This window comes from Aphis gossypii, chromosome 1, assembly GCF_020184175.1.
Source record: "Aphis gossypii isolate Hap1 chromosome 1, ASM2018417v2, whole genome shotgun sequence".
NCBI classification, from domain to species: domain Eukaryota; kingdom Metazoa; phylum Arthropoda; class Insecta; order Hemiptera; family Aphididae; genus Aphis; species Aphis gossypii.
In genome coordinates this window covers 28377154-28626514 of record NC_065530.1, presented here as the reverse complement: position 1 = coordinate 28626514, position 249361 = coordinate 28377154, and the positions used below count along the sequence as shown (strand labels likewise).

At 26.7% G+C, this 249361-nt stretch overlaps 29 protein-coding genes, 1 long non-coding RNA gene and 2 pseudogenes across 48 annotated transcripts; 15 read left to right on the top strand and 17 right to left on the bottom strand.

Moving 5' to 3' along the window:
- Positions 1-15172: 15172 nt before the first annotated feature.
- On the top strand, positions 15173-17656 carry LOC114127570 (SAGA-associated factor 29). Its single transcript, XM_027991851.2, has 7 exons — positions 15173-15379; positions 16044-16115; positions 16339-16473; positions 16539-16658; positions 16717-16863; positions 16921-17143; positions 17347-17656. The coding sequence occupies exons 2-7, from the start codon at positions 16053-16055 to the stop codon at positions 17550-17552; spliced, it is 894 nt and encodes a 297-aa protein (XP_027847652.1). The 5' UTR covers positions 15173-15379; positions 16044-16052; the 3' UTR covers positions 17553-17656.
- A 1584-nt stretch (positions 17657-19240) lies between these two features.
- On the bottom strand, positions 19241-22087 carry LOC114127565 (homocysteine-responsive endoplasmic reticulum-resident ubiquitin-like domain member 2 protein). Its single transcript, XM_027991843.2, has 7 exons — positions 21933-22087; positions 21689-21845; positions 21441-21594; positions 20113-20410; positions 19967-20052; positions 19679-19883; positions 19241-19526 (listed from the first exon to the last, which is right to left on the bottom strand). Exons 2-7 carry the CDS (start codon positions 21833-21835, stop codon positions 19301-19303), a joined length of 1116 nt encoding a protein of 371 aa, XP_027847644.2. The 5' UTR covers positions 21836-21845; positions 21933-22087; the 3' UTR covers positions 19241-19300.
- Positions 22088-22246: 159 nt separating this feature from the next.
- LOC114127566 (acyl-coenzyme A diphosphatase NUDT19-like) lies at positions 22247-24321 on the top strand. Its single transcript, XM_027991845.2, has 4 exons — positions 22247-22712; positions 22788-23185; positions 23265-23472; positions 23916-24321. The coding sequence occupies exons 1-4, from the start codon at positions 22469-22471 to the stop codon at positions 24113-24115; spliced, it is 1050 nt and encodes a 349-aa protein (XP_027847646.1). The 5' UTR covers positions 22247-22468; the 3' UTR covers positions 24116-24321.
- A 57-nt stretch (positions 24322-24378) lies between these two features.
- On the bottom strand, positions 24379-26502 carry LOC114127564 (glutathione S-transferase C-terminal domain-containing protein). Its single transcript, XM_027991842.2, has 5 exons — positions 26197-26502; positions 25366-26118; positions 25099-25311; positions 24898-25008; positions 24379-24838 (listed from the first exon to the last, which is right to left on the bottom strand). The coding sequence occupies exons 1-5, from the start codon at positions 26500-26502 to the stop codon at positions 24569-24571; spliced, it is 1653 nt and encodes a 550-aa protein (XP_027847643.2). The 3' UTR covers positions 24379-24568.
- A 72-nt stretch (positions 26503-26574) lies between these two features.
- On the bottom strand, positions 26575-27875 carry LOC126549276 (protein JTB). 2 transcript variants are annotated; one of them, XM_050197970.1, is made up of 4 exons: positions 27722-27875; positions 27556-27650; positions 27138-27380; positions 26575-26740 (listed from the first exon to the last, which is right to left on the bottom strand). In XM_050197970.1, the coding sequence occupies exons 2-4, from the start codon at positions 27612-27614 to the stop codon at positions 26575-26577; spliced, it is 468 nt and encodes a 155-aa protein (XP_050053927.1). In that variant the 5' UTR covers positions 27615-27650; positions 27722-27875. The 2 variants fall into 2 exon arrangements, with proteins under 2 accessions (XP_050053927.1, XP_050053926.1); XM_050197969.1 differs by having other exon boundaries at positions 27556-27829.
- A 209-nt stretch (positions 27876-28084) lies between these two features.
- Positions 28085-32757, bottom strand: LOC114127569 (DNA replication complex GINS protein PSF1-like). Of its 2 annotated transcripts, none has more exons than XM_027991850.2 (6): positions 32609-32757; positions 29964-30028; positions 29802-29891; positions 29642-29732; positions 29466-29582; positions 28085-29214 (listed from the first exon to the last, which is right to left on the bottom strand). In XM_027991850.2, exons 2-6 carry the CDS (start codon positions 29996-29998, stop codon positions 29071-29073), a joined length of 477 nt encoding a protein of 158 aa, XP_027847651.1. In that variant the 5' UTR covers positions 29999-30028; positions 32609-32757; the 3' UTR covers positions 28085-29070. The 2 variants fall into 2 exon arrangements, with proteins under 2 accessions (XP_027847651.1, XP_027847650.1); XM_027991849.2 differs by lacking the exon at positions 32609-32757 and adding an exon at positions 30169-30367.
- A 103-nt stretch (positions 32758-32860) lies between these two features.
- On the top strand, positions 32861-42354 carry LOC114127568 (zinc finger protein 608-like). Of its 2 annotated transcripts, XM_027991848.2 has the most exons (7): positions 32861-33009; positions 36271-36854; positions 36934-37439; positions 37781-37907; positions 38057-38144; positions 38236-40908; positions 41873-42354. In XM_027991848.2, the coding sequence occupies exons 2-7, from the start codon at positions 36320-36322 to the stop codon at positions 41910-41912; spliced, it is 3969 nt and encodes a 1322-aa protein (XP_027847649.2). In that variant the 5' UTR covers positions 32861-33009; positions 36271-36319; the 3' UTR covers positions 41913-42354. The 2 variants fall into 2 exon arrangements, with proteins under 2 accessions (XP_027847649.2, XP_027847648.2); XM_027991847.2 differs by having other exon boundaries at positions 38236-41876.
- A 2143-nt stretch (positions 42355-44497) lies between these two features.
- Positions 44498-49065, bottom strand: LOC114127567 (protein disulfide-isomerase A3). The gene is made up of 9 exons (XM_027991846.2): positions 48707-49065; positions 48540-48627; positions 47562-47682; positions 47267-47495; positions 46784-46900; positions 46403-46696; positions 45836-46067; positions 44992-45126; positions 44498-44920 (listed from the first exon to the last, which is right to left on the bottom strand). The coding sequence occupies exons 1-9, from the start codon at positions 48850-48852 to the stop codon at positions 44810-44812; spliced, it is 1473 nt and encodes a 490-aa protein (XP_027847647.2). The 5' UTR covers positions 48853-49065; the 3' UTR covers positions 44498-44809.
- A 2639-nt stretch (positions 49066-51704) lies between these two features.
- On the bottom strand, positions 51705-56350 carry LOC126555834 (uncharacterized). Its single transcript, XM_050210728.1, has 7 exons — positions 56244-56350; positions 55130-55529; positions 54710-55057; positions 54351-54438; positions 53637-53718; positions 52274-52481; positions 51705-52177 (listed from the first exon to the last, which is right to left on the bottom strand). The coding sequence occupies exons 1-7, from the start codon at positions 56282-56284 to the stop codon at positions 51884-51886; spliced, it is 1461 nt and encodes a 486-aa protein (XP_050066685.1). The 5' UTR covers positions 56285-56350; the 3' UTR covers positions 51705-51883.
- Positions 56351-61875: 5525 nt separating this feature from the next.
- LOC114124594 (inner centromere protein) lies at positions 61876-66869 on the top strand. Its single transcript, XM_027987892.2, has 12 exons — positions 61876-62102; positions 62635-62743; positions 62891-62981; positions 63141-63241; positions 63599-63665; positions 63893-64226; positions 64304-64591; positions 65426-65660; positions 65742-65803; positions 65889-65985; positions 66297-66396; positions 66488-66869. The coding sequence occupies exons 2-12, from the start codon at positions 62651-62653 to the stop codon at positions 66679-66681; spliced, it is 1662 nt and encodes a 553-aa protein (XP_027843693.2). The 5' UTR covers positions 61876-62102; positions 62635-62650; the 3' UTR covers positions 66682-66869.
- Positions 66870-70343: 3474 nt separating this feature from the next.
- LOC114124590 (T-cell acute lymphocytic leukemia protein 1 homolog) lies at positions 70344-99170 on the bottom strand. 2 transcript variants are annotated; one of them, XM_050208524.1, is made up of 3 exons: positions 98868-99170; positions 72938-73296; positions 70344-71431 (listed from the first exon to the last, which is right to left on the bottom strand). In XM_050208524.1, exons 2-3 carry the CDS (start codon positions 73294-73296, stop codon positions 71332-71334), a joined length of 459 nt encoding a protein of 152 aa, XP_050064481.1. In that variant the 5' UTR covers positions 98868-99170; the 3' UTR covers positions 70344-71331. The 2 variants fall into 2 exon arrangements, with proteins under 2 accessions (XP_050064481.1, XP_027843689.1); XM_027987888.2 differs by lacking the exon at positions 98868-99170 and adding an exon at positions 75181-75324 and having other exon boundaries at positions 70345-71431.
- Positions 84462-107309, bottom strand: LOC114124588 (uncharacterized). Its single transcript, XM_027987882.2, has 6 exons — positions 107156-107309; positions 90416-90624; positions 90175-90356; positions 89355-90060; positions 87943-88187; positions 84462-87579 (listed from the first exon to the last, which is right to left on the bottom strand). Exons 1-6 carry the CDS (start codon positions 107208-107210, stop codon positions 87252-87254), a joined length of 1725 nt encoding a protein of 574 aa, XP_027843683.1. The 5' UTR covers positions 107211-107309; the 3' UTR covers positions 84462-87251.
- Positions 107310-111079: 3770 nt separating this feature from the next.
- On the bottom strand, positions 111080-116240 carry LOC114124586 (repetitive organellar protein-like). Its single transcript, XM_027987881.2, has 9 exons — positions 116077-116240; positions 115937-116015; positions 113405-115068; positions 113137-113334; positions 112796-112971; positions 111872-112026; positions 111546-111792; positions 111329-111483; positions 111080-111244 (listed from the first exon to the last, which is right to left on the bottom strand). Exons 3-9 carry the CDS (start codon positions 114527-114529, stop codon positions 111117-111119), a joined length of 2184 nt encoding a protein of 727 aa, XP_027843682.2. The 5' UTR covers positions 114530-115068; positions 115937-116015; positions 116077-116240; the 3' UTR covers positions 111080-111116.
- A 2776-nt stretch (positions 116241-119016) lies between these two features.
- LOC114124589 (spliceosome-associated protein CWC27 homolog) lies at positions 119017-125872 on the bottom strand. Of its 4 annotated transcripts, none has more exons than XM_027987887.2 (10): positions 125604-125864; positions 122794-122969; positions 122275-122484; positions 121680-121880; positions 121476-121615; positions 120997-121194; positions 120780-120926; positions 119641-119828; positions 119445-119568; positions 119017-119311 (listed from the first exon to the last, which is right to left on the bottom strand). In XM_027987887.2, the coding sequence occupies exons 2-10, from the start codon at positions 122833-122835 to the stop codon at positions 119137-119139; spliced, it is 1425 nt and encodes a 474-aa protein (XP_027843688.1). In that variant the 5' UTR covers positions 122836-122969; positions 125604-125864; the 3' UTR covers positions 119017-119136. The 4 variants fall into 4 exon arrangements, with proteins under 4 accessions (XP_027843688.1, XP_050060659.1, XP_027843687.1 ...); XM_050204702.1 differs by lacking the exon at positions 125604-125864 and adding an exon at positions 123208-123317; XM_027987886.2 differs by lacking the exon at positions 125604-125864 and adding an exon at positions 123160-123291.
- LOC114124591 (prefoldin subunit 6) lies at positions 123381-124400 on the top strand. Of its 2 annotated transcripts, none has more exons than XM_027987890.2 (2): positions 123381-123471; positions 123754-124400. In XM_027987890.2, exon 2 carries the CDS (start codon positions 123763-123765, stop codon positions 124132-124134), a length of 372 nt encoding a protein of 123 aa, XP_027843691.1. In that variant the 5' UTR covers positions 123381-123471; positions 123754-123762; the 3' UTR covers positions 124135-124400. The 2 variants fall into 2 exon arrangements, with proteins under 2 accessions (XP_027843691.1, XP_027843690.1); XM_027987889.2 differs by lacking the exon at positions 123381-123471 and adding an exon at positions 123479-123641.
- A 2856-nt stretch (positions 125873-128728) lies between the features above and the next one.
- LOC126555885 (uncharacterized) lies at positions 128729-131652 on the top strand. Of its 3 annotated transcripts, none has more exons than XM_050210844.1 (5): positions 128729-129056; positions 129187-129322; positions 129398-129560; positions 129659-129817; positions 130379-131652. In XM_050210844.1, the coding sequence occupies exons 2-5, from the start codon at positions 129288-129290 to the stop codon at positions 130427-130429; spliced, it is 408 nt and encodes a 135-aa protein (XP_050066801.1). In that variant the 5' UTR covers positions 128729-129056; positions 129187-129287; the 3' UTR covers positions 130430-131652. The 3 variants fall into 3 exon arrangements, with proteins under 3 accessions (XP_050066801.1, XP_050066800.1, XP_050066802.1); XM_050210843.1 differs by lacking the exon at positions 130379-131652 and adding an exon at positions 130030-130325; XM_050210845.1 differs by lacking the exon at positions 130379-131652 and adding an exon at positions 130030-130326 and having other exon boundaries at positions 129187-129560.
- Positions 131653-133378: 1726 nt separating this feature from the next.
- On the top strand, positions 133379-140723 carry LOC114124601 (GATA zinc finger domain-containing protein 14-like). The gene is made up of 8 exons (XM_050210617.1): positions 133379-133738; positions 134808-138121; positions 138192-138389; positions 138553-138728; positions 139777-139931; positions 140011-140257; positions 140320-140474; positions 140559-140723. Exons 2-8 carry the CDS (start codon positions 134861-134863, stop codon positions 140684-140686), a joined length of 4320 nt encoding a protein of 1439 aa, XP_050066574.1. The 5' UTR covers positions 133379-133738; positions 134808-134860; the 3' UTR covers positions 140687-140723.
- Positions 140724-141211: 488 nt separating this feature from the next.
- On the bottom strand, positions 141212-146265 carry LOC114124596 (uncharacterized). Of its 3 annotated transcripts, none has more exons than XM_027987895.2 (11): positions 146136-146265; positions 145861-145976; positions 145686-145773; positions 145217-145276; positions 144741-144961; positions 144498-144677; positions 143039-143364; positions 142808-142958; positions 142586-142681; positions 141762-141845; positions 141212-141704 (listed from the first exon to the last, which is right to left on the bottom strand). In XM_027987895.2, the coding sequence occupies exons 2-11, from the start codon at positions 145938-145940 to the stop codon at positions 141524-141526; spliced, it is 1467 nt and encodes a 488-aa protein (XP_027843696.2). In that variant the 5' UTR covers positions 145941-145976; positions 146136-146265; the 3' UTR covers positions 141212-141523. The 3 variants fall into 3 exon arrangements, with proteins under 3 accessions (XP_027843696.2, XP_027843695.2, XP_027843697.2); XM_027987894.2 differs by having other exon boundaries at positions 146083-146201; XM_027987896.2 differs by lacking the exon at positions 146136-146265 and having other exon boundaries at positions 145861-146128.
- A 218-nt stretch (positions 146266-146483) lies between these two features.
- LOC114124580 (WW domain-containing adapter protein with coiled-coil) lies at positions 146484-159963 on the top strand. Of its 2 annotated transcripts, XM_027987872.2 has the most exons (13): positions 146484-146730; positions 146823-146856; positions 148334-148547; positions 150614-150687; positions 150752-150847; positions 152183-152390; positions 152464-152706; positions 152810-152934; positions 153014-153197; positions 156621-156781; positions 156855-156982; positions 157057-157160; positions 158570-159963. In XM_027987872.2, exons 1-12 carry the CDS (start codon positions 146690-146692, stop codon positions 157148-157150), a joined length of 1602 nt encoding a protein of 533 aa, XP_027843673.1. In that variant the 5' UTR covers positions 146484-146689; the 3' UTR covers positions 157151-157160; positions 158570-159963. The 2 variants fall into 2 exon arrangements, with proteins under 2 accessions (XP_027843673.1, XP_050066663.1); XM_050210706.1 differs by lacking the exon at positions 158570-159963 and having other exon boundaries at positions 157057-157406.
- Positions 159964-167200: 7237 nt separating this feature from the next.
- Positions 167201-168284, bottom strand: LOC114124599 (uncharacterized; annotated as a pseudogene).
- Positions 168285-168330: 46 nt separating this feature from the next.
- Positions 168331-168946, bottom strand: LOC126548849 (uncharacterized; annotated as a pseudogene).
- Positions 168947-169726: 780 nt separating this feature from the next.
- Positions 169727-176188, top strand: LOC114124578 (E3 SUMO-protein ligase ZBED1). Of its 3 annotated transcripts, none has more exons than XM_050210701.1 (7): positions 169727-169920; positions 173108-173616; positions 173768-174073; positions 174140-174364; positions 174520-175010; positions 175078-175292; positions 175381-176188. In XM_050210701.1, exons 1-7 carry the CDS (start codon positions 169842-169844, stop codon positions 175731-175733), a joined length of 2178 nt encoding a protein of 725 aa, XP_050066658.1. In that variant the 5' UTR covers positions 169727-169841; the 3' UTR covers positions 175734-176188. The 3 variants fall into 3 exon arrangements, with proteins under 3 accessions (XP_050066658.1, XP_050066644.1, XP_027843670.1); XM_050210687.1 differs by lacking the exon at positions 169727-169920 and adding an exon at positions 170274-170753; XM_027987869.2 differs by lacking the exon at positions 169727-169920 and adding an exon at positions 172654-172977.
- Positions 176189-176925: 737 nt separating this feature from the next.
- On the bottom strand, positions 176926-180338 carry LOC114124579 (39S ribosomal protein L38, mitochondrial). The gene is made up of 8 exons (XM_027987870.2): positions 180143-180338; positions 179911-180047; positions 179686-179841; positions 178152-178357; positions 177976-178094; positions 177740-177898; positions 177276-177500; positions 176926-177218 (listed from the first exon to the last, which is right to left on the bottom strand). The coding sequence occupies exons 2-8, from the start codon at positions 180044-180046 to the stop codon at positions 177017-177019; spliced, it is 1203 nt and encodes a 400-aa protein (XP_027843671.2). The 5' UTR covers position 180047; positions 180143-180338; the 3' UTR covers positions 176926-177016.
- A 359-nt stretch (positions 180339-180697) lies between these two features.
- On the top strand, positions 180698-185348 carry LOC114124595 (uncharacterized). The gene is made up of 4 exons (XM_027987893.2): positions 180698-180998; positions 182279-182802; positions 184150-184828; positions 184897-185348. The coding sequence occupies exons 2-4, from the start codon at positions 182334-182336 to the stop codon at positions 185321-185323; spliced, it is 1575 nt and encodes a 524-aa protein (XP_027843694.2). The 5' UTR covers positions 180698-180998; positions 182279-182333; the 3' UTR covers positions 185324-185348.
- Positions 185349-187179: 1831 nt separating this feature from the next.
- On the top strand, positions 187180-192422 carry LOC114124581 (tetratricopeptide repeat protein 37). 2 transcript variants are annotated; one of them, XM_050210624.1, is made up of 3 exons: positions 187180-187388; positions 187469-187567; positions 188290-192422. In XM_050210624.1, exon 3 carries the CDS (start codon positions 188323-188325, stop codon positions 192235-192237), a length of 3915 nt encoding a protein of 1304 aa, XP_050066581.1. In that variant the 5' UTR covers positions 187180-187388; positions 187469-187567; positions 188290-188322; the 3' UTR covers positions 192238-192422. The 2 variants fall into 2 exon arrangements, with proteins under 2 accessions (XP_050066581.1, XP_027843674.2); XM_027987873.2 differs by having other exon boundaries at positions 187180-187404.
- A 457-nt stretch (positions 192423-192879) lies between these two features.
- On the top strand, positions 192880-196559 carry LOC114124582 (uncharacterized). The gene is made up of 6 exons (XM_027987875.2): positions 192880-193060; positions 193128-193393; positions 193622-193847; positions 195470-195714; positions 195881-196077; positions 196162-196559. The coding sequence occupies exons 2-6, from the start codon at positions 193253-193255 to the stop codon at positions 196451-196453; spliced, it is 1101 nt and encodes a 366-aa protein (XP_027843676.2). The 5' UTR covers positions 192880-193060; positions 193128-193252; the 3' UTR covers positions 196454-196559.
- Positions 196560-197527: 968 nt separating this feature from the next.
- Positions 197528-199089, bottom strand: LOC114124584 (protein archease-like). Of its 2 annotated transcripts, XM_050210707.1 has the most exons (5): positions 199013-199089; positions 198669-198802; positions 198129-198153; positions 197818-198022; positions 197528-197730 (listed from the first exon to the last, which is right to left on the bottom strand). In XM_050210707.1, exons 2-5 carry the CDS (start codon positions 198718-198720, stop codon positions 197551-197553), a joined length of 462 nt encoding a protein of 153 aa, XP_050066664.1. In that variant the 5' UTR covers positions 198721-198802; positions 199013-199089; the 3' UTR covers positions 197528-197550. The 2 variants fall into 2 exon arrangements, with proteins under 2 accessions (XP_050066664.1, XP_027843678.1); XM_027987877.2 differs by having other exon boundaries at positions 198669-199077.
- Positions 199090-199974: 885 nt separating this feature from the next.
- LOC114124585 (60S acidic ribosomal protein P1) lies at positions 199975-202645 on the top strand. The gene is made up of 4 exons (XM_027987878.2): positions 199975-200171; positions 201079-201235; positions 201312-201401; positions 202515-202645. Exons 1-4 carry the CDS (start codon positions 200097-200099, stop codon positions 202526-202528), a joined length of 336 nt encoding a protein of 111 aa, XP_027843679.1. The 5' UTR covers positions 199975-200096; the 3' UTR covers positions 202529-202645.
- A 283-nt stretch (positions 202646-202928) lies between these two features.
- On the top strand, positions 202929-205730 carry LOC114124583 (2-Hydroxyacid oxidase 1). The gene is made up of 9 exons (XM_027987876.2): positions 202929-203288; positions 203349-203500; positions 203560-203680; positions 203766-203900; positions 203965-204087; positions 204856-204988; positions 205043-205159; positions 205291-205402; positions 205463-205730. The coding sequence occupies exons 1-9, from the start codon at positions 203152-203154 to the stop codon at positions 205528-205530; spliced, it is 1098 nt and encodes a 365-aa protein (XP_027843677.2). The 5' UTR covers positions 202929-203151; the 3' UTR covers positions 205531-205730.
- A 1361-nt stretch (positions 205731-207091) lies between these two features.
- Positions 207092-209193, top strand: LOC114124598 (very long-chain specific acyl-CoA dehydrogenase, mitochondrial-like). Of its 2 annotated transcripts, XM_050210705.1 has the most exons (4): positions 207099-207175; positions 207280-208565; positions 208638-208841; positions 208925-209193. In XM_050210705.1, exons 2-4 carry the CDS (start codon positions 207288-207290, stop codon positions 209084-209086), a joined length of 1644 nt encoding a protein of 547 aa, XP_050066662.1. In that variant the 5' UTR covers positions 207099-207175; positions 207280-207287; the 3' UTR covers positions 209087-209193. The 2 variants fall into 2 exon arrangements, with proteins under 2 accessions (XP_027843698.1, XP_050066662.1); XM_027987897.2 differs by having other exon boundaries at positions 207092-208565.
- Positions 209194-211028: 1835 nt separating this feature from the next.
- LOC114124577 (peroxidase) lies at positions 211029-242573 on the bottom strand. The gene is made up of 13 exons (XM_027987868.2): positions 242406-242573; positions 216265-216373; positions 216004-216130; positions 215741-215913; positions 215408-215584; positions 213761-213954; positions 213271-213466; positions 212840-213185; positions 212600-212756; positions 212345-212515; positions 212076-212274; positions 211905-212010; positions 211029-211835 (listed from the first exon to the last, which is right to left on the bottom strand). Exons 2-13 carry the CDS (start codon positions 216371-216373, stop codon positions 211709-211711), a joined length of 2082 nt encoding a protein of 693 aa, XP_027843669.1. The 5' UTR covers positions 242406-242573; the 3' UTR covers positions 211029-211708.
- A 1648-nt stretch (positions 242574-244221) lies between these two features.
- Positions 244222-248544, bottom strand: LOC126555829 (uncharacterized). Its single transcript, XR_007606958.1, has 3 exons — positions 248126-248544; positions 247705-247762; positions 244222-245286 (listed from the first exon to the last, which is right to left on the bottom strand). It is a non-coding gene; the product is annotated as an uncharacterized LOC126555829 (long non-coding RNA).
- Between the last annotated feature and the right edge of the window lie 817 nt (positions 248545-249361).

Sequence of the window (249361 nt, the reverse complement as noted above, 5' to 3'; positions counted from 1 at the left end):
AATAGCTTAAAGAAAGTCAAAATATTTCGAAAATTAAATCATGTAAATAAAATGCCAATCTAAATAACTGATGAAATTTTCAAGTATCCACGACTTATACTTTTTGAATTATAACAAATCTTTAAAACCGTTTGAGGATAAATCGCTATCGTTACGCACTTAAAATTTTTCCTATAATAATGCTTCGAATATTCTGTATAGCTTCTTAAAAGAAAATTTATTGAAAAATTAGTGTTGAATTTTTTAACCTTAGATATAAACAAACAATTTTATGATTTTTCAACTATAAAATTACTTGCAAATTTTCGAGATTTTGACATATATCGTAAAAATTTGAACTATGAACGCTTATAAAAAAAAATTGTGACTAACGATTTTTGATTTTTTTAATATTGAAAATAATTTTCAAATATTTTTGATCATCCAAAATTGTTTTATCGATACTTCAAAATATTTTTTAGAAAAATCGAAAATTTCAGTTGTCTATAAATAGCTCAAAAATAGTCAAAATATTTTGACTAATTTAACTATGTATTAATAACGATAATATAAAAATGTGGTGAAAATTTCAAGTATTTTTAGTGATTAATTTTTGAGTTACAACCATATAAAAAAATCAATTTGGTCGAAAACTGGTTTTGCGTAAAAATTCCCGTTTTTCCGTCACTTTTTTCTTGTTTTTCTAGATTTTTTTAAAACCTGTAGGGAAATTTTTTCTTTTGATCTCTATTTCACTTTGCCATCGAAAACCACCCCTAAAGTTTGAAATTGAAGCATTATTTCGACTAGTTATACTATACACATTACACAGATAAAAAAAAACACACATCATTGTAGAATCAATACATTCATCACTCCGTTCAGAATCTAAATTTCATTAAAAAATTACGGTTAATTTTTAACTAAAACGTAATACATTAATAATTATATATTGTTATTTGCGAATTACAAGTTATTCAGGTACTATACATAATATTTGAATAACTTGTTAAAAGCTTACAATAAGTGATTTATTGAAGTATATTATGTAGGTACTATGTATAGGTATCACTCATAATTAGATTATTTATTACGGACATCAGAAGGTCGAAAATTTATTCAGTCAAAGATTAAAAGTAATTTTGAACTTAAAAACTGAAAAATTAAATAATTAAATATTTTATTACAAAACTATGTTTTAGATTTTGAACAAAGTGATTAAGGTATTGATTTTACAATGATGTGTGTTTTTTTTTTGTGTCTGTGTACAGCATAACTAGTCGAAATAATGCTTAAATTTCAAACTTCGAGAGTGGTTTCCGATGGAAAAGTGAATATCCTTGGTGCATTATAGAGGTAAAAAATAAACATTTTCTAATAGTTTTAAAAGAAAATCGAGAAAAATAAAATAAAAAAACGGGTAAGTGGGTATCGCTCTGCTGTACTTTAGGTGCCGTATGGATCACTATTAGGTATATACATTGATTATATATAAGTATTTATAATCAATGGTATATATTATAGGAGTGTTAAATTTGAATCCAATGATAGGTATCATTGTATATGAAAAATGATTCTGAACAAAAATGATTTGTCAGCCTAGGATATAATTTCCAGTGGTTGGTGAAAAAGGTGGCTTATGTTTTAATGACGTGACGCCTGAATACATAAAAATTTAAGTTCTTTATAATTATTGTAAACTAAACTTATGGAAAATCTTGTATTCATTTTTCAACTCTTAGCTACTTTTACAAAAACTTTTATGAATTATACCTACAAAATAATTTGCATGATTTTGACGAATTTTTATCAATATTTGAACTTCAAATGCTAATAAAAAAAATTTTGCCTATATTATATTCTTATTATTTTTATCACCATAAGAATAACTTATGAGGAACTTTGTATTAATTTTTCAAGTATTTTGACTACGCCAAAAAAATTGTATCGACACTTTAAACAAAAATTCATAGGAAAATTGAAAATTTCAATTGTCTATAAAAAAAAGTCAAAATATTTTGAAAATAAAATCATGTAAAGAAAATTCCAATCTAAATAACTAGTGAAATTTTCAAACATCTATACGACTTATACTTTTTGAATAATAACAAATATTTAAAATCGTTTGTGGATAAATCGTTGTCGTTACACTATTTAGTAAAAATTTAAAATTCTAACGCACTTAAAATTTTTCCTGTAATGATGCGTCGAGTTTTCTTTATAGCTACTTGAAGGAAAATCATGGAAAACTTAGTGTTGTATTTTCAATCCTTAGTTATAAACATATAAAGTTTTATAATTTTTCAACTACAAAATTACTTGATAATTGATAAAATGATAATTTTCGTGATTTTGACATATTTCGTAAAAATTTGAACTATATAAACGCTTATAAAAAAAAATTGTGACTAACGATTTTTGATTTTTTTTTTTAACTACAATAAGGACAACTCATAAGGAATTTTGTATTCAATTTTCAAGTTTTTTTGGCCATCCGAAATTTTTTTATCGACCAATTTTTTTTTATAATCTTACAAATCTTAATTTTATTATTATATTTCAATCGAAATTTCACATTGTTGCTTTATGAATGGAATTTCTAATCAATAGTTTATTTATTACATTGATTACCTATACTTATACTATTATTGCAAAATTTTAAAATTACGAATTAAATAAATTATATTATTATATTTGTGTTTGTAAAAAAAATTTTGCCCCTCCCCCCACCACTAAGTCTTTGCTCTGGATCTGTACCTGAGCTATATTAAGGTTCCTTGTATTATATATTTAATAATTATAATTATAATTTATGTTTAAGTATTTTAGCCGAATGGGGACCCGGAATAATCGAAATTACAATTTTAAATTGTAAGTTGTAACGTATTAATATTTAATACGATCATCCATAGAAAATACTTCTAAATTCTGTAAAATAATTTTTAATTAATAAAGTAATCGATATCAAATAAACTTTTGATGTTTTTATTCAACTTGTGTAGGACTACTAAAAGGGTCCCTTATAAGCTCCGGGTGCCCATGGGCCCCTGCAAAGCTTAAGGCGGCCCTGGTAATCGTGGTTGTATTAAAGGTAGTAATTTTTTTCTTGTCGAAGTCATTATAATATGATTTTATATAGAATTTAAACAATGACGTGACGTCCAAATGGAAAACTATTATTTCTGCCGTGACCGTTTCGTTTCTGTGCTGTTTTTTTATAATTTTATTGTGAAATAATCCATAATCTGTGCAAATTGAACCTGTCCGGCTGTCCCTACAGTTTTTATGTTTTTTATGAACTGAATTAAAAATAGTATAATATAGCCTTTAGGCCCTATGTCCTATGGGTAATGTAAATGGTATTTTTTTTGTACAAATTTTGCAGTAATTTTTATATGCATATTGCATATATGCTGTAATCTGTATAACATAATTGTATTTATATAATATATTATATAGTATTATTGTTTATATAGTGGTAACTTATGAGTTATGAGTTATGACTAGGTATAAGGAGTATACAAGGAATACTACGTCATGATCTTTCACATATTCGCTCCGACGATTTAGAATAAAATATTATACCACCCATGTCATAACTATGTCATGCCTCGAGCGTACAATGTTTTTAGTAATCCTGGGTTTGGAATACTATTATGTTTGATAGTGGTTACAGTTTTATATACAGAGTATTAACAAACGCTGTAATCGCGTGGTCTCCCACGTCGATCGAGTTAGAATATTTCAACTCAAAGGTAACCAGTGGTAGGTATCTTATATAATCAATTAGTCGATAGCATGAATTGGCCAATTAAAGAGTTAAGAGTACCTATATCGTTTCATATGTGGTGGCCTGAACACGGTCGAAGTGAAATAGGTATAATAACAAAAGTGACACTATATGGTAAACGGTTCGTGTTTTACATAATATTATATAGGTAGTTCAAAGGCAGTGATTAGATAGAAGATAGTTACCTAAAGTAAATAATATGTCACTTTTCAACTATTTGGAAATTTAAATTATAACTTAACTTCACAAAAACCCTTCCTTCGATCTTCTAGAGCTAAAAATAAGTTTTTGTTCACAGCAAATCGCATAATGTATTTTAACTGCGCTTTAAAATTAATTATAAAATTATTTAGGTATATTATTCTTGCTATTATAAATTTTGAGTACAGGCCGTATAGCACGTTAATATCTATATAATATGACTATAATATATAAAATTAAAAATTTGACTAATTATTCATAAAAACTATAGGAATTAGCAATACAATTTTTCTACGATAGTACGAGGATACAGTGTTAATATTAATAAATGAATAAGTTCTAAAAAGTGGTTAGAGCATATTACTTAAACTTAGTTAAACTTTCAAGCCAATTTAGAGAATAATATTGAAGATGGCTTTTATTATGGTGACATTATTAAAGGAGAAAGTATTGAAGTAGGTATAGTTGAGATTAAGAGAAGAGAATAAGTATTTTAGATGTATTTAATGGTGTGAGAGAGAAGAACAAAAAGTAAATAAATTATAAAAGTCACAAGTAATCCCGCCCCCCCCCAAAAAAAAAAAAATAAAAATAAAATAGAATTAAGAAAGGTAGACAATGTATTATGTATAATGTATATGGACTGATATTATATTACGTCTAAATTTATAAGATTGTTGAGTGGTATGGTAATTGGTAGTAGGTTATTGAAGGTGCGTAATCTGAAGTATTTGATAATTACCCCACGATTAATCTTGAAAGATTAAAACCACAACCTAGCTGTGAAGAAAGTTTTTGCAGAATGTTATCCTGTATATAAAGGTATAAGATTTTGGAAGGTTTTCCCATTCCATCATCAACAATTTGTAGGTGAATTTAATATGTAGAGGGATTAAATCAAAATAGAGGCATCGTAGGGGATCTTAGAGAAAGTTATAATATTTATATTGTATTTTATACAATATTATACTAATTATAAGGCCCGACTTTGACCGGAAAAATAAAAACAAATATAAAATACGATGCTATACACATAGGTGTATCTCGGTTCACGGAAAAATCAACGTTATGTACAGTGAATACGACTTGGTGAACAAATTCAATTGAGAGGTCCATCAGCTTGTGGTGGATTGTGTATAGAACTTGATATTATTTTTTAACGTGGTAAAAATTACTTTCTACGCATTACTAAAATTTCTAAAAACAATTTTTGAAATATTCTTAAAATTGTTCGAGTAATTTTTGAGTATATTAAGTAATAATCGTAATGTATTATTTGTTTCTGTTAAAGTGTAACCTATATCTTAAAGCAACCTATTTCGAAACAATAGTAATAAAACTATAAACACTCACCGAGTCTCAAGGAATATGTGAGAAAAATTTAGCGCTAATTAATTCAGTAGTTTTCGAGATTAATAGATACTAACAAATACACAATAATAATATAATTAATTTAATAATAGTATTAAATATGTATAGAAATAATTGAATTATTATAGTCTTTATAATTATGGCTGCATTCTTTATAAAAATTGATTTAATTATAAAATTATATTGATTATTTTGAAAAATATTAGGATTTTTTTTACGTCCTTAAAGTACAAACTAGGTCCAATTTGCTCAAGAACCACCCTTAAAACTGTAGATTGTTAGTACAGTTTTTCGACTAGTGTCTATAGTAGTCATGTAGATTGTAGATAATAGACATACGCAAAAAAACCACGTACCATTTTAAAATGAATATAATATTTAATAATAATGTAATTTATTTGTTTTTTATGGTAATTTTAATAGTTTTATTATTTTCATTTAATCAATTTAGAGCATTAGATTATCAAATTCCTATAGTTATTTTTAAAAAATGTATAAATATAGCTAGATCATCTTTTATTGATTAATATGCTAAAATCTACATCAAAGTCCGATTTACGGGTTTTATTATAAGTAATATGCCACATTAACACATTTTGTACAATTATATTAGTTGTTTAAAATTACTATAAAAATTTCTAATTTATGTAAGCCATTGGAATTTGGTATAACATTATTACTATATAAATGTATAATGTAATACTTAAATATTATAAATTATAATATAATAAAATAATAACTTATTACTTATTAATGCATTTTCAGTCTTTACACATACCAGAGAATTAATTTTTAGCCGAAATAGTTTTGTTTTTATTCTTATTGAATGTTAATATTACATTGCAATACTGCATTACCTACTGTCGTATTAAAATGATGAATTTTAACTGTATCTCTATTTGGTATAACTATTTAAACTATTAAATAATATTTAGTACTGTATAATGCGTACAAGTAAATAAGTATATTATGTAGTTATTAGTTAATACTTGATATATAAAAACCATAATATTCTTTGTTGTATAATTATGAATGTATAATTATAAATTAATATATGAATAATTTATTTATATTGGTTGAGTTGAAAGTTTTATAAAGTATAATAAACAATTTACAAAATTCAATTATTTAATTGAAATTGAGAGTAAAATATTAAAATATTAAAGTATTATTATTTATTACAAGTCAGTAGAGTCTACACTTACGTTGGATACTTGGATGGTTGATAGTCTGCGTGATTAAGAGGAAAGGTGGACTTGATGTTTTTTTCACTATATTAAAACTTTAGATATTAAAATACGAGTCGAGTGCTTACAATTCTTATAAAGAACAGATTCCACAATATTATGAAATCATATTTTTATTGAAAGTTAGTACAAAAATGAAGTTCTTAGACGTGGTTCTAGAAGTAGGACGTAAAAAAAGGTCATAGTTCATGGAGGAAAATCTATCTGCAAGCGCCATTTCAACACACCTGAACAAGCTACCGCGGTTGTAAATTCATCAGCTGATTCGATATTTGGTAATTATGATTATGTAGTACTGTATAGCTGTGCTTGTTATAATTATATTTAATTAATAGACAAGGTTGGGTTTATGAATACTGGGAATGCGGCTAGGCCCATCCTTAAACCCTATTATAATGGCAATTATTTTTCAATTAAATAATAAGTCATAATAATATACCAAAATTTACTCTAAAAAAATATTTTCATCATAAGCATGGTTCAAAAAAATTAATTATATTAAAATAATTATCACAAAAATACTAATAATAAAATATAATAAAAATAGTTCATTTTATTAAATTATTATTAGATTATAATATTAATACTCTTCGAGATATCGTTGTTGTAATTTTTTTAACCATATATATAATTATTCTATATATATATATATATATATTTGAATATATTATTATACTGAATATAAATTCTTTTTTGTATTCTCGCTTTTAAACATTAATTTCATTAGTGTTTATTAATTTATGAAAATATAAGTAATTTTTTTGGAGTTGTAGATTTAATTTATATTAAAATTGCGTTTTATTTTTGGATAATTTGGTGTAAAAAAAAATCACTTTTATGGGAGCCCTTATTTTGTGGTATCCATAAGTCATATGTTATGAACAAATACTTCAACTTATAATATTGCATTTTATGAGTTGCAATTTAGATGCCCTAATGCTCAGTAATAACAAATATAACATGGTGATATGAATAATTTTTTAAGCATTCAATTTCATATGGTTGTCAGCTATTTATGCTAAATAATAAATATATTTACCACTTAGATCAAATAATTTACTCTTTTACTTGGGTTCTTCCATAAGTGTAACATGCTGATGCCGAAATATTATTAATATATAACAAATAAAAAAAGCTATGACAATTTAAAATCAGTAAAATACAATTTAAGACTTTTGTAGCGTTTTTCATAAGCCATTAAAATAATTTATTTAATTTATTATTTAATTATTTAAATTTAAAAAAACTTTAAAACTCAAATGCACATGGCACATACAATTTTTCCTAAAATGATATTTCGAGTTTTCTCTATAGCTATTTGAAGGATAACTTATTGAAAACTTAGTGTTAAAATTTTAACCTTAGATATAAACACAAACAATTTTATAAATTTTCAACTCCAAAATTACTTGTACATTTTCACAATTTTGACATTTATCATAAAAATTTGAACTATAATCACTTTTTTAAAAAAATTGTGAATATTATGTTTCACATTTATCAATAGCCAGCTGGTGGATTGGTTGAGGTAGAGTCCAAGAAGTCTAAAACTTTTTTGCAGCGTCATTTTTCGCTTCATATACTGACGAACCACATCCGTATGTTACGTTTTGCCCACATATAAGCATTTAACGTGTAGATGTTACAGGCAGCCTATGACGGGGTGAGTACGGGGATATCGGCAAGGAACAGCTCCTCGTGAGGAGGTTCTAGAACTCTCATTTCCTATACCTATACTAATTTTTCTTGGATATTAATAATGGTTATATTAAGGAATGTTTGATGTACTTTAATGCAGATTTGGCAGCTAATTTTCTTAAAACTTCGAGGGGGGATGCAGCCCTTCAGCCCCTTGCTACGCCACTGGCGGCAGGTTTCTAATATACCTGACAAAGGCAATTCCAAATCGGATGTGACAAACCCAGATGTCACTGGTCTGCCAGCAAAACAGTATAATTCGTTACCGAATAATTCAATAAATGTGATGCCTGCGGCAGTAGAAATAGAGTGCATTCTTATGCAAATTTCGGCTGATGTTTCAAATAACATAATAAGTGCATTCGGCCGAGTCCGTGATATCAACTGTTAAAAATAGAAACCGTTCACTGTGGAAGCTTCAAAACGGTTTCTCAGTTGTTTATTTTACTGCGCTTAGTAATGGCCGTAGCATAAAATATTCTTATAAATAGCTTTCTAATAATTGTGTTTGACGTAAATAAACGTTTTTGTTATGTAATTAATTTGGAAATTATTTAAAACATTATTATTATTATTATTAATTAACGTCAAAATGGAATTTTAAAATTGTATTTATCCTTATACGACTTGAGAAAAATTATCACTGTATTATACAGATACTTTTGATTTTATTTTTTTGTAACTTGTAGTGTAAAAAAATTCTCAGTCAGTGAACATATTGTATTGAATATGCAAACACTACGAGGAGGAACAAAAAATGTTATGAAAAAAAAATGTATAAAAATACTGTGATATATCCTGCTAAATACTATAGTTATACTAAAGTTATAATTACTTATTAAAAATTTTATTTAATAACTACAATTCTGCTACAGAATATAATATAATGTATGTATATATATTATATATATATAAAATTTAAAATATGGGCAAATACGTAAAAATATTGTCATTTAAATACTACAGCTTAATATGGTTTATAACACAAATTGACCGAAAAGTCAAACTACATGACTTCGAGTTGAAAAATATGAGATATTTTATAACTATACGCCCCGTGTACGCTAATTTGAACTTTTTGTTTGTGCCCCCTCCCCCATAATACATTTCTAAATACGCCCATATTAGAGTGTACCGCCGTACCTATTATTTTCTATTTTCCACTACTTAGCCAACGTACATACCACAACATTGGCCATAATTACATAATACACATAGTATAAGTACTATGTAAATTTTTATAATATATTATATAAATTTTATTTTTATATTTTGTTTCATAAAATTTATATCTACGTTTTATACCAAAATAATAATATAATAACCCCTATACTTTGTCTACGGAGTAATATTTACAAGTAACCTATTTGTTATAACTTATAATTCTAAATATAACATTTTAATTAATCTCTTAACTTATGTACCTATTTATTAATTATAAATTATACATATATATATGTATATGCATATATATAAATAACCTACTACTAAAATTTCTAATAAAAAAAATTAATGTTTATACTGCAATCAGACACGTAAAAAAAAATTCTGAGAGAGTTCATTTTAAAATTATTTCATAAACCAATATTATTATACCTCAAACCTTCTCTGTATGTGCCTGTCTGTAATATGTACATTTTATAAATTTATGTTTATTACTATAAATAAAAGAAATTACAGTTCACCCCACCCACAAATAGATTAAATGGTTCAATGTGAATAACGGACTAATGCTACTCAATAATAGTATAAAATTCATACTTTACGAATTTAACAAAAACTTACAGTTACTATTATTGTTTTAACAAAGTAAAGTTAATTAACGTTATCTAATTTTTATTCCATAAAGAAATGTCTATATATGTAGTGTCGGAATACTTTCCTTTTTAATTTTTAGTTTAATTACAATTATGGTTTTATAAAATTCATATTTCCCCGTTTTCAATTATAAAGTATACAGTTAAAAATCAAAATATAATTACCTGCATTTTTTCAAAGTATTTCCTATCCTACGATTTACAAACATTTTTCTACTAGATTTTCTAGGTTGATATTTTTTTCTAGGATTAAAACTAGACAATGCAACTAACTTAAATTTTGTCGAAACTATATTTTTTAACTAAAATATATATGGGAATATAGCAAAACCTCTTATGTAAAATCAATTATTTTCTTTATTACACAATTTTTTTTTAAATCAAAAAGGATTTAAGTACATAATTTTTCACCCAAACCCCTCGCAGCACCTATTATGTAGCGTGCGAATATTTGAAATTTGTATGGATAAACACTTCGTAATGATTTATACACCTTTGCAAGTATAAAACTTTACTTTATATAAACATAAAACACCATTACACAAATAAATCAAACGAGTGGCTGTGACCGCATTAGAATAAATTATTATATAATAAATTTACCACTCTTATATAAACATACCTTATATAGGTAATAGAAGATACCACTGACTAATCAAAAAGTATGATTATTAATTTTTAACACGATATAGGCAATACAGAGTGAATGATTTATGAGCAAAGTGTTATTTTATATTATAATATTATAATATTTTGCGTGGTATTTCTACTGTACTATTCCCATCCACTCATCAAAGCTTTAAATAATTATATGTGTTATATTATAACGTTAAAAATCCACGACACTTTCAGAATTTTATTTTGTACTATGTATACTAAATGTTGACAAAAATATTCTGCTTCAGTCTTCGAAAATGAAATAAAACTGATTTACATTCAATAAATTAAAATACTTTTAAAAAATATAATAATTAAATAATTAAAACTCTGTTTTTTAAACGTCAGGTGTAATATATGTTTTCAAAAACTACAATACTATATTTAAGAAAATGAGTATTTACTTTTAAAAGAAATATCTTGCAGTATATTGAGAAAAAAACAATTTTGAAATTAATTGACTTTTTAGTGAATTATAATTAAAACAATTTATTATAAAATATAAATATTATAAGGTTAAGTTAGGAAAATTGTATTTTATAATTTTAGGTGTCTATTTATTTACATTCAGACATTCTAGTATTCTACACATTTATTATAATATTAATAAGCGCAAATCGCAGGGGGGCTGAGGCCCTAAGGGGGCTTGCTTATTAAGATACTAATGATAATTGTGGTTTAACATTAGTATCCACGAATTTTTTCAATGTAATGATAGTCAGTAGGGCTTAAGCCTCCCCAACAAATTAAACCAATTTGCGCCTATGATAATATTTATATTAGCCTAAAGTAGTGGCGTATAACTAAGATAGATCAGAGCGTGTTGGCGCACCCGAGTCCTTTCGCGTCCTATAAGTAGGTAATTTAATGTTCTTATTTTTTAATAATTTATAATAAATTATTAAACTATCAAATTTTTTTAATAATTAAACATTATTATATAATTTTGAATTAACAAAACATACAACAATATTTTTAAAAAATTGTATAAAATAATTTTAGTAAGACGAATACGCCCTCACACCTTTTTTATAATGCTTAGACGAGGGAGAAACGCGGAGACGTTAAAAATTTTGCTGGTGGATCCAAATTTTAATCCATATTTAAAGTTATAACACGGGTCACTGAACCACTGTTTATAGTAAATAAAACTCAAAGTTATTGTAAATGTAATATAAAGCACACTTCCATATTATGTAATAATAAGTACAATATTAAAAAAAAAATGTTTAATTTAATTTATATTTCAAGACCAACAATTATCTATACATACAATATAAAATTAGAATTACCTACCTGCATACCCATTGCTTCATTTACTACAAGACTATATATGCGCCCCTGTAGACGTATTATGTTTGAATTCTTTTAAAGATTAGTTTAAACAATATTTCCTTAAAAAATTAATTAACAGAAGAAATCAATAAATTGACCAGTCCAATTGCCTGCAGACTTGATTCAAAATTCCAGTGGACTCTTTTTGTTCTTTGTTCCTGGAAAAAAAAAATAAGTTAATATTATAGTATACTATCTAACTATTTTTTTGTGCAACGCAAGCTTTCTTGATTAATCTATAGTTTATAACTTTAACTAAAAACATGTGAAATACCTATACATATTATATGATATATGGCTATAATATAACGACCAACGTTAACGTCGCTAATCGCTATACATATACTATTAGTACAGAAGAATAATAAAAAATGTAATTAAATTTGCATTAGCTATTTATACTAAAAAGCAACAGTGCAATCAAATTTAAAACATTTTAAATGTTTACTACCTTTTGCTGTATTTTTGAATTAATAAGTTGTTCTAATTCATGCACAATTCAAACGAATTTCAATAATATACTTTTTTAATATTATCTAATTCTATTATGTAGTAGTAAATTTAAAATTGAAGGGTCCGGTGCTCCGGTGCAAGAACCAGGTATCACCACCTTTTTTCAAAATGCATGTCTTTTCATTTTCTAATATGGAATAATTTTGTCAATATTTAGGTGCAATGACCAGGTATATCCGTTCATTAGATAAGCTGATATCATATAAATAAAGATGTTTGGTTACAGTGTTCGGTGTAGCCATAGATATTAATTTCTTAATATCTATGGGTGTAGCAGTAATCGAGTATCTCCGGAGATAAAAGTGAGCTTCGGGGTAATAACCGGGTATCTCAGTAATTTTTAGTTAATTTATTATTATAAATCAAGAAGTTATTTTGTTTTCTATTATACTCTGTTGTACAACTTATTTTAAATACATATTAAAAATGTTACTCGGTTTTGTATTATTTGTGATTATCTTTTCACCTTAAATTATTGTTGTCGAAGTTTAAAAAAGAAAACATTTCGGTGTAATAACCCGGTATCTCCATGTTTTTTTATTTTCACTAATATTAAATAATGTAATATTAGAATAATCTAAAATGTAAATTTATATACAATATTATGTATTCATTTATGGAGAATTCAAATATGTTTTTACAATATTTTTTAATGGTGGATTAGAACCTAACTATATGTACTTAGGTATTATGTAGAATAATATACCGAATATCTATAATCAATACTCATCTCCAATTTTTTTTTAAACGTTATGCAGTTAGATACCTGAATTTGGGAATTTTAAAATATAATGACAATAATAATATACCTGCATAAAGATTATATTTTAAAACTTTTTGTACTACAATAAAAATATGGATTAATCTTATTTGAAAAATAAGTTTGTTTAACTGATACAGAATTTTATTCAGTATTCATTAAATAGTACAACAAAAAATCAAGAATTTAAAAACATGATATTTAAGTATTTACTCAAAAATTCTTGAAATCGTAGTTTTAACAAATTCTTAAAAGAAAAAATAAGGTTTTGCCTATATAAGTTGTAACCTTAGGTACTACACTACTACCTATCTACATATTGTATGTATGCGTCATAAACTCGTAAACTATAATACAACTGAGTAGAATTTATTTTCCGTTAAATGATTTATTTGTGTAAGCAGTCACAAATAGACCACCATTCGGTAATATTATAGATTACAATATATTAGAACAATAAACCATAAACGGGAATTATGAAAATCTATAACCAATTTGCTTGCTAGTTAAACTTAACCCTGCAGCTAATCCCATCTGCACGATATTTTTGATTGATTATTGATACAATGATACTATCATTAACGTTGTATTAATTTACACATTTCAATCAATATTGCAGCGCTTCCTAGTGGCTTCCCTAGTTTCCTATATTCTTTACTCTATGCCTAGTGGTATGTTTTCCTGTGTCATACAAGTAACCATGGTTAAAATATACTTATATTTAGCTTTTAGCCACGACCGCAGTTTAACTCAGCTGCAAACCGCGATATTATATTATACAGCCCACTGAGCCGCAAAAAGCTAAGATATCGTTTATTACGTAAAAAATATAAAATATAAATAAGAATAAACGCGTCTGTCGGACAAACAGTTCTCGTCCGACGAAGACAAGTCGCTACGATAACGACGTTTTTACAATTATTTCATATACTTCGACACAATGTTTCGCAATACATTCACATTTTTTCCTATAATCCACATATTATCCTCGAGCTACCTGACTATCAGAGCAATGTTCCGCTCAGCGTTAACGTCACGATTCCACATTTTCGGCAAAACTGAAACCTATGATCGTATCGTCGGCTTCGCTGACGTTGAACGTAGCGTCCGATTTTTCTTTGAATTTCACATGTTTAGGTGGTGCAAACGCTAACAACATCTTGTGGTCATGGCATTCATCCGAATAGGATCAATCCGGCGATGAAACGTTCGGCAGGGTGTCTCTTTCCGGCTCTATTTTTTTCATGTACCACGAAAAATGTACATAGCCCGACCTTATACAAGTTACAAAATTCAAGAAATTGCTTATAACACGCTATAAAAAGCTATAACACGGCCATACAAGCCCGGATTAGGTCCATTTGGGCGTTTTACATTCGTACTGTAAATACACCGAAAAGGTGAATCCAAATTTAACCGATCATGAAGCAGATAATTTTTTTTTATAAATTATAAATTTATTATATAATATATTATACTAAGTAATAACAAATACCTAGCTAATTTATTATTATATTAGTTATTAGTATTTATATATTTAATATATTTTAAACCTAACCTTTAGATTCTCCTTGACAATACCGAAATTTTCGTATCACTAAGAAATTCACTTTCTACTTTCTAGTCACTTTCTGAAAATGGCAACGGACTTTTAAGTATTTTAAAAAAATTACCAAATATATACCGGGTTAATTGTTTTTGCTCGTGTGTTGCGCTATCTATCGGTATAACTTGAATTTAGTGTATTTAGTGGATTTTTAACGTATTTGGGAACCCTGCACTTCCTTATCAAATATTGCTAGCGGAATATTTGTCAAAATAACATCACTCAATAGGTACTGTCAAATTTTGAATTTTGAATAAAGTATGTGTTATTAATATTTGTATTACACCCCCTAATAAATGACGATTTTAAAATAATTTCTGTTAGTTTATACCATTGAGCTACCCAACAAGTATTCTATTATAATTTCAAAACAGTGAAATAAACCATTTCTTTTATAATTGTGTGGTAAGTATTGTTTCCATTTGAAGAATTTTAATTTTCGGATTAAATTCATTATAGTTAACTAAATATATATGGCTATATAACCATGTAAAGTATACAAAATATGAAGTTGAGTAGACTAAACTACCCATACCAACAAGACGAAGCCGATTAATTATGTAGGTACTTGGTAGTATCACAGATTATATGATCTGTGGTAGTATACTACTAAAGTACTATTATTTTATAACAATTTCAATAATTTTAATTGAATTAAATTCTATTACCTTTTGAATTTAAAAAATTATCAAATGAGAAAATTAACCAGCTGTAGCTTAAATAAAAAAAAAAAACAAATAGTACCTATCAGAGAAAAAAATATAATACTCTTCTGATGTTGATATTTTCTTAAAACATAGGATTATTAATTTAACATAAGATACCCATAATTTCATAGTATTAATTTATTGTATAACATAATTTTGTTTTAATTTTTTTTTCAAATTCTTTATTAATCAGGTTAATCTGTTAACATTTTGTTTATAATCACTTATTTTTTCTTTTTACTTTTACAAAGTACCTATACTATCTAAAAAAATTAAGAGATACATTTCCTATTCTTTTAAAAAATTTTATATTCTATGAATTTATTACAGTAGTTTGAAATATATTATCACAATAATTTCAGAAATAAACTATGGCAGTGACAAAAACATTAGCTGATACAACTGTTGCTGGAAAAGAAAATTCAGATGAACAGGTAATATTTTTATAGCAGTATAACATGCATATTATAATAAACATAGTAAATAATCATACTGGTGTAATGATATACTTTTTTTAAAACTTGAAAAATAGGAATAAAATTCAATACTTCAAATAAGAATATTTTATCATATAAATTTTGTATTTACTTTACATAGATTTTTAAACTGTATTAGTGTAAATATTTGTATAACGGTTAAAATTTTATTTATTTTTAGACCCTTATAGTTAAATTATTCAAGTCTCTATTTAATGTACCACCAATTATTTCAAATAATAATGATGTTATTAATATAATTAATAATACACAAGAACAAGTTATTAAAAAAGGCATGATTGATCCAGAATCGCAAGTAAGTCATAAAATAATTATTATAAATATTTTATTGAAAAATTGTTTGTTTTTTTATATGCATAGAAATCTTTAATCAGCTATTATGAAACAGCTGATATAGAAACTGTTAGAGAAGAAGAAGTAATTAGAAAAATGTTAGAAATAATATATGAAGTTCGAAACATAAGACATCAAAAAATTAAAGTAAATATTAGATAATATACAAATTAAAACAGTTTTAAAAAGTTATTTGTACATTTAGTCACTTCTGCAGTCTCAAAGAAGTTCAACATTTCTTAAATTGTTACAAGTAACAGCAATGAGGATACCAGTGTGGTTTCCAAAACATGATGAACAACCACCTCCATTGTGTGGTGCTATTGAGCCACTTCCTTCATATGTTGCCAAAGTATGTAAAATATATTTGTTTATTTTTTATTGTTTGTTTAACTTATATAAGTTATAGAGTGGGGATTTAGTGGCAGCACTTGTTAAACAATCTGGAGAAGAGCGATGGATTGTAGCAGAAGCAGTTGCATTTAAAAATGGAAAATACGAAGTGGAAGATATTGATGTGAAAGAAATTAACCGTAATTTTACATTAGAAAAAATATATGTGAAGCCATTACCACTTATGAGAGCTGATCCAGTCACATGTCCAGATGCATTCTTTCCCTGCAATCAATTTGGTTAGTATACTTTTACTGCTAAAGAAAATAGTTATTAATTTTTTTAATTTTTAGATAGAATAGGTATCTTAGTTGATGAGTGTAATCAAATTATTAATTCATAAATTACATTTTTCAAAAACTATATCAATTCACCTCGTATTATATATTTTAATATTTGTATCATGTATTCGTGTATAAATACTATAATTATTGTTATATAGTTTTAGCTATGTATCCACAAACTACTTGTTTCTTCAAAGCTCTAGTGAAAGCTCCACCTAAAACAAGTTATGACGGATATGAAGTTTTATTTGAAGATGATTTCAATCAATATACCATAATGATGGTTGTATCCCAAAGATTTGTTGTTTCATTTCCATCACAAGAAATTCTTCATAAAGATGATGAAATGATAGTAGAATATTAATTTTATATAAAATTAGCTTATCAGTTTATATTTATCTATTATAAAATATATACAGCGTTTTGTATAGATTTTCTATTAATAAAATTGTATCTCATTGGATAATATCCCACATGTTACTTTATATTGATTGGGGTACTCATCTAATCGACAGTAACCTAATAATGGCATAGCCGTTAATCAGGAGATTTTTTAGAGGTTTAATCTTTACCTCTTACCATCACGACTCAATGTTTTTTATGTAGGCCAGAACTTTTTATTATTTAATTTTGTGTAATAAAATTGCATTATGATAACCTATTATGCATTGCAACTATCTTTATCAATTTGAATATAGTTAGTTCAAGTATACTGGTAACTGAAGAAGTATCAATATGGACAAAAAGTTAGTTGGAGCTGAACAACCAAAAACTGCATTAGAAGCTCTTATAATATGTAACACACTCTTTTACTTATATTTATGTATATTAAAAAAATACTATAAGCCTACATATTCATGGCTAGGATGACTCGTTTTTTACTTAAAACCTTATACCTTAGAAATATTTGTGGAGAATACTAACTGAATCGTTAAGTACTAGAAATAATATTATCAATGAATCCCTTGATGAATTTGCTTGACTCAAGAAAAATTAATATAAATAACAATTCACATAAAGTATTTATGTGTGCATGGCATATATTATATTATAATATAAAGTAAGTAGTAACTACTATTTTTTATTAAAATATATTAACTATACATTATATAAGTTATTCCGTTTGTTTTGGATTGTCTATAATAATTTTGATTAGTAAATAGCATCATCTATATTCTTTTTATTTAATATACTTATCCATCAACTTGTGTGCTAGACCTTGGAATTTTTACATGGGAAGTGTATAGGTCAGTTGACTTGGTGAATGTGACATATGGGGGGACTACTACCTGAACAGTTATTCCACCTAGTACAGTACTCAACTTGAATACATAAGAATATGAGTTTAAGGTTGAGAATCACATGTGAACAAACACAAGTCAACATTTCAAATTATACAAATACATATATATATATATATATATATATATAAACTATAAAAGAATAACCCATCATATCATTAAATTAGTGTGAAGAAAAAAAAACAATTCACATTTGTGTTAACAATAACTAATAACTTATGAATAATAAATGTAGAAATGTTGTTTATAAGTTGTAATAATTTTTATATATATTTCAAAAATAATTAATACAATATAATAATATTTAGTCTTTTAACTTATATTGCTGGTAATATAAATATTATAATTTATTCATTTTATGAATAATAAGTATAATTAACATTTCAATAGCATAAAAGGAATCTAAGCTAAATAGATAATTAATACAAAGTGTACTCAACATAATTTTTGAGTAATTAAAAAATATATTCATACGTGTAATATTTTTTATTCCTTAAATAATTTATTATATTATGTGAATGAATTATTGACAAATATAAGTGCTTCTTATTTTTTATTTAAGCAAATACATGATGTGTCACTATATAATTATATACATATTACATAGTAATATGGTATTATTGTTTAAATACCCCAAATACAATAATAAATTTAACTTAATTAGTTATAAATTAAAATACAACTTAACAATATAGAACTAGAACAATACAACAGAATACAGAATATGATTATATCATTATGATAAATAGAATAGTTAAGATACATATTTATTTAATACATTATTATTTTTTACATAATGTTTATCTAAAGTTTATATTATATCTGGTTGTTGTGGTATAAGAGAAGTAAAAAATGTACTAACTACTGTCCATAACGTAGTAATTAAACGTTCATTTTGTCTTACAGCTGGTTCTTCAGTATTTCCATTTTGCTCTTGAGACAAATTTCTGTTGTCATCAACATTCTGTTCTGGTTGTTCAGGTTGAAACCTTCTTCTATTATGCTCATTTATGTGTCTCAAAATTCCACTTTGGTATCTAAAAATAATTAATTAATCTATAAGCGATAATGGAACTTAAATTATTTTTATTTAGGTCAAAATTAATAATTTAAATAAACTCTACATATACATTTAGGTTATTCTGAATTCTAACTTAATTTAAAATTTAAATACAAATGTTAAACTTACAAATATAAAAGAAGAGCAAAGCCAGCAACAACAATGAAACGTCCAGGTGATGAATAGAAATAGAGAACGCTAATAAAAATAAATATTCTACTGGATACATATAACCAATCCAACCAATCTTGTTGATTAGGCCCAGGTTCTTGTGCATTTATATTTGCATTATTGGCAGGTACATTATTATGGTCAGCTGGTTGATTGTTGTTATCTAATATTAAGATAAGTAAGTTTAAAATAATTAACATGCATAAAGTTTTTCAATTTTAAATAATTTTTATAAATGTTTATTACTATTATTATTTGGTAAATCTGGAGGAGATTCATTTTCAACGATTGGAGTATTCAATTTTATAGGAGCTCCTAAACTTGACGCAACTCTATAACATTAAATTTAAATATTTAAAAACATTAATAATTATTAAAATTGAAATACTTACGACTGCCAATATTCTGCCATTTGAACAGCATACATTTTATTCACCCACAATATTTGCTCAAGAGCTATTTGTTCTGGTGTTAATGGAATACGGTTAATATTATCATTACATTTGGTTTGGTTTTGTGTAGATTTTGTTTTTTGTTTCTTGTTAGAAGAAGTACTAGCTTCTTGATGAGCTTCTGGGTTAGTGTCAGCAGAGGTATTAATTCCAGATGTACTTGCTCCATAGTTAACTTCATTTAATTTTGGGCATTTATCGCGGATTTCTTTATCAATTTCATCACTTTTAAGTTTTTCTATAAATAATGAAAATAATGTAACATTAAAAATAATTAACCAATAAAAGAAACCTAACAGCTAACATAACAAACGATTTTATAAGTTGATACAATAGAATTGAACACAAAAGTTAGGTAGTACAAATATCTAAAATTTAATTAATTAACTATAAATGACATACAACCTACTGACAATTACTAACTGATACCCATACCCATTTTAAATATTAAATGTAGAACATAGTACATATACTATGTATTCTAGTATTCATGATTTTAATATTTGAATTTCATAAAACATAAAATGGTCAAGAAACCCTGATAAGAGCATATGACAGCTGTATTGATTTAAGTTGATAGATATAGACACCTTGTTATGGTATTGATACATCACATTAGTTATTTACTCGGGTTAAATGAAACTTAAGCTGTAATTTAAATTCAGGAGCCCACCTTGGGCTAAGGGCTGGGTTAGTTTTACAAGAAAAATTTAGAAAAATTGGTTCTTAAACTTTATAATGGAGTCCTAGGAATGAACTACCCTCAAAAAACCTACAATAAATTGACTGCATACAAACTATAGTCAATGTTGGGTTCACTTACAGACATAAAGGTTTTAAGACAACCTAATCTCTTAATCTCTGACTGTGGTAATAGACAAAATAGACTACTACATTAAATTAGATTTCTAAAAATAAAATGTTGCTAAGGATTTAAAAAAATTGCACATAATTACTCTAGAATCAATTAACCAGTTTACAGATCTAGACTAAATTCTTGAATTTTTTTTTATTTTTTTAATTGTGATTTTAAATTGAGAAATGTATACATTAATTTATATTATGTTATTGTATTTGTTTAATCCCGTTAACTAAATTTATTAATGTATAAAGTCTTAAGTCATACAAAGTATATAAATAAATTAGAAAATAAATATTAAAACCAGTGTACCTAATTTGAAAATATAATTTAAATGTATTTATACATATTTTTAATATAAGCTTAAATTAATTTAAATATTAAATATTTATTTTTAGTAATTGTTTACCTTTATATGGGATACAACAAGACGAAGATGAACAGACTAAATGAACAGTACGATTGAGTTGTCCGTCTTCGTCATAGGGTCTCAAAATATCTTTCAGAATAACACTGTCAGTTAAGAGTTGACCAGAATATATTAATCTTTGGTCCTCTGTTTTCTGAAAAAAAGTAAAACAGATTTTATTTAGTAAAATACAATAGTTTTACTTCAGTTTCATATTAATTAACAGCAATGAAGTATAAAACACTTACTGGTTTGTTTGGATAAGTTTCATGAATATACCCTTTGAGTTTAGCTACTGACCAATCCAATTTACATTTTATTGTGTGGTCATTGATTTGTTGATTTGGTGCTTTAATGGTTAGTGTGATCCAAGGATCTGTGAGACCAATGTCCATATTTCTACACCTTGCAAAAGTAAATTAAGTATTAAATAATGAACAAAGTTAATTAATTCAAATTTATATAATATCTACTAATTATAAATACACTTACTACTGATGTACGACTCTAACTAAAGGGGTAAAAAGCACAAAAGTCGATGATTTTTTTCGAAACAACGCAATTATTAACAAATAATATCGCCTGAATAGGAATATTTTGAGTACATACCTATAATATACAATTTTCTATTCCTTTCACTATCAAAATTATGCTATCAATTATTTGGCTGTTTTTTATTGGTCGGAGAATAAAAAAAAACTTATCAAGGTACATTCCCTACCAATGTTTTTATTTTAGTTATCAGTATTTAAATAAGATAATAGCATTAAGTATTTACATTTCACTACTTATTACTTAAGTCTTGAGAGGCCGTCAATCTGCTTTATAAGTCGTAATTTAGTTTATAAAAATGTGTATATAATAAATAATAAATGTTTACATCAAAAATCAATAAAAATTTATTATAATTATTTTAATATTTTATATATTTAATTGAATTTGAAGTGGACAACTACTTAGTCATGCAATTTAAATGTTTGTCACTATGATACTTTAACTTTGATTGTGTTCATCTATTAAATTTAAATATGAGTTTTTGGCGAGAAGCTTCTAGCGTAATACTTTTGACGAAATCTTCTAATTTAAAAAATGTCTATTGGGATCCGTTCAAAATATTGTGCATTAAAAGAAGTGAAATCAATTCTTTCTTACCTAATTATACAGTCTTTCCAGGGGGGACTGTAGAAAAATCAGACTCTTCTCCAGAATGGACAGACATTATTCCAGATTATACCAACACTAATTTAAATTTGAATATAATTGGCTACAGTGGTATGGCTTATTAATTATCATCTACATAATACTTAAGCACATTTTAAAATCATTGTCTTGTATTATTTTCCTTAGGTAGCCCAGCTATTAAATTTGTATCTGACAATGAACCAGGTTCTATTCCAAAGTATCTATCACTAAGAGTTACTGCTATTAGAGAAACATTTGAAGAAAGTGGTATATTGTTATGTAAAAAAATGAACTGCAGCCAACCTGAAACTAGTGCAACTGTCCATCATTTAGATATTGATAACATTGATAGATGGAGAAAATTGGTTCAAAAAAATGCATCCAACTTTATCGATTTATGTAATGAAAATAATTGTTATCCAGATGTTGGTGCTTTGCATTTATGGAGTAACTGGTTAACCCCTTCACTATTGAAGACAAAATTTGATACAAAATTTTTTCTTGCTTTTATTGAAACTCCAGTTAATGCAAGTCCTGATGGTGTTGAAACATCTCAAATAACAGTGAGAATACCTATTGAATTTAGTATTTATAGACAGTTTTAAATGTCTGGTAATTTCACAGATTTATTTTTATATTTAGTGGAATACACCAGATGAAACATTATCAAGATTTGTTTCTGGTTATGAAAAACTTGTAACTCCTCAATATTATGAACTATTGAGATTAAGACAGTTTACATCATTTACAAAATTAACAAATTTTGCTTGCAAAAGAAGTATTGAAGGATGTGAACAAATATTACCAATGGTTATTGCGACTAAAGATGGGTATTTAACTTTACTCCCAGGTAAACTATTTAAATAAATTATTTAACAATGTATAATCAAATAAACTAGTGTCTAGTTTAGAAAAAAGCATTAAGATTATATAACAACTAAATATATATATATGGAAATTGGTTAATTATCATGTTTTTGTTAATTTGGAATTTCTATTAATTTATGATTTTTTTCTTATATTTCATCAATAGTTCAAGCATAAAAATTATATTACACTGTGGATTCCTCCTAACCCCTCAAAATGAAATTCTAGACAAAATATACAAACTAATTTTGTTTACTAATAAAAAAAATTTTGTAAAATTTGTAATGCTTGAAATGTAATCTAATACTATGATTTTTTATGTATCTACTAAAGTCTAAACAATAATTACAATAAACATATTATGTCAATTGTAATATCAATGAAAATAATTGTATTTATATCGTGCATTTAAATGTTTTTTTTTAGGAGATGGCAAATTCAATAATTCTGAAAAATATTTAGAAGTACAATATGAATTGGATAAACCTATGCAAGACTTTGACTCTGATGTGATGCACAGATTACATCATACTGAAGAATATTTACCAAAAAAAATTATAATTAAAAATTATACACCTAAGTGTAAACATGTATTGCCCGCAAATTTACCTAATTGTAAAATTTGAAAAAATTAAGTATAATAGCTTATCACTTGCAAATATAATGTGTCACATTAATTAATATCTTTTTGACCATAATTAATTTGTGAAATATTGTTTAATGCTACCAAACTTTGATCTCTATTTACCCTGATCAAATCAACCAAATTTTTGTTTTATTTGTTGTTGTTAATTACTGTATTAAATTATTTAGTTTTTAGTAATTTTAATCTGTGCAACACTGTTTTAATTAAGAGAATTTATAAATAATAAATGTACTTAAAAAAATGTATTGTTATTTGTTTATAATATTGAAATAATATGTTATTACATTGTTCATTAAAGAACTATTAAACATTGATTTTAAATGGAAAGATATGAAGTATAATATTTTAACATATAATGTACCAGATCATTTATTAAATTATATAATATTGTTTTGATATGTTGAAAAATTTTATTATATTTTTGCATTTATTTTTATGCTGGGATACCAATTAACATATTATTTTTTGGTGTACATGTAGGTGGTTCCAACTTTGAAAGTGTCACGTTATAACCAACTTCTATTGCTCTGGTTGCACGATCTTTATCTACTGCTGCCATGCATGTATAACCTTGTTGTGTTTTTGTGCAATTTGGATCAAAATGAGTTTGATCAGCACAATGACACAATACTAAGTAATCTTCAAATGAGAAATTGGCTTTTCTCAATGCTTGACTTCTTGGATACTCCAAAATATGATTATCCTACAAAAATCATCGTATCATTTATAAATATGTACATTTTTAAAGTTCTGCTGACTTACTTGGACACCTCCATAACAACAAGGACATACTACAAATGCTGCATTTTGCTGTAGACATTTTTCTAACACCAAATCTGTAGCAACACCACATCCATGCAAACATAAACCAACCTAATAAACATTAAATTTGTATAATTAAAAAAGTTAAAAACAAGTAAAATAGCTAACTTAAAAGTTTAAAATAACATGATAAAGTGCTACCTGGAAATTTGCTTTAAAATAATCCAAATTAGAATGTACAATCATAATGTTTTTTAAATCTAACTTTTCAACACGCTCTCTAGCTCTTCGCAATGATTCTTCTTTATTGTCAATCAATATTACTGTTATATTAGGTACAAGATAAGCAATTACAATTCCTAAATGTCCACTTCCACAACAAAAATCTACTACTATGTCGCCATTTTTAACAACCTATAACAAATAAACAATTAGTATTTTCACTTTTAACAATTTCCATTTCCATACATTTAATGTAGAATGAATAAGATTTTCCAATTGTTGCGTTTTTCTGATTAATCTTTTATCAGGAATATCTCCACCAGATGGGCGAACTTCATAAGGTAATTTATCCCAGTCAATAGGACACAAATTATTAGAGCTCAAATTCATATTTATATTAATAGTATCAAATGCCTGGATAATATCTTGTACATTTTGTTTAACATATATTTTGGCTCGTGGATTATATCGGCGTACATCACATTTATATAATGAATGAAATGGGACTTCAGGTAAAATAAAATTTTTAGGCAATTTAACTCTATCAAAAATGATAGATTCCAAATAACTAGAAATATTTAAACGTTCCAAAACAGATTTATACCATTTTAGAGTTAAAGGTAAAAATGTATTCATTGTATTTTCCCCTAGCAGTTCATAAGCAATATATATATTTGGAAGTATCAGTACATCTGAAAGTGTTGGATTGTCTTCATCTGCAAATCTTTGAGTGGGATGGAGTGATTTTTCATTTAGACGTTTATTAATATTGTGTATTTGCAATGGCTGAGATAAATGACATTCAAAACGAGCCAGTTGTATAGGAATTGAATATGTGTCGTTTTCATCAGACATCTGATAATTAAAAAACGAATTTGTTGATGTTTGCAATAAGACTTCACAATATTTTGTCCATGATGATACTTCAGCACAAGCAGATAAACAACTTTGCCTAAAACCAAGCAGCCAAATCCAGTTTTTTTGAATACTCTTAATAAGCTAAAAAAAAATATAAACACATAATACTATTAAAATAAACTTACTAGTTATACTATCTAATATGTGATAAATATATACCATTCGTATTGATGAACAAAATCCGGCAGTACAGTAATATCCATTGTTACTTTGAAATACTGGCAATAAACAGTCAGATGCTGGTCTAGGTAAATCATTTTCTAATATAATTGAATAACATAAATTATTGATTGAGAATTTAAATTTATTATCTTTATCTTTATCTTCAATATTTTTGGATATAACAAGAATAACTGGAGCTTTAACATATTGACAAACAAATAATACAATTGATGTTTGCAATGAACATATAACATGTCCATTGGTTTTATCCAAATCGATAATATTAACAAATAAGGAAGACATTGTATTCAATGTATAAATTGATTAAATTTTAAATTTATACAGTATGTGTTGTATAATTTATTGTATACACAGCTATACAACGGAATCCAATTGTTTTTGTATTCTCTTCATTAATTTTTTATGAAATTGTTTTTTTTTGTATTGTATAACAGATAAGCTGATTACAGCAATCACAAATTGTGAAACTTGGAATAACCAAAATTCTTTTTCTGATGTTTGTATAATTGGTTTGCTGCAACTATAAATTAAAACATATTATTATATTATTATTATGTATTATACATACAATTTATAAAAAAAAATATAAAATGTTGATGATTAGTGATGGCCATTGTACTTTCAGTAAAAAAACAACTGTTTGTATTAATTTATAATAAAAATTATTTTATAATCATGATATATTTTTAAAAATAATACTGGAAGAAAAAATATTATAAATTAATAATTATTATTTATTGGAAAAGCATTTGATAAATGATTTCTAAATTTCTTAGTACACTTTAGGATAATATACTAAAAAGAGACTGACTTATGTTTACACTCTTTTTTTTTTAGATTAAATTGAGCTATGATTATCGAAGTTAACAATCAGACATGGTTTGAAGTAGATTATTAAAATATTAAAATAAACATACTTTCTATATGCTAGACCAGAAATTTTGCATTCAATTGTCTCAATATAACTCGCGTTTATACATTCAGGTCTATCAGAACATAAATGACATTCTTTCAGAATTGTACTTTCTTCTCGCAACCAACATTTATTTGATGAGTTTTTATGATCTTTTACGCTTTCAGACGTCTCTGTCACAATAGTGGCGTTAAGTACAGACAATGCACTTGAAGACGTAATTTTTATAAATATTAGTAGCGTAATCCTAAAAATAGTAAATGTTTGTTTAATAAACTTCAATAATTTATTATTAAAATAGAGATTATAAACAAGACAAAAAGATTATTTGATCTAAATAAAATTTAAGTAAACATTAAGCGTACAGTTCAGAAATAAATTAAATAGCACATAAACAAATAAAAATGTTATAATATATTTACCCTCCGATGAATATAATCAACAGTAGTAATCTTTTGACAGAACAAGATTCCAAAACCATTTTACATTTTTAATAACCACACAATTGAATCAGTACCTACGAAATAATAAATATCAAATAGGTACTAGGTATTTTCAGTTTAAACTAGTTAAAACATGTAAACTGACCAGATATTCGGACCACGACAAAACAAAACAGATTTGTAGACAATAGTCGTTTACAAATTGCAATATTTACAAAATTACGATATCATTAAACTACAAAAACACTTCAATACTTACTATTACTATATATAGTGTTCTTTCGTGGCGCTTGTGTTATCACGAACATAGCGATGGAGTTAATATTATCATTCGTTTATGATATCAAATAGTAAGCACCACGAATTAAAATATATATATAAGTATATTTTAATTCGTGGTAAGCACTGCAGTAGCCAGTAAGCAGTAGCTTTAGAAATTTCATTATTTTTTTTGTCAATTCTGAATTCATCATAAAATATAACTTAAGTCTTAAACAACCACAGAATATACAATAATGTAAAAATAATAATTGTAATAACTAACAAATTAACAAAACAACACAATTTTTACTTATTACTACTTACTACATAAACATTACTGTCTACACTGAATATCATATTTGGATTAATAGTATAAATTAGAATTTATGTTAATTGTTTTAAGTTTCAGTATTTATACATTTAACTTGTATTAGATTATTATTATTAGTCTGGTAGGTACATTTATAACATTGGTATACTCTATTATTTTGGTTTGAATCCAGATAGGTGGCCGTGGTTGAAACTAAGTAGTAAATTTCTTGTTAAAGTAAGTTAATTACCTAATATTTTAATTCATGCTAAATCCTAAAATACTCCTAGACATTATTATAATAAAATGAAGACATTTTTGAGTATCAAAGTAATATAAGGATTGCAGGATTAAAAGTTAGAAACTATATAGGTTGATTATTTTTTATTTTTTTATAATTGCATAATTTTACTAATTTTTCTATGAACAATTTTAAATAGATACTACATTATATTGGTTAGTGATTTTAAGACGTTTAAGACTCATAATAGTTAATAATAAAATGTAATCTAATAATATGTAAGCATATTTATTTTTTTTTTTATACCAAAGCCCTTGCCAATCATTAATTACATGATTGGTTTATTATCGAAGAATATAATAATTTTAAAAAGTTATAACTTTTTAAATAAAATGTTGAGTTCTAAAACTTGAATTAATGTTGGTGAATATTTTTTTTCTTGATATAATTTATCTATTAAACCAATTATAACTTTTTCTTATTGTATAATGTATTTACAGAATGTATCAAATTTACAAATTCTTTAAATAATAAAAAAAAAATATATATAATGTATATTTTAGTTACATAAAAAATATAAAGTTGAAATTTAATATCATTAATTTGAATTTAATTAATATTTATTATTTACTATCATTATAATCAATATACATGTAAATAATTCAATTTTTTGTATATTAAATTATTGTCTGACTTGTTCCAAAATGCCCTGACGAATTAGTGGCTCAGCTTGCGATCTTGATAACATATACTGACTATTCTTTCGTAAAATCAAAACTTCTCCACTTTCTAATTCTAATTTACCAGCGTCTACTAAACTTCTTACCTAAAATATAAATACTTATATATAATATACAAAATAAAAAAATTTTCTCTAAAAAATTAAAATTGATAAAAATTGAAAAATTGTTAGGTAACAATTTGAGTTAAGATTTATATTAGCTTGGTTGTGATTTTGATTCATTAAATTTAATGCACATATTAATATTAAAATGTTGTATTATAAACATATTATAATATGTTCATTAAGATGATGTATGATCAAAAACCTATGGCATTAAATATGTATATATTTACTTCAGTGTAAAGAGACTTTGGAGGTTTAGTGTCTTGAGTTAAATTGAGTCCAGTATCTGATCCTATGGTCTTCATATACGAGACTAAAGTTTTACAATAATTATTAAACCATTCTATCTGAAAAAAAAAACTTGAAAAGTTTAATATAAGTTTAACATGACTTAATTTAAACATACTTCTGACTGTGAAAGATTTTGTCTAACATCCGATGGTAAAATAGCACCTATCTCCCATCTCATTTCTTTTAGCCGTTGCAATCTAGTCCATCTAAAACATAAATTTATTTTGAACTAAATGGTTCAGAATTTTAATAATTTATTACAAATTTTACATTACATGTATGTCATCAAACATCTTTTATTTCTTTCTATAGCTGCGCGTCTTAAACGAATAGCATCCAATGGTAAATTATCTTTTTGCTTGCGCCTGAATTATTTAAATTATTTAAGACAATTAGAAACTAAATAATTAATAAAAAAGTATTAAGTATTAACTTACAAGAAATCTATAATCTCTGCATCCAAAGTTTTCATCTCAGAAAGGACTTGATTGATCCCATCATTCTACAAATCAATAATACAATTATTTAAATAAATATTGTAATGTTGCATCTACCAATTCATTAAATGTGGTATGTTTATTTAGTTAAAATAAAATGTAATAGAATAGTATGTAGTAACTAGTAAAGAATAACAGTAAGTACATTGTATGGTGGTATTGTGTCTTCGCGAGAACGTTCCAATTCCTTTAATAATTCAATAACTTTATCACAATACATGTTTTAATTTAAAAAAAATTAAATAATTAATAAAAATTAAAATTAATCGTAATACGGTTAACTTATTGACTAATGACTGATCAAATTTTTATGTAATAATAATAATATTAATAGTTAATACATTGTAAAATTATAAACTTATCTTTTAACTGTTATCATTAATGAAAAAAGCGGCAAAATGAAACGTCAAAGATGTTCTAAAATTGTCATAACAAAAGGTGCAGGAAATTTAAAAATATTTATAATACAATAAAACTGTGGAAGGAGAAGTGTTTTCAATTTCTACTATTTCAAGTCCCATGTGGTCAAGACGACAAGTCTAAACTCTAAAGCAACCAAAACGTCCAAAACGTCCACAGCCTAAGATGGCTAAAACGCGCTGCGACGCTGCGTAGTGCGTAGTAACGTACCAACGTGTAACACGTTTAATACAAATACAATAGTACTCTGAAGTGAGTTATAATAATAATGAGTAAATAGTTTAATATCAACAGCTACCTACTTAGTACTTATTTATGTTATGAAATTATGATTTTTTTAGAAGACCAATATAGAATATTAACCTCTCATTATCATATTATATAGGAATAACCATTACAATTGTTCTAATCTACCTATGTATATTGGCAGTATTGGCATTATTTTTTAGAATTCTAGTATTAAAGTAATAAATAACAAAAAATAATTTATATTAGTCTATATTGTTATTTTTTATCTATTTATTAGATTTAATTTAAAAATAAATTGTTGCACGATAAAATAGTAAAATGCTTTGTATTTTCTGTGGATATTGTACGATATTCGATCGGAAAAATAGAAATGTTTAAATAAGTCTAGATAACATTGAAAAACAAATTCTTTTTCATATTTGATAATATATATCTATTTTCGAAAATTACAATAATATACAGATAATATTGTATTATATACATTTTACTATAAGTAATAACAAACAAGTAATTTATTTACATTTTACGATGAATTATAATCACTTGCAACTAATAAAATACGTGACAACACACACGAAAGGAATAATTATAGAAGTGTCAAGTGTCACGCAATTGAGAATGTTGTGATATCGTGATTTTAAATTATTTTAATATTCAGGTGAGTAGGTGACGGCACCAGTTTTAATTCAGCTTCCGTGTGGATTCCCGTGAACAGGAGTACAGGACGAACATGAATTCAGTGTTGGTAACTCGATGACTGATGTCTGATAAACTGATTGGGATTCGATTGAATTTTGTATAAAAGTATTTGTAAGAAATAAGAATGTAACTTGTAAGATACATTCATTGCTCGGAATATAAAATACGTTGTTGTTTCATTGATTGAACAGATTTTGATGTCAGATTTTAATAGTATTAAAAGTTGGTGTCGTTTGTTAAGACAATAATAAAATAAATAAAACAAAACAAAAATGGAATTCCGGTATAATCAACTAATCAAGACAGATATTACTTTGAAACCTTTAACGATTTTCCCTCGTTTGAGATTTTTCAAACAGTTCCTTAGATGAGACAATGACGCAATGTTAATAGATACGTGAATACAATTTACAAAATACGTTTGTAAATCGTAATGCGATTGTACGCGTGTTTAACAAAAAATATAATAAAGGATATGGTTAACTTAAGTTCGTCAACCGCTTCGGGTAAAGCTTTTATGAAAAATTGATTGTTTTTTTTTTCCGTTTAGAAACAAAATATTATATTTAGCAGATTTAATGTATTCATAATATCAATTAAAAGTTTCTCAGGTTTATGTAATCCAATTTGACACTATATAATAATATTATCTATAGTAAATACTATGACGTTGTACATAACACGTCAATACGTTATACTCGTGAGAAAAATAATTGTTGATTGCATACCGAAATATTATCCCGCGTAATATTATTATTATTACTACTACTTCTACTACTACTGTTGTTGTTGTTATGTGTAATGTGCATTACACCGTATACGCGACACCGTCGTCGTAGTCGTCGATGGCCGGCGGGTGGTCGCGGACCGTGACCAATGTGGCCGACGGGCGACGACGACACGGAATGACGAGTGTCCCCCTCCTCCCCTCCCCGCTCGCCGTACCGATTCCGCGACCCGAACGCCACCGCCCGCCGACAACCACATCGTAGGCCACGATACCCCCGCGCACCGCCCGTCGCGTTTAACCCATCGAAACACGCGGCGCCCCGCGGGGAACGAACTCGTTCGGCACGGTGCGCCCTCTACCGGTGTAACTCCGAACCGGGCGTTAATACAAACAAAGAACGTGTCCAAAGCACGTCCAAGGTGTACGGACTGGAAAATGTGAAATAAAAAAAAAAAAAAAAAACATATCACCGAAGGGTGTTGTTTACCGTTTAGTAGCAGCTATCGTTTATTTTTTCACGTCAGGCCGGGCGTATGTTGGCGACGTTCGATTAACCGATTGCGTTTGTTTCGCTGTCCGTCCGTTGTTCCGGTCCGAGCCGCGAGTGTCGCGTAACCTCCGCACCGCACCGACGGCGACAACGACCACCACCGTGTGGCCCGATACATCGCGACAGTGCGCGTAAAATGTCCTCCGGCCGCTCGGTGATTTTACGGCCGTCGTCCGACTGAACGAATCAGCCATTTTGTTTGCGTGCATCGACGACAGCTCTCTCGGAAGCCGTATTCAACGAGGGCGACTCCTCGCAAACCATACTCGGGCGCCGACACGATCTTGATGTACCACACCGGAAGCGCAATCCTCTACGTCGGGATTACATAACTTTTAGTGAGTACACTGTGGTCGTGCGTGTCGCGTGTGTACTCGTGTGGCCGACGGCCGCGGCGCGCGCACACGGCCGAGATGCCCTTTCGGGTACTCCGTGACCGATCCGAGGACGGTCGTGTAGTACCGTCCTGTGACTTCCGGCGTGCCCGCAGCCTTTGCCGTCGGCCACGGGGTCGAAAAATCCAGGGGGGTCTGGGTTCATCTATCTGCGTTATTCGGCCGGCCAGCCGTCCAATCCTATCCAGACACTCAAATTTAAAAAACGATCCGTGTAGAGTATAATATGTTCCCTTACCCAGCTGACATTTAAAGATGTGGGACCGGTTACCACAGATATTTAAAAAAAAAGTGAAATATCTTAACTACCCATGATTATAGGCAAAGTATCCCTAGAGTTTAGTTATGGTCTGGTTCCGATTGGATACAGTAACATTTTCTGTCAGCCATTGATTGTGGAATGTGCATTTTGTTCAGAGTACAAAAATCATAGCTTTAATCAACAATTTTATTTGTAGGTAGTTAGGTTAGTTGTGATTAAAATAAAGGCTAAAGTTAAAGTACAAGACTAGCATACCTTCATACTTCATACCATTTAATTATATTTATTTTTTGCTTCTATAACTAAAAGTATATTTGTTACTTTTAATATTGATTCAAATATTATTTAGTCAAGTCCTTAATTAGTATTTTTATTGTGACCTTTTTGTACCAGGTGCATTTTAAGAATATCTTGTGCTTTTATGTATAAAAAAAAATTTTAAATACCTAAACCAAGACTAGATTATGCAGTGGTTACAATTGTTTTTATTTTTTTTTTTTTTTTTATGATTTTATATTAATGGATACTTCTTACTAATAATTTAAACTTAATTATTCACCTGTAAATATAACCTAATACATAGATTCTTAACCTTTTCTGGTCCATGAACCCCTTTGAAGTATAAAATATAATCATGAATCCCCACAAAAAAAAAAAAATGTATACATAAATAAATAAATAGGTAATAAAATTTTTATTTTTATTATTTTTTAATGATAAATCTAATACATAATACTACTTATAACTAAATCTATATTCAATTATATATATAAAAACATTGTTATTTTCCAAGTGGCAGAATGCTACCAAGCATGGGCGCCCATAAAAAACCTTTTTTTTTGGGGGGGGGGGTCAAAATAAAAAATTCTCAAATGTAAAGTAATAAAGATATTAATAATATTATTGTAATATTTATTGAGCTACAAGTTTTAAATATTTTTTTTCCAGTGGGGGGCAAGTGCCCCAGCTTGCCCCTCCCAATAAGCTCCCATGCTGCCAAGACATTATTTTATTATTGTTATCTTAAAAACGCTATCTAAACAAATTTATTTTGGGGTTATTTAAAAAAAAAAACAGCGCTGTGGACCCCCAAGTAATCATATACGGACCCCCGGTTAAGAACCTATCCCCTAAGGCCTACGAGGTGGGCCCCATTAAAAGCAAATAAAATAATTAAATAATGGTACATTTTTCTTATTTTAAATCAAATTATTTTCAGCATAAATGTATAATTTAAATTTAAAATACGTAATTGATTTGAGTGTTTTTAATGTGAAGTTTTAAAGGTCCTGTGTCCTCTAACTTGGACATATCTTGGGGGCCCTGGTGGCCTGTTCTAAATATATCACTCTGTACAATAATATCCTATTTCAGTTCTTATTTAATTTTTAATTCATTAAATATTTATTTAAGTATTCTTATACTTCCAAAACTAAATTAAATATAAATGCACATTATCTCACTTAAAATGAAAAATACTATTATATTCTTAGAATAAAAAAAACTTAGGAAAATAATATCATACCTATCTAATTGTGTTTTTTAAATAAATTATGTGTGTGTTTTTATTGGTTTGTTATTTATATTCACATATTAAGGGAAAACTTGATTTATTGGCAATATCATGCTGAATTGATTCATGAATTTAGACTATTGAGTATAAATTTTTTTATTTATATAAAAAATCATAAAAAAAATATTTAAAATCTGTATTAAAAAAAAAATTATAAGAAGCAAATGGATTACCTAACAAAGCAGTGTGATATGACCCTTTTTTCTCTAATTATTTATAAAAACATTTTTAACACTCATACTTAATAAAGCATGTATTTGTTATATATTAGAATATACTTTTTTTTTGATATTTTTACTAAGTACGTAATTATTGCTTTGATTTAAAATCAAGAATGAGTTTAAATTATAATTATTATTATATTTAGTTAGGTAATTAATTTTTTTTAATGTTAATATACTAATATGTTAATAAATCATTTAATATCTACTATTTAGGTAAGATACAAAAATTTTTATAGAGTAGGTACTTTCTGAAAATTAAGTACCTACTTATTACTTATCTAACAAAAAATATTTTAAAACAAACTGATATGCATAGATTCAAATCTTATTGATAAATTGAGTGTTTTTTAAATTTGTGAACACCACAGTACCCATGTTTTAATAAATTGTATTAAATAACATTATAAATTGTATTTTATTATTTATATATTATTAAATGTTTATTATAAAATTATAATGGAAATAGCAATCATTAATCATAAATATTAAATAGTATATTATTGTGTATATAAATTAAGTAGATAATTATCTACTTAGTAATTCAATTTTAGATGTTAGTTATGTGTTTTTCACCTGATATAGGTTATATATCTATAAATATATTAATATATAGGTATATATATTTAATGATGAATTATAATTTGTTAGATTATCTTAAATAGATATCTAAATATTTTTTTTAGTTAAATAGTTAGTGAAATTCTTATAAATTACTTTGGCCATTGTTTAATGTGGGTATCAATACATACAGTGTACTCCATTACAACAGGAATTTGCATACTAAAAATTATTAACATATTATAAATGTTGATATGATTAGTCAAATAACAGTTATAGATCTGTATTTAAATTATTACAAATGCCTAGATATAACAATCTTAATTTTTACTCTTAAACATTAAACTATATTTCTAAACTAAAATTTATTCCTATAGAAATTATACTTGTTAATTCTTTTTAATATTTCTACTTAGAACTCATATAATTTTTAATAACCATCATCCATCACTTACATATGTAAGAAGAAACTGTTTGTATTATATTTTGAGGGAGAACTCTTATAGGTGCTTAAATTCTGTAATTGAATTATGTTAAGAAAAACATTAAGTATATTCAGTTTACTTAATTTATTGTTTTGATTTTAGGAAAGGATAAAATGGTGTTAGTGGTCGGGGCTCGCGGTCCTGGGCACGGATGGCGGCCCCAATGAGAGAGGAGCTGGGTGGGGCGGTGGCGGCGTCCACAGATAGTGTTGGAAGTGGCAATGGCAACAACAATAATACCAGCAGTAATGCAAATTTTGAATACGATGACAATGAATGGGATATTGGTATAGGCGATTTAATTATCGACTTAGACGCAGATATTGAAAAAACAGGATCAACATCTACAACTACAACAAGTGAAGCCCTTGGTGTTACCAATAGTGCGGCTACAACAGTCGGTTTAACGGCTGGTAGTGGAGCCATGTCAGGAGCAGCTGCCACTGCACCCACAGCCACTACAGCTGGCAGCAATAAAGCTACTGTTGAGCATTCAGCTACTGTTGATAAAGGTTTAAAAATGAAAATCAAACGAACAAAAACGGGGACTAAGAGCTTTGAAGCTAAACATGAAATCGTCAAGCCTGGCGAACAAAATGGATCATTAGCTTCCACTCAATCTCAGTCAAGTGGCAGTGCCTCTTCAAATGATTCATCCGGATCTTCCGCTGAGTCGAAACAAACTGGTAAATCTATTTTTTTACTTTATTATTTTTAATTAGTAAATAAAAATAAATACAATTTGGAATTATATTTTTTCTTAAGGTAAACATTCCAGTACATCTAGTACCAATTGTACTACTCCTTCAACCAGTACTACTTCAACTGTAAGTTCTGTAAAACGTGGATCTAGCAGTCATCGAAGAGATAAAACAAAAGACAAACAACATAGCTCATCTACAAGTGGTGATAAGTGTCATAAAGTAAATTCTAGTTTGTCTTCTGAACTTAATGGTCGAGGTCCTGTTAGTCAATCAGCTCCTAGAACCAGCACTTTCCCAGCTTTATCAAGCAATACACAGTCACCTAATGTGCCTGGTCCTGGACCAACTGTTGGAGAAGCAGGAACTTCAACTTCTTCAAGTGTAGCCAATGGTCCGGAACAAATTGTATCACCCCCAGTAGTTCCAATGGAAAATACCCAAACTACTACAAAGTCTTCTGCGCCATTGTCTACCTTATCAAAACCTCTACAATCTACCTCACCACCCCCAACCAACAAAGTAAAGACTGCTAATAGTTCAACTTCTGCTTCCCTAACAGAGCAAAAGGTATATAAATATATATGATATATATATATACTTATATATTATAAATTTTGTTATCTTCAGTATTCATATAGGAAAAATATTTATTAGTTTTATATCCCTAGTTATTAATGTATGAAAAATAAAATAATTTTAGTTGTTAGTTAAACATATTTTATCCTCCTGATAAATAAAATCATTAACAAATAATTATTTTATTCTACGATCTATATTAGTTTAAGTTAGCAAAAAAAATATTGTTTGATATTCAAATAGACAAATTTCTAAATTTAAAATTAACATATTTAAATAAAATTATAGTATTGACTAAACGTTTTGTAATATTAATTATTATACATTTTTAGGAAACTGCTGATGCCTGTGTTGGCACTAGTATCAGTGTTGGAACTGTTACAGAACCAGATTGTTTTGGGCCATGTGAACCTGGAACACATGTTAATTTAGAGGGGATTGTATGGAACGAAATTGAAGGTAAATATAAAAATAATAAATTTAATTTTAGTTAATTGTTTTCTTAACAATATTTAACTAATTAAATTATTTAAGATATTTGGTTTTTTTAGTCTCTATTCTATTCTAAAATATGTTTATATTTATATTTTATCAATTAATTATTATAGGTGTTCTTGTTGTTAATGTAACATGGAGAGGAAAAACTTATATAGGTACATTATTAGACTGTACTAGACATGATTGGGCTCCACCTAGGTAATATAAAAACGAAACATTCTCCTGTTTTGATCATATATCTTATTTTATTAAATTAATAACACTAAACCATGATTATAATTTATTTTAGATTTTCTGAAGCATCAGCTGGAGAACCAGAATGTCGCTTACCTCAGAAAGGACGTGGAAAAAGGGGTCGTGCTAGTTTGACCGCAAGCCCCAGTAGTGATTTGGTAAATTTTACTGAAACCAGATCTTCAGTTCATAGTAAACTTCGAAGTAATGGTACAAATAAATGTAATAGCAGTAATAATTCAAGTAGAAGAGGTACTTCTTCACCCACCCCGTCTTCATTTGTTCCACCACGTTCAGATTCTAGCAGTTCTAATAAAAGAAAGAAGCCTCCCGGTTCTGAGGATGAAGCTTCAGGAAAAAAAATAAAAGCAGAACCAGCAAGTCCACCGCCTATGTCACCTACTATGTTAGATTGCCCTGAACCAAATTGTTCTAAAAAGTATAAAAATGCAAATGGTTTAAGATATCATCAATCTCATGCACATGGAGCTGCTTTGGATGATGAAGATGCTGACACAAAAGAATCAGGTGGTGCAAGTACTTCTGAAAATGAAGATGATACTAGTCCTGTTTCTGTAAGTAATTCTGGTATTCAAGATAACCTAAAAGAAGAACAATCTATTGTCAATAGTCAACCAATTGAACAACCACAACTTTCCACTACTCCTCCAGTAACTGAAGTGGATCCTCCAGCTCCAATACAGTCTCCACCTCTTTTAGTTACAAAACCTAGCGTTCTACGGTTTGGCCTTTCTGGAAATGAAGAGACTAATGTTGTTACCCCTACATTGACTGCACCTAAAACAGTTTTATCAGTTCCTGTGGTTCAGCCAGCTCCTACTCCACCACCACTTCTACAGCCTGCAGCTCCTTTACAAGCAATAGCTCCTACTTCTCAATCGCCACAACCTCAACCACCAATTTTACATGTGCAAAGTCCAGCATCACAACAGTTACCTACACCTCCGCAAATTCAACCCTTAGCATTAAATCAGCCGCAAGTTCAAAAAGTACCACAATTCAAAGTAAAACCAGCTTCTGCTTTAATGCCCGCTGAAGATAATATGAAAGGCAATAAAGATATTAAAAATAAAGCTGCAGCATCATCTCATAAAAAGAAAAATCGTAAATCACCAGCTAGTAGTCCCAGGCCATTTTCCATTGACCAACCACAGTTTGATAGCTCAAACTGTAGCCGTGAAGATGTACAAAGTCCAGCATATTCTGATATCTCAGATGATACTGCACCAATTCTTGAAGTTGAGATGAATGATATGAATAAACAAAAATTGTCCACCACTGATAAAAAGTCAGAACCAAATACAGCACATTCTCCTCATCCTATCCAACCATATAATATGTATCCGTCATATTATGGTCAACCACCTTATTTGATTTCCTCTGTTCAACCAAATGACACATCTAAACAAATAAAAGAAGGTGAAAAAATCAATCAACATTCTCAAGATTTAAAAATGTCATCTTCAACTGGAGATAAAGATAATAAAAAAGACATACAATCAAATCAAGCGGCTGAATATCAACAACAAAAGCTTTTACAACAATATTTTAACTATGATTCATATGTTCAAAATTATCCTTATAATATCGGAGCAGGATATCCAATGTCTATGGTACAAGATAAAGAAATGAAGCCTGATGATAAAAATCATCAACCTTCAATGCCTGGTGCTTTGAGTGTTCCTCAGCCTAACAAAATAAAAACTGATCAAATAGTACCCAAAGAAAAACCTCATCAAAATGAAAATCATCAAATTATGAAAGAAAGCATTGAAATGAAGTCACAAATGAATTCAGCTTATATGTTTTCACGACAACAGCAACAACAGCAACAACAACAACAACAACAACAACAACAGCAGCAGCAACAACAGCAGCAACAACAACAGCAGCAGCAACAACAGCAGCAAGATGACGTAAGGCGTTATTATGTATATCCAGATCAGAGACGCAAGGATCATAGTTCTGGTGATCATTCACATACAAAATCGAATACACAAAGTACACCAACTAAGCATTCTATGGGCACAAACTCAATACACAAACATAAAGAAAAACATGAAGACAAAAAAGATGATAAAATATGTAAAAGTTCTTCTCATATATCAGAAGGAGTTAAACCTACAATGGAAACACAAGGACCTCCTCCACCCCCCACTTCTTCATATGCCTATATACATCCAGGTTTTATGCAATCACCTCATTTTGCTGGTGCTTTGGCATTCGATCCTATGTACAGGAGTGCAATGAATCCTATGTTAGTGCCTGGACCTTATGGCAATACGCCACCACCTCCTTATTTACATCCTCAGCTACATGCTCAAATACAACGGTATCATGCACCTGAAGATCTCTCACGACCAGCTGTTTCTACACAGTCGTCAACTCCTTCCCAACCACCATCTGGGCCTAAGGCGGCTCTTGATCTCCTACAACATCATGCTAGTCAATATTACTCTTCACATAAAATTCACGAACTACAAGAACGTGCCATTAAGTCTCCAACACCAAAACCAAATGCACAATCAGGCCTAACACCAGCTCCATCACCAGGAACAAGGCAATCTCCATCTTTAACGTCAACTGGCATTGTACCGTCTGCCACCGAACGAACTACGTCTACTGGTCCTCCTTCATCTACCCAATCTTCTGGTAAATCTGGATCAACTGGTGATCCAAAAGACTGTCGTTCACCACCTCCTCAAAGGCATGTACATACACACCATCATACACATGTAGGTCTTGGATATCCATTATATCCAGCACCTTACACTGGCAAGCCTTTATAATAATTGTGTGTAATTGATGTCCCAACATTATTGTTCATCAATAAACATATTTTTTTTATTGTATTGGAATTTACTGTGGGACATAAATTGACTCAATTATATTATTTTAATTTTTGTTAGAAAGATAATGCTTAACTATCTTAAGTTATAATCATATTTAAGATTTCTTTCTATTTTAAAGCTACTGTTTAAATCACTTGCCTAATTTATTAAGACTATGGCTTTATTTGCCCAACTATCTTCTGTTCCAGAGTTAAAAAAAAAAAAAATGTTTTGCATTAGATAGAAGCATTTAATAACAACTGACAATTGTTAATTGTTGTTTATATAATAATTAAGCATATTATGATGTGTGCTTCCTTATAGATTTAAGGTTAACTTTAGATACAGGAATGCCATTAAACAGTAGCGTCCCTCTATAAATTCATAACACGAAACTTAATATTTTTTATTATAAATTAAAATATGTTACAAAAAATACTACAGCAATATTTGTTAGTAGTTATTACATACATTACATTTTACACAATTTATGTAATTTAATTTATGTTTTGCGTGAATGAGTCTGATCAAAGCTAATAAAGGTTTACCTTAGTTCTATTGGCTAATCATAATTTGATTTTATTACTATTATTATTATTTTATACTACTATAAATATTATTATTATTTTTATTTTTATAACTAATTACTATTATTTTTGTAATATTATAATTAATTAATTTAAAAAAAAAAAAAATTGACGGGTTCTTCGCATAGTTTTGGAGTGGTCATTATTTGTCTAATTAGCCTTAGGCAATAAAATAATTAATATTATTTGATTAGTATATTTAATTTGTATTTTATTAATTTCTTCTACCTTGAAATTGGATTTTTTTCAGCAGTTTTCCAATAAATTTGTTTCACTTAATTCAAAGGCTGTGATTTCAAATCGAGGCGAAAGATTTGGTTTTTAAGTCTTTAGGTGTACACATTCTTAGACAGCATACAATTTTTTTTTTTTTTTTTGTAAATTTTTTGTAAATATGTACAAATGTCAAATATGTATTCATTTAATTTGTAATAGTTTTATATTAATTTTAATTATTTGAAAAAGGTATATATATCATATATAATACAACAATTGCCCAATTGTAAATAAATAATGTGAAGAAAAATCACTTTGTGAATATGCTAGGCTTTTTCTAGGCAATCTTTATTAATGATGAAATTTTATTTATTATGACTACATATATTAAATGTAAATATTTTATGTGGGTTTTTTTGTACTATAGTTGGAAAATATATTTTAGTATTTTTTGATTATTAGGTGAATAAATTTATATTATTATTATTGTACACTTAATATATAGATACCTAACTAGTATATTTTTTTTTAATTACTTATTATTAAAGACTACAACAATGTTGTTTTTTTGTCTATTGATGATAAAAGACTGCACATTGAAAAAGTAAAAAAATTGATATTAGAAATGTCTTAAATTATTTTGTATAGTATTTACCTAAATCATGTTAAGAGTAATTTAAAAGTTATATTTAATGACTGTAATTACTAATTAGTTCTTGAAATTTTAAACATGTCCTTATTTATTCATGTTCAAATTCGGGTTTTAAAATTTATAGTTATACTTATCATATATTATCAAACATAAAATTTTAATATTTCATCCATATTGAGAAAAAATAATAATTTGGCTCTTATGTTAAATTATAGTTCCTCAAATTGTCTTAGAAAATCGTTTTTTTAATTTGACCGAAATCATCTAATGAAATTCAAAAATTATACTTTATATGTATAATTGTGTTTTTTATTTATTTATCTAATCGCTGTTTAAACATTACCATAGGAATTCGGAATTCATAAAATTAAAAATCATAATACATTTAAAAACAAATGTTCAATTAGATAAATAAAATAATATTCTTTGTTTTAATACACATTTATTTTATTAACACTTAACAAAATTGAATGGAAGATTTACCAAAAATATTGTTTTTTAAACATCTAATATAATTTTTTTTTTAATGTTCCTAATCCTCAACTACAATCAATATATAAAATATTTTAATGTTTATTTTTATTATATACTTCTAAACAAGTTAAATTTAAAAAAATTTAAATGTTAGGTTAAGTAACATGTAGGTAATTAAAATTATGTTTAAATTAATTGAAAATACAATTTTTCTAAATCATACTCACCTCCTCAGTTTATTCATAGTGAATAAATATATAAATTTAGATTTAACTCTAAATGAATAATAATTAATATTTGGCCAAGCACATGGTGGTATATTATACTATATAAAAGCCAGCTACGTGTGATGTGTGTGGATAATAGTCACAAAAAATGAAAGCTGACATCATTGATTATAAAGTATCTATTCTATAATCAATGTTAATATAGTAATATGCATTTGGTATTTACTATAGTTAGTTAATTATATTCATACATGTTTATTATCATCAATTTAAATTAGCAATACGCTACAATCAAAGGTGTGAGAATGACAAAAAATAGTTGCTGGTATTAATGTCTTAAAAATCAAAAAAACTAATAGACAAATAAATGGAATTGATTCAAATAAAACTAAGTATTTTTCAACTTTTTAAATATTGCTGATAATTCATTGGATATCATTTGTATGCTGCCGTTAGTAAACATTACATGGTTGATAAAATTAAAAATATTTATAATATATTTATCATAAAAATACCATGATTTAAAATGTATTATTGATAATGCTATTTCGACATCAAGTGGATGATGCTAAGTTTATCTTCCTATAGAAAACTTAAAATGATTGAGGTTGTATTTTAAATTTTACTTTTTCTCTTGTTTGCATAAAATAATTTGATCAAATTTGTGTACATTTAGAAATATAATTCTCCTATAAATTGTAAAAAATGAATTCTATCACTGAATCCTCAACTAAAACACCTTCATCCAAACTGATTAACCTAGGTAATGTCACAGAACAAATAATTGTTTATTTTATAGTACCGTACTTCCTGTATTCTTTTTGATTTTAAGCAATAATACTAAAATGTAGTTACATGTTCTGGTTTTTAGTTAAAAATTAGTTTTATCTTACCAAAACATTTCACAAGATTAAAGTACAATTTATAAACCATTAATAAAAGGGGTTAAGTTGATTCATAATAGCAATTTATTTTAAGGTCTTTGTTTGAATAATAAATATTGTAATACCAAAAAGAAAGTGTCAACAATTTTCAAATAGATTGATGTAAAGTTATATTATATTACAGTCTCTAACTGTAAATCAATCAGCAATTAACATAATATGTCATGTTCCTTCAAGATAACCAACTGCAATATTATGTGTATTTTATACAAAGCTAAAAAATCTATTCCTGTCCTTATTGTTGTGACTAAAGACAGATTCAAACCCACCACTTTAATAGGACAATCTAAATCTGTGGATTTGAAAAATTAAAATTTTTATTTTTTAAATGATTGTTACAAAATTAATAAAAAAAACAACAAATATAAACAAAATAGAAAAATCACAACATATTTATTAAAATTATAATTTTAGTTACAGAATAATCATGTTTAATTACAATAACTTTTTACTTCAACAGATATGATTAGGAAAATGGAGCATGAATTATCTATAAAATGTATATATGCATAATCTATTTCAAGAATAATTTAAAGTAGTTGGTTTAGTATTGAATTTGGATTGATTCAAATATTATTTCTCCTCTCTACTCTGTAATCGATTTAAAAAAGAGTAGTCCAATTCAAATAAAATTATTAAATCAGCCTTGTGGTTTAATTTAGAACCGAATTTGCCGTTTACAGTTCATCTTTGCCATCCTTGGGATTTCCAGATCTATCAAAACCTTTGAGTTCATCTGTGGCCTTAGATGCAATGTACTTGATAAAATCATTTACTTCTCGGCCTCCCTAATATCATTAAATATATTATATATATTAATCAAATATTGTATAGTTAAAATTAATAAATTATTAAATACCTCATAACGAATAGGCTTATTTTTGTTATCTTTGGGCAACCAATATAAGGTTGGGAATCCACGAACATCAAAAGTAGAAGGAACATCATTTGCAGTTGCATCCATTTTAACCAAAGACACAGCTTCATTTTTCAACTAAAATTTTTTTTAAAAATGTTAATACAATTAACAGAGACAAATATTAGACAATTATCGACTATTCAAGACCAATGACAAATATACATAGCATTAACTTATCAAGTAAATGACAATAGGATATGTATATTATGATAATATAAATGTATTATACTTAATGTCAAATATCATTAAATAATAATATAAGTAAACTATCTTATACTCTTTCTCATATATGAATAATTTAAGGCGACAATCGATTTTCATCTATTTCAATTAGACCACATGCTTTGATACATTGACTTACAGCCATCAACTATTGTGTCCAACAATTAGTCAGTTTAAAAATTTAAATCTTGATAAAATAGAAACCAAACTCTATTTAGTGAACATAGCACGGTGCGTCAAACATAAATTTTTCTACACATCCCCAAGCAATATCCATGTGGAATTGGTATATGTCAATTCGGCATATAATATCACTAGACAGAGTATAGAAGATTGTTGGAATACACTTTGAACAATAATTTAATGAAACCAAGAGTGCATTATTTTACACTATCAGTAACTATGGAAAAAACGTCAACCAAATTACTCATAAAAGAGGCAGAGGATATTTATCTTTTACTTGAATTACTACGTATCTGCATACATTGATTTGGGTATTTGATTGAAAAGGTAACAAAAAATAGGTACATATATTTTATTGTTATTACAAAAGCATAAATACCTTTTCAGCTACTTGTTCATAAACTGGAGCTAAACTTTTACAATGGCCACACCATGGGGCATAGAATTCTACTAATGTGTCAACTCCATTGTTAATAACTAAATCATCAAAGTTTTTGGCAACAGCTACTTTTACTGGTGTAGTGTTATCTTCAGGAACTGCCTCTGATTTAATGTATGGTTCCAAGTTACCGTTTTGGAAATTCTTAACAAACTTTTCTAAATTGTCAACTCTACAAATAAATTTAAAAATGTGATATTACTTATAATTAACTTAATCAAAGTTAAGATATTAAATATTGCTTAATACATAAATTAAAATTCATCAGAAAATCCATTAATTTTTTTCCAATTATATTTAACTTAAAAAAATTATATAAAAAAAAATGTGAGCTGTTTAAAAATGTATGTAATTTTCAATAGCAACTTTTTACTATTTGTGATTAAAAGAACTAGAATTCCACCACATAAACAGGTTTTCTACAAGTTTAAATAAAATAATAACCATAGAATAAAACTTTAAAGGTTATAAAATATTAAATGTTATAAGAAGCATTGATATACTTACGAGAATTCATCCTTCATTATATATTTCTTGTTGTCTAGAGAACGTGCTAAAACTATAGGCTTGTCATCTGATACAAACTCTAGTCCATACTCATTAATTTCATGTTGGAAATCATCTTTGTTGTTTATAGCTAATGTGACATCTTTCACAGACTTGGCTACTTTCAATACTCTATTACGCCAGTAGTTTGTTCCTTTTGGATTTTTAACATAGTCAACTGCATAATAGACTCCAACATAAGGAGGTTTGAAAGCTTCCATGTTTTCTTTTTGACGGTATCCAACCAAACCATGACTAAAAGTATTAAAATATAATAAATTATAATTTGAACACATATATCGTTTAGATAATATCATAAATACAATAGATTTTAATTCTTACTAATTTGATGTAATCCAAGCTTCTAGAGCCGAAGTTGTTTCTTCACCATCATAAACAACAAAATCTGGTTCAAATTTGTTGCTTAAATGTTTAGGTCTATAGAGTACAACATTATTCCTAAAAAAATATATTAAAATCAGAACAAAATTTAAAACAAATCTATTAATAAAATTCAAATTTATATAACTTTAAAAACATGTCTAATAAAAATTACAATAGTAACCACCTAAATTGTATTTACAATCTATAAAAAAATAATGTTAACCCACACAGAAACCTCCTTTTTCTTAAGAAAATATTAATTTAAAGGGACATATCTTCACTCTTTTGACCTGCTATAATAGAATATAAACTTTGCATATTGCATAATTTATTAAATAAATATTGTATATTAATTCAAAAAAAAAAAAAAAAAATTAATAATGTTATAAATTGAAATATGCTAGATACTTCAATTTTTTCTAAGTAACAGTTACCACTTACTTATAATTATATTTGTCAATAACTGATTGTGAAGTGGTATGACCAAAGTTTACTTTTTCACGTAATTTGTTAGCAAGTTGAATAAATTTGCCCTTGAGATCAGTTTCTGTTTCAAAGAATCCAACAACAACCACGTCATCTTTAGATAAGAAGTTCTTAATAATGTCTTCTGAGGATAAGTCTTTTGAACTTGGCCCGACTTGTGATTTCATGTACTTGACAATGCCAGCTAACCATAATACACACAATGAATAAAAATATATTTTTTAGTATATCCAATTTAATTATTACATACCAGAATCACGGGGTCCATTATATTCTTTAGAAACTTCACCGTTTCGGAAAATTTTTAGAGTTGGATAACCAGAAACACCAAATTTATTACATACTTCTTTACCAGCTTCTGTACAATCCACCTTTTAACAATTTAATAAAAATATAATTAATATACAATCTACGAGTTCTACTAATAGTACAAAAAAAAAATTGTATATTATGTTTATTCAATTAAATGTGGACACTATAAATTATCAAGACGTAGGTACTTACAAACAAAATAATTAAAGCTAAATAAAAAAAAAAAATGAATTTTTAAAATAAATTCTTTTATAACTCATTACCTCTTTGTTTAAACAAACATATAAACCTACATAAATTCTATCCAAGATAAAAAATCACTGTAAATAATGATATTTATCCAGATAAAATATACAAATTGAACTATATAATATACTGTCAGAATACTTAAACTATAGTAATTTATAATAATTTAGTTTTTGACTTAAATCAGAACATGTTAGAAACAGAAAGAAACCGTTTTGATTCAAAGAAAAAATATTATTTATTTAGATTAAAATTATTTCTTTAACTAAAATTTTTAAAAAAGCTACAACAATTAATCAAAATAAGATAATCATTTTAAAAATGTTATATTTACTATTGATAAGCATAAGCAACTAAGGCCAAATGTCTAAAACATATTCATGATTTTTGATGTACACATCATGAGATAGCATGAATATTTGGTATACTATGTTTAATAATACAATTTATATAATTTTAAGTGCATGTAATCATTTCATTTTAAATTGCTAAAAAGTTATATGTAAGTTGTTGTTTTTTAACATCTTTAGAACATGGACTATTGAAACAATTTCGATATAATTTTATATAAATAGCTGAAAGTGTATCAAATAAGTTCTAGAATCTAAAGCACAGATAGGCTATCCAAAACATCAATTGCACATCAAGTAGTACAACACTGACAAATTACCTTTGCTAATGTTACGGGTGGATCTTCTTTTAGCAGACTCTTGGCTGCCTTTTCAAATTCAGGTTTCAATTTCTTACAGTGTCCGCACCTAGTTCAACCAAATAATCGAAATCAATTATACCTACGCTTCATCAGTAATATAATAATATTGGTGCATATACACATACCATGGGGCGTAGAACATGACCAAAGACGTATCATATTCAGCTACCGACGAATCGAAGTCAGAATCCGATAGATCGACAACGGAGTCGGCAAATATGGAGTTCAATAAGAATCCGGAGAACACGATCAATCCGGGTATCAACTTCATGATCGCTTGATGAGGTGAAACGGGAATAAAATTAAGTAGGAAAAAATTTCAACACTAGGATGACGATCGGCTGGAAACCGTTCACGAAACGATGTCGGAAACCAAATAATTGGCACCGGATTTAAACGGATCGAAACTTGAGCAACTAACAACTAAGCCGCCGGTATTTATTCAGCGGTCGTAAGCACTTGTTCGTAAATCACGTATTCCAGTATTTGTATACCGAATGTACTACGTGTTTCGTGTTACCGTATTGTACTTGGCGGTTTCTAATTGGCCGATTCCGCATTCAGTTATGGTTGGTCACACTCATCTCGCACATACAGGTGGCGACAGTGAAACCGATGACTTCTCCCATGAAACCTACGTATCTATAATTATCAACGCCATGAATACACTGAATAAAATAAATAAATCATGACTAAATACATCAAGGTTTATAGATAATTGAATTAATATGTTTTTATAAAATAAATGATTTTTTTAAATGTTGAATTAACAAAGTACTGTATATTATGATCATGCTATGTAAGACCTATTTTTATAAGTTATGTATCTAATCATTATACATTTTTTTTAAAAAATGTTACAAGAAATCTATTTTTTTATGAAATAATTTTAAAACTCTTAAAAACTTGTTGAATAATATAATACAAATGGTATATAAGTTGTTTTAAAAAAATCTTCAAATGACAATTGATAATTTAGAAGGATATAATACATTTCATTAACTATAAGAAAAAAGTACAAATATAATAGTGGAGTTGTAGAAAACTTGTTATATACATATCTTTGATTATTTTATTAATTGTAAAATGTTACCATAAAAATAATAAATAAATGTATTTCTATTATCTGTATAAAAAGAACTCAAATGTATTATATTTCTGTAAACTAAAGAGTTTTATACATAATTATATATTTATATATATATAATATATATACTGTATATACCTAATGTACAAAATACTAATACCATGGTTAACTAGCCACTAGGTAGTTATATTATTAGGTATAATTTGTAATCCTGAGCATTAAAAATTAAAAATTCTCCATAATATTTATTAATAGTCTATTATATTTACTAGTATCAATAACATTATATTGAATAATTAATAATATACTTTAAGTTTTCCTTCTTTTTATTTATTTCATTACAATTTGAAGATATTTTAGCTAACATATTACAATAATTCATAAAATACAAATTATCATTAAATAGTATTACTACAAGTAAAAAAAAAAAAAAAATGAAAAAAGCAAAAACAAGTTAATCTGTGTGTTTTTATTTAATAATTTTAATAAAATCGTATAGCTGTTAAGTTATAGACATAAAGTCAAGCCATAATGAAAAAATATGTTCCATAAGAATATTTTATAAAAAAACATTAAAAACCAACTATGAAAGTTATATATTACTAATATTTAATAATAAAATAATCGTGTTTATTGTACAAAAAACTAAAACTTATAAAATTTTAAAGTATTAAATATAGTGTATTAGTATTTTAGTATTTTTAAATACTTATAAAATAAATTAACTTATCAATAAATAACAGGGAATAGATAATTCATTTTTAAAAACGGAAATACGGAAATCTCTACGCAAAAACCATTATCGACAAAACTCGGGTTGACTCAAAACTTTATCACTGTAAATACTTGAAATGTTCTCCAAATGTTTATATTAGCGTTATCTATACACGGTTAAATTTTCAAATAATTTGACTTTTTTTGAGCTATTTATAGACAACTGAAATTTTCGATTTTTCTAAGTATTTTTTTTTTTTTTTTTGAAGAGTCGATAAAAAAATGTTGAGTGCCCAAAAAACTTGAACATTTAATAAAAGGTTCCTTATAAGTCGTTCTTATTGTAGTTAAAAATAAATTAAAAATCGTTAGTCTTAGTTTTTATAAGCGTTTGTATAGTTCAAATTCTTACGCGTAATAGGTATGTCAAAATCGCAAAAATCTTTTTAAAGAATTTTCGGATACCTTCATCTTTTTGTAAAATAAAAAGTATTGAAAAAATTTTTTTCGTATGAATAATTTTTAAATTTTTTATAAATGTATCATGTACCAAATAATTTTAACTAGAAAAAAATTCAATAGTACTAAGTATATACTTAGCTTAAATTATTAACATTCCAAAAATTTCTATAATACAGCTATATTTATACCTAGATGATGTTTTATTCTCTATGTTTTTATTTAAACTTTCATCAACCCCTTGTTTTAAAAAAGTTAAACTTCTGAAATTAAAAAAAAGGTTTTCTTAGAAACTAATTGAATACCTGTTCTATATAAAGTAATTATTTAAAAATTATTAGGTATACATAATAGTACATTTGAGCAAGTCTAGTCGATTAGTTAAATTCATAGTGGAAGAGGGAGGAAACTTCACAAATGTCTATTTAACACTAATTTATTTAATTTTAAACATTCATATTCATATGGTAGAACATATAAGTATACTCATATCAGTAGCATGGAGAATTTGAAAATGTTCAGATTCTTGTCTGATGCTTCACCTCCCATCCAGAACCAAACAATAATTTACTTTCACATTTTAAACTATTTTTTGTAGAAAATATTAAAGTACTAGTTAATGCTAAATTATCACTCATTCATTGTTAGTCGCCACCCTTTAAAAAGCTTGAGGTGGCACCCATTTAATTACCCACTTTGACTTTGTCGTGCCACTGCTAAATATTGTGTTTTTTTTTATTAAACATAACAATATCAAATACCTAATAAATTCACATATTACAGCAGTAATAAATAAATAAAAATGTATTTGTATACAATCATAAATAATATTATAATGTATTAATATTTTAAATTATTGCGTATAACAAAGTATCGTATTGTGTAGGTATAATGAAGCAAATATTTCAAAAATAGATAACAAAATTAAAAGCATTATACAACATAAATACATCAAATTAATTTTTTTTTTAACAATTAGTTCAAGTATAATTTAAGTAATTTAAGAAAAATAAAGTTTGGTTGATGATTAAATAAGTACCTATCAATTTAAAAATAATTGTAAATTATTTAATCTTTGGTCCACGTCGAAACGTCGTCTTTGCAACCTAGGATCTCTAGGAACATGAGGTTTCCTACGTGAATCATTTAATATCGCCATCGTTTGTGAATACGTCATAGTAGGTGGGAGCATTTGTCTCATATCAATATCCACAGGGGACGGTTGAGGTGGGTTAGGTGTTTGCAGAAGTGGACCTTGAATAGTGGCATTTTGAATAGGCCTAGGATCTTTTGCCGCTAATATATTATTTCTAAGACGTGGATCATCAACTCCCATCTACATAAAATACGCATGAAAAAATAATTTAATAATTTTTTTTTACAATATGTTTTTTATTTCACATAAATTTGAAATAATGTTAATTTTGTTTACCGTAAGAGGAATGTCAGAGTAGTCGCGTACAGACACTTCGCACGGTAACATAAAATATTTTTTTTCTTTTGTAAGACAATGTTCTTTAGATTCTTTAGTTTTTGTATTATGTTCAGACGATTTAGTCTTATTAGTATTATCTTTTTCATCAAACACCTCTCCATTTTTAAGGTCATCATCTACTTTACTTTTGCAACTATTGCCATTACTAAAACAATTGAAAATATCTATCTTAACTATAAAATTATTACTAGTAGACAGTATTATTTATTAGTTTTCTATTTAAAACATTTATATAAATAATTTTAAATGTAATCTAACAATTAAAAAAAAAAACAGGATTAGGAACATATTGAGCCAAAACATATTATATTAGGTACCTAAATACACAACTATAAATAAACAATATTAATCTATCTAAACATAGGAAAAAATTCTAGCTTTTATTTAATTAATGTTAATTAATTAATTATTATTTTATAAATATGTTTCTATAACAGTGGCGTATACAAGTGGGGTGTTTGGTGGATATGACCATGGGCGCCCATAAGTAAAATTTTAGGAGGGGTCAAAATAAAAAATTCTCAAATGTAAAGATAATAATTATATTAGGGTAATATTTATTGAGTTACAAGTTTTTAATATTTTTTGTCCATGGTGGGGGCAAGTGCTCCCCTTGCCCCTCCCAATGGGCGCCCATGGATATGACACCCTCCTTGAGCCGTATCATATATATTACATTATTATTACATATATTATATTACAAAAAATATACAATATGAAATATAAAATAATATGTATACATATTAATTAATTAAAATAAAAGTTTTAGTTTATACGTATTATATATAATATTTAATTTTTATAATTAACACCCCCTTCGGCCTTCAGAAAATCTTAGCTACGCCACTGTTCTATAGAATTATACTTTTAAATAGGTTTAAGATTAATTATAAGTTAATAATAAGTTAATTATTTCCTTTAGAATTGCATTTGACATTTCAATATTTTCTAAGAGTTAATAATCTGCCACCAAAATACTTACTAGGTAATATTAATAATTAATAATCTTAATTGAGGCTATTTGAATATAGGTAATAATAATTATAATGTATAGATAGGTAAATAAAAAAACATTAATTAATAGCTTTAGCTTTGAGCTAATATTTTTAAAGTTAATGTTGTTTTACTAGATAAAAAGTACTATTAATTATTTATTAATTATAAATTCAAATTATATCTTAGTATTTCATTATTTCAATTCTGTAATCATATTGTTATATTGAGAATTAAAAAATGCGTATAACATTTTATATAATTTATAAAAATAATACTTAAACATTATATATAATTTTAAATTTACTTGTTTAAAGGTTCTTTTTGATTTTCTGGTAACAACTGATCTTTTACATCATTTTGAAAATTATCTTCATCAATAACAAGACCTAAAATAAATTTAAAAATGTAATTTAATTATAAAACCAAACTATATTATCGATGCTGCTATTTAAAATTATAAAAGTACATTTTTAATTAACAAATAAATATTAAATACTATGTATAACAGCGTGATCCCACAGCCCTCAGTCTTTTGTATCCCCTCCATCCCAAGAAAACACTTAGTACATATATTTCAATAATTTTAAAATATTTATAAGTTTGATGAATTAGAAAAAAGTCATAATAATATTATTTTTGAAATTAATTTAATACAATTTAAAATTAAGAAATCATATTGATAATTTGTTATAAAAATTAAGCATTAGATTAAACACCAATAAGTTATTTGACTGAACTGAAAAAATTGGCTTCTAAAAAACATTAAAAATCATCATAATTATAATATTAACATGATTATTATTTCATTATTAATATTAATCTGTAATGTGGTAAGTTATGCATTATATTTAGGTATACATTATGTTTGTTATAAAAGAAATATGAATAATAATTTTTTTTTTTTTTTGTGTGTCCCATAGTTTTTATACAAATTTGTTGACTGTCCTATTAACAATAATAATTTTGAGCATCTCGAAATTTATTAAGTAATGATAAGTTGTATTAAATTTTAACTTGCCATGAAATTCATCATCATCGCTTACATCATCAAAAAAAGGTTGATCATAGGTCTCCATGGACAAGAGTGGTTTCTTTTCTAAATTGTTCTGAAATAGAATATCATTTGTATACTTGTTTACATAGAATAAAACATGAACAATTATTAAAAATTAAATATAATATAAGTCTATAAAAAATGTAAGAAAACAAAAATTCCATAAAATTTTCATTTTCGTACTTTGGTGTACCAAAACGTAATTTTCCAAAAGGCTAAAAGATATATATATTAACATGTAAATAAATAATTTTTTATTGTGTAATTCATAAGGTTATGCATATAGTATACTAAATTAGTTATTGTTTACTATATTATATTACCTTCAATATTTTTCTTTTTTGTTCTTCATTAAATTTGCTATGGCTAAACCGACAATCTATACCTGAATGGCATTTCATACCAGTATGATATTTACAAGTTAATTCTCTATGCATGAATGTACACCTTTCCTCCTCGTTTGTTTTTTTGTTATAGTCATCGTTCTGATCAACTTTAAGTCTCTTACGTCCTCTATCATCATCTCTTTGATAGCTAAGATCTCTCTTTGTTATAACCCTTTTATTTAGAGAAATTCTATTTCTGGATCTGTTGTTGTTAAATCCTGAAAAATTATTATGTAAAGGAGCATGTATTATTTGTCGATGAGACGACTGTTGATGTCTCTGATCCTAGTATAGCGTAAACAAAAAAGAAATTATATTATTATAATACATTAAATTATAGTTTAATTTATTGCTTACCATGTCCCACGAATGTTCAAATTTTTTTTGTTTTGCACCTTCTCCTAGACAATTTTTTTTAGGTTTTTTAAGTTCTATATTTCGTTTAGATGATTCAGCCAGTTGGCTAAGATCAGTATCATATTCTTCATCCAAAATTTCTCCATCTTCAAGGTCTTCGTCGACCTTATTTTCGCTGTCGTGGAAATTGGACAAGTCAGGATTATTGGTTCCTCTTTCAACACATAAAATTTCTTCCTCATTAACAGCTTCAACAATTTTTTGTATTGCAACTTCTTCAAGACAATTTTCTTTAGATGCTTTAAGTTCTGTATTTCGTACAGTTAATTCACCCACTTCTGTATCATATTCTTCATCCAAAATTTCTCCATCCTCAAGGTGGTTGCAACTATTACCATTACTAAGACAATCGAAGATTCTTTAGTTGAAGTTATTTTTAAAGTTAATTTCGTTTTACTATATAAAATGTACCTACTATTAATTATTTATTATTTATAAATTCAAATTATTTCTTAGTATTTAATTATTTTAATTCGGTATACTGTAATCATATTTAACAAAAAATGTGCATATCTAACAATTTATTATACGTTATTTGTAAAAATAATATGAATTAAATTAAAAAAAAAAAAAAATGTAGGTAATGTTAGTTTTATTAAAATGTCAATACAATTATTGATAATTAAAATTGATTATGCCGAAATTAAATTTTAATTCATGGTATTTAAATTTATGAAAAAGATATTAGTAAAAATTAAAAAATGTTATTATCGACTGAAAAAATTTACATTATTATTTTTACATGTAAATCTATAAAATAAACACTGAGATATTATAACCAAAATTTGAATTATCTATATACCTATATTACGCTTAAATACAAAATAACATTATGTTTATGATTTCGGGTAGTAAAAGACACAATGGGTACAATATTATATTTTTGTATAGTACAAATATGTACCCATAATCATAAAAAATAAGATCAATATTTTATAGACTTAAATTCATATTTACACAAATCAGTTGAAATTACTCTAATTTTAAGTAAAAATTAAAAAAAATAAATAAGTTTCTATTAAAATTGGGCGAAGATTATCTAATGTATTCTTACTCATGTAAAATGTTCTCCATTTTAATATTCTGGTGATCCATGATTTAGTTAGAATTTTGTAATCTCACCAAATATATAAATATAAGTAATAAGGTATTGCATTTTAGTTGTTTTTAACTATTTTAGTTTCAACACAAATGTCATGGCAATATAATATATAATTCTTTTCAGCCAGCATAATATAATATTTTATAGTATAAACTATACAATACAAAACTATTGAAAATAAAATAAAAATTACAGTAAATCGGAGAAAATGACTACGGTCTACGGTACACATAATATTTAAGTAAAATTAAATATAATTATAAGGATAAATAAATGAGTTATATCGATAAAACAAAAAAAAGCTAGTAAGTGGGTACCGCTCTGCTGTACGTGAGGTGCCGTGTGGATCACTATTATATATTATAGGAATGTTAAATTTGAATCCAAATTATAGGTATCATTATATACGAAAAACAATTCTGAACGAAGATGATTTGTCAACCTAGGATATAATTTCCAGTGGTTGGTGAAAAAGATGATTTATGTTTTAATGGCCTCAATTAACACCAAAATTTAAATTATTTTATAAATATTATAAGCTTAACTTATGGAAAATCTTATATTAAATTTTCAACTTAGCTACTTATACAAACATTTTTATGAATTTTATCTATCAAATAGTTTGAAAATATTCATGATTTTGACGAAATGTTGTAAATATTGAAAATTCAAATGCTAATAAAAAAAATTGTGCCGATGTATTCTTATAATTTTTTAATCACTATAAGAATAACTTATGAGGAAGTTTGTATTAAAATTTCAAGTATTTTGACAGGGCCAAAAAAATTTAATTGACACTTCAAAAAAAAATTCTCTGAAAAATCGAAAATTTCAATTGTCTATAAATAGCAAAAAAAAAAAATCGAAATATTTTGAAAATTAAATCATGTAAATAAAATGCCAATCTAAAAACTGGAGAAAATTTCAATTATCTACGACTTATACTTTTTGAATAATAACAAATATTTAATATTTAAAAATCGTTTGAGAATAAATCGTTTTGTTACGCTATATATCATTAAAATTTAAAATTCAAACGCATTTAAAATTTATTCTTTAATGATGCTTCGAGTTTGCTCTATAGCTTCTTGAAGGAAAACTTATTGAAAACTTAATGTTGAATTTTTCAACTTGAGATATAAACATAAACATTTTTATTATTTTTCAACAACAAAATTACTTGCAAATTTTTGCGATTTTGACATATTCCGTAACACTTGTCACTTTGAACTATTAACGCTTATAAAAATTCTTAGAAAAATCGAAAATTCTAGTGGTTAATAAATAGCTAAAAAAAAAATCAAAATATTTAGAAAATTTAGCTGCACATAGATAACACTAAAATAAACATTTGGTGAAAATTTCAAGTATTTATAGTGATTACAGTTTTTAAATTACAACCATATAAAAAAATCATTTCGGCCGAAAACTGGTTTTGCGTAAAAATTCCCGTTTTTCCGTAATTTTTTTTTTGTTTTTCTCGAATTTTTTGAAAACTGTTGGAAAATGTTTACTTTTTACCTCTATATAATGCACCAAGGATATTCACTTTTCCATCGGAAACCTAACCTATCGGAAATTGAAGCATTATTTCAATTCTAGTTATGCTGTACACAGACACAAAAAAAAACATACATCATTGTAAAATCAATACATTCATCACTCCGTTCAGAATCTAAAATTTTTAGGAATCATCTTACTTATTGTTATATTAATTGAAGGGCTTGGAACAACAACCAGAAAAATCCACTTTTTAAAATTATTCAGGGCTGATAAAAACCGTTTCATTCCACGATTAATCGATACTAAAACTATTACAGTTAATTTTTTCTATTTTAATATATACTGTATACTTATTTAGTTAACTTTTTTTTCTTTAGATTAAAGCTGTCCAAAGTTATGAAACCTATGGATTTACCTGGTCGTCACGCCAAAAATATTGTTTTTTTAGAGTATACTCACAGCAATTTTAAAAAAAAATTGCCAAAAATTAAAAATTTTATTTTTATTACTTTGAAATATAATAAAACAGTACCTTAAGTTTTAAATTTAGTTATAACAAAACAAGTGGTATACAATTTAGTACATTCACAACAACAAAGCAAAATTTTTATTTGGTAAAATTAGTAAATAAACTAAGTTTATAATTATTGGATTTATCTGGTTATTGCACCCAAATGTATGTAATTTTTTCCTACACAATAATTAACAAAAAAGTGCATTTTCAAAAAAAGTGCATTTACCTGCAAGTTGTTGTACCAAGCCCTTCAATTACTACTGATCCCACACGGCGTTGCCCGTGACAAATTAAATAATGTCATTAAATTAACTTTGTTTTAAAATTATATACGATTATGCTGACCCCATGCACTTCGTTGCTCGTTAAAAATGCCAACTCTATAATATGATTCAAACTTTGTTTAATTTGTTATTTAATATTCGGTTTAATGATGTTCGAAATTTAACTCATTAACTCATTAATCTATTTATACTTTAAACAAATTTAAAATTTTAGTTTTTCTACAAATATGTATCATCTGAAAATTAAAAACAAGATTTCCTGATAGAAATTATTAATACTGGGGTCTGGGATTAAAAAAAGGTTAGCATAAATCTAGATTTATTTTTTATTGCGTATAAATAATACAATAAATATAATATATCATGAAAATTTTATAAATAACGTGTTGTTAGAAATAAATACAATTTTTTTTCTTTTCAAAATAATCAAGTTTAAACTAAAAGCTTATTACGAAAACACTAAAATATTTATTTTACCATTTTTCGAGGAAATTAATTTTATTATTTTGTTTTAATTCAATAATTCATTTAAATTGTATATACATGGTATTTGATTTTTTTGATTTCAGTGGCGACTATCATAAACCTATCTAAAACGGTGCTCAAGCACCCCTTTCATGGATAATTAAATGTATTACATAGTATATAAAAAGTATAAAATAGCTTAGTAGCTATTATATTTTAAACATTGTAGCGTATTAAACAAATATTAATAATAATCATAATTAAATTTTAATAATTTTCTGATGTATCGAAATTTAATGACTTGTTAGTTGCTTTACATTATTCAATTTGCTTATTATATCTTCGTTCAGCATAACTGTAAATTTAAAATATTAAGTATGTAAATACAAATATTAAATAGCCAAATAGGTATTATACTATTATATTATTACATGTATAACAATTAAAATTAGTTTTTAATAACATTTATTAATATGTAGGATCTACATTGTAACATTATATTTTATAAAATTGAAGACCCAATGTCATCTGTATCATGTTTGGTATAACATAAATCATAATCATCTAATTTTTTTACCGTTTATAATACAAAACAAAACACTTGAAATAATAAATAATATTTATACAATATTTTATAAAATATTTATAATTTATTATACAGAAATAATAATAAATCAATAATATTTTAACTTAATAAATTAGTTTTAACATAATATAGTACCTATTTAAAGTTTTTAATAGGTATAAGATATATTCATTTTTGTTAAACTAATTTAAATATCTTTATTTAATTAGTTTTTGGTACCTATAGACTATGATGTAAAAAAAAATATTCTGTAACGAATGCATTGAAATTAAAATTAAATCAAAAACCAAGTTTTTTTTGTATTTTCATTTTACCCATTGAAAACTTTTTTTGATTGATCATCAGAACCAAACAATTTTAAGGGTCAATCTTTTCACGGGATAAAATATTTTTCCGCTCCTATAACCACCTCCTCAACATCACCCACCAACACTTATATCAAATTTATTGTATATTTATTTGTAGATGTTCTTGTGATTTTATCAGTTGAATTAGTTGAAACGATTAGAGTTTTAATTAATTAATTATTAGTACCCACCTACGTTGGAATCATTTGTTGTTTTTTTTTTGTTAGGTACTTATACATAATATAATTTAAAATTGTATTTCCAAGTAGCGCAAAAATAGTCGTGTTATGTGTTACTAGGTAATACACTTTAAATTTCAAGTTTTAATCTATGAAGTTGTGAAGTTCTATATTTCTATTTTCTATATATAATAGGTACCTTCTTAGGTATATAGTTATAGTAAGTTATATTTATATAAGTGTTGAAATTTATAGCTAATAATGTATATTATATTATGTTATATTGTTATGTATATGTCTAACTCTATCTTCAAACACAAGCTACGCTTATTGGATGGGTATCATGTGCACTTTTTTTATGCTTTTATTTATTGTTAAATATTATTTTATGAAAAATATATGTGATTATTAAAAAATATATATAATAGGTATGTATCACATACTGGCCCGTATCATATGTAACTACGTAAGCCTAAACATAAGTATATTGCAATATAATTTCTATTGTTTTGTATATATATATAAAGGGATATCCGGTGTGTCCGTCAATTTTACAAGATAGTAGAAATAACATGGAAATATAGGATGTGACCTTTAATTTATATATGATATTTACCCAGATATGTACTATGGGTACTGGTTTGTTATAGCCCCGCCGCGGCGAGTGAAAACTTTATGGCCCCGCCACTCAGGGTTGTTATCACCCCGCCATTCATATAACAATAAACACATCGTATAAATAATAAATATATATACTTATATATGTATTAAAATTAAAAAAATTGAATAATAATAAATATAAAACAGTGGTATAATTAAAAATATTTATTTATTAACGATATATTGATATAATATTAAAAAAAATTGAATAATTATAAATATAAAACAATGATATAATTAAAAATGTTTATGCGTTATGTTATTCCCAAAATACTAGTAGTAGTAGTGATATCAGTATATCACTGATATCGATATCTGCAACGAAAAGTCAAGCTGTAGACCGATAAGTTACCTTACTCGCTGCCAGTAATGCCTGTTACCATACACATTTTAAGTATCCATTTAGATTTAAAATATTTTTGATTTTATGAAATCTCAGAATATATTTTTTTTGAATAAAAATTCAAATTTTTAATAATTTCGTTGAAATTATTCAAATAATATCACACATGCATCGTTTATAATATTATTTTAAAACTGGAAGATTTATAAATCCTTGTTTGTGACACAATATACATTCTACCTATAACAGTATGCCCAAAACTGTTAGTTTCATAATAAAAAATAAAAAACACTTAATATTACAGAATCCAAATTACACGGCATTAGAATTCCTTAACATATTTATTGATAATGTCTTTTCAGATTTTCACAATTATTTAGAAAACTTATGAAAAATAGGAAAAGTATTTTAATTCATGTTTTTATCTATTTAAGTATCTATTGGTGCTATAAAATGTAGATTTTAAAGTTACATGAACTGCATTTTTCAATACGGTCGAAGAGAAAGAAAAACAATTACCTATCATATTTAAATATTTTAAATTCACGCGGTAATGTGACTGTTATCATCGACTTTTAATGTTGGTTATCACACAAGTGTATGAAATGTGGTTGCTGGTAGAATGGTAACAACAACTACACCATAGAACAAAACACCATCCAGATCCGACCCGACCGGCGGGCGGCGACCATCAGTCCACCCCACGTCCCCACCATTTAAGACACAACCGTTAGCGGTTTGCATTGGTGCATTGCGCATGGTCGTGTGCGTGAGTGTTTAATTTTTAACGGAAATCTGTTATTATAATAAAATTTTATAGTTTTGTGTTATGTCTTATTCTCTTAGAATTCCCTTTGGGCCTTAGGGAATTTATAAACTGTACTATTCCACAATCCGTTCACTGTTGTCGTTGCTACTCGTCCATTGGTGGTACGTATTATTGTATTAAATATATAACTATTTTACTCGTTAGTTGGCAGTGATAATAATAAAATGTCTCAAGTGACTTCAATTTAAGTAACGTAGAATCGTTTCGTTGTTTATTAGTTTATTCCTTTTCCTTTTTTTTTGTATACCCTGTAAACAATAATTGTAAACGTGAGGTTAATTTTTTATGATTTTGTTTAATCTAACTTGTTATTTATTTATTTATTTTTTTTGATCAGAGTACGTAGTAACAGTAAGTTTAAAATTTTGATACATCAATATTACAGTTGACTGCTGGATTCTGCTATTTAGTTTCGTTAAACAAATTATAGTTTTGTTTTAATTTAAATACATTTTTAGTTTGTGGTGTGTTATTGTATACAGTGTGATCACGATAATTGGAAACACTCAATAACTTTGTTCAGGCTTCATATACTTGTTCCTGTGATGAAATTTTACAATACAACTTCGGTTGAACTTATTTTTTTGAATTAATTTTGTGAATAAGTTAAGAAGTTTATCCTAATTGTTTCAGTATTTCATAATACAAAATGGATTGTCAATCAACAGATATTTTTGAAATTTATAAGATGTGTTCATCGTTGATAGAAAATGGTATTGCAGAAATGGACAATGGTTTTCAGGTTAGTTACTAGAATTATTATTTTTTACTTAAATTTATTGTTGATTCATATGTAGAAAATTTGTATGAAAATCTAAGATCTAAATCAGTAGGTCAGTGTTATTTTTATCACTTAAGATATTATTTTTGTGTTTATTGTTTATTATAGGTTCAAACATCAAGACTAGATGCTGTTTACAACGAGTTATTACAATCTGCACAGAATGTGTCTGAAAAGAATACATCTAAAAGACAATCTAGTAAGCCGTAGCACTTAATTCAATACAATTAAAAGATTTTTCTCCTACACTATATTTTGTTGAATTTATATTTATATTTATTTTTTTTTCACAGTGATTTATTTAAAAATGTTTAAAATAATTTTATAAAATAAATAATTAATTATTTAAATTATTTAGAAACAAAAAATGGTATGGTTGGAGATCTCTTTGCTAATGAACCAAGTTTTCAACAACCAGCTGTTCCGCCTATTCGTAGAACTACACGACAGGCTTCTATTGTAAGTATGAGAAAATAAGTAACTGACAAACCACTTATAACTTATGATAATAAATAGTATTATTGTAGTAAAATTACTTATACTATAAGTATTTTAAACACATGTTTTTGTAAAACAATGGTATTAATAATGTTTTTATTATAGAGTACATTTTTTTTGTCTATTTATCTTTAGTTACTGTATAAATTAAAATAGTATACATTTTTATTAAAATCAACTTGTGTTTTTATTCTATTATATATATGTTTATAGGTTTTAAGTTTGTATTATTTTGAAGAATTTATGATTATTTTACATATAAGTATTATTGTTTTCAATGAAGTTATAATAAAACTTAATAATTTTGAACATTTATAGATTGCATCAGATAAAATAAAAGGTGTTAGAGAATCTTCAACTATCAGCGGCTCTGGAGCATCTACAAGTAATAACTGATAAATGATTTTACAATTTTTTAAATATAATATATATATATATTTCATTTTTTAATTAATTTAATTCTTACTCAAGGTTAGGCATCTTTTGTTTTTGATTGTAATATAATTATATAATATATCTATAAATGTGTATTTATAATAATTATTATTATTAAAAAGTTAATTATTAAAAAATATCTAATTTTATTCAATAACTATCTTGATTGTATTTTAGGAGCTAGTCGAGCAAGAGCTTTATCTACATTGATGGATATAGCTCCTATTGCTTGTCCAACAGCAAATTCAACTTTCGTGGTAGACAAAAAATGTATGCAAAATGTTGAAGAATGTATTTCTCCTGGAATGTTTTCTCCAGATAATGGGACTCATACGAAAAAAGCTAATGCCAATACAACTTATGATATGCCTAAAAAATCATTAGCAATTAATCAAACAAAAAAATTGGGAAAAATTATTGATTTAATACCAGAAGAATCTCCCATCAATGTTGAAAATTCTAACTCTACACAAAATAAGACTTTAAATAAATGCAACTCAAAGAAAAAAAGGTATAATATTTTTTGATATACAAGATATTACATGTAAAATGATAATTATTTTAATTTCTTGTGTTTATAATTTGTAGTCTTGAATCTCAAGTAAAGAACAAACGTCGTGAAAAATTAGAAGATATTGATGTCAATATTGAGGAAAAATCATCAGCACATATGACAAGAACAATGAAAAGAAAACTCCAAGAAGAAAATAATATTGATGCAAAAAAAACTAATGTACTATATGTGCCATTAGAAAAACAAATATCAACTCCAGTAAAACCAGTAGAAGATCATTTATCTCAAACTCCTCATCAAATCCGAGAAAATGAAGCTGAAAAAAGGAAAGAATTATATCTTAAAACCAAAGCAGATCAAAGGTATTTCAGTGTTATTAATTTCTTTTAGTATTTTTTTTTTTTTTTTTTGATTATCTTAGAGCTGTAAAACTAATTCTATCTCAAGAGTAGTCTCTGGTAACAAATTAGATTCATTTAGTATTTAAAATGGCAAAAATTAAAAACTTATCTATTGTACTTTTAAATATATCCAGGAATAAAATAATTTTTAAACAAAATGGGCTTAAAAAGTTTAAATAACTTATTTTTATATAGTCTATAAATATAAAAAAAATACGTAGTTTCTATTATATTTTAGTCATTTTAACTTTCTTATAGTCTTTTTGATTATTTTGTATGTAAAAAATAAGGAAAAATTGTTGAAATTTCTTTCATATTTTTTGGTATTTGGAAAAATATTTTATAAGTAATTAATTCACAATTATGTTCTTATTGTCTATTGATAAGGAATATTTTTATTTTAAGTTCTTCAATAATTTCAATATCGTATTTAGCTACGTCTGAGTGTCTAACTTGATATCTTATAAAAAATTATTATTATTATATATTGTTTATAGGTTTAAGATTATAACACGGTATATTAACTCAATTTCTAAAAAAAAAAATTAATATAATCTTCTTTTTTCTTTTTAAAACTGATTTAAATTCTCTATATTTAAGAATAAATGAACAGTATTTCAATAAATTTCTGAAATTTGAATAAAAGTATTGAAACAAGTTCCTTTGAATGTGTTCCTTTCATGCATTGATCTATTAATATGAAATATCTGCATTTTTTTCCAAATGTATACTATTAAATGTTAATACATATTGAGTTATTAATCATTAAAGTAAGTCAAGTAATGTTATCCATAGGAAATTTGATGATCAACATTTACGTGCTGCTAAACATAGAGAAGAACAAATGAGACGTGTCGAAGAAAAGGTTAAAAAAGCTGCTGAAGAAAAAAGGAAAAAAGAAGAAAAACAAAAGGAAAAAGAAATAATGATGAAAGAGGAAGCATTAAAAAAACAAAAACTAGCAGAGCTTAGATTAGCTGAAATTAATGCTAAGCGTAAACTAGCTGAAGAAGCTAAACATTTGAAAATGGTAAAATGTTATGATATAATATACTTTGTATTAATTATAATTTTACTAAGAAAATATTCTAAATTTGTATTGGTATTTTAGCAAAAACTTGAGATGAATCGCATGATGAAAGAAAATGAATTAAAAAAGAAAATTGAAACAAAGTAAATAAAAATTGTATTTTTTTAATGTTGATAAAAAATTATATTTAATTTATATTGAAATACTAAATTTTTGTATGATTAACAGACCAGAAAAAAGTAAATCAGTAATTCGTCCTAAAGCATTATCTTCAAATATACCTACTTCATCAGCACCAAAATTAGCAACACTACCAAAATCTAAAGTAAGCTGGTTTTTTCTATTTAAACTTGTGAATAGATCAAATTTATATATTCTTTGACTTCTTTGATTAATTTAAAAAATAAATAAATTTTTCTTTCGTTGTTGGATAAAACTCATTATATTTAAATTTATCAATTAATTTAGTATGTTAAGTGTTATTGTCTTGTTTGACCGCATTCTAAATATTTTTTTATTTCAACTTAAAGGATTTATTAAGTTGATATATAAGATTTATTGAGTAATGCTAATTAATCAATACATTTAAAACTTACATAAGTTTAGTCTTGTAACTAATTTAACTATTTATTAAAGGTTGATAACAAAAATGATTATGGGTTAAATGATGTGTCTGCACGTGATTCTTCTGAAGATGAATCTGGACCCAAAAAACCTGTTCCAAATTGGGCAAAACGTATGTATACCTATCATCTCCTATGTATTATTAAAAAATTCAGCAGAGTAAGCTATTTATTTTAATTTAAAAATTAATAAATTATCTTTAGGAGAAAATAGAAAAGCTGTACTTGAACTTCAGTATCATATTAATACTAAAGAAAGAGACTTATTCTTTGACTGTCCTAAAAGTATGAGTCTTAAAGAAATGTTCAAAGGTTGGAATATCCGTGATAAACAACGTACATCAAGTGCTGTTTGGAATACACCTCCCCGTTATAGTGAATATCTACGCAGATATTAATTCACTTGTATTAATTGAGTAAGATAATGTTATTTTTGTAAGATTTTTTTTTTTAATAATTAATAATACTTTTATTGTTTTTGTAATTATTATTTGTATTTAAATTTATTGGTTAATACTTATAACATTGAATTTTTTTCTAATGTATACAATATAAATATAAATAAAATAATCTAATTATTTCTTTATTAGACTATTTTATAACTCAATTATAACTTAAATATATTGTCTTTAATAAGATTTAAATTATTTTGAATGTTAAATAAAAATTAATTCTTAATTTATACCTAGTTAACAATATATTTATTTTTACATAAAAAAAATCTGACTGGACGATATTTTTAATTTATTTTTTTTTTTTGTGGTTGCAATAAAAATAAGATTTTTTAAAAAGCTTATAGAAATTATAGAAATAAACAAAAAAGTTTAATTACAATTCATGCATTATATATTTAATAGAATACATAGTACACAAGTTAATGCTAATAACCTATTTAGTTAATAATTATTTAATTAACATAAGCCTCTTATTATAATATTGTCTGTAATACTTTGTATGTATATATAATATATATTTATAATTTAATGAAATGAATTAATTTACCTAACAATATTGGTACTTACATTAAATATATATAATTCTAGCTGTATGTTTATATAACCTACTTGAAAAATTGTAATAGAACATGACAGTATATTAGCATATTTCAGTTTTTGTGTTCTTCAGTTGGCTTAGTTCTTGATTCAGCTCAACTATATTTTTTAACGTCTTGGTTTAAGCTATATCCTTTACTTTCTTGATACTTCTGAAATTTTCATAAAAATCAGTCAAATAGTTTTTGAGTAACTAATATGAATAAACCAAAAAATATTTGTTTTTCATGATCAAAAATGTATGAGTGAGTCATTCTATAGTAGACTAGATAGGAGTTGAAAAATGAAACTATAAACATTTCCAAGTTTTCAGGAATATATGTACAAAGTATAGTGTCATTTAGTTCAGTATTTTCTCAGTCTATGTTATGGCTTTAGCTTCATCTAACATGATATCTAACAATATCATATTAATATATATTAATGTCCATAATTTTATTTATAAATAGACTTGGTGACCCCTTGACAAATTAACTCATCAACTCTCTTCTTTTTTTGTGAGAGTTAAACATAAAAAATCTGAATGAAAAATAATACCAATTTAATAAATGATTAACATTTTAATAAAATATAATACACTCACTTCAATAATACCTGATTAGTTACAACATTTTCAACTAATTTCTCTTCAAATGTCTACTAATCCTTATTTTAACTATGACTTATATACAATGCAATGTAATAACTTTGTGTTAATATTACTAGTCATTTTAATTATTTCACTTAACTATTTATGAAATCTTATACAAGAGAAATGGTAATATTAAGTATCTTTAATTGACAGTTAATATTACGTGTAATATTTTTATAAATGGGTAAAGTTGAAATATTACACATTTTTATAATTCTGTGTGATGTCTCCACTTCAATGTACTTTATATGTGTGACTAATAAAACATACTTGTATTTATTTAAACAATATAAATGTATACATTAACACTTAATACGTATCTTACAAGTTGAGACTCCTTGTAAAGTCTTGTTATCATATTACCATATGCCCATATAGAATGGATTATCTATTAAAGCATAGTTTAGCCATTGGATATAAATAAAGTTTGAATATAGTTTAATAAATATGAATCAAGGATGGAAAGCTATTGATTTTTTTATTTTTATTTGACAATTTTGAATAATTTTAAGACAAATTGACAAATTAAGATTTTGTCTATCAAGTGTAGCTTTCATTTTTATATGTTGTTGTTTTTTTTTTAATCTAAGTGTAGAACATTCAAGTAGTACACTCAACAAGTCATCAATATAAATCATTTAAACTTTATTTTTCTTAAAATAGTCAACATTTCAACATTTTTTTTAAATAGTTGTAAAAAGTTAATAAAATACAATTCATTGAAAGGTTAAGTTTAGTTTATTAAGATTCATACGTATTATAGGTACTGCTAAAACGGATTTAATTATCTGTGGTAAAACCATTACAAAACAACATATTATCTATATTAGGTAATTAGTAATTTAGTAGCATTGATTAAATTTATAGATAGAGTGATTATTTATTCTATAATATTAATGGTAGTAGTAAATAGTATCTAGTTGGTACTTTTGACTGCACTAAATCTGCCTAGTCTCACGCGAGGAATTTTATTTCTTACTAATACGCTGAGGAAAAGGCATGGGGGAAAAACATCAAATTACCACGGCATATAAAAAAGGAAAAATAAAAATGTATCAATAGATTATAGAAAACGGAAATGCTAACAATTATTTAGGTATATTAAGTTGATTAATATTTAAGATTTGTATTAATGACGTAAATTTAAAAATGGATATTTTAAAATTGACAAGCTTACCAACTACTATTATTTGACTTCATTAAAATTACCTAATCTATTTCTATTGTTTTAATTTAGTTAGATTATAATTATTTTTCGACTAAATTAATACAAACAATATAATTGAATTAAACACTGAATAATTTTAAGGTTTTTTCATTTTTTAATCCGGGTTATATTTTTAATGTACCTTAACAAAAAAAAATTCAAGATACAGATTCATCGAAAACCGACGTAAATCCAATTTTCTTTACTATTTCACAATCTACAGCAGTGCTTGAATTGGGAAAACATTTGATGAGGGATGTAAAGGTATAAAAAAAGGTGAGTACCAAAAAAATTAAATGAGTTATTAATTAGGAATTAGGATATAATTAGAAGGGGTAGGTATGCATACATAGTTTTTTTTTAAATAATAGGGTTTCTACTTTCTTTTTCAATTATAAGGCTTTAAGGTTAAAAACTGGTTCACAGACATAAAATGATAAAAATCACTACCTACATTATTCACCATCACCAATGCCGTTGATCATAAATAATTTTACTCAGAATCAAATATTAATACCATAGATACCCACTATATTTTAGAGTATTTGTTGTTAGGTAAATAATATAGATTATGTCATTATGATATATGATGAGATATCTATAGTATAATAAATATTATAATATGTAATTAAGTAATACACCACCACATACTAATATTCAAATATTATTTATTAACGTAAAAAATTATTCTCAAAAATGGAAATAAAAGAAAATAATACCAAAATGAATAAGTAATAACTATAGTAAAAAAAAATGTACTTGTTATTAGTTTTTAAATAGGTACTTACCACAAACTTAGAAAACTTTTTTAGTAAGTATTTATACCCATCTCAGTCATTTTAATGTAATATGAATTATACATATTTATATAATATTCGGTATACATATTGTATATTATAATGAATAATGATCAAAGAGCCCAGCGATTATAATTAAATAATATAATTAATTATAGATAATTAAAAGAATTTAATATAGCCATATAGGTAATAAGCACATAAGTATTGTTTTATGTATTGTTGTATAACTTAGCTATGATACATATACCTATATAATTATTCCATACCTATAAGACTATATTTAAAATTTGACTAGGTATGATAATGGTTAAGACTTTAAAACTAAAAATAGGCCTGTTTAATAAATTCAAATCGATGTTCCTAAAGAAGCGAGTATATATATTACATATGTATATAAAAAATAGTAACTAAATTTTTACAATAAATTATAAGTATAGGTACGACATGAATTTAAAGTTCTAAATTTTAAATTATATAATATATAGTTTAAATTTTTTTTATGTATTTACTTACCTACTATTTTTTAGTTTTAAATGAAAACTGTTCTATAGAGAAAAAAATAATTTTCCACTTTTGTCATCATTCATTAGGTATTAACCAAAAAAATAGAGTTATTTAGTTCTGTATCATCTCCGTTGTGGACGTCGATTTATTTAAAATATAGGTATATTATAATACAATATAGGTACTTAGTATTTAATATTTATTTAGCTTAATAGGTACATCATCATTCGTATGTGCAATGTGCATAATATATATTCGATAGCGTATCTTATATAATGTTATAACTTATAATGTATTAATAAATATACGTATTACTATTTGCTTAAACAGCCATACCTACAGGCTACAAGTAAGTTTATAATAAAATTTTATAGAATTTTATAGATATATTAAAATCACTTATAAGTCATAACTAGTTATATCAATGATCTATATATGGAATCTTTTGATTCTTACAAATTTTATATAATTGGTTAGGTAATATAACGTTTATAATAATTATGATTATAACTGCCAACTGGGTAGTCTATTTATATACACTCTATACTTTTAACTAGTATACTTATATAATATATGTACATAATATTTAATATCAATTAACAAAAATTCCAACGGTACTTACATCGATACCTATACCGGCTATACGTATTTCTAACATTTGTACTTATGTATCTAAGTAGGTGAATACCTTTTAATTTATAAGCGTATAGCTACTTACTACTAATGAAAAATACATATTTCTAGTAACGTAAGTTAACTAAAAATGGTTTTTAGTATTTACTGTTATATTATAGTATCGTAAAGTATATTATATAATAATATAATATTTTATTTTGTGATACCCACTATATAAATTATAAATACACATTATTGTCCATACAATCTTCATTATTATTGCTGAAATCTTGTTGATTTTCTTGCCATTCGAGGACACCACTTAAAAGACGAATATACCTGTATAATCATTTAAAGTGTTATTAATAAATAAATATTATAATATGATTAAGTGAAATACACTTATATAATCTGCGTTTTAACAACTGTCAATCAATATTTTTACGTCATAAAAATATATACTTATTTAATATAAATGATTTAGCCTTATATTATGTATTTATTTAAAAGTAAAATCATTTACTTTATAGCCCTATTATCGTTTATCTAGTACCTATTTACTTCATTTATTGTAGTTGACTTTAGGTTTGCATTTGATTTTCACTGCTTATTTACAATAGTAAAAATTAATTTGTATTATTTGTATTTTGTGCTAGACTACATACATAATTTATATTGTTGAAGTTACATACAATAATATCAAATATGCGTATTTTATACATTAATATTACGCTATTATACATCTTATAAAAAAATGCTGAAACACCTATACTGGAATACTGAATATTGTACATTTTTACATTTTTTAGAATTTTATGCAAAAATATAACAAGTGTTAGACTGATACTGATAACGTTAACGAATAATGCGTACAAACAAATTATGAAATTATAAAGTTTGTTTATATTGAATAACCTAAATTAAAAAGATAGGTACAAACATAATATAATACAGTAGATATTTTATTTATACGGTTACATGCATAGTGATAGTTAAGTATTAAATATAAATTACTATAATAGGTAATCAACTTTACCAGTTGTCCTTAATAAATTGCATTCAAAAATGTATTTTAATTAAATTAAATTTACTCTTAATGCACGTTTTATTATAAATTATAATATTTAATATAAAACCTAATCGAAAGTTTATATTTCTGTACATAGCTAGGTACAAATTATAGAGATAAAGTATTTTTCAATACTTGTACCTATAGACTATCGGTAGTAAGTATATAATACATAATATTACAATGTATATATTAATACAATGCCATTACTATAGTTAAATTATTAATATTATTAAACACACCCAATACATATATTTATTTATACAACTCGAATACTTTTAGATATATTTTTTCCTCAGTCAATATTATCAGCTATACATAGAAGTTAATAATATATTAAGATACTACATTTTTCTAACTATACTCAATTAAAAAATAAATTAATAAATTATAATAAATCTATACATAGCAAATACCATATTATGTGATAAAGCCTACAAGCAATAATAATAATAAGATAATGAGATACCTACGCTACATTAATGTTTAAAAATATTCATATTGTTTTCTTTGACCAATTAAATTTCGTTCTAATAGAAAAACTAATGATATTGATCATCATTTATATTTTGTCCAATTTTTAATATATTTTTTTTTTTTTTATTGATGAACTGTTGGTGTTCAAAAAAGTATTGTTTATAATAAAGAAAAAAAATATTTAGAATATGTGTTCTAATATTTTTTCGAAAATTATATAAATTAATACTAATCGAATAAAAAAAAACATTTTAAATATTTATTCGAATACTCTACAAATATTATATTATACCACGTACTTGATAGCCATTCTTAAAATTTCATTTTTCGATAATTTCTTATCGTGTGGGTGAGTGGGTACCAATTTTCGAAGTTCTGCAAAGGCACCGGTTACATTATGTTGACGCCAGCGTTCCCGTGAATTGGTTACAGTACAAGGTTTTCGGGAATCCGGTACTGGGAACCGTCGAATCCCTGTTAATTGATTTCCTGACGACGCATCTTCATCACCAGACGTTAAATCATCCGATGTTAAGTCACATTCCTCATCTGATCCAAACAGCATAACAACTCGAGATGAAGACGAATCATCTCTTGTATCATTCAATATTTGTTGGGTTTGTTGATTTTTCGGCATAATTAAAAAACTTAAATACATCTAAACATATTAAAGCACAAAATTATGATAGAATATCATGATCGGTATGATATATAGTTTTATAATAAAATATAGTTTATTATATTTATAGCAATACCAATGTAAAATTTAGCATTTTAATGTTTATAGTGATTTATTTTGACAGAAGCTATGAAGAAAGATTCTTTTCGAATTCTGTGAGTTGCGTGGAACGTATTTGCCTATGTAAATTAATTAATATGTAACATATTTATATCTAACTATCTAAGTATTTTATAAATTGCTAGAAGCACTATTTATAAATTTTAAAAAATTTGATTACATACTATATATCTAATTTAAAATTATAAACGTATTATACATTTAAAGGCGTAAATCAGTATAAAATAATTACCTATAAAATGCTTATATTAATGGTTTTTAATATTTAAATTTAAAAATGTAAATTGTAAACATACTTAGATATAAATAAAAAAAAATTAAAAATGTATTTAATATTAAAAAATCAAACAAAAGAGTTTGCTTAGAAAAAAGTATGTACCTGGTTATTTCATGAGTTTTTTAAATTCCTTTTAAGTAGGTAGTTATTCCATTTTATATTGGTACTTTAATATAGGTAACTATTATTTTATTTTATAAAGTTGGGTCCCGAATTTAAAATTACTACACTAGTTGGGTCCAGAATTATTTTAGGTACTACACTAGTATTGGGTCCTGAATTATTTTAGGTATAACACAAGTTCTTAAATATTTTTTGGTAAGTACTATACTATACTAACATTTTCCTTCCCATTTTAACGACTTAGAACTGTCTATAATCTATTTAGACCACAGGTTCACATTTTTTAAAAATTGTATTATATTATTTATATAATATTTTTGTGGATTTTACTAAAAGAAAAATTTATAACTAACAATATGACTAATAAAATTGCAGAAATAATAAATCGATTAGATTTTGTAAAATTAATGTCTTATACATTTTTACCAACACAAAATTCCTTTTTTTTTTATATTATTTTATTTTTATTAAATCTCATTTACTTTTCCATTTAACAAAATTATATTAATATTAGTGTACAATATTTTCATTACACTATACTAACTTTCCAATACTATTATGTACATTATTCAATTTAAAAAAAAATTGTCTTTTGGTCTAAATAGATCATAGATATTACTAAGCCTGTTAAAATGAGAAGGAAGATTTTGGTATAGTGTAGTACTTACTAAAAAATATTCAGGAACTAGTGTAATACCTAAAATAATTCAGGACCCAACTAGTGTAGTACCTGCGATTAGCCCCTAGATTCGGGTCCCAACTCGGATGCGCTGACACACTATGCAGTTAACCTTATTTTAAAAAGTTAATATTTTTGGGAGAACGTTTGTGTAAATAGGTTTATATAAAAATCCATCTATATATTATAATAAGTATATAAAGCATATAGATTAAAACTAATAGGCTTTAACAATGTTTAATATGACATAATATTAATTTTCTATTTTAAATTATTAAATAGTTAATTGCTATAGTTAGGTATTATATTCCTGTAGCTCATCAAATTAAGTAGTAAATACCTAGGTATTTATAAATAATTATTAAAATATATTAGATACTTCTATTCATTCCATAACAGACGTACCTATTGTTTAAAATTTACTTGATAACAATATTAACAACTTAAATATATTAAATTCAAAGTTGACATTTTGTATACATATATATTTTCATATACATTTCAAAGATTCAGGTACTATAGGTATACCAAAACAATTAACTACCACAGTACCATTCATCTATTAAGTCCATAGCAATACATTTATAAGATAAATGTTTTATTTTGATTTAGGTGTAATGTGAATTAATTGAAATTGTTTATAATAATGTATGATTTAACTTACCCAAATAAAAACATAATAATATTAAATAAAAATATAACAATACTTGTTATACAACACACTTCTTCCTACAACACGCTTTAGAAAACAAAATAAGTGCAAAGTATTTCTTCAAAGGGTAATATGTCTCTTGGAAAAAATAGCTAGGGGATATAAGCTGTAAACGCCCTTTAATATTTCAATAGCCAACCAGTGGCTAATACCAACCCCCCACCCTTAAAATAAATACCACCCATTTTGTTCATCCGATAAGGTGAATGTTACACGGCCATGTTACTCTAACAGTTGATAATAATTTATTGAACTGTTTTTTTGTTGATAATGGTGGATATTTAAATACTTATAACAAACCATCCGGAATATTGTATACTTTTATAATATTTGTATACCTATATACCTATAATATATGTAAACTTATATCATATGGTATGGGCTATGGAGAATATAAGGCTAGACATGTTTAAATATAAAATCGTTAATCCTAGTAAATAAGAAATGTTTTCAGTTATATATTATAGGAATTAGGAAGTATATACCTAAGATTAAATTAAATTAGTATGTAATTATACTTATACGATGTTTAAAATGTTTAAATATTTTACCATTTAAGGAGTGTCTTGTGATAATTTATTAATATTGTACACTAGTATTTATAATTAATGACTATAGTCAATGAATAATAATATACTTATTTATTAGTGATTATACTAAAGGTAACTCCTAAGATTTTATACAATTTATTCTGTATAGCGATGTAGGTTTACTAACATGTGACTCAATGTATTAGCTTTTTTTTTTATTACCGATAGAATAAGTAGATAGGTATACCTTGTTATTGAGTACTAAGGTTACTGTAAAAAAGATTTTAAATATCTTTATTAATATAGACAATTAGATAACACTAACTAGAAAAATTTTTTGAATGCAATATACTAATATATGAAAACTTATAATATACAATAGTCTCCTTTTTACCATGATTTACTAACGAAAAAATATCAAAAAATGAAAATAATTCTGAAGTTGGTTGAATTTTAAATAAATGAATGAATGAATGAGAAAATTTATATAGGTAGGTATAGTTTAAAAATACATTGCAGAATTGTAAAACATTTTATGATTTTTTACATTTTAATAGATAGTTAATGCAAATTTAATAACCAAATACACAATACTGATTAATGATTACTGAATATACTATTATCAAGGTGGATATATATATCCACCTTTGAGTAAGTATTGTAGATAGGTTAGGTTATCGTTTACATTTTTTCTTAACAAATATATTACAATCGATGAATATAGTTGTTGGTTACAATAAACAATCAGTTATCATAAAATAATTAAATACCTATTTCTTTATTTTGTAAAATTAAAAAAATATATATATAATGGAAATAACTTTATGTATTTATAAAGGAGTTGTGTATTTAATAATATCATTTATTATTTAAGTAAATACACAGTTATAACTTTTTATTTAATGCTAAAAAAATTCACATATTTAGGAATCTATACCTTAATCGTTTAATTGCGAGTATTTTTTTATTCCGCTTGCGCCTACCCATATTAACCTACCCAACGCTATAAACGAACACTTCATACAGACATTTCATACTTCGAGAGCGTTCTCTTTTAATTGAATCTATAAAATTATATCTGTGGTTTAAATTAATGTTTTTTTTTAAATAAATACTAAATAATACGATAGAGATTTGCACTATTGAAGTGCGATAATCAAAAAGTATTCATATTTTATCTTATTTAATATAATTACGGAATCACAACTTAAGATTATTTTGTCTGCAATTCAAGATTGTTTATGTAAAATTGTTTTATTTGAATACCATATACGTATTACAAGAAAAATAGAACCCTGCAGGCGTGTATTGATCGAGTTAAGTTATTGGTTAAATAATTATTTCTATGAAAAATGCATTAGTAAAAAAGTATTATTTGATTAGTTATATATAACAAAATTTATTGTTAATGCATATTATATTATTTACAACTATAATATTACATGTCTACATGTAGATAGGTATACTTATAAAGTTATAATTTATAACTTACGGGAATTAATTGTAAACCGTGAGAGATATTTCTAACCATCGTACGTTAATTTAATTATAAAAATCCTATATATTTGTGCATAGCAGTATATAGACTATAGAGTGAATATTTAAAAAAATATCAACTATTAGTGTATGTTATAAGATTTATAACCATATCTATAAAAAGTGATAAAACAAAAAATGTTTGAAATTTTTATAAACTATTAAATGAATTGCTTTCATTGATTTAAAATTTAACTAATTTCAATACTATTTTTTCCTCAAAATTTTAAGTTAGCTAAAATCCTGCACAATGTCGCACGTGAACAATTTAATATCAAAAGTATAACTCTATTTTAAAATCCGTTAATTGTAAACTACATATAATTTTAACACATTTATTTGGGTTGTTTTGACCAAGTATAAAATACATAAATCTAAAATTACACCCTATATATTATAAATTATAATAACTGTTTATTTTGGTTTGGTTTCTGTAACTATTGGCAATCCGCCAAATGTATACTACAGAACATTACAAACAAAAAAATTCGTTTTTTCGTAAGTCAATATATTCTTATGATGTAATTTCTCTTTATAATGCAAAACTAAAAAAAATAGCTTTGTAGGGGTTCACATGCTATAGTAGTATACCTGTTTACTAGGATTAATATTAATATAGTATTGCGTATTACCATCATAATATATGCAGTGAAGCTGAAGTATCTCTAAGTTTTACGTCCTTGTAAATTCATATCTATAGTTTTAACAATGTAGTTTTATTTTTTATAATAAATTAATATTTTAATAATTAATAGTACAATCTAAATAGTAAATACTAAGATTATGTGAAGTTGGGAGCGTGGAGGGCAAAGCCCCCTCCACGACTTTTTAAGCAATTTACCTATATTTAAGCCCCTCTAAGAATCAAGATTTGAACTCTAGTTGCGCTACTAAATATATATGTACCAAATTTCAAAATCATAAGTTTTATAGATTTAGCTGTAGATCACACACATAAAAGCATTACTTTTTATTAATACCAATATATAGATAAATTATTATATTATTAAATCTCTTTTCTACTACTACAATAATCATACTAAGCTAATAACTTTTCAACATACTTATGTATTATATAACATAAATAATTGTTAAGTATAGCCTAATATTTATACATAATTTAAATTATAATATTCTCATTTGAAAATACTAAAAAAAAAAAAAATCAATTCTGATTAAAATTCAATAATATTACATACTTATTAGATTTTACTATTTTAGGTTACCTATATACACTTTATATATTTATAAAGATAAGTGTTACATAACAGGTGATACCTTATGTATAGAAGCAATATTATTGTTTAAGTAGATCGGTAAATATATGGTATAATAAATACGTAACAGCTGGCATAGAAAGACGTATGCTGTTGTTGGTATTCCACTTGAAAAGTTAAGATTTACATAATATCAAGTACCCAATACTTAACATTTATTTTATGCATTTTTACATAGGTAATATAATTCCAATAAGATTTACTACTTATATTCAGTTTACGTATATGACCCCGATAACCTGTACTTATAAAAGTATATATGTATATTATATAGGTATTATAGGTATGTATAATGCATAATATATACTTATAAGCTAAATATTTGATATTATGATGCACTCTATAGACACTAAATGTGATGCAGAGTTCATACTTTATAGATTATTATATATATTTACTTGAGATTTTATTACTGTATGTGTACAAAAAACACAATAAGATTTATATTGTATATGGACTATATGTCTATATGTGTATACATATATGTAACTAATAACTATAATAACTATTAACTAAGTATAGTTATATACCTATGTATAGTTTATATACGATATACTTATTGATTCATATTGCACATACATTATACATTTATACTACCTACCTATGTGTTAATATCTCAATGGGTAAAATGATCGAAATAAAATAATATACGGCCATACATGTATATAGTTTATAGTATTTAAAAAATGCAGCTTACCGACTTCAGCAGCAGCAAGGAATATAAGGTACCTAATATAAAACCATAATATGATCATTGATCATACATAAAATAATGTAAGTAAGCATAAAGCAAGACATAGTAAACTACAGAAGCTAGCATAGGAATTTTATAAGATTCGGCGGGAAGAATATAAATTGAAAACGTACCTTATTAATATTAATCCAGCGTATAACTAAGAGAGTTAGGCCGCTAGGGGAATATAAAAAATGGATTGGACTTTTATTATTATTTTAAGTTTTAAGGTGTATATAATAATTAGAAATTATACATAATGTATAAAACAGATGTATTTTGTTTTTGATGCATAACTATCTAATATTCTGATATTCATTTTCTAGTATCTTGTATTATAGTGCATATAGTATAATATTAATGCAACTTATGTTAATAAAACATTTAAATATTATGTTATAAGTACTTATTGTTATATTATTATATATTTTGAATAAAATCAGAATGGCTGCAGATATTTTGTACAGAACTATAAGCTATCGTATGATTTTATACAAAAATAATAGTATTTCATTTTGTTAAAGTATTAGGTATAACTAGTTATGAATTTAAATTTAAATGAACTCTAAATAAACTTTTGATAGCTCGGTGAATTAGGTACTAAACACAAAATAAAATAGATATAGTTCTAACACTGCAGATTACAAAGTACTAATGCTAACAGCTCCGAGGTCCGAGTAAGTTGTATAACTATGTACCTATTATATCATTTGAACTAAAGCTAATACATAGTTATGTATAAATGGCGCACGATTATAATTTTATGCTTAATTAGTATAATACTAATGCAAGTATATAAGAGTAGCTAGTATGTAGACGTTTAAAGTCTAACCTATCTGATACAGTCATGATAACAATTATCAAACAGAGTTTTACTTCACTGTACTGTCTGTACTCAACCTATATATCCATCAATAATGGCTGAAACGACTGTGAATTGCCTTTGCAGTTTTGTAAAGCACATATAGGTACTGTAAATACACTACTCGATATAAGGCACACGGTATAAAACTATATATATATATATACATGTTATATATATATATAAGGGCTGGGGTTAAAATGACGGAGGGAGTGTGGTTCTATCGCACGTGCGCGAACCGGGCGGACGGCGATGGTGATCGAGAAGCGTGCGACTGCCACGCTCCGACTTCTGTGCGATAACGTCGTCGCGTATAGTTTGTTCCCCGCGCGCGCGCAACCGCCCTTCACATATATACCACCTACTTATTTCGGTGACGCGTTCTCGAGGATAAAAAATCCTATATAACAATAATAATATTCGAATCGAGTGCACGAGCAGGCGTCGGCCGTGGGTCCTGCTCTATGCCGATAATCCACAAATCCTGAGCCAATATTGTATATTATATTATAATATTATTAGGTATTATAATAGCCACCAAAGCGACAAAAAAAAAAAAAAAAAAACTCGACGCCATTACGCGCGCCACTGGTCGTAATAATTGTTAAATCATTTTATTGTGTGCGTGCGAGCTATCGCGCGTTTACGAGTATTATTTAGCTATCGTGCAGTCGGTGACGACGCGTGCCAAAATCAATTTCTTGTTATGTGATCTTATTTTATTCGAAATACGCTAAATGCGTGCGGGTGCGATACAATAATAATATGTTTTCTATTCAAATAACGTTTACCGCGTTGCAGGGGATGTGAGCCTCGATTACTCCGACTACACTGGGCATTAAAGATAATTTGTTATTGTTTTATCTTTATATATAATATATACGTATCTTTAGGGGACTATACCAAAAACGTTTTTGTTTTTTTGATATTTCTTATTAAAGTTTAAGACTTTTTATCAACAATCAGCATAATAGTACATTTTTATATCATGACTTCAAACTTGGGTATTCGTTCAATACGTACTTTAGTATTTCTGGTATATATTTTTTCTATTCGGTTGTTAATACCGCGCATTACGCAATTCGTAATACTTGTAATATGGTAAGTTAAATAAAGATAGTAAGTACTAAGTATTTACGAAATGTCATTATTAAAAATATTATTTCAATTTACCACCTGACCTCTTTCCCCATCACTCGTAATTAAAAGCATAACAAAATTTTTTTAGTCAGAAATGAAAATATAATGAACAAATTAAAAGAGCTTAATAGCAATAATTGTTACCGTAATTACTAAGAGAAAAAAGAATAAATATAATAGTTTTATACCAACATTGTAGGTTCTAATTAATAATAATATATAATATAATTATTATGTTTACTATTGTCTATAAGAGTCGATAGGTATAGAGTAAGAGTATAGACGCCGATCAGCATTTTGACGGCTCATTTCATATTCATGTCATTAAGATTAATTGTTTGTATAATATATTAGTGATTACTATTACTAATTTATGTCTACTAACAACTCGATTAAGTTCATCGTAAAAATTGTGTAATTGTGGGCGTTTAATATAAATTATAAACATAATGTGTATATATAATATTTTAAAAATGATTTGTTTATAAGTCTTTGTTGATGAGAGTTCATTAGTTATTACTTCTATAATAGTTATATGATATATTTATACATTGAACTAAACTTAATCACCTAGTACCTACCTCACGCCCAAATTAAAATATACATAATTCCTACGAATGTAACTATAGTTTATTTGATTTATGCAGCTATAGTTTGTCTTATTTTTTAAAACCCTTATTAAGTATATATATTGAATATTCAAGAATATCTGAGGTAAACTTTTTTTATGAAAATAGATAAAAATGTTCAATCTGTATAAAAAATAATACAATAAGTAATTGTGTTGAAATTTTAACTATAGGCTAGGCGGCTTGAGGAAAGAGAGTGTCCATTGACACTACTGTTACTACTTCCAATATGAACTCAGTTTAGTTAATATTAAAGATAAAATCACGTGGACATTTTCATTTGAGGCGACGGGTAGGGTTGTCAGGCAGTGTAGTACTGTAGTAGCTGATGCTAGGTTGGCATTGAAAGAATTAGAGTGGTTTAGGACGCTTTTGTAGAATTTATTATAATTATACAATGCCAGTAAATAGTATTCTTGGAACATTGAGATCATGATGCAGGGATCTATTACTGACATACCACGGGGCATTCATGAGGAGATGAAGGTTTATTGATTGGAATGATTGAACAATTTTTAGGTTAGAGTTTTTTGTGGAACCCCCATAGTCGAACGCTATACACACATACGACATTGAAGGACATATCAATTGCTTGTAAATTAGCATTTTGTTTTCTAGTGAGATTTTCGAACTGAGTAGTTGTCTTAGCTTGTGAAGACGGAGGTTTAGGGATTTTGATTTTTGGTACTTATAGTTGAAATAGTTTTAAAATAAGATTTTTTATAAAATACATATAAATTAAAATTTGTAAAAACTTATATGACTTATGATAAAGATTACATATAGATATAGGTATATAAAATATTTATTACCTAAGTATACAATATACCTACCTATTTTATATTCCTAAAAAAAAGTTCATTTCTTTAAACATACTCTAAAGAAACACATAGATTTTGTAATGGTATATAAATATAATACAACTACACTATTTTATTTTATTTTTATTTATTCTTCAAGAAGATCATAAACCAAGTTCATGTGGGGGGCCATGAGTTCACAATTTGAAGTATAAATTCATTAAATAGTTAATATAAATTTAAATAATTACAATTTACAATACCTAAATGTTTTTCACATAATTAAAATATACTATAATATTGGTCAGTGCCATCAGTCTACTGCAAATAATGTAGTATTGCAGTATTGTTGTCTAGTACTGTTAATAATTGTTAGGTTTATTAGATTGTTTCTCGAAATCACGATTTATAGTTTACTTTATTTGTTACATTTTACACAGAAAAAACTAAAATGAAGTGAATTCATCATTAATCAATGGTTATTTTCGGAATTTGGACTCACTCTCACAATTTCAGATAATATTATACTATTATAATGCCCAATATGATAAATAATATTGTACATTTATTAAATAGTGATACATATTATTATTATCTGGTTGTAGAAATGCTAAAAGTTTGCTAGAAAAAAAAAGGCTAGAAAAGTTTAACGATTAATAGTGAGCGACAATAATGGTAGTTTTACAAACCTGATTTAGTTGCACTTTGGTTCGCTAAAATTTAGCGAACCATTAAATAAATAAATTTTTCATAAAATAAATACCGACTGAAACATTTATAATATTAATTATATTAAGCACTCATTTTGTGCTAAAAATAAACACAAATTAATAATATGTATAATAATATTGTATACCTATTATCTACCTGATATTTTAACTACACGTCATTATTTAAAATTTTAATTTTTAGTATGCTAAATACTGTTTCCCCGGTAAACATTTTATGTATTATATACGCATATTATATGTGTGCATTTTAGAACTGTGGTCTGTGATTTATTTATTTTTGAATCTCACTGTTCAAATAATCGTATTAACGACACGTGTATAATTTACGACACGTGTTTATAAGTGCTTCGCGTCATCATCACCAATATAGCCACGATTTGTGGCTTGCTAATACGTCAGCAAATAAAGTCTTAGTTTTATCTGATAATAGAATTTGCTCATATTGCAAATTTCTAAGCCAATTAACACGTGACTATTATTAGGCTTTAGTTCTAGATTGTCTCTTGGCATAACTAATGACTAATCGAATTACTTAAAATTTGTAGCAAATAAAACAATCTATATAGGTAGGTTACCTATATAATATATAAGGAAAATAAAAATTTTTACCTAAAAAACGTTAAACTTATATTTCTATATTATTTTCAATGTTCCATTAATATAATGTAGTAGATATCTTAAATTTTAACCAATGTCTTAAATCCAGCGATTGGTTAATGCAATAAATAGGTTCCTCAATAAACCATAATAAAATTGATGACGTTATTTTAAAAATTAATAAAAAAAATAAATAAAAAGATAACGTATTTTTATCAACTGTAATTTCATTAAATATAAATTCATAAAAAATAATTTCATCCAACCATCAGTTTTACGTCAGTATTATTTTATTAACTTAAGTTAAATATTTGTTATATTAGAGTTATTAATTAAATACATTTAAAAAAATAACTGCAGCTCAATTCGTATTTTGACAAAAAATACAATAACACGAATCAAATAGATTAATTTTTAAATATTTATTAAATCAGAATATAATGATCATAATATATTCATATTTATTCATATTTATAATTATTATACAAAAGTGTATAAGATATATTAAGTTTGCTAATTTTAATGTATCAAACATATTTTATATATTTTTATGATTCTTATAGACATAGCCGGATTAATGAAATTAATGGCCTTGGGCTAATTTATTTTTGGGGGCCCTAATTTTACAAAAAAAGTACTTTTATAATAATATGTCAACTGATATTTATTAGTAAAATAAGAAAATAATTTTTTCTCAGAGAGAAAATTTACATTACATTGTTAATTTATTAAAAAATACAATTTAATTTAGTGTTAAAATATAAAATATATAAATAGTAATAATTTGAAAATACAAACAAATGATTATTTAAAATATTTTTTCTAGACTTACTTGATGCAAAAGTATCTACAACGTCATCAAATGAGAGCTTTTTATATGTAATTTTCAAATTTTCTATTGTAGATATAATTACTAATGTGTTCAACCTATATTCAATCTGTATAGATCTTAGTCGTTTTTTAATTAAAGTCAACTTTGAAAATTATTTAAAATGAATAGTATAAATGTATCTTTAAATAAATATTACTAAAATCGTTTTTTTTTAATTCTATAATACATATAATTGTAGAAAAGCTGCAAGTCTATATTTTTTTTCGGGAAGGGGGGAGGAGGCTGAAAAAAGCTAAGCTAAAACCCGCTTAGCATCCCCTTAATCCGGCTATGCTTACAGATTTATGTCACTACCATCTACCAATTTTAAAACAATAGTTTACTTTTTAATTATTATCATTATTTGTAAGACTATTAAGTTTGAAATAAAATGAAAAATATTTTATGCTAATAAATGATGTTATTTTAAAACTTTTTACCTCAAAAATGAATAAAGTTTAAAAGAATTAATACTGCTTTAAATAACGAAATTAATTCATCTTCCAGTATTCGTACCTTGTTGAACTGATCTGCGAGTAATTTGAATACAATTTTAGAATAAATTTCATCAACATTTTTTATTCAAATATAACTTGTGAAATATTGTGTATTATAAAAATTAACATAATTGTTATTCGTACAACGTATACGCTTACGCTAACAATAACAAAATAAAAGTACATGCATTTACATAACAATTATTAAAATTATAACAATAATTATCTTATCTTAATTATAAAAGAGGTTCAGTATAGGTACAATAGTCAAATATATAATAATATAATATACATCCGTGTGGGAATATGCACAAACCGATTAGAAAATGTTATAGGTTTTATATAAGCTACACATTATTAATATAATAATGAATAATAATTATAGAATGTTGAATTTTTTAAGTTAACTTGAGTAATTTGATTGTATTTGTATAAAATATTATAAGTTAAATAAAATTATAAATACATAACATTTATTCAAGAACTTTAATAATTCCACCTAAATAAATTACTAGGTATAGAAACTTCTTTTAAAATAATAAAATGCAAAAAAATTAAATTTTCTGCAGTGGTGATTATAAAGTTACTTTTAACAAATCAAATAATGTAAATAAAATAGTTTCTATTGGCTAAGTTTTTGAATATTTTTTTAATGTATGACATTATATTGAACAAAGACGATTTTAAATAATTTTATTGGTTTCATTGTATACGTGTATAACTGTTTATCAAATGTATATATAAGCTTATAATATTTCGTTTCTATGATTAAATTTAACATTTTTTTTTTTATAAAAATTAAATTGTAAATTTTTTGTTGAAAGCAAATAAAACATGTTTACACGATTTTAATAGAAATATAATTTATAATTATAAATTATAAATCTATAACTAATTTACAAAACAATTTAGTAACTTCAATAAACACGTACAAAAAGAAGTTTTACAAAACATCCTACTGATGCAAATCATCTAATTTTTTTTTTTTTTGATCACAGATAAATAACAAGTAAGCTTAAAACTCGTTTTCAGTCTCATTATTTTTTTTGAAAATAATATTTAAATACAATAAAATTTTGTGTTTTGTTAATACCTATTTATAAACGAATTTACTTATAAGTGAATCCAGTAATTATAAGTTTTTAATTAGTTGTGATATTATTTAGCTCATTTATTTCAATATATTAGGCTATTTTATTTAATGATTTTATGTAGACATTTTTCACGGCAATTGAAAATGCTTGGAATGTTTTTAAAAACTAACTTAGCCATTGTACATGTATAAGAATTTTGTTTACATATTGGTATCCAATAGAAATTATCAATATTTATAATTTAATATAATAAATTAAATTACATAAATTATTTTAGTCAATATTCTTAACACCTATAATTTGAGGTTATAGCTGTATCAATTTATTTCTAATCTTTTTGTAGTTATTGGTGGTATTAAAGTGGAACATATATTATAGTATATTATATATATGTTACATAATCAATACAATTCGCCGAATATTTACTGAATACCAATATACATAATACATTAATACATGTACTACTGACGTAGTGACGTTAGTAAATTGAGCTGTATTGTATATTAATTATATTAACTTATCTTTATATACAATTTATGAGATATTATAATACTTCAAACGGGATCTTCATTATAATTTTTGTATTAATATTTATTATAACTAATTATTAGGCTCGACATTTAAATCACCAACCGTTTTAATTTGATCTTTTTTATGATTTAAATGCTTATTAATATAGTTAGTTATATAAAATCCACGCAAAAAGATATAATTTAGATATAAATATTAATGAAAAGAAAATAAAACAAACAGAACAGGTGCTGTAATCAAACAAATGGCATATACTGCAGATCTGGGCTGGCAAGTAGAAATGGCTATAAATTCATCTCCAGAATCACTATTCGGCCCAGGATTTAACATTTCTAAAACTGTTGTTTGTTGTGACCAAAAATTTAAAGGTAGTTGACATTCACCAGTAACATTTAAACAAGATGAAATTGGTTTTGAGACATCGTATACGGTTTTATTGATGGCAAAATGTATACGTATAAAATTATCTTGAATCTCGTTCTCGCTATTGAATACGAAAAAATAATATCCATCACCAGGAACCCTAAATTTAAAAATTAAACATTGCAATAGTTATAAAATTTATAACTAATATAGTTATACAATATTAGTATTATATTTTTTTATAAATCCAAGTTAAATATTTGTTCAACAAGTGTTTAATTTAAGCAATTATAAAATAAAAAACTTATAATTTTAAAAGAACGTTGTAAGTTTTCTCTACAGCGTTCAGCCACGCAGATCTAACGCTGAATTAATCGCTTGAAAAATTGTAACCATGTATTTTGAAGTATTTTTAAGTACAGAGTTGAATTTATGCAGTTTTCAAAATAGTCATAGGTACTATGTTTATATATATACTGTAAGCGTAGGAATTATAATAATTCAATAAGTTGATAAAACATACTTATAAGTAACAGTGTTCTGATGGCTGGCTGCTTCATAATCAGGATTTTTGTTTGGAGGTAAACATTTATGGTGTGGAGCTAATGGTAAGCTTAATAAAAGACCTTCACATTCAAGAAGCATTTCTTCACTACTAGAAAATGAAGACCAAAACTCGCTATGACTGCGGTCCTTTGTCGTGTGCGTATTGTTTTCAGTTACTTTTCCACGAACTTGAGCAATTCCATCTGGTGAAAGCGGATCAGCCTAAAATAGTTACAATTTTAATAATGTTATCTTATTCTTTATTATACTGAAGTGTGTATTATTTTATTTCTAGGTATTATCTTGATTCATATTACTTTATAAAAACATGCGATAAATATAAGTTATAATTACAATCGCGTGACTAAGCTAACAATAAAACAACATATTTTCTAGGAATACAGACAATATAATGAACTCAGAGAGGAACTTTATCTCAAGCCATCTCATTTTAGAAAGTTTGGGACCAAATCCAGAAAATGAAAATAACAGCATCAAATTTTCAAGTAAATCATAATATTTGATTAAATATGTAATTAAATATAAATAAAATTTTTATTAATATATTATGTCTATAACCTATTACCAAAAATTATATCATATCGAATAAAAAGATATTTATAATATCGTAAATATATATCTATATTTTTATTTTAAAATTTTTAAGTATAGATTGTAAGGCCAGCATATAAATAACTCTAATAATTTTTTAAAAATGTATGGCTAATGACCTAGTTGTGAATTGTTGAAGCCGAAATTTAGTTTTCAATTTACTATCATAACTATTTGAAAATTATTAAATAAAACAATTCAACTTGATAAATAATTAATATTGTTTAGAAATTAGAATATAATGTAAAAAAAAAAAAATTATAAAAATCCAAACAAAAATTGATATGTCTTGTTTAAAACAAATTTAAAACAATAATAATATTATATAGGTATATGAAAAATAAATCTCAGTAGAGCTGATTTTCAAAAATAATCAATAATTTAGAAATGTTCACTATATATCTATTATCTGTGATGTTTTTTGAAAAAGTTGGTAATTTCAAAATTGACTTATTTTAAATAAAAAATGTAAAAATGCTGCATGAATTTTTTAAACTTTTTTAATGCCTAAAAAAATATTTCCAAAAATAACATACTTTATTGTTATCCTAATATACTTCCTCGTGTAGTGTATCGTGAATAATTTGTTAAGTGGATATCATTAGTAGCATGCTAATGTACTGATGTGTATTGGAACTTGGAAGCACGCCATTATACTAACTACGTGTTTTGTTTTAAACTGTGTTATAGCTAATATAGGATGTAGACTATTGTTATAAATTATAATTTATATTTATTTATATAGTTATATGTATGGTATTTAAATAATAACTATACCTCTTCATTGGCTGCATCGTTTTGTTGGTCGTGCTTAAATAATTCTTTACTCAAGTTGTCTTGAACTTCTTTATCATTTACAGCGGACCGTTTAAATCTATTCCGATAATGCCTCAACCTAGGGGCACGCCATGATGTATCATCGTCAGACATTGCATTTTCAATGATTTGATAAAGTCTATTTGTGTCATTCATTGGCTCATTTAGATCATTTTTAAGAACTTCTTTTAATTTGCGTAAAAGTGTCGCACCGTCTTTTCCTTGATTTCCCAATTTTCGCAATGATTCTTCGATCAATTCTTTTGATTGAGGTATGTTATTGATTTCGTTAACGTTTGTGAATACGGGTTTAGATTTTACAGTTTGGACTACATAGTCCTCGTTTTCAATTTTTTCTTTCATTTCTTTTTGGTATAAATCTTCAGCATAATCTAAATGATGATTAGCAGTCTTACTGGATCTCTTAAAATACGTGCGATTTACATTGCTATCATTTGGATGATTTGTAAGATAGACCACGTCAGGTGCCATATCGGGGACAGTCATACCAGAAGTAAGTTTCCTCATAAAATTTGGAATATGTGTATCGTTGCCTTCTTCAGAAGATTCGAGTTCATCAAGTTCTTCACTAGAATTATCACCTATATAAGCGCATTCTTTTAAATGTTTGTGTCCTTTAATTACTATTATACTAGCTCCAGGCCACCTGTTGAAATATAATAACGATAATGTTAATAACTAAAATTGTATGAAAAATAAATTTTTTAACGATTATTATTGATATGTTTGGTTAATAAAAATACGGTAAAATAAATTTCACCTTGAGCATGTAGACACTTTTACGATTGAATCTTTAAGTAGATAGAATCCCCAATATTCTTTAATATCGTCTTCTAACGTAATATGCCTTTCCATTTCAACAAATTCCATTTTTGGTAACATAGATGGTTTTTCTGGCATTGAATATGCATTAAAAGTAGCATTAGTATTCACTATATGGCGCTAGAAATAATAATAATAGTTTAAAAAAGTATTCTTCGCAAAGTAAATTCGTTATTTACTTGGCACCAAAATGTTGACAATTTTTGATCTAATATTCTCATATCAGTTATAGCTAAAGGATATTTATGATCAGAATAAACATGATAACGAATATACAATGGTGCAATGACCAAAATGCCAGGCACAAGTAAACTTAAAATACAAAGTCTGGCCGCTTTTAGTGGTCCTTTAAGGCTATTAGGATTGTCCTTTTTATAATATACACCACCTAAAAAAAAATTTACATTTTTTATTTTATTTCATTAAAATTGTTTTATTATATAAAAATAAAACAAATAAAATAATGCAAATCACTTGTAAATAATGATACTATTAAACTATTAAAGTGTACCTATATTTAAAATAAAGTAATTTACATTTTGATTAATAATGAATAATATTATGCTTTACTATAAATGACCAAAAGTATAATTTAAAATATACATCTTCTATTTATTTTATGATCTACGCGTTTGGGTTATTTAATGAAGTTGAATTCATAGCATAGAAATAATAATAAATAATTGTCATCAAGGTCATTTTCAATATAATTCGGTTTAACCTTTGAAAGGACACAGCAATGAATTCAATAGACTATACACAGTTTTCGTTAATCCTAATGCTTTATAGGCACGTCATGATTGGATTACTTAATTTAAAACTATATATAGTTACACATTTACAATCAATTAACTTTGATAATTTTTATTTTTTTTATATTTCAATAAACAAATATGAAAATTATTTTTAATATTGCAATAAAAACCACTAATAAATATTAATAACGATACACAACAATTAATAATTAATTATACTATACAAGTATACATAATATATATAAATATATATATATATATATATATATAGAGCATATATTTATATCATTATATACCTATATATATATTTATAGATATTTAATATTATACATGAAATAATAGATGTTTTAGGTCTACCCTAATTTATTCACTGATAGGTACTATATTATTGGTGAGTAGTTAATGATAATATAAAGGTAGGTTATAATATATAACTAAACGCGTATCAATTCGTAATTTATTTTGACTATCATTTATAATGCAGAATTAAATAATAATAATGTAATAAAATATAATTTACATCGTACACTGCTATTAAAGATGCGGCACTGTTGCAGTTTAGTTAAATATAAACTTACGAATCAAAAGGTCGATGAACTTAAAATAAATATTAAAACTTTAAACACAATTTATCTGTATGTATATACTGGATGATATCAAAGAAGAATATTAGGTACTTTTTATTTCGAAAAATAAATTAACGTTTTTGAAAATATTTCTTTCATATACTTTTAATTCGTTACAAAACAATAATTTTACTATTATTTATAATTTTTAATAAACTTTATTACTTTTTTGAATGATAAAATAAATTTATAATTTCTTATTCCCAAACAGAATAATATTCTTCGAAATATTTTGATACATAAAATTCAAATTTTGAAAGAGTATTTAAAATATATATTAAAACGGAGATGAGCGTAGTTTTGCGAGGTATACGTGTATCACTTCATTCTGATTATCACAACATATTATAATTAATTAATTATCTACCTATAGTATATCTAATAGTCATCCAAGATATGATTTTTTAAATATTAAAACACTGAATTATAATCTGTTTTAGAATATGAAATTTAAGATTCATCATCCCGTCATTCAAAAATGTAAGAACTAAAAAAAATAGCAAACATTTTTGCTTTATTACGACTTAAAATTGCTGAAAAAGAGTAAAAAAAAATATTTATAAACGTAGTTATCAGTTTTTAAAATAATGAGTGTTCTTCGATTTAAGAATCACCCTATATATTAATATTATACTCGTTAGCTATGAAAAACAATTATCATCAATTATAAAAACATAAAATTCATGGTTGGGATACAGTACTTGTGGTTTGTCATTTCCCGTTTTCCTTGTCAATTGTCAGTAACTATTTTTACTAGGTAGTTATTTTATAGCAGGGTATTTAATATTTGAGATCCCGGCTTATACTCTACTATTGTATAAAGTGAAAATGTTTATCTAATCTTGAATTTAGAACTTATTTTCATGTATGCACTATAACCCAAGATGTTTTGTAAGTTTAAACTCATCATCATAAAAATAAAAATATCTTAGTTATGTATTATAATGTTATGTTGTCTTTTTTTTTACAGATATGAGATTATATACAGAGTGTTTATATATACTATCATATTTGCAATACTTTGTACCTAACTGTAAATAATTTGTTCTCTCTTTTTTTCCTTAACATAAATTTATTTATATTTTATTTCAAAACATTCATATTGCTTATTTATTTATCTACTATTTAACAAAAATGTATCATAATGATAATATAATCACTCTATTCATTATATTTCATGTAAGGACAAATCGATGTGTCCATTTTATTTACTGTCTATTATTATAAATTAACTAGCTTAAATAAAAATGATAAAACATTCAATTTTTTTTATGGAACATCCAGTTATTAACATTTTAACAACCAGTTTTTACATTATAATGAATTCAATATCTATATTTAATATTTACAATTATAAATATAAATATGTTACACTATGATAATATAATATATACATGATATATTGATAAATATATTATCAAACTTTTTAAGGTAATGTGCGTTATCAAAGTTTTAATACTTTTTTTAAATGTATTTAGTCAACATTTATAAACAACATCAACTTCTTTATTATAGTTTACAATATACATACATATACTATATATTAATATATTATTATTATTATTATTTTATTTTATTAATTAATATGACGGGCGGAAATATTACAAATTATAAATAATAAAAAATACTAGACTTGAAAAAAAAATGTCAATGCGATCTTATTAATTACTGCACTTTGAGCCTAAAAAATTTTTTATAGCGTCTTAATACAATAACCATAAAATAATAATAGTAAGTATAACATATTATTATCGTGTATTATTTCTGAATTTTAAAAATATTGTATTTTTAATACTATAGCAGTACATTAATTATTACATCAGTGATTTAACAGATTTTAGAATATTATATAAATAGCAGCTACCAGCTGGTACAGTACGTATGTATCACTAAATATTTTGTATTATAATTATTTGAATGTTTTTCTGATATGTATGATCATGGAATCAGTTTTATTGACCTAGTTTAAACAAATGTATGACTACCATTAATAATATTTTTATGTTTAATAATTTTAATAATACTTTTAATAACCATACATACTATATAGTATATACACAGTTAACACCACTACATGGCCACAATAAATAAGCTTACATAATATGATTAGTTCAATTTCTGTGGTCGGACTCTTACTTGTGTAAACCATGATCATTGGTTTCTACTGTTTCTAATGTTTCTACGAAATAATTTATTAACGAGTAACAAACTAACTATGTTTGACGTCGGATAAAAATTACTTAACTTAGAAATTGCCATCAATTTTATCAATTCGATAAAAAAAGGCAATGGCCCCGCAGTAGTAGGTTTTGAGTATGTCATAACTCATAATATGCTGTTATCGTAATTCTAACGATTCGTTTGTCTGAATGCCGAGTGGTATGATTATGGGACTTCTCAACTAGTACGACATTGTGCACCGCTGAGTATAGATGACTGGGGAGATGACGAAGAAAAAATGATAAAAAAAAAATAATAACAGGCCAGACCTATTCAAATAACGAAGGTATGAAATGAATAATTGATAAATCTGTTAATCCTATGCAGTTATGACGGAGAGTGGTTTGAAATGTTTGAATTCGCATTTGTATTTCGACATCACCGATGAAAATAATTATGTTTATCATAGTGATTACCTAATAGTATAAGACCCTGTCCCGTATGTTATGTACAAAGACGAAACGTTATAGAGTTTTGTTTCCTTGTAATTGGCGTTTCATATTGTATATATTGTATACTGATTACAAAGTTTAAATTATGGCTGTTATTTATTTTGTTTGCACATATTCTTAAATGTTTTTGATATGAGTATGATGATCTCTTGACTTTATGTGATCGGTTATAATAAAAAAAGTTAAGTTGAACAAATAAAAATGTAAATTGGTACTGATAACACAAACGTATATACATGCAGTGCAAATGTCTTTAAAACTGTCTAATATTATATTGAATGTGTCAGGTTTATAGATGAAAATAAATTTAGTACATTTTATAATATGAATATTCAATATTAATAACCCTGAATGTATAGTCGATAAATATATGGTACCTATATTAATATTTAATATGAAATTATTATGAATATAATATTATGGTGACAAAGTACTAATTATTTTATCAAATACTTTAAATTGCATTGTAAGTCTGTAGCTTGTAGGTAAATGAAAACATTTATTAATCGTATAAAATAAACTCAAATCTCAGATTACAATTTACATTCATTTACAGATTTGTCCTATGAGAATTATGTGATTTAATAAATGGAAAATTTTAAGCAACTATAACATGATACATTAATACCATGTTTTTACGTCTTAATTTTTACAACTATGGATAGATACCTACTTATGGAATTCACTGATCGTACTGAAACGTTGCCTTGATATTGTTTACATGGTAAATAAATTAAATTTTGGTATAATTATCTACCCTTATATATTACAATGGTAAAAATAATTTCCAATGATAAAATTATATTTTTTTTCCTTGACTATCAGATTATCTTAATTATTTGAGCTCAATATATAATATTTATAATACTTATATTACCTACCTATAATTATGATAATATTAATATTATTCTTGTTAAGTTTATTTAAGTATTATATTTCAAAATTTTTATTTTATGGTTGAGATATAGGTAATCAACTATATAATTATTATTTTTTAAATTGCTATTTTATGTTTAAAGTCAAAATTAAACAAAAGTATTTTGTAAAAAACACGAACAAATAATACATAATATTATCTATTTCTATATCGACTATATCTAAGAATTAATGAAAATAGACAGCTCAACAAAGAATAAGTAAGATAAAATTATAAAAATAATAATATATGATAAATGGCTAAAAATTCTATGAAAATTGTAATATATAATAGTATCATATTAGCTATACAGAATCATAAGAAATTTAAATTTATTTTCCGGAAAATAAACATACATGTGTCAAGTTTGCAAACAATAGTAGCAGGTATATTAGATAAATTTCTAATCTTTTAAAAAAAGAATGTCAACATTTTAAACACAAATTCAAACAAACAAAATAGCATGTTTATTACCTTAACCAGAGCGAGAATACCTACTACCTATCTAAATCTAATTAATTGTATATTAGTATATTACAAATAATTTTATGTTCTGGACGAAAAGATGGTTGATAAATACGTATATTGATTTCACTATGAAGTCAATGATATATGTTTTTTCCCGTTTGTCATCTCGTTTTAGACTTGAAGAGTTATTTTTGATACCCAATTTAATCTATTTGGTATTTTTGAGTACCTAGGTAACAAAAGTAAAATAATTCAGAAAAACTTATATATATATATAAGTTAATAGTTAATAACATTATAATAGGTATAATATAATTTTTGTGTTTTTTTTACTTAAAATTATTTCAATCGACAGTATTTCGAACAGAAAAATAAACTTCTTTTATTAATATTTATATAACTTATAATTTGTTCTTAGCAATAAATATTATCGTAAAATAGAGACTTTTACTATTTAAACTAAAATATCGTTATATATTTTTTTTTTAGTATAAAGGTTTCTAAATGCTATTGAAAATTATATTTTTAGTAATTATACTTCATAAACTTTTTATATAATATTCTGCGTCTTAAGGACAGAGAAATTACAGATATGTACCTTTATGTATCATATTTTTATGTCAACACATTTCATTCCATGTTAGTCCATATCATACAAATTACAAATGACTAATACTTATTAGTCCATTTTATGTGATAAATAAATACTTTAAATGTTTAGTTTTTTAATAATTATAAATTATAATACTAACGAAAAATTAAAATAACTGTCATTGAGATATTAAAAACCACAGTCATAATTTATATTAGTTTACCTAGCAGTAATATAATCAAACATCAAATATTTTAACAATAATACCTACAGAATGTTTTTGTTTCTGTTCGCATAATAATATATACTGCTTCATTCTGATAAAGAAATTATGTGTGCCTTGTACTGTCTTTCGAGGTCGAGTAAAGCCAGATCACATTTATATGTAAAAACATATTATTATATGCATTTCAGCGCGTATGATTTGTTTACTACTTTTTAGTTATCAGTTTATCTGATGAGTAGTCTTAATTAACGTAATTACTTCTATTTATTTTTCTGACAATTGCAAAAACGAAATGATAGTATGTAAATTCATAATAATTACAATGTAAAGTCATTATACTCATATAAAGTCAACTATAAATTATAGTCATTTATAACTATTCCTAAAAATGATTACAATATTTCTAATACAAATACTTATTAATATTTATATCTTCTACACTAATTATTATAAAATATTCATAATTACCTATAGTAATAATTTGAATTATATTACTTCAATAAAATTACATAATACAATATATTTACCTACGTACATAATAATAATAAGCAATATATAATTAAATTTGATTATTAATATAGATTAAAATATTTAGTTTTTTTTATTTTACTTGTACAATTAATTCATAAATTATAACCTAAAGATAATGAATTATGGCAAAATTTTTAATTAACTTCATTAATGTTATTAATTAATTTTCCTAACACCGATTTTTATTTATAGGTAGAATATAGATACTCTATTAAATACTTATTATTAAGATTTTAGATATTTATGAATAATTTTAAAATAATAATACAAATAATAAATAGGTACCTAATACATTTTAATTATAATATTATATAATTCACTAATTACTGTGTACAATATAGTATATTCTGTATGCTTCTTTTGTATTTTTTTATGGTACATATTATTTGATATTATATGATTGTTCTATAATAACATTCATAATCATTTAAGAATATAATAATATAATACGAATGTATATATTGTATGTATAATTATATTTTGTATCCTAGAAATTAAGAGCTGCATTATATTGATATTGGCTATAGTCCAAATACAAAATATGTACGCCACTTACCACATCAAATAAAAAAATTACCAATTCAATGAAGTAAAACAAAACAACATATATTATTTTAATTGTATGCTAATATAATTGTGTTATGTATATGTATAAATAATATATTATTATAAAAACATATGTCTGTATTAAATAAAAAAAAAGAGTTAATAAACTAAAAATGACTAATAACTAATAACTATAATGAGATATCGCAACGTTTAAACTTAAAAAATGTATGAGTATAATAGAAAATGTTCTAAAAATTGTGTTATAATACCTACCTATAGATACCTTCATATAACTTTATAATCTATTAATTTGCAACCGTATAATTACAAGCAACTGAATATTACTTAGGACTTATTTATATAGCGTAATAACTGTTATAACTTATTGTTATTTATGTATTTTAGTTATACAAATAATTTACAATTTTTTATTTGTTAATTACGTATAGTAACTAAGAAAATATAATAATTTATGATAAACATACTTTAAAAATCTCATAAGACTTGTTAAATTAAAATGTGTTAATAATAAACATTGATTTAAAAATAATTACTTATAAAAAAACATTAAAAAGCCTATAATATTAAAAATAATAATTAAAAATGGTGTAACTTTGTTAACTATTTAATACTTAAATAATAAATGTTAAATAAATAACAAAACTACCTATATATTATAAGATAGGTACTTTTAAAATGTGTCTATTCATATGTATAATGTATATTCGTATATTACTTATATTATGATGTAACTAAATAACATTATATATAAATTATAAGATGTATCGTCTAATACTCTAATGACTTGTATATTTATTTGAAAATTTAATTATAAATTACTATGATAATTGTTTTTTTTTTTGAGCTATATGATTATTATGTTGTTATAGCAGCCCATACAATGGTTCACATAGGATTAAATGTTGCTAAATAAATGGCATCTATCAATATCGGTATTTTTTTATATAGTTTTACCATTCTATTGGGCATCCTTTTTATTCTGCAAATTTTAACTTGTATACTATGTAGTAGGGAATAATAAATTTAATTTTTAATGTAAAAAATAAATGTTTCAAAACGACATCTGTTCTTTTTTTGACATTCTATATTTATTGCAAATGGTTGACATGCATACATAGTATATACATAAGAATACGTGAATCTTAAAAAAAACATGTTGTAACTATTAAAAAAATATGCATAATAATAAACAATACAATATACTATATACAGAAATATAGTAACTACCTATAGTTATAACTAAAATATCAAATTATTATGTATTAATTCGTTTACCTTTTCTTTTTTTACATAAAATCATTATGAAAATCACTCCCGTGTAAGAAATATTTTTCTCAGAACAACACTATTGATATCTATTATTTATAATACCACTTAAAGTAATTTATAGCACTAATTATTTTATAAAGTACACACTTTAAAAACTTTTAATACTTTTAAACTTAAAAATGTTGTAACATCAAAATCGTAATCTTTACGTTCTGAAAACAGCGGGAATACTAATGTAGACGTACTGTTATTCAACACTCACACTTCCGAATTTTAATAAATCTATTGCGTTTTATAATAAAATAGATACGCACTCTATTGGTGAACGTTGTTAATTTATTCATTCATGTATCGTAACTCGTTTGACTATAAAAATACTATAAATATGTGTAATGTTAATACAGAAGTACATTTGATAATACAATGATATCTGTAGTTATTATAAATTATATTATTGAGTACCTACTCATTATAGTCTATAGATTTAGTATTAAGAATTTTTAAATAATTGTAAAATAAACATAATCCTAGTAGACTAGGATACGTAAAATATAAATCCCACATCCATGTTGAGAGTTAATGATTAATAATAAAATATCTTATTCTGTGTGGTACTAAGGTGTCTATAAATTATTATTAGGTCTTCCGTATTTATACCTACAAATATTCTGAACATTTGCAGGGTCTCGCTTTCTTTTTTTTTAATTCTTAAGCTTTAACAAAAATATCTGATAACATAAAAAAATATGCATAAATTATCCAATAAGTAATTAACAATTATCTACTATATATCGCGAAGTACTTACTTATATGAGTATTTACTTATATTTATGTGTGTAAAGTTCAATCATCTCCTAATTTTAGTTTTTAAAATGCATTAAATGTAAAATAGAACTTCTAAAATCTTAAAAGATGGATACTAAAATCTATCAAAACTACAAAGGAAAATATGTTGTCAAAATTATGAAAATTTACAAATTATTTTTTAGTTTAAAATGTAAAATAATTAAATTTAATGGTTATGAGGATTTAATAAAAAGTTCCTCATTAGTTGTTCTCACAGTAAATTAAAAATCTCAAAAATACAAATGCATTTCTTTTTTATTGACATTTTAAGTACAATTTATCTTACGAAATTGAATTTTTAAACGATAGTAAAAGAATAACCATTTTAGTTGTTTTGTTGTAATTTAAAAATATTATTCATGGGCACTTGAAACTTTCTGTCATTACTTATACATGTTATATGTATTATGTATATAATTATTTACTATGTACACAATAAAATTTTTAAAATATATAGATTCATTTTAAGCTATTTTTACCATAAATCATCACAGTTAACACCAGTTTACTAAATAAGAGTAAAAATAAAAATATATTATGTTATTTTATGATAGGTACTTAGGTAATACTTAACATGTAATATTTTCGCAAAAAAATAGTTTATTAACTTTATTACTATTTACTAAGAGAAAAATAAATTACTAATAATTGATATTAATAGCATTGAATTATAAAATATCTTTAGAAATAGAATGTGGCACGTTGTTTTTGTGCAGTCAGAACCATTTTTAGTAAGTAAGCAATGATTTAAATTTAACATATTAACTATAGCGCGATCTGCTCAATAATAAGATGCATTTAATGCACATTATACTGTACAGCACAGCGACTTTTTTCAGTTTTTTATAAATTGTTTTTTTACTACTTTTTATAAAAACCTTTTAAATTCGTAATATTTTATATTTTTATTAGTTAGGTACATATTTGAAGTAGTATTTGAATGAATGCGAGGGTACATAATTATTAACTTATAATTATTATTTTAATTGACAATCTACAATTTTAAGTTCAAGTAGAATACTTATCTAGCCTTTTTAATACACGAATAAATCAATTATTTTATGATATTGGTGACGGTATATTAAAAAAAACCTATTGAAGTCATGATAAGAGGAGTAATGAAGGGTAAAGGTAATTAATCTATGAAAAGATAAGAATTATTCATTCCTCTCCAATCCTCTATAGAAACATTACATTTTATTAATCATTTATTAGCTAGAATTAATAAACCATTTGACAATATTAGATTTATGTCTTTACTAAATAGACATTTTCAGATAAATATATAAGTGTTTTATGAAGTTAGTTGTATCAGTTTGAATTACAATAATTTTTTTTTATACATACATATATCGCCATTCTTTGAGGTTATAATTCAGGATTGAAACAGGGGGATGCTTTATCCCCAAATGTATTAAACCTGGGACTAGAAAAAGTTATCAGAGAATCCTATGAAGGACGAATAATGGAAGTTATTGGTGAAGAAACTGTTTTAGCATATGCTGATGACATAGTTCTTTAAGGGAATACGCGAGAATAAGTTTCCCGCTCAGTTTCTAAACTAATAAAAGCCAGCAAAATCATGGGTTTATGTATCAATGAAGAAAAGATTAAACTTATGATACTATCTAGAAGAAACTTAGACCAGTCAAACCTGAAAGTAGGAAATATAAACTTTGAAAAGGTGAATAATTTCAAATACTTAGGTGTTAATATAAACAGCAGTAACAACATACAGAGAGAAATAAAAGAAAAAATATCGAATGGAAATAGATGTTACTTTAGCATAAACAAACTTTTGAGATCAAAAATCTATCTAGGAAATCAAAAACTACACTGTACACAAGCTATATTAGGCCAATAGTAACCTACGGATGTGAGACTTGGTCCACGACAAAAGATGACAATAGAAAACTTGTTTTATGGGAAAGGAAAATATTAAGAAATGTGTGTATATGGACCAGTGTACAACGACAACCTAGGAATTTTTGGAAAAAGACGCAATGAAGAGCTGTATTACCTGTATTAAAAACCAAATATACTCACATATATAAGGTGTAAACGTCTAGAGTAGCTGGGCATATATGGAGATCTGATGGAGATATATTAAAAAATGTTCTGATGAAAAAAATAAATAATAAACGACCACTTGGAAGACCAAGAACAAGATGGAAAGACACCTTAGAAAAGGAAATGAGACTAATAGATGAGCATGCAACGTTAGACTGGACTTTGGACAGAGAAAAATGGAAAGGCTTACTATAGTGGCAGCGCAGGTCCTTAATGGACCATTAAGCTGTTGAAAAAAAATATATACATATATAATATACTTATACTTATAAAATATATTTATTTTATTTTAACATAAAATATTTGTAAGTATTGTATTAATTTTATATAGTTATTTGTGTTAAATTATTATTTAATTATAATGGTATCTACCCAAATAAAATACCGAAACTCTATACTTAAATTACTTTTTATCAACATTTAAAACTTGAATTCTGTTTAATTTTAGCTATTTTTTTTTCTTATTGAATTTAAATCTTTTATGTATATGAAGATTGAAGACATATTTAAACTAGGACTAGAATCACCTATAGTCTACTTTCTTGAATCACTTAATTATTAATGCCTAACAAATATCCAAAATATTTCGTTTGCATAAACATAATAATATTAACAATAATAACGATAGTTATAATATAATTATTATTTAATATGATTAAACAATTTATAGCAGCAGTTCATTGCATCATAATTCAATTTGTGTGATGAAGAGTATAATAGGAAAGTGAGAATATACCTAACATCCGTGGACGGCTGAAGCTGAATACTATGAGTTTTTTCGCCGCTCAAAATAGTTTCAGTATCAAAATAGAAAATATTAATCATAGATCTTTACCTACTAAGGTATTTTATCAGTTTGCTTTATACATTACAAAGTGCAAACGCACAATTTTTAGAAGATACCTATAAGAGGACGCTGTAACCGCATGTGTTGTCTCCGTCTTACACACGTATGACATAGCAAATTTTCATTTGCCAGTTTCAAAAGTATGCTGTTAGTTTTGATATTAGAGTGAATTGACCTATTATATAATTTAAAAGTTAGATGATTTTATAGGGCCCCACGTAGCCTTTTATTGATATTATTATTTTTAAATAATTTATGATTATTTTAAAATGTAGAGTTTCACAAAGGTCATAACTTACTGTGGAGCCCTAGATAATAATCTTACCTTTAAATTATATAATAAGTTAATTCACTCTAATATCAAAACTAACAGCATACTTTTGAAATTGGTAAATTTAAATTTGCTATGTCGTACGTATGTAAGACGGAGACAATAAACAAATACGGGTTCGATATCCTTTTAATTAAAATTATAAAAAATCAATTAGTTATGTACTTATTTAAATTTTACATTTTGAGTACCTAACTCATTTGACTTAATTAGATTGTGAGCTGATTGATTTTACAATTATGTGCTTTTCTTCTATTTGTGATCGTTATTCGAGGCAGTAAAAATGCTTAAATTTTAAACTTTAGGGACGATTTCTGGTATAAATTTTGATCTAGTTATTAGTAGGTACTTAGGGAGGTAAAGAATAAAAAATTGATTGTGGTTTTCAAAATAACTAGGAAAAAAAATATGATTAAGAAAAAAAATAAGAATTTTGATGCAAGACTATAGGCTATTATATCTATTTACACCATTTATTTATACTATTTTACGATATTATGGTAATTGATATTGACTAAAAAGTAAATAATAAAAGTTTTATAATAATTAAATATTAAAAAGTGATATAATAAATGCAATTTTCTTAGCAAAAATTAAATCAACTTACCCCAATAATAATAAGTAAATAGGTAGTAAAATAAATTATTTTAATATTGTACCTATAATGCCATAAAATATGCTAATTTATAGTTATATAGGCTGTAGGACTGTAAACCATCTCAGGGTTATTTTTCGTATCCAATGATATTATTATACATCATTGAATTCAAATTTAACAGATCACAAACTATGCAGTGATCCACTTAACAATTGTTGAGGATATATTCACTATTTTAATAATAAAGTAAATTGATTTATTATCAAATTTAAAGTTAGATTTTTAGAATTAGAAAACAACTTGTGTTTTTGGTTATTCCTATTTTTTTCTAGTTATACTGTTAATTTATGCACAAATAATGTACCTATAAAAATTTAACCTAGGGTAAAAGAGCGATGCGCAAATGATACAAGGCCTTATGATTTTATGAGTTATTTGATCGACCATCCTTATACTTGGGAAAAGTGGTCTAGACTGTAACAACCTATGATTTAAACTAAAATTTGAATATACATGGTACATAACTCATACCTCATATACATATATTACTATAATAATACTATACTCAACAAAATTTTTATTATAAAATTATTTTTGTAACCATTTAGCTATTACTTTAATATTTTATTTTATGTAGAGAGCGATTGTATCTATAAGATAAGTAATAGCAAAGCGAAATGAATCCTCCAATATCCTCGTTTTATTTTCGATCTAAAGGTTTTGTTGTTGTATAGTATATTTTTGCCTTATTAAAAATCTAAAATCTGTTATTTCGAATTTAAATAGCTTGCAACTAAATTTACAGTGTAGACATATGAGTATGATGTGTAACATATTCTAAAATTATTAAAAATCGTTCCTCTTAAAATAGTTATATGTTTTATAGTTCCTTATAGTTTTAATAAAAGTTGAGATTAATTTATTTAAGGTCAATTATAATAAGCTAAATTAACCTTGCAATCGATAATTATTTTATATTTCCTCTGTTTAAAAGAAAATAATTGTGTTCAATTTTTTATTTTTGCATACTCGGATAGTTGGACATAATTTATAGATAAAAATCCATCAGGTATATATTATATAAATTTATTTAAATTTTATTTTTATTTTTATTTCAAAAACAAATGAGTTAATAAACTGTAATATTTGTATTGTGTATATAGTGTATTATTATAATTTATGATAAAATACTATCAACTACATTTATATTAAGCCATCAAGGTAACTGTTCTAATAACAGATTAATAGTAATGTAATTTAAATTATATTTATAATATGAAAGATCCTTCTTAAAAATATATATTATTATTTTTAACTTTATTCATTAATTAATATTTTGTATTAAATAGTTTTAACAATGTGATATATTCTAGCTGTTAATAGTCAGTGGCGCAGAAAAACGAAAAATCTGCAAATATTTTGTCATCAACAAAATAATACGTTTATTCTACCCTAACCCGTTTACTAACCTTATTATTCAGTTACCTATATATAAATTTTATTTTACGTCTTATATTTTGAAATATTATAATGGGCAAATCTAAATTTTAATAAAATACAAATATAGGTCGTTTTCAAGAAAGTAAGAAATATAGTATTATAAATAATTTAACCGTCCTCTATTATCAACTTGAATATACATGATAGGTAATAAATATATCATATATTTATAGACTATAATATACACTAAACTACCATATAATCATTATACTAGTGATTATTATCCAAAGTCCATTGTCTATAAAAGATCCTATAGCCCAGCGTTTACCAAAGTGGGCGATAGGGCTATCTAGGATGGCGATGAAAGTTACAAGCTTAATTACCTAATTTTTTTTGCATACCTACTTAATATGTACTAATACATTTTTATTTAAGGGAGGGGGCATCTATCATTTTTTTTTCAAGTAAGCGGTAAAGATAAAAAGTTTGAGAGTCACTGCTATAATAGCCTATAGGTAATAGTTATACTAACGATTTACGATTTTATAACAACATGTAGTCATAATTACAATAAGTAAATGTGTAAAACTGATTAATTAATTTAATCAAAATAGAAAATTTTCCTTGTTGTTAATGAAAAATATAATTACATTCATATTCTTTAATAATACCTATTTATAATTATTAATTAGTAATTAGTTTTTAAAACTGCAGTAAGTACCTACATTTAATTTTTGTCATACTGAACCTTTGTCATTAAATACAATTATTTCAACTAACTGAATTTAATTTATGATTTGTATAATGATATTTTTATTCGTATTTTTTGTATATTTCATTTAAAAAATTTAATGATTGGATATTATTAATAATTTTGATTTTTTAACAATATACTAAAATAAAGTTTAATTTTTTTTAATTACCTACTTTTTTTAGATTTTTTTTGGCACTTCAAAAATAGATTTTTTAAATAAAGTTGTACCTATACAGTAAACATATAACTATATAAGGCTCATCCAATATTCATTTTGGCACACTGTAACCGTTATGATTTAAAAAAAAAACAGTGGTCTAAAAATTATATTATTATAATCTTACCACAACTTAAAAAGTGATATAAAAATTTTTTTCGATAAAATAATATAGTTTTTATACCACTGTTTTTTTTTTAGTCGTAATAATTGCTCAGTGCCAAGAACTGGGCGGGTTATATATAATACATATACGTATACCTATAGGCACTGGTACTAAAAGTCAAGATAGACTTATATATCTATATAAGATTTTATTTTTAAACAATGAAACTTTAAATCGAACCTACCGATCATTTATTTAATACAAATTCCATAAATAATATTGTTGGTTTAAAATTCATTATTATAAGTTATATGGATAGATAATGAAAGTTTTAAGAATCTTTAAGAAACTTTTAACTGAACGTTAGCGACTCGCAACTATTGACTAACTTATATTAAATATACTAAATAATTAAAATAAAACATTTAGGTATTAAATAGGTAACGTTATAAATATCTTAAGTCTTAAACTACCTAGTACCTATGTCTACATCAATAATAGTAAACCATTCGTCCAACATCCATTGAAAACTAACCTATTATTCTTTTTCAAGATCTACAAAAAATATTATCTCTTATAATATATAGGTATATGCAAATATGTATAGTATAATACTTAAACTCATTATACATATTTTATTAAGCAGTTATACGTGCTTTTATTATTTTTCCTAATCAATGCATTTGTACCTATATTATTTGTGACTTATTTAAACTTTTAATTTGGGTTATAATGTATAATGCAAGGCAAAATCTAAAAAAAACTCCGTCATTCTTTAGTTAGGTGCCTACCTATAAGTTTTTACATATAGATTATAATATAGGTAGGCATTTTAGGTAATAAAAAGTTATCATTATACTTGGGTTCTTTATTTGTCATAAGTACGATAGGTACCAATTTGTAATAAATGATGACATTTTTCAACTAAAATCAATCGAGTAAAATATTTAACCAGCTTTGTCTACCTACTTAAAGTATTTATGGGGAACTATATAGCAGTGGCTATATTATATACATATTATAGTGCTTACCGCAACTATATTTTATTAGTTTCAAAATAAATTGTTATTTAGGTAGGTACTCACTAATGAAAGAATCTTCGGAACAAACCGTAAATTGACTATCCGACCAACGAGCCATTGTTAACGATTCTTAAATTGAACTAAGTCGTAAATAGCCACCTTGGCGTTCATCATACACTAGGTACCTACTTGTTAATCTTAATGTATTTTAAAGCTGTTGTCTGCTTGTTTACACAACGAGATAAGTGTAGATATTAAAACCATATCTGTGTATTTATTGGATTAAATTTTAAGCGTGCCTAATATGTATATATATATAAATATATGTAAAAATGTAATTAAAAATTAAACATGTATACAAGGTTCAAACTACAAATAATAGCAATACGAACGCACAACTGGCGTATACCTATTAATAGTGATATTCGTAAATCATAGTATTACCTTTTAATTTTTACGCTGTTGGTACCTACTGCTAAACTACTATTGGTGTAATAAGTATACAAATATTTGGTATAAGTTTAAATTATTTAATGCGTAGTACAGAACAACAAGAGTCTTATAATTATTTTTTATGTGTTCAGGACAGGTATATAAGGTATTACCTGTAAAACCTTCTTACCTAGCATGAGAACAATTTAGATTTTCCTACTGATTTACTTTCATCAAATTTCACTGGAAAATAAACATTGGCATATTAGGTATAGAAGTTAACTTGAATATTAGTTTATTTGGTAAAAAGTAAACAGATCTTATAGATCATAGCAATGTAATACAGATCATTTGAAAAAAATAAATTTCATAAAATCTGATGAAAATGTATGAACAAACCAATCCAGTTTGATGATATTTTAAGACCCGACGAATATCAATAAATTTTTTTCTGATGATGAGCCTCTAAAATCCAAATTTAATAATTGTATTAGATATTTAGGTTTGGTGAATTTAATAATGTACAGATTATTTTATTGGCTACCATTATATTTTTAATTTTATTAAATGTAGGTATACCTACATTGGTTTTATATTATTTAATTATTATAATAATGTACCTAAAAGTTCATAATTTTTTTTTTAATTATTGAACATTTTTAATTTTAACAATACCTATTTGTTTATTTTTTATTTGGTTGCAAAAAAAATAAAAAAAAAAACCCTAAGATTTTATCATTCTAAAAGACAACACACAGAAACTTGTCTATATATTTTCTAGTATTCATTATACCAAGTATTTAAATACATTGTAAAATCATTAAAGGTCTGATCACTCTGATATAACGCTCTGCTTAAAATATAAATATGTTATGGCCTATGGGTAATATACATGATAGTGTCATTAAAATATATTTTAACAATTGATTCCTGATGGAATTAAAAATATAGGTATTAATTTACTCACGTCCCTACCATACCTCACATACCTGCACTGTCGTAACATGAAAACTAATTTTGACCTCCAAAATCCGATTTCATCATAGATTTTAACATATAAAAAAATATATGTTTAAAAGCAAAGGTGCCCGGTAATTGGTGGAGTAAATAATTCTATAAAACTAATACTATTGTACCACACAAATGGTGGATAAATAGCCAAGTTGACTGAGACTAGCCATGGTTTTGTTGTACATTGATATCTATGCTAAGAAAATACTTAAACAGCCCCATCTTTGGTATTGCAACCTGTGATATAGAATTATAACACTATGTCACTGTTCAACTGTTGGATGTCGGATGATATAGGTCATAATAAACAACAGTTGGTAAATAATGCTATTATTAACTTACAATCAAGACAACTAATGGACACTAATAAATATTAATATGATAATGAAAAATATTAAATTTTTTTAGGTAATAAAATTGCGTAAAAAATCAGTCCTGAATTATACAAAAAATATATTTATTCGGATTATTCCGTGTTATAAATTCATAAACATCAACCATTAAATTAATTTATATAGAAGGTAGGTAGGTAAATAATACATACAAGTAAATGCTATTGTAGATTTTCTATCTTCTTAATTATATAATTATTCAATGTTTGAAAAATACATTCTTAATATAACATTAATATCAATTCTAATTCTTATATTTAATTGAATATGTATATTATATAAAATAGATAGTTAATTATTCTTTAACGATACTTATTACTAAAAATCATATTTGTTAGTTATGTTTGGATTTTTTCTTGTTCTTCATACATTAATTTTTGAAATATGTGATTCAATAGTTAATTTATGGGGTATTTTTTCTTAGTAGAGCCATGATCATTTGAAGAATCATCTAAAGCATTAGCACATATTATTATAGAATTTATTAGAAAATCCTTATACCTCTTTTGATATTTTTTTTTTTTATTTTTATAAAAAAAATTGTATTTATTATTTATATTTATTTCTCTAATTCATTCAACAATGATTCCTTTTGATTTTTTGACTTATTATGCAATTTTTTTGGTTTGATTAAGTTTGTTGGAATATCATTTTTCATAGTTTTACTAAAATTTTGGTTTTTTCATAATTTTTTTATAATATATTTTTCATCAAAAATACCTACAGTACCTAATCAAAAAGTTTTATATTCAACAGTGAAAAATTAAGTTTTTGGGAATCATTAAGCGTATTAAATTTTGATTTTCAATAGGAATTTTTAAGAGTAAAACTGGTTTTTTTATTTTTAATTCTAATAATAGGTTCAACTTTTGTTATTTTGTTACTTTTAAAAAGTTTTTTTTGATTTTCTGATACATATGAGGTCCTTTGTAAAACATGTACCTAACTTTAGTTTTTGTATTTTATTTTTATATTTTATAAGAGTCAATACTTGATTTAATAATTTATCTTTTTTGTCTTTATATTATTATGTTTTATATTATTTTGCTTAAAAAGAAGAATTTCGTTTTTTAACTTCATTAAATTTTTGATAAATAATTTATCATCAGAACTTGAGCTTGTTATATTTGTAGAATCTGATTTAGAAACATTTTAAATTTGGTTTGTTTTTTAAACTTTTTCATTTGCCTGTTTCTCATTACCTACTTATTTTGTTAATGAGAGCAATAATTTCATCATCATTACTAGAATCTTTTTCTGAAATTTTATCAATATCAGTTTAATTAATAATATTATTTGGCAATTAATAAATGTAGATTTCTTATTTTCTTTTATTGTATTTTTTTTTTAATGTTGTTTGATCTGACAACAAATTATTGTCAAAGCTTTTGTTACAGCTAACAGTTTTTGATGTATAAACAGAATCTACATTTACTACATTTGAAGATAATTTAGATGATAAATCACTTTCATCAGTTCTATAATATATTTTTAAATGGTTTGTATTTTGTCTTTTGGATAATATGTGTCTAAGTGTAAAATACATTTCATCATCAGAACTACTTATGTCATCTTCATTTTCTTTGCTAAAATGATTGTCATGCCCTAAAACAATTAAAGGGAATTCAATATCTTCACTGCTACTACTTAATAAAGTAATTTTTTTTTAAATGTTGTTAGATTTTCATGCTATTATTGGATTATTTGGATTTGTCATAATTATGTTTTCTGAGAGCAAACCAAATAATAACTTCTAAATTCTATTAAAAATTTTACAATTTTATTTTGCTTGTATATTAATAAAAGCAATGAAAATGTACATTTTTACTTTTTAGTATTATAACTTCCTAGCACTATCTTGCTAAAAATATCATTAAATGTTAAGATATGCATAGATTAAACTTTTGAAGACTAAATCAAGGCATTGCATGGAAGGAGTTTCAACATAATTGGTGCAATATTTTTGTAACCAAAAGCAGTAATATTATGAGAGGAGGCAGTATAGTTTAATTGAGTTAAAATACAATTTATTATAAGAGCATAAAATAGGGAAATAATAAGGAAAAGTTTCAAATTCTAAAGGAATGCATCACAGAATGACTTTAGAGCATGAATCTATATCATTTAAAAATCTGGATTTAACTTCAGTAGATATATTATATAATTATATATATATTTATTAATTATTTTTATTCATCAATCACTACTAACAAATCATAATCTTGAACTGTGAGTCTAGGAAATTCTCTTTCGCCGTGTTTATGAATTTTTTTTCTTATTTTATCCACAATATGTTCTCTTAAGTAATTCAACGTATCTATAAATAAAATTAAAAAACAATTTATAAAGTCAGTGATTTTAAAACTCAAAAATAATTATGTTCAATTAATTACTAATTTACCTTTAATATTTTTTTTTAAGTTTGATGGAACATTTTTGTCAATCCAACAATGAAAAATATCACAAATAAGTTTACTATTTGCACCTGGATATAATTGATTGGTTATTTCTATCCAATCTACATCCGAAAAATGCTTAAAATTTTGTTGTTCTAATCTAAAAATTAATATATTATTTAACTACCTATTAGTTTATATTTACAGATCAAAATAACTTACAACTCCAATATCTTTAATCTTAATGATAACATTTTAATAGGCTTTTCACAAAACAACATGGTATATAAATAATTCCATTGCTTTCTAACTTTTTCAAAAGTTACATCTTCGCCGAGGTTTTCCGCAACTTTGATTAAAGTATTTTTATTTAGTGTCAAATTTTTTAAATCTTTCCAATTATCTGTATTTGTTTCTAAAAGAATATTTGTAAATAGTTCTTGGCGCTTTTGATCATCCCAACAAACTTCTAATGAAAAGGAAAAAAAAAGTTATGAATTTAAATTTCATTGAGGTATGCTTTCTAATATTAATATGAATTAGCTTACTTTTACATTTTTCAAATTGATTTTTTAAAACTCCATTTCTTCTATAAAGTTGCATTCTAGATCTATTTAGAATTAAACTTAATACTGACAATTTTGTCTTAATTACATCACATTTTTCTACTTTCATAATTAATTGGTCTTCTTCTTCACTAAAACTATAGAGGCAGAAATGCAGTAAAATGATAAATATATATATCATAATAAATTAATAAATAATTTATAAATAACATTTTAGTGTAACCATAATTTACATATTTTGTTATACCTTATTTTATAATGTGTTTAAATACAGAAATCGATAATTTAAAATATGGCATTTATATAAATTAATATTACTGAACATTTTATAGGTACTGAATCAATTATAATTTTGACCAAATACAATAAACTTAGACTGATTGCTGAGAAACAAGAAATGTCTAACAGACAAAAACTTGTCGTTTCTCACCACTACAACACTTGACAGCTATGATTTTCTTACTTATCATCTGTTTCTTAAGAGTAAATTCAAGTGTTGTCTCGTTTTATTGTAGTGAGATGATTGCGATCCATATGTCGCATATAATAATTTTTTTAAATGGTTAATAAACAAAAATGTTTTGTACTATAATAGATTATTATTAAATTATACACAGCATGTGTTTATTTGAACTTATAAAACTAATTTTTAGTTGTGGAGAGAGGATTTTTGATAAACTGCCCATATTTTCGTCATTAATATGTGTAAAGTAATACTGGTCTCTCGACAAACAGACGATATTTATAAAAATTTTAGGAAATGTAATTTTATTTTTCATCTTTTAATGCATTTAAATATTATTGCATAAGTGTAAAATGTAAATACAGTAACCTAACAATTTTTTTTTTTAAATCTAAAATACATTGTTCCTATTTGTCTCATTGAATACTCTGTTAAGTACATACCGTGTTTTATCTTGATGTCCACTGAACAGAACATTGAATCTAATAAAAACTGAAGATAATAATCGATTAGGAAGTCCTGCCGATATATAACGAACAAATTGTAACCTTTGTGTATTATCTAAAGCCATTTCCAAACCATTAGATAAGAATGGTAGAATATTTGAAACCTTATATTCCTGAAAACATAATCATTGTTATATATATATATATATAATTTGTTATATTAAATAATACAAATATTTCAATCATTGAACAAAACTTTTAAAGTTAACATTTATTGATGGTAACGACCAATGACTTGTCATTGGTTTACAAATAGTAATAATTAATAAAAAAAATACCTTTTGAAATTTAGACCAATATTCACGAATTAAATTGTCTTCTTCTATATTAAAAACTCTAAGTTTGACCTGAGGATTGAGTTTCTTTATAATATTCATTTTTTCTTTACTTGGAGGTCTACCTAAATTAGTCTCAATAAAATGAATTTTATTTTCCTCACATTCGGCTGGTAATTTAATTTTTATACCATTTATATCCTAAGTGAAATAAATACAAATTATATGAAATATAATGTTAGAAATATAATTATAAGCTACAATATTATACCTGAGCAGCATTCATTTTTTCAACAATTTTTTCCAAAATTATGTTTCCAATTGTTTTCAGCAATACAATGTCAGAATTTGTGATTTGACAATTTTTATTTACAATGCCCATAATTTTCTTAGACAACATTTCCTTTATTTGTTTAAATTTAGGATGATTTTGTAATGAAGCTTCTTTATTTTTTAAATATTTTATTAAATTAAATTTTGTTTCAATTTCAGTTGTTGTGCCTTCAAAATCATTAGATTCCATGGAATTTAACAAAGTTTTTAGTTTAAAATGGTTTTGAGAAATTTCTGAATCGTTAATGGTATTGAACTCAAATGAGTTTAAACTATTATCATTATTTTTCTTCTTTTTAAGTTTTTTTGTTGGAACATTATCAATATCTTCTAATGTATTTATTTTATATTTTCGTTTTTGGCTAATATTGTTCCAAGAATCGATAATATTTGGTTCCTCATCTTCTTTATAAGTTTTTTCAAATGATTCGATTTCTAAATTATTTTTGGTATTTAATTGTATTGAATTTAAATTTGTTCTGTGATTTTTCTTTTTTTTAAGTTTTTTAGTTACAATATTATCATTATCAATGCTAGAATTATTTTCTGATGAAGTATCTGATGAAAGATTTATATTTTCTCTGAAATTAGAGTCATTAATATTGGGTTCATCTTCTTCATAAGTTTTTTTAACTAATTTGATTTCTATATCATTATTGGTATTTAATTGTATTGAATTTAAACTTTTATTGTGCTTTTCAATTTTTTTAACTTTTTTAGTTACCACACTTTTGTTATTTATGGCAGAATTATTTTCCAATGAAATATCTGATAAGTCATCATCAGTTATATGCATATTTAAAAGGTTCGTATTTCGTCTTTTGGATATTTTGTGGGTAAGTGTTGAATACATTTCATCATCAGAACTACTTATGTCATCTTCATTTTCTTTCCTAAAATAATTTTTATGTCCTAAAACTTTTAAAGGAAATTCAATATCTTCACTGCTACTACTTTCTGAATCTGACATCATTGATAATCTAGCATTTGAACTATTTTTAAATTTGTTTTCATAATCATTTGTATAATCTTTTTCAATATTCTTAGTTTTTTTCTTACTCATATTTAATGTTAAAATATTTGAGTTAGTATTAAGTAAATCTTCACCTGAATTATGTTTTAATCGAGTATATGTTGTGTTTTCTTCAACTTTGTTGTTATTAATACATTTAAAAACAACAAAATGTTTGTTTGTATTAGTATATAATGTTATTTGAATTAAGTGTGCTTAGAATTGTACTTAAATGTTGATGATTTTTAGTTGTTTTTGACTTTTTTTATTTTTGTATAAATAAATATTAATCAGTTACATTTGAATTATTTTGCAGGCTACTATCTTGATTTAATTTACTAATCCCTCTGGCATTATCATTATTGTTGACTGTAGCAGCAAATAATTTAAGAGGTTTTTTATTGTTATTTATATATTTTTATATCCTTGTAAATTAATTAGATATTTTAATAGAATCCAATTATTTTAGTTTTTCAATATTATTTTTTTTTACTATCAAATGTTCAGAATTAAAAATAGTAGTAAAACTATATAATGGACTTTTGATGTATTTACCAATAGTGTGATGATGTTCAAAGTATTCATCCCTCCTGCAATTTAAATAAAAATAAATAAATACAAGAGGATCATTTATTTTAGTAATTGAAGGTGGGGCATTTGCACTTTGACATTTAATGAGAGTGCAAAGATAATAGTTTGGTCCTCTACTCCTCTGTTGTAAGCTAAAACTTATTGAATTTTACATGTTTCGTTTATTAAAATATGGATACATATTTCACCCTACCTATTTATAATTCTACAAATTATCTTGAAGGATAAATAAAATAAAATTAATATGATACAGTAAAACTTCTAGTCTCATGGTTTTCAAAAATAATTTGTTAAACGGAAAATTTCGTAAAATGGAAGTTTGCTATTTGAAAGTCTTACTGTATGATAGTAGAAAATAAAAAACAAAATAAATGTTAATTAAGTAAAAAAATACTACTATAATATAATTGTATATGCATTTAGCATCTAAGTAATAATTTTAATATTCTGTTAAGACACTAGTGATAGCAACAAATGACGATACCTAGTCAATAACAATATAACAACCTAAATATTCAAAACATCAACAAAATTGAATATCAGATATTTTGTCGAAATTATATTGAAGAGCAGTCTATTGGATATAGTTTAAAATTAACCATCTATTATAGATCCAATTGTAAGTCCGATTATATTATATACATCAACATTGACAGCTAGACCGATGCAATGTCTGACATTAGCTGGAATATGTTTATACTTTATTCGAACTTATTTTATCAAATCCCATTATCAGTCCATTTAAACTAAAATTATTAACATTTAACATTTTAACACATATATATTAGGTTATGATTTTAAATTTACGGAGTATTTCAATAAATACAAATAAAATATTGTTTAACAGTAACAAAAATATTAACTTACACTGAACAGTATGTACATTTAAAACTTTTAAGTTCTTCTTTAAAATTTAATAAAAGCTTATGGATCGATGAGCAGAGCACTGTACAAAAAAATTGAAAATTAAAAGCACAATAAGTACGATAAGTACTCGTAACACTAACTTAGATCAGTTAGATCTATAGTTCGTGGTATTTGATTAGTGAAGGCCGCCTTCAGCCATGGGACATAAACCTTAAAAGTTTAACTTTTTACTCATAAGTCATAAATTAAGCGCACGGGTATAGACTATAGACTGTTTAGTTTATAGTTTAGTACGTCCGACTTTCGGAGTTCCAGCCTCCAGCAATCAGACGCGTTATCTGTTATCATTTATCTATTATCTAAGTTTATATACTCCGTCCTGCGCACAGATGATATATAAAAATTTTTATATATCTGTGGTCCTGCGAGAGAAAACGCCGCGGACCGACCAAAATCGATTTTTCTCATCTCCATACGTCACCCAGCCTTAGGGAACCGGTTTCGATAGCAAGGAGATGCAGGAGGATGCGCATTGCGCAGAATTGTGCGAACGTGTTCTCTACTTCTCTCGCCGGACAGACCATACTACTACGCAATTTCATCTTAAATCGTGTTTGTAAGATTGTAACGCGACATTTATACCGCACTGTAATTTTACGGCACGTTTTGTTAAAATACATTGGAATGAATAGAGGACAACACCCGATGTCGCGCTGTAAAATATCGCGAGTTATTTCGAAAAAAGTCGTGTGCACCAAGACTTTACCCGCGCGGTTCTCAGCCTTCAGCAATAAGCCTGCGTGTTTGTAACGTTGCGTTTTAAAGATTATTGTATGATAAGGATTTGTGTCGTGTCGTATACTGTATAGATAATAAAGAGTGGATAGCCCTAGATAGAGCCTAGGCCCTAGATTAGACTAAACAGTAAACTCTTCAGTGTCAGTTATTTCCTTAGATCATGTACAATATGATCATTATGATCTAAGTTCAGAATAGTATAATACGCGGGCACGTGGCTACAAACATTATAGAATATTATTCTATACTCGAAAGATTTTTTTCGAAAAACCACTACTTTAGACTTCCCTTACGTAGTTACGTATCACCACGGCTTTAGATAGACTATCTATAGACCTATCTAAAGCCGTGGTCTATACTATGAACTAAGATTAATAAATTAATATTAATATTAGTTCATGGTCTATACATAAATCTATGATTACACAACTATTGAACAGTGTAACCATTGAATATTATATAAATATTTTTTATTCAAAATCTTCAGACGAATGTGTTAAGCCCGGCGCCCGCCAGCAAGGAGTTCAAAAAACATTAAGAGGACACTTAAAAATATTTTTTGTCATAGGTAGCTACTAGCTACACCAGTATGGCAGTATGCATTGTTATTTGTCTCTGTCTTAGACCTTAGTGTCTTACAAACGGATACCATAGCAAATTGTACGTTCTGAATGATCCATTTAACTCTTTATTTTAAATTGGAGTGAATTAACTTATTATCAAATTTATTGTTTAAGTATTAATTATTCCAGAATTCCTAAGTCTTCATTATTATAGTAATCTAGCCTATGCTTTATGCATATTGCATAATATATCATTTTGAACAATAGAAATATTTTTTGTGAAAGTAATTTTGCTCTAAATGTACAAAGATAGTATATTAAACACTAGGTAGTATGTACTACAGAAATATATTTCTTCGATAATTGGATATATAGTAATAAGCTGATAAATATAGAAATTGAACAACGGCAATACATTCTTAAAGTCAAATAAGTACTAAATGTATGAATCTAATACCTAGCAATATAATATAATATTTGAATATTTGATACCTAATCGGGTTGCCATAAACACACAATTTAACGTTAGCAGACAGCAGTAGATTTTCAGGATTAAGATAGGCAACAAATTGACTATTAGCAATAGATTTTGGGAACTCTTGAATTTTTTTATCAAATATTGCTAGCGGACCATACATCTTCCCTTATCATCACCAGCTTCACGACCCAGTTCAGGGACCTGGACCTATTGACACTATGTAAGCAAAGCTAAAATTCACTGACGCCATCATATCGAATTAGACGACAATCCGCGTACATAAAATTTCGAAAAATCATTGATTGCATCTTAGAATATTAACCAAATATCTAAGCATTCCAAAAATATAATCAGTTCTCAATGAGGGGGATACCTCTCGAGTGTCGATTCATTAGTAACATCCTAGAACATCAACTGCTTATGGGATGGGATTATTTATACATAATATTCTCAGAATCCCTGCTTTACCAATATTTCAGTGCACTAATTTTTATATCACAATTAAATTCTTTAATATAGTTGGCAAATTATACTATTTCCTCCAATTTTGTTTGTACGGTTTGCTCTGCAATCTGAATTTGTCCATAATTTTTCTGTCATTCTATTAACAGATGATTTTGTGCCATTGATAATTATATATATATTTTTTTAATTTAAATTTAAGTAAATTTTTAAAATTGTAATGTCAAACAATTGTTATAAACTATGGCTGGACGTTGCAATAAACCTCGTTTAAAATCCATTTGTCCTCTAATTCATTTACTCAATTATATCTCTCAATTTAAAGAATGTAAACATTTCATTTTAACGAAGATAATAATAAAATGATAAATTATAAAATTCAAAGCAATGACCATCTTAAAAACAACTAACATGAAGAAAAACAAATTACAAAAAATAATAAAAGCTCAACATTCTAATTTATGGTGTAGGTACCAATATAAGTGAATACCTATTGAAAAAGTTAATACTGCAAGTGCAGTATAGTAGTATAGAATATTTGTATTTATAATGTATTGAATAAAATTTGTTTTTATTCAGTATAGATTCTCAACAGTTTTTTTAATTAAATACATTTGAAATTAAATGAATAAAATACATTATTATATTGAGACTATATTGTATAAATTACTAAGTACCTACAGTAAAATTGGATATCAAAATATATAACTCAATTCTTTGGTTAATAACTTTAAAATACTGAGTGTGTCTAATTAGTAATTAGTATTGACATTAGTAAATTTTTATGTAGATATTGACTATTGATTTTATTTTAAAATTTTTTAAATTGATGACAATGACATTTCAATGGTATTCAAATTCTAAGAAAATTAAGATACATTGGATAACATTTTTATATTTTAAAGTTTTGTTTTTTTATCTTTATCAGTTTTTGAATTTAATTTATTCGATTCACGTTTCCTTTTATTGATAGCACTTCTAGGATCATATATTTCAAACCAATCGTCATCTTTTTTATTTGCATCTTTTGCTAGTACAGCATCTTCTTTCTGAAATTGAAGTGGATGGCTTTTCCTATAGTGAAAATAATATGTTGTAAATTAATAATAAATATTAAAATAGTATTATATTGCAAATAATTGCATAAAAAAAAAAAACTAGCAATAAGTAATTTTCATTTAAAATGTATTAAATTTTAAAAACATACCAATCATCATCATCTTCTGATTCAGATAGTTTTTCAGATTTATCTTGGCTTGATTGAATAGCATTATGTAGTTTATTTTTAAATTGCTCTAAAAGACTAAGAGCAAATTCTTCTCTATTTGAACCTAAAACAATAATCATATTATAGGGAATTTTTAAAATTAATAACAATTATAATTCATAATATCATGTGACACCTTTTTTTGGAATTTCACTTTTTTTGGAAGAATACATTTTTATATTTTCTAGATATTGATGCTTCAGTGGATCAATAGGCAAAAGTGGTATACTTGGTGTATTATCTGTATCTAGGTCTTTTTTTTTATCTTTTTTTTTTTTTGATAGCTGAGATTTGATTTGATTTATTTCTTTTCGAATTTCTTCTCTAGTAACAAAAAAAGGAAATTTAAAATGTATGAGATAAAATATTTCAATTTTCAAAATTAGCATAATAATAAATGGTATAAATTAAGATTCTGAACAGAGCAATGAATGTATGGATTTTAAGATCATATATTTTGTATTATTTGTTAACACAAAATAGTAAAAAAAAAATCAATTTATACTTTTGAGGGTGGGTTCAGATAATAAATTGGATCTAGTTTATACTTAATAAAGGTTAAAATATTACATTTCCAGTATTTTCCAGAAAGTGGGAAGAATAAATATAAATGTTTTTTTGGCTCTAAAAGTTTAAAATTTAATAAAAGTTTTTTTATAGCTTTATAATAAATAGGTACAATTAATTTTAGTACATTTTAAAATTCAAATTTTAATACAATTGTGAAAATTTTCTACAGTCAAAATTAATAAAATGTTAAACTTTTTATGACCAAGGCTGAAAAATATAATTATACTAAAGCCAAAATTTAAAAAATGTATATATATATTTTTTTTTTATAAATATTTAAATTTCTAACTTGTATGAAATTATAAATGTAAACTATAAATAATATTTATTATTCAGTTTATAGTTCAAATATACTATTCATGTGAAAATACAACTTTTTAAAATTAATTCATACTGAATTTCAATAGTAAATTATATTACCCTAATTGCAATATCAAAAAACATAACTTAAAATAAACTATGTGTAGGTTAATAGACCATATCCATTTAGAATTGTTTTTCATGATATATCATTGAATTCAAGTATAACACAATACACATCCATCATAGTAACCTACATATTATCATCCATTATTTCGCAGAATGATACTCACTTGCCTTTGTTAATAAGCATACAAATTTAAAATGAATTTAACAGAAAATTAAAGTTCATACTATTACCATTGATTATAAAATAAAATATCTAAATATTAAATTTATAGTTACGCTTTTCTTTTTTTTTCTTCTCTTAGATCTTTTCCAAGTTCATAATCATCAGAATCTTCTTCATTTGATTGTTCAACTGATTTAGGTACACATTTTTTATTTTTACTATTGGATGACAATTTTGATCGAACATCATCAACACTTATTCTTAACAAAAAAAAGTTATGTTTTTTAAATATAAATATAGGTATACAAATGAATATTAAATATTTTTTACTTTGATGTCTGGTCATTAGAAGGTATTGCTATATCATCAGTAAGTTCATTATCTATAACAGCTGGTTCTGAACTTAACTGAGGATCCTTAAGAACATCATGAGTGGACTTTGGTCTACCACTATATTCTTTAACAACATCAATAAGTTCTTCTTCATCCTCTTCAGCTTCTTCGCCAAATGATAAAAGTTTAAAATTTCTAAAATTAAGAAAGTAAATTTTATCTTGGAAAATGAATATATATGTCATATATTAAATGGTATATTAAAACACCTAAACTCTATTCAACTAAAAAAACATATTTGGTAGCTGACTTGTTACTCACTATACAGTGACATGGCAGGTTTACACATAGTAGACTAGGTAGAGGTGACAAATAGGTGTTGCTTGACTGCTATTTGATGAAAACTGCCAGCTGCCGTGTATGTTTCTCAAATTAAATAGAATATAGAAAATGTTTCAAAGATCATATTAACTTACTTGACACCAACAACCTCTTTTTTTTTTGAAAGTTTTTCGACTTTTTCACTCTTTTTTTCAACTCTAGGAACAATATCAGGGAAAGGATTATTTAATACTATAGTTTTTAGTATTTTTTGATCATAAACTGGTTTATCTTCCTGTACATTAAAAATATAAGTTCAATAAATGTTATAACAATGTAATAAATAATAGTTTTAATACCGTATCCACAAGAGTTTCATTCAATTTGGTTAAATTAAAGATAGTGTCACCAGCAACTTTTCCAAATATTGTATGTTTGGATTGAAGTTCTGGAGTTGATCCTAATGTGAAAAAGAATTGAGATCCGTTATCATCTTTACCGGCATTTGCCATAGCCACCAAACCACGTCGATTAAACCGAAGACGTGAATGTATTTCATCCTAAAAACACTTTTTCTTAATTTTTGTAAAATAGAGAATACACATTATTTAAAAAAATGGCACTTGAGCATTATTGCGACTACCACATATTATGGGTTATAGTGACACCATGTCCTACTCTAATCTTGCATTTTGCAAGCGAATTCTATTTCTAATTCTATTGGGATAATTAAGGTCCAGTGTTGACGCTTGCTGTGATTCCTCGGACAGGTCACAGGGTTAAAAAACAATGCCCATAATTTTACTAACAAAATTATCAATACATACATTGGCATTAGCTTTGGGTAGTTTTTTATTATTATAAACATATTAAAATGACGTACATTGCATGCCATGCATTCGACATTGAGGTAGTCGCGATAACACACAAATACCAAAAAAATAAAATTATTACTTTAAAGGGATGACCATAAATTGATTCACCTCCTGCTCCAGTTCCAGTTGGATCACCACCCTGAGCTATAAAACTCTTGACAATACGATGAAACAAGACTCCATCATAATATCCTTCAATACACAATTGAACAAAATTTCTACAAGCTTTTGGAGCTTCCCTTGACCATAATTCAATTTCAATATCACCAAATGAAGTTTTGAGTACAACCTTTAAGTAATAAATTTAATATTTAAATTATTTCATATCAATAATATTTCATCAATTTTAATACTTATAAATTATTATCTATTTAAAATCCATTAATACAGTATGAATATTATGTATTAAAAAGTCTGGTTATAATAATAATTATAGTACTGTCATTATTTTGTTACTTATTTCTGAATACAATTCTTATAATTATTCATATTATAATAAAATAAATTTAAAAAAGTACTTAAACATTAGAACTTTAGAACTCATAGAAGACATATCTAACATTTAATAAAAAGTAAATAAGATCAAACAAATACTTACTTTTCCAGAAGTAGGAGGTTCTTGTATGTAAATATTACTCATTTTATGAACGTTAAAGAATTATTTAGATGTTTTAATGAACTATCAATATTTAAAATTAAAAATCAATAAATTAGAAGATATCTTGTACTTTTCAGAATCAATTTTATCAGCCAAAACTTCAGGAAAGTAGGTATCTATTTGATTATAACAAAAAATACAAGTATTTAAATATTATAAATAAAAATAGTAAATTTTATAATCAACAATGAGTAATATCATTAATAATAAACTTGTTATATTCCAACAGCCGCTATTATTTTATAATACGAACTATAAAAATAATATTACAGTAATATTTTTATAGAAATATGGAAAACTAGTCACTTGTAGATTAAATTGATTAAACTATTGGAACTTGGAAGTTTTATTTACTTTTACTATAGGAACTAGGAAGTATGAAAAGTGAAAACGTTGAAGAAAGCTCTCGTAGTTATATGGGATTTATTTCTTAAAATCTACTGTTTATTGTTTACCTAACCATTATCAACATCGAAATATAGTCAGATTGATAATAAAGAATTATTATAAACACGGTTAGGTGTATGCACAATATGGCGGCTGACTTCATTTATTGAAAGTAGTCGGCTATCTAGTTTAGTATATATATCTGTGGTCCTGACATCTAGAGACATATTGGTAAAACTAAAAGTTTATCAAAATAATTATGTGTAATAATGTTATATCAGAATTATTCTGTGGTTACTGGTTATACATTTAATAATTGATAAATCACAATAATAATAAATAATAATTTAAAAACGTGCAATTCAGTATTTTTTACGATTTTACTAGATAGAATAAAAAAAGTAATTAACACTAAAATTATTGGAATATAAAATTATTTAATATTTTAATCATAATTCTTAATAACTATAATCTACATTAATAAAAGTGTTTTAAAGGGTGTTCAATTTTCAGATTAACAAAATGGCAGCTGAAGAATTACAGAAACAGTTCCAACACGAACTAGACGCTTTTAAACAATGTCAAAAAGAAATTAATCAATTGGCTGGAATGCGTCAACAATTAGATGGTCAACTAAATGAAAACTCAATTGTTAAAGAAGAATTAGCTCTATTAAAACCTTCAGGTGAAGTATATAAAATGGTCGGCCCCATATTACTACGTCAAGATCACACAGAAGCTAAAGAAAATATTGACAAACGTATGAGTTATATAAAAAATGAACTACAAAGAATTGATGACCGTATACACACATTAGAAGGTACACAAGACAAATATAGGGAATCTCTTACTAAATTACAACAACAGTTTCAAGCTCAACAAGAAAAAAAGTGATCAATTATTTCAAATTAAATATGAAAAATTATAATACTAACTATTTAATATGTCTAATTCATTTGATTATTAATAATTTCTAAAATAATATAACATCTAATTGAGATATCTATGAACCTAAAAAGCTTATTAACTAAATAGTATATTAATTAATTTAGTAGTAAATAATAAATAATATTTGTTTCATGCTAATTCATTTTTTATGTTAAGAATGTTTTGAAATTATGTACAAGATATATTCAAAATATAATAATATTTATCAATCATTTTATTCTTTAATATTTCCTTTAACCAAACATTGTTTTGTGATAAATAGGATTTAAAGATTTTTACATTTATCAGTTATCACACATATAGATTAATATTGAAGTGAACACTATTTAAATGAAAAACATAGTAACTATTCCAATAACATTAAAATAGGTGTTACCCTAATGATTAATGTATTAAGTTTAATATGGTGCTTGTTGCCTATTTTGTTTTCCAAAATTATGAAGATAAGTATGAGGGAAGTGGGCTATTAATTAGTTGTTTTTTGCTAATTCAAAGTACTTGAAAATTGAATGCAAAGTTCCTCATAAATTAGTATTAATTTTTTTTATTCGCATTTGAAGTTCAAATATTGACAAAAATTCGTCAAAATCATAAATATTTGCAAATTATTTTGTAGGTATAATTCACAAAAATTGAGTTGAAAATGTAATATAAGATTTTCCATAAGTTTGGCTTACAATAATTATAAGAGAATTTAAATTTTGGTGTAGGTACTCAGGGCATTAAAACATAAACTACATTTTTCACCAACTACTGGAAATAATATCCTAGGCTTAAGGCTGATAAATCATCTCCGTCTAGAATCGTTTTTCGTATAGAATGATACCTATCATTGGATTCAAATTTAGTACATTATACATCCATTATAGCCTAAAATATATTGACTTACTATACAGCAGAGCGTTAATCACTTGACCACTCTTTTTTTTTAATCTCAGATACAAATACTAACAATTTTATGAGTTTTCAATTACAAAATTACTTGTGAATTTTGGCGATTTTGACAAACATCGTACAAATTTGATCTTTAAACGCTTATAAAAAAAATTATGACAAATAATTTTTGGTTTTTTTTTTAACTACAATAAGAACAACTTATAAGAAATGTTGTATTACATTTTCAAGTTTTTTTTGGCACCAACATTTTTATTATCGACACTTAAAAACTTAGAAAATCGAAAACTTCAGTTGTTTATAGAAGCTATAAAAACTTAAAAGAAGCCAAAATATTTTAACTGTATTAGGATAACGATAATATAAAAATTTCAAGTATTTACAGTGATTAGTTTGTGAGTTACAACAATATAAAAAAATCGATTTTGTCAAAAACAGGTTTAGCGTAAAAATTCCCTCTTTTCCGTCACTTTTATATTTAATTTTCTCGATTTTTTTGAAAACTGTTGGAAAACTCTTACTTTTGATCTCAGTAATGCACCAAGGATATTCATTTGCCATCGGAAACTATCCCAGCCCGAAGTTTTAAATTGAAGCGTTTTTTCGACAAGTTATGTTGTACACACGAAATAAAACACATCATTGTAAAATCAATACATTCATCACTTCGTACAAAATCTAACAGTAATTATTTACATTTTTTATTTTTTCTATATATTAAGCAATACATGTATAGTCGCATACAACAGTTTGCATACATTTTAGTAAAATTAACTAACAAAACCTAAAATGATTCTATAGATACAGTATACACTAGTGACTACTGATTAAATAGTGTATAGTGTATACAGTTATGAGTTATTGTTATACACGTCTTATATGTTTGTGTTTGTGTTTTCATGAGTCAAAATGAATTAACAATGTTTTTTCGCTGATTTTAAAATTTTTTCGGAACACTTAGACCAAGTCCACGAAACACCGGTTAAGAACCACTGCTATGCAATGTCTGTGAAGATAGCTCCGTCCTAGTAGTTCCTATACCACTGATAAGAGATTGGTTGATACCAATTATATTAAGTTGCATTTAGTATATTTATTAGGGGCAATTTAATAACTAGACTTGAAACTCCATAGGTATGTATAATAATGAATTTTTAAACTCTGTACATTATACCTAATGACTAATGTAGGTACCAAGAATCAAATTAAATGATTTCCAAAATTATGAATTTATATCAAAAAAATATATGCTACCTAATTATAAACTAATTATAAAATTACATAAATATTGATAATCTACAAATTATATTATAGTGTCCGTATTATAAACCTATGACGTAAAATTTGTAGTCAATGTTATTTTTATTTTTTGTTTCATTATTATTTATTTATGTTAATTTTATCAAGACTGTATGATGTTTTTTGATTATTTGAAAAGTATTAACTGTGTACTTAAATACCTACTAATATTTAAATTGTACCATGTAAACTAGGATAGGTACTTAACAAAAAAAAAATCAATATTTTGTCTCCTCTACAAACCATAGGTAGTTTTCAAAGACAATCCATTTATTATATTTATTTAAATCTAGTCTTTGAGGGCTATTTTCAAAATGTATTAATCTATGATTAATTTTTATTATCAAGAAATAACAACAAAATGTCTAGAAAAAATATATATATAATTTTATGTATACTTACAAACAAATTGCTTGAAGATGAAAAATCACAAGAAAAAGTTCCTGATTATTCAAGTGATACATAATGTGGTCAAGATAATAATTTATTTATGTGTTATTTTATACTTTTATAGTATTATATAAATTTCTTGTATAATTTTTCAAATGTTAAAATTACATATCTAATCGAGAGAACCTTTAAATCATTTTTATAATTTAATATAAAATTATAAATTTAAATAAAATAAAAAGTACAAATATTTACAGTAATTGGTGTACCTACTTAGAAAACCATAGCATATTATGATATTATAATTCTGTTTAGTTTTAGTATCATGGTAATTTAGCATTCAATATGTTTTAAATGTGTATCATTTAACATTTAATTAACATAATATAATATTAAATATCATAAGCGTCTTGTTTTCAAAACTTATTTTTGTGATATCTTTATAATATACCTATTATGTTAAGTGAAAAAAAAAGACAAGGTTGGGGATTTCAAAAGTTTCTCAATCACTTATTTGTAATAAGAATATAATAATACAAATTTTAAGTTTAGTTGTATGTTGTTTTATAATTTTATTGATGTATTATATTTATTGTAAAAATTACATACGTACCTAATCAAAAGAATTTTAAAATCATCTTTATACCACTTATGTTACACAAATACATTTATAATAAAAATATGATTGTAAATAAAATAAAATGTACAAATATTTACATTAATTAGTTTATTTAAAAAACAAAAGCATGTTTTAATATAATTTATTCTTCTTTATTAATTCTTCATGAGTAACATTGTGATTCAATGTTCAATGGGTTTAAAATATTTATTGTTTAACATTTAATAAACACATTACACAATGTTAAATTGCTACAATATTTTGACCATTTACCCTTTAAACTACCCAAAAATAAGTGAACATAGGTACCAAAAATTTCACAAATAATACATACTCAAATAGAAGATTCAATATATAAAATATTAAATATTAAATAATGCATACACCGAATTGTTGAATACAATGCCATTGTTTTGATAATGCTTCCAAATGCTAGTAGTTATTAATACAGATTTATTTATCACTGTATAAATAGGTAAACCTTAAAATGTTTAAGACATAGCAGTGTCACATTATTTCAACTTTCCCATCATAAGCATAACAGTATAAAGTAATAGTATTTTTAATTCTCTTTATGATAATTTATTAAAATAATATTTAGCAGATTCACAAAGCATAGCTATTTTTTCAATAATATTTAAACTATAGTTTAGATAAGCTATGTTATTTTCAAACATTTTTAAATACAGTAAAATTGCTTCTAAAATTATAACAAATTACTAATTAGTAACTTTTATTGTTTATTATTAAATTTATATTTTAATTATATAGCTGAAGGAAATGTCAGGTATTCTTAAGATCATACACAATGTTCCAAATTGTATAAGATCAAAGCCAATAATAAATTAAATATAAAAACTGGATACTGGAGGTTTTGCCACAAGATAATTATAGATAAAATTATTTAATATTTGTGCGGTAGTATAGGTACCTTCGCCGTATTGCTATTTTATCACAACAAAATTACGTAAATAATTTAAATAAAAACAAAGAATACAATTTCCTACTTGCATCATCAATATGGTAACAAATTACAAATACCATTTTAATTTTTAGTATTTATAATCAATTCAAATACTAATACTTAATACTAAATAAGTAGGTACATATTTTAAAATTATATCCTAATCCGATATTCCGATATAGGGATATACTATCGAATGTCGGTACTCGACACTCGACAGTTGTATATCTTAAACCAGTTCTTGTCATAGACATAATATTATCACAGAATAACATTTGTTATTCTGTGATATTATAAAAATATAAAATTAGACAAGATACCGAGAGGATTTCCCGGCAATCTACATGGTATAGTTTCTACTTTATATTAAGGTGCCCACACACTGCAGCGGTAGCGGTGGCGGTGGCGGTGGCGGTAGCGTTAAAATGAGTCTGGACACAATTTTACCGCCACCGCTGCAGTGTGTGGGAACCTTTATACGAAATACCATGATATTATATAATAATATATCATGCGTGTTGAGAAATAGTAAATACCATTGAGTACAACATAATAATATATGTAACGACTTACGACATGACTCATATACTATATAAACAAATAATATTGTAATTTATCCATGTTAAACCCAGTTGCCACTACTTGTTAAGAAAAGGTTAGGTAAAGTGTTAGGAAAAGGTGATTGTTTGCGACCCCGAAAACGTAAGATTTAATTTTTATAACCATTTATATACTATATATTATTTATCATGCTAACAATTAATGTATGTGAAATATGTAATTCATGGAAAAGTTAATAATTTACTCAAAGCATAAAATATGAAATTTACAGTTTCAGATGCCCCTTCATCAAATCGCGTCATTTTCAGAATTAAAAATAGAGTTTTTGGAGTGTGGTGCTCCAGGAACTCTATATTAATTCTGCCAATAGAAATGAGCAATGCCAGCGAAAATTCTACTTTCCAAAAGTGTTTAGAACATTTTAAGCTATCACAAAGGTAATTTAATCGTTTTATATTTAATTTTTTATGCCCATGTTACAGAACACGCCTGGCAGTGGCCAAGTCGGGCTTGTACGTGGTCGTGGTCGCACTGGTCGCAGTGAGATTTATGGACGTGATGGACGTGGAGGGCACACATCCACACCGTCCACGACCATTAACACAGAGGCGTTCAAATCTATTGTTTCTAGGATCGTCTCAGTTGGTTAGTTACAATAATAAAATATTTGAATTAATTAATTTATATACTATTAATATTAGTTAAAAAATAGTCTCTAATATTCTATAATTATTTAAATTTAGTCCAAATGGCTCAGGCTGCCCAACCGCAAACTACAGACACGTTCGATAATGGGGCTCAATATGTTTTTCGGGGTCATGGACGGGGACGTGGACGGCCACCAGTTATGTGCCACAATTACAGGGCATTTGGCCTTACAAGAAAGTACTGCCCTAACAATTGTAAGTACCTAGACGAATAATTTAAAATTATTATTTATTTTACATTGTGTAGTTTCAAATTAACAAGAAAATAACGAATTTGAATAGGTAGGTACTATAAGTATAATATAAGGGTTATAACAAAATACGAGTATAATATCAATCAACAATTTGTATAAAAAAAAAACATTTAATTATAACTACTAATGTTATATTTTAAAATAATGTTTTAGTTCTATTTTTATAATTTAAGTCGTGTATCACCAGACGGCAGACATCAACACAATAATTATTATAGTACAGCAACATTATTTCCAAACTTTATATGTCATAATATGTAGTAACTATTGTGTCGTAACGCAACGTAGAGAAAAATTAACTACAAGATAGATTAAATTCAATCTATTGACTTAAATACCGAAAAAATAAATGTTCAATTTTGAAAATCTTGAAATTTGTCAGACTATTAGATAGTTTAAAATAAAAAAGAACTAAACAAAAAATATTAAACACAATTATTTAAAAATATATTAAAGAAGAAAATCCTAAATCTTAACATTATAAATTCAATTTTTTTTTTAGGAAATCCAAGAATATTCAATAATTATTACATATACACATAAATTATTTTAATTATTGTTTAAATATTATTACAACCCAACTATCTAATTATAATTATACATTTTTTATTTTGTGTATTATATTTACTTCTACAATTATTATTATTATCATTTTTTTATATTAATACTACATGATTTTTATTATTATTACTACAATTATTCTTTTTACTATATTTAATATATACCTATAATATGAAATGCTGATGTTAATTTTTGTTTAAATTGTATAATAATAATTTAAAAACAATCATTCAAATAGAAAAAAATGAATGTATGTTTTAGAATTAAATATTTAAATAATAATACCATAAATTACAATTGATACACTATAATAAGACTCCTCATCAAATTATTCACTATGTAAAAATACATTAAAATAATTTTTGGTACCTACATACAAACATTGTGTAATTACAGTGAAACTTTCATAAAACGAACTTCTATTTAACGAAATTCTCTAGGTATTTAACAAATTATAATTATTAAGAACCATGGATGTTCATTGTTAATCATGCATTAATTCTATTTAACAAATATAATATATGAACAGTACGAATTACTTTTGTTCTCAACGAGACTTCGTTAAGTAAAAGTTTCACTGTATATTAGTATGATCAAAAAAAATCTTTATAATATAAATCTAATGTTTTAATTATTATATAATAAATGTATACTATAGTAATTATTATAAAATGTTGTACCTATTTCAAAAATAATATTAATATCAAACCTGTTAACATAATGTATTAATATATAAGTAGTACTTAGATTTTTCCAAAAATGTAATATTAAGTACTATTATTTTTCTAGAACCCAAGTCCCCCGCGTGCCACACTTGAAAAGTACATATTTCGAATCTTTATTGAACGTACTTTCCATTAAAAATAGTTTGGAAAATATTATTTTTTGTGTTCATTTCGAAATATACATATTTTTAATCGCTATGGTCAAAGGCATTTTTCCATTCAAAATAGTTCGATGAATATAAATTTTGCTGTTCATTCCGAAACGGCTGTTTTAAATGTGCTTTGCAGTAGAATCGTCCTCGTGTCTACTTATGTATGTAGGGTGTTATATTGGATATTTTAAACTTATAATAACTAAAAAGGATTGTTATTTGTAATGTCCAATAATAGGATAGTGAACAATTAATAGGCGTATCTACTATTTCACGTGTAATGTCAGCATTGGAAATACACTAATTGTATTCAAAATGTTTGTTATTTAGTGATTCCAAGAATACTAAATGTAATATTCTATAAGATTCTTGTAAAAGATTAATAATTTAGGTTCATAATGAGAGGTCTTTAAGACTTTAATACATAAATAAACAGAATTAAGTTCATTGTTATTAATTATAGTATGATTAAATATTTTTGGGGGACATTCAGATATGTGTAAGCTCATTCCCCATTTTTGACTTTATTTTACCAAAATGTTAAATTAGGTACCTAATTTTGTTGAATATTTTAGATCGTTGTTGTGTTATTGCCGGATAATTTAAACTTTATCCTTATAGCTGATTTGAATTGACTGTAATGTACCTGTAGAAGATCTAAACACTATTTTTAATAATGATATTGTATAGTGATTTGTATTTTTATTTTGGTACAATATTTTTCAATATTTTAATCATTTCGTTGTTCTTGCATTCCATTTATGCTTAAATTAACATTATAGGTAAGGCGTTTGTCTCTTGCAGTTGATTTTTTTAGTTTTCATGAATACAATGCTATAATTGTATGTATTTACCTATACTCAAATTAGATTTATTTACTCAAAATAGTAAAAACAATCACTGTTTATGAAATCCAATATTGGTTTTCAGAATAGTAAAATACTTTAAAATGTTTTATTATGTTTTATTTTCTGATGATTATTTCTATTTTTTAAATTAAGTTCTAACTAAACGTGCTTTATAAATTCTATTTGTTTTAATTGAATTAATATAATTTATTAATATTTAATAACATTATAGTGTAATTATTCTAAATAATAATAATAATTATTATTATTCATCCATCTTGAATTACATCTGAAAAATAAATATTTTTATTAAAACCCCTTGTAAGATATGAATAGGCAATAGAGTATGCAGGAATACGGTTACCTACCTTATCAGAATTAATAAGTATCAAATGTCCGGGAGCTAACTTCATAGCAGACATTGCTATGCAGTAGCAGTATGCACACATTTTTTTTCCGTAAATAAATAATATAGCAAATATCTATATTTGGTTTTAGTTACCGATATATACTATTTATTACTATGTTCTGTTCTGGTTAAGAGTGCCCTAACTCGCGTATGCATACTGAATACTGGATAACGAGCCGCCGACAACTGTCGGAGGTCGGATTCCCTTGGGCCACCGTCGAGAACAGATGCCTCGTGATTAGTCAGCATTGTATGATATATGCGGTACATTCGCGAACAGAACTAGTTTTTGTTTAAAATAAATTTATTTTGTCATAGTCTGAACGACAGGGCACACTTAACCTGAACCCACGGACTAAGCATTGTCTATTGTCTAAGATATCTATTATCTAAGTATGTGCCTGAAGTTCTGAAGTTTTGAACCATGACAAATTAACAGGGTATACAATGATACTAATACAAGTCACAACAAAGTACAAACCATAGTCATGGACAAGTAATAAGTATAGAAGTACCTATATTAGAGTAAAGAATTACGAATTAAGATAAAGATATATCTTTTATTAATTAAGGTTAATATTAATTCGCGTAAAGAATAGTTCAACAAACTGAATTTCGTTCAGTCTACGCAGAATAGGTGGGAGCACTCAGCAGTCAGCACGATTTGAGATATACTTAAATGTTAAATCAGTTAAATCCGAAATCGTATCTCTATCTATTATAGCAGTGCCAGCAGTGGGGCTGTACACATAACCTTAAAAAAAAAAAAATTTACCAGTAAACTGAGTAAACTACTAGTTACTACGTCAGCAATACAGCAGGTTGCAGCCTAGATTAGGACATTAGGTGCAACTGCAATAAATGCTCACGATTAAAGATAGTACTATAGTACTTAGGTACCTAGGTAGTGTTAATTACTTTACCAGCGCGGGAACTTCCAAGTTTTAAGTTCCAAGCGTCTGATGCTTAAATATTGCGAAGAGATCTTATTACGTCCAATGCATAAGACACTAAGACAGTACGCGTTCACAAAATTTAAATTTCAAGTGGTTGTTAGTTGTCACTTAATAGTTAATACAAGTAAACAAGATGTATGCTATTCCTTCAACTCCTTCAGTGATTGAGTATTAAAATTATCTAAGTACATCATTTATTTTTTTTTTATAGGTGAGTGATAAATCATAAATATTTATATTTCATTTTTTTAAACTGAGTTGCTTGCATGTACATTATTATATACCATGCGATTTTTTATCATATAATACTAGAAATTATTGAAAATTCTCATTGTACCTAAATAATTTTTTAAAAGTAATAAAAATTTTTACTATGAATAAAAATGTTGTACCTATTTATCATTCACAAGGATTTTTATGAGAATTTAATATTGAACCTCATTTTTATTACTCTTCTGTCAAAATTTGATTTTTATTAGTTGAAATACTCTGATTAATATTTTGCATTGTAATATGGAATTATGAAATTAAAAATGTGTGTTTTCATTAAAAAAATTAAAACTTAAAATAAGTAAAATGATGTGGTTTATAATTCAGTTTTGTAAAAAAACGTAATTAGTAGGAAGGGCTAGGATTTTAAAGCATTATATGCAACTATAAAAGCAAGCAATTGTTTTAAAAAAGCAAAAAAGAAGTCTATTTAGAAAAAGAAAGCATTACCATAAATTAATATGGACTAGCTGTAAAAATGAATAAAAATTTTGAAAATAATAAACTACCATGTATTTCCCTAGATTTGCAATAGTGAAACTAATTATATTATCCAACAGAATATTTTTATACATAGAAAATAAACTCTACATCCACTAAAGTAATCTTTGTGTACTTCATACAAGAGATCTCAAATTACAACACTAAATCTTAAATTTTGAAATGATTGATATCGATGTTACAGTTATACTGACTGTATAGGTACTGTAGGCTATATGTAGATCAATAATCTATAGGTTTAATACAATTAATAATCAAGGTAATAACGGAAACAAAAATAAACCAATATAACCATTTAGTCCATATTTTGAGTTTTATTTCTTATTTATTAAAATTTTTATTACAATAGCATAATAAACAAATAAAAAATCCACAGCTGGTAAAATTGAGAAAAATGCAATAAAAAAGCTAAAATAGATTCGTTTATCTAGAATCGAAATTACCTAAAACAAATTAATATTTTAATATTTTATTTTTTATTAATACATATTTATTTTTATAATTTTCAGCTAAAAAAAAAAATGAAACAAATAAGTTAGGTAAATTTGTAAAATTAATTAAAATGAACAACAGTAATGGTGTACATAATGAAAGTTTGAAAAAAAAAATTCCTAAAAAGAAAAAATTTGGTCAAATTTCAATAGTGTTGAACACTAATAAAGAAGTAAAAGCTTGTGAAAAAGATGTTGAACAAAATATTTATGATTTTAGTGAAACTATGAAGACTAAAAAGAAGTCTATTAATGCTTCAGAAAATATATTGTTGAAAAATAATGAATTTGATGCAATTAAAAAATCAAGAAAGAAGAGTAAATATATTAAGAGCTTAAATTTAATAGAGTGTTGTACAAATAATTATACCAGAACCAAAATGTTTGAAAAATCTGATGAAGAAGTTGGTGAACAAAATATTATTGATTTTTATACAAAGAACAATATAAATCCAAAAATAAAGTCTACAGTAAATGCTTTAGCACATTATAAAACATCCGAAGAAGTTAGTGAACAGAATATTAATGATTCTGGTTTTTGGAAAAATTTAAACCAAACTCTCAAGTCTGAATTGAATACTTTATCAGATAATTCATTGGAAAATAATTCTAGCAAAAATAATGATAGTGTGGTTACTAAAAAACTTAAAAAAAAGAAAAAGCACAATAAAAGTTTAAATTCAATAGAACTAAATACCAATAATGATATAGAAATCAATTTATTTGAAAAAAATTATAAAGAAGATGAAGAACCAAATATTATCAATTCTTGGAACAATATTAGCCAAAAACAAAAATATAAAACACATGCATTAGCAGATATTGATAATGTTCCAACAAAAAAACGTAAACAGAAGAAAAATCTTGATAATAGTTTAAACACCAATCATGACACAGAAGACATAACATTTGAAGAAGTTGGTAAACAAAATATTAATGATTCTGAAACCATTAATTTTAACATAGACCATGAAAATGTTAAAACTAAAGGACCTAAAAAGAAAAGGCACAATAAAAGTTTAAATTCAATAGAACTAAATCCCAATAATGATAAAGAAATCAATTTATTTGAAAACCCCTATAAAGAAGATGAACAAAAAATTAATGATTCTAGTTTCAGAGGAAATATGAGAGAAAAAATAAATCTTTCATCAAATATTTCATTGGAAAATAATTCTAGTATAAATAACGATAGTGTGGTAACTAAAAAACTTAAAAAAAAGAAAAAGCACAATAAAAGTTTAAATTCAATAGAACTAAATACCAATAATGATAAAGAAATCAATTTATTTGAAAAAAATTATAGAGAAGATGAAGAACCAAATGTCAATTCTTGGAACAATATTAGCCAAAAACAAAAATATAAAATACATGCATTAGCAGATATTGATAATGTTCCAACAAAAAAACGTAAACAGAAGAAAAATCTTGATAATAGTTTAAACACCAATCATGACACAGAAGACATAATATTTGAAGAAGTTGGTAAACAAAATATTAATGATTCTGAAACCATTAATTTTAACATAGACAATGAAAATGTTAAAACTAAAGGACCTAAAAAGAAAAAGCACAATAAAAGTTTAAATTCAATAGAACTAAATCCCAATAATGATAAAGAAATCAATTTATTTGAAAACCCCTATAAAGAAGATGAACAAAAAAATAATGATTCTAGTTTCAGAGGAAATATGAGAGAAAAAATAAATCTTTCATCAAATATTTCATTGGAAAATAATTCTAGCATAAATAACGATAGTGTGGTAACTAAAAAACTTAAAAAGAAAAAGCACAATAAAAGTTTAAATTTAATAGAACTAAATACCAATAATGATAAAGAAATCAATTTATTTGAAAAACCCTATAAAGAAGATGAACAAAAAATTAATGATTCTAGTTTCAGAGGAAATATAAGCGAAAAAATAAATCTTTCATCAGATATTTCATTGGAAAATAATTCTAGCATAAATAACGATAGTGTGGTAACTAAAAAACTTAAAAAAAAGAAAAAGCACAATAAAAGTTTAAATTCAATAGAACTAAATACCAATAATGATAAAGAAATCAATTTATTTGAAAAAAATTATAGAGAAGATGAAGAACCAAATATCAATTCTTGGAACAATATTAGCCAAAAACAAAAATATAAAATACATGCATTAGCAGATATTGATAATGTTCCAACAAAAAAACGTAAACAGAAGAAAAATCTTGATAATAGTTTAAACACCAATCATGACACAGAAGACATAACATTTGAAGAAGTTGGTAAACAAAATATTAATGATTCCGAGACCATTAATTGTAACATAGACGATGAAAATGTTCTGGATATTGAATTTCCTTTAAAAGTTTTAGGACATAAAAATTATTTTAGGAAAGAAAATGAAGATGACATAAGTAGTTCTGATGATGAAATGTATTCAACACTTACCCACAAAATATCCAAAAGACGAAATACGAACCATTTAAATATGCATATAACTGATGATGACTTATCAGATATTTCATTGGAAAATAATTCTGCCATAAATAACAAAAGTGTGGTAACTAAAAAAATTAAAAAAATTGAAAAGCACAATAAAAGTTTAAATTCAATACAATTAAATACCAATAATGATATAGAAATCAAATTAGTTAAAAAAACTTATGAAGAAGATGAACCCAATATTAATGACTCTAATTTCAGAGAAAATATAAATCTTTCATCAGATACTTCATCAGAAAATAATTCTAGCATTGATAATGATAATATTGTAACTAAAAAACTTAAAAAAAAGAAAAATCACAATACAAATTTAAATTCAATACAATTAAATACCAAAAATAATTTAGAAATCGAATCATTTGAAAAAACTTATAAAGAAGATGAGGAACCAAATATTATCGATTCTTGGAACAATATTAGCCAAAAACGAAAATATAAAATAAATACATTAGAAGATATTGATAATGTTCCAACAAAAAAACTTAAAAAGAAGAAAAATAATGATAATAGTTTAAACTCATTTGAGTTCAATACCATTAACGATTCAGAAATTTCTCAAAACCATTTTAAACTAAAAACTTTGTTAAATTCCATGGAATCTAATGATTTTGAAGGCACAACAACTGAAATTGAAACAAAATTTAATTTAATAAAATATTTAAAAAATAAAGAAGCTTCATTACAAAATCATCCTAAATTTAAACAAATAAAGGAAATGTTGTCTAAGAAAATTATGGGCATTGTAAATAAAAATTGTCAAATCACAAATTCTGACATTGTATTGCTGAAAACAATTGGAAACATAATTTTGGAAAAAATTGTTGAAAAAATGAATGCTGCTCAGGTATAATATTGTAGCTTATAATTATATTTCTAACATTATATTTCATATAATTTGTATTTATTTCACTTAGGATATAAATGGTATAAAAATTACATTACCAGCCGAATGTGAGGAAAATAAAATTCATTTTATTGAGACTAATTTAGGTAGACCTCCAAGTAAAGAAAAAATGAATATTATAAAGAAACTCAATCCTCAGGTCAAACTTAGAGTTTTTAATATAGAAGAAGACAATTTAATTCGTGAATATTGGTCTAAATTTCAAAAGGTATTTTTTTTATTAATTATTACTATTTGTAAACCAATGACAAGTCATTGGTCGTTACCATCAATAAATGTTAACTTTAAAAGTTTTGTTCAATGATTGAAATATTTGTATTATTTAATATAACAAATTATATATATATATATAACAATGATTATGTTTTCAGGAATATAACGTTTCAAATATTCTACCATTCTTATCTAATGGTTTGGAAATGGCTTTAGATAATACACAAAGGTTACAATTTGTTCGTTATATATCGGCAGGACTTCCTAATCGATTATTATCTTCAGTTTTTATTAGATTCAATGTTCTGTTCAGTGGACATCAAGATAAAACACGGTATGTACTTAACAGAGTATTCAATGAGACAAATAGGAACAATGTATTTTAGATTTAAAAAAAAAATTTGTTGTTACTGTATTTACATTTTACACTTATGCAATAATATTTAAATGCATTAAAAGATGAAAAATAAAATTACATTTCCTAAAATTTTTATAAATATCGTCTGTTTGTCGAGAGACCAGTATTACTTTACACATATTAATGACGGAAATATGGGCAGTTTATCAAAAATCCTCTCTCCACAACTAAAAATTAGTTTTATAAGTTCAAATAAACACATGCTGTGTATCATTTAATTGATAATAATTTAATAATAATCTATTATAGTACAAAAGATTTTTGTTTATTAACCATTTAAAAAAATTATTATACGCGACATATGGATCGCAATCATCTCACTACAATAAAACGAGACAACACTTGAATTTACTCTTAAGAAACAGATGATAAGTAAGAAAATCAATTAAACACATCATAACCGAATGCCTTTCATACAAAACGGATAGACGCGAAGCAGGCATTTCAAACATCCTGTCAGAAGCCCTCCACCCAGACAACATAAGAAACATCATACAATTTATCACCAAGTCCAACCTTATTAATAGTATTTAATGTATAACTTATTAACATGTAAATAATTTATTTTTGTTGTTAATGGCCATAGTTGCCGAGGCTTAATTCAATAAAAAAAAAAAAAAAAAAAAAAAAAAAAAAAAGTAAGAAAATCATAGCTGTCAAGTGTTGTAGTGGTGAGAAACGACAAGTTTTTGTCTGTTAGACATTTCTTGTTTCTCAGCAATCAGTCTAAGTTTATTGTATTTGGTCAAAATTATAATTGATTCAGTACCTATAAAATGTTCAGTAATATTAATTTATATAAATGCCATATTTTAAATTATCGATTTCTGTATTTAAACACATTATAAAATAAGGTATAACAAAATATGTAAATTATGGTTACACTAAAATGTTATTTATAAATTATTTATTAATTTATTATGATATATATATTTATCATTTTACTGCATTTCTGCCTCTATAGTTTTAGTGAAGAAGAAGACCAATTAATTATGAAAGTAGAAAAATGTGATGTAATTAAGACAAAATTGTCAGTATTAAGTTTAATTCTAAATAGATCTAGAATGCAACTTTATAGAAGAAATGGAGTTTTAAAAAATCAATTTGAAAAATGTAAAAGTAAGCTAATTCATATTAATATTAGAAAGCATACCTCAATGAAATTTAAATTCATAACTTTTTTTTTCCTTTTCATTAGAAGTTTGTTGGGATGATCAAAAGCGCCAAGAACTATTTACAAATATTCTTTTAGAAACAAATACAGATAATTGGAAAGATTTAAAAAATTTGACACTAAATAAAAATACTTTAATCAAAGTTGCGGAAAACCTCGGTGAAGATGTAACTTTTGAAAAAGTTAGAAAGCAATGGAATTATTTATATACCATGTTGTTTTGTGAAAAGCCTATTAAAATGTTATCATTAAGATTAAAGATATTGGAGTTGTAAGTTATTTTGATCTGTAAATATAAACTAATAGGTAGTTAAATAATATATTAATTTTTAGATTAGAACAACAAAATTTTAAGCATTTTTCGGATGTAGATTGGATAGAAATAACCAATCAATTATATCCAGGTGCAAATAGTAAACTTATTTGTGATATTTTTCATTGTTGGATTGACAAAAATGTTCCATCAAACTTAAAAAAAAATATTAAAGGTAAATTAGTAATTAATTGAACATAATTATTTTTGAGTTTTAAAATCACTGACTTTATAAATTGTTTTTTAATTTTATTTATAGATACGTTGAATTACTTAAGAGAACATATTGTGGATAAAATAAGAAAAAAAATTCATAAACACGGCGAAAGAGAATTTCCTAGACTCACAGTTCAAGATTATGATTTGTTAGTAGTGATTGATGAATAAAAATAATTAATAAATATATATATAATTATATAATATATCTACTGAAGTTAAATCCATATTTTTGAATGATATAGATTCATGCTCTAAAGTCATTCTGTGATGCATTCCTTTAGAATTTGAAACTTTTCCTTATTATTTCCCTATTTTATGCTCTTATAATAAATTGTATTTTAACTCAATTAAACTATACTGTCTCCTCTCATAATATTACTGCTTTTGGTTACAAAAATAAAAGTCAGAAAAGTGTGAAATAAACTTGTATCTTCTAACTTTTATAAAAGTACTATATTATACTATACTGTTATAATTTATGACTTGTAAAAAAAAAATAATAACCTTACTTATGCGACATTTTATTAAATATATATTTTTTTAATTTATATTAGTGAAGATTGGTTATAAACTGGTATATATGAATGAATTATTCCATTTTAAGATGAGAATGTTGTCTAAAATATATTATACATAGAAACGTTGCATACCTAAATAGGTAGTTTAATTTTATAAAATAAATTTAACACCATATTTCTAGATTAAATGTTATTTCTATTTTTAACATTAATTATTTAGTATAGAACTATTGATATAATTTACTAAAAAAAAAACCCAAAGTATTATACAAATTATGAAAAAGATTTCTGACTGAATAAAAATTTCTAATTAAGAGAATACAAAAATTAATATAATAAAAACAATCTACTAATTTTATACTATAAGTAACAACATTTAGATTACAGTAGTCAAAATAAGTCATAATTTTAATTTTTTACAACTATACACTCAAAGAATCTTAAGTATAGAAATAATTTACTTTATTAAAAATAAAATGTAACAAAATTATTTTTTGAATAGCCGATGGAAAATACTACCCTTTGCTAATCCTTTAGATGGTCCTTTTTTCAACTCAATATTTGGTCCTTTTGCTAGAGAATGAATTTTACTCAACAATGATTTGTTTGGACCTTTGGGTTTCACTCTATTTTTTTCATATGTCTCACACTTAGATGAGACTTTTTTGCTGTAAGAAAAATGTATTACTAAGAAATGAATATTAATGATTTAGTAATAAATTTACCTCAACAAATCTTTATTGGGACCTTTTGCCAAACTTATTTGTGTACCATTTTCTATAGCTTTCTGGTTCTCAGAATTTATTTCGCTAAACCGATAAAAACATTTTTAACATTAAAAAAATAAAATAAAATATAAATTTAATTACATGTTAAAGAATACAAAAAAAAAAAAAAGGAAATAATAAGTATTTTTTGTATTTAATATTTTAATTGTGACTTCTATATATTTGTTTATAACTTTTGTTTTTTAGAAATATTTAACTTATTTCCTCAATTATTTTTATTTAGTTAAAATAATAATCAACAAGTATGACACATAATACAGAATTAACAAATAAAAATATGTATACTACCATAAATGAGAATCAATCTCTAAGAACTAATAACATTAATACAAGGTTAACAATAAAAAAAAATAACTGCAATTAAGTGTAAAACTATTATTTTCTAGGAATTTAAAATAATTTAATAATAGAAGACTAATATATTTCTAATTTCTTATATAGTTCAAAAACCATATGACTTCAGTCAACAAGTGTCTACAATATACATAGTATCTATAGTAAGCGACACAAAACCATGCGGATGACTACCGTGCGCCTAGTGGCCATTTCTCGTTGGTGTCTAAACTGTTCAAAAATAAATAGTACCTGTCGCGCCAGAGGCACACACTTGTAATAGAGATCAAATATTAAACCTGAGGCCCACTAGATTTTAGAAAAATCAACACACGACATGGTGCGGTCATCCACACGTTTTGGTGTCGCGAACTATAACTCAATAAATATGTAAACCTTTTTTAATTAAATAACAAATGTTTTCTTACCAGAATGAATTTCTTGATTCAGTTTTTGAGTTACTTATGGTTGTTATGGTACAGTTACCAGTTGCTTTGTTATTAGAATTTTCCCTTTTGAGTTTACTATATTAATAAGTTAAAATAATATTAAATTTTTATTATGATTTATAAGTAAATAGAACAATGTAATAAAATGATTTTAACTTGTACAATTTGTCTTATTAAATTATTTTCTTTTAGTTATATTACCCATTGTTTTCATCCTTCGCTTTAAATTCATTATCTAAATGATTTTTAAGAATTTGATCTGCTAATAATTCATTATAATCTGTACTTTCTAAAGCAAAAATTATAATTTTTTCTTCTTGATCATCAAATTTATCTTGCAATCTTTGTTTTACTGTAAAAATGAAGATTATTATTAATATAATTTCTGTATTTAACCTAACCGAATATGATAGTTATTTATTTTTTTTTTACTTTTTATCTGTTCATCAGTATTTATTTTTTTGATTGGAGTTGACACAACAGAAGAAATTGGCCAAGATGAACAAGTAGATTTAGTTTTATCATAATTATCACAGGTTTTTCTTCGTAACCAAAACATATCATCTTCTTCATAATCATTTTCACTGTTAGTTAATGTAACTCTAGGCAGTTTAGACACATTGTTTTTAATGGTATGTCTTTTATTAAATCCCATAGTTAATAATGTTTTTGTTGCTTGATTAACATTATTATCAGAGCTACATAATGTATCCAAAAGTACCGTTTCTTCTACAACTGGAAATACACTTTTCAAATATCTATATAAATTACAAACACATTTGAATTAAAAATAAATATATATATATATATGTATGTTTTGTTTAATCAATTTTCCAAAAAAAAAAAAAAAAAAATAATAAATAAACAAATACTTACCAAATCATGCTATAAAATAAATCCATCAATGTAAAATTTTGCCCACAAAAAATATTTTCTATTGTCTATTAGACAATTCAATTATCAATTCAATTTAACTACATATACTGAAACATCAAAAAATAAAGTTCATGCTAAAAAAAAAAATAAAATAAATGAAAAAAAAAATAATGGCAAAACATTTAAATTTAAGCCTCACACAAACATTCACAGACATATATATATATATATACACAGAAAATTTGTATCTATGGTCATCAACTATTATATTTATCTGTTGAAAAATGATTTTATACTTTAAAAACAAAAGATAATTTAAATGGATAATCTTTTAAGATAATTTTCAATTTCTACAATTTTCCAATATCTACAGTCAAATAACAAAACAATTACATAATAATAAATATATAATATATAAATATTTAGATATGTTTTATCAAATAATATATTTTTAAATCAAACAATATTAAACATTTATCAATAGAGGTAAATAGGTAGTTAAATTTAATATTAATTAAAACAATGGCGGTTTGACAATTTTATTTGACCAGGGCAAGCCTAAAATATATCACCTACCCAGCGAATGCTGCACAAATTTAATATTTTACTAAATAAAAAATCAGTATTTATACTTTAATATTGTAATGCATTAATATTTATTATAAACTCATAATACAGATTAAAAGAAATTAAAGTATAACAGGATAAATAATAAGTTAGGTATAGTTATTTCAAACAAATTCAATATTATTAATGATGATCACCCAAACTAAATTTTGACTGGGGCTTTGCCTAAGTCTTATACAGGTTCAAGCCGCCACTGAATTAAAATGTCTCAAGAATTTAAATTAAGTTAAATATTAAAGTAATCAGTATTAAAACATTTAGACTTATATAATGATAATCATTATTTATTATTGTTTGAATACTTGCAATGTTTTTTTTTTATTAAAAAAAAAGGGTCTATTAATTTACATAACTCCTTAAAATTAAATATATTATGTAAAAAAAATACCTTAATTTCATTTTTGGAGAATAATGAGCTGGTTTAGGTAATGGACTAGCCATGGGTGAAGGATTAGCTTGTAACATATAATGACGACTATTTGATGGTGGTGTATATGGTCCAGGTGTAGCAATTGGATGCTTTTCTACTTGCAAAGCACTAATAACAACTGCTTCTCTGTTATGATATCTAAAACAATTTTTATAAATATTAAAAAAAAAAAGTATATAATAAAAATATTAGGTATATTACTTATTTAATAATGATTTAATGTGGGATTCAGATGCAGTAGGAAACATTGCACTAATTTTTGATATTGACTGATCAACATTAGTGAAGCTGATTGGTGACATATTGGGTGTGATTGATATCCGATTTGTAGCACTGGAACGTGCATAATTAATAGCATTAGAACCCATACGTGGGCTAAATCTAACTGGTGTTGGACTTGGCTTCTGTGTAATAATTGAATCCTATAATAAATTATTATTAGTTTATTATAAATTCGATACACTTTTTTTTTAGGTAATAATTAGTTTTTAGTCAATTATTTTGACTCACAATGTAATAATTAAAAATAATCCAATTCTAATATAATAATAAAATATTTGTATTCAATAAAATCCTACAGAATATAACATAAGCCAATTTGTCAATTACTAATAAAAGAAGCACTTTACTTTATTGAACGCTGTAATTTTTGGAAATTTGAAAAATAAGTTAATTACCTGATGAATATGATAAAATGGTTGAGAAGATTCACTTTTAGATGGAGAATCATGTTGAGTCTAAAATAATTAAAAACACACAAGAATAATCAAATATTAAAAATAAAATAATGTTATTACAGTTAACTTTATTATCGGAAATTAAAGCAACAAGGGTAAATCATAAAATTAGGCAACTGAGGTTTTAAGTTACAGAAGATTGATGCTAAGATGTTTATCTTGAAGTATTAAATGAAGTTCATCAAAGTTATATGAAATAGGAATGTTGGAGATAAAAAATCAAGTGGTTACAGTAATGTCATAATTATTTAAAAAGATAAATTTTTTTTTATTAAAAATAATTTTGAATTGGTTTTAAAAATATGGAATTTAATTAGTCATGTTATGTAACATTAAAATTTTTTTTTATTAATATAATATAATCTAATTTAAAGTAAGTGGTAATAAATGAGCTGAGTATGGGTCTTACTTGAACAGACAAAGGTTTGGTAATTTGATAATGAAGATACTTTGAGTGTGAATCTTCAACGCTTGTAAAATAGTTAAATAAATTATAGCTAATAAAATAAAAACAAGAGTTAAATTAATATATATTATTCAAGTACTCAGATTTTATTGTATTATAATATAATAGAAAAATTTACGTTTTGCCAGATTTGTAGCCATTCTTGTTGTTCCATGTAAATGTATTTTTGATCATTTCTTGAACGGGTACATCTACCATTGTTTAAATAATAATAGTACATTCGTATTTGTGTATCTATAAAAAATACAGTAGATAGTTAATTTAGTGCTAATCATAAAGTAATATTCTATGGTGCCAATACACAAAATAGCTAAAACAATTAATAGTTAATACTTAATACCATAGATAACTTTCTAAATTCATTGAAAGGAGATTTAGGTAATATTTATTTACTTTTTTAATCAAATTAGTGATGACTGTAATTTCAAGGACGAATTTTGCATAAACAAAATTATTATACGAATATACCACGGCTGCAAACTGAACAAAAATAAACATAAAACAGTTTTGGTAGAATTTTAATTTTACTTTCGGAAATGGTTCAAAAAAATAATTTCTGTATTATTTAAATAATTCCTTTATTTAGTCAAAAATTTAAATTAATTTAATTATAATTAAATTTTCTAATTATTTCACTTTTCAATGTTTGCACTGTTTATAAATGCCAGCTGATATTTGAAATGACCAATGGCAGTGCGTATCTTTCCGATGGATGACAAGCCCCTTCCACACTCCTGACAGCATCTTCACCCCGTCTAAATGTTTTTTTTCCTTTTCACTCCATTTTATTACATTTTACTGTTGGTCTCATTTGATGGCGTCCGGTTACGTTTAAATATTTTTTACGTTTGTTTGAGCTCTAGAACCACGTACACGTCTACCTAAACTTGTCGTTAACATTATAATTCCATTGCCGGCTGGTGAATTTCCACAGATAATCGGCATTGATGGTAATGCATGCGAGGAAACTTCAAAGGATTAGTGATGGGTAAGGCCTACTTACTAAATTACGCGAATAACGTAATTTCAAGTTATTTAAATATCGATAATATTATTAATGTTAAGCTATTTTATTTTCAGGTATTATGACAAAAACCCGTCCCATCAGTATCAGGTAAACATTATTGGGTTTTGTGATTATTTTATTGATAGGTACACAATATTATGTCCTTCAAAATATTGGTTCCTTCGTGATGTACCTTAAATCTGTTCTCAATAATCTCATCATTCTAATTAATCAGTAATCTGCCATCATTTTGAGTGTAATGTAAAATAATTACTATTTATATCTAATTTATTGAATCTAAACATCTAAAATAAATAAGATCAGCAATTTAACAATATTTATACATATTTTAGCCTTTTGATTACTAATATTTGAGTTAGAATAACGTAATTACATTAAATATTAGTTTTAAATATAAAATAATTGGTAAATTAAAACTTAACACTTACTTTGTGCTTAATCCAACGTACAACCTCCAAAGTAAATTTTCCCAAGAATGACTAAATTAAAAGCATAAAATTGTAATGTTAACGGTTTTATTTGTAAGACATAATATATGCTTTATTATAAACAAGTAATATCTTATTTATTTATTAATTTAATAATCAATAACATACAAATTTTACAATAAGTTGATCGTATTGTTACCTTATATATTTTTTTTAAAAAACTACCTATATTTTAATGTAATGATTAAAATCATATTTTTACTTAGTAATACTTTCTTTTCAGCGTCTAAAATTAACTCCCAAATTTTGTTCATTTGTCAATTTTTAAAAATATTTAAGTTTATCTTTTAACCTAACCTTTTGACGATTTTTAAACAATGTCTGCATATAAAAGCATTATTTTATTCTAATCATATAATTAATTATCTTTTTTGAAATGTAAGATATAAATTTAATTTAGTCTTTAAGTTCAACTTACACAGTAGGTATTTTAAAAATGACAAAATCAATTTTTTTATTTTTATTTAAAATGATAAATTATTAGAATCTATTGGTGTGGAAATCTCTTTATCTAATGAAATTCCTATCTTGTATTAAATCCATTTCAGGCGATTACTGACAGTCTCCTTAAAAAGCTATTCAAAGCTTGAAAGTTTTTAGAACTTAATAAGATAATTTTGTATTTAAATTGATGGGGTTCATAGGTTTGTATAACATGTTTTGTCCAACAATCATTAAACCCAAGTTTAAATAATACTAGATTTTGGCCAAGTGGTCGACCAACCTAAACTAAAAATATATTAATTTTACTTGCTAATAATTGTCTATTCAATGGGATAAGTTGCTATTCCAATTTCTATGATGTATTCTTTTTAGCATATTTAAGCCACTGAGTAGCAAGTAATAAATTATAACTGTACATTTTATTTATTTATTTTATTTTTGTTGGGGGAGACGGACTAGCAACAGTTCAATAAATAGAATGCATGTTAAACTATAGAGCAAATAAGTTTCACTACCAAATACTTGTCTTGTATAAAGTTGGCTTTAACTTATACTCCTCTGTTAATTATTATTAGAATTAGTTAAAAATTATACATAACATTCTCTTCATATAATATAAATTTATTTTTCAGAATTCCAAATATTTAGTTTCAAAAAATTCTAGTAGTGATCAAAAGTATGGCAGTGTTAGGGGAAATGGTACCTCGTATCCAAGTCCTGGCCGAGGAAGTCCATCGCGAGATCGATCTTACTCTAGCAAAAGTTCATATCATTCTCAAAAAAGTCACAGAGATAAGGAGAGAGATTCTCGAGACTATAAATCTAGGAATAGTGATAAATATTCTGGTAAGTGTTATCATTAAATACATATTTATTCTAAATAATAAAACATATATTTTTAGTGGATGATTTAGAACTCCTGTTATTATTATAATCCAGTTAATAATTCCAGTACTGGTCATCTTTATTATTAACATTATTAAAACTTCAGATTTAGTTTTTCTACACCTTCTACTCTGTATTTCTGATTTTTTTTATTCTAATCATGTCTAGACATGATTGATGTATACACTAAAAGTGAAACTTCTCTGCTGTTCTACTGTTTGACACATTGATACGCTCTAGCCAAACATCATTAAATGTAATGATAATACTTCAGAATGGTTACAAACAAACTACTTTCTTGTTTTTCTTATTTGTAATTTATAAAAGTAGATATATCAGTAATTTATGAATAATATATTTTAATAAATTCTCATTTTTTTTTTTCTTATTGAAATTAACATAAATTAATACAGATTCTAACAATAGAATTAAAAATTTGTTTGTTGGATAGACTTTGTTAAAAATTTAAATTCATTTTAAGTATATGGAATTTCTAGTTTAAAATTTATATCAAACTAGTTGAATTACACACTGTTGGCATGTATTAAATGTAAAATATGATCTGCTATCATGTATATAGTCAATTTTATTTTTCATATCAACTAGAATTATTGTCCATATACCTACTGACTATAATATATTATGTATTATGTGATAACCAACATAATTCTATCATATCGTATTTGTGCTCTACCAATTTCATGACCAACATAATTCCAACTTATTTCACTTGTGTTTTTCTATTATAAACAATTGATTGAATTTATTAAAAACCATAACACAGCATACTAAAGTATAATATTATGGTGCTAATAGGTACATAATATGGTATACATTGGTATTTTTATAATCGGAATAAATTTTTGAACATCCCATTTTTTAAAAATTTGATCAAAGTAGTAATGTTTATCATTTTTACATTTATTTACCTTTTTTAACACCCTTAGAAGCTGAATTTCTTAAAATGTGTTAATAATGATATTTATGGCATGATAAATATTTTTACTCTAAATTTCAGCTCTATCCGTCCAGTGGTTTGAGCTGTGTGTATATAAATCGATCAGTCAGCTTTCTTTTTATATTTACTAATACCTATGTATTATGTGCCTAACCTAATCATATCTGTTGGTTACTTTAATATACATGTGAAAAGAAATGGTTCACATGTCTTTTTTATTGTAAAATCCTAACCTTTTTTAATTTTATGAAGATACTAGTGTATAAAATAATTTATAGGATTCTATAAATATTCAAATCTTTCAATTTTTCTATATTTAAGAAGACGTCATACCTGCATGTGTTGTCTCCATCTTATACACATACCACATAGACAGAACGTTGTAAACGTTTTTTTTTTCATTATTTCTAATATATTATTTAGAAATAAAGAAAATGTCAACATTTTTAAACGACCTTTAACTTTTCAAAATTTAAATTTAAAAAAAACTGCAGCGTCTTGTCCTCAGAATTATTGTCACTATACTACCTAATCCTAAATCTAATCTAACCTAACCTAACCAAAATTAAGTGAGTTCTACTCAGACTGTGTAAACACGTTTCGTCTATGTCGTACATGTGTAAGAGTATATGTGGGTATGATATCTTCTTAAGTGGTCTACTGAACTTAATTTTGCTAATTTCAGAACTGAGACTTTTAGAATATATGTAATAGTACTCATTCTATTTATTAAATACTAGGTAATAGGTTAAATTATGTATTCTTCTTTAAAAGTAACGAAAACATTATTTATCAAATATCTATTTTTATTGTAAAAAGTAACAATTAATATATTCTCAATTGTTAAATTTAAATTTACATATTGAGTAAAAATTTAGAGTCTTAAATAGTATTAATATTGCAACTTGATGGTAGTAAACAATAATTATATTTCAATATATTGCTTTAAACTATTTTGATTATTATATTATTTATATTATACAATTTTTATATTTTATATAATATCTACTTTATTGGGGATATAACTCAATAGACGGTATTCAATTAATAAAATCTATTTATTTTTCAGATTATAGTAGGTCACCAAAAGATAGAAGAAGTAGAGATGAATATAGAACGAACCACGATCGGATTAGTCCGGAAGTAAATCATTGTTTTTAGTATATGTTATATATTTAATTTTTTTTAACACTATTTTATCTTTTAGAAAATGGTTGTTCATTCTGTGAAGTGGTCAAATTCTAGGGATTCTAGAGATTCTAGGGAATCTGGTCAACGAAAAGTTGTTCATAGCTCTTGTCAGGTAAATATTATTTTATCCTCATTTATTATATATTAACCAAAAAAAAAAAATTTACCAATATACCGTGTGTCCCAAGAAACAGGGTACACTTTATCACTCATTACCCTTTTAATATTTTTCAATTCTGTTTGCGGGACATTAAATTAGACTTATAGATCATACATTTCTTTGATTTAAAAATTTTTTAACTTAAGTATTTTACGCATGCGCATCAAAACTTTATTTTTTTTCAATGGCAACCTCTATTTTAAATATCATTTTTGGATTGTTCTATTTTTTTTAAGTAATTTTGATGTATCAACTTGTATTGTAAACTCAAAATTGGCTAAATTAGAGCTAAAAATATAATTTAAAAAAAATCTTATTAAATTTGATTTTTTTTTTTTTTTTTTAATTGTAAATATTATTTTCTTCTTAACACCGTAATGTAGGTAATCATAATTATTATTAAAGTAATAAATTATTTACTATTTATGAATTATTAAAAACAATACAAGTTGATACATCAAAATTACTTAAAAAAAATAGAACAATCCAAAAATGAGATTTAAAATAGGGGTTGCCATTGAAAAAAAATAAAGGTTTGATGCGCATGCGTAAAATACTTAAGTTAAAAAACTTTTAAATCATAGAAATGTATGATCTATAAGTCTAATTCAATGTCCCGCAAACAGAATTGAAAAATATTAAAAGGGTAATGAGTGATAAAGTGTACCCTGTTTCTTGGGACACACGGTATATTTACATTGTATGAAAAAAGTTTGCAATAGTTCTTTTATGAAACTCAACTACTAATTTCCTAGAATTATGTTAGGTTGCTTAAAAATTGCAGAAAATTAATTGTATCTACTACGAGGTTTTACTATTTATTATTATTTATTTTAAAATGATTATAATTTATCAATCATTATTTTGTTTCGTTTACTTGTATTTAATTGACAACCAATGTCATTGTCTTTATAATTTATATTCATACATATACATCATAGTATAACAATTATACATGATATATTCATATTTATATATATTCCTGTGTGTATGCATATTCTTTATTTTATAATGATGATTTGATTATGACATAATTCTTTAAATCAAAAAATGTTTGGGGTAATATTTTAATTCAATTTAACTTTTCGCATTCTCAGCAGACATGTATTTAGGAATTTCGTGCCCTAGGCAAGGTATTTATTTTTATCACCCAAATGACCTAGGTACCATATATCAAAATGCTCTCCAAAATTTACTGCCCAGGTCTAATATAATATGTTACTGATTCTTAGATTAATTAACTTATATATATAGTTTTGTTTTAGTTTTATATTTATGTATGTATAGAGTAGCAGCAGTAGTAGTAATAACCGCGAATCCAGGTCTGGCGGAAGTTCAACTGTCACTAAAGTTGGCGATTGGTCTGAACATACAAGTTCTTCAGGCAAAAAATACTATTATAATTGTAAAACTGAAGTATCTCAATGGGATCAGCCAAGAGAATGGTTAGAAGCTTATCCAGCATCTCAACCTTCTCGAACACAATACCACCATGGTTTGTAATAATATTTCTAACTTACAACTATCAACATTAGTGTTATATTTAATTTTAACATATTTTTGTACAGACAAACATTCCAATAATTCTATGATGAGATCATCATCAATGAGCAATCATGTGAGCAAAGTTTCACAGCAATCCTCTCAACAACAAGTTAATTGTACAAGTAGACCAACTCACCATCAAAAAGATGCTTATTGGAATCAAATGCGAAGTAATAATCTTCCAATTAATGTCTCGCAATCTCATCATGTGTCTGAGTGTAATGTAGATAGGCTGGAACAGGATGGACCAACAATAATAAATTCGTGTAAGTTGAAAATGAATATAATTCATGAACCTATGCGTTACCATCAAAATATTTTTGACAAAATGATTGTGATATTAACAGAATACATTTATTATGATATTAGGTGATTCATCTCAAACACAAGATATGGAATTATGTAGTGGCGACAGCACTCCTACTTCAGAAAAGTCTTTTCAGCTATCAAATATACCTGCAGAAAGGCACAGTTCTTCTACTCCTCAATCACAAGTATGTTTTCTGCATACATTTATTTTTTAAATAAATAATTTAATATATGTTTATATGAACCAAATTTGTCTACATTTAGGTAAAAGGAACTGAAGTTAATAGTGAACCATGTGAAAGAACAAATGTTGATGTTGGATCAACCACACCGCCATTATCAAATATAACTCAGAATTTAGTTGATTCATCAACCTCTAATAATGTTACTGAAAGAAGTCCACCCACTCCTGCAAGCACAGAAACTAATAATATCCAAGAAGTTAAAGGTAATTATTTAATTAAATAATTCATTCATTCCTTTTTTCATTTTTAATAGTAACGGAAATAATTAGAAATTACAGTTATGAAAATTAAAGTTATTAATTTTTTTTGAAGCTTAATGTAAAATAAAGATATTCTGCTTAAAATATATTTTCAAAAATACATTATTTGTATTCTTTAAAATTTCTTGGACCATATTTATTATTATTTTTGTTATATATAAGCCCTAATATCAATTAATATTTAATGTTTGGTTGATGACACGGAAATATTTATATCAAACATATGTGAAAGAAACACCATATGATAATAAATGTATCCAGAAAGAACATAAGAAACAATTAAAATGGCCCGAAATTCAATGACATTGATCATTGAAATATCCCATAATAAATATGGAAGTTCTATTTTGACTAACCCTGGATTTTAAGTCATTAGTTTAGCTATTACTGGAGGAATGAAATAAGTAAATTGAACTTTTGGTTGTATCAATTTACTTTCTGCGCAACTGATAACTTGAATCATAAATTCATTAGCAAAAATTATTATCACCAATGTCAAGAGCTATCGTACTAAATTGGGATATCAATATATAAATGATGATGGAGATCAAGTAAATCATTGAACAGTTAAAAACCAACCATCTTTCATGTGAAACTCCAAGTTTGCATTTTTTTAATAATGCAAATTAGAAAAGTGGATATAATTCAGATTTGATTCTGTCAATCAGAATATAATAATAACTATGTGTGCACATAGTAACAAAAGTACAGAATTAATCATCCTGTATTCAAAATATTGTCTCGTCGTTTCATCATATTAAATAAGTGGTCTTAAATCACATAGATGGTATTATTGTCCAAAATCATATACAGGAATAAGTATGTTCCAGATAAGGAAAATCATGTACTAAATGACCTAATTTAGTGAAAACAAATTCAGAATAAAAAGTTCATTGTACTGATTCCGGCACAGAAACCTTCAATAACTTTTTGGTGGTACTTTGTACAGTCGTTGCCAGATAAATTGAGGCGGCAGCGCTTTTCAGTAGGTGTATTCCAAACTAGTTGCGGTGTGTAAAATCTATGTATAAATTATTATAATCTATCTATGGATAAAAATAAATTTATATATATTAATATATTTTCGGTAGTAACATTGAAATATAGAGAACCCTTGGTTTAATGTTATTGCGCCGCCACCGCCGTCTCAATTTATCTGGAAACAACTGTATTATCTTTTATTTTATACCTATGAACTGGTTTTACAATACTTAAATTCGCTGTAATAATAATTTTAAACAATATTTTTAATATACTACAATAAAAAAAAAACTCTTATACTTAAACGTGGTTTAGGACTGGCAATTAATAGAATTTAATATTTAATTACTGTTGAATATTATTTTTCTCAATACTTGAATATTGGTAATTGTTATGATATAATTATTAATTTGTAAACATTATTTTATCTCAATTTTATTAAGCAAGTTTTTACATGAGAGAAAATAATTTTAGACTAGTCTTTATTTTTTTCATATGTTTAATATATTTTCAACTTTTTCAAAGTTTTGTCATAACATTTTTTCTATCTAAATTCAATCAATAAATAAGTCTTTATACTCAGCTTCTAATTAAAGATATTAATTTTGTGCTGACTTTAAAAATTTAGTAGAATTCTATTAATTTGTTTATTTAATATATTGTTCTAACCTTAATAATATTAACATGAAATCGAATGTTGTTAAGTCAGTTCAGTTCATTGGTATTAAAAAATAAGTGACTGGAAGTGACGACAAAAAGATATTGATCACATCTGTGGTGCTGACAACACAGTAGCCCTTCTAAATTTATTTATAACTACCTAATTATAATACTATGTACAATAATATTATAACAGTGATATGAGTAGCATTTAATTATACTTTAATTTAAATAACATTATGTAACATAGAATTAGTTATAAATCAACTAAAAATTCTTAATTTAGAAAATAATTAATTTGATAACAGGATATAATACAGTAAGAGTCTGTGTCAAACATACTAGCGGTTGGTGACTCCACCCAACTGTGAGGCGTACAACACCTGGTACCACACATTTATTTGACGCAATATTAAAAAATATCTGAGTAAACATAATGAATTTGCCGAGTTTTCTATAAGTTTCACTTAACACGTTAAATACTATCAGCATTGACGACTAAAAAAATAAAATGTTTTAGAAATCGCGTACTTATTTGAGTGTGAACGTTACTTAAAATTTAATTTTATGATTGTACAGTGATATTAGGGGGCGAAGTCACCAACTGCCAGTACATTTAACACAGACTCTAGTTTCTGAATTTTATTAAGTAAATATCTATAACCATTGACCATTGATTATAAATATTATATACCTAGAGTGGTCAAACATAAATGTGTTCGCCAGCCACATGGACAAATACAAACCTAAATGTTTATAAATGCTTACTGTAAAAATATTAAAATCCATATCAATAGTAAGTAAATTTTGATTTTATAAATAAGACGCCAGTCATATCTGACTATGCTAAGAGCCACAAGTTATCCACCCCTGCTATATAGTATATATTTAGTATTTATGATCATTGCTATATCTGAAGATAAAGGATTTATACATTTTATAAAGATGCACTGCATAGAAAATTGTCTGCTACTGAAAAAATAAAAGAGTAAATGGAATATGTTACAAAAAAGAATTCTAATTTTTTCAAATTATTATTAAGTATGCATCAGAAATTGAGGAAATTAAACATCTAATCTGCAAGATTAAAATTATCAGAAAAAGACAGCAAACAACCATTTGAGAAGAAATTACCCCCAGGACAACAATAAATAGATGAGGGAGAACCTGATAAAATAAGTAGAAAATAATAAAAAAGAAGGCTTGATTTGTGAATTTCGAATGGGTTTAAACAATGGTATACCTACTAATCTGTCCAACCAAATGTAAGTTAGTAGGCTTAAAATCACTACCATAGAGGTAGCAAAGTAATAGAGATGCATAATATTAGACACCAATATTATAAATTACCTTTAAGGCCGTTCTTACAATGTTCAGTTAGCGCCTGATAACGCTAACCAGAAGAATTTATTGCATGTTAACCGATAGAATTCTACCGGCTAGTCTTAACCGGACATTGTAAGATCGTCCTTTATTACCATATTAATATTATATTTTCAATTTATTTCAACTTACATATTTATTGACTTTTTGATAATCAATATTATGTATATATATTTTATTTAATCATTTAGATAATAGGTTCTTTGCTCTTCTCAGACTAATAAGTATAGATAGTGGACATTTATAACAATTTTATCTATAAAAATGTACATAAAATATTAATTAAACAAAACTTAACAATTATTTATTTGACTTGAATTTAAATTAAATTAATAATAATAGGGAGTCCTGTAACAAGCCATGCAGAACAAGTTGCCCAAGTCAACAATGTAATGAGTTACAGACAGCTTGGAACGACAACATCTCCAGTTGTGTCAAACTTGGTACGGGACGATTTAACATCACACGTTAAAACCTGGCCAGCTGATATTTTAGCAAAACAGGTAATATTATTAAATGCATTCATTCAATGTCAAATCAAATTCCATGTTTTAATAGCTGGATATTTCATTTTAGGCACAAAAATTAAATGAAGAAGCCCATATATTAGGTAGTGTACACTGTTCACGGGTATCTGCAGAACTCAAATATGCAAGGTCTATTGTTCGTTTGACTGAAGTGCAAGCATCTTTATTAGAACACAAGTAAATTTTAAAATTTTATTAAAAACCTGTATTTAAGTTGGTTCTTTATATCTATTATTCAATTTGGTTTTCAGGGTGTTATTTTTACAGCAACAAATTAAAACTTTAGAAAAATTAAAATCTGAAAATTCATTTATGGGTGAAGGAGATGAAGGAAGGACGACTTAAATATATTATGGCAAGTGTTTTTGTTATTTAAATAGTTGTCATCTTTACCAAAAGTGACCACAAACATGTTCTTTTTTGTTATGTTGATTTTTTACAAACTTTTTATAATTTTGTTTCTGGGTCTTAAAGGCCAAAACTATGTTCCAATTGTTAGGTATATGGTATTCTTTATTTATCATTCTGAAGTTTTTTTTTTTTAATCATAGCTGTCAGACTTTTTGTATTAATTTAAATACAGGTACTTACTAAGTACTAATATAGTCTAATTTTTTTCTTACATAAAATGTAACACCCTTAATACTATCTTAAAATAAATATATAATGAAAATCTTAGTATCAATAAAATATTTATTCACCTATATAACTGAATATTAGTAATATATCATGTATCTAATGATAACTCATATAAGGCATAATTTAAAAAAGATTTTTGAATAATTTAGCACCATTTTTGTCATAATCCTATTACTATACTTATGACTTTTTAATTTATTGATATTCTAATATTTTTTTATAAAGAAAAGAAATTAAAAATAATAGTATTTGTTTTGATAAATTAACAATTGAATTACTTACAATACTTTTTAATTTACAAAATTAATGATTTTTAGTGTAATTTTAAACAATTAAATTTCCTAGTAATGTCCCAGAGAAGATTAGGCCACATAAAACATATTTAGTACAATTTCTGTTTTTTTAATGTTTTAACTATTTTTATGAAATATTACATAAACATGTTCAAAATAGAATTATATTTTTTTACAACACATTAAGTTTGTGTTCTATTTAATATTTGTAATACAGTTTTAACCTGGGACAATTATATTAGAAATGATATTTGATTCTTCATATTTCAGGCTTGTATTCTATAATATATTATATATATCTACCTCAATATTTTCAAATCAACTATTACATTGTATTGTTTTTTTTATTTAATAGTCAAACAAAGTATTTAAATTATTTGTTTCACTAAGATAAATATCCAAACATGAAACAACATAGTTAGTTTTTTGTAAGGTATTGCATAAAAGTTTCTTATATCATATTTTTGTAATATAGTTAGTAATTATGCCATAATTTTCTATACATAAATTTATTTTTCTTCAGGCAAAGTATTATATATTTAATTGATGAATTAAAGTCTGCGTTGCTTAGAAACATACTTATTTAAGGTTTAACAATATGCAAGTTATTTTAGTTAAAAGTTGTATTTATTATTAATTTATTTATTTTTGGTAATTTTAATTAACGGGTTTAATTTTGACAAACAACAAAAACCATTTTTTTCTTGGTCAATTATATTCCATCTGTGAAAATTTGCTTAAATTATTTGTGGTATAAAAAAATGCATTATAATTATATTTTATATATTTTTTTTTCAATATAAAATTTGTTACTAACCACTCCCTATTTTAGATTTTAGGACCCAACTACTAATGCAGTTTTCTATCAGATCTCAGCGTTATTATTTATTAATTCTATGTAAAAAAAAAAAAAAGGAAGATAAGCAATTTTGTAATAATTAATCTAGAACTTAAGACTGATAGATATTGACAATGAAAATTAATATAAAATTGTTGCCACCAATTCTTTAACTAAAAATTATTAGAAAAATATTTATTATTATAGATCAATTAAGTCACAAAATTCAACTTTGGAAATAATTAAACATTGTTCTCTGTATACAGTAATAAGAAAATAATTATACTTATTTTATGTAAAACTACTATTAAGACCCATTATAGATTTAAAGTATTTTTATTAAGTATTACATTTTTATTTTGGCCTTTGGACGTTCATCAGAGTTATTTGTATATTTTTGCAATGTTAAGATACTTCTTCTTTATATATAAAATACCTAAAATTTAATGATTAATAAGTCTACAATTTTAGTATAGTAGATACTGATATTTATACCAAATCTATTTAATAGTAATAAGAGAAAAGGTATTTTATTTATAACTATAAAGTCTGACTTAATTAGTTAAAAACAAGTTGTAGGCAGTATACTGTCAACTTCTTATAATGAAGTAATTGCATTTATATAATTAATTTGTATGTTTGATTAAAAAAAATTCTGTTATGTATTTTAATTATAGTTTTATCAAAACTGTAAAAATATTCAACTCAGACACAATGTATTATATCAAAACACATTATTTGAGTTATTTTAATTTTAAATGTATTACTTGAACATCAAGTAATTTAGGGGCAAGGTACATTTTTGTTCAGACGTTTACCAACAATGAAATAAAAATTTTGCTGATATTACATTGAAGATTGGTTTCTAACTAATTATGTTACTTTGGCACCATTAATATTAACCGTCATTGAAATTATATAAGATAAATAATGAACGTCTGTCAGGTCCAATATTTTGTCGCATTATTTATTTTAATTAATTTAGAAAAGATAATATAACAAAAAAAAAGGGTGTATAGATATAAACTACTTATTATTAAGTTTGATAATGTTAAAAAGATCTTACTTTAAACGAGTTTTTTTAATTGTTTTATAAGAATTATAGTAATTAATAACATATTATTTAAATATTTTCCCATTTCTCGCATATTTTTTTAAATTAAAATCAACAGTTTAAACTTAATTTATGTTTATCTATCTATACACTACTTTTCATGCGCACAAGCTCTGCTTGTTTCATACACAATTTGTGAACCATAAGAATCCAAAGAGTAATTCTATAAATAAATTATGTTCCGAGTTCTAACTATAAATCATAATCAGAATGATAATAATTATGTATACTTACCTAAGTTCTGTGTATTAAATGTATTTTTTCCTTTTGTACATTTCATTCATTATGTACTATGTGCATTAATTTATCAAACTTTTCCTATTGTACATACTTTTTTAATAATATAATTATATTTAGATTGTTATTTATTTAACAATAATTTACTATTGTTATTATTGATATATGTCAAACATACAATTGAAAATGAGTGGTAGGGTTAACTATGTGATACCAATTTACCAATTCTAAAATAAATCGCTTATATTACATTAAGAATTAATTATCATCACTCATTTTATATTAAATAAACCATATTATTTTACATTTTTTTAATCACAATACAATATTATTATGTTGGGTTTATGCATATTTCAAAACCAAAACATTAATATAAAATGAGTTTAAGAGAAAATGTACTAATACACCCAAAGGCCAATATATCCTTACAAAATTTTTCCATAATATACTAAATGGTTAAACAGTGGTCAATTACTTTACAATGTGATTATTAAAGACAAGAGAAAATTTTTTACTCACACAATATTATTTAATATGGTGAATTACCTACTAGTATAGACAATTCTAACATGAACTATATTATGTCAATTTTAGATTCTGAACGAAGTGATTTTACAATGATGTGTATTTTTTTTTTTGTGTCTGTGTACAGCATAACTAGTCGAAATAATGCTTTAATTTCAAACTTTGGGGGTGGTTTCCGATGGAAAAGTGAATATCCTTGGTATATTATAAAGGTAAAAAGTAAACATTTTTCAACAGTTTTCCTAAAAATCGAGGAAAACAAAAAAGAAAGTGACGGAAAAACGGCATTTTTACGCAAAACCAGTTTTTGACCAAATCGATTTTTTTGTATGGTTATAACTTAAAAACTAATCACTGTAAATACTTAACATTTTCATCACATATTTATGTTACTGTTATTAATACATGGCTAAATTTTCAAAATATTTTGACTTTTTTTGAGTTATTTATTTACCACAGAAATTTTCAATTTTTATGAGAATTTTTTTTTTAAAGTGTCGATAAAAAGATTTTGAATTACCAAAAAAACTTGAAAATTTAATACAAGGTTTCTTACAAGTTGTTCTTAAGCTAAAAAAAATTAAAAATCGTAAGTCACAATTTTTTTTTTTATAACCGTTTATAGTTCAAATTTTTACGAAATCTGTCGAAAACGCGAAAATTTGCAAGTAATTTTGAAGTTGAAAAATCATAAAAAATTTGTATTAATAACTAAGGATTAAAAATACAACACTATGTTTTCCTTCAAGTATCTATAAAAAAAACTCGAAGCATCATTAAAGGGAAAATTTTAAGTGCGTTTGAATTTAAATTTTTTTACGAAATATTGTACCTAACAATAACGATTTATCCTCAAACGATTTTAAATATTTGTTATTATTCAAAAAATATAAGTTGTAGATACTTGAAAATTTCACCAATTATTTAGATTGGCATTTTCTTTACATGATTTAATTTTCAAAATATTTTGATTTTTTTTTTTTTTTTTGAGCTATTTATAGACAACTGAATTTTTCAATTTTTCTGAAAAAATTTTTTTAAAGTTTCGATAAATTTCTTTGGTCCAATAAAAATACTTGAAAATTTAATACAATGTTTCTCATAAGTTACTCTTATAGTGAATTAAAAATTATAAGAATACATCGGCACAATTTTTTTTTATTAGCATTTGAAGTTCAAATATTGACAAAAATTCGTCAAAATCATGAATATTTGCAAATTTCTTTGTAGGTATAATTCATAAAAAATTTGGGTAAGTAGCTAAGAGTTAAAAATTTATTATAAGTTAAGCTTACAATAATTATAAAAGAACTTAAATTTTGGTCTATTCAGGCCATTAAAACATAAACCACCTTTTTCATCATCCACTGGAAATTATATCCTAGGCTGACAAACCATCTTCGTTCAGAATCGTTTTTTGTATACAATCATAACTATCATTGGATTCAAATTTAACACTTATAATATATTATAATAGTGATCTACACGGCACCTAATGTACAGCAGAGTGGTACCCACTTACCCGCTTTTTATAATCCATATTGTTCTTGGTGTAACTTGGCCGTTATTCTTATAAAATGTTATGTACTTGTAATGAATAATATTCTTAACAATCAACTATATTATTTTTTAAATTCAGTGTTTATAAACATTAAATCAATGTATTGAGATCTTTTAGCTAAACATTATTTATTTTAACTAACGTAATAAAATGAATACAAAATGTTTAATTCAACAGTTCATTAGGATAATATACTTAAAGAAAATAAAGATTTAATAAAACTACAAAAATCAAATAGTTTCTCAAGGATGAGGCGGCAAGACATTTCCTTTGATACAGCTATTTTAAACTATTTCGCTGCATGAATTGCACTTGGGTTGATTCTATTCAGTGAAGCATACTATTATATATGACATTTTTGTTGAATTTTTCCGATACTTTAATAGTTATTCTGCTATTCGGGGCAGAGATAAAATCAAAAAATCAGAAATCATCAAAATCGGTCCATTCTTGAATTAAAATTTATAAATGATGTAACTAACCCGACTTTGTTTTATTTATATATACATATATAATATATTATGCATAAAACAAAAAGTAAGTATGTATAATGTAGTGAATTAATTATAATTTACTTATTAGTTAAAACTCATTCGACACCCTCAATGTCAAAATTTTTTCATTATTATTGTATCATAATTTGTATGAATATTATCCAGAGAAAAATAATTTTTTTATCGCAGTTTCGTGTGTGACCCTTGATTCCTGAGTTACTATAATCAATATAATTTTACTATGTTAATAGTTAATACTATTTACCAAGGGATACATCTTATATAAAACACTCAATATTTCAAAATTTACCTATGTTTTTGTAAATGTCATTTTTAAAATATCTGTTAGGTTAAGTTGGTTATAAAGTATAAGTTTTTATTTTTTTACCACCGTCGTTTGGAACAGCATCATGTATTATTAAAAGAAAGAAATATATTCTGAGTATTTTAATATATTAATAAGATTTCAGTAGATATTTAAAGTTTTCTTGAGTTGAGTAGTGGGAAAACATTTTTTGAGGTACCCCTGTGTTATTAGTTATTACACTCCAGTAGTTTTAACTACTTTTCAGAAATTCTTTTTGACTTATTTGTTAACTTTGAATTATTTCAAGAAAGAATTCTGATTTGGAAAAAAGAATTAAAAATTTATGTGTCCATTTAAACATTAAAAAAAGTAAATGATAAAAAAATTTTGTTTTGTTATTACTTAAAATATATGTATGTAAAAATTAATAAGTTATTACATCATGATGACCTCTCGTAATTTATTAGTTTTGATATAGTTCTATGGCTTAGTGAACCCATAATTTTAATGTATTTTAATGTCTCTAACTTAAAAACTGAGTACGACAAACCTATTTTGTTTTCACCAAAACTTAGAAATTATTTAAAAGTAAGTATGATTAAGTTATATTTATATTATTTTTACCTATTGTGTTGAAAACCACACAATTTGAGAGTATAATTTTAAAAAATCAATAAGTTGATAAATAGTTTAATTTAACAAAATATAATAATTGAGTGAAAAGCACCAACATAAAACTCTCTCCTTTCAACCTATCAGTCATTGATTTTGTAATTTACATGCGGTAATGAATTTGTATTATTGTATACAATAACTTAATTTAGGAAAGCATTGAATGGTTTTTATTAACTATTAAAATGTATAATTGTATAAGTAATAAGTACTTTTAAAATATTTAAATCCTATCTTTTATATGATACAAACATTTCGTCCAAAATAAATGTAATTAATATGCAATCTAATTCTTGTATAAAAATATTTATTATATTATATTATTATTTTTATAATATAATCAATGATAATACTCAATGAGTAAATTTGATATACAGATATACTATAATACATAAATAACAATTAAGTATACATATATTATAAAGGAAAGGAATATTACCTACTAATATTAGTTTGTAACCTTCAAACTTTTTGGAGTTTTTCTGATTTATTTAAAAGAAAATAGTTTTAATTGCTTTAAGAGATCCGGATATCTATGTATATTGAATCGACTTAGGGATTTGGTGACCTAATGTAGATAATAGTGGGCGTGTGTGGTTATTTACGTGTTTAGTCAAAATACTTGAAAATTTAATTTTAAGTTCCTCAGTTAGTCTTACATACTACTATACCTATAGTGATTCAAAAATTATACATACTTAGGCACAATTTTTTTCATTTTTTGCGTTTGAAGTTCAAATATTGACAAAATTCGTCAAAATCATTAATATTTGCTAATTTTTTTGTAGTTAAAAATTTTTAAAAAAATGTATGTGTAACTGAGTAAAATTCAATACAAGATTTTGTATAAATTTGGTTTACAATAAGTATAAAAGAAGTTGAGAGTTGATAAATTAAAAAAATATTATCTTAAGTACCGCTATACATTTTTACGAAATCCAAAATTCACGCGTAAAATAACGATTTACTACTTACTAGGTATCAAATAATTTAGAGATTTTTGTAAAGTAAAAATTACTAGTCGTAAAAACTTGAAACATACACCTGTTGGCAGTTATTTAAATTGGCGGCATCTTCTATAGAAGATTTTATTTTGGCAAATATAAGTTTCTACATGAGAATACGAGATCTCTAGGTCTCCTACTATGGTACTACCTATCACTTAGTAGGTAAAAAAAAATGCATTTATTAGTTTCTACACAATAGAATAAGGTAGTACCTAGGTACTATGTCGTATGTAAATTTCTTAACTGCGTATATTATTATATTAAAATAATTCAATACAAATATACAATATACTTATTACATTCTTTATAATAATATAATTTATTAATTTATAAGTTATCAATCTAATATCGGTTACAATGCTACATCATATGATACCTATACATCTTACATTTTAATCTAATAAAACTAAAAATAATTTTCTTTTACCGTGTAGGAATTTAACGTTACTGACGTACTTGTCTTCCTCTATATTGGATCTTACATATAGGTAGGAGCAGTGGCGTCGAAGTCTATATTGAGGCTTCTTTTTTGAAAAATGTGGCCGGTAGGCCTCTTTATATTAACATCATATAACTTGTATTATATTTCACACTCCTTCCACATTTTTTTTTTTACTGCAATAAATATTAAGGCTACTATTGTACAGCAGAGCGTTACCCACTTGGCCATCCTTTGGTTTATTTGAATCCACATTCCACGTGGTCAGAGAGTTTTTTATTTGTGTTTGTGTCACCACTCACCTCATAGGCGTGCGCAGGTCTCTTTTCCAGGTATGTAGAAGGCTGCCACTATGCGGATACAGGGGAGGGGCAATGGGGGATGGGATATTGAAAAATGGTCTTTGGTGCAGCTGCATGCCCTACATACCCCCTGCGCACGCCTATGACTCACCTTATTATATCATAGATATAAACTACTACTTCGAGTCAGGTAAGGTGCATGATATATTTTATATAATAGTGATTAAAATGTAATATGTATACATATATTCTATAGATGATGTACTTGATCAAATTCTTAAATACACGACCTCGAGAGCCCTTCAACGATCAAGAGTAAGGTAATAGCATAAATTTAATAGGTATCTACCTACTTATAACTGATCGGTGATGTTATTCTCCAGCACTTATAAGTGTAGGGAAGTGTCCCACAGATTCTGTTTATTTATACTCACTATACTTACTACTTAGAATATTATGACTTAGTTTATGTATAGTATCTAATATTAACATTAGGTATATCATTTACACCAATCGTATAGAACGTTTTACTTTTTATTAAATTTATTAATCAATTTAATTAATTTTTTTTTCTACGTTAATAAAAAGTGCGTCCAACAAATGTTCAATTTATTTGAAAAAAAAAAAATTTAAAACTAATTAAATACATTTTACAGAAAAATAAATAGATATACCTACTTATTTTATACTTACATCATAATATTATATATTTAAAAAAAATAAGAAGAAAATGTATAATTATATAATATAAAAAAAAAAAATGCAATTATTATTTCAATACCTAAATATAATTAATTTCCTGATAAAACAGACTTTTATAGACCAAATAGTCTTTTACCAGTATACTTGCAAAAATTATGGAAAAAATATTCCTCAAAAGACTACATTCAATTTCTAACGAAAAAATATAGGTATACCTGAATTCGGGAGGCGGAAAAAATGACCACGGAAAAAAAACCCACGGAAAAAAAGCCCAAAAAATAAAACCCACGGAAAAAAAACCCAAATTAAAAAACACACACCGGAAAAAAAGCCCATGGAAAAAAAGTGCTATCATTGTAATCTTATATTATGAAATATTTTATAAACTGTAGTTGATTGTTAATTATACAATGGATTTACAATCATATAATATATTTTTAATAATAAATAATAATATTTTTAAAATAATTTTATCATATAATTATTTAATAGAACATAGGAACAAAATATTAAAAATACAAAATATTTTCGTTTGTGGTAACATAATAATAACTAATAATTATAATACGAGAGATCGCATAGTCATAATAATTAAATAATATAATAATTTAAAAAAATAATTTTCGATAGTAGTCTATAAAAAAAAAGTTAAACTCATTTAAGCAAAATCAACATTGATTAAGGGTTAATTAATAATCATTGATTACATTTGTTTATCATTTGAGACAATAATAAAATAGTGTCAAAACGATAACAATCAATAGTTAATACTATTAGTACTACTAATACTACTTTTATACAATATTAAATTGTTGAATTATAAGGTTAATTATAATAATAACTTGTAGGCTATACCTATACATAAAAAAATTAAAATTAACTTAACTGTATAATAATGATAATTAATAAAAAGCTAAGTTAAAACATTATAAAATTTAATTGAATTGCTAAAAAGTATGTATGTATGTATGTATAATTTAATAAAGTATTATATTTTACTACTGTAAATATTATTTAAAATATGTATTTATAAATAAATGTAAATATATTATGTATAACATATTTTTTTGGGCTTTTTTTCCGGCGTGTGTTTTTTAGTTTGGGTTTTTTTTCCGTAGGTTTTTTTTGGGGGGTTTTTTTTCCGTGGGTTTTTTTTCCGTGGTCATTTTTTCCGCGATTCCCTGAATTCTAATTTGGTTATTGCCCTTAAAACGCTACATTCCACCAACTGTATAGAGTCGTCGATCTTAATACTGCTACCTCCCTCAAAAAGAAGAAATACTGTTTTGAAATATTCCTAGACATGCAAGCATTTGACCTATGGGGGGTATTTTACGCAAACGCGAGGACGACGCAGTTCCTACTCGCCTTTATGTACCATTTACGTAATAGTAATCAAAATAAAACAAAAGGTCTTCTGCATGAGGTGGTATATTTTCTTTTAAGCACGTCATTCCATCTAGCACTTTACCCAGGGGCAGAAAAGCTAAGCTATCAATCATACCACAATATTTTCTAAATTCACTATCTTCTTTGTACCTAAATGGTTTCCAAACCAAGTTTTTGTGATTTCCTATGAGTGGACTGACACAAATGATAAAAATACCCATTTATTGTAATGTGATTTCCTAAAATATTTTTAGCGACATTTATTACACCTAATTCAAAATCCAAGTATAAGTATCTTATAGAGCTGGATACATATGACATATCGCGAGTTTTACATTCATTTATTATAATATTTAACATTTCCTCGTGTATAACTTGAGTTTTTCGCTCAAGAATACAATAAACAGTTGTACCAAACACTGATTTTTTTTGTACACGTATCACATATAATTGTTTAAAAAATTCAGGAGCCAGGCCAAAGTTTCCATCGCTATACCATGTATCCAACTCAGCTAGTAAACACAATCCTATATTGGTGGCAAACATAATAATTCTTTCACTGCAGATATTTGAGCCGTTATCGTAAAGTAAAAATTTTTCTTGATCCTATTCTTTATATTCACCTATTAAATTTTGAATTAAATAAGTACCTATATGTTTTAATAATCAATTTCTATTTTAATAATGTAATTGTTGGCCGCAGAGGTGTAAAGTATTTAAATATTGGTATTCAAATACTTTTTTACGGTATTGAATACTAATTTATTTGAAATATTTTTATACTTCTAAATATATTATTTTATTAAAAATCAAAATGTCACATCTCGCAAATTATACACGAAAAAATATTTATACTATAAAACCAGACATTTAAACTGTATAATTTATTTCATAGATTAAAGTTTAAATGAAGTGATTATGAATTTTGAGAACTAAAATATTATGTTTACGACTTAGCATTTTATCATCGGATTATTATTTTTTTTTATAAGTATTTGAAAAGTATTTGAGTAATACTCAAAATTCAAATACGTTGGATAAATAAGTATTTGGATATTAGGGAATCTAAATACAATTTTCAACAATATTTTTTTTATTTTCTATTTACTATTTTATTTTTACTCAAATATCTTGCTTAAGAATTAAGCGAATATTTAAAAAATAGTTTTAAAAATTTTAATTTACCTTCAACAATTATTTCTGACAGACATCTCGGTTTTAGTAGATTTTTATACCCTCTATGATTTCGAATAGTTCTTTTTAAGTAATTTTCTTTTAGCGATTCGGCTAATACCTACACTCTCCGGAACATAAAGTATGGTACTTGAAAAAATTTGACTAGGTGCGTTGTTAGATATTTTGGCATTAGCCTTCATAATTTTTTGAATTTTTACTGTATAGAAACCATGTTTTCATTCGCCTCGTATACGTGATCATGTTCAATGGAGAGTAAAGTTGGACTATCTATATTTAAATCTGTTTATAAAATACAGGGACACTTCATTGAACTTGATTTAGTACATCTCCAACGAATCATAGTATTGCATTCTTTTTGAATGTTGTTCTAATATCCACCGTATGCAATCTGAGGTTTTTTTATTATTATTTCGAATCACTTCCATTATATCGTATATCCGCACTATTTATTCAAAATAACCAAAATTTTATACGAATATAACCAGATGAACGAAAAATTCGTACTGAAGAGAATATCATACTTAACAGATAGAGAATACTTACACACCTTTAACTAAAAATAATCACAACAATAACTAGATATATGAACCAAAAAAACCACATAAAATGTTGTAGATACTTATAGATACCCATAATAGTTTCCAGATAGGGTCATCATTTTTAAGATAAAGTCAAATGACAATTACTTTTACTGCTATATATATTAATCTTTTATATTTCAAATGTATTATATTTATACCTATATAGTCTAAAATATTTGGTGTATTATTTTATTAAATATTATTATGAATTATGATATAAAAGTATATAAAAATTTAAAATTATAAAATGTACACTAGGTATAATTAATAAGTGTTAATATGTATTTAGTAAGTACGGGGCTTTTTTTTACCGTATTTTTTTTCTGGGGCTTTTTTTTCGATTACCTATTTTTCGACCGAACCACCAAACTGTGGTCAAATACTGTACATGTACAGTATTTGCTGTGGTTCAATTCTCATCACCATGACAAAATATCTATTAATATCTATATAATCTATTTTGTCATGCTCATCACGATTTAAGATATCTATACTTAAATCTTGTATTATCCAAGTATATCTTAAATCATGGTTCTCACATAGATTAAAATTTATTATCTATGGGTTCTCATCATAGAGTAATATTACTCTATGGTTCTCATGGGGAGCGCATAGAAAATCCGAAAATATTGTGGTCGTAAATCGTAATTCGCATTTTCGCAGTATATTAAAACAATTATTTAATTTTACTTTATTTTAACACATTATCGTTGTGGGTTCAAGTGAGATAAAGCAATTAATGTTGGAGTCTAATTTTAAAGATGTAGATGATTGTGACAAGGATCCAACCTGGAATAACCGTGGAAATCATACTTTTGGTTAGTATTATAATAGTACAACCAAAGAACAAACGTTAATAATTTATGATTCTTAATTATAATTTTAGATTGTACTTGTACCTATTTTGATTTAAATATTATTCATTTTGATAATAATAATGTAATAAACCATCAACAAATATTGGTAATTACTAATACTTTTCTTAATACAAAATACTTAGGTACATAAAATTATAAAATATATTAATTACTTTTATTTATACTTTTATTATTATAGATATTGATTTATTGTCTGTAATAAATGATCTTAGTGATTGAAATAATGACATACAATCTGGTTAATAGAACTTCTTTTTATCACCTATGGCTATGTTATAATAGTATATTTTAGTCTTATACAACTATAGGTAATATTTTAGATACTTTTCATATAAATGCATCTGACAACTTATTATCACCTATTCCTTGTCAACGTTGTCCCTGAACTATAATACAACTGTTGAGCCACAAGCTTCTCGTCCATGGAGACCTGATGACAATGTTATAATTATTAACAATTTGTTTTTTGATAATTAGAATAAATGTGTAGGATTACACCCAGATCTCATTGACGTGCTCCTAGAAGAAACACCGATGGATTTTTATAACTGTATTGTTAGTGATAAATGATGATGTAATACAGAAGATTGTTGTGGAAACTAATTCATTTGCAGCTCAAGAGATGTTTTCAAAAAGTGATATTGTATCACTACATGCACGTATTAAAAAATGGTATGTCACTGACCCATATGAGATCGAAGATTTTTTTAGTCTGTTAATTTGGTCAGGATTGGTCTCACTCCCTTCATATGAGTTATATTGGAGCACATCAGGTATTTAAGTATTTTTAATACTACGTTTTGAATAATAATGAGCCGAAATCGTTTCAAATGATTTTGAATCTTTTAAAATGATATGATCCACTTTGTTGACAATGAAAGTGCTGATAAATCAAATAAATAGTACAAATTAAGTAGTCTTAATGATGATATCATGTTTAACTCATATAATTATATGCGACATATAATTATATAAGTGAAGAATTATGCATCGATGAATTATTGGTATAATTTATGAGGAGACTTGTTTTCAAACAATATATAAAAAGTAAAAGAGACAGGTTAAAGAAATTTAAATTGAGTATTTCTTCTTGCTGTACTATAGCAATTAAAGTATATGCTGAAAAAGAGGATTCAATTATTAATAGTGTTGAAACTAATGTAGTCATGGATTTATCTGAGCCATACTTAGATTATGGTAGAATGTTAGACATTGATAATTGTTACTCTAGCATTAAATTAGCAGAACTTTTGCAGTCAAGGAAAACACACTTAGTAAAAACCATAAGAAATAATAGAAAGCCTAACCCTTTAGAAATAAAATCAAAACAATTAAAGAGAAAAAATTATCTCAATAAGAACTGAAAAGTTCAACAAACGTTTTAGTACTAAATTGACAAGATAAATGTAATTAATTAATGTTTTATAGTGATATTTTATTTAACAAAAACAGAAAAATAAATTCAAAATCTAAGAGTTGTTTTAGATTACAATATTGGTGAAAACATCTATAGACCAATCAGATCAAATGAGCTCTTATTCTAATTCTCTTCAAAGTGTAGAAAAGTTGCACTTGACTTACTCCTAAATGTTAGTGTTATTAATGAATTATATTATTTATAGTACAGGACTAATAAAGTAACTTCATCAACAATGTCTGTCACATAATTTTGAAAAAGACTTGCGGAACAATTGACTAGAAAGCCAACAATTTACAGAAATTACACCTAGTTATAACCAACATAATTTTAAAAAAAGGTAGAAGAAGTGGATGTACTATATGTCTATATGTTATGCACTTATGCCCAAAAGGTAGAGAACATACACAAAATCATACAAGAATTATACTAACAAACTAACAAAGTGTATTGCATATTTGCATGTAGAAAATACTACTGTTCCACATGTTTTTTTTTGAGGACCTTAAAGTTAGAAATAAATAGTTAAATTAAATTCTTGAATTTTGAGTATTTGAGTATTTTATATAATGTAATAACTCATTATTTTACAAGTTAATGTAATCTATGTTGAATATTGTATAAGTTATCATTATCATTATATTATTTAAATGTATTGATTTATACTTAAATCTAAATTTATAAATAGGTAGGTATTGGTTTCAATTAGTTTATGGTAGAAATTAATGGCATTCATGCAATTTCATTACACTTAGAAAATCAAACCGATGAGATCATAATAGGTTCTTATTTGTGAAGATTTTTAGTTTTGAGGGACCAATTTAAATCTAAAGATAATAGTCATAGGTAATTATTTAGTAGGTAAATTCCGTATGGCGTACGAGGTTCATTTTGTGGTTTCTTTACTTTCATTTATAATTAGTTCAAAAATATAATTAACATGTTAAGTAAGCCATTTAAAATGTAAGTGTGAAATTTCAAGTCATTTTAAAAATAAACCTATGAAAAACCCTGTGACGGTGATAACCGATAAAATTTGGTGAGACCCTATTTTCAATTTTGGTATCATGGCGGTCAATCGGTCAATATGTTTTGCATGAAGACTAGAGATATATTTAGTCTTCATGGTGTTGTGTTTTAATTTTGTTTATTTTTGTATTTATTTGATATAATGTTATCAAAACTTCTATTTATTACTTAGTAAATTAATTGATATTTAAAATTGGGTATTATTTATAATCGACATTTGGCTGCACTGGAATACGACCCGTTAAGGAGTTGTTTGGAAACGATATCTCACTAACAAACTTAGAACATCGATCGATGTTTTTTTACTCAGGTTTTGATTTTCTGTATGGAGGTTATTTCTTCCTTTGTTGTTTTATACTCCTATACGAAAATTGATTTCGATAAAAGCAATATAATTATCGTATTATCGATAGTCAACAGTTCATAAAATATCCGAATTTTGGAGGCAAATTTTAAGTATAAATTCATTATGAATCGGAGTAACAAAATATCAATTGAATTAAACCCATTTTTACAATCGACATCACAAACTCCGCCTGGAACATCAAACAGTAAGCAGTGGATTTATTTGAATTTTATAAAAAAACGTATTGTGTTAAAATTCATAAAAAAAATCAAAATCAAAAAACAATTTATCAAATAATTTCTTGTAGTTTTTAAACACGATGGTTAATATTACAGATGGCAAAAAAAAAAAAAGCAAACGTCCTTATACTAAAATACAACCAGACCGTTCTAACACCGAAACTGTCAGTTATCAAAAATTGGTTGTACCAAAGCGTATGCATAGTCCCTATTGGAAGTATTTTGGGTTTCCAGCGTCAGACAGTGGTACTATACTTACTCAAGATAGGATTATATGCATACTTTGTAAAAAGCAGTTTGCTTATAAAAGTAATACTACCAACTTGAGAGTACACTTACAAAGCAGACATAAGACTGAACTAATGGTATTGGAAATGGGGTCCTCAAAAGATGGAAGCCCAAAAAAAAGGCATGGCAAAAATGAACTTATGTTATTAGCTACTTCTGAAGGCCAAGTGGATGTAAATAGGTCAAACTGCAGGATAAAACAACAGGATGTATACATACAAGGAGAAATTAATGAACAGTTTGTTGGGGAAAATGTTGCTAATATCCAAGAACAAACTCCTCAGATGTCGGTTATTTTTCAAGATATTGATAATTCAGTAGGTATTTTTAATTAATATTATTTTAAATCTTTCTTTATTATAAATATAATTAATTAACAATAAAGTAATAAAATTTTGTTTTGTTGTAAATTATTTTTTCACTATCTACTTTAAATAAAATATACAAAATAAATTCTTTGTTTTTCAGTCAAATGATGTGATCAATAAACTTGTATCAGATGCAATTACTGAATTTGTTATAACTGATCTTCATTTACCAGATATTGTAGAAGGTAAGGGTTTTCAACGTCTTATTGCTACATTAAGGTCTCCATGTGAAATTCCAGGAAAATATAAATTAGAACAGTACATAATACCAAGAATTTATGAAACTACCAGATCCACCGTTCTTAATAGTATTTCAAACAGTTGCAGCACTTTTGCATTAGGTATAGAAGAATGGAAATGTTCTAGCTTAAATGTTTATATTACAATAAGTGTATTTTTCCAACAGGTAATTTAATTTATGAGAGTTTATAACTTAAAAATATTCTAATTTTTTATTATTTAATATATACAGTTGGACAAAGAAGGTTTATGTATTAAACAACTAGCCACAATTTTATGTAATCCTAACAGAACTGCTAATGAATGGTGTGGAATATTGGGTTCATTGTTTATAAATTGGAACATTAATATTGATCAAGTAAAAACTGTCATCAAAGCATTTACAAATAATAATTTAGATGCAGCGTTGAGAACTCAAGGTTTTGTTTTGATACCTTGCCTAATTTATGAATTACAAGTGTGTACAATTTAAGATTATTTTATTTTATTTATTTTATGGATTTAGCCTTTTGACAAAAAGTAAACATTCATAAACAATTTTAAAGTAACTACAAGAGCATTAAGAATAGTTTAATTATTTGGTAATTTAATTATTATTATATATATTTTTAGAATTTATGTACCAAAAGTTGTTTTGAAACTGAAGAAGTATTAAATGTTTTAACAAAATGTAGAACAGTTTCTGCTAAACTACATCACCATAATGCTTTAACATCTGTCACAGTTCAGGATAATGTTGTTCAAGTATTTAATTCATTTCTTAGTAGAGAATACCCACAAATTTGGACAACTACTTACCACTATTTAGAACGTTTTGTTCAACGGAAAGAGACCATAAAAAGTTTATGCAATACCTTGGACATTGGATTTTTTCCACATGAGTTGTTAACTGATAAAGACTGGTCAGTTATTGAAGATGTTGTTACAACTCTCGAGCCTTTAAAAGTTACTGTTACTACTCTTAGCGAAGAAAAGATACCATTGATATCATTATTAAAACCTTTAATTAATCAGTTAACAAGCCACCATCTGAAAGTAAAACCCAATGATTCAAATCTTGCTGCCAGTTTAAAAAATACGTTTGCCAACGAACTTCACTGGAAGTAAGAATATAATATAATATCATCAATAGTTTTTAATGATTTACTTATTAACCATATCAATTTTTAGGTATAATAATATTGATGTTCAAACATTTTTACACATAGCAACATTATTAGATCCAAGATTCAAAGATTTTCCTATGACTGAAGGCGAAGAACATCTTCCAACAATAAAACAAGAATTAGTAAAAATGGTTGAAACCGAAGGTTCTGTGCCTTATGATACTAAATCAAATGTGACAGAAATTGACCCAGATGTGTCTAAAAAACCTAGAATTTCAGGTTAGTGTTTCAATAGTAATATATAAAAATAACATTTTTAAAATAATTATAAGTATAATTGCAATTAATTTTATTTATGGTTGTTTAGGTATTGGATTCTTGCTTGGAAGTGTTGCTAATGTAAAAAGTTCTCCTATTGTTAATAAACATAATATGTCACTTGAAGATAGACTTAATTTAGAAATTGCTCAGTATGAATCTGAGCGAACTCCTTGTCTTGAAGAGTGTCCACTTATGTGGTGGTCTCGAATGTCATCAAAATGTCAAAATCTCATAAGGCTTGCAAGAAAACACTTTGTATATGCTCTTAGTGGATCATCTAGTAAATTACCCCTAGAGTTGCAAACTCTGTATTATATTAAAAGATCACAAATAAACCAAGATCTAGTAGATAAAATGCTGTTTATTAATGCAAACACAGTTGAAAATAATTGTTCATAAAAAAGTTATTTATTTAAACTAAAAGACGAGAATTCTTTTACATTTTACTCCCCCTACTAACATTTAATAGGTAATATATATCATTTTAATTATAACATTTATTGTTTTACTATTAAGGTTTTATTTTTATATATTATAATTATGACTTTATAAGTGATACATTACATTTCATACTTTTTCAACTGTAGCTAATTTCTCTGACTATTCATTAAGTTGCATTTGTTAAATTTAAAATGTTTTATGTATTCTATTCGTGCTAATATGATATTATAATATGAATAATTGATAAATATTGCCTTTTCCATTTTATTTTTTATTAGTCTGTAACATGTATAAATATAAAGTAGTTATTGAAATAACTAATTAGTTGTATTTGTAAATAAATATTTATGTTTGTATAAATTATTTAATTTAAATTTGCAAAAATAACAATAAAAATTGAACTGAGATTTGAAGTTATGATCTAACTATGAGTATTTCATTTTATAAATCAATAGTATATTATTAACTTTCTTGCTAAATTTTAATTGATAATTACAGAAACAATACATAATTTTTTTAGCCTTATAAAATGTTTTGAATTATACATACATTTTTATTTTACATGTAAAATAGTAAAAGATAGGTTTATTATCCCATTTAGGCTAGGATCACACTAAGTGTTTTGTCGGTTGCCGACCAACCGGAGCCGATCCACAAAACATTAAAATAAAATAGGTTAATAGGTTTTTATTTTAATTTTTTTTCTTAAATATAAAACGCGTTATCAGAGTCAGACTAGACTGATTTGCAGAGCCGTATAAAACTGTCAGGACGCAACCGCAACATGTTGCGGTTGCATCGACAAAACACATAGTGTGATCGTGATCCTAGCCTAAAAGAAATTTTCTCTTTTGGAACTACATGCAACTTGGATAAACAAATTCATAGAAAATTATTTTTAGGGTTTAAATATTAGTATTTAACCTATTATTTGACTTGAAAGTTAAAAGTAATAATTAAAATTAATATTAAATAGATTTCAGTTATATTAAGCTGACTGATATGCATAACTTCAAAAAAATTATTCTTTATAAATTTATAATGTGTAGTTTTACTCCAAGATTATTCAAAGTGTATGCATTTGGTAATGACCATACTGATGTCTTTTTATTAAAACTAAAAGTAAATGGTTAAAATCTTAACAAAGATATAAAGTAATACAATTTAATAAAATTATTTTATTTTTTAATGAACAAATATGTAAATATTTAAACTAAGTAAATCATTAATTTATTGAAAATTTAGTAATCATTCACACGTCCCCATCTCAAACGTTCTTTTTTCATCTCTAATTTTAACCAAGACGGAGTAGTTTTCTTAAATGGCACTGCATTTGGATACTTAAGTGGTGGCTCAGGCTTTTGGAATGGATGTGTTTTTCTTAGTTTCCTTATTAAAAACTCTTTAGCTATTTGTTTTTCATCGCGATATTTATCCATGTATCTACAATTGAATTATTATAAAATATTTAAAACTAATAATAAATTATTATCAACTTACAAATTGAATGGTTCTTTAAGAGGGAACCATTTTTGTGGTTTAATATATGGAGATGGAAAATCATATTCATAAACTGGTTCTTGCATTGAAAGTTGATCATGATAAAACTTTGTCAATGAATTGTCCCAATCGGTTTGATAAAATGCTAATCCAGCCGGTGTTAAAATATCTTCATAAGAACGATAAAAATCAAAAGTACTAAATGTTCTTTTAGCCAAATCTACTCTAAAAATAAATTATTAAAAGTTTTTCTTTTATAATGTATATTAATATTTATCGTTTTACAAATTATTATATAATATAGATGGACTATGATTTATTTTACCATAGTCAAACAAATACAAAATATAATATACATTATATTAGGTGTTTTAATGAAGTTGCATGGCACTAAAGGTAAAGGTTCTTTTGCCCATCCATTTAATATTAATCTAACATGATAGGTTTATTATTTAAAAACTTACTTTTCGCTAACTGATTTTACTGAAGAAAAATCTATTTCTGTGGATTGTTTGTAAAGAACAAAAATCATTCTTTGGTACCCCGTACCTTTAGCTGGAAATGGTTGTAAATAATTAAACACGGTTTCGCCTTTATTAACATCTCCATCAGGTATATTTCCCCTAAACAAAATTATATTTAAAAATTATAAGAGTAACTGATGTTTTAAATTAAAATAGAATTTATGTAAAATGCATACACTAGCCAATGGATGTATTCAGAATTTTCTTTTTGTAAATGTCCATCTGGATTTGTAAGCATTAATGTCCATAGTGTATTTTCAGGGGCTTCAAAATGTATTTCTGGACAACTCAGAGCCTATTACAATTAAATAATTGTATCACATTAGAAAAAAATGCAAAATATAATAAATACCTCTACAGGTTTGATAATATTTCCTCGATAAACAGGCACTTTTTTCGAGTTGTAGTCATAATTAATATCCATTTGAATGTAAGGCGTAAAATAGGCATCTCCAAATAGATGTTCAAATATACCATAGTACTCTGCTACTTTTTTTATATGTAATGGAGCATTTGTTTTTGACCAATCATTAGATATTTCGTCCAATGATACTGGTACTAAACACAATAAATAATCATGTATGAATTTAATTATGCCATAAACATCAGGTTAGTTTAATATACTGTATTAATTTTTTAAATAATTTGAAAATTTTTAATTTGTGTGGCTTATTATAGATATGTTTTCAAAGAACGTAAACAATAAAAAATATCATAAAACCATTGAAGATAAAATTATTTAAGATTCTGGGTGAAGTATCAGCATATAACATATTGAAATTCCAATAAGCAGTGTATGTTTTAGTTATATTATGTAAGTTATCACTTTTAACTAAAAAAGCTTCAATTTGAAAAATAAGGATGGTTTCTAGAAATAAAGTGGGTTTATTTGATACTTTAGGAGAGTAAAATGAAAAAAAAGGCAAGTATTAAAATTTAAGGAAAAACTGGGATTTCTTGCACAGATTCAGTTTTGAGAAAATCAATTTGACTTTTTGGTGCAACTCAAAAAACATATAACTGTAGATAATTAAAAATTTATCAAATGTATATAATAAATAATTTACTATATTATTCTCTATAACTTTCAAAATTATTTGTTGGGTAGAAATAGTTGTTAATATCTTAATTAAAAAATATTGAAAATCTAGTTGTAATATTTTTTTACATCCAATTTTGAAAATTAAATGTTATTATGTTCTTTATAAGTATTTTAATTTGTAAATAAAAAATTCTACCAGCAATATATCATAATATGATACAATTTTAAAAGTATTTTAATTTTTTGAGGTATTAATAGATTATATAAACTAAATCAAATTAATATATACCTAACATACCAGTGGTTCTTAACCCTTTTTGGTTCAGCGCCCCTTTATCAAGCTAACTGATGACTTATGGCCCTTTCCAACAAAATTTCTCATACCTTTATGGACCAGTATTTTAAATTAAAATAAAAACTTTTAACATGTAGATAGTAAATAAATGTTTTTTTTTACTCTAATAATTAGAATCTAATTTAAACTTTTCTATACAAAAAAGAATATTTCATATAACTTTTTTATTTTATTATTCCATATTTGAAAATTCACAGCCCCTCTAATGACCCCTTTAAACCTACCTTAATATGCATTAGGACCATTAGGTACAAGTTTATAACAACTTGACAAATAAACTTTCATAAAAAAAAAATCTTAAAAGTATCATACCTAGTTCGAAAATAGTACATTATTTAATAAGTTATTTTTTTAAAATCAGCACATAAATATAATTTGATTAAAACAAAATTAAATAATAGTAGAATACCTATTCATAATAATATTTTTATAACTATAAAATTCTTTATATACCAGGAAATTTCACTAAATATCATTATATATACATACATTCATTGTTTCTGGCTAATTTTTCAAGTTCAGCATTGCATTTTAATTTTTTTATAAACTCTATTCTCTTTGCTGTTTCAGTTTTTTTGTCTCTCTGAGGTGTAGGTAATCCAATGTCAATTTTAAAGTGAATTTTTGGATCTTTAAAGTTCATTTCTAAATACATGATATTTTAATAATTATTAAATTATTGTGCGCAAATGTAGTACTAGTACAGTAACATACCTTCCATTCTTTCTTCTAATGTTTTTGCAATACCAGGAGGTTTCCCCAAATTTCTACGTTGACTTCTGTGCCGTACACTCATTGCAGTTAGTAATCGGTTTTGTTTTTTTAGCAAACATGTTGCCGAAAAAGACATTCTATAATTTAAATATATTTATTTATAACTTTAATAAATTTTTATTTTCTTATTTTTATTTATGTAAAGTTAAACATGATTCCCAGTTATACATACTTATAATTTTTGAAGTGAATACTAAATTATAATATTGTATATTGATTAAGTATCTAAGAGCAGTAAGAAGTAAGAGTCAAATTACTCAAACTATCAGTAATGAAGAATGGACATTTGATATTTGAATTTTGAATATTTGAAAAATGAAAAATTAAAATGAAAAAAAAAATGTGTGATGGAAATTAAATTTCTTATCATGAATGATTATCATTAAATCCTTTATGTATTTGGTGTCATTATCACGGTTTAAGATATACCTTAAACCACGGACTAAGGTATATTTTAGTCCGTGCCTTAAACCGTGGTCATAATCACAATTAGAACTGTAGTATTGTTACAGATATATAAAATAAATTTTTATTTTATTTATTTTATATATCTGTGAGAATTGTTCTGTTGCCTTCATACTGCACAAATTATTTTACAATATATAAATATAATATATAATATATATATATTGTTGGCTACACTGATTTGATCAATGTTTATTTTCCGTGTAAAACTACTCACGATTTGATAGTTTAAACTTTAAATGCTATATAAATACTTGAAACCTGGATACTCGATAAACGATAGTTGATGTTCTGAACGTTCTGATAGCAATTTGATTAATTTTAGTGTCTACTGTCTTCTACTTCATACTTTTTACAGTTAAATGTATGTTGATGTCTCAGAGTAGTTCACAGATTGAATAATTTTATTAATAATATGTTTGTGTATTAGTTATTATTCACTTATATAATATGATGCCAAATTTATAAATATAAATTTGTTGACTGATTCACATAGCTTACTGTTCAACATTATTCATCATATTTTATTTTAGATATTACCAAACTCGCCGATTTGTATAATAGTAAGTATTTATCTATCCATTCTATACCTATTTATTTAAGTATCAAAAGCTAATGTGCTGCCACATTTGTCAATTGAAAAATTCATGTTACTAAGTAGGTACCCACTACATTGTATTTCCTTAATTCGTTGATCTCAAAAACGACGACTGCCTAGGTAGTTAATAATATATCTATATAATTTAAACTAAAATCAATAGCGATAAGGACTTGATAAGCTATAGGTTTTTGTTTAGGAAAATGCTTTTGTGTCATAATTATATGTATAGGATCTTGTTAGGTATGTAAATATCTAGTTGAATGAGAAGGATGACCTCCCTTCCACCAATATTTGGCAGATTTTGTGAATTGAATCCCATTTTATTATTTTTAGATCAACTGAATCCTGCCTAAAAAATAAAAAATAAATTCCTCGAAAAAAAATGAAAATGATTAATTGAATTGTCTAAAATATTGAACAGTAAATAAATAATAATTAATGTAAATTATAATAATATTTAAATGATACAAGCTTAATAAAAGTCATGTTTACTAATTTTATTATTCTTGTACTTTGTTCTTTTAATATCACTTTTTTGATATTTTATTTTCACTTTTTACTGATGAGATTTCTTTGATTGTATCAATAAATATTTGGATGAAATACATGAAATGATCCACTGCTATTTGTTGTACAATTGTATGTTATAATTTATAGCTTACCAGTTTTTTATGATACAAATCAGTAAAATTCAGTGTAAATCGTTTTTTAGTTTAACTGATGCATTTTGTCTTATCTATCAATATATTCGTATAATAAACTAGAATGTAAACCTTGACATGTAAAGAAGCAACCAAGACTTATGTCATTTAAAAAATAAAAAGGAGGATGTAAAACCGTTAATTTATTTTAACTGGAATGTATTAATTAACATTTTTTTTTTAACTAAAATTTATTTATAATTATAATAATTATAATTAATTAAATATCCTATGTTTTTTTATTATATGTATCTACCACGTATATTAATTAATTAATTATTTTACCATTGAAAACATACCATATACGTTAGTTTGATATCTAAAATAAATCTAAGTATTTTGGAAAATTATTAGTTTTATTTCATTTTTCTTAAAAAATAATTAATTAATTTGACAAAAATTCCTTAATTTTTCAAAATAATTCATTGGCATTAATCAATAGATAATTTTATTACAAAAATATGTATTATTTAAACAAGTTAAATATTTAAATTGAAATGTTTAAAAATAACTTAACTAATTTTATTTTTTTTTATTTCAGCTGTTGTCTATGTACAATATTTATTTCAAATTATCCTTTATGTTACATTTGTGTTATGGGTTTCTTCAATTCATTACGAAATATAAAAAGATGGTTCACTGACAAAGCTGGATTTTCTGGACCTAGAGGACCAACAAAACGTAAACATGAAGAATGTGAATCTTTGAATAATAAAAGAGTGCGCATGGATGACAGTCTTGTAGAAATTGTTGAAATCAGCGATGAATCTTTATCTGAAACCGAAGAGGTGGAAATTACTGAACCTGAGCTTTCCACCGTACCACTCAGAGCCAGTCCACCTGTTATGCTTATTGAGAGCAGGCAGCATCCAAGAAGAACTATATCACCAGTTAGAACAAGAAATTTAAGTGAAAGTAATGAGGAAGATTGCAAAATTAAAATTATATCAGCTTATAGCTTACCAAATCCACAACTTATTACTAACCGAAGTACAGAAATGGTTAGAAGTGCTAGTTCTAAGGCTATACTAGAAGATAAATCTTCAATTACAGCTTCAATGAATGGTAAATAAATTATTTTATGAGTATTTTATATTCTATTAATAACTAACTGACCCCGTGCTGTTCATTGCCCATTAAAAATGCCAATTCTATAATATCATTCGAATTTTGATTAATTTGTTATTTAATATTTGGTTTAACGGTATTCAAAACTTGGATATTTTCATTGACCATTTTTATTCTCAAAAATCTTGTGTAAGCACCATTTTAAAATGCTTTCTTATTGCACACTAAATTTGTGGTATGATTGTACGAATGTACCATGTAATTTGCAAGCCTCGATCTACGTTCAGGCTCTACGTTTATTAGTCAGTGAGTTAGTCAGGTAATAATTTTATAGTCATTCCACTTTAAAAAAATTATATTTTTAAATATTTTTTATCCTTATAATTTTTTAAGTTTTTTACTTTTTTGAATGACAACATAGATTTTTAATTTCATATTCCAAAGCAGAATAATTTTTTGAGTATTTTGATACATAAAAATCGAATTTAGGGTGAGTAGTTTATGAGTTATACTTATTCAAAGTTTAGACAAGCGGAGTAGTGGACAAACATTTTGTGGGGTAACCCCGTACCACTCCACTCCGCGCAGCTAAACTTTAAATACGTATAACTCATAAATTACTCACCCTAAATTCGATATATATGTATCGAATTACTCAGAAAATTATTCTGTTTTGGAATATGAAATTAAAAATCTATGTTGTCATTCAAAAATGTAAAAAACTTAAAAAATTATAAGGATAAAAAATATTTAAAAATATAATTTTTTTATAAAAATGTTGTTTTTTTAACAATTTGAAACTATGTAAAAAAATATTTTCAAAAAAATGAATACTTTTGGAAATAATGAGTGTTGTTTGATAAAAAAATCACCCTGTATAATGTATATAGAGTATAGAGATTAAGCTGAAGAAATTGTTTGTTTGAACGCGCTAATCTCAAGAACTACTGGTTTGAATTAAAAAATTGTTTTTGTGTTGGATAGCCCATTTGTCGAGGAAGGCTTTAAGCTATATAAAATTACGCTGCTAATAGGTGCGAATCGTCAGTGAAAAATGTGACAAAAATGAGGAAAATATATAATAATAATAATAAATTGTTACCATAGACCATGGTTACTGTAAATAAAATAGTAATAATAATAATAGTAATCAGGTATTATTTTAATTTTCCGTGCAACGTTCTTAACTTTTTCTTACATTAAAACCTTGTCCTAATAATTACGAATAAAGCCAAAAAAAGAATTAGCGAAATCGGTCCAGCCGATTTGCATGTGATGCTGTGATTAAGGGAATTAGTGATTCATTTTTATATACATGTAGATTAATATAATTTTAATTTATAGGAATGGAAAAATTAAGTTCAAGTATGGAAGGTGGATTTTCCGCATTAAAAATTAATGATACATCAACTAATTCTAACATAGATAAGTCATTTGCAATGATTTTAAAACATTATGTTACGCCAAAACCAGAAATCAACACTTCAATTTCTAGTACTAGATCGCCAATAACTATTCATAAAGAAAATGTTTTAAATCAATCAAAAATATCTCAGACATCTGGTAAAGAAAATTTGGACATTCCAGAATTAAGTCTTCACAAGAATAGAATAATCAAGCATGAATTATTTTATGAACGTATACTAAGAAAATTCAAAGAGAAACAAGCAGCTGCAATTTTAAATTCTACTTCAAAAACTCAGCAAAAATCACCCGAAGATATTTTCCAAGAAAAACTAGAGATTATGAAAAAAGAATTATGTAAAATAGAACCTCAAAAGATAAATGCTATTTTTCCTGGTTATTCTAAAGAGATATGTGAATCAATTGCACTTAAAATGTCAGGACCATTAAATGAGTATGTTGTAAACGGGAAAAATATTAAAAGAATGGATTTAAAAACTATTTATTCACCTACTGCTTGGTTAAATGATGAAGTTATAAATCATTATTTAAGTATGATAGTTGATCGTGATCCAATTAATATACACTCATTTGATACATTTTTTTATACTAAATTATCGTAAGTTATAAAATTTATAATTTAATTCATTTTTAACTTGTTTTTACTTTAATATTAATTTTTTACAGAGAACAAGGATATCAATCTGTTCGTCGGTGGTCAAGAAAAAAAGATATATTTGCATGTAAAAAAATGTTCAGTCCTATTCATTTGGGTAACCATTGGTGTCTTGTATGTGTGAACTTCATTGAAAAAACCGTAAAATATTATGATAGTTTAGGAGGTGGAAATTCTCGTTGTTTAAATATTATTTTTGACTACCTAAAACAAGAGCATGAGAACAAGAAGAATGAACAACTTGACTGTAGCGGATGGAAAATAATGAATGCTGAAGATTGTCCTAAACAAGAAAACGGTTATGATTGTGGAGTATTTACCTGTGTCAATGCAGAGTATCTATCTCGTGATGCAAAATTAGATTTTGTACAAGATGATATGCCTAAGTTAAGGAAAAGGATATGTTATGAGATCTTAAACAATCGTTTGTGTTATTAAACTTAATCATCTGTTTCCTATAACATTGAGTTAATTTTATTCTTATTTTTCAAGTTAGTACCTATTCAATTTATTGGTGAATATAAAATTGACAGGAGGAAAAACATTCCTAAACCACCTAATTAATTGCTTTTCTAAGTATATGAATTCTACTGTTAATATTATACAGAATATCTTATTTATTTCATATCTTTAATAAAAAATATTGGCTTAAATATGATAAAATAATATTTGTTGTAAATCCTATTGGTACATTTGTACATATATTTAAATATTTAAAAATTATTACCTTTAAATTGAATCCACTTCCTCATATGTAAGACAATTATGTTGAAATGTAACTGAATAAAATTAGAATTACCACAAACGAATCTTTAAAAATCAAAGTTATGATTATTGTTTTAGGCATAAAATTAATTAAAAGGCTGAGTAATTCAATAAATAGTCTTAATTTTGTGTTTAAGTATTAAATGTACATATGTACATTACGTATGGTACATAGGTAATTAAATTTAAGATCTTATTTTAATTTCAGTATATTAACATTAAGTTCTAGCTAAGTAAAATTATTCATTATTTTCGAATGTGAAAACAAATTACAATTGTTTCAATACATCTGTTCTATTCAAAAGTGTTTGAATTTTCATTAAATTAATAAATTATAAAGAATTTTATCATCTGTTAAAATTTGAAATAATATTTTTAAGTAAGTTCCAAAGTATAATTGTAAAATAGTATAGGATTAAAAGAATTAATTTTTAAGAAGTAAATTATGTAAATATAATCACTTGCTATGTATAATTTTTCTTTTTTAATATATTGTTGACTAAATTGGTATTATGTTGATTAAATTTATTCTTAGAACAATTAAATTATTAAAGGGTATTATTATATTATGTATTGTACCTTTTTCAACGTTGTATTATATAAGTTTTCAGAAAAATACTTGTTAAAATTGTTTTCACAATTGTCAATAAAGTCCATTGATAATTTTATTTTGGTCAATAAACTTGATTCCTCCTATTATAGATACTAATTGGAACGATAACGTATTTATTTAACAATAATGAGTTTGTAATATGAAATTTGAATATAATATTTTTAGGTAAAAATTTAATAGATAAATATAGAATAAGTATTGATAACGTTCATCGAAGGGATATGAATGCTCATGGTCATAAATCAAAATCAGTCGTTCACGTCGTATAAATTTAACCTATTCTTGGCGAAATATGAAACCTTGATGGGGGATGTGATCACAAATTTAATTTTTGTTAACATTTACCATTATAGAACATTAGTGTTCTATTTCTATGCATGGACCATAGACAGGAGGGCCCGGAGCACGATTTAAGATATATCTTAGCTTAGTCCATTTACAAATTCGCTAGATCAAACCGGTGTGAAAAATATTGCATCGGGATGTTGGGATCATGTAACTTACATAGTTGATTGGATCTAGTGTAAGATAATTTAAAATTTAAAATCGGTTAATTTAGCGAATGTTTACCAAGACACGGCTTTCTTATCTTAAGCCGTGGTCCGTGATTAAGGAGAAGCACAGACTTCTACATAAAAATCAGTGTGGAGAATAAAAATTATTTTTTTATGAATTAAAATATCACCATTCACCATGGGGCATGGAGTAGGTATTACTAGAATATAAATTGAAAATTCTGTGTTTCTGTGGTATTACCATGGAGTACTCACTCACTACTATATACTTACGATGCATTCACCAATCATTCTGATCAAAGAAAACAGATAATTTTATGCAAGGTGGATATATTGGATATATATCCACCTTGGTTTTATGATAAAAAATGATAAGTTTGTAATATTAATTTTTATCACGGATTCTGATAGAACGAAGTGTGGAACTGTGAGTTTACTTTTAATAATAATTTATTGATTGACGAGTTATTTAATTGTGAAATATGTGATTGATTTACAATTTAATATTTATATTCTGGTTATTTTTATTTGAAATAGACGGAAGTCAATATGGAAATTAGTAACATTGATGTGAAATGTGATTTAAAATTCTGCTAGTTCAATCAATTGGGTGGGTACTGATACTGGTGAATACATATTTTGTAATAATCAAGGATTATTTCACTGTTAATACAATTTAAAATTTTGCAGGTTTTTTACATATGAATTTGGTGATCAGTGAAATAACCTAGTAAACATTGTATTAATTTACCATCACTTCCCATTGTTCTGCTTGTTTGACTAAATTTAGTGAGTTAACATTTATAATTATATATTATTTTATCTATCTTATTTATTTATACTAAAATATAAATAAGAATAGGAGCACATTACATTTTACGATCTTTAAGTTGATGATCATTTTTAAAAGTTAAAGTGATCACTTACAATTAACAAGTTATACAGTTTAAAATAAATTGATCGCTATAACTCAAATGTTTGATTAAATCAGGGCTGGTTACTATTCCTTATTAAGAAAAAAAAAATCATATTTAATTATATTACTTTAGGTATAAAGTAGGTAGGTATTGAAAATTAATAATCTAGTTTTTAATATAATTCTAACTATTACATCTTTGTCATGCAACAAACCAAAATTACTTTTTTTAGATCAAACCACTCTTAAAAGATATAACTTTATTATCATTAAATTTAAAATATGAATATTATGTTTGTTATTTTTTCTACTATATATGTTTAAAATATGTAAAATTAATATAACCGAAACAAACTGAATACAGATATTATTCACATTTTTAAATGTATAAAATATAAATTAAATCTACTTTATCAGGTTGATTAAGTTTAAAATTTTCTTAAAATGGTTCTGTAAAAAGTAAATTTGCCATGTTTGTAATATTTATAAATGCATTGATTTTATAATATACTGTTGATTATAAGATCAATAACAGATATAGTTAATCTTTTTAAGGCTTCTATTCTTTTTTGACTTGTGCTGTATGTGTTTTTAGATAATACAAAATTTAAACATATCTATTAACAAGATGGATAAGACCAACATTAAACAACAATTGAAACTTGCAAAAGAAGAATTTATGAGGAAAAACTTTTCTGATGCAGCGAAATTATGTAAAACTATTTTAAAAACCGATCCAAAAAATATTTCTGGTTTGATTCTTTATGGTGCCAGTCTCCTAGAAATGCCATCTAAAAAAGATGAATCTATTCAACAATTTCAAAAAGTCATTGACATATCTCCTAACAATTTATTTGCCTGGCAAGGGATTGAGCAGTACTATGAAAAATGTGATAAGCTTACTGTTTCTCAACAGTTATTCTATACATATGCTAATTTATTGAATTTAGAAACTGATGAGACCAAGTGTAATACACGTGCTAAAAAATGTATTGAACTTTGGAAGAATTATAAAACAAAGCTAGATTTAGGAATTTTCATATCAACTGTTTTACCAAAAATTGAAAAAGTTGAAATAACACCACAATACTTGGCCTTATGTAGAGTTTTAGTTGAGTTTCCATTCACAGAAGAAACTTCTCCTTTAGATGAACATTTAGAAAACATTTATCTAGCATTATGTGAAGATGATAGTTATGATCAAAGATTTGAAATTTACTGCAAACTTATTCCTGTATTAAAGTCCAAAGGGAAAAGGCAACAACTTGTAGACACATGTGAAAAAATGTTATCTATGTATAATAACAATGCTATTGCAATAAATTTTTACTGTGAATCATTCATCAGCAATTATATTAAGACCATAACTGAACCTGAAGATAATATCTTAAAATTAATTGAAAAAATGAGTTCATTAATTATAGAAAGATGTGAAATTTTACTACTGGCACAACCAACAAATCCAAATTCATTAATAGCTAAAAGTATTGCTTTGAGAAGATTAAACGAATTTGAAGAGAGTCGTAAACTATTACGTAAAGTTCTTCAAGTGACTAGTCGTTCATGGCAATCGTGGTTTTTATTAACAGAAATCCAAATTAATATTCATTGTTATGATGATGTAATACGATGTGTTCAACAAGCAAAAAAAATTTTAAAACCTACATTTTCCTGTTATCAGACTATGCTTATGTGGGAAATTGAAGCTTATTGTTGTTCTCGGCAGTGCTGTTCTTTACAAGGACGTCAGTTAGCTATTGATATGTTTAATGATAATTTAAATAATAAACTTATTGAATACATTATTATAGCTAGTTGTAATTTAAATGATCAAAAGACGGCAAAAAACTATTTAAACACATTACAGAATAAATGTGATAGAAATGATCGCTTTATCTTTTTAGAATCGTTATATTTTACTGAATTCGGTCAACTAGATGATGCTTTACACTCTTTAAAAAGTATTGATAACTTATCAGCAGACACAGATGCATTACTTCTATTTGGTAATGTATTGTGGAAACAAGGACACATTTCTGAGGCTGGAAAGTTGTACTTAGAAGCTTCTCGGATTTCTCCCTATAGATGTGACTTAATTACAAAGTTAGGACATTATTACAGAGAAATAAAGCATTTACCTATTGCCATGACTTGCTATGAAAAATCTGTGGTCCTAAATCCTGATGATGAAGAAAATGGACTTGCCTTATCAAATATATACCTTACTTTATCGAAATTAAAAGAACAAGAGGCGTTGTTGGAGTATTTGAAAACATCGAAAAATGTCAAGTGGGCTTCTTTAAGATTAGGTGTTCACTATTTGAAATTAAACAAATATGAAGAAGCTGTTGACAATTTTCAAATTGCTACTAAACATGATCCAAATAATGCAAACTGTTATGAATGTCTAGGCGATGCTCTTTTAGGACGAGAATCACTCATTGGTGCAAAACTTACATACTCTAAATGTATAGAAATTGATCCATCTCTTTTATATCCAAAATTACAAATAGCTAAAATTGAATATCGTATTGGTCAAGTTGATTCTAGTATTCAATTATTTTACAAAATTGTAAGCTCTTATTCTAATGATTTTATTGCATTATTCAGCACAGCAAAAATGTTTATAGAACATGCCAAGTCAATTTTTATTTGTCAAGTACATGCAAGCTATGATTTATGTAAAAATGCGTGTGAATATTTGTATAAAGCATTACTGATTGATAACCGTTATGTGCTACTTTGGAAATTGTTTGGAGATTTATGTTTGTTTATGACAACGATGCCTGAAGAATTATCTGTTATATATTTACCATCTAACATATTTAATTTGACTCAAAAAGATTATGAAGTGAAAGGCTTACAACTGTATACTTATTCTAGGAGGTGTTATTCACAAGCACTAAATATAACATCTAAAAAATTGCCTTTAAATCCTGCACAAAAATATGTCTGGTACGATTTAGCCAAATGTTATTTGAAAAATGCACTGAACACAGATATTGATAAAAACGAACGATTAGAATTTAAATCCAAAGCAGAAGTGGCTATTAAAAAATGTTTATCATTAGATCCAAAAAACAAAGATTTTTGGAACACTATGGGAATCATTGAAGCTATTGACGAGATCAAAAATGAACATCTGAGTTATAACTGTTTTGTTAAATCTCTGGAAATTGAAATAAATGCAATAGCTTATAATAACTTGGCTATCAATTGTATGATTCACAATGATGTAAATCTTGCTCAGGAAGCTTTTACTTTGAGTCAACATATTGATCCAACCCTTATAAATAGTTGGGTTGGGCAAGGAATACTGACTAGATTTGAAAATCCTGTAAAATCATATGATTTGTTTTATCATTCAACCACATTAGGATATCATGAAGAGAGCGTTTGTTATTATACTGAAGCTAACATAAAACATATTGAAGCTGATGCAGAAGTATTAACTCCAACTCATCAAATCCAACATAATATTGATTTACTTATTTGGCTTACATCTAAAAATCCTAAAAATAGTTGGGCACAAAACGCATTATCAATATTGTACAGATACTCTGGTATGTATAAAAATGCTATAAAGACTGCTAAATATGCTGAAAAATATTGTTCACCTGAAACACAAATATGCATGAAAAGAAACATGGCTTTTAGTCTTCTTAAAGGAAAATGTTATCAAGAAGCCATAGTAAAATATCAGCAAATGAACTCAATGAATTTATATGATAAATTTGGAATGGCATTAGCACTTTATAAGACTGATCAGTACCAAGAAGCATATGATACTTATGAATCGTTGACTGAAAATAAATCTGATATGAATATTGTGTCAACTGCTTTTCTTGCTATGGCTGCAATAGCATTTAGTAATCATGAAGACTATGATAAAGCCACAACATTTTTCTTGAAGAGTATACAAAGTAATACAGCTAACATACAGGCATTATTGGCAACATTTGCACTGGGAATTATAACACGTAAAAGTAGTCTATCTAGAACTATCTTGCAAGAATTGATATCACATAAGAGTGACCCTATGTTCTTAAAAGATATTATTCGATTTGAAACATATTTCTACTACTTAAACCGTCAACCTAATATATCTTTGAAATTGATCAGCCGTTATGTTCATATTTATCCTGATAATGCTCATCTATGGGTGAACTTGGGTTTCATATTATTGAATTACTATATAGCCAATGAGTCCAAGCGCAAAAGAGGACTAGGTTCGCATATTTTTACATGTGCTACAGTTATCAGTCACAAAACTTGGGAACTCAAAAATGCATTAGTTCTGACTACCATTTGCAACTTGTTTGAAGGAGAATTGAAAATGTGCCTTCGAAACGTTTTAAAAGGAATTCATTTATACCCTACATCATCTGAACTTTGGACAGTTTTGTTGAATACCATTTACTGCCGGGGTAATATTGAAGATGCTGAGTTTATAAAAAGTCATATCAATTTTGTTGTTAACAATTTAAATCCTAATGAAATTTTGAAATGTAATCTTTTAAAACTAGAAACTCATATTCCATAACGTTGAATCATAATATGTAAATTTGGTTTATTAATTATTCATACTTAACTATAATTACAATGTTTAATTTTTTGTAATGTAATACTATATTTTTTTTTATGTACTCAATTTACAGTTTGACAAAAATAAATAAAAAATGTAAGGATAAGTAGGTATACCTAATATCCTAATTATTATTGATTAAATCGAGTTTAATTTTTTTTCTTAAATATTAAAAACATTTTGATGTTTTTATATTTAATATCTATCCTGACTGTCCTAAAATTGGGTTTTGGAATATAAAAATGTTGGCTTGAAAATAATTATAGTGCTCAATGTTCAATCATTAGATAGATAAATCAAACTTGCAAGTTCTTACAAATTTGTTCAGTTAATTTGAATTATTTATCAAATAGCAAACAAAAGTAATTTAAAATTTTCATTTTCTTCTGTATGTGATAGATATCTGTACCTACTATAGATGTACTTCATTTTATAACCAGCTAAAAGAACTGGGAAAATCATTTTATTTCTATGAATTTAAGTTAGATAATTTTAACATTCTCTTTAAAGCTAGTTACAACATTTTTTGATAAATTGACTTAATTTTAGAATATAAAATATAAATTTAATACAACAATAGGATTATAACTTTATAACAATTAAAATTTTTTTGTTTCATTTGTTGCGTTATTAAATATAATTCATAATGAATAGTTACACTATATTAAACGTAATGCCAAAGTATAACAACATAAATATGTTTATAAAAGTTAATTATTAAACAATACCTAATAACGTTGTATTACTGTATGATGTCACTATATTACAATTGGCTGTATAGGTACATAAGTTCCTACTTAACGTTATAATTATAATTTTAAAATGTGTATGTTTTCATCTTGTTTCAGACAATACTATCTTTATATATGTTAGATTACTGATAATACTTGTATAGTATGCCTAACATATAATTCAGAGTGTTCATAAGTCTTCACTTCAAACTGAAGTAAGTTCGTTAAAATTTAGTCTATTTATGGAAACCTGGGGTAATTGGACATTTAATAATGAAAACGAAGATTTGTTGGCTGGAGTGTTAAACAAGTTCGCCTCGAATCAATGCAGCTTAGATACGCCGAAAAAAGTTCTTTTGTCATCCTTGGCCACTTTATCGGAAGTATGTACTCACTACTTACCTTTGTGACAACTCACTAATCACAATAATGAATTATTAATATGTATTTAGTTATAAATAAATAAATAATAGGTATATTATACATAGTGGTTAGTGATTACCATGAATGATGAAGCGCTTTTTAATTTTAAGATTTAAATTAATAAAATTTACTTATTTTGAACTTTTCCGTGTACTTACATTATATTATAAACGTATATATATTTATAGACTGTACGAGTTGAAATCTCCAGTTCGAGCAGTGACGATAGCGATATTGACGAAGACTTTAACGCTGTTCAAATTTGTTTTCCGAAATCCTCCGCAGATATATCAAATGATGAACCTAAATCTACAGCCGAAGTTGTCAAGGACTTGCAATTACAGTCAGCCTGTATCGGTATCGCCTTGAGAAATTTTGATGACGAATCGTCCTTCCTGTCGAGTCAACCTCAGGGTAAGTTTATACGATTTTCAATGATAAAAAAATTAATATAAGTAAATATGTTTATATTGTTTATAATGATTAGGTATTATTTATTTATTTATGTCAATTGTCAATTCGCTTTCAAATAAATACGTTAAACCCACCTCTAATACCTATTGGTTTTACCAGAAGTTAAAAGTTATTTATGACTTTGTGAGATGTTTAGAATTTAGAATTTAGTATTATAACTGGCCGACACAGAACTTTTCAGATGTGATTTATAAGAGTTGGAGCGAACAACTTCACACCAGTCTGTTAGGATTTGGTCATTTGAATTTAGATAAATATTTTCAATTTAAAAATATTTAGTAATTTATTTTTTATTTTAAGTCGAAATATACAATCTATATCAGATGACATAATAAGTATAGGTATATGATAAGAGACAATAGCATGAGTAGGTATACACAACAAAAAAAAAATGAGTAAAGAAGCCACCCAATGATGATACTTTAAAGTTGATTTTTAAAAAAATTTAGGATTAAAATTTAGGTATTTAAACTAATTTTTTTTTTTAGATTAAAATTTGTAAAAAGTCTCTATACCATTTACGTTTTAAGTGTCTAGGAGGGCTGCCAGGGATTGTGAGGGAGAAGAGGTTTTTGATTAAAGGATTTGAGTGGTAGGAAAGACAGTTGTGGAATCTTTTGTAAAAATGTTTGGCTTCTTCGTGTATTGTTTTTAATTTGAGGTTTATATGGAGAGTATGATTAGATATGTATGGGAGAGCATTTATTAATTTACTTAGCGCAATGTTTTGGAAGGATTGAATTTTATTTAAGTTAGTCTTATTTGCACTTCCCCATACCTGTATGCCGTATACGTCCAGATAGGTTTCAGTAATGTTTTGTAGATGAGGAGTTTGATATTAAGGGAGGTGTGTTTATTAAAGATTAGAGGTTTGAGGATAGGTATGAAAGCGGTTGTTCAGCGATAGTCTTTTTTCTCTAATATGGTGGGCGCACGTTAATCTTTTATCTAGTGTAAGACCAAGGTACTTAACTGTATTAGAGAGGATGGGATTGGAGTACCGTATAGAGTTACCTCAAGGGAGGAAGCTGGTCTAAGCGTGAAGGTGGTGTGGATAAACTTGTTATGATTTAATTTAAATCTCAGGAATATTTTTTTTTTAAATAAAACTCTTAAAAACATTTTTACGACTTTTCTATTTATTTTACTGCAATTACTGCACTGTTGCTACATGGCCCCAAGCCCGTAGCTACGTCGTTGCCCTCCTTAAAAATATTAGAAAGACATTGTTTTTATTTATAAGCCCCCCCCCCAAAAAAAAAAAGTTAACTTTGTTCCACCTGAAAATTTGATCTGGTTACGGGCCTGTTCCCTGCATGGCCCACTAGTCGCTACTACACTATTGATTCTGATTGTATTTTTGTAATTGTATACTATACTATATACTTATTAGGTTTTTGATTATTAATATTATATTATTTATTATGTCATACTTGAATTTCTATTAAAATTATTGGGTGTTTATTGTGATTTATGTATTTTATTGTATTTAAATTGTATTTCAAATAATTTATACCAGATTGAATTTTTTTTTTATTCATATTATGTTTTTGTATATCTAGTGGAAGATTTGCATAAAAACGCAATCAAACAAATCATAGACATGTTAAACACTGGAGACTACGACGCCGGAGAATTGTTTTTGGTGTTGCAAACAGAGTTAAGAAACCGAAATGATGTATCAGAGGTAATAGGAGACGTGTGGCCGGAAATTGTCACGGACAGGGCTCGTCACGGTTTTTGCGAAGCACTTCTCAAAACTGACGTAAGGCCGCAAATCATTTGTGAACAGATATATTTACCCTGGGTATGTATCTAATAAAATAAAACTGTTGCCTTTATATCTGTATATTATATTAAGTGTGCACATTGTTACATTATATATTTGTAGAGAGTTGTAAAATAACAAAAATAACTGCAGTGTTTGAGTGTCGTAGCAATCGCAAGCTTAGTGAAATTATTTTTTCTTTCAGTTCGAAACACGTGAGTCGAATTTAACTGGGTTCGTTGACAGTTTGTCTAAACTGATCATTCACTTCCCAGAATATGCTTGCAAGTTCTTGCTCGTAAAATTGTTGATGGACAGAGAATCGGTTCTAGTTAAACACTTGAATTGGTTGGTAATTATCATGCAGTTTCTCGATCAACAACATTGGTGTAGTCTTTTAAAGTAAATCGCTTAATTACCTACTTATACTTATTAGTTTAATTATTATTAGTGTTATATGATTTATACTGTTATTGATTCGTGCAGTGAATACACAAATCACTGCGATGGTCTGGACCAGTATCAAATACCAGTTTTGTTGCACTTGGTGAATAATTGCCAAAAAATACTAAACAACAGAGACGCCGAACGTTTGATTGGATTATGCAGAAACGCAGCCTATAAACATTCCACAAACAGAGACTTTGGGTTGTTGTTAGTGTCCGTGATCAGAGCTATAGACTTGGATAAATTCCTACCGGAAATGACGACTATAAGCGAACAACTCAAAGGTGTATCGAAATTTTTGATCATGAAAGCTTTAAAGGATACAAAATAAATCATTACAATATCAATATCTACATATTGTATAATTTATTGTTAAATTAAATTGTTTTTATTATGTTAATATTTTATTATAATATACTTGTAATTAATTGTTTTTACGATCATATTATATTATATTCATATCCAGAGGTAGTTTATAGGTACCTCTGCGGCTCTGCGTATGCATACAGCTTAATTACAGAATTATAAGTTTAGTATACCGAAGAAAATGGTGTTTATAGCTAATAAACCTTTTTTTTTCTTTGTGGATCGCTATATCTTTGCAACTTTTAGTCTGACGCTTTCACGATGACACAACAAATCAGTGACGTATTTAGGATTTTTTCACGAAGATGGTCCAGCTAATTGTCCAAACACATCTAAGTGAGAATTTAGCCCCTCCTACTTTCCTCAACATTACACTGAAATAAAAATCAAATTTATTACCTACAATTAATTAACATGAAACCATTTTGATTTTAATAATAATAATTTTTTTTTTTTTGTAAATCAAATAAAACAAAATGTATAATATAAAATTTAATTTCTTAGGACTTTATGCCAATTAGGAAAGTAATTAAAGAATGAGGAGAATCTTATAAGAATCTATTATACAGAGCAATTCTTTTATCAAACAACCAAGGCCGCCCGTAGATATTTTTCTCGAGGGAGAGGTAGCAATAAAACTATACCTATACTGGCTGTACCTACCATAAATAAAATATACCTTAAGTTTAAACAAATTATTATTATTATTTAACTGTGCAGGGAGGAGTCAGGGTACCCCCTGTGGGCGCCCTTGCAAACAATACTTATAAAAGTTTTTGAAAACATTTTTCTTACATGATTTTAAGTTAAAGAAAACGCTTATTTAAAAAAAATTGAATTTTTTAACTTACAAGAAAAAACTGCAAATCTAATATTACAATCTTGCAATTCAATTTAATTAGCAAAATTTCCAACAAAGTGCTTAAATTTAAAAAAGAATGTTATCTAGGTTGGACAGCGATGAGAAGATAGCCCGGGTTATGGTCCATTTGATAATGATTTGTATGAAAACATCAAAAAGCGCAATAATAGTACAAGATTAAACAAAAATTTAAGTATTTATTAAATATCCAAAATTACAAACACTTCACATTTTCCTTCATTTTCATGTATCTGCATATTTGAAAACGTTATAGCTTTGACTTCTGTACCTTGAGGATGTTTTCCAAGTTGAAACTCTTCTCCAAAGCCTTTAGCTTTAATTTTAAATGCTGTTTTGTCAAATTCTTCTATTTGTACTTTCTGAATAAAATTATACATTAATCATTATATTTAACACAGTAATTGAATATTTTAAGATCTTAAAAATAACTAAGCTAAATAGCTTACTCTAGCAATATAATTAGGTTCAGCACTAAAAATGAACAACAGTTCATCAAGGAAATTATATAAAAGAGTCATCATGTCATGACCCTCAGCTTCTATATCATATGACTCTTTCATTTCAATATAATCCACCTCTGTCATGTAATGAAACATAGCATTGGCACATTGTTCAAATGCTTCAGATAAAGTACTTCCCCATGCATGTATTCTACAATAATAAAAATGTATTAATAATCTTACATTTTCGTTATTATTTGTTACTTGTAAATATTATACATATAGTGAGTCTTAAAGTTCCTTAATATAATACTTACTGAATATCTGCTGTATGGTCCAAATCTGAAATAAATAAGTAAATTTGATAAAATTTAATTATATTGTAGTTTAAAACAAATATTATTACTATAATAATTGAATGTCTAACAAAATAATTTAAGGTACCTACTATCATGCATTATAAATACCTAAATAATAAGTAATAATCCACCATTAAAATTAATCTCCCAACTTTCCCACTTATAATGTTTTATATTATTATTGCATATCACTACAGTTAGTTATGCATGTATCTAAATATATCAACATTTATTGAAATCTTTAAAGGAGTTACCCGTGTCTTATAAATTTACAGCATATCTAATTTGCATTCAGTAGAATACATTTTGTATTGTTAGTTGATAATAGGAAAGTTTAATGTAATATTAAAATTAATAGTCACATATTATATTCTGCTAAACACCAATTTTATGTTCTACTTAAGCATTGATTAAAAATAAATTTAATACACAACTAACTAACATTTGTGATCATACTATAACTAGGTATATTACAAAAACATTTTTGATGGTCCTCACATTCATATTTGCATTCCGGTAAATTCCAGTCTTCTTCTTTAATGTCACCCATATCAAAATGTGAATTTAATGTTATATAATTTTCAATAATGTAAAAACAAACTAAATATTTTATATATTATTTGATCATGTAGCTGAAATAATAATTGAAGTATAGAATATAATAACAAAATACCAACAATTTACAATAATAACATTAAACAGTTAATTGTAATTTGTTCACTATTGTAGTATTGTATTGGTATTATAACTGAGTAGCTGACACCTGACAACTATCAACAAGTAACAACTGTAACTTATAACTGTCTAGTACCAAGTAGCGTAGTTAATAGTTCAAAACTTACAGTAGAAATAGCAGAATTATTTACATCTCAATATTATTAAGTTAGAAGTTAAGACATTTCTTTATCAATACCAGACGATATCATCATTCTGTTATCACATTAAAAAAAACCACTTGATATAAACCACGATAATTACCACGGACTAAGATAGAATGGACTGGTAACGGTAGGGACGGCGAGGTGGTGGGGTCTGATCCCCAAATGTTTCTGCCCCGCTACACTGCACATCTATCACAAGTACACTATGTTCAACGCTATCTAGTGATAATAATATACGATAGAAAATTAAATAGTGGTTCCATATAGGTTATTATAATATACTATAATATTTCTCCATAGATGGCGCTGAATGTAGTGTACTCTGGTACCTTGTCTAGAGAAACATTTGTGTCACACTGATAAGACATTCGATATCAGTCCATTCTATCTTAGTCCGTGATAATTACCTATGACAACAATGTATGTAGCTTAGATCTAAGGTATGTAGTCACGAGAGCAGCTATATAAAAACCCATCAGAAACAGTCATCAAATTATTTACATAACATTAGAATATAGTAAAAAATATATGATTTAAAATATAAAAACCTGTTCTACTATTTATAAAGACAAAGAGCATATAGAATAGATGCTTATTTATTTTGTTATGATGAAAAAAAAAGATTGTCAAAATATATTATTAAAAATAGTTTATTTAAATCATGAGTATTGAGTAAGATATCGACCAAATAATCAACAATTGTCCAGATTTGCAGTCAGGTAGTTTACCTGTAAACTCGCCTCTCAATAGTTTAAAAAAGGCCGTACACCGTAAATTTGTCAAAATTTTAATATTGGGATAAATCAAGCATGGATATAAGTATTTTATAAAAGCGACAACATCACAACGTCACGTTGGCTACACCTATGTCTGCCGTTTCGTTCTCCCTCCGTCAACAACAAACCGGAGCGCCACCGCTAATATACGAGCACGACCACGGTACCTCTACTCTTTCGCGTCAATTGCTTGTTCTCAGCAGAGCTAAGGCCGACGGCGACTTGCGATTTCTCATAGTTAACAAATTTTCATCCATTTCAATCCTACAATGGCCATCTCAAAACCCGAATTAGCCTGCGTCTACGCCTCACTGATCTTGGCCGACGATGACATCGATATCACGGTAATTATTTTTTGATCGTCGTCTAATGTCGACAATGTGCTTAATGGAAAATACGACAGCGTCTGTTTAGATCCTTTACTTTCTCGCATGGTGTCTATTACAGCCTGTTTATTTTTATTTGTTATCTATGCTTTAAGCGTTTCCGAATTCGGTGACATGTTTCTGTTCGATTACCGGAAATTTGCCCTGCGAACATCGCGTTGTATTTTTCAGAGTTGCGATGCACTCCCAATCCTTTGGAACCACGTTGACGATTCTAGTGACACTATTCCTAACCACCAAAATTTAATAACCATCGGCATTGTTCTCTAAACAGTCTAAACCGCGACTTGAATTTTTACCGATATTCACGGTATTACTGTTATTTTGTTTTAAGCGTGCCTTATTTCCATCGTATTATTGGTTCACTTTTGCGATGTTTTAATATCCACCGAATTATTATAGGTATTAAATTACCTATTTTTTGATTGAAATACACGTTTATTATCTTACGAATATGAATATTGGTTAGGTATTCAAAATCACATTCAATAAATATTTATTGAATAAAGGTATTGTGATTATTTTTAAATTTTTACGTGATTACATATATTACGCTATAAATTGTAATAAGTGAATATATTCCATTCTAGTTTCTTTACATGTATTTTACTCGTATTTATTTACATAAACTGTTATAGTATCTATGTTAGACATTCGTCATCTATAAGTAGGTATTCCATGATTTGAATTTTTAATGAAAAAAACATTTGTTGTACCTATCCAAATTTGGTTTTTTAATATTTTAACAGTTTAAAACAATAATTTATTAATCAGTCCTAAAGTCAAGTTATGTCTAGGTACTTCATTCTTTGCTGTTTTAATTGTTATTTGTATATATAGTTTATTTATGATCTTATTATTTTAGGGAGAAAAAATCCAAACAATTCTAAAGGCTGCCAATGTTGAAGTTGAACCATATTGGCCTGGTTTGTTCGCCAAGGCTTTAGAAAATGCCAATGTTAAGGATTTAATCACCAACATTGGATCAGCAGTAGGAGCTGTTCCAGCTGGAGGTGCCGCAGGTATGAATATTTCATTGGGATAACCTAACATTTTCATGAGAAATGTGAGTTGATAATAATTAATTTCAAATTGCAGCTGCTGCTCCAGCAGCTGAAGCCAAGGAAGAAAAGAAAGAAGAGAAGAAGGAAGAAGAGAGTGAAGAGGAAGACGATGATATGGGCTTTGGTTAGTACATTTTTTGTTTATTGTTTTTTTTTTAGTTGAAACTTAAAAGTGTTGATGAATAATAATCTATTCCATTTAAGTTAAACCTCTTTCTCCTATACTCAATAACTTGAACTGTCAGACCCCCTAGACAAATGCAAAAGCCCTATGATTGGTTGCTGATGGTGAATAACTAGTTTTATTTCTAGTTAATGGTCATCACTGAGTAATATGGATGATTAAACAATTATTAACTAATCAAACATTGTAATAGTGTGGAATCTGGATTATATTTCATTGAATTAGTATATTAAATAACCAAATTACCAATTATGTGTGTATAAAAAAAAAATGCATAGTTTAGGTATAAACTTAATAATATAATTAAATACATGTGCACCTAATAATGTCACAAGTTTGACATCAGTATTTGTAGTCATATTTATAGACCACTGATTTTTAGCTGGTCGAGTAGTTAAATTTGAAATAATAGAATATTAAATTTAAATCTGTATCTTAATTAACCGTTGTATACCAATAGTACAAATCTCATAGCATAAAATCTTGAGGTGTAGCTTAGCGTTTTAACATTTTTATCATTTAATTATTAAAATGTACTAGTGGATAATTTTTTTTTTCTATTATATATATATGGTATATCATACTATCTATTAACAATTACTTGTCCAGATTCTTTCCTTAAATTATATGGTAATATAAGTTTATACTCCATTTTATGAAAGAAAGTACATGTTTTTCGGCATTTGAGACACTAGCTGCAAGGTTGGTAACGAGTGGGAAAAAATAGACCTCCATGCTGTTAATGGCAACAGTTGGATGTGTGACTCATTAAATGAAGTATAGTGATTAATTTCAAAATTGCAATTATTATAACTACTTTAATTGAGTAACACATTTTTTACTGTCCGATGTATTCTCTTAGGTAAAGTTATGTTTAGGTATATTATGAGATTTCAGAGACTCTCTATATGTAATATTAATGTACAAAGGTTATTGATGGAGTGTTGATATGCCATTAGTTTGATTATTTGTTGAATATCTAACTTTTTTAATCCTAAGTTTTCTATGGAATATTCTAACTAATATTACTTACAATCAACTTTTTATTTTCAGGTTTATTTGAATAAAAATCTACTTCATCGACTGACTGTTTCCTCATACAAACATGGCAACATTAACTTTATTTGTTGTATCTTGTAACTTGTACAACTAATCAAATTAATAAATGTTGTTATATTTTATTATTTATGTTATTATTAATTTTTCCTTTACATTCTCTTATATTGAAACATTGTTGGCATTTAATAATGGTCATTCTTTTTTATGCTGAACTGCTCTTATATTTTAAAGAGAGAAGAAGAATTGGTAATTTGATTGGGTTTAGGCTCTAAAGATATAAACAACTTGATACTCTAAAGATTACTATGCTGATAAAAAGTTTCTAGGTTAGAATTAAGTATGTTATGTAATGGACTATAATGTTCTTTACTGTAATATTTATGATATTAGTTAATAGTTCCACTTGTCAGATATCTAATTTGTGGTTAATACAAATTTCTTTTTACCTATAACAATACATTTTATTAGAGTAAAAACATTTTATCTAAATTGATGAATCCTCAACCTTTGAACTACTTATCTGTATTTCTTTAAGAGGAGGATTATTTGTGTAATTAGTTAGTAACAACGAACAAGTTGGGCGTTTTGATGTCAGTGTTTTAAAATCGAAGGTTTTCATTAATTACACAAAATGTCCAATAAGTTTATATCTGTTAAAGATTTTGAAAACTATGCTGTTAGCACATTGCCACGAACTGTTCTTGGTTATTATCAAAGTGGTGCATGTGATGAGTACACACTTTCGATTAATAATAAGGCATTTAATAAGTAAGAATCATAATTTATTTTTAATTTGTATTCATTAAAATCTCACATTATGGTGTGTAGATTACGCATAGTACCACGGATGTTACGTGATGTTCGAAATAGGGATTTGAGCATTACCGTTCAAGGTGATAGAGTAAATGTGCCTATAGGTATATCCCCTTGTGCTATGCACAAAATGGCTCATGAAGATGGAGAATGTGCATCTGCTAGAGGTATAACCGTAAAAATAGTATTTATAATGATTTGTATTGAAATTTAAAAAATTAAATAGCTGCTGGAAAGCATGGTACAATTTTTATACTTTCAACGTTGTCAACGTGCAGCTTGGAAGAAGTTGCTACAGCAGCACCGAATACTGTGAAATGGTTTCAACTCTACATCTATAAAGATAGGTAGGTATATGATGATAATAATTTGCATGTATCAATCATACATGTATAATACCTATTCATTAAAGATAATATGGTACAATTTTAGGGCTTTAACTATATCATTAATACGGAGAGCAGAAAAAGCTGGTTACAAAGCACTTGTGTTGACTGTTGATGCTCCAGTGTTTGGCATTCGGTATAAAGACATAAAAAATAATTTTAGTTTACCGAGTTGGTTGAAGTAAGACAACATTTTAAAGTTAAACCGATAGTTAATTTAAATTGTTAAACTTATCGTGTTATAGATTAGGGAATTTCTCTAAAGAACTGTCAGAAATAAACCAAACTAATGGTTCAGGCTTGACAAAGTATGTAATGAGTCTTTTTGATGATCGTTTAGTATGGGATGACATTAAATGGCTGAAAAGGTGATTATATAATTTATTTATTTCTATATGACAACTAATATTGAAGCAAATAAAAAAAAGTCGATCAATGGGTACTGCTCTGTTGCGTATCTTTAAAATTTTGACTTGTTAGTGAAATTTTCAACGGCCCTTTCTCAAACACACGTTATATTTTAAGTTATGTTAGGAGATGCATTAATTTTATTAAAATAATTTTATACATTTTTTAAAAATATGACTGCATATTTTATTAATCCAAAATTGTATAATAATATTGGAATATTATAAAAAAAAAAAATGAATGACTTAATAGTTTATTATAAATTGTTTGAAGAAAAACAGTGTATTGCTTCAGGCCTGGGGGCTGGGGCCTTCTAAGCAAATAGGCCTGGGCGCATTTGTACCCTTTGATTCTACTTAGTAACGACATTGGCTTTGCTGTACGTGATATATTTAAGTGTTTAGTAAGATCACTGATGTGGTTGTATTAAATTTGAAAAAACAACATAATACTGTCTTTGTATACGAAAAATGATTCTGAGTGGAGAGTATTATCAGCTTATTTACACCAAGTATATTTTCATACTAGGTCAATTGTTTACTAACAACTGGTAATTTTTTTGATTTTTCTAATATGCTAACTATTTTTTGATCAGAAACCACCTTCAAAGTTAATGATCAAATCTTTTATCAACTACTTATTTATTGTGTAAACACACACACAACATTGTAAAGATCATTGCATTTATTACTCTGTTGAGAATCTGAAATACATATTTTATTATTCAGTATTACCGACCTGCCAATAATAGTAAAAGGTATTTTGAGTGCAGCTGATGCAAAAATTGCTGCTGATCTAGGATGTGATGGTGTATTTGTTTCCAATCATGGGGGAAGGCAGTTAGATACATCTCCAGCAACAGTATGTGATGAATTATTAAAATATTCACTTTAAATAGCATACATTTTTTTATAGATTGAGGTTTTGCCAAGCATTGCACGAGAAGTTGGACATCGTGTTGACATTTATCTTGATTGTGGTATAAGGCATGGAACTGATGTGTTCAAGGCTTTAGCTCTTGGTGCTAAAATGGTATACCTACTATCAAATGTTTACAATAATAACATATTTATTTGAGTTTTATTTTTTAAACATAGTTTAAATGACTTCTATTTAATAAAGTTTTAATATTTGCTTATATAAAATGTTAATTTCATTTCTAGGTGTTTTTAGCACAACCTATATTATGGGGATTGACGTATGATGGCCAAAAGGGCGCAGAGGATGTTTTTGGTATTGTTATTAATGAATTCGATAATACCATGGCTTTAGCAGGTATTTACTTATATATAATGTCTTATCTCACTGATTTTCAACTAAATTGGATATTTTCAGGTTGTGTGTCAATAGACCAAATAAAGAAGGAAATGGTGGTACACAAATCAGTATATTCAAAACTTTAAATGTATTTTGATATTTTTTATACTGTTTTCTTACACAAATATTCTTCATCTAAAATAAATAGTTATTATAATATTTATATTCTAAAAAAACTTAGTCTTCTATTATCTACTCATTAAGAAATTAAGAAATTTACTAATATTACGATATCTAAAGTACCTACAATTATTACGATATTATTATTACATAATACATTTTTGTTTATGCATTTTTTTTTAAAGTTGGTTAAGTTAACCAATGTTTTAATTAATTTAAGTTTTGTTTTATTAAAAAAAAATAACAGCCAAGTTAAAGTCAATTTGAAAATATAAATTAATTATGTAACTATACAATTGCCAGAAAAATAAAATAAAATAAAGTTTTTTAATTTCTTACTCTAACTATACTGATAAACATTTTTCTCATTAAAAAGTGAATGATTAATTTTAGTAGGTATAGTATAATAATATTTAATATTATTTTATTATTTTTAATAACAGACCAGTTTCATCTAGACAATTTGGGTGATCACTGCAATAGTTCAGTGGTGAATCCAGAAGTTCATCATTGTAAGGGAGAGGATAATTAAAATTTATCCACTAAATTATACCAAAGAACAAACTATTCATATTTAATAACATATATACTTTTTAATATCACTATTTTTAATTGATTCTTAAAAGCTGGTTACATTTTTACATTTACAAAAACTACATTCATTTTATAGATGTGGCACAATAAAAAATAAAATATAATAAATCAATTTTAATATAATAAGCACAATGGAGGGTATTACCCTATTACCCCTTATCAACCACTACGATATTAATATTTTTGACACTGCATTTGAACCAAGTATTTACAATTTCAATATTAAATTTTAATACCTATGTAATAAAATTTAAATAACCAGAAATCAATGCAAAAAATGTATGATTCACATTAAATACAAACAAATTGTGAACAATTCAAATTTTAACAATATAACTAAGTTATCTTCAAACATTCTATTTTTTTTTTTAATTAATTACTGTGAACCTTTGTATATTGTATAATATTATTATAATTTATAAAGTTTGTTTGTCATCCTGTACTGTAAACTATAAACATTAATACTTAAACTTAAATAGTTAAATAGAATGATAATAGGTAGAATAATTCTTAATTTTTTTCGCATTTTGTTCCCGACGATGCAATTAGTTACATGGGGTCGGTTACGGTTATACTTTATTGTCTTACATCTCTATAGAATTCTGTCCTTAAGGTTTTTTACTCATATTTGCTAGTGTTGTCTATTTCTACGAATTAAGATCTGTGCTTAAACTATATTATTTTAATTTGTGCTATTTTTTTTTTACACATTTTCCTCTTTAATTTTACATTTATTTCCATGGTCTCTTTAAGTGCAACCGTTAAAATTATGTAATTTTACTCAAATTTTAGAATAGATTAATAAAAGTTTTAAAACTATTTGAAATAATTAAAAAATTTTAGAAGCTTCTCAAAGTTGATGATAACAGGTAACAGCTTATTTTTTTTATCATATTTCATATTACTACTAATATTATTCTGTGATAAACTAAAGACGATAGTGTAATCGAACCGTCCGTTCGTCGGTCACGTTATGTGATTAAAAATTAAGTTTTTTAAATAATATAAAATATTCATGTAAATATATTTTTAGTATAATTCTATTGATTTTAATCTGAAAATTGGTATTGATTATTGATATAAAATTCACTCATTGATATTATGTTATAATTCCAATTTAGAAATTACAATGTGGAGTGTTATAAATCGACGTGTATTCTTCAGGAAACTTGAGCGGCAACTCATTGTACGTTGCACGTCTACAAACGATTCATACGGACTAGATAAAATAAAACCAATACCTGTTCCGGACATCGTGAGAAAACCACCGCGCTTACCATTTTTGAAATCAATATATGCCGGTCAATATGATATCGAAGTCCTTACATATCCAGAAACTCTTAATCTAGAGAGGTTTAAAGATCTGGAATCCCGAGTGCAACAAGTCCAACACAATTGTACGAAAATTGATACTGTCCGTCAACTAGGACTATTCGGCATGAATGCTCCACATCCATATTCAGGCCTTAACTTATCTGACACCGAAATTGCTCGTGTATTTGAACACTTTGATTCTAATACATTCAAATCTGTGTTTGATCATACGCTCTGTATCGATATAATCAAAACTTTTGGTACACCCAATCAAAAATCTAAATATTTACCATTGCTCGCATCAGGTGCTGTATGCTCATTGCACATCGATACTGTAACAGGTAAACTATTGCCCAATGAGAGTTGGGAACTCACCGGTTCCGTGAAAAATTCTACAGATGTTTTCTTGTTATTCGTTATTGGAAATAAAGCTTACATCGTAGAAAAGGATAAAACTTTTGTAAATGGAGAAAATTTAGAATTGAGACAAGCGGTCGTTACTCCAGATGATATAATGGAAAATGTTAATTTAACAAAAATTATGCAGAAGGGTAAATTATATACGTGTTCATTATTGACTACATCGTTAAAGAGAGTTGTTCAATCAACCATTCAAAGTATAATACCAAAAACTAGGTTAAATCTAAAACTAAGAGAGTATGATTCTGTTCTCAAGATATTAGCAAAATCGTTAATAAACATATATACACTTGAAAGTATGATTTATTTAACCACATGGATGACTGATGGATTTGATGATCCTGACATCGAGCTAGAGTCAGCTTCTATACAGCTATTTGCTCGTCAAACTGTTGACAATATATTGATAGATTTAAAAATGATAAATGGAAGAAATTCAATAAATGAACAGTTTTTATCTTTGTGCAATGAAGTGGAGGATTTAGTTGAGAGTTTAGAAGGAAGTATGAAATTAGCCAATTTTATTAGTAGCCGAGGTGTGGAGTTTTTCAATAAATCTGAGTATAAAGAAAATGTTTCATTCCTGACTACAGCATATAGAAATATAATGATGAAAAAAAATAAACCAAGCTTAAAATACGATTTTAAACAATTTCTACATCCTGCACTCAAGGTATTGGTTTATACTAGTCTAGTATTTGTTACTGAACTAATCTTGCTTAATTATTATTTTTTTCAATTTCAGCACACTGCAAATTTTCTCGAGTATGATGTATTGAAATTCCAATTTATAATTAACCAATGTCACGATGCTGGTCAACTGAACACTGATAATCAAATGCTTATGGAAAGGTTGTCAACAGTAATTGTATACATTTATGCTATGACAGCAGTGATTGGTAGAGCTTCTAGATCATATTGTACTGGAATCCGGTTTTGTGATTATGAAGTAATTTAAAATAGCTTTTTTGTGTTTTATGTTTTGAGTTGAAGTTTTTTAAGTACCTATAACAATATTATTATTATTTTTAGATGAATACTGCAGAAACAGTGGTTAGAGAATCGTGTGCTTTGCTTAAACCAATCTTAGAAGAACTAATGAGTGGAAAATATATTGCAACAGATTCAGTTTATGAATCATTTGCCGACCAATTATTAGTCAATAATATAAACCGAGAACAAATAGAGGTGTAAAATATATAGTTTATACTTTATTACATTTTTATTTGTGTGTAATCATTGTATTGTGTATGTTTCAAATTCATTTGTGTATAGTTTAAATAAAACATTCTTAATTTTAACTACATAATTAGAAATTACGTATTAACTGTAGCTATCTACAACTTATTATAAAATTAATTACCTTTTACAAGAATATTTAATATAAATATTAAATATTAACTATTGGTGCATAAAGAGTTTTAAAATTGTTTTTGATGAAAAAAAGTATATATAATATGTAATATATTATACATAAAATTTCTTATGTTTTATTATACTTTTACAATACTTTAGATGTTGTGGTAGCAATTCTAAAATTTTCCTGATTTGTCTGTATAAACTATAAATAAACAATATGTACCTAATACAAACTAATGACATACCTAAGTATAAAAATACTAATACATACTAAAGTATGATTTGATCAGTAAAAAATAAAATAATGAGCTTTAAAGAACATTATATGAATATAAAGTTGAAAAGAATAAATGAAACTGAAAACACCTTGAAACTAACAAATGTTTTTATAGATTAATTTTCCATTTCAATGGTCAAAATAATTGATTTATAAATTTTGAAAATGTATTACCAAAAAATTATGTAAGTACTAGTGTTGCAATTACTGTAATACTGTATATATTTTTGTGCTAGTACCTATCACCTATAGACAATTTCAAAAATAATTTGATTAATTTTAATAGGTTTTTTTTTAGTTATAGTTTGCAAAGATATATAAGTATATATATAATATATTAATATATATTTATGTATATTTATTATATATTTTATAAATGCATCTGTCTAATCCTGATTATCTTATATTATTTGAAAATTATTATCTATTTTTAGTTTTTATTAGTATTCACTATTTAGTTACAAGTTATGTATTTTGATGCAGTGTCAAAAAAGTGGAAAGCATAGGTAACGGTGTCAAGCTCTATCGTCAGTAGAAACAGAGTTGGTATTGAGTTTATCTAAAAATCATTGCATTTATACTAAAAACAATCCTGAGCTTAGACAATCTGTCAAGTTTTTAGTTTATTACCATGTATAAATATATACTTATATAAATTAATATTAGGTTTAAACATTTATTTTATTGTCGAAAACATGGAATTCATTATTTATATTTTTATTAACGTTTTAGTCATTAATGACTCAATGTTGATGAACGATGGTTGGGAATGAATTGATTTGTGGTATAATAAAAATAAAATAAAACGCGGTACTTGTAACCAAATTAAACCTGCTTAATGATTTCTTAATTCTTTTCAGCATGCTATACATTTTTTGAAATGTGATACGTTGAATTTTCAATTTATTTTATCATTAACCAATGGCATGCTGATAGTTGATGGTCAATTGATGAGTAAACAGTGATAATCAAATTTTTATGAAAAGGTTGTCGAGTGACGAGTATAAACACATGCTCGATGTAGGTATACATTTATGCCAGAACGGCAGTATTTTGTAGGGAATCTCGGTCAATGGTTCCTATGGTCGTGGTCATAACCCAAAAGAGTCACAGAAAAGTCCAGGTAAATACATTTTAGAGTTACGACAAATATAGGCTTTAGCCTCCCCAAATCTCAAACACTATTTGCGCCTATAAGTCGACAAATTATAAAATTGGGGAGCCACTGTATTTGAATCATATTGTATAGAACTCCAGTTATGTGGTTATGTGATTTTAAAACAATTACAATAACTTCTTAGGGTTTTATGATTTAAGTTGCAGTTTATTGTTCATGACTATTATTATTATGAAACATTGGTAATTGGTTAGTGAAATTTGTAGGTACTTATCTAAAAAGAATTGATGAGTTGTAAATATATTGTATCAGATTCAGTCTATGAATCACTCTCACATTCACTGACCAATAAATTTATAATATATAAATAAAGAACAATGACATAGTAAGATGTATAATTTATTTTATTTAAACATTACATTTACATTTAAATTGTTGTCTAATAATGTATAATACAGATATGTTTCAAATCAAATTGTGTATAATTTAAATAAAATATTCTTAGTTTTAATTATATAATAACATAATAAATGTAGATATCTACATTCAAACAACTAATTTTGAAAAATGCTCTTTACAAGAATATGCAGTATGGACATTTACTGGCACTTAAACTGATTTAAAATTGATTTTTATGAATAAAAATATGTGTTTTATTATACATTGCTATTTCAGAGTTTTTATATATTTTATAATATACATAAAAAATATTTTGTTTTATTTAATCACATTATGGTACTTATATATATCATAGAGGTTGTGGCAGCAATGCTAATGATTGCTGATTAATTGTCCGTACAAATAAACAATATGTAATACAAACTAATGACATAAGTATAAAAATACTTAGATACATAATACTCGTATTAAGTAAAATAAAACAATTAAATAATAATTAATATACGTAAAAATATGGTTTGAGCGTTAAAAACAAAATGATGAATCTTCAAAGAAATTTTAAAGAACGTTAAGAATCTAAAGATGAAAATAGAAGAAAGAAAATTAAAGAAACCTTATAGAAGAAAATGAATATTATTTACAAATACTGGTTGTTTGGTTTAATTTATTTCTTCTTATACTCTTCTTGGTAACCGTATTGCGGAGCTGCGTGACTGTAAGCTTCTTCTTTCCAGAAGTTGAGGTCGATCGATGGAATCCTATCGTAATCATTGCAACTCACCAAAGGATTCCTATAAGCATTAATGAATCCGATAAGTATCAATAACATTATATTATTATTATTATTAGTGACCACTCACTTTTCAGAAATCTTCAAGAAACCTTGAGGTTGGATTGTGTGTAAATCATCGCTGTTATCACAGAATATCCTTGAAACACTAGACTTACGGATTTCGTTAAGTTGTTCTAAATTTTAAAAAAATAATATTTTTATGTAAGATTGTTCAAGAATTTATTGTTTATTTTATTACCTGGTGTGAAGGATCCAACTTGTCCACCCAGTTCGTAGAAGTATCTATCAGAGACTTTAGTTCTGTAAAATTGTTCAGTCAAAAGGCACAAGAAAGTTGGTCCAGCCAATGTGTTTGGTACATGAGCTTCCAAAGAACCACCGACAGAAAGGTCAACATCGTCTGGGTGGTTGTAAAGAAGAGCAAGTTTTTCAATACGCTAAAATAAGAAAAAAAAATTAATTAGGTCGTTGAGAATACGCAAGTTTTATAAGTATTTAGGTACTCACTTCAACATCGATGTAGTCGGAAAAGTCTTCAAATTTGTGTGCTCTTGGTAGACCACAAAATTCTCTGTAATCGTTGTAAGATGCAAGACCATGGTCTCGGCCTCTTTGTACGTCAATAGCTCTCAAATCACGACCGAATGGACGGCCGGCTCTGAACAAGAAGTCTGTAATCTATAAACACAATTTTTGTAAGTTACCATGGTATAAGTATCGTACTGTGTCCTATCCTAAAATATCTAAATATCTAATAATTACTTCGCTGGTGAAGAACGGGTCGACTTCTTCTTGGCTTTGTGTTGTCAAACCTCTTGACAAATGATCGAAGTTGTATCCCTTTTCAATGATCGTTGGCCTATTAAAGTAGTCTGATAACCTAACTGCGCTCAAAAGATTACGGTCTTCTCCAATCAAACTGTAGACAAAAAAAACAATTAATACTTTTGTTTAACTAATTTAATTCTTGTGGTCGACGCTCGTATGATAAAAAACACTTACTGGAATTGTCCTTGGATGGACGAATGGAAGTATCTGAATGCGGCGTGGGCATGGGCGTTTATGACACTAGGGTCGACGTTTTCTTTGTAATCGTTTGTGTATCCTTTAGTCTTGTACAACAGACCGTATTTCAACATGTTTTCTGTTCCCAAAATGATAGGTAGCCATTCGTGATAGTTGATGTGTTGGAATTCAGCGATCAACACTCGTCTGGATTCTTGGTACAGTGTTTCGTCATCCCAGTGGGGGTTGATGTGTGACAGTACTGTAGCGATACGGTTGTGCTCTCTGAGGAACAAGATCTGTAAAACAGTCAGCTGTGGGTTCTGGTTGGCTCTTCGGTCACCTGAAACAACGAGATATACGGATTTGTGTCATAAAAACAGTTTTTATTTTTTATTCAATACTGTTCGAATGTCAAAAATACTGACCGAATTGGTAGCACGGTTCTTCGTCTGTTTGCTGGTCGCATACGGCACTCTTGTTTGCCGCCGCTGGAGGCCACGGTCTTCCATCTCTGAATTCTACTCTCAACCTACCACCAATTCCTTCACGGAGCGTATCTGCTAACCGTTGGCTTGAACCGTACACGAAAGAAGCATCCATCCAGTGTGAAACGACTACTAACTATAAATAACATGCAAAAATACAATATTAAAATTATGCATTATTTTGTGTCGCAAAAACGGCGTAGCTATTTTGGTAATATTCTATGTACCAACTGTTTTTAATATGATATAGCCTAAAACGTTATATATTTTAGGTCAAGTTTCTTAATGAAAGTGTCAAATAAATTAGCTGTAAACAGGTTTTTTTTTAAATTTTACTTGACCTTATTAACTGATCAATGATTATATACCTATGGACCGTATGGTGATCAAAACGAACAATTTGGGATAGATATAATAATTGATTATTTACTTGTTCAGCGGGCTTGTTTCCGGCGTTGCATCCAGTTTCTTGGTCAGTGGTCGAACGGACAAAGTTCATGCACTCCCTGTGGAATTTGGAGAATACTGGATCATCTTCAGGGATCGTAATTGGGAAACAGTGTACATCGGGGTTGTTGCTTAACAAACGGCCGTTGTCGTCGCAACATCTGATTGAGTGACGTTCTGTAAATAGAAGAAATTATATAAATATGTTTCGATCTCAAGTCCAAGACAACTACAGCCAACAAGTATCATTAGTATAATATTAGGATCAAATTCACTAAACGTCCACATTGAGATTATGATTGACGTCCGATGAATAAATAATACACGGAAGTGCCTACATTTTATATTATTTTTACGGGTAATATTTAAAATATTTTATAATTGCCCAACCATTCTAGATGACATTTTAAATATTAATAATATCTATAAAATAGTTTTAAGTATATTATCGTTTTTTAAATACTGTCTGGTATGCATTTCGATCATCGTCAAAGTTGTCGACGGACCAGGAATTAATTGGAATTTGATTCCCTCCCGTTCATGACCTGAACGAATGCCCAACAATCAACATGGACATAATTTCCACTTTGGCATTTTCTAACTATCGTTTGGTTATAACTAATACTTATTAGTTAATAAATATCTTATAAATGTGTGCAGCACGTATATTCAAACATATAATTACCAGAAGGATATAACCCACGATGACTATAACACAATGTATAATATAGGTTTTTTATCAATTCCCGCAGCCTAACGTGACCGCTACTTTAAGACGTCATATTGCTGTGAAAACTTTATCGTCACGAAATCAATATTACTGTGCAAATTAGGTATCACTCACGTGTAATGTTTATACCTATTATATACTGTTAGTATATTCACCAGCTATGTAACTGTTGTGTGACGAGGAGAAGATGCAAATTATTGTGAAAAACGAGTTGAGCAAAACATTTCTTGTTTGTTTCATTTTTTTAAGATTCATGTTCAAGTCAAAAAATAAAGGTATCTGATATTAATAGTCGGTCATCCATACATAAAGTACATTACACTATATAATTGATTTTCTTTGGCAATTGCAAAATTTTTACGAGTCTACCTATTATAGAACATAATATGGTGTAGTGTACCTACGTGTAAATATTTTTATCTTTATACTTTATAGGTAATTGAATCTGTCCGAAATTCGCAAACGTTTAAACATCCTAGATTCTAACTTGACTTTCGAATAGGAAGCAAAAATCGACCGGTTTAGTTTGCAATATATTGACCAGCCCCGAGGCTGGTTTTGGGTAAAATATAAATTTAAAACATTTCGCACGCTCATATCTCTCTATAATTCTGTAATGTGTGTGCATCTTCGTAGTACGCCGTACCTATAGGTGCGTGTGAAAGAATCACTTTCTCCGCTAGAAGCTCAAAATTATAATTGAAAAAATGTATATGTAATAAAATAATATAAAACCACCCACCTACTCATCATTAAACTCGTTCGCATGTCGAGGAAAAATACTAAAAGACGTTGTAAGCACTGCAAGTTGGTACGTATGAAATTTAATCGTAATAATATATTAAATACAATACCTTATATGGTTATATGAATTACACGGCTATAGTTTTATGCACTTACTTGCTTGTGTTGTACCCATAGACATGGACATATCATGAGTTACGATTTGACCCCAGGTCATGGTGATGAGAGTCCATACTGGATCAGGGATTGGAACATCCGGGAACATGACAATACTGATGAGACGGGAACCGGGCAGAGGTTCACCACTGACAGACGTGGGTGGTGCGTGAATGCCTTCATCATTAATATATTTCATTATTAGAAATGTACAAAAATGTTTAAACTATTGTATAAATGATGTAACAAATCCGATTAAAGCGTCTATTGGTAGACACGAATACCTACGATATTAGTATGTATATATTATAATAATTATATGCTAGAACTCACCGTCAGAGTACTTGGGTGGCAAGAGTCTGGCGTACTTGGAGTTGGGAATACCCCAGTTGGTGTATCTGAGATTGTTGCAAGATCCATCAATGGTTCTGTATTTGTTGTTGGGGCAAGGGCCGATCGGTGGCTGGCATCCAGCGCCCTGTGGAGCTGTGGGTATTTCACCGAAACTATAAAAGAAAATGCGTACGTGTGTGAAAAGTTTTATAACGGCGCGTGAAAAACACTTGACTTAAAAATTATATTATTATAACACTCACTTGTTGGGTCCGGGACGGGGTCCAAGACCGGAAGAGGCGGGCGACGGTGCGAAACCGAAACCTGGCTGCGGCGCCTGGTACGGGGATGCAACTAAGGGTTGTCCGTACGATTCTTGTGGCAGATAACCTCGATTCACAAAATAAAAATATTATTATACTTATGCGTCTTAAACATATACTACTACAGTTATGCAGATAATTTATCAGATCTGCAATCACCAACTTGATTGTGTATATACTATATGTAATATTGCAACTTACCGGTGAAATTGTACGGATCGGCGGCCGGGTAGTATGGCTGGTGGAATATGGCTGCAGCCGAACAGAACAGGCTTGCCGTCAACAAGACGACCATTTTGTTCAGCGACATCTGTAAGTAAAATCGACGTTATAATATTATAATATGCTATTTTATGAACCAAATTGGCTATATATATTTTTAAAAACGAAATTTTCAATAAGCTCAAGTGACATTGAGATTCAATATTAATTGATTCATTTACCTACTTATTATTTTAAAGATACATTTTTAAAATCTATTTTTTTTTTCTAATAAGTTTCAAAAATTCCTAGGGTATTACGCCCTCGCATTATAATCATGCGATAAAATCTACGTTATTACACGGTCGTACGAAACGTCACAGTCTCGTAATATACAACATATTATACCTATTATAGATTTAATATACAATGAACGACGATAAAGATCGTTGATTTTGTGAAAATCTGTTGAACGATATTAATCGCTAACTTGAGATACTATATTTTACTTTCGCCCATTTCGTCGTCTGCGTTGTCGTTTGTAAAACAAGCAAAACGACCGTATAATATTATAATAATAGATTTTTTCTAATGTGGAATCTCACGACTTTGATCGGTACAGGGGGTAGTGTAACTACTTGAAAAAAATAATAATATTTCGTATGCCAGAGAACAACAACAATAAGAATCACGCCCAATGATCTGCAAATGTACACGAAAATAAATATATAATAATATCGTGCGGCTATTAATAATCGTGTCAAGGGCGATTAATCTGCGATTTGGGTGTGTGTGTGTGTTTTTTTTTAAATATTTTTTTAACGCGGTGTTCTATAATAATAATGATAATAATTATTATCATTGTCGTTGCTATACAGCTGGGGCCGTGCGTAGACCGTTTTCTCACTGATCATATTTTGTGTACCTATATATACGTCAGAACGTGTTACATATAGGTAATATATATAAAATTACAAGTCTTAATTTATAAGACTGCAATACCATGGATTATACTATACTTTACTTCGTCGATTTCGTATCGTTTCAAATGATCAATAATGATAATTATTATATTATTATTATTTATATTTGCATTGTAATAAATGACGCTCGTGTTATACTTTTCCATTTCGGTACGATGACTTCTCGATTTGACCAACCTTAAATTCTGAGAGGATGGGGTGACAGTTGTATTAACTTAGGGTCCCATTCTAGCATCCATAATGATTGTGTAAAACGAATATTAAATTTTTCATTAAAATTATTATTTCATATAGATATATCACGTGGTAGGTACCGTGTAAATAGTAAAAGTTTTTTATTGGTTAAATTTAATAAAAATATGACTATAAGTTTTTAATTATTATTTATTTTTATTTTTATTTTTTTAATGTTTAACTATATTCGATTAGTTTACATTAATTTAGTTTCATATTTTATTGTTGTTGTTGATTTAGTTCTAATTTACCGCATTAAATTAGTATTGGCTTTCATTTTTTTATAAAGACAAATTTATTATAATATCCTTTTATGCACTGTACTATATTATGTAAATGTATAATGATAGAATATTATGAAATATTTATCATTTTAAAATCACGTACATTGTATACCATAGTTTCATATTCAATAAGTTTATATTGTGAAAAATTATATTTTCAATTATTTTTAAATAAAAATCTGTATATGTATATATTATTTTATTATGTTATTCTGCGTGTATATATATGATACACTCATATACGCATTTTGAGGATTCGACGAACGATACAAATGGCGCATGTGATATTTATATTATATAATGCATAGACGTTAATCCTTCAGCTATTTTATCATAATATGTATCGAATAAATTAAATGGTAAGTAAATTATGTTTAATGCGTTTAAAAAATCACTTTGCCATGTAAACGCGTTGTGTAATAATATTACAGTTAAATGTAAAATGATTACACAATCTTAGGATCGAAAAAAATCGTTTTAGTATATAGGTACTTGAAAGGAATAAACTACATTTTATAATATTAAGTACCCGTATAAGTATAATATCTAGGTGCATACTACAAAGTTGTTTAATATTTTCGCCGCGATTCCCAGTAGATACCTACTACTAATAGTAAAAAAATATACTATTAATACTTTTAATACTTTTAATCGTTCTATTAATATTTTTATATAGGTACACTGTAGCTATGCATAAAGTATTTAAAGGGGAGCGAATAATTACGATTGTATTAGAAGATATTAAAGATCTTTCATTGTGTAAAAAATATCGATTTGTTCTCTAATAATGTTTATATGAACTGTGACGAATAATATATTATATAATTATTATTTAAAACGATATAAGCTAACGTTAAATATATTTTTTATAACGACAATATATTATTATGTACGTTTAAGTTGTTCGAGCGAAGAAAATTGATGATTTTTTTTTCTTTTCAATCGTAACAATGTATCTTCATCAAACGATATTATCAATATTTGTGTAGGTACGTAATAACAAACGGTCTTACTTTTTAGCGCAGCATATTGTTTTGATTACAAGCTACATGTCGACACTGAAATCGTTAATTGAAAACTGGCGTTGTCGTAATTATTAAACATTTTAGAAAGTGAAATTCGGTATTTCCGAGCCACTGTTTAACTGTTCGACTATAATATCGTTGACTTCCGTAATCTGTTTGGGTACTAAATATTGTATTACACTATGTATCGTACGTCGAGTTGTATGGGACTCATCAGTCATCATACAATTATTATCACAATAAAATATCGAGTAGCGCTGCAGCATAATAATCGAATTTTGAACGTTTAAAATATGAAACCAATTTCGTCTCGGTCCACAATAATATTACATACAATATTCTAGATGCATCAAATGCACGTTGTCAATAATTACATGGGTAAATGTAAAAAATTATAATATTATTAAACGTCGTTTGCGAATTATCGTGCGTAAAAATATAAACAATATAATATTAAGTTCGTTATTTACAGGTACCTATACAAACGGTGTAAAATACTTATATCATCATACTAAGGCTATAGCTATGTTGTTTCTTTGTCGGTTTGTCGTACTGACGAGTGACGACCGAGTTGTACATTACTGTAAGTATAACACTGAAAACGATTTTAAATACACATTAACCGTATTCGCCGGAGCAGACCTTCTCAACAAACGGATTGTGAACGGAACCGAAAAAAAAAACAAAAACGGTAAGTCGCGCACATTCCGTCCTTGACTGTGTGGTGTCCCCTTGTCGCGGGAATCTAGGCCACGAGAAATTTAAAATAAAATAAAATACAATATTGTTTATACGTATATAACATACCTCCTATGTATTATACGACGACTATATAATGTTGCGAACAAAATTTCAGTGTTTATATATCAACGGGACGGTATTTATTATGCGAATCAAACAGCAGGAAACACATATGCGTTCATTGTGACATCCGCATTATATGATGTTTATATAAAAGTGAATGAGGATTCCGTAAACGCGTATTAATAAAACTGTAATGAAAAAAATGGTATGTTCTCGTTGTCGTCATCGTCATCCCGCAAAAGCGTGACTTGATATATCGCAATATTTATCATGATCAATTATTCGTTTTCTGAGTTCTCGCGCGGTGGTGCAGTTGTAGAGAATTATTTATTATTCGAGACAACCGAAAGTGTTGATCGCCTAAAGCAATCGTACACACGCATAGGTACCTCGTGTCGGCATTTGTCTTGATGTACGACAATAATAATTGCATAGGTATTATTAACACGTTCACCTCAAAAACGGCGGTAACCTAGTTATGTCACGTTATATATATACACAACAGCTGCATATACATGTAACAAGTTTCGCCTCCGTTTGTTACAAAACGCTGCTTACGACTTATGTGTTTATGCTAATTGGTCACTATTATATTGTGTATAATAATATTACACATACACACACACAGGTAGATAAATTCGTGCATGTTTATGCCGTGCGATGATAATTATTATAAGAATACATAATACATAGGCAACAGACGTATAATATATTAATATGTATAGGTATATACCTAACAAAAAACGCGCAATTTAGACTATGTCCAATAATTCATTATCCGCGATTACCGTACGCGATAAGTACTTACACGGCGGAGTGTTTTCAGTAAAAATCTCAGCCGGAGGTTATGGGTTAGAAGTGACGCAGTGTCAAGGTTGCAAGCAGATACGACCAAATCGTTTCGTAATCGATCACGCAAAGCAGTGGTGAACATTACAATATAATTATTATAATTTATAATATTTATAACTAGGAGAGCCTATAGTAAGTATCAATACACAATCAACACATTTCGATGTAAATATTATAATATTTACCGCCTTACCGCCACTGTGTGCGACTGGACCCGATACATGTCATCATCTACGTATTGCGAACGGTAGTGAAAATAATAAAGTTGAGGAACGACGGTGCTGATTTTTCGAAATTTTGTGAAATTTGAAAATTGTATTTTATGTATTCTAGTTGGCGCCTTGATTGTAACCCTTTTCCACTAGTTCAATGTATCTATCTATCTATGGGTGGTTAGGACGGTGTGTTATATTAACAAAAATTACTTGACAAGAAAAACTCTTAGTTCATTGCATAGTTCCATCTTCTCCTGTATAAATTCGATAAAATACTAATTTTCTTTAACGTTAACAATAATAATGAATTGTAATAAGTAGATTTGTTATGTTACACGCGTGTAAGACACAGAAAAGAATACACACGAGGATACCAAGTCCTCTATAAGGCCCACGACGTCGGCTTCACAAGTACCTATAACGCGCTTAGTTAGCTTCATAGTACCTATATTTATAAATGCGTATTCGTCTTGCATGTAATTGAACGTCAGTTGACCCGCGACTTTGTAACGTCTACAATATAATGCGTGTGGTGGCTTATATATACTGCTGCTGTAGTATATATTTATGATTAGTACATCATAATACTGGTTACTAGTTATATAAGTTGTATGAACCCGTATTTATCAACCTTATTACGGATCTGAGGGACCGCGATGACTTGACTGAAATATTACCGGCCGATCGTGATGATTAAATTCAAAAAAATATATTATTATATCATATTATACGGTTCGAATTCCCGGAGTGGGCGGGATTATAGTCGAGCGGCTTGTCCGACTAGGAAACTTTTCGTTTAACCAGTTCTAGACTCGAAATGTGCCAACATTCAGTGTTGTGGCTGTGTATAATATGATAGGTACGAAGGTTGTAAGCGTGGACACTGCCAATTATAATTCCATGACTTCCTCGTCGGCCGTTGCGCTACGTGTATGTGCGCGCAGTCGTATATAAGTAAAAAAAATCATTGCAGTTCGCGGGACAGCCGATTTAATAGCTATACATAAATAATTACTTTCGTTACTTTTACGATTTCGTAGTCTTGACCGCATCGACTGTATAGCTATATAATATTATTTATAAACAGTGCCCGCTATCTCCTAATAGATGTGACGACGAAAGTAGGCGAAGACGATGACGGGACCGGATTTCAACTGTCGAAAAAGGCTAGAGAAAAGTGAAGAATTCGTTTGCTCAAAAGTGAAATGTTTTAGCAGCGATATTATCGGATGATATATATATATATATATATTAATATTTTGATGGAAAACATAACCATATCGATTTCGGCGGCGATTTGACAAAATAATAATCATAGACCACGTCCTATCAGTTCGTACTGCATGATATTACAATTTGGGCTCAGATCTCTTCACTATTATTGGTTTTTCATGATATACTAACTGTCATCAGTACATAATGACTCGATAGTAAAAAAAAAAAAACGTCACGGAATCATCTCAAATCGTGATATTAACTTAAATATACCTGATAAACCTCCTCACAGACTTGGACGTTACTGTATGGATATAGTGGTCGAGTATTAATATCAATCACCGTTTGAATGTGTTGACAATGAGCGATTGCCTCGTTCATATTATACACCTATTATAATATATTATAATATCCTAATTGCTCGATGAGCTAAATACTGCAACGTGTGTACAGGTTGCTTAAATAAAAATATTGACGAAATAGCGATGAATATTCGGGATTCAGACATGTGTATTTATAGGTAGGTGTATATTGCGGTCAACTATACATACGGTTTAAGTTGATGCGTGTGGCGTATGTATATTCATACGAGCACACTCGGACACTTTGATCCACCGAGTAAACACGATAATCAATAATAATAAATGGTACAACATATATGTATTGGTTATTGGGTTCACCACTGCATCATATATATATACGCAGCATGCACAGATCTTTAACCTCGTCCGTGTTTGCTCTGCGGCGAGGTACCTATAAATTTTATGGGTCGGATGCAATAGATGGTCGTCGTTTCGACAAAAATCAATATCACGATAGGCGTAGACGTACGCCCGCAGATTTTAGCCGTTTTCGGTCCGAGATCGTGCACGCTGTGGCGGTGCACGAGTCGAGGCTGTTTTGTTTTTTTTTTTTTTTTACGAAAATCGACCCAGTTGATGTGATGTAATCATAATAATCGCGCCTTAACGAGACGTTGAGACGAACAATAATTCATTGTTGTCGTTAAATCGCGAGTAAAAAACACGTTCACACACGACGTATGACCCGGGCCAATGGTCCGATTAAAATCGGTCGATACACGCCGTCATATTAAATACATCCGACCGAGGCATGTATATTAGGTATATTGTAAAAATACGCGTACATATATGTGCGTATGTTGCGTGTGCGAATTTTCGAAGGGGCGCGTCGCCTGATCGCAGCGGGTTTTCGGTGGTATACGTATATAGTTGCGCAACATTCGAAAACGACACAAATAACAGCGAATAGGCAAAACGGCTTTCAAAAATGTGCTTTGGACTCTTTCAGAACGACAAGAAGTAAGAGCTGCGATATCTGCAGAGGTCTCCTGGGCTCGCGAACGAACGAGCACAATTTCAAGCCTTCGGAGCAGGCGTTGACAGTTATTATTGAAACTCATTAGCTACTCACCTATAATGAAATCTATAAGGTTTCGATATCACATAACACCGCACGGCTAAAACTTCCCGCGACCATCGGATTGCGGGATTGCGCAACTCGCCGAGACGAGGGTCACACGAGTCGTCGTCGCCGTTTCCAATCGTTCAACGGAATCTGCCGTTACGCACATAAATACGGTACGGTAACGTGTGAGTGAGTGTGGGTGGGCCTGGGACGTTATGTGTGCGCACAATAATAATATAATATTTTATGTTATGGAAGAATAATCGACACGCGCGTCTGGCGTCCTGACGGTAGTCGGCCTTCAACTTGACACTACCCCGCGCTTGTATATAAGAGTTGTACGCGCGTCGTCGTCACGGTGAAAACGCGATGCTCGGCGGTCGATCGATTAACCGGTGGAACTCTGGTCGTCAAGACCGAGTGTTCGTTATTTATTATAATGATATTATTATGATTTTTGTTTTCATTATCGCCGTTACCGATTATGTAAGTGTGGGTGAGGGTTCGAGATGATGATGATGATGATGTACGGCGTATACGACGTGTATAGGAGACGATAGGATTCGAGAGGGAAAATCGTCGACGAAGCGCACGCGCCGTTAGAGATTCGCTTTCTTATTATATATATATAGGGAAAACGTAGTTATTGATGCGCTGTACCGAGTACAGTATCCTTGCCAGACGAACAGCCTCGCCCGGATCATATATTTATTTTACGCGCTTGTTATAATGTATAATCGTAAGTACGATGACCCACACCGACGACAGTGTGTAATAGATATACTCTCTATAGCTTTAAATAGGTGTATTAATGTTTGTTTAAAACTACCTCGGGAACCCATTTTTTAGGCACACGCATAACTTAATATGCATAATAATAATATTATTACCCGCAGGCTGCAGTGTTATAATATTGATGTGTTACTATTTCATAATATAATACGTTTACTGTACATTAATTTATGTTTCCGTATATATATTTATATAATATTATTATATATTTTAATGGTATACGACCGCGTTTCTAAACGTTTCGTCAAATAACTCGTATAGTAATAATTATGAAGTATACTGTTATATATTAATATATTATAATATATTAAATAGGCATCATAATATGTATAGAACGCATATTAAAATATGTGTTATGATGTACTATGCCGACCGATGTAATAATTAAAAATTCGACTACGTCGTTACGTGAATTTTTATGTTTTTTACGAAATACTCGCATGTGTGCGTAGTGCAATATAATATATTATAATATATTTTATTAACTGGCACCATATCGCGTTAATGTATTACAGTACTTAATTGAATAACCCTCAAAAGTTCAAGGCATAATTGGACCGGCTTTAGTCGGACCAGCCCAAGTCATTGAATAATGTTTGTTCGCCCCGAGCTTGTAATAATATAAGGTTGTATCAAATGTGTGTTACCGGAATTATCGCGGCTTAAATCGCTAAAAACAGTTACCTATGAAAACGCGTTTGCGATCAATGCGAGTGACTTTAATATTATAATTGACGTTTAAACCCATAACCAGCGTAACCCCCTGGCGAACCGCAACTATTGTTGTCCTACCGATTCGTTGCGATCAAGTAACCACAAAATAGGTAGATTTGCCTGTACGATGTTTGCAAGTGATAGACTATAATATACATTATTGTAATCAAAACCATCAAGCGCAATTACATAAATAATTTATTAGAAAAACGACGAAGCGCTGTAAAATGATGGGGTTATAATTATTTTTTTATTCGTTTGAAAATTAATTGTTGCTTATATCATATTATATTCTGTGATGAGTTGATCATTTATTATATTATTTTCCACCGTCATATTTTTAAATCTCATAATTTTACTATACGGCTATTTAAATATATGTAATGACTGGTAGTCAATATATTATAACAATTGTAAAATAATATATACAAATAGAAATACTATGATATTATGAGTTATACGTGTGCGTAAAGGGCGTTTCAGTGTCGTTTTAGCAATGTCATATTTTATTTAAACCTCAAAAATAAAAATACTAATAACGCAAATTAGTAAGCGGTGAAATGATTGTTTAATATTTACAATGAAAAACCAACCACTCCCGGAAATCGATATATACTGTGGATAGAGGTACATTATAATATTATTATTTACTCGGTGGTCGTACTTGTCTATCTCAAATATAATGTAATTGGACCGAATTCCATTGTGATAATTAATATTCGACCCGCAAAACATTTTAAAGAATTTATGCGAAGCAATTAATTATTATTGACAAACCTACCTCGCGACAAGGTCGTATAGAAATAAATTGTATCGAGGTCGAAAAAAAAATAAATAAGATAATAATATGTGTAACAACACTGTACCATTCTGTTGTAATTTTAATTTCAAAACAAAACGATTTAATCTACGTCAATTAAATCGTATAATAAATATATATATGTATGTGACGTGTGTGTTACATATACGAATTCTTGCAGGAGATACCGGCTGAGTTGCCGAGACATAGCTCACCTTGTCTGTGTGACCCATAACCGAACTCGTTTATTTTCTCATACGGTAGTCCTACAGGGCATTTTTTCCGCATGGTTTACACATTATAAACTGTCACTTACGTGTATCTAATATTATCATTATTATTATTATTATAATGCGACGTGTGTAAGCGTGAATAAAAGTTGTGCGCTCCGAGCATAACATTATGTTATTGTGTTCTTTCCATGTACCTTATAGGCGTATATACATAATAATATGTGCGTGTGTGTACGGACATTAGGAACATTATAAAATAATATTATACCATCTGTTGTCGTGTGTCGTAAAAAATAACGACAATATAATCCTCTTGTTAGTAAACGTTTTTGTGTTCATATTATGTATACCTATTCTTATTCTCTATGTGATTCATATATATTATATATCAAGTAGTATATATGCATAATAAAGTACACGGCGTTTGATTTTTATAAAGTACCTAAATATAGGGTACCTAATTCAATGCGCGATTGATTTATTACGTATAGAATGACTGACTCACGTTTTTTAATTATTATAAGCTCGATCGATAACGAATTATATAATATAATACGCTCGTATCATTTATGTTACCGATTACATATTATATGTATATATAGGTATAATAATTATCAGGGTTAGGAATTAGGATTTATATGAAATAAAAAATTTTAAAAATAAAATAATACTGCACAATGAAATTATTTGATTATCGATAGGTGATTTCTAATCTTTGATATTATAAATAAAAGTGGAGAAGTATACTTCCTAGTTTTAAAATTTAGATTGAGTGGAAAACCAAAGTTACCTACTCTTTAAATCATTTGTATTACCTACTCACTGATAAATCTATAGAATTTTTAAAAGAAATTTTTTTTCGCTCAAGAAAAAGTAACCGGTTTTATAGAATTGAAATTATCAGCATAATGTGACGTGATATTTATCAAATTATAACTACATTCGTTTAAAGAAATCACAAAATATATTATGCATTTATCGTGTTTATCTAGTTAAAATATGCAATAATATGAAATATAGGGTTAAAATATGCTAAGTATAAAATAGATCATTTGTTTCGATATGAAGTTATTCGTAGACATCACGAAGTAAAAATATTTCCTTAAAGGCGTAGTAAAAAAGCCGTTATTGCATATATATTCTAGCTCTGAATTCTAATAATGGTATTAAAAATATGCTACGCATCGTTACAACACACAAAACCTCGTGATTTGTATATATACCTATACTCGATGTATTATCATAATATGTTGTACTTATAGGTATATATAATTGAAAATTAGACGAGAAATATTATAAAACCATAAAAAATTATCTCACTGGTAACTGGTTAGTTTTGCTTTATAAGGTCACGTTTACAACAAAGTCATTGTGTAAATAAGATTATTACGAGGGTGATATCGGTAATTATACAATAACGAAAAAAATCATACATAATATTATATGCGTCCTTACAATATAATGTCCTTAGACTTAAATGCTTATCGTTTCGATTAGACCTATATAATATATCTATCTATGTGTGTATATCTAAAGTATGTAATTTATTATTGGTATGTAGTGATAATTTAAGTATCAAATTATTTAAAATATAATAAAAAATGGAACACGGATAAGGTCATTAATGTATTATTATTATGTGTATCGATCATTATAATATAAATTTGTAATGCGAGTACCTACACCCATATTACTAGTATTATTTATATATGATTATTTTTCAATGCAATTTATCGACCAATAGAAACATAACGCTCAATTATGTATAAGAACAATATTTGTTTGGATACTATTTAATGCCGTGTACAGACATATATAATATTATACGTAATATATATGTATAGATATCGATATACAATACCTTTAGAATAATATATAATGTATATCATACATCATATCACTATGATATATTTATGTATAATTATAAGTAAAACTAATAACTATAATATACACTTATCGAGTAACGGACGTGTACGGTGTACCTATATTATAGATTACATGTTATACAATATATTGTTATACGAAGTGGAATACATTATAGGTAAGTCGAGAGTGTTTAATATCAAATTTACATCAGAATCTTGTGAGTGTGCGTGTGTGTGGTATATACGTCGAACAGAACACAGAACAGATCCCAAGGTATAGTTTTTCACAATCGTTTTTACTATCACCTGAACATTATACAATCAGATCACTTTACTGAAACAATTCCATAATGAAACAAACAAGAGGGCATTGATCAAACAACTATTTGCCGGGACCGGTTTTCGTTTACACTTTCATTTAACAATGAAAGTCCGGTTTTTCGTATTTATTATGTTATTTAATATAGAGTATCTTTATTATACTCCATATAATATCAGTTATTACTTATAAAACGGCGATTACGGTCCATGAATATATTATAACGATAAATTTCAATTTCTTACGGTTGACACATTGTTGGATCACCGTGAAATATATGTTATGGTGACACGCACTTATTACGACCTTAACTCGGATAAAGTCGACCGTTCATATTTAGGTACGTATACCGCTTATACGTCGTAATTATTATAAGTGTAATCTACGGGAAATCTGAACGCGCGCGGCCTTTCAAGACCTTTCAAACCTTCGATAAAAAGAGGGTCATTCGCGGTCTTCCTACTGTATTTTAAATAATATATTGCATATAATATTATACACGTTAAATCGATTAATGCGATAGTATAGCCGTATAGGACGGGACTTTAAGCCTAGCTGATTATCACTTCCTTTCCCACGCGGAGTTGTCTTTCGCCCTGCAGTATGACAGTATACCGATAACATATATGCAGATACCTACCTCGTAAATCATAACAATATTATATCCGTCACGCGGGCCGCGTATTACGATGACCGCGACAAAGCAGGGAGCTAGGCCCACATACGAAACGTTTCACGTGCCCGCCGACGTATCTATTATATGTACGTGTGGGCACGCATCTATATAGTTATACCTATGTACACTTACAATATGCGCCCGTTGACAATACCCGTTACGTAACACAACGCAACGTTGCAATTGTTGCAAATTAGACAAGTGCAGTAATAATAACAATAATAATATGTGGTCTACGCCGAGATGATTGATTGTGTTTATCGCGCTGCCGCAACTGCGGCGTGCGTGTGCCGCAACGTCGCGGTCGTCGTGACAAAAACGAGACCAGCGTTGAAGTCTCCGGTGACTGTTATATCATATTATATTATTATATTATACTGCTATTATTGTATCTAATCTAACCGCGATGATGTATAATTTATGCTGTGCTCGCAGGATGGCGTGACAAGTGGGTGCCGTTAAACTAGCGTATTCGCGATAAACTTATAATGTAATAACAGCTGGAGTGAAATTTATATATTATATTAGATGAATTGATAAAGAATAAGGCACATAAAGATATTCTTGTATAAAAGAATTAAAAATGGACTGCAGGAAATCGTCCTGAAAATATACAACGTTCCTGCAACGAAATTCAAACTTAAATAATATATAATTTGTTTATATATTATTTGTTATTTCTGATCAATCCCGTGTATATGTATGAATAATCTTACGTTGTATACCTACTTATATCTATATATTATGTGTCGTTGTGATGATGTATTTAACGTGGAATAGTATATATGTTTCGTCCCTCGTCGTTCCGGTATGATCTTAATTGCGTTTGTATTCTCCTGCAATGCGTTGTGAAATGCTGGCCATCGGCACGATGAGGTGCATTATACAGTATACACACAATAATATATTATAGCACGTGTTTGGTATATATATGTATATATTGTCATCGGAAAAAATCTCGCGCGCCCAACTCGACCGTGAAATAATATAAACCGTCGGTATCGTGAATAAAAGTATATATAGGTAATGAATGCGCGCGGTAATGAGCGGTGACGTCGATGTCGTACTTATATTACGATTTATAAATGTATGTATACTATACCTAGCTATATAATATTGTGTGATATCCATTATTATCACGCAGTGGAATGTCGTCCGACGGTGAACGTAACGACCCCGGAGCTTAGTGCGCATACAAATACTATGTAACTGCGATCGACGGCCGAGCGGGCACGGCCGTTGCCGGGATCGAAGTCCGCAATCATATATTTACATTGATATATTATCTTATAAAATCGTGTCCGAGCTGCTGTGTATATCATAAGAAATTCGCACCGGTTTCATCATAGCTTTGCACATATTATAACATGGTAATATTGTAATAATGCCATATATTTTAATATGTGTGAGCGTGTGTGAGTGCGCCCATTTTGTAATATCATATAGTTTATTATAATATATTTCTCCGTAAATGAACACACACGATAGCATATATTATACACACATATAATATAATATATTATGTAGATTAATGTAAGTATATATATGTGTATTGAATATGGTGCGCTGTGTGTGTCATCCGCATCCCGCCGAGAGCGAACTATATAAACTAGATTATAAACGTATTATTGCGGAGCTGATATAGTATATAGAAATAAAAAAGTTTTAATATTATACTATTTCAATTCTCAGTGCGGTGTATGATATAATAATAGAGTATATATGATCCACGAACGTGACAACGTGAAAATCTGCGCTACCGATTCATATTTTTAAACGAGTTGCGTAATAAAATATATACTCGGTGGGTTTGCACAGATGATAATCGCAACGATATCAAAGATATTATTTTTTGATGAAGTTTTTTTTTCTTACTTTTCGTAAGTCTTGTTTATAGTAATATACATATAGGTATAGCGTTTATATATAATATACTGCTGTAAAACACATAACTACTACTGTGTACATTATACAATAGTTTTCGGGCCCAAGGACGGATCGTGAAAACCGCACGGAATCGAAAACACAATTTTCGCGTATCGCGACCGCCGGCCGAATTGTTTTTCTTCTGAATATTTGATTTTGTAACGAGTCCTTCGAAATGCCGCCGAGGACCAGCAGCACGCCGCCCGCGATGTGTTCGCGAAAAAATGATCGATTACGATGTTATTTCAATACGTTTTATTATTTAGTATTTAAATTGGCTAACGCGCCATTTCGCCGCCGACGAGACGTTCTCACGACCGCACACGCGCACTGCAGCACACGAGTCGATGCGGTGTATGGCTGTGCAGCCTAAATGTACTTACTACATCGCTCGTCAATATTTCACGTGTTCTTATATATTATACATACGCATTTGTTACACAACCGATTTAATTAACTTTTCAATCATATATGTATAAATATACACATATCGATAGTATATAAAAGCGTATAACGATAAATGTTTTCATACATACTCGCGTATATTATACAATAATTTACGTGGTCATGAATATAATAAATTATTATGTATAATATATGCATAAATGGGTAAATTCGGATTGGGAAATGTGCGCACAAATGCGAACAATCCGTTTTAATGAGCACCTAATTTCTCCTCGTTAATCCGATACGTCATCCGACCAATACAATAATGCATGTGTGTGTATGTAATATAGGTAGAACGTATACAGTACCTATGTACTTGCGCCCATTATTGTGTCTAGCTTTATATGTTATCGTACGCGAAATCGTCGAATAAAATCGTGTCCGTTGTCCGTAAACGTATTTATAACGATCTATATAATATTATGTGCGCGTACGATGGATTTCCAGATCAGAATGTACGAGAATAAATCATATTATTATTATTATTACTATTATTATTCAGAGACGTCGGTTTCATTAAATATACCAAGTATACCTGTACGGTGATGGTTACTCACATGCCACATTACGTAGTCGTTCGTTTCCCGAAAATCTCATTAGACAAACGATAGGTAATGTATTGCTTTCCGGCTGCCGAGCGCGAAATCTTGTCGAAATATACATCACGCGAGCATTAGATAATGCTGCTGTGCTCGGGACACGATCGAAAAGTTATTGCATATCGTGTTGTACGCGTCATATGTTATGATCGTATATATTATTATATGCACTGGTGTGTTCCCGTAGGAAATATAGGTATAGGTACTTCATATTGTATGCCGCGTGTTCTCGATATTTCGTTGATGGATTAAAATAATAATTAATGTCGGAAAAAAACGATTCTTTAACGCGAGGCGGGTACGCCGCTGATGTTTCTCACCAAACTCATCATGACGGTTAATTACAAATCTTGCGTCTGAACTCCGAACGGATTGGAACTTGGATTATGATGGCTGAGGGCGAAAATTATAAAATGAATCGTTTGGCTTGTTCGATGATCATGATTTAGTATGTCAATTTATTTAATTCATAGGTTTTATAAAAATTTTGTATATATATATATATAAGTGTATGGAAAAATTTTAGTTTAAATTTTAATCGTGATCGTCGACATCTCTCCATCAACAAAATATGAACCGTCTGTCCGGTCGGACACTCCGGTGGCTTAGCATATAATATTATTGTATACTTTCAAAACACTTTTGTATGGGATCATCGCACTGCATCGCATATATAATACCTATACGCGTTATGTATCATTCACATATAATATTATGTACTATGATTATTATTGTGTGCATATTATATGCTGTTGCGATGCACGTCTAAAACGTTTTATAATAATATTATGACGGTAAACGATGAACATATTATACGTTATTATAATATTCATAAATATTGGTCGAGCAGCATACCGGGAGCGGGCTCCGTTTCGATTTGTATATCATATAATATTAAAACTGTGTCAAATTTAACGGGCAGGAAAATTGTTCTCGTTCGAGGACCACTTCAAAAACATTTCACGTTTCCTGATGATGTGATCTATACATAGATAAAGGCGATGTTATAATAATGACAATATATAATATTATAATAACAAGTCGCCGATAAATGGCACCGTCTTAAATCCAGGACCGAGTTAGTCGTGATCGTTATTATAATATAGGTATATACAGGAATAACCCGCTCGATCTCATATACGTTATTTGTCGTGTGCTGCGTACCTATACACTTCAGCGTGTTCGTCTATATAGCGCGAAGAATGAGGTCATATACACATTGTAAATATATGTTATAATATATATATTATATATATTGTATACATATTGTCGTGTACACAATATTTTTTTTTGTGATGAATGCTACGGATTTACGACGCTCTGCTCACAATCATCCAATGCAGCGTGTGCGCATAATATTCGTTTCGCGTGTACCTATGTACTTACGTCATTATAATACGTGTGCGGTGCGAACACCTATATATGCATACAGAAAAACACGACGCTTTCCTCGTATACACACACATACACAAAGATGTGTGAGTATTTGTAATCGCATGCAAATTTTATGCGTCCGCCCAAATGAGACTGCGGCATGTCTAATATTATAATATTAACGCGCGTATTTATTGTTATTATTGTCTAGGAGGAGCTTCGACTCTGGACCGTCGTCGGCGACGACGTCTCAATATGACCGATTATAATAATGTTAATATGGATATGCATTGGTACCTGCTATATTATAGCAATAAGTGCAAACCAAACCGTGTATGATATATAATTGTGAAATCGTTGAAAACTGAAACTTGAATTCGATTGCTAAAAGTAATAATAATCGTCGTCGCATCAACCATCTCTGGGACTTGTCTTTTTCAATCGTATTTGTATCGTGTATCTCGTTCTTGAACGATAGATAGAAGTTAACATCGCGTATCATATACGATTTCATTTGTACGCATACACCATTGTTCGGTATACGGACACATAGTATTAATTGTAGGTGTCTATAGATACAGCGGACATCGTCAATACTACAGTATTATTAAATATTAGTATACGTTGTATAGTTATGCGTTTAACTTTTTCTTTTTCGAGACTTTTCTACCGACACGTATTTAGAGATTTGATGCCCTATGGCCTATAGTTTATCATAATTTTTATAAATTAATATTATATTTAGCAAGACAAGCAATAACATCGAATATGTTTAATCCACAAGCAACACTATACACAAATATCACATAGTGGCGGGGATAATGACGAATTGACGAATTTGTTCAGTTTTTCGTATTCGCCCGCAACAATAAGCCTGACCTCGGGGAGTACGATGATCGCGTAATGATTATAAATTATAATAATATTATGTAAAAAAAAAAATGCATTGAGTATTTTTTAATAGAGTTATTGGAAAAATTAGTTTATAATAGATTTTTTTTATGTGATGTAGATTGTATATATAGTTGTCGTTATTGTACAAAAAACGGCTACCTTGGTTGAATAGCGTACGGTTGAGCTATCTCGGAAAATTTACTCCAACGACGCTATTTTTTACACACACACACACACATATATATATATATATATAGTAATTATATGATTGTTATATAATATATTGTTATCGTTGAATACTTGAATTGGTATTTTCTTCTCTGGCAGCGCTGGTGCATGTGTCCGTCAAAACGGTTTTAACAATGACGCGATTGACTCGCTCTCCTGCGAAAACTACACTAAAGAAAACTTGCAGTAAAACGATCATACATATTATGTATGTGTGAGATAGATAGATAGATAGAGAGAGAGAGCGCGTAAAATTAAATATCATAACTGTTTTTGTTCTCCCTGTTGTGCCTTGTTCAAACGCCCACGATTTATAATATGATATTATTATTATATCATATATATTGTCGGGAGTTTAAATGTTTGGTGCTCAACACTGGACCCGACAACGGTGTATAAATACACACAGATCGTTGGATCCAAAACAATGGCGTTAAATGATAACGAATAGCGAAACGTGACTGGCGCTATATTCGGTGAATACATTGTGATGCTATAGTATGATATAATATTATACAACGGGCGCCGTGTTATGTGTTTTTTGAGTACTCGGTGTACCAGACTTACTGTGTACACGAGAGACGTGCCATATATATCATATTATTATATTGTCTACACACACACACTTGTATGGACCAAGTTATAGGTCTGTGATGTATATAAACGAACTGCGCTGCAGGGACTCACATCTGTCGGTATGATGTATATAATATATTATCATGATTCATGACGTATATATACCTACTATGTGTTACATGACGACCCCGGTGTGTTTCGAGTGTACGCTTACACGGGAATAATAATTATTATTAATTATATGTGTATAGAAAAACGGAAGAAAATATTCGTGACATTTCGATGGTTCTCCGGCCGAATTTTAACTGCGCTGCACATTATGCAGTTATATACAATATACATATAGGTCTGCAGGTAACTCGTGTACGTTATATTATTATTATACCCGCTGCTATGTACCTACTTAAACATTTCACGTCCTTTCACTTGGCCGGGGATTTGTATATAACAGCGATGACAGTATAACGATATTATAACGTACATATAGATATTATTATTTAGGCGGCGGTATCACGTTCGTGCAGTATTATATGAATAGGTATCATATGTTCATCCCTGTCTTGTAAGATCCGCTCTTTTCGTCGTTGACGATAGACGCAAAGACGCAGTAATATTGATATTATGTTGTCGAGATCGAGCAAACAGTCGTTATAACGACATATCAGTATCACGGCCACGAGTGCTGTAGATAAGCGTGGACCGTTTATCGGCGAAGACACGCCGAGACGAGCTTCAGCGTAAACTTTTTACACCGTTTCGATACCGTTGGATCGGATTACAGTAAGTTATCCTGTGTTGCAACTGATTGCTGATCGATCGATGTCCGTCGTTCATATTCGATTTTCAAGAAATAATCCGTTTCGACATTTGCCACGCCTCGAGACCAGAAGCTGTGCGACCGTGCTGCAGTAGTAGGCGCCTATATTGCCTATATATTATATATGTTACGTGAATATATGATATTATGTGGATCGCAATCAGCCGGTCAGCGTGTGATTGATGATGACCCGGTTTGAATAAAAATCTCCTACACTCGGCGACTGATACGCATATACGTATAATAAGCGCACATGTAATACTACTGAAGTTCATAACAGTATATATGCTACGATACTACACAGTTTATATTATATGTATTTTATTATACAGGTAGGTTGGCCCTCGGTCGGATTAACGCTGTAGTAAAAAAAAAAAAATGTATATATTAACGAGCGATCCGAGCATGGCAATTGTTTTACACGAACTAACGTACGCCCTCGGTATACTGCAGCAATGTGTGTGTAATATGTGTATTATGCGCTAAATGGGTCGCGCAGCTCGGACGCGCGTCGCGTTAGGTTAGGTTGGGTCAATAGGTTAACCTAACAGCGCCTTCTAAACTATAATACATAATGCGATTCGTATTTTGATGTACGCCGTTCCGACATCATCAAGTATCGGTTGGCTAAAAACAATTTCAACGGCGACATCGCAGGTTTCTCTTTTTCGAAAAATGAAAATATGTGTTCTCGATACTAAGAACGAGTTTTTCGTAATTTTTCACAAGTTTTTTTCTTGTAAATATTAAGCGTCCGTTATATAATACACGCAAGTTACAGCAACACGACCGTACAAACAATTTGGTGCAACTGGTACAACTATATAATATAAGTTATGACTTTATGAGCGATATGAAATATATAACATAAATATAATGACAGCGGTTGAGTGAAACTATCCGTTGTGGGAAAAATAAAACATATTATACGACAGGCTGTATAATGAGTGACTCTATATCTGCAGTACTTAAATGCGTGTATAATAGAGGTGTTGTCGGAGAATAACGCATTTCCGAGAAATTCAATTTTTTAGAACCCTGTTCTTCTTTTCGGCTCTTTTTTAATGGACCAAGCGATGATGCGACGTTTTTTTTTTTTTTATATTCGTTTAATTTAACATCTGTAGTCTTATATTTTTCATCTGGTAATGCATAAAAATATTAGAAATCCTACATCCTGCACAGTAGGTATACAGGATAAAACAGCGAAATTGTGCATTACGTTCGGTGATTAGTAAGTTATTAGTGTTATTACAGATTTATAATTTGTCGGGACACAATTATTGTGATTTACGGTAAACTTATACTTATACCTATACACACGAATACTCTATATAAACATAAAATACGTATATGTGTGACGTAACACCGCTAAGCTACATCGCGTCCTCAAGTCATCCTTATAACCCGTCGAACAATAGCTGCTGCGATGACCTATGTAATTATTCGGTTCAGTGTGTTTCTCAACGTCGACTGTCAATTTAGACGCATGACTATGAAACCACAGCAAAACATAATACCTATATATTATATTTGTCAATGTCGTCCCGGAATCTTGCACGCGCGCTTAGCTCGCGAGGGATTCACAGTGAACGGTCTCTGAAATTCGATGATCGCACATCCGTTTTGAAGCAGCTGTATGTAAGTACAATAGAATAATGTAAAATTTCTAAATTATTTTAATAACACGTTTGAACGTTATGAAATTTCCAATTAAAAAAATTAATCAATGCCCGTTACTATTAACCGCGTATATATTCGGCAAGGTTTTAATAAATATTAATTTGGCCCCCCGTGTTAATTGCAAATATATATTACACATACACATACACATATTATATATGATAGTAGTAGTGTATCTATTATGTGAACGGAAAAGGCGTGAATGTAAAAAAAAAATGAATAAATATTTTTATAATTGTGTTTGACGTCAAAACGGTAATATTTATATAATAAAATAAACAATAAAATATACGCATATCATACGATATGGGACAACGATGAACAGTATATTAATATGATGGTTTTAGCGATAATTGATTTTAATTTATTTGCGAATAATCGATTCAAATTGACTCGTATTTACCGAGACTCGTGTATTATCTTAATTATTATTACCCGTTATATACGTGAAATTGTGCGCGATCGATATACCTCTTAAGAGATTAAGAATGAAAAATTAATCTCAACTCAAACAATAGAATATATTATTATAACGTCGTTATTGAATATTATATAAGCTATAACGATTTAAGGTTTCGACGATATTTCGGCGTTTATAAATACGGTCGCGCAGTGTATTGGAAACGATATCGGATTTCGTGTGGGTTATTTTTGCTTAAACATAATCAGTGCAGGTTGGGTGCTTTGCATTATATATACACACACGCAGCATCACCACTGTATCTGTATACCCATAATATACGTGTATATTTTATACAGGTCTGTCCGAACGAGCGAAAGGTTAATTTTGCAATTTCACAGGCCACGGCTCCCGAGGCTAATGGCCACGCAGATGCTTAGATAAACAAACATAACAATATTCGATTAGTAGCGATTTCGTCAACAATAACCGGAGCGAATCGCCGCCGGCCAAAATCTAAAATCATAATAGCCTGATATAATATTATATACACAATATATACATATATACTATTTACACGTGCGCGTGTGTGTGTTACGGTAACGTCCTCGAATGTAAAAACTAAAATATATATACATTGAACGCATTTTTTGGGCTAGGTAGCGTGTGCTATATGCATCATAGACGTACTTAACTGCCTATACTTTGTCGAGTGGGTGAAAACCGCAAAATTATTCGAAAATCAGCGCAAAGATGACTTGAAGCTAAACGTGTGCCATAAGCCATATAATACCACGAATAAAATTAAGAATTTTGAACCCTAATCTTTGCGATTCTGTAGAGCAACCAAAATAATATGTTCGATATTACCAAATAATATAGGTACCTACTGATATTATTATATTATTGAAAACACGCTTATTGTGTTGTACTTGTTAATTTTTTGCATTTTATAATATTCGCAGAACGGTCATAAACATCGTGACATGCAATGAATTTAAACACGATTATCGTAATACATTAATGTGGATGGAAAAATAAAGGTCGTCTAAGCGCGGAGACTTGAACGATATATAATCGTGTGCTCTGACCCGATATCAGACGACATTGACTCGACCCCGCGACCACTGCACTACATAACACGATATCGTATATTTTAGCCATATAGATCGAAATTCAAGGATCGTCGGTAGACTTACAAGTACGCAATATACTACCACGCGCCTATCTATCGGCGGCTGTACCTAAACAATGAAACGATCGTATATTTATATAATATTATAATAGCAGTGTGTAAATACTGTAAATCGTCAAGTTTTATAACTCATGGAAATATTATATATACTGCAGTTCGATTCATTGACTAAACGGTCAGCATTTCAGTAACAATAATTAATATGTTTGAGAATACATTTTCTTATATAATTTAGTTATTAAAAAAAAAACGTTTTTTAACAAAATTATATTTTTATTAATATGGTTTTTAAGTTTTTTTGCTCTTTTGAAATTCAGTTTTCAGAAATCAAAATATTCTGTTTTTGAATATTAAACTGTATTTAAAAATGTAAGTATAATGTCACTAAAAAAAGTAAAAATTTGAATGGTTACAAAAACATCTAGGTAAAGACTGCAGCTGTTTTGCAATGACATTTATGAAAAAAATTAATAAGTACTTTTCGAAATAATGAGTGTATATAGACATTAGACACCAATTAAATAGATAATTTCATATATTATTATAAAATACCGCACAGATTATTATTACTCTTTTTAACCATAATAGCATATTATGTACTTATTATTTTAACCAGACACAGTGGGCAAGTATAATAATAGAATAATAATATCGAGTATACAAATACCTATACCTAACAACCTACACTCGGTCGGCGCACGCCACCATTCAAATGCATTTGTGTACGTTAGATAATTATATACAAGTCGCGTATGTATTAAATTCAATTTTTTTTTCAACCACACTACAATATTGTTGTAAATATTTTTGTTTCACTACGATGCGATGTGTATGTAGTACTGTTTACACAGGACCTAAAGTGTACCAATAGGTATAACCTACCACTTAATTTTTTTTATTTTGATAATTTAATATTTATATAGTATAGCTGCGATTACGATGTCACGCTGTTATAATATTATATTGACCTCTTTCATATCTTACGCTAGATGTGATACACTGATATTGTGGTTGTATATATACCTACAATAAGTCTGGGACAACTATAGTGAGTGAATTTTGTACATAGTTTGGGAATATATATCTGTACGCAAATTCATTCCCTATATCGTTTAGCTTTTGATACAACGTTATAATATTATATTTCGAATCGCACGTAGACAACAAAGTTATTCGAACGTATCATCATCGAACACGAAGTATATTATGCTAGCGTACGGGGACTTTAACGAACGGTCCCAAATTCGCGGCGTACAAGTCGGCCGGCCACGGCGGCGTACGTAAAATATTATACATGTATAGAAATAATGTAATATATTATTAAAACGTCGAAATGTACGTAAGTAGTGAAAGTCCAGTTTTTTACCGATATGACTTCATCCGCGACAGGCACCTACGGGTACGGTATTTTGAACGTATCCGTACACGCGTTCATTACAAAAATGTGAAATATGGCTGCTGGGCACATATAAATGTATAATATAATATTTTACCGGTCGATACGTGTTTACTCTTTCTTACTATAAACTGCGAGTTTTATTATTAGTTTCGAAAACGTATATTTTGCATTTTATTTTTTTTCTTCTTAATAGTCCAATATTTGATAAATGATTATATAGATAAGTGTGCGTAAATGGCCATATTATTGCGCATGCTTATTACTTACGTTCAAAATGGAGTTTATGGACTGCGTTACGATTTACAAGATCTTTTAATGTTCCAAGAATTCTTTTTTTTTTACGTTTTTAAATTTTAAATCTCTAAAAAGTACCTAATTACTTAATTATAGTTTTATTCTTTTCGAAAAGATTCAATCGTTCAAAAATATTTACTTATCCCATCCGTTGTAAACTGTAATTATTGACGTAGGTGCGTGTAACTAATATATATACGAGTAAATAAGTACCTATTATGCATACAATATTATTTTTCTTATACCGTAGGTATTATTAATATTGAAATTGTATACCTAACTATACAGTGTTCAAAAACGCGGTATAGAAACTATGAAATATTTTTTGTGTAAAATAACTTTGGATGATTTTTATGGGAAAAATAATGAATAAAGTCGGAATATACGATTGGTATTATTTGATGTGAAAGTTTTTATTTTTATTTTTTAGTATTTTTGCATATATATATATATTTTCTTGATGTAATATAAATCATGGAATACGAATATAAAAGACACATCGGCTGTCACTTTTATTACCAATTACTAATTCCTATGTTTACGCATTTAACAATCAAATTCATCAAAATCAAAATCGTTGTGAGAACTTTTTCAATTTTAATGCATTTGAATTGCTATTAGTTCATTAAATGTATATATATATATATATATATATACTACACTTGTATAGCTATATATAATAATATGATCATTCGGGTTTTACTCGACTACGAAATTACTGTACATACACTACTCACACTTACAACTCTCCTTTTATAACATTTCAAAGTATATGGTTACGTCGGGAATACTGACAATGTAACTGAGAAAAGGTGATAGGTTCACTAATGCACTATAACAATGTAAATATGTGATTGACATTCGATAATAGGAGCGATAAGGTGGTAAGACAGGATTTCAATTTCTTTTCCTTAACCAATCTATAGTGCATAGTTATATTGGAGGAAATAATATATTATTATTATATGTGTACCTATAGGTGCGTGAGAATCTTTTCATTACTAATCAAAAAAAAAAAAAATTTCTAAAAAATATTACAATGGTTACGACATTGATTTATAAGACAAATTATATATTTTAAAACGAATTTTTATTTACGATTTAAAAGTATTTATTGGCTGTTTTATATTACCTAAATTTTATAATATTTCATTTAAAAGCTCACTTTCTAATAATTTTAATTGAGTCAATCACGTTATATTCTTACAGTTAACGTCCATCATTGATCATATCATTAAGTTTTAACATAACATAACATTCTTAATACTAAAACGCTCGAAACCACATAATTACCTACTTAAACTTATTTACTATGAACTGGCGAATGTTGTTAATAACTTATAATTGCGGTATAAAATGTAACGAACAAAATATGAATAATAAAAACACGAAAGACCAAATTAATTATCGAAATCTTTCGTGAAATGTTTTACAATTAATTATTAATTTAGACATTTATTATAAATAATCTATTTTTGCAAGAATTAAATAAATAAAATTGTACGACTGTTTAGGTATTTTCTATTCATAAACGTAGGTTAGTTATGAAGTTTCGAACGACTTAAAATTATTAACAAAAAAAAAAAAAAAAAATTGAAAAAAGTACGAATTTTGTGCTACGTTTAAAATGTATAAAATAATAATTATTAATAAAAAATTAGGTACTTACGTACTTTTTATTACCAAATTGTTAAATTGTTCAACTCGTTTTAAGAAAACAGTTAAATTAAAACAATATCGCAATGATTTATTCGTATTAATTATTAATTTTTTTTTTTTTTTTTTTTGTGTTAACTTATAAATATAATATTATTATAAATGTAATTTATAATAAAACATATCACTCGGACTTAGTATTATGATTTGCCTACCTTAGTGCGATTGGGCGTTGATCGTCGTCGGAGTGTTCGGCAAATAGATCGGTGCACAATATAATACTATACCTACTCCTCACACGTCTTGTATACTATAACGTTCGGCGCGCGTCGTAACCTAACCACAACACCGGTTCGGAAACGAATGGACCTCTTGGGATTCGCGATTCTGTTCATATAATATCAGTTTTGTGAAAGTACCAAGGTGATTGTGACGCCGTTTTGGTGGTGTGTTTTTTCTCTCATCTCGCAGGGTCAGCTGCTCGGTTCTCGGTTCGATTTTTGGTGTGCATTTTTTCCCGTGGAGGTCCTGCTCAACTATGCGGTTTATACACTCGACTCGACACACCTTGTCCTCTTGACATCATAATAGACATCGAACGCGTGCGCGCACTCGTCAATGCGTGTATTTCATATTAATATTTGTGTGAATTGTGTAAATTTTGTATATTATATAAATCATATTATAGGCATTAATATTATAAATACCTAATATAGTTACATATATCGTAATAATTGTCTTTAAGACTACAACAGAATTTTTAACTTAAATTCAGACTTGTAGTATACGCGATGTTAGCAATTATAGTACTTAATATATATTATAAATTATAATACGTCATAAAGGCCTTTTGAGAATTGGGTAATTATTAGAATTTTTTTTATTTTTTTTAAATACCGTAGTAATAGTTCATTTTTTATTCGTAGAACGAGCTGAATTATAAGCTTATTTCATAGAGATCTATACACGATAATAGTAATTAAAATACTCATTATAAAATTTAGGTTTCATAAATTGGTTGCAATACTATCAGTTTACAATTTATTCATTATAAAATGTGATATAGCTACATACTTATAATAATACACTGTAGTATAGTATATATTATATAAATCAATAATCATTAATTACTACGATTATATCAAATTTAATTATTTTGCCAAGAAATTAAATATAATATTAACGATTATTTCAAGTTTTTAGTTATTATTATTTTTTTTTTAAATATTATTAATATTGTTCATTTTAACAAATTAGTAGTATATTATCCAAAATAAAATGTTTTATTTATTTATTAACAAGCTTTATTTGATGCCAAACTCATTAATATAAATCCACAATATTTTATTAATTTTTTTAGTAAATAATTCTTAAAAAATAGATTGCAAATAACCATCAAATACACAAAAAAAAATTAAAAATCTAAATAGACCTAAAAAAGCTATATATCTAACCTATTTATTCAATGTCTGTATTTTATCCAAGGTCTAAGGGATTATGAAAATTTGAATAAATGTGTATATATTATAATGTGTTGTATGACTATTATATCAATTACACATAAAAAAAATGCATACTACATTAAACTTATCTCATATTCTTATTACAAACGATCATCAAGAGAATATTATTAAATGCTTTTTTAAGTATAGAACTTTTTAATATATAATTATTTATTATATTATCTATATTATATGAAATAGATATATATAGTGAGTATATTATACCTACTATTACACACACACTGGAGTAATTATATCAGCTATATTTTACTATTTTTTTTTCTATACTTTATGACGATTTATCTTTATTGAAAAATTATTATTAACTAAAATAGTGTAAAACTGTACTGGTTATGACTAGAGCTCGATTTAAAAGCATATGCTTCTTTTTTGTATTTGAGATAGAAATCTAATTTTTATACATTTAAGTTCGTTTCACATCATTCTGATTCTAAGTAAAACAATTTATTTTGGCTTTTTTTGTGTAAATACTTTTTTTTTCAATTATTCCAGCGGTGAATTTTTGATATGTTTATTATGGTATTGTAAAAAAAAAAAAATTAATAATTAATGTAAAAACCCAGAATGTAGATATTGGATTATTATTGTTTTCGTTATCGGCTTGTTTAAAATGTATTAAACATATAGATTGTCGATCTACATAATATAGTCTGCAGTACCTATACGGTAAGTATGTTTATAATATTGATATTGACCATTTCAAAATTTAAGATTTAGTGTTGTAATTTGAAACCTTTTGTACAAAGTATGCACCGATCACTTCAGTGGATGTAGAGAGTTCGTTTTTTCGTATAAAAATATTCTGTCGGACAATAGAGTCAGTTTCACTACTAAACATCTAAGGAAATACATAGTGGTTAATTATTTTTTTAATTTAAATTAATATTTCAAATTTTTATAACTAGTTCATGTTAATTTTTGGTCGTGCTTTTTTTTAAAAATAAATATGTTTCTTTTTTGCCTTTTTAAAACAATCGTGTGCTTTTTTAGTTGTGTTTATTATGCTTTAAAATCCGAGCCCTTATTATGACAATTGACAATAATTTTGATTATAAATCAATTTTTCTATTACCTTTAAAATCATTTTATTTCGCACTGTAGGAATAACAGTTCAATATTGGCCGATATGCTCTCAGTGCATTTTCTATTTTTAGGATTAAAGTGGTTAAATAATACAGATAAAAATTTGTTTTTAATTACTGCAAGTGCACTTAAATATACTTATTTTATTTTATATCCTTACTGTGATAAACTATTATACCATTGGGATATTAAAACGTGATTTCACACGAAACGATTTAGTAATTGTTATTTTATCTCACCCTATAACTATTAACCTTAGCCAAACCAGGCACTGTCTAATATTATACGTAGGTAGGTACTACCTACAAAATAATACACCGCGATCATATAATTTCAAACTTTGTCGCTGCTCAGATATTCTTACTTAATACGTCAATGTTGGCTCTATAGTATAGTAATTATACTCGCGTATATATACGCATGTCCTTGATCGTACACTTGAAGAACTCGCTGGAATGTCATCGAGATCTGAGAGGTAGGTGTTCACTATCTGTAAGAATAGTCGAAGTGGTATTGAACAAAAGTAAAACTAATATCAATATCATTATTGTAGTACTACTATTATGTAATTTGTAAGTTATAATAATATTCGTGGAATTGTAAAGTAAAATGTTAAATGGATTACAATTAGAGGTTTCTTTTTAACGTGTAGTTAAATTCACGTGAGTCTGTGAATTTATTTCACACGAATTCATAAATTTAATTTTACGCGGACCCGTACATTTTTTTATCAATATATACATAGGTACACGTTTATTATTATTGGTGAAATTTTATTTTCAATAAATGTATTAAGTATATTCCAATGGTTTCTAATTTCTACAATGCGGCGATCGATGATCAGCTTTTTTTTTTTAATTAGAAGTATAATAATTGCTTCACTCATCTCGTCTTTTTACGATAATACTGCTTATGAAACATTTATTTTTAGAATAGTAGTTACTAGTTACAGATAATATATTAAGTTTTTAGTTTTTTGTGGTAATTACGAATATTAACCATACATATATATATTTTGTTTAAATATTATATTAAATTATAATATAGTATAATACACGTTTAATAAATATTTTATTTTCAATACAAGTGAACAAAAAACATGTGATTACGTGAATCTTAATTTACGTTCAAATTCTAGAGTTCTACTTATAACCTATATAATATAATATACTACGTTTTAACCATTATAATACAAGATTGAAAAGTAATACAAGGCTGATCCAGTTAATTATTCATATAAATTAGTCTATTAAAGTACGTATTACGTATATAAAAAAATATTAAAAACTATAATTTAAGCCAATTAAATTGATTAATAATTGGATTAAGTCGAAAGTTTAAAATTATCGATTAAATTAACCGATAGTATTATTTGTTTTTAAAACAGGCTTTTATGATTTTTCTTTTTTTGGTTAATATTCGAAATTCTGATTAATTAATGAGAATAAATCAAGTTACAATATATATATGCACCTAATTTGAAAAATATTAGGTTAGGTAACTATAGTGAATAATCGAAAAATCATTCATATCTGGTTTGATTATTTATAGTGTATAATATACAATATATTTTGTATCGATCGCCTAATTGAATAGTAAAGAATCATATATAATATCAGTTCAAATTTTAACTTGATTTTATTCTGAGACTAGTCAATGCCTGCACATAGCCTTGAAATAATTTAAACATATAATATATGGGTCGTAATTTATACACTATTTTTCAGGGGTAAGCAGTATATAATATATATTTATATAAAAATATATATAATATATTATCACGTGTGAAATGTTTGCCGGATTCGGTTGCATAGAAGTCATTCCCATGAGTCCAAGTTCAATATAACGTTGTCAGTTGGAGTGAGGAAATGTGATGCAAGCAGGGTCGTTAAATCGTACGTCAAAAAACTACTGAGAGATATTTATATTATACGCATCGGCTCTTGCGTAATTTAATCTCCATTATTATTGATGTGGACAGATTTTTTTTTGTGGTCCCGTTCGTGTACTATTTTATTTTATTTGAGAGTTAGTCTATGCTTATATATACAGAGTGATTCACCAGACATATTAGCTCAATTTTACCTTATAATAAGTAATAACACATTTATTCAAATTAGGTATATATATTTTTTTGAATTTTAAGCTATAAAAAGTTTAATAATTACACTTTTTATACTACTTTTAAGGAGTGTCCGGTGGCAGTTCAAAATGTATTTTATTTTATAATATGTAGATATAGTATAGCTAAAAATTATTATTATTATTATGTACACCATTTAATTACTCTGAAACAACTCGTTCGAATTTCAATTCAAAATTTAAATGCTTTACAATTTTTCGGAAAAACATCAATCTAATAATTTACAATTAATTACATAGTATTTTTTGTTTAAAAAAAAGTTATATTTGACACTTCTTGAATGGTATAAAATATTTAAGTGTGACGAGTACAAAGGTCTTCTAAAAGGGGTCTAAAAAGTCTTCTAGATAGACTAAAACAATAATTCCAATTTAAATAACTGTGTTATTAAAGGATTAAATAAAAGGGATGTAGCATATTATGGCATGCTTGGTGAAACATCTTGTATTTTATAATATGTATTATATAACAGCGTCGGGAAATGTCAAATCACATTCGCAGATCTGTTTTTATCTACGCGTGTGTAAAATAATAAAATGTAACTACACTATATACCTATTACATATAATAGGTACTACGTCACAGCCTATACTATATATTGTCCCGTATATACGGTGTAAGCGTATTTGGTCCCGACGATTTCGCTTTGTTATCCTAATGAAATCACTAAACCGCTAAGGCATATACATATAACTTTATTTTTTTTATGTATATGGTACTACAGCTGTGTAGTACATAATAGTATTATATTAGTATTATACCAACCGTGATCTCGTCTGTGCGATGATTTTCCCGGTGCGATTTGACGTGACTTTTCGACCCCCTATCATATAATAATATCAAATATTATAATATAGTAATATATGCATGGCGTGTGCAGTAACATGACCACGGTTGCAATGTTGTGTACAGGGTACGCTTTATTTTAAACAGATTGGAGCGTTAATGTCTCGTCATACATCGTATTTTATTTCTTTCTGCAAGAAATTTGAGAACAATTTTTCACGTTTATACAGCTACTTATTTTTTTTTTTGACTGCGGTAATTATTTTTCATCGTGGTAAGTTTTTGAAATCAAAAATAAATAAATAAAATAGCACTGCACAATAATGAGCTCGCAACAAGACGCATCATAATAGATGCGACGTAAAAACGCACCCTGTACTATTATTATATGTATACGTACGTCTACATACTACATAGTGTACTTATAATATGATTATGTCACTAATTTCACACTGTCTTCCACCGCTTCAATGAAAACTGCTCGAACTGCTCGCTATCTACCGCCATTCATCTGTATACATTCCCGAGCCCTAGAAACACCGATTCGGGCATGTGACTTGACATTATAAAAACACGATAATAAACACTCTGATATAATATCGGGGTACTTCGTTCCCATTCTGAGTGTTATATGGACTCATCTGATATTCTGATATAAAACCGATAGGATTTTTTCTATTTAAATAAATCGTTTCTAAGACAATGTTACTACGCTGGTTGATATAGGGCTCGGATTCTATGGCATGTTTTATTAATTACTATAAAGAATAGAGGAATACAAATAAATATAACAGAAAAATAGTTGTACATTAATTGATTTATGTATCTAGCCTAAGATTTAGAATTGTTTATACGAAGCGCTAAGCAACTAATCATCAACGATAATACAACTAAAAGTCAAAAAACATGCTTGTCAGCAGGAATGGACGTCAGACGTAACTACGTAACAGACGAGCTAGATTACACTGACTACAAGTCAATGAATATGTGTTTGAAGAAATAAATAACTTTAAATATTTAGGTACCAACTTAAGTAGCATAAATTATTTTCACTGAGAAATTAAAACACTTATTACTTTGAGAAACAATTAATGTTTCTATGCCCTCCTCGGTTAATGGTGAAGAAGTTTCTATCGAAAAAATTAAAAGAACGACAGAGTCAATTCAAATAATGTATGCTGCGGATGTGATATTATGGTCCTCAACAGAAAATTTTTTTGAAGTATTTATGGACAAAAAAATAAAAAAAAATACGAAGAGACTTAAGTACATGAAATTAGATCTTACACTGAACTATATATATATATTTTTTTTTATAACAAAGAGACTGAGCTGGTTCGGTCATGATTAAATCAATAACAATTTTTGTACTAAGCTGGATCTCTCAAGGTAGAAAGCCGATTAGAAAGATTGAAAAGCTGATAGTAGTATTTTAGACATTTTAGATTTTTAGTACTTTTCTCTTTGATTTAGTGCTATTTATTTCATATTAATCATTAAATTTCAGTTTTTTATTCATTTATTAATTATTCACTACTTTATTTTATATACATATACATTACTTAAAAATAATAAATAATTTTTTTTTTTAAATATCACTTTTCTTCCTATTTCCGTTCGTTTTAGGGCATATTAT

Bases quoted from the DNA above. Each gene is read 5' to 3' on its own strand.
- LOC114127569 (XM_027991849.2), bottom strand. From the start codon at position 30,243: ATGTATTGTGATAAAGTTATTGAATTATTAAAGGAATTGGAACGTTCT. The intron at 30,029-30,168 runs GTACTTACTGTT...ATTGATTTGTAG, and splicing joins ACACAATACCACCATACAAT to AATGATGGGATCAATCAAGT. The intron at 29,733-29,801 runs GTAATGTAAAAT...TTTATGTTTTAG, and splicing joins AGATGTTTGATGACATACAT to ATGGACTAGATTGCAACGGC.
- LOC114124578 (XM_050210687.1), top strand. From the start codon at position 170,603: ATGTTTTCAAAAAGTGATATTGTATCACTACATGCACGTATTAAAAAA. The intron at 173,617-173,767 runs GTAGGTATTTTT...TTTGTTTTTCAG, and splicing joins TTCAAGATATTGATAATTCA to TCAAATGATGTGATCAATAA. The intron at 175,011-175,077 runs GTAAGAATATAA...ATCAATTTTTAG, and splicing joins GCCAACGAACTTCACTGGAA to GTATAATAATATTGATGTTC.
- LOC114127568 (XM_027991847.2), top strand. From the start codon at position 36,320: ATGGCGGCCCCAATGAGAGAGGAGCTGGGTGGGGCGGTGGCGGCGTCC. The intron at 36,855-36,933 runs GTAAATCTATTT...TTTTTTCTTAAG, and splicing joins CGCTGAGTCGAAACAAACTG to GTAAACATTCCAGTACATCT. The intron at 37,440-37,780 runs GTATATAAATAT...ATACATTTTTAG, and splicing joins CTTCCCTAACAGAGCAAAAG to GAAACTGCTGATGCCTGTGT.
- LOC114127565 (XM_027991843.2), bottom strand. From the start codon at position 21,835: ATGGACATTGGTCTCACAGATCCTTGGATCACACTAACCATTAAAGCA. The intron at 20,411-21,440 runs GTAAACAATTAC...CATTATTTATAG, and splicing joins TTGTTGTATCCCATATAAAG to AAAAACTTAAAAGTGATGAA. The intron at 19,527-19,678 runs GTAAGTTTAACA...AATTATTTTTAG, and splicing joins TTTGCTCTTCTTTTATATTT to ATACCAAAGTGGAATTTTGA.
- LOC114127570 (XM_027991851.2), top strand. From the start codon at position 16,053: ATGGCAGTGACAAAAACATTAGCTGATACAACTGTTGCTGGAAAAGAA. The intron at 16,116-16,338 runs GTAATATTTTTA...ATTTATTTTTAG, and splicing joins AAGAAAATTCAGATGAACAG to ACCCTTATAGTTAAATTATT. The intron at 17,144-17,346 runs GTTAGTATACTT...ATTGTTATATAG, and splicing joins CTTTCCCTGCAATCAATTTG to TTTTAGCTATGTATCCACAA.
- LOC114127567 (XM_027991846.2), bottom strand. From the start codon at position 48,852: ATGAAGTTGATACCCGGATTGATCGTGTTCTCCGGATTCTTATTGAAC. The intron at 46,901-47,266 runs GTAAGTGGTAAC...ATATTTTTTTAG, and splicing joins ATTGACAAATATAATTATAA to GAATAATGTTGTACTCTATA. The intron at 45,127-45,835 runs GTATTTATGCTT...AAAAAATTTTAG, and splicing joins ATGAACAAGTAGCTGAAAAG to TTGAAAAATGAAGCTGTGTC.
- LOC114124579 (XM_027987870.2), bottom strand. From the start codon at position 180,046: ATGTCTTTTTCGGCAACATGTTTGCTAAAAAAACAAAACCGATTACTA. The intron at 178,358-179,685 runs GTATGTATATAT...TATTGTGTTTAG, and splicing joins ATTAGCCAGAAACAATGAAT to TACCAGTATCATTGGACGAA. The intron at 177,219-177,275 runs GTAAGTTGATAA...ATTCAATTGTAG, and splicing joins CTTAAAGAACCATTCAATTT to ATACATGGATAAATATCGCG.
- LOC114124580 (XM_027987872.2), top strand. From the start codon at position 146,690: ATGGTAATGCATGCGAGGAAACTTCAAAGGATTAGTGATGG. The intron at 146,731-146,822 runs GTAAGGCCTACT...TTTTATTTTCAG, and splicing joins CTTCAAAGGATTAGTGATGG to GTATTATGACAAAAACCCGT. The intron at 150,688-150,751 runs GTAAATCATTGT...TTTATCTTTTAG, and splicing joins ACGATCGGATTAGTCCGGAA to AAAATGGTTGTTCATTCTGT.
- LOC114124590 (XM_050208524.1), bottom strand. From the start codon at position 73,296: ATGTATTTAAGTTTTTTAATTATGCCGAAAAATCAACAAACCCAACAA. The intron at 71,432-72,937 runs GTACGTGGTATA...ATGATTATACAG, and splicing joins ATTTTAAGAATGGCTATCAA to GTATATTCGTCTTTTAAGTG.
- LOC114124601 (XM_050210617.1), top strand. From the start codon at position 134,861: ATGAACAACAGTAATGGTGTACATAATGAAAGTTTGAAAAAAAAAATT. The intron at 138,729-139,776 runs GTATGTACTTAA...CTGCCTCTATAG, and splicing joins GGACATCAAGATAAAACACG to TTTTAGTGAAGAAGAAGACC. The intron at 140,258-140,319 runs GTAAGTTATTTT...ATTAATTTTTAG, and splicing joins AGATTAAAGATATTGGAGTT to ATTAGAACAACAAAATTTTA.
- LOC114124589 (XM_027987887.2), bottom strand. From the start codon at position 122,835: ATGAGTAATATTTACATACAAGAACCTCCTACTTCTGGAAAA. The intron at 122,485-122,793 runs GTAAGTATTTGT...TATTACTTAAAG, and splicing joins AACCTCCTACTTCTGGAAAA to GTTGTACTCAAAACTTCATT. The intron at 119,569-119,640 runs GTGTCACATGAT...TTATTGTTTTAG, and splicing joins AAGTGAAATTCCAAAAAAAG to GTTCAAATAGAGAAGAATTT.
- LOC114124595 (XM_027987893.2), top strand. From the start codon at position 182,334: ATGGGTTTCTTCAATTCATTACGAAATATAAAAAGATGGTTCACTGAC. The intron at 182,803-184,149 runs GTAAATAAATTA...TTTAATTTATAG, and splicing joins AATTACAGCTTCAATGAATG to GAATGGAAAAATTAAGTTCA. The intron at 184,829-184,896 runs GTAAGTTATAAA...AATTTTTTACAG, and splicing joins TTTTTTTATACTAAATTATC to AGAACAAGGATATCAATCTG.
- LOC114124596 (XM_027987895.2), bottom strand. From the start codon at position 145,940: ATGGTAGATGTACCCGTTCAAGAAATGATCAAAAATACATTTACATGG. The intron at 144,962-145,216 runs GTAATTAACTTA...AATTTATTATAG, and splicing joins CATTTTATCATATTCATCAG to GATTCAATTATTACACAGAA. The intron at 142,682-142,807 runs GTAATATAACTA...TTATTAATATAG, and splicing joins GCGAAGGATGAAAACAATGG to TAAACTCAAAAGGGAAAATT.
- LOC114124591 (XM_027987890.2), top strand. From the start codon at position 123,763: ATGGCAGCTGAAGAATTACAGAAACAGTTCCAACACGAACTAGACGCT.
- LOC114124582 (XM_027987875.2), top strand. From the start codon at position 193,253: ATGGAAACCTGGGGTAATTGGACATTTAATAATGAAAACGAAGATTTG. The intron at 193,848-195,469 runs GTAAGTTTATAC...TTGTATATCTAG, and splicing joins CCTGTCGAGTCAACCTCAGG to TGGAAGATTTGCATAAAAAC. The intron at 196,078-196,161 runs GTAAATCGCTTA...TGATTCGTGCAG, and splicing joins CATTGGTGTAGTCTTTTAAA to TGAATACACAAATCACTGCG.
- LOC126549276 (XM_050197970.1), bottom strand. From the start codon at position 27,614: ATGGTTTTGGAATCTTGTTCTGTCAAAAGATTACTACTGTTGATTATA. The intron at 27,381-27,555 runs GTAAATATATTA...TACTATTTTTAG, and splicing joins TTGATTATATTCATCGGAGG to GATTACGCTACTAATATTTA. The intron at 26,741-27,137 runs GTATGTTTATTT...TTTAATTTATAG, and splicing joins TCTGGTCTAGCATATAGAAA to TTGCAGCAAACCAATTATAC.
- LOC114124583 (XM_027987876.2), top strand. From the start codon at position 203,152: ATGTCCAATAAGTTTATATCTGTTAAAGATTTTGAAAACTATGCTGTT. The intron at 203,501-203,559 runs GTATAACCGTAA...AAAATTAAATAG, and splicing joins AGAATGTGCATCTGCTAGAG to CTGCTGGAAAGCATGGTACA. The intron at 204,088-204,855 runs GTGATTATATAA...TTTATTATTCAG, and splicing joins GACATTAAATGGCTGAAAAG to TATTACCGACCTGCCAATAA.
- LOC114127566 (XM_027991845.2), top strand. From the start codon at position 22,469: ATGAGTTTTTGGCGAGAAGCTTCTAGCGTAATACTTTTGACGAAATCT. The intron at 22,713-22,787 runs GTATGGCTTATT...TATTTTCCTTAG, and splicing joins GAATATAATTGGCTACAGTG to GTAGCCCAGCTATTAAATTT. The intron at 23,473-23,915 runs GTAAACTATTTA...GTTTTTTTTTAG, and splicing joins GTATTTAACTTTACTCCCAG to GAGATGGCAAATTCAATAAT.
- LOC114124584 (XM_050210707.1), bottom strand. From the start codon at position 198,720: ATGGGTGACATTAAAGAAGAAGACTGGAATTTACCGGAATGCAAATAT. The intron at 198,154-198,668 runs GTGAGGACCATC...TATTTATTTCAG, and splicing joins ACCGGAATGCAAATATGAAT to ATTTGGACCATACAGCAGAT. The intron at 197,731-197,817 runs GTAAGCTATTTA...AATTTTATTCAG, and splicing joins AACCTAATTATATTGCTAGA to AAAGTACAAATAGAAGAATT.
- LOC114124577 (XM_027987868.2), bottom strand. From the start codon at position 216,373: ATGTCGCTGAACAAAATGGTCGTCTTGTTGACGGCAAGCCTGTTCTGT. The intron at 216,131-216,264 runs GTAAGTTGCAAT...TTGTGAATCGAG, and splicing joins CGATCCGTACAATTTCACCG to GTTATCTGCCACAAGAATCG. The intron at 215,585-215,740 runs GTGAGTTCTAGC...TTAATGATGAAG, and splicing joins GCCACCCAAGTACTCTGACG to GCATTCACGCACCACCCACG.
- LOC114124581 (XM_050210624.1), top strand. From the start codon at position 188,323: ATGGATAAGACCAACATTAAACAACAATTGAAACTTGCAAAAGAAGAA.
- LOC114124585 (XM_027987878.2), top strand. From the start codon at position 200,097: ATGGCCATCTCAAAACCCGAATTAGCCTGCGTCTACGCCTCACTGATC. The intron at 200,172-201,078 runs GTAATTATTTTT...TTATTATTTTAG, and splicing joins ACGATGACATCGATATCACG to GGAGAAAAAATCCAAACAAT. The intron at 201,236-201,311 runs GTATGAATATTT...TTCAAATTGCAG, and splicing joins TCCAGCTGGAGGTGCCGCAG to CTGCTGCTCCAGCAGCTGAA.
- LOC126555834 (XM_050210728.1), bottom strand. From the start codon at position 56,284: ATGGATCACCAGAATATTAAAATGGAGAACATTTTACATGA. The intron at 54,439-54,709 runs GTAATATAATAT...ATTCTATTTCAG, and splicing joins AAAAAAGAAAAATATTGAAG to AACAATTTAGAAAAGAAACC. The intron at 52,482-53,636 runs GTAAATTTAAAA...CAATTGTTTTAG, and splicing joins CAAAAAGAACCTTTAAACAA to TAATGGCAATAGTTGCAAAA.
- LOC114127564 (XM_027991842.2), bottom strand. From the start codon at position 26,502: ATGTCTTCCTTATTTGTTAATATTATCGATTTGGATAAAACCAATGGA. The intron at 26,119-26,196 runs GTATATATTTAT...ATTTTTTTTTAG, and splicing joins TTTGTTCATCAATACGAATG to CTTATTAAGAGTATTCAAAA. The intron at 24,839-24,897 runs GTAAGTCAGCAG...TGATTTTTGTAG, and splicing joins GTTGTTATGGAGGTGTCCAA to GATAATCATATTTTGGAGTA.
- LOC114124586 (XM_027987881.2), bottom strand. From the start codon at position 114,529: ATGAGTAAGAAAAAAACTAAGAATATTGAAAAAGATTATACAAATGAT. The intron at 112,972-113,136 runs GTATTTTTTTTA...TTATGTTTTCAG, and splicing joins ATTGGTCTAAATTTCAAAAG to GAATATAAGGTTTCAAATAT. The intron at 111,793-111,871 runs GTAAGCTAATTC...CCTTTTCATTAG, and splicing joins TCAATTTGAAAAATGTAAAA to AAGTTTGTTGGGATGATCAA.
- LOC126555885 (XM_050210843.1), top strand. From the start codon at position 129,288: ATGAGCAATGCCAGCGAAAATTCTACTTTCCAAAA. The intron at 129,323-129,397 runs GTGTTTAGAACA...CCCATGTTACAG, and splicing joins GAAAATTCTACTTTCCAAAA to AACACGCCTGGCAGTGGCCA. The intron at 129,818-130,029 runs GTAAGTACCTAG...ATAATGTTTTAG, and splicing joins AAAGTACTGCCCTAACAATT to TTCTATTTTTATAATTTAAG.
- LOC114124588 (XM_027987882.2), bottom strand. From the start codon at position 107,210: ATGGCTCGTTGGTCGGATAGTCAATTTACGGTTTGTTCCGAAGATTCT. The intron at 90,625-107,155 runs GTGAGTACCTAC...ATTTTTTTTTAG, and splicing joins TTCCGAAGATTCTTTCATTA to GTGGTGTATATTATAAAAAG. The intron at 90,357-90,415 runs GTAAATAACGAA...TATTATTTCTAG, and splicing joins TGTCAACATTTTGGTGCCAA to CGCCATATAGTGAATACTAA.
- LOC114124594 (XM_027987892.2), top strand. From the start codon at position 62,651: ATGGATTGTCAATCAACAGATATTTTTGAAATTTATAAGATGTGTTCA. The intron at 63,666-63,892 runs GTAATAACTGAT...ATTGTATTTTAG, and splicing joins CGGCTCTGGAGCATCTACAA to GAGCTAGTCGAGCAAGAGCT. The intron at 65,986-66,296 runs GTAAGCTGGTTT...TATTTATTAAAG, and splicing joins CAACACTACCAAAATCTAAA to GTTGATAACAAAAATGATTA.
- LOC114124598 (XM_027987897.2), top strand. From the start codon at position 207,288: ATGTGGAGTGTTATAAATCGACGTGTATTCTTCAGGAAACTTGAGCGG. The intron at 208,566-208,637 runs GTATTGGTTTAT...TTTCAATTTCAG, and splicing joins TTCTACATCCTGCACTCAAG to CACACTGCAAATTTTCTCGA. The intron at 208,842-208,924 runs GTAATTTAAAAT...TATTATTTTTAG, and splicing joins TCCGGTTTTGTGATTATGAA to ATGAATACTGCAGAAACAGT.